General features: G+C 41.0%; 6 protein-coding genes across 18 annotated transcripts; 1 reads left to right on the top strand and 5 right to left on the bottom strand.

Moving 5' to 3' along the window:
• Positions 1-8,407: 8,407 nt before the first annotated feature.
• Positions 8,408-58,633, bottom strand: MCOLN2 (mucolipin 2). 5 transcript variants are annotated; one of them, XM_032494695.1, is made up of 15 exons: positions 58,131-58,457; positions 44,225-44,384; positions 38,014-38,187; positions 36,100-36,253; positions 30,655-30,739; positions 30,459-30,555; positions 28,656-28,755; positions 23,304-23,416; positions 21,963-22,112; positions 20,512-20,613; positions 20,282-20,404; positions 13,069-13,275; positions 11,582-11,703; positions 9,393-9,506; positions 8,408-9,232 (listed from the first exon to the last, which is right to left on the bottom strand). In XM_032494695.1, the coding sequence occupies exons 1-15, from the start codon at positions 58,394-58,396 to the stop codon at positions 9,196-9,198; spliced, it is 2,004 nt and encodes a 667-aa protein (XP_032350586.1). In that variant the 5' UTR covers positions 58,397-58,457; the 3' UTR covers positions 8,408-9,195. The 5 variants fall into 5 exon arrangements, with proteins under 5 accessions (XP_032350586.1, XP_032350589.1, XP_014419391.2 ...); XM_032494698.1 differs by having other exon boundaries at positions 58,106-58,271; XM_014563905.2 differs by lacking the exon at positions 58,131-58,457 and adding an exon at positions 57,522-57,872.
• A 4,160-nt stretch (positions 58,634-62,793) lies between these two features.
• On the bottom strand, positions 62,794-92,518 carry MCOLN3 (mucolipin 3). Of its 5 annotated transcripts, none has more exons than XM_014563906.2 (14): positions 92,462-92,518; positions 89,047-89,276; positions 85,277-85,444; positions 79,723-79,876; positions 78,600-78,684; positions 78,424-78,520; positions 74,365-74,464; positions 71,024-71,136; positions 70,786-70,935; positions 67,533-67,634; positions 67,302-67,424; positions 66,201-66,407; positions 65,223-65,370; positions 62,794-64,717 (listed from the first exon to the last, which is right to left on the bottom strand). In XM_014563906.2, the coding sequence occupies exons 2-14, from the start codon at positions 89,272-89,274 to the stop codon at positions 64,692-64,694; spliced, it is 1,701 nt and encodes a 566-aa protein (XP_014419392.2). In that variant the 5' UTR covers positions 89,275-89,276; positions 92,462-92,518; the 3' UTR covers positions 62,794-64,691. The 5 variants fall into 5 exon arrangements, with proteins under 5 accessions (XP_014419392.2, XP_032350590.1, XP_032350594.1 ...); XM_032494699.1 differs by lacking the exon at positions 92,462-92,518 and adding an exon at positions 92,026-92,279; XM_032494703.1 differs by lacking the exon at positions 92,462-92,518 and adding an exon at positions 91,815-92,165.
• WDR63 (WD repeat domain 63) lies at positions 92,373-165,310 on the top strand. Of its 2 annotated transcripts, XM_032494694.1 has the most exons (24): positions 92,373-92,511; positions 93,519-93,575; positions 104,254-104,331; positions 104,993-105,031; positions 113,203-113,384; positions 113,994-114,098; positions 115,912-116,061; positions 117,087-117,286; positions 122,646-122,762; positions 126,193-126,383; positions 127,153-127,277; positions 129,185-129,274; positions 130,762-130,848; positions 131,721-131,849; positions 134,318-134,391; positions 138,763-138,907; positions 140,270-140,357; positions 147,556-147,686; positions 150,362-150,425; positions 156,130-156,260; positions 158,038-158,242; positions 159,747-159,838; positions 160,886-161,008; positions 164,983-165,310. In XM_032494694.1, the coding sequence occupies exons 3-24, from the start codon at positions 104,268-104,270 to the stop codon at positions 165,124-165,126; spliced, it is 2,676 nt and encodes an 891-aa protein (XP_032350585.1). In that variant the 5' UTR covers positions 92,373-92,511; positions 93,519-93,575; positions 104,254-104,267; the 3' UTR covers positions 165,127-165,310. The 2 variants fall into 2 exon arrangements, with proteins under 2 accessions (XP_032350585.1, XP_006190229.1); XM_006190167.3 differs by lacking the exons at positions 92,373-92,511; positions 93,519-93,575 and adding an exon at positions 101,650-101,798.
• A 15,107-nt stretch (positions 165,311-180,417) lies between these two features.
• On the bottom strand, positions 180,418-222,148 carry SYDE2 (synapse defective Rho GTPase homolog 2). Of its 3 annotated transcripts, XM_032494705.1 has the most exons (8): positions 220,722-222,148; positions 212,119-212,814; positions 206,324-207,423; positions 202,525-202,651; positions 193,965-194,146; positions 191,213-191,444; positions 186,805-186,852; positions 186,093-186,230 (listed from the first exon to the last, which is right to left on the bottom strand). In XM_032494705.1, exons 1-7 carry the CDS (start codon positions 222,049-222,051, stop codon positions 186,842-186,844), a joined length of 3,678 nt encoding a protein of 1,225 aa, XP_032350596.1. In that variant the 5' UTR covers positions 222,052-222,148; the 3' UTR covers positions 186,093-186,230; positions 186,805-186,841. The 3 variants fall into 3 exon arrangements, with proteins under 3 accessions (XP_032350595.1, XP_006190251.2, XP_032350596.1); XM_032494704.1 differs by lacking the exons at positions 186,093-186,230; positions 186,805-186,852 and adding an exon at positions 180,418-185,424; XM_006190189.3 differs by lacking the exon at positions 186,805-186,852 and having other exon boundaries at positions 180,418-186,230.
• A 33,497-nt stretch (positions 222,149-255,645) lies between these two features.
• Positions 255,646-265,194, bottom strand: C13H1orf52 (chromosome 13 C1orf52 homolog). 2 transcript variants are annotated; one of them, XM_032494706.1, is made up of 4 exons: positions 264,870-265,194; positions 264,038-264,236; positions 259,477-259,599; positions 255,646-258,956 (listed from the first exon to the last, which is right to left on the bottom strand). In XM_032494706.1, exons 1-3 carry the CDS (start codon positions 265,143-265,145, stop codon positions 259,505-259,507), a joined length of 570 nt encoding a protein of 189 aa, XP_032350597.1. In that variant the 5' UTR covers positions 265,146-265,194; the 3' UTR covers positions 255,646-258,956; positions 259,477-259,504. The 2 variants fall into 2 exon arrangements, with proteins under 2 accessions (XP_032350597.1, XP_006190228.1); XM_006190166.3 differs by lacking the exon at positions 259,477-259,599 and having other exon boundaries at positions 264,870-265,189.
• A 6,506-nt stretch (positions 265,195-271,700) lies between these two features.
• BCL10 (BCL10 immune signaling adaptor) lies at positions 271,701-281,786 on the bottom strand. Its single transcript, XM_006190165.3, has 3 exons — positions 281,453-281,786; positions 274,807-275,095; positions 271,701-273,084 (listed from the first exon to the last, which is right to left on the bottom strand). Exons 1-3 carry the CDS (start codon positions 281,507-281,509, stop codon positions 272,729-272,731), a joined length of 702 nt encoding a protein of 233 aa, XP_006190227.1. The 5' UTR covers positions 281,510-281,786; the 3' UTR covers positions 271,701-272,728.
• Positions 281,787-288,358: the final 6,572 nt, after the last annotated feature.

Consider the following 288,358-nt stretch of genomic DNA (forward strand, 5'->3'; position numbering starts at 1 on the left):
TGGGTAGGAGAGTCTTACATGCAGCCCAGTTCAAAGAGGAATTCAGCCAAGCTGAGGGGGAGTTCGTTAGAAGGGTCCCCATCCAGCAGGGATGGGCCTGCCTTATGATCATTGCTGTGTTCACACACTGGCCAGAGCCGTCAGTGGATAGTGGGTCTGCATGCAGGTGGATTCTAAGCACAGTAGCCGGGACAGTCATTCGTTAGACTCTTCACAGCAGGAGACCTGAGATGTGCGTTTTTATGGCCACTACAGTGATGGAGAGACTGGACATCATCTTGACAGGCTGATCAAAATAGGTGTCACCCATGAGGAGGTCAGCAATATCAGTGCTTCTATTTTTTCTTTTTTGAAATATAGTCGATTTACAATGTGTTACTTGCTGGTGTACAGCATAGTGATTCAGTTGTACACGTATATACATATTCCTTTTCATATATTTTTTCATTATAGGCTATTGCAAGGTTTGAATATACAGTGAGTGTTATACAGTAGGACCTTGTTGTTTAACGATTTTATATATAGTAGTTAGAATCTGCAAATCCCAAACTCCCAATTTATCCCTCCCCACTGCCTTTGCCCCCAGTAACCATAAGTTTGTTTTCCGTGTCTGTGAGTCTGTTTCTGTTTTGTAAATAATTTCATTTGTGTCATTTTTTTTAAGATTCCACATATAAGTGATAGCATATGGTATTTTTCTTTCTCTTTCTGGCTTACTTCAGTTAGTATGACCATCTCCAGGTCCATCCATGCTGCTGCAAATGGCATTATTTCATACTTTTCTATGGCTGAGTAGTATTCCATTGTATATATACATACACCACATCTTCTTTATCCAGGCTTCTGTCGCTGGACATTTAGGTTGTTTCCATGTCTTAGCTATTGTAAGTAGTGCTATTATGAACATTGGAGTGTGTGTATCTTTTTGAATTAGAGTCTTCTCCAGATACATGCCCAGGAGTGGGATTGCTGGATCCTATGGTAAATCTATTTTTTGTTTTTTAAATAATCTCCATACTGTTTTCCATAATGGAGGCACCAAACTACACTCCCACCAACAGTGTAGGAGGGCTCCCTTTTCCACACACCCTCTTCGGCATTTATCGTTTGTGGATTTCTAAATGATGGCCATTCTGACCAGTTCACCTGCTTCTAGATATGATTCCCTGAGGAGGACACCACAATGCTTCTATGATAGTCCTGGCAAAAATGTATGACCTGTATCTAATCATGAGGAAAACCAACAAATCCAAAATAAGGGTCTATATGTAAAATAATGACCAGTATTCTTCAAAAATCTCAGTGTCATGAAAGACAAAGAAAGTCTGAGGAGCTGTTCTATCTAGACAAAAGGAAACTAAGGAGGTCTGCCAACTAAATTCGGTAGTGACCCTGGACTGGATCCTGTGCTGGAAGGGAAAGAATGCTGTGAAGAACAATACCAGGGCAATTGATGAAATAGGATTATGCATTGTAGATTTGGCAAAAGCATTGCATCACTGTTAGGTTTCCTGAACTTAATCATTGTGCTATGATTTTATAAGAGGCTAGTCTTGATCTTAGGAAATACACATTGAAGTCTTAAGGCATTTTAAAGGAGCATAGTATATACAATCACCTCTCAAGTGGAAATAAATTACGTAAATCAGACAGAATGTGAAGGACATTTTCTGAAAGGCACACTGGTTGAGATGCACATACAACTCCTGACTTTGTCAGTGATCAAGCACTGCACCGAGGCATGAAAAGTACATGAGTGATATTAAAGCACATTTTAACACTGACTCTCCTGGCTTCTGGCCAGGGAGATGGAAGAGATGCTGAGTGGAGGTTTTGTGGGATGGCTGTCTTTTTTCAATCACAACTACATGGTGTTTCATTATTGCACATGCCAGAAACTCCACCCCAGTGGATGCAATTATCTGTTTTATTTTTAGTTTCTTTCTTTTTTAAGGGGCCAGTTGGTCCGGTTCTAAGTGTGGGCATATTGTCTTTGATCGGCTCATCAGTACTGCCATGTTGGTTTACATAAAGGGGGTGGGAGGGAGGGGATTCTCAGACTGCCAGTGTACTTTTTAAGCCATAGAAATTTTAAAATAGATACTGAGTCAAGAAGGACATCTGAGCTGCCTCTATCAAGCTCTGATTCTCACAATTCTTACTGATACATAAAATCCAGGTTTATCACTTTAATTTTTATCTCCATAAACCCAATGTGTCCACTTTATTGATCTCAAAGCTTGCTTACATCCATTATCTCCTAGACATTACATCAAACTTGTGAGCCAGCCAGCTCTAAAGATGGACTGTCTGGGTCTGAGTCCCAGCACCAGTGGTTACTGCTGGGTGACCTTGCACAAATTAGCTAACCTCACAGTATTCTCAATTTTGTTAGCCCTGTTTTACAGCTCATGATTCTGAAGTTTGGAGCATCTTGACAACTTGTTTAAATCGCTTCGCACTTTAGTGTAAGAACTGGGACCTTCTATAGAGTTGTCAAGTCCCCTGTAAAGATAGGATTCATTTCCGTTAGCACCAGCATTGTATGAGTTCAAGGAATGTCGCTTAACAGGCTGTCGTTTGAAACTAGAAGTCACATTTCTCATTAAGGAGGTTAAACGTTTTCTTCCCCCTGGCCATTCAATTCTATTCAGTAAGCATTATTTAGAAAGCAGGCAGAAGAAAGGCAAGATGGGAGAGGGCTTTGGGTTTGAAGCTTTGGCTTTGAAGCCAGGCTTTGCCATCTAATCTGTGCTCAGCTTTCCCTTCAGCAGAATGGAAACCCTGACACATAAGCTGTAAGTGTGTTGGGATGCGTAGCAATAATAAATGTACATAGTAGGCATTCAACTAAATACAGCTTTTCAAAAATACACAATTTTTTGTGTGCTTGCTATTTGTCAGGAACCTTGCTACACACATGAAATACAGAAAATTTAGCCCTTACCTTTGGGCTCACCCTGCAGGAGTTTGTAATGGTTCTTCATCGAGTAAGGACACTAAGCCAGTCATACATGCTGCAATTATTTTCTCCCAGTGTACTTTTAAATTTTGTTTACATTCTCAATTCTCTGAGATGTTTCCTTTTTGTGTAGTAAATCTGATTTTTCTTCTATAATTAATTTGCAGCCTTAAACTCAGAAAGCCCTTCCCTACCTCTTGGGTCAAATTAATATTCACCTATATTTTTTCTAGTTCTTTACAGGCTTAGTTTTTCACATTTAAATCTTTAATCCACCTGGAATTCATCTGGCTGTGTGGTTGTAAGGTGCTGAATAGTTACCTTTTTAAGACACGTTTGTGGTGATGCTGGCTGATGGGACTAGCTCCCTGGGCTTGTGCCCATTTCTTCCTCAATAATTTCCCCTCTGAGCTGCCTGCCGTGGCCATGAACTACCCGTCTTTGAAAAGGCCCAGGGGAAGAAATACACACCTATGGGTTTATCCCATTTAGTTGCTTCATTTGTAATGCAGAATAATAAATGTCAACTCTTTTGTCTCAATCATCTAAGTGTGGAGACTGACAGAATATTTTGCATAAAGTCTAAAGGTTAGGGCCTCCCTAAGCCCAGAGAAAAATGTGGGGGAGGTGAAGTCCTGCCATCACCCATTACCACGCCCACACCCGAACTTCCCTCGTCTGCCTATCATCTCTTCCCCGTATGCACATCTTTTCCAGATGGACTGTGGAGCCATTCATGCAAGGGAGAAAAAGGTCTAGTAGAAGAATCATCACCAACCCACCCACCCCTTCCTCAGTGCATTACTGTGGTCCCTTAAAAACTGTTCCAGGAACTTGACTTTCTCAAGATGTGGGAAAACAGTCTCCGTGTTAGTCTGGCTGGGAACTCAGATGCACTTCCCCCAGTTCTAGCGTTGTCCAGTTCTACGTAAGCGGCTCCAGGCAGGCAGGGGCCGCTGCCATCCTCCCATGGAGCGCCTTGGGCAACCTTGTATTAGCACAGTGTTGGAAATCAACAAATATGTACTGAATTATAGTCTTTAATAGCATCACCATCTTCCATCTACACATGTCATTATCTAATGCTTCCCCAAATCAATGATGTTTACCACCCCCCTTGTTTAACATCTAGGAAACATCCACGTGTATTATCTAGGTCTGCCTTTCAGACCCTAAGCTGGAGAAGATTAAATACTGATGGCAGCTCCCTGATTTTTCTCCAAAGGCAGCCAAAGGCTAAGACCCAACCCACTGTCCTGTTATAGATAGCACATCCAGGATGACACAAATGTGCGGTGCTGAGTCTGAAAGGCATTATTAATACCCACATGGTAGGCTCACAAGCGAGGATGTAAAATCACTTTGTCAAAGCAAACATTTCTCTTGAGGGGCATCGGCTCAACCTCGAAGAGAGAGTGATGACCACAGCCCACAGGCAGCGGGGCATGAGCAATGTACTGCTGCTAGGCAATTAGTGTTGCTAGAAAAAAATTGCTTTCATTTAAAATTCTCTTTAAACCATATGTATCATGGCTCATGGGATAATTTATGTATCATTAGAAACCAAGAAACATATATCACACTAGTAAATTGTCTCTTCCATTCACCATGGCTGATGGCTCCCAGGGGTCTTGAAGAAGTCAGAGTTTTGCTGTCCTCGTTATGGAAGGTGGTGTGGAGATGTGCATGTGAGCCCATTTATCTTCTTATCTAGTCGCTGGTTCTCCGGCAGAGACGGATGATGGGAGAATCACTTGCCATCTTTTTCACCCACTGCTTTGCAGCATCATTTGCTGTAAACAAGCCCAGAGTAGAACAGCCCTGAGTTATACGGTTTTCCCTACAACTTCAGTATCTATTTTGAGATTTGGTTCATCTTTAAGACCTCCCAGAGCTCATGTTATTTTCTCCAAAACACAGCATGTGGAACAACTCTACAGCTTCCCATTCAAAGATGGGCCCTTCATTCCAAAAGCAAACGGCTGCAAAGAGCTTGGAGAGAGTGCCTGCCTGTCTGGTGTGCGGAGAGGGTCCCAAGGGACTTCACTGAGCAATGTTGGGGGTCATGTGGCATCTGGGCACATGTGCTCAGGTTTACAAGACAAACCACCCAAAGCTGATTCTCTGTCAAGGGAAAAACGAAATGGGAAGTTGGAAAATGAGGCTCTTCATGGATAGGGGGTGGGAGAAGCTGAGCAGCCCCCAACCTGCCGGTGTGACATGGAAATGGCTTTGGCCAGTATCGCCAACCACAGAAGTTCCATCTGTGGAACAGAAGGGGTCAGATGAGAAGCAGCCACATGGCCACTTATCTGTGACGACAGAGACTGAAAATCATGACGCACCCAGAAGTCTATCAAAAAGTAATTCCCGCTTCACTCTTTTCTTGTGTTAAATTTCCGTTGTTTTAAAGAAAAAGTACAATGCTGGGATCCTAGCCTTTCCTAAAACGCCATGCTTCCATCATTGAGTTCATCTCAGAGTTAGTCTTAATCGTCAGAATTTGCTACATAATTTATGGGGCCCTCTGTTTAAAACATACGAAGGATTGCAAGGCTGTGAAGGCAGAGGATTAAGCCAGGCATGGGGTCCTTTTCAGATGCACAGGTCACACAGCTACGAAGCTGCCTCTTATTGGTATTGAGAGCTGGGACCTTCTCAAGTATTTAAAAAAGAGAAGACAAAGGTGGACAGCACTCTCTCCAGCACGCTGAATCGCCAGCTCCCAGTTCCCGCGCCATCGCTCACCATCCTGTCTAAAGAGCCTCCAACCTGAATGCTGTGCTAGAGTGTCATCTGTGAGGGCCTCCATCACCCTGCCACCCCAAACCTACTCCCTGCATGTTCTAAAAGTATGTGAAGATATTTAGGTATCTGGATATTTGGTAGAGAAAGGCTCTGCATCATTGGAATCCCGTGGTTGAGAAGTTCCAACTTCAAGTCACAGGTAGCAGTATAAAATTTGCTCTGGTTGCATGAAAACAAAGGTGGAGCCAGCTAGTAGTAAAGGGGGGTCTGGATAGCCAGTGTTGCTGGAATAAGTGGCCGCCACGCATGAACGGTGCAGCTGTCTGGAGCCGTGTCTCTGAGCATCACAGCTCTTCATGCTGGCAGGGGCAATCCGTGACCAAGACTATGGCAGCAGTTGAGGGAACACATTTCCCCACTGAACAGCAGCGACAGTGCTGAGCTAGTTTCACAGGGAGGTTAGGAACTTCTCAGTCAAAGGGCTGGGTCACTGTGCTTTTCATAAACCTGAGAGTCTGAACCTCGGCCTCTGGGGTCAGGCACCCTTCCCGCCACTCTCATGATTGGGGGGCCTTCAGCAGGGGTTGGAGGGCAGTGCCTGGCTTCTCTTGAAGACCTTTTCCTAAAAACCCTTCCTCATCCCTTGGCACGTGCCACCTCAGATCAGTAACAGCCAAGAGGCAAGCTGACCTGTGCTTTGCACATCCGGACAGATTTGGTTAAGGCAGTGGGCTCCTAGCCGAGGACGGAGGGTCTTGCCCAGGGTGAAGGACTGGGGCCTTCTGACACTTGTGAACCTCCCATTAGGACTGATGGCTTTGCCTCTAAACAGGGCAGTTTGGGCTGCTCACATCCATGTGCTCCTCCAGAACATACGTGCGAGCTTCAGAGGGCTGAATTAATCACCAGCTCCAGGACAGTGATGGATGTGGGTGTTAGTCTACACATTTAAAATCCTAACCAGAGCAAAGTCCACCAAAAGTGTGTAGTGAGCTCTCTTCAAAATAAAGATCTTTGTGGCTGGTCAAGGTGACAGATTTGTACATTTGCAGACCGTGCAAGAAAAGCTTTCTGAAGATCTAATATTCACTGAGCACTTGCAAGTCATGCCCTGTTCTGTTCACTTTAAAGTTGACTCATTTTATCCTTACGATCCCCACTTTACAGATGAGGAAACCGAGGCCCAGTGTGACTTGTCCAAGAAGACTTGGACAACAGGAGGGGCGCAGGCACCCAGGCAGATGGGCTGCAGACTATATGTCTTAATGTCTTCACTGCCCCACGATCTCATGGAACCAGCCTACAAACACGGCACAAAATTGAAAGTAAAGAGTGGGTCAAGTTTCAATTCATTGCCAGGCTTTGCATGAGTTATCTGACATTAAATGCCAGTCGCACAGTTTGTTGAGCTTTGTCGTCATCACTGCAAAGCAGGAAGCAAGTTTCCCAGGGCCCCGTGGTTACAGGGTAAGCTGGGGTTTTAACTCGTCTGTCTGCATGGGTCCTACACCCACGTTCTTTTCTATCACCCCAAGCCTGCAAGGCTAAGGATGTTATATGTGGCTTTGAGGGAGTCACTGCAGGCCAAGGATGCACGTTCTATAAGAGCTGGAGACCCCATAATGAAACCAGCAGGCCGAAAGGACATGTCTCCCAACTTGCACAGGGAACTCTCAGGCCGCAGTGGAGGCCGAGGGGAAGAGAAAAAATGGTTTGTCCCAGACATGCCCACTAGCAGAGCGATGAGAACAACATTCAATAAAATCCAAATAAGTCGGTAAAGTGACAACTGTTTGAAATTATTAAAAAAGAGAGAAGACAATGTTTCCACAGACACAGGGTAACCTGGAACAAGATTTTTCTTCCTGAAAGTGTTTTGTCCAGCTGGAGCAAAGGAAGAAAAGGAAACATGAAAGCCAATAAAAGGAAAACACAAGCATGAAAGATCACCATTAATCTTCAATTCAAACGGCAGCCACCGCTGCAGGGTTCGTGGAAGGCTTGAGTAGCAGTTCTATTCAGAGACAAACCATGTCCTGGGGGTGCTCAGAGGCGAGTATGTCATCCAACTGCATCCTGAGTCTGGAGTCATGGGAATGGCCTGAGAACTGTGGGTTAAGTGGTCCTTAGTTTAAAAGTTGTAATTCTTGACTTTTTTTTTATGTAAAGAAAGAAGTTTATAACTAAAATGAGAATTTTAGCAAAGTATTCTGTGTCTAGACACGAGTCACTCACTTACAGACTTTAATGGTATTAACCGAAAGATTTCCCTGGGCTAGAGTTTGGTGTGAGCACAGGAAGAAGGTGTGGGGACGAGGAGAGAGGGGTGGGGGCATGAGAAAGACTCAGGGAGGGGCTTGGCGGGAGGAACAGGAGAAAAAGAAGGGGACCCCTGGGACGAGAGTCCTGCCTAATTCAAACTCTGCTCCTCACCAGTAAGTGTAAAATAGTTGACCCCTAAGAGAGTTCAAGAATGAAATTAATCTATGCATGAAGTGAGCTTAATTGCAAGTCATTGCCATAAATATTTATTGAACAACTTCTATGCACTAGCTTCTACATCGCCTTCACTGCCTTTAAGAAGCTGGGAAATCCCTTTAGGAGACCAGTAGTTGATAGCGATGTGCTCTGAATTTCTCACTAGGTAGAGGTTAAAAGACAGTACATTTAAAAAAAAATAATAGTAGTAGCTCCATGTGTTATGATAAAAATAAATTTAATTTATTTAGGAGAAAAATACCATCTCTTCTTGCTTGACAAGGGTAAACCCCCACCCCAGTGGCGTTCAGTTGTTAAAACGAGAGACGACCGCTGAACTCTAACGTCCACATGTCATGTGTGTACAGTCAACACTTAGCACAAGGGACGAGGTGTCCAAATGACCCTGTTTCCAATTCAGCCCACTGTTGCCGACATTTTCTTCATGTCACGCTGAAGAAGAAGGCCACAGGAAAACAGACCAAGAAATGTCCACTGCAAGAGGTCTTTTTGTTGACTTAAGTGTAATCTTTAAATGGCTTAATAGTTCTCCAAGCTTCAAGTTTCTAAATTGGCATTGAAACCAATTTTACTTTTGTGCAGACCACAAATTAACAAATGTCTTCTAACCCAAGAATCACTTTTAAAACAAGCCCTTACTTGATGATAAACTCAGATCTTTAAATGTCACTGTTTTACACACTCTGAAATGTGTTTTTTTCCCCATCCCAACACCGTGATGTCGTAAATGAGAAGACTGATACAGAACTTCAGTGTCACTGCTCCATCACACTAAGGCCCAGTATTTGATCGTGCTCTATTCTTCATCATCCACGTTTATAAAAAGGAACTTTGGGACTTCAGTTCTATTCAGCCAGCTGACAGTCAGTCCTCTATCCCACTCTGCAATCAGTATTTTTAGAAGTGCTGGTCCAAGCCATTTGGAGTCCCTCTGCATTTCACTGGACACAGAGACCTGAAACTTGATTATCTTCAGCAGAAGAACTTCAGTTAACAAGGATCAAGTGGTCATCACTTCTACTTCTGTAACAGAAAGGGGGAGAAAGAAAGAGAAAAGAGAACAAGGATTTAAAAATCTCCGAGGTGGAAGAGGAATACACACTCTACCATCTAGGCAGACAGGGGTTGTTGATATGCCGAGTGCAACATATAAGAGGAAGAAAACACACGAAGGACAATTTACATTATTTGTAGTTTGACTGCATGCTTTTGGCAATTTTGAGGAGCTGTCCACCCTCGGTCTCCCTTCGACAAAGCCATCTCAGTGGCGGTGAGAACAGCAGATTTTCCTCCTGCGCTGTGGTAGGGGAGGAGAAAGGTTAACTCTGCATCTGCTCAACCCAGCACATCTTTCCAAAGAACCCATCATGTTAGAACTAGAAGAGGTTGCAAAGGCCGTCTGTTCCACCCAGATGACACTGGAGGAGCCAGGAGGTTTAGGAAAGGTCATGGGGAATTGGCAGGGTCCAAAACAAGAACCAGGATTTCTGATCATCAGGCCAGAGGCTCTTCAAGGGAGATGGTCTGTGGTGCTTGCTGGACTGCTTGGTTGAAAAAGAACAACCCGACCACGCTCTGCAGGAGGCGGAGCTGTGATCGTTGGGCTGTATGTCCCGGGCACTGGAAGGGGGACCCCGACACCACTATTTGTGATGCTATGATTCCTCAGGTTCCCTCAGTGAGCTCCTTCTCCAATATTTACTCCCCACTCATAGCCTTTCTCAATTTTATTCCATTTTCAGGGTTCCAGCTGTTAAATACACCCAGGTGTACTTAATCTCTAATACATTCAAAGCCATCACTTGTTCCAAGGTTTGTCTGCCTCCATACAAGCCATTTCCTTCATCAGGCCCCATGACCTTCACTGACTCTCTGCAGGATCTGTCTGGAGCCCCGTGGGTCCTAGGCTTTGATCTAGCTATTCGGCTACAACTGATCTGCTGACTTCACCCATGATCGCCTTTGGTAACAGCCACTTCTGCTTTTATCTTTGACGTCCTCTTTCTTCAGCATCCTAGCTCTTCACTTGATGTTCTTTTGTGGACTCTCCTGTTCCATTTCATTCTTTCCTTCTTCACGATGGGCAGATCCTCCTTCCTGCGAGGCACCTGTTCCACAGCCCTTAGCACATCGTAGGGAAAACTCTCTGCTGAGGTTGCTCTGATCTTCTCACCACTCAGACCCAATCTTATCAGTCAGTCTTCCAGCCCACTCCTTAAATCTTTCACTCATTCCATATGGCTGCACAAGAAAATATTTAACAGCCTCCTGGGGCTTTTTGTGGTACAAACCAAGGTCCAAAAATCAAACACCAAAACCTTAGAGCTACTTTCCAGAATTCACAACTACATGTTCACATGGGTCTTTTTTTTGTGGGTTTTTTTTTCTTTTTGTACAGTTAACTACGTATTAGAAAAGCAACTCTGAGAGACTTCCATAAGTACCTCTTCGGAAGCAGCTGCCTATTGAGAAAATTAATTTCCCTTTATCTCGGCTTCCATGGCAACAGTTTAACGCTCTGAGAGGATAAAATGGGATTTTAAAAACTTAAAAACTCTTCTCAGAAGACCTCGTTTCATATTTACCAGACATTCTTTGGAAAGGCTCAGTCATACCATTTCATTCCCAAGATGCGGTATGAATTGATTAACAGAAAACACATCCTGTGATTTTAAGTAGCAATTATGTTCTCCCATCTTCCTCCAGGAATCTGTTTTAGAGTCCTTCTCAGAACACATTAGTCGGGGATACCTGGCCCTTGACTTCAGGTGAAAACAAACATGGGCACAATTAAGAAAATTATCCTCACCTGACCCCCATTCTAGTCCCCAGGCCACTGTGTGGAGGCTTTGCCACCAGGTCCAGACCACTTCCGTTAAGTGCCCTGATGAACAGAGAGCGAGAGGCAGCTGGTCCATGAAGACCCACTGATTTGCGTTTCCAGCCAAGGACACGCTCAGCATCCTCTCAAGCAGGTCTCCTGCTCTGCTCAATAAAGGTTATCGGTACCACAGATACTGAAACGGGGAAAACACCTTTCATGTGCCCAGAGCTCTAGCTCTGCAAGTAAGGGCTTTGACCGCTCCTTGGGCCAGCTCCCCTCTTGACTCCAGGCACATAGCTCGTGCCTTCTCATGAGTCTCGTGATACTCCCAGGAGATTTCAACCATGTCACACAGCTTTCTACTTTATTGTATAAGAAGCAATTCATTTCCAAAGCCAATAGCTGGGGGAAGAAAGCAAGGAGGGGCGCATTCTTTCCCACAGTCAGCTGGCTGCTGAGTGTGGCATTCGCCCTGGGAGGACTCTCTGTTCAGGCAGCAGAGCGTCTCATCTCGGGAGCACGGAGACCCGACTAAACACAATACTGACCTCCTCAGGCAGCAGACGCGGGACAGGAAGGCTGAGGACTCCTTCTGACACTTCTCTTTGCTGCTGCTCTCCTTCAGGAATTCCTGAAGATCCGTTACAGGAAACCCATTCTGTTGGTATTTCTTTAAAAAGTGCACAGTGTTGTTACCTTACTTACACAGCATGAGAAATTGCTCCCTTTGTCAACAAACCAAACCCATAAAATGAAACTGCTAAAATGAAACTCTTCCGCTTTGCTAGCTCAGATCCAAGAACTGGTATTGACAATGATCAGTCGATCTGTCGGTCCCTTGAAGGCCAAGCCAGGGCCACCATGGGAACAGAGAGCGATCCAGAGGGTAACGCCAGACAGCGAAGCACGGCGGGGCCGCGGAGGGGCAGGTCAACAGGAGTGAAGGAGACAGCCATCTAAAGCTTTGATGCCAACTGCAAGACCAGGTAAGAGCTCCCCTCCCCTACGCTACCCAAGTAGTGTCTGGCTGGGAAGTAATCCCTATTTCCTCTACTTTTGTAGAAGTTGGCTGCTTAGTGAGGCAGAAGGCAGTAGGTTCCTCCCAGCAGACACACAGACCCTGAGGGGCCTCCCCTCGCTCTTAGTGAGGTCACCTACCAGGGCCCTGGGGCTTGGCAGCCCCACAGGGACACCGTCATGTCAAGGACAGGCACCCGCAGTGCAGGAGCGCTGCTCCGTCTCCACGCCCAGCCCTGCTGCAGAGCCAACACCCATCCCTGCGGGAACAGGAGTCTCCCCGCACACAAAGAGCCCAGGAGTATTTCCAATGGACTGGCTTCTTCTTAGTTAGTCTGACAAGGGTTCAGTAAGTGGACAATGTCCCAAGGCACGGACAGGGCACCCCTGGTGGCTCAGATGCTGGCCCCAAGCAGGATTTCCCAAGCCTGACCATCTGCTGTGGAGGCACCATCGCCCAAGGCAGCAGGATTTCCTTCAAGCTACAGATCAGTTAAACAGACCCGGTCTGAAAGGACCCACCAGGTGGCTAAGGAAGGCAGGAAGCTCAACAGTCACAAAAGCCACAGCTTTCATAACCTAAAGGACACCGCACCGCACAAGCAGCATCCAGTGTATGAGGTGAGCCGGCATCTGGGTGGTTGTCAGGGTGACGGCCACCCCTTATTACTGAAACTCACTCCTCAAAGTCTAGGTCCCCGGGCAGGCAGGTGCGCCTCAGTGCTGAGGCAGGCAGCCCAACCACTTGATTTACCAAACTCAGCCCATCCTTACCCATTTCCTTCCTCCTTCCCACCTCCACACCAGCCTACTCCGATCTGGGTGCCAGGGACCATGTCCTGAGTGCATATTTAAAACTAACTTCCAGCATCTAAAAAGCTTCTTTCCTACAAAACCTCAAAATCTAAGTAAAATTATAGTATTTTAAGTAAGCAAAAAAAAAGTAGTATTTTCTTATGTTCCGGTCTAAACAGAATTTGCAATCATTTTTTGGCAGGAAATAATGATAATTGCTTACCTTAATGGTGTCGTAAGAATCTGTAATAAGTGCAATGAAAAGGCTGAGAATCATGTATATAAAAAGGCTGATGAAGGAATATAAATACAGGCGACTGAACAGCCACACCAAGAGGCTCTTCTGCTGGATGTGGGCAAAGGTCGCGTACATGTCATCACCGTTGACCAGCGAGAACAGACACTCAGCAACTGTGTTCAGGTTTTGAAACTGGGGAGGAGAGGGGAGACCAAAATTAGTTTTTGAGACATATTATCCAAAGAAGCCGAGAACTGACTGGTTAGCTGCTGGCTTTGTTGAAGATGTTGCTGCCACTGGTATTAACGTGCACTTGGAAGCATCCGGAATACCACAGGCAGGAAAGTATTATTCAGAGCTCCCCTCCACGCTCACTAAGATCATCCCTTGATGCTGCCCTCAGTTTTCTTCTTTGTTCTTTTTATACATTTGTGGTCATATCATCTAACAATTTCGGATCCAGATTTTTCTTTCTTCTCTACTTAACATCATAGTCTTACATTATTCACAATTAGAGGGTACTGGTTACAAAACAGACCATTCCTTGGAAAAGTCCCATGTGAGTATTTCCCTGTCACTGGACACCCCAATCATGTTTGCTATTATGAAGAACAACGCAATGGACATTTCTAAGCGTGGTTTTTTTTTCCCTGTTCTTGGATCTAAGTGATGAACATTTTTAAGGGTACAATCCACCATAGTGCTTTCTAATGACAGAACTGCAGCAGCTGTGTGGATGGGCCGGAGACACAGGCTCGAGAAAATTCTGTTGATGAATGGTCTCGTATTAAGGCTATGGGATTAGTTAGAGATGCTTCAGATTAATCTGGGAAACTGGAAACGAGCGAACACTGCAACCAGAAGAGGGGCAGGATCTGATATATGTTCCTAAAAGGTAACTGTGGCAAAGACGTCCCAGAATGGGAAAAGCCGGGGGGCCGGGGTGCCAGTGAGAGTGAGTGCAGGGCCCAGGATTGCAAGGAATCTGGGGAAACGGAGGAGGAAGCTGGGGAAGAAGTAAGTCTGGGAGGGGAGGGACTACTGAAGGACGGATGAGGCGAGCCTGAGGGGCCCGGTAGGCACGTGGACACGAGGCAGTCAGCTGGAGGCTGGCTGGGTGGCTGCACAGCCCTGGGGAGCAGGGGCCGGGCAGAGGCTGGCGTGGAACCCCGGAGTCCCGCGGCCCACTGCCCTGGCTTGCTCGGTTCATAAACGACTGCCACGTTGACCAAACACACACAGCAGGTGCTTAATAAATGAATATCTCTGGGGCCAGAGGGCTCAATGTCAGATGAATGTGAAAAGCTTCTATCTAAAGAATGATAATAACTTAATATAATTTTCAGAAATGCAGATGGAACAAGTTACTGTAGAGCTTTGCACCGATTCTATCCTTAGCAGCAGGAGCCTGGGTGACCATTAAGTCAGCGAGTGTGGCTCTGGGGACAGGAGATGAAGGTCTCTGGGACATCTCCATCTGGGAGCCATGCTACTACGTCACATGTAACCCAAACCCATCACCACTCCGACCCAGAAAACGGGCTTTCCTTCCAAATATGTCAGTGATTCCAGGCTTCTCCCAAAGAAACACTTCTCCAAGATAATCAAGCACTTAAAACTTGTGTTGAATTGATTAATCTTTCCCACTCAAGAATCTAATAAGCTCTGTCTGTTCCTATGATGTTTCTCTGATCCACACTGTCTACTCCATTCTGATGTCAACACTTACTACAGAAACTTCCAAGGAAGCCTTCCTCACTCCCACCTCTTCAGCCTCCAGTCCAAGCTGCAGTAAAATCTAAACTTCATAGCATATAGCCTTCAGGTCACTTCTTTTGCTTAACAATATACAAAGTCTGGATGCAAAGTGAAAACCCAAACCAAGAAGGTAGGAGTAAGTTTCCCCTTAATGTGGTCTCATCCCACCCCTTCTGTGGCAGCATTAACATTCTGTACTTGCCTCTTCTTGCAAAACCCAGTCCATTTCTCTGTCTTTAAATCATGGGATTTATTCTCTTCATCTGGTATATTCTTCCTCTTCTTGTGTCCAATTAAGTCAATGTTGAGGGACTATTTCAAACTCTACTTCAAGGCAGACTCCCTTACATACATCTGGAGAAAACTCTAATTTGAAAAGACACCTGCATCCCAATGTTCACAGCAGCACTATTTCAAATAGTCAAAACATGGAAACAACCCAGATGTCCATTGACAGAGGACTGGATAAAGAAGATGTGGTATGTATACACATGCGTATACAATGGAATACTACTCAGCCATAAAAAAGAATAAAATAATGTCATTTGCAGCAACATGGATGGATCTGGAGATTATCATACTAAGTGTAGTAAGCCAGAAAGAGAAAAATATCATATGATGTCACTTATATGTGGAATCTAAAAAATGATACAAATGAACTTATTTACAAAAGAGAAGGAGACTCACAGACATAGAAAACAAACTTATAGTTACTAAAGAGGAAAGTGTTGGGGAGGGATAAATTAGGAGTTTGATATTAGCAGATACAAACTACCATATATAAAACAGATAAACAACAAGGTCCTACTGTACAGCACAGGGAACTATATTCAATAGCTTGCAATAACCTATAATGAAAAAGAATATATATATATATATATATATATATACACACATACATATAACTGAATCACTATGCTGTACATCAGAAACTAACAACATTGTAAATCAACTATACTTCAATTTTTTAAAAAGGAAGTGAAGGAAAAAAAAAGACAGATGCCCTGGCAGCCCTTCTGTTCTCTGCATCAGTAAGAACCACAGAGTAAACCACTGGTTGGTCTTCTAATTGGTTTATACGTACTTCTCTGTCCTCCCACCAACTAGCAAACACCACGTCCTACCCTCCTACCCTCCCTGCTCCACGGCTGGATGCACGGGGAGAGAGCACGTGGGTACTCCAGACAAGAATCATGCCCGTGGCTTTGCTGCATCAGCAATGGCTCTGAAGAGCCGGACAAGTGTCATTCTCCACAGAGACCTGGAGGGAGCATCCATCTGAGCAAGTCACTTAATAATACACACATTAGTTACCGGTGAGACAGGCAGTTCCCAGAGTAAATATTTTCCATCCCCACCACTAGCCTTAAGACAATGAAGTTTAAGTGTGTTTCTGTGGCTATCAATCACAACTCTGACAGCATCATTAATAATTCACATTTCTCATAGTTTCTTTTGAAATCTGGCCAGTTCCTTTCTTTAGTGTCAAGAACGCCTGCTGGTCTGTGTTTCAGGTTCCAGAGCTGCTAGTTGGTGGGCACGCAGCAAACTCATCCTTTTGTCTCCTGTGCTGTTACTTAGAATCAGTCTAGACACAATACCTGTCTCAACATCAATGTTCTTTACCTCCTTCTTCTCGAGGCACATGAGATTTATTTTAACCCACCAAAAAGTTAAAACAGAGACCCGATAAGCTAAGTGACTGGTACACACCCTATCATTTCGTACCACAAGAAGTGGCTGTCAGCCAGTCCGTTTCATTGACCAAAATCCATAGTAGAAGTGAACTTCAAAAATACTCAAGGTAAGTAGAAATAAAGTCTTAATATGCTTCCAGTCCAGAAGAACTGCCTTCATGGAAAATTGCTTTGGTTCCTAAAAGCTTATAAGTCCCTGGAAAGCAGGCACTATTGTCTGTTTCTTGTTCATTCAACAAACTGGTTGAGCCCCTACCATGTTCTCTGCACCACACTGGACATGAGGAACACAGAGGGCAATAATCCACGGTCCCCGCAGCCAAGAACTCGGGCTGGAAGAACCCAATAGCATTTGGTGCACAGAAGACATATAATAAATATTAAATGGGTATCTCCATCAAGCGTCCCCATAGGTACTAGAGGACCACAGTGAGACCCCAAGCATTTGTTCCACAAAATGATAATTTTGCGATTGAGCCAAAAAGAACTTTCATTTGAGTGAAAACATAACCTGTAGTGGCTTATGTCAGAGAACGACAGAAAAATTCCCTTCAAGAGATGGTGCTAAGAACCTGATGCAACATTCCGGTAAAATATTTTAACCAGAGAATAGTTCTCTGGAATAAGAGAGGTGCTTGGCTAAAACTGGAAGCCTTGAAAGCACAGAGATGTAATGTGGGTGGCATCAGCGAAGCCCACTGATTTTTCATGATCACTTGTAACATGGGGACAATGCCAGTCTACGATTTACTCTTCACAGTAAAAAAAAAAGTCTTCTGGAAACATCAAAGCCACGTGAGAGTAATGTTCTTGGAATCCTCGCCTTGAATTACTAAACATCAGCATCTCTAGCCAGCCGTGCCCAGGCATTCTGAAAGCACGTTGTGCCAGCGTCCATTAGTGCTGGAATCAACATCACAGGACACTTCTTGTATTTTTACTCTCTCAGTTGAAATCTGAAATTTCTCATTGAAATCTGATGTCTAACAGGAACCCAGAAGCTAAAATGTGGGATTCCTGCTGCCAGTCAAACAGCAGGGTGAAATTCTAGTTTCCCCGATCCCGCCTCTCTGGAAGTTTTTATTTGTATGTTTAAAGAAAGAGTTAGCTTCCACACCCAAGGTTGCTGTGATTCCAGAAATTCGAGAAAATGCTCACAATGGTGCCCAGGTTTTCAAGGCTTCAGACAATACTGATTCAAGAGGTGCTGGCTTTGAGGATTTGGATTAACTTGGAGGGGGCAGTAAACATTTCTAAATTCAGATTCAAAGAAGAAATAATACAGAGAAGAAAAGCACAAAAGCCCAGAGCCAGCCTGAAGGTTTCTCCTCCTTCTGATCAGTGCATTCGCTGAATTAACCTACCTACGCCTCCCTCCAGTGTATCAGCCTGGCTAGAGATGGGAGATGGAGGTCATAAACAGACCTGCTAGGCAACCCCAGAGATACAGATCTCATCTCCCGACTCCTCCAGGGGGAAGTGGAAGGCTAGTGTGAGGTGAGAGACACCACATCCAACACGGCAGCCGCTAGCTACGTGGGGCTTTTGAGCATCAGATATGCAGCCAGTCCACATTGCGATGTGCTGTCCAGACAAAACACACACCAGATTTCAAAGACTGAGCACCCCCAAAAAGAATGTAAAATATCTCAATGTTTTATACTGAATACGTGCTGAAGTAATATTTTTAATGTATTGGGTCCAATACAATGTATAATCAAAATCAATTTCATCTGTTTCTTTAAAGAAAAATTTTAACGTGGCTACCAGAAAATTTGTAGCCCTCGTCATATTTTTATGGGACAGCGCTGATTCAGAGCGTCCCCATCTCACCTGGGTTCTCTGAAGGGACACAACTGACGTAAGAACATGCAGTCAGACTCACAAAGCAAGTAACATCATTGTCCACAAGGTCACCTGGACACACACAGAGAGAGTAAGACCGGTTCTCCTCTCAAGGTTGATCTACTCTGGAGCCAAACGAAATGCTGTTTAGTAATGGTCTGTTTTAGATAATGCCAAGAAAAGCCCTACTGGGTACTGGTCAAAGCGTGTGTATTGGGGTCCGGCAGACCTGAGTGTGAGTCCTGTCTCTGCCATTCGCTAGCTATGCAACCGCAGGAAAATCATCTAACATATTAAGATCCCTATTTTCTGTAAAAGGATAATAGTATTTCCCCATAGGGCTACTGGCGGGGAGCAACTGGGGGACAGGGCCGTGGGCACCACATCTGTCTAGCACATAGCATTTGAGAATGGTAGCTATTTTAGTAAAATTCAAGCAACATTTTCCAAGCACCTTCCAGAATAACGACGGGGTACGGTAGACAGAGGGCGAAGGAGATGGCACCACCTGCCCCGAGGCCCTGTGAATTAAAGCAGAAGTCTTAGGCTCAGTGTTTATTCCACGTGGTGCAACACTGCCCTCTAGTGACAAAAATGTGGACAGGCGTTCAGAGCAAGAGGCAGATAAGGAAGAAAAATGTAAATTTTCCTGGGCACTAAGGCAGTAAGTTCTCCAGATCAGAAAGATCATATCAAAGAACAATTTTTACTCATGAGTCACCTTTAAAGCAGTGGAATGGAATTGGAAGAGCAGTAAGATTATCAAGATTTACTATTAACCCAGAGATTGTCACTTTGTTGCTTTATACAGTGTCTCAGGAAGGAAAACTGTAATTCTCTTCGCACATGTTAAATGTGACCCTTAAAGAGGAGAAAGCCTGGGTGTCGGCCAAGTTCCCAGGATTTATTTTAGTAGGACCATGCCGGGAGTTTGGGTTTTGTGGATTGCTCACTCCTTGTGAATAGTCGGTAAACCAGACTTGATCATGTTTTTGTTTAATGCAACTGTCAAGGTCAAAATGTAAGGCTGAGCTGTTAACACCAACGTCAGTGCAGTCCTTTACATTTTTGCTTCTTTTCTCCTTGCAGAGGACCTGAGCCAGGACAACAGCACCCTGGGCCGTTGAGGAGATTAAGTGAGAGAGAAGGCAGGAACGGCAGCACAACCAAGGACCGAGGGCTGGGCGCTGTTACCTTCACGTCTGCTGCTCCTGCGGCTCCAGCTGCCGGAGGCCCATGAAAGCAAAACTATAAGATGCAATGACCACTTTTACTTTTTCTGGTTTGAAAACAAGACCTACCTAATTTTATTTCCTGCTCTATCTATCAACAAAACTTAAAATCGTTTTAAGACAAGAACACCTGACCAGAACTTGGATGTCCCTGAGATTAGGATACTGATCTTTAACAAGGCACTAAGATGACACTGTAACCAAAACCACCTGCAAAGACAAAGATGTGTTATCGTTTTAATCATAAGCCTAATATGGTCATTCTGGGCAGCCTTCACCTTCCTCCATTCTCCTTAATTAATCTGGATGAAAACCCTAATATTTTAAATTGGAAAGGCTTTGTAATACTTCATTTCCCTTTTTATTGCAGTGATCTCGTGTCCAAAGTTTCTTATTTGATGATCAGCTGGGTTAATATGTGACCCCTCGAGCCAGGCCCAGACAGTTATGAAGTGCCCTCTAGTTTCCCACAGGGCTTGTTTCAATATCCCAAAGTCACTTCAATATCCGGAAAAGGGAAAGAAAAAGAAAGCTGATGCAAATATACATGCTTGCTGATGTCAAGAGTGTGTGCGAGGGCAAAGCGGGACAAAGCTCAGTGCTAGAAGCGCACTTTTTAGGGTCTCAGGTGCCTACTGTGCAGACGGAAGACTTAGTGCTCCACACCTTGTTGTGATAGGGTCCGAGGACAATCCAGCCGCAGAAGGTGTACCCCAGATAGATCATTCCAGCGCACGCGCAGAAGCGAAGAACCTTTGGCAGTGAGGCTTGCATCGTTAAAATGAGCACCTGGGGGAAAAATCAGCAGAATAGGGGCGATTTAAAAAGCTGCTACTGGAACCCAAAGAAGAAATGAACCGCAATCCCAGTGACGCCCCCAGTGCCCACATCCTTACGTTGTAGGCTTGGAAATAACCCAAGTATCTGATGACGCCAACCCAGACAAAGAGCGTGGACGTCCCAAGCAAAATGCTGCACAGGTTGTAATTTGTGAGATTCTAAGGAATGAAAACACAGACATATAAGTAAAACATTCTACTCCACTCAGCTTATGAACCTCCCTTTAAACAGACGGGAAAAAAAGAATGGACTGCCTGCCTCTTCCTCTACATTGATTCTGAGGGTTTTTCAACTGCAGAAGGAAATAATAGCGAGGGCAATTCTAAATGTGTTTCTCAGTTCCTTTTAGTATTTCAAGTGGTTAAACAGAATTTTTGTTCAAACGATATCCTGAAATAGAAACTGCACTTACCACTGACCTGGGCATTAAAGAACATAAACCAATGGTGTTTGTTAAATATTAAACGATATCTTTCAGTTAGTTCTGAAAGAAAGCTCCAACATGATTTGCTAACAGTTCCTGCTCGCAAGGACCTCCAGGTCTAACTGAGGAGACGCACACACACACACACACAGTTCTCCTATAATTCTCACAATTCTTATATGCTACGTGCAACGAGAGACACACAAGGGCTTCCCACGGGCGTGACCCTGGAGCAGTGCTGGGCCTGGAGGACCGGCGGGGAGAGCATTGCAAGGAAGCGGGCAGAGACTGAACGAAGGCATGCGCTGAGAGCCTGCCAGATGTCCCAGAGGGGCAGCACTGGTGGGTCAGGAGGGCGAGGGTGGGAGGGAGGCAAAGCGAGGTGACAAGGCCCCTGGAGGCCACTCTGAAGGCTGCTTCATCCCAAAGGGCGTCCCTGAGGCAGAAAGGATTGTCACAGCAAGATAGATACTTCCAGAAAAATCACACTGATAGCTGTGGGCATCGATCTGAGGGGTCTAAGGCTGAAGGCAGGACAGCCAATGAGGAGTCTGCTGTCGCAGTCTGGGCCAGAGAGGAAGACAGCCTGAAGGAGCCAGAGCAGCTGGATGGATGAGAAGGAGGTGCTTTTGTGGTCAGGAGGTAACTCTGGAAAGATTTGCTAACAGATAGTGTAGCCCGGGGCAGTGGGTAGGGGGAGAGTCAAGATTTGGTCATGAGATTAAATCAGCTAAGTTACACAAAGTGCCAGGTGCCTGGTGGGGACTGAAAGATCTCTGCCCTCACCCCATCCGTCAGCACACCTATCGGTCATGGTCGGGCACCGCTGGCTTTTGGCAGGATTGGCTGTCGGATCAGCTCTCCTTTTGCAACTGAGTAAATAAATACGTAAATAAAGCCCACCCCAGCAACCGATCTTCCCAAACTTCCATTCATATTTTGAAGATGCTGCCCACGGAACAGGTGTGAGGAAAAGAGAAAGCGTGCGCGTCAGGGAAGTCTTGGTGAGGACCACCTGTCCTGCAGTGCGGAGGCCACCAGGAGAGCACGAAGCACGCCAGGCTTCGAATGGGCTGCCCTCACCTTGGCTTTGATCTCCATCTTCAACACCGAGCCAATGACTGTCATGAGGTCGCTGGTGATCACCAGGACGTACCACCCGTTGACGAACTCCCACTGGTCGGCGTCGCACACCTGCCGCTTGTACTTCTCCAGGAAGAAGTTCAGGAATCTCTGCGGCAAATATTTCAAAAGAGCATTTCTTACAAACCACACTGCTCTCTGGAAGGAGCCGAGGGCGAGACAGCGCTCCCACCTGCAGGATGACCCGGCACTGCCTGTTCCACCTGGGTGGGTCCTGACTTCGCGGGTGGGGATCACCGCCACACTTCTTCCACCATCTGCCCCCGCCAGAGGTGAGCATTCCGGTTAACTCAGCGAAGCTAACTCAGACGCTGAGCACCGTGCTCTAGCTCCAACAGACTCTCGTGGAAATCGCTAACACACAGTACGTGCCAAATACTTAACGTATTCTCAGCTCATTCAGCTAGACAGCAGCCCCGCGAACAGGCACCCCTGGCCCTACCTTCCTGAGGAGGCAACGGACACACAGGGAGGCCAGGCCAGGATTTGACCCCCAGCCTCCCATTTTCTGAGCACGTGCTCCCGGGGTCCCCCCAGCACACTGGCCGAACCCGGACCCCGACCTTGTATTCAGAATAGCTAGGGATTTGGGGGGGTGGGTGCGGTAAGACAAGTGGATATTTACAAAATAAACTGACAAAGGTCAAGAATTGGAAAAAGAGAGTGTAGACTACTTCCTTGCTCCACAGATGGCACTGTAACGACTTCCTATTTCCCCAGACCCAGTCTGTATTTATACACATGCCACAGACCAGAGTAAGATTTGTGGGGAGCTGGAGTATATATATTCACCAGAGCCCCGAGGATAAGAAGGTACAGTGAAACTCAGGGGAGAATTTTAGAACTATTTTAAAAATAAAGCATTTTATGCTTCATCATAACCCACTTACCACACTTCCTTGTCCAAATGAACTTTGATTCGTAGACAAAAGGTGAAACCCACACATATTATTACTCTGTTCTGAAGGTCACTCCTGCGTTTAAAAGGGTCTCATTTATTCCAGAAACATTCAAAAGCTTGAGAGCTCACCACTGTGCACCTGCGCTTGCTAGCTTGGGTTTAAGCAGGTAATCGTCCAATTCCTCCTGACGTGCTAGGAGCTCGGACCTACTCTTGCATCTCAGGCTGATGAATGCCTCGCAGGGGCAATCACTCACAGGAATCTAGTTCAGTCAAGGGCCCCAGAAAGGGCAGGATGACCCAATGTCGGGGACCCACTGTTTGGACCAACTGAAGGCGGAGGCCACGAGGGGAGGGAGAAAGTTCCAACACACACTTACCTTTCGTAACCTGAGAGCAAGAACAATGGATCTTGTGCACAGAATGAGAGACGCCAAGCAAATCACAATGACGAATGCATCAAACACCAGGACATACTGAGTATTTTTCTGAACTGGAGGAACAAAAACAGAATTCAAAGGTCAAACACACCTTACATGGGAATAATTTCCAAAACAAGGTGGCCTCTGGAAAGTAAGTCCAAGTTCTAAAGGCTTCAACCTCAAGAACAATCACGCTGCGCTCACGCAGAAGCTCACAGACACGGTCATCGCGCCCCGGTGTTGAGTTATACATTCAGAAACGTAAATTCTTAAAAGGCGCCCTAAAATATATTTCTAAATCTTTACTGTAGAACAGAATTCAAGAGAAGGGTGTCCTTTTGGGCTCCATTCAGAAGAGGCAAGACTGCAGACAAACTCAGAGTTCTTTCCCATAAAAACACCAGCGCCAAGCTCTCCATTAACGAGGGGACGGGCACCGTAAAAATCCCACCGCCCAGAACCCCATTTCTGCTCCTCAGCCTTACTCTGTGCTTTCTCGGCGAAGAGTGCCAGTTCAACAAGCTTGTTCCGCGTGTGGGAAGAAGAACCGCTTGGGATGAAAGGAAGGAGAGGAGTAGTCAGATTTTTGTCTTGGGACACAGGTGCACAGGGAATGTACTAGAAGAAGATGAAACTGTAACCTAAGCTTCTCTCATACTTCATGGGATTGTCCCAAATCCCAACCATGGCTGTCCCCTGCCTGGCCCGTGCCCACCCTCGGTGGTCTTGTCACCTGCCACTTGCTGCCTCCACCCTGGCTCCACCCTGAAGCCACTCTGGTCCTCCTTCCCTGCTCCTACCAGGCTCAAGCTCTCTCTCTCTCTTTCTTGCCTCAGGGACTTTGCACATGCTGATCCCTCTGCCTGGAACAGCACCCTCCCCATCACATGTGTTTGGATTATTCAGCCTTGGGTTTCACACTGAATACCTTCCGTCTCCAGAACAGAATTCCCTGAATCCCCATCTGGATTAGCCACCCCCCAACACCCTATCAGAGCACTGTCCACACCTCTAGCTCCGCTTGTTCCCCTTCACTCAATGGCCACTGAACTCTTCAAAGACAGCACTGCAAGGAGCACAGAGACAGTGTACAACAGGAATGGACATGGTCTCTAGAGCCCAAGACCTGGGTCTGAATCTTGGCTCTGCACTCAGAAGCCGTGGAACCTTGGCGAAGTTGCCTCAGTTTCCTCATCCAAAAAATTGGGTAGAATAAAAAAAACCCTACATCATAGGGCTGCTATGAGGATTAAGTAAGTTCAAATATAAAAGCACTCAGAACATCTCCATGCAAATAACAACAGCAAACACTTACAGGAGTTACTACGGCCTCATTCAATGTCTACCTTCCCCAGTAAATGACTCGCTCTGGGAGGCAGGGACCGGATGGATTTTGTCCAACACGACAGCGCCTGTGCTTAGCCTAACGCTTCAGGACGCTTACAAATAAATGCAGAGACCCCAGCAGAACATAAGAAGACCACCAAATAACCTAAGTGAGTCCTGGTGAAGGTCTGAGCTAAGTTAGAGGCAGAGAAGGCACAGAAAGACAAGCACAAAGTAGTCAGAGACAAAGAGGAGAGATTCAGCCTGGTCTTTAACGGGACTCCGGGAGTAAGGAAGGTCTGACCAAGGATGACCCTTTTCTGCCTTGGGTAACCTGAACTCAGTCTGGACACTCATAGCAAGAGAAGATGACTCAGCGGCAGCTGATTCTGTGGGTGGGGACACAGCCACCCAGAGAGACTGCAGAAAGAAACAGGGACTAGGAAGGATGGGGGATGCGTGGCCACGCTTGGGAATTAGGAGAGGTGGGCTCGGGACCGGGATGAAGAAAGGCCAGGGGAGAGGGAAGCAGGGCTGGGGACATGCAACCTGCAGGAGAGTCTTAGGTCAGGGTGCTCCACAGCGACGCCGCTGCAGAGAGGGCATTTAAGAGAAAGATGGGGGTGTGTCCACGGACTTATAAATAACCCCAGAGGAGCACCCATGGCCGAGTGTTTCTCTGAGGGCAGCTCATCCAGTGAGGTCTGCGCAAAGACAGCCGGTAAATGAAATTACACTGAGCAAATTATTTAGCCTCACTGAGCTTCAGATGCCTCGGGTACCAGAGGCTTAGCTGCACCAGTTTCATGTGCTGTCAGGAAATCAGGTAAAGTGAACGCTGTGGAGTGCTCCTTAGAACAGTGCCGAGTACGGAGCACTTGCAGTCCATCTTTAGCCATTTTATACTTCAGAAGTTTAAGTTATCCCAAGATATCATCTAATGGGTAGGTAAGAAAACTTGTCTTGACAAGAACTCAAGACCTCTTTTTTTTTTTTTTTTAACCCATGGAATGAGGCAGAGGGAACAGGGGCAGTTCTTGGGAGGGGGGACTGAAATCTCTTTTTTTTTAATTGCGTTATAGTCAGTTTACAATGTTGTATCAATTCTGGCACACAGCACAATTTTTCAGTCATATATGAAATACGTATATGTGTTTTCACATTCTTTTTCCCCATGAGCTACCACAAGATCTTGTATATATTTCCCTGTGCTATTCAGTATAAACTTGTTTATCTATTCTATATATACCTGTCAGTATCTACCGATCTCGAACTCCCCATCTGTCCCTTCCCAATCCCCTCCCCACTGGCAACCACAGATTTGTATTCTATGTCTGTGAGTCTGTTTCTGTTTTATATTTAAGTTCATTTATCTTCTTTCTTTTTTTTTTTTTAGATTCCACACATGAGTGGTATCATATGGTATTTTTCTTTCTCCTTCTGGCTTACTTCACTTAGAATGACATTCTCCAGGGACATCCATGTTGCTGCAAATGGCATTATGCTGTCATTTTTATGGCTGAATGGTATTCCATTGTATAAACATACCACAGTTATCTGTCAATGGACATTTAGGCTGTTTCCATGTCTTGGCTATTGTAAACAGTGCTGCTGTGAACATTGGTGTGTAGGTGTCTTTTTGAATTAGGGTTCCTTCTGGACCGAAATCTTGAGTAATGCAAGAACAGCATCTAGTACCTTCCTTCCTGACCTAGAACTATAACAAAATCCCTAAGATTGCTTGCAGTGGGCCTTATTTACAGATGAGAAAACTGAGGTCCAGAACTAGGAAGATAAACCATCTCTCCTGCCAGAGAAACCAATATTGTATTCTGTTTTAATTTGACTTATTGAGCAGACTAGTTTGATGTGCTACACAAAGTATTTTATGAACATCGTAATTGCTTTCTTACTCTATTGAGACTATGTCTTTCCCACAGGGACATTTCCCAAACCTGGGTCTGTAAAACACTAGTCCAGAGAGATGTCTCTGCCAACCTGGGTAGGGAAGTCCTATAGCACCCAGTCCTTCCAGGGCCTGAGAAGTCCCCACACACTACCCGGCCCCCTCTGTGACCCTAACCAGGGCATCCCACGCTTACTAAACCCCCTTTCCTGGGACAGCCGTTTATATCGCCCATCAGTGTGGAGTCCCATCCATGAATTCCTGTCTCCTCTGGCTCCCATGCCCAAATGGCTATATTTATAAAATCAAATTAAAGTGAAGATTAGTGGCACACGGGCAACGGGTATTAGAATTCATAAGAGGTAACACGAAGTTTGTATGTGAAAATGGACATTCCCTCATATTTCGCCTCAAGATAACATAGGTAATGACAAGAAAGAGAGAGAAGCTTCAAGGTAAGTGCACGCATAAGAGCAAACCTCAGAACATTTTGGAAATAATGCAAAGATCCCAGCAGATGTCACCCTTGCCTTTGTCCCACTCCCCCAAAGCCAGGGCAATCTATCCACCAGACAGCTTCCCATATAGGGAAAAAAAATTCCACTTCCTAAGCTGGTTTATAAACCTCGGCTTTTTAAGACTTGTCATGTCATTTTAAATTTGTGGTCTCCTAAGAACAGATTCTGGTTTCAGGGTGCAGTTCTGGGAAAAGCATTGGAAATGTTCGTGTTTCTAGCAGTGAGATTGCGCTTCCCCGCAGCGGCCACAGGAGGGAGCCAGAGCTCCCCCGTTCTGAGTGCAGCCAAGCAAAGCTCCCCAGTGCTCTGCGGAGCCTCCTCGCGGGTAAGGAAGCCGTGTCCTGGCAAACCTGCTTGACTGACTCACTTACTTGATCAAATGACTACTGCCAAGCCACGCTTCAGATGCGACAAGGGTTAGCTTTGTTCACATAACATAGCTGCAGCCTCTACTTGGACTTGGAAAAGATGCCTCTGACCTGTTTCTGTTGGGGAGAGTGTCTGCTGAGGGAAAGAAACCACGTTTCAACAGAAACTAAAACTGTGTGTCCTGATCAGAGGCCTGAGTAAGTGCAGTTAACGGAACTTCAAAGCCAGAACGTCAGAATCATGAGGACTCAGACAACTGAAAAGCGACAGGCACAGACTGAATCTAATTTACAGCTAGTACAAAACAGTTAGGAACCACAGGTGTTTTACATTTTGTTCTGATAACCAGGTCAAAGGCAAGTTCAGTTAAACCAAACTGGTAAGTTAAGAAATACTGACCACCCGTCGTTAACATCACCCCGACCCCTCCATGAGAATGGGTTCTGTGTGGCTCACTTCAGCCTGCGGATTAAGAGCTTTTCTCCGGGTGGCGGATGAGGAAAGGACCCAGGAGTGCACAGGCTGCTCTCCGGGCTCTGAAGGCCTTGATCTGTCTCCACTGTCACAGGCTCGGACCAAGTCGTACCTTCTCCAGGAAGCGTGGCTCGACTGCATTTCTCACTCTGTCCCCAGCAGAACGGCCCTCGGCTTTCCCGCGTCTCACACCTCCTGGCCTCCCTCACTTACTCCTGCGCAGGACACGGGAGGGATCTCACAGGCATGTCAGTCCCCCCCGCAGAGGCACTTTCTTCCCCAGAGCGCCCCCAGTGACAACGCGCCAGCTCTTGCTCTCAGCGCTTTGCTTTACCTACCAAGCCCTTCAGCACTCAGCATCCTGGAAGGTGAGTACTATTATTACCCTCATTTTGCAGAGAAAGACACTGAGACACAGAAAGGTTAAGTAATTCATCTGAGATCGCAGGCATAACAAACAGAAGCAAAACCCAGACCCAGGCAGCCTGGCTCCAGCAACTGCCCCTAACCACTGGGCAACACTGCCTCCTATGAGATCTGCAATCAACCTTCGCTGATTTGAACAGAAATGCAAAACCTGGTGGGGTATGCTGTACAGAAGTGAATGCTCGCAATGTGGTTTTCTCAAGCTTTAAACCATTTAAATACCCCATGTCCCAAAATAAAGTGTTAAAAATCATCCCTAATCCACAGTGGGCCGGCATACAACGTACTTACTGGATCCGGATATGGTCAAGTCTTTACACTCTTCGATGTTAGCATCACTGTCAAAATAGATTTTGATTTTGCCGCTGTGAGCATTGTTGTCAAAGGTAATCTGGAGACACAAATATATGAAGAGGTTACAGCTCAGCAGGAAGTATGACCGACATGCTCGATCAGCTCTGCTCAAAGCATCAGCAGCATCCAAGCAGCGCGCTGATCCAAAGACAACTATACGCATGGAAATGTCCTCGTCACCTGACTCCTTCACACGTCCTATTAGCAACCAAGAAATACGGTCCAAGGGGTGAATACCTGAAATTCTGCTAAACCCACATTCATTCAGATTCAGAGAAATCCTAAAGCAAAACAGCCAACCAACCCAAGGAACAAAAATGAGAATTGACCAGTTTTTGACAAGAGAACACGAAGACCTCATTTATGACACTGAATGGAATTTGCAAGCATTTGCTTTCATTTAGTCCTCTGAGTGTGAAATTCTAGGTTTGTTCGAGGCTGGAAATTATTTCTCTATTTGCTTCAAGTGCTACATATGAGACTTTCAGAAGTGACAAAGATTGCTTTGAGGCTCCGGGGTGAATTTAAGATTTCCAAATGCCTTCAGTCTTTCACGTTATGTTCCGAGCACTTAAAGTGTGTGAGTGAAACGTGCAGAGCATTTCGGAGCCTGAGAGAAGTTTTGTAGGGGCTCTCCTATGGGAGGGAAACGAGCCCTTGAATGCCAGACTTAGTAGAAGTTTCATCATAGCTCATAGGTAGAGAAATGAGGCCTGTGTAGCTTAATTCTCTGGTCTGGTCATAATGATATTCCTGGATGACACTGAGAACGTGTGATGTGCACGTGGCTTGCGCTCAGAGATGCTCAAAGATACTTGTGGGCTTAATCACAGATCACCTAGACATTCAGCTCTCCAAGCTCTTTGCCTGTTTTCTTGATGTGTTTTGTAACATGCAGGTCACCCTGGAGAGATTAATCATGCTACTCTGTGCTGCAGACATCCTTCCTTTTGCCACATGTCACAATTTGTCGTTACTTCTATTCCTTTGGTGACTTGTTTTTCTGTCTGTCTCCTCCACTAGGCTGCAAGCTTCCTGAGGGCCACTGTACCTCTAGAGTGTGGTACCTGCCCCCTGCCAGGTAGGGACTCACGAAAACACTTAGTGATCCTTGCTGAAGGACGTACTTGTCTGAATTGCTAAGGAAGCAGTTACATACAACTTTCAGTTTAGCATTCAGCTTTGCCCCTCAAGAAACATGAAAGAAGTAAGGGATGGAGGGGTGGAGAGAAAGGGAAGGGACGGAGGGAGGAAGTGAGGGAGGAAGGGAGGAACTCCATGAAAGAGAGAGGGCGGGTTCCTGCCCCTGCAGAGCAGTCTCTTCTGCGCATGCGCACCCCTCCCAAAATAAAAGCTGCAACAGCGGATCCTTTGCAGACTGGCCTTCAGATCAAGGGGGCTATTTCTGTCTCAAGGATGGAAAACATTTGCTAACAATACTTGCAAAGACCTTCCTCTGAAAGTGGGAAAACATGACAGACACTTAAAACATTGGTCATAAACTTTTTTTTTTTTTAGAAGTAATTTGGAGCAGGAAGTCAAAGTCCGCTTTGAAAACTCCTCTTTTCAACCCAGAAATCTAGTTTTAAAAAGTTGAAACAGTCTTGCGTCATTTTGAGAAGTTGTGGCCTCTGGACCAACGATGTCATAAAGTGGCATGAAAACTGTTTTAAACACAACTGCACCTAATACATCTATTAGCTGATGGTAAAAAAGTGGCTCAGTAAAACAGACACTTGCCGTGTTCTGAAAGACGTAACAGTCTGGTAACTCTCGGGAGTGAATGGTCTGTAGATCGATGCCTTTGAGTTGAAAGGAGATTTCAACTTGTAAGAGCCTGAATAAAAAATATTTCAAGGTATCAGTTGTCACAGTCTTCCTCCTCGCCTTTCCCCATCCCTGTCTCCTGGGCAATGAAACTTAAAAACTTCTTTACCGATAAAATTCCAGGCTGAAGAAGGATGAGTTCTTCCAGTCCTGAGAGCTCTGGGAGAGGGCCTGGAGGTCCAGGTGAATGCAGTCTAGGGCAATGCAAGGACAACGTGACTGTTCAGGCAACAATCAGATGCTGAAACCAGGGGCCCAAGAGTGACGAGAAGCAGATACAAAGTTCAAAGTGTCTCCCCACGATGCTTGTTAATTACGGCAGTAACTTGACAGGGGAGAACCTGGCAGGTACCACCTCAACCAGGGGATCAAAGTCACCACCACCAGTGATGAGATAAGTTGACAGCATGTGTCTCCTGAAATAACAGACCGTTTGTGTGGTATTCCCTCCCCAAACGCACAACTGTCAACCTAGTCATAAAGAAACAGGAAAACCCGCGGGAGGGACCCTTTAAAAATGTCAAGGTCATAAAAAGGGAAGAAAGCCAAGAACTTAATTCTGCTCCAGATTATAGGAGACTAAAGATACAGACAACTAAATGTGATATGTGACCCTGGACCAGGGAGGTTGGGCGTGGCTTTTGCTTTGAGAACATGGGGGCAACTGATGACATGTGAATAGGGCTTGTGGGTTACTGCATCGTACCCACGCTGGCTCCCTGCTTCTGAGCAGTACACAGCAGGCAGGAGGGGAGTGCTCTTGTTGGGAGAAGGTGCACACAAGCGTTCAGAGAGAGAGACAGCATATCTGTACCTTGTTCTCATATATCCCAGGAGAAATTCTCATATGTAGGAAGAATGATAAAGCAAAGGTGATGAAACGGTAGCATTTGGGAAAGTCGGATGAAGGGTCCACAGGGACACCCCTGTGCTGTTCTGCAATTTTTCTGTTTAGCCTGGTACTTTTTCAAAGTAAAGGAAAGAAAGAGAGAAAGAGAGAAAGAAGGAAAGAAAGAAAACGAAACTAAGGTTGCATTCAAATAAAAACAAACTGAGCTGTAAACTGTAAAAGACTGATTCTATAGAAATCAGTCTTTTTATTGTGTAGCCTAGCACCTTGGCAGGAAACCCAGGAGGGCTGGAGACAATGAACAACTTTCATGGTAACGCCTTTCAAGGTCACCCAGCCCTGAGGGCAGAAAGGGTGTGAACCTGCCTGGCTGACTCTCGCTGGGCTGTTGCTGCCCCTTCGTGCCCTTGGAAATGGAAAAGTCAGGGCCCACTGCAGTGCCAGATACTCAGAAGGTGCTAGAGAATCCGGGTTGGCCCCCTGGCTAGTTCCCTGAGAATCTCCTCCCACGACGTGACCCTTTATTTGCTCACCCATCCCCTCCACGGGAGGATAAGGTCCGTGGGAGCATGGGCACCACTGCTGTGTGCTGATAGACACCCACTGCCAAGCAGGCAGGTCACTCAGAGGGTGCAGGACACATGCTATGAAAATCAGGCACCTTGGGCCAAAAACAAGTACGGAGCTGCAAGGGCGACCCAGCAGCCACAGTATTTAAGGAAGGTGGGTGTCAGGCAGGTGCCTCCCTGTGTTTGGCAAATGGACTATTTGTGTCAAGAAACAATTCAATGTTGGTTTTCCTGACCAGGTCTTGATTGGTACGGCGTGGGCAGCTAATCGAAAGAAACTTGTCTTTTATAAGAAAAGATGGATGATGATAAAAAAAAAAAAAAAGAGCAGAGACATACAGGGACTCACTCTCTGCCGGCACTGTGCTGGGGGATGCACTCTCATTTAACGCCTCGTCCTGTTCAATCCTCAGGGCAACCTTGTGAGAGATACGACTGCTGCCATTTTACAGATGGACAAACCAAGGGCTCGGAGAGGCCAAGAAACTTCCTTAAGGGGAGACAGGTAGCTGCTGGCCAAGCAGAAGTTAAATCCACACGTGCTCAGTTCCAGGGCCCAAGCTCTGCCTTCACCGGGACACTCAGCAGGCCGACCTCAGGGCATCTAGCTCAGAAGCTCCAAAGCCCCAGGATCCCTCCGTGACTCATGCTTTTCTGACTCATTCACTTACTCAGTAAATATTTGCTGAAAGCTTTCATGGGCCAGGCACTGTGCCAGGCACTGAGGGCAGAGCAATGGACAAGACAGATGAGGTCTGTGCGGGGCTTACAGTGTAGGAGGGGAGATACAGCAAGAGTGAAAAATAAACACAGGACGGTTTCACAGTGTGCAGAATGCCGGGAAGACGGAGGGAAGGGATGGAGGAGAACTGGGTGGGCGGCCCTCCCCCGGAGAGCTGGCTGGGGAAGGGCTGTGAGGTGCAGGGGTGTCTGAACGGACACCAGAGGTTGGGAAGAGCCCCAGCTGAGCACAGATCCTGGGGGTGGGGGGCGCTCCGGGCAGGGCGAAAGCACGCACAAAGCCCCAGGCAACAAAGAGCTTGACTAGCTCAACCAGCAGCAAGGATGTAGGGCAGGGAAGCAGACGCCAAGATGAGAAGCCTGGAGAGGCAGGCTAGAGGCCAGTCCCAGAGGGACCTGTGGGTTTATTCTAAACAGAATGGGAAGTCATGCCTGGTTTCTAAGCCAGCAAGTGACGTGACCTGATTTACCCAATTTTTAAAAAGTATCACTCTGGTTGCTGAAGGGTAGGGCAGGGGGTAGAGACCGATCTGAGGGGCTGAGAGTCTGCCTTTCTCACAAGCACCTGTGTGATGCCATGTGATCGGGCGGGAACAGCAAAGACCCACCATCACTGAATCACCGCGTGACCTCGGCCTAGTCACTGAGCTTGACTAGCACCGGTTTCCTCGGCTGTAAAGTGAAGGCCCAGCTGAGGATATTCAAGGCCCTTCTAGCTCTACCTTTATTCTAAGGTAAAGTAAAAGAAAAAAAAATAAACTGATCTGAGTAAATGACTGTCTTCTGAAAGCAGTAATATGTCCAAAATCTGTGTACCAGATACTAGGCTGTCTTCGCCTGTATTTCATTCATTCTAAGACATTAATTTTTTCACTTTCAAATGTTTCTAAGATAGATGAGTCTTTTCAAAAATTGATGGCATCTTAAATTCAGAGAAATCTGACCGCATTTGTTGGTTAATTTTACTCTAAGTGTAAAATCTGCCTCATAAAAGCCTATTTGGTTATTCAGATTCTGTAAGTGTAATAACAGGGCTACACTTGGTCTACATACACACTCGAACTTGAAGTCTGGCTGACCTTATGCTACGGTCATTGCAATGAGGCCACCAAGCACCTGGTGGCAGCAAAGCCCAAGAACTGGGATGTTTTTAAAGGCTGGCAGAAGCCCTAAATAAAACGTCAGGCCTCAGACAGAACACACTGGTATCAGAGAGGCAGCCTCATCGCTCAGATGAATCTCACTCCGAGGGCAGAAGCCCCCAGCAAGCGAAATATCCACCCTCCCAGAGGCAAAGGGAGGGTGGCTCTGTATGCTCTCAAAACAGCAGGGAAAACGCTGAAACGGACATAATGCTTCATGCTCAGAACACGCAGAAAGGAGGACATAAGGAATTCAAACTCTGCATTACAGAACGTGAAACCCTTGCCTTGGAATGATCTCCATCTAAATGTTGTAAACATTTTTTTAAAACAGGATTCACAGCACCCCCCGCAGTGAGGATGAACTGTACAGCTGTAGGTCTAGAGCCAGCGACAGAGGGATACACTCTCCGCAGAATGAAGGGAAACCCTTAGCTTGAGCTGTACCATCAGCCCTGCAGCTAAACATCCACCCAGCAGGACAGCAGCAGGCAGGCAGGGTCTGCACTGAGCATACTGAAGGATGCTCCTCTTAACAGTTAAGATACTGCAGACTTCATGACTCATCGAGAGCAGCTCCTGCTAATTCACCTACTTCAACTCTAATGCCACACCAGTGAAGTCAAACTCAGTCCCTCTTTGCGTCCCCTGCAGGCTTCCTCCAATGTGCCCAAGACAAGAAGCTCTAAAACCCAGTATTAGGCATTTAAAAAATATTCTTGAGAGCTTTTGAATAGATTCATCAAAAAATTCTCTTCGACAAGTTGTAAATTAACTAAGTCAAAAAGTACTTGCTTAACTTAACTTGCTGAAGCAGTCTCTCTTAAAATAAAGTCAAATTAATAATCAGCTTCTCTCCATTTGCTTAAAAATATTCCATCTTCTGATTGAAAGGAAATGACCAAGGACGCCACAGTCCAACGGTCGGGGAATAAACCTGGCTTTCTGCACTGCCCGGCCCACCTAGCTACTGGTATTAACTTTGGCCACATTTCTTTAGTTGATTTTCCAAGAAAAATCAATGGAGGAAAACAGTATATGAATCATTGGAAAATAGTCATATGATGCATACAATTCAGTCTCACATTTTTAAGAGGACAAGTGGCCAGTGGCTCACTGGAAGCAGAGGGGGTACCCACTCAGTACTGCCACCCCAGCTACAGGAGCCGCCCGCAGAGCGGAGCCCAGCTGGCAGCTCAGAAGGTTTCAGAGTGAAACAGGGTCAGCTCCTGCAGACTGACTACCAAACAGATCTCAGGACAGCGAAGCCTGCAGGGCAGGAAGACAAGCGACATTCTAAGCTTGCTGGTCACAGACCCAAGCCACTGACACCTAGATGGGCCTCTGGAGGCCACCTGGGGACCCTGACGGTGCTGGCTTATGGTCTGTTTCTTTTAGGGTCAGGAGTATGGGACACATTTACTCAGGAAGAGATTCTAAACAGGTAGCTTGTGGAAACAGAATTAGAACGTTTGTTTTGCAGGGCTGTTCTTCTGTTGTATCATCAAGGCGCCCTACAATTGGGTTATAGGAAATACGGTCAAAGGAACTGCGAGGCTCTCTTTTTAATAAAGCCACCCCAAATTCACACTGCCACCAGGACCCCCATTCCTCACCTGTCAGCTGCTGGAGGAGCTCGGACCAATTAATCTCCACAGCCCCAGCACATACACCAGGGTTTGCTGAATGAATGACCACACCTCAAGAGCCTTAAGTCAAATACTTTGCAATAACCTATGGTATGCTTTTAAATTCCTAACAGATGTCATAAAACAGTTTTACTCGATGAAATGTTAACTTGTTGCCAAACAACCTCCAAAAGGAGAAAATGAGTTACTTATCACAATTCACCTCTGAAGAGCATTAATATACTTAACAAATGATTAGAAGCAAAAATACCAAGCATTTGAACCCACATTATCTCATTTAACAACTAGAGGCTTATTTTTTCAAAAACTCTAATCGCCCCCTCCTGGAGGGAAAATCTTAAACAGACAGGAAACACCTGTCCTTTTACCCCCAAACCAACAATCTGGAGTTGCACCAAAGAGATCCACAAATGTTCCTGGTCCTATCACAGTAGGCCCGCAGGTTCCTGAGCCAACGCCCTTTGCGTGCAAATGGCAAAGCCTCAAATAGGTTGGCTGCCACAAGTGCAAAGCTGCTCCATTTGGGTTGCCAGCACACGTGGGTGTTTTTGCTCTTACTACAGAAGACGACAAAGGCATATAATGAAATCATCCCTGCATTACCTATTTTAATGTCGCTGTCAATATTCAGTGTCTCGTTGGAAGGAAACATGGTCCCTTTCTTGTAATGCTGCTTACAGACTTTTAAGCCAATTCTGTTGCCTTCACTTTCTCCATAACCAAGGGTCCCCAGGGATATGTTCCTCAGGCGATGATACTATTAAAAATAGTTAAATAAAAACACTTATGAGCTTGAAGAGTTTCGTGAGAAGTTACAGCATATGGAATATATATTCAGCTGGGTTTTTTAGTGCGTATATCATATCCCTCAATAGAACTCCCCAACATAAAATACCAAGGTAATATCCCCAGGTTGGGCAGAAACACACAACCTCATAGAACTCAAAACCACAGCGAACGTGCAGACAGAGGCTGCCACCTCCTCGGAGCCAAAGCCAAGGTCCTGCCGATCTCGCTGACCTCACAGCCCACTAGGGTCCCTCGGCCCCACCCCCCACCTCCCAAAGCCACACTGGCCTCCAGGCAATTCCTGGGGCTCCCCAGGCTTGCTCCCACATGGGGCCTTGGCTGTTCCCTCTGCCTAGAAGCCCTGGTTCTCTATCTGCTAGATTCACTCCTTCAGGCCTCGACTCAAATATTACCACCTCAGTGAGGCCTTTCCTTCCACCCAGTGAAAACTGCAAACATCCATCACTAGCACACAGGCAGCACCAGGCACTCCCAGTCTCCTCCCTGCTTTATTCCAGTTATCACTGTCCAGCATACCACTGAGGGCCGAGCCATCCACACCCACGGCGTGTACATTAACGAGAATTTACCACCTGCCTATCTGCACCAACAGGGCCTTACGGGCCACTGTCTTCATTCATAGGACTTTATTATTTCAGGAAACTTTTGCCCAGGGACATCAAAGTTGCAAACAACTGTATTGTTTATTTCAGGAACATCAAAAAACAAAACAAAACAAAACAAAACAAAACAAAACAAAACAAAACGCATTGAAACAAATGATCAGTTTGGAGATTTACTCAATTAACTCTCAAGAGTCTTTGCACACCCCTTCCCCCAACCCTCACCTTGCTATGTCCACCATTCCTAAACTATTATATGAATATCTTCACCCTGTTCTTATCAAGCTCCTCTCATCGAAAGACCTGCCTTAAACCAGACTTCAAGATCTATATCTGGGCTTTGCCCTCTACACTCGACTGAGCATGAATGGCCAAGGGAGCACCTCCTCTACCACTGTTGGCGGTGGGCTCAGGTTTGCTCATCCACACGGCTTTTTGGTGGTGTTTTCAGGGAGTCAGCATTCAGCACTACATTTCACTTCTTTTCGTTTGTCTGGCTCTCCCCCCTAGAATTAAGTTTTATAAGGACTGGGGTTTTGTCTGTCTCCTTCATGCTGTGTCCCCCGTGTCTAGAACAGTACCTGGTATATATGAGGTACTCAAATATTTATTGAATGAGTAAATGAATGAATGAATGAAAAAGAAAGAATAAAAATTTCTTGCCCTTCAACACTTTCTTCAGGCCTCCCAATCTGGTTTCTCAGCACTGCCTAGATACACACATATCATATCCTCCTCCACATTCAGCATTCAGCAAGGCTCGTTAGTGCTATGCATCAAAATCGAGACCCTGGAATCTGAGGTTTGGCCTCTCACCCATCAGACCTTCCGAGAGTGTGGGCTTACTCTTAGCTATGTGACTATTCGTGTACTCTCCCCATAGTAGTGGGTAGGAAGGGATAAATACAAATGGAAATCTTAAAGGAAAACTTCAAATAGGCAAAAATCTATTGTGTGGAAATGTAGCTATAAAACCTTTTTTTGGCAGGCTATGCAAAATTTAAATTAGAATATTTTAATATATGTATAATTATTTTTTCAAAGACAACAAGAGTAAGTGTCAATATATTCTTAAAGTAGAGGTAATTCACAACAAAATACTTGCCTGATTAATAGCAAAAAAGATGCTCTCATAGGCGTCCTCTTGAGTATAAACACTGCAACTGTAGTCATCTTCATCTGTGCCAGAATATCCTTTCAAAAACAAGTGCTTAAAAGCAGCAGCATTTTCTTCTTTGAAAGCAACCACCAGCTGGTTACTTAAACCAAAACGAACAAGCTAGAAAGAAAAGCAAATAGAAGTATGTGGATTTTGCCCTTTACTAGGGGAAGCAAATGCCTTCTTACTCTCATCAACCCTCACCTATAAACATCAGCAAGAAAAATCTCACTTTACTAATCACACCAATGTCGAAATACAAGAATTCTTTCCCCCAGAAGTAACCTCAGCAAGCTACATCTGCCACCTGAAATGGCATAAAATTAGGAGACATGACCACTTCCAGGGACTAACCACCTTACTGGCCTTTAATGACAGAGAAGGAGAGGAAGGATTCAGTTAAGTCTGAATCCACTTTTCTTACACTTAAATTTCTAATTGTTTTAAGAACGGCTGTGTATTTGACCTTTGAACAATGCGAAGGTTAATCTGACTTTATAGTTTGCCCTGTGAATTCGAGGATTCAACCAATCACCGACCGTGGAGCACTGTCGTGTTTAATTACCGAAACACACCCACGTAAAAGTGAACCTCCGTGGTTCAAACCCGCTATGTTTGGGAGAGGGTATAGCTCAGTGGTAGAGCATTTGCTTAGCATGCATGAGGTCCTGGTTCAACCCCTAGCACCTCCATTAAAATAAATAAAAACACAACTGCCTCCCCCAAAAACAAAAACAAACCAACCAACCCGCTATGTTCGAGGGTCAAGTATACTTAGTAAAGCACTAATTCATCCACTTTACTATTTGATAGTTAAATCAAAATGATTTAAAATTTAGAAATTATAAGTATTTCTAAAAAATCATAACTATGCCTCACATGTGGCTTTTTAAGAATGTTTTTGAAAAGTGGCCTATATAATACTTACTCCAACTAAGAGGTAACATCATTGTCCCTCCAGCCCTGCAAGAACTTGTGTAAGATTTATACCTAAGGGTTCCTGCCTCCAAGACCTACAGCATCAAAGCTCCGTATACCGCATCCCAGCCCAAGGGTAAGTGCCCAAGGGCTTTCTTCACCAGGAGTGAAAATAGTCTTTCTGCCCCAAGGTTTTCTTCAAAATCCAAGCAGGGAAAATGATCAAGCACTAAATGTTCGCCCCCCTCAAAGCCAGGCAATTACACACACAAACAGCCTCTCTCTCCACACACACTCACGCACACTCTCCCACACACATGCTTCCACACTCACCTCACACTCTCACTCTTTTGCACACTTACTCCCTCACACGTGCTCTACAGCTCTCTCTCTGTCTCTCACGTGCACACACACACACCGACACACCCACGCAATGGCAGAAGTCAAACCTTTATAAGCCCTGCCCCACACACCCTTCCCCGTGGACCCACTTTATCTTCTCATCTGCTTTATCAGATAATGAGAGTCCAGAAAATTTGCTGCGAATCTTCACCCTGCCAAGTCACCAAGACAATTTGGGGCTGTTGTCATGCATGAAATCAGCACGTTCCACCTGATGACCTTGACCCGTGTTATCTGCTGTCACTCCTTCCAGATGAAACAAGTGTTAATTTGCATATGCAAACTTACCTATTTTAAGTGATTTATATTTCTTTAGCTTTTGAATTTTGTCTGACTTTTTGTCAAGGCTAAATAATTTAAAATATTAGTTACTGCTTTTCAGCAATTATCGTACTCCAGGCACCGTACTAACTGCTTTACATGCATTATCTCATTTACCAACGCATCAGCCCCATGAAAATGTTACTACTGTTACCCCAGTTACATATGTGGAAACTGAGGTTCAGCTTCATTACACTGCCCGACTCACTGAAGTAGAATGAAAGCCAGTCTAACTCCAAAGTCATGTGTGTTATGCCACACGATTTCCATCTGCTGAAAAATCTGCCTTTGAGACTCCTTGTAGAGAAAAGAATTTAGGTGCTAGTTCTCCAGGACTGCAAATACCGTTTGAGAAGGTACGTAGATGACACCCTTTGAGTCTCACCAGGTCACATTCCTCAAATATCAAGTCAAGGGATCGGGCAATTGCTAAACCCAGCTGTGCTGAGGGAAGTGTCAGATAAGAAGTCCCTACAGCATCCAACCTGTGCTGAAAATCAACTGAAGGCTAAGCGTTCTTTCAAGCATATGATGTCTATCAATGGGGCCTGTAGGAAATGCCAGAAAAGGAAAGGCCATGTTGCTTTTTGAAAGCTAAAAAAATAAACCAGGGAACCAATGCACACATGACCGTTTCAGGGTTTATTAAATACTGATACACAAATGAAGAAACTGGTACAACACACACGGATTCGGTTCTTCATTCCAAGTTTGCCGAGTACTTACTCCATGCCAAGCTGGGATACAAAGTGGACAAGGCTGACACTGCATGGTGTGGAATGACAACTCTTCTGTCCTGAGTGCCAGGCACTGTGCCTAAAATTTATAACTTTTACTTCTCACTTAATTCTCCATCTCCTATGAGGGAGATGATACACTGAGCTCCACAAGGACAGGAATTTTTTTTTCTTTTCTCCCCACTACTATATACTCAGAAACTGGGATAGTGGCTACCATGATGTCAGAGTTAAATACTGAATCTGTGATGAATAAGATCCCATTTTATACACGTGCAACCTGAAATCAAGTACCTTATCCAGGTTGGAACCGCTGGGAAGTGTGAGAACGGGGATCCCAGCTGGGTCTGTTTGACTCACCTGTTCCTTCTCCTGACCCCTTGGCCACACTACCTCTCAAATGGAAATGCTGCCAACTTAACTCTAGATGTGGGGATATTAGACCCATTCTTCTCACACTCATAGTTAAGCTAAAGAAACCCCCAAATTGAGTGGGGAATGAATAACTTGACCAAGAGATCAGCATTCAATTTGCTGATATTTTCAGCTACCAGCTTCTTTAAGCTCAAAGCTCATCAACTCAACTTTGGGAATGAGAGATCATGAAGGTATGACCTCTGCTTGGAACCACCTGCCATCTGGCATCAAGAACAAGAAATTTCCTCCATTCTCTTGTTCATAGAGTAAGCTAAGCTCCACACGTGTGGCCCAGCCTCAGGTCAGAAGAAGGATTTCCCAAGCATCTCTCAGTAGAGGAAAGAAACCCTGGGAAGGAGATCACGAGGTCCCCTTCCTGCAATGGCAGAGCCAAACACCCCTACAGAGCAAGAGTGACGAGATGATGAAGTTGGTCACATGATTTTGTTTTTTAAAAGGGGCTGGCCAAAAAATGCACCCTAGCCCCACTGACTAGATCTTAAGATTTACTGAGACTATGATATAAGACAGAAAATAATTACACATTAAGAAAAAGAATATGAAAAGGAATATATGTGTTTACATGTAAGACTGAAACATTATGCTGTACACCAGAAATTGACACAACATTGTAAACTGACTATACTTCAACTAAAAAAATTTTTTTTAAATTACACATTAGGTCCAACCTGGCAAAGATTGTGAATTTAAGACCTGATTATGAAATCAATGGAGTAGAAAATACTCTGTACCAGGTAAACACAGGATACCACTCTAATAATATACAAAGAATATGGGAGGAAAAGGGCAGAACCAGCAAAAGAATGCAGACAACTTCTCTCAAGATTATAAACGACTGCAGAATGCAGAGCAGGAATGTCTGAAAAAAAAGTTTCCTTCTCATCAACCTTGATAAAACGCCACCCTTCCAACCAAACTCGAGGATGGAGTGCTAAAAAAGATAGAAAAAGAGGAGGAGGGAAAAGCGGATTGGCAGGAAAGATACTCAGCACATCTGTTCCAGTTAGATATCACTCAAGGAGCAAAACCTGTTAGAATGGTCCCACAGGGGAACACATGTTTCATCCCCCCCAGTTTTGTTAGCAGAGGCAGGGTATGCCCCCCGCCACACACAAATATTAACTCCCAGAAATATTCCATTAAAAGTGAAGTTAGTGATGCAGCCCGCAAGGGTACTAGCGAACTAAGGAAAACCACGTGTTAATCACTCAGTCAAGGCTGGTGGGGGAGGCGGACTTCAAACAGCTCCTGAAAGATGAGGGAGAGAAAGAATTCCTCTGGTTTTGGAGGAGCAAACAGGGCAGGGCTGGGAGTCATTGGGTGGTGCCATCTGGTGGGGATTTGGGGAGGAAATAAGAGATGAAAACCTGTTGGAAAGTTAAGTTGAAGGAGACTATGGACATCTGTGAATTCCGGGCTATCGAGTCAAAATTTTATTCTGTGGGAAGTAGGGTTCTACAGAAGTTTTTGAGCAGGAGTGATACTATAAAGGCATTCTAAGAAAAGTTAATCTGATAGGAGCACTGAATGGGCTGGTATGTACGGAGATAAGAAAGGTGGACAGAAGATGAATTCCAGGAGCAGCCTAGTTAACTTGTCTGTATTGCTAGAGTGCAAACTCTGAGGATCTCCATCTAGAAAGAAACAGTATGAGAATAAGACTGCAGACGCCAGAGCCAGACTGCCCAGGGGCTCAAGTCCCGCTCTGCCACTTCCTGGCTGAAGGACCACAAGCCCATCCACACAACTCTCATCCACACAAAGTGGGTGAAAACTGAATCTACCTCACAGACTGCAGAGAGGGTGAAATGAACTAACAGACGTGAAACACTTACGGTGCCTGGCACGTGGCACACGCAACGCTGCGTGTGAGCTGTCCGTGGTAACGTGGTCACAGCTATATTCCCAAGAGAATGCTCAGCATATGAGGTGCTTCATACATATTTTTAACTAACAAGGTAAGAGTCTAGAGAGAAGACAGTGAGTTTGGCAAAACACAAGGAGATGCAGCTTTGAGGGAAAACCCATGGGATTTTAGTAGCTGAGGACGAAGAAGGTAAGTCAAAGAGGGTGACGAGGCCTTGTGCCTAGGAAAGTTAGGATTTTAGTCACATTATTAGATCAGGAAGTTGGTTTGGCCAGAGAAGTAACTGGAAAACAATTAAAATTAACCAAATGGCAGAAGGGACGTTATATCTCCTCCTTCCAAGCAATACTGACCACAGGCCTATTTCACAGGTTGTCAAAATTGAATCTTCAAAACCAAAAATTAAAATGAAAAATTTTTTTAAAAAATGCTAAGCATATACATTTCCCAGTGGCCCTGCATCTCGCCTCTGTCGTTTCTTTGACAGGAACTTGCTGACCCTAAAACTTGAGCTGAGAGGGTGTGTCATGCAGGGACAAGACCTCTTTATGAACACAGAATAAAGATGAGACTTTAGTAATGGCAGGGACCGCCTCTCTCATTTCTAAAACTATATGGAGGTCTTTTCAGAAAGGCATTTATTTTTCTGTTCCAGAAATCACATCTTTACAAACATTTTTACAAGGATGGCAGGATGATTGTTTGCCAGTGGAGCCTAATATCCCAAATCAGTACTGTTTTTAAAAGGACAAGTGTTGGAAGAGGAGGGTAATAGCTTAGTGGTAGAGGGCATGCCCTAGGTCCTGGTTCAATCCCCAGGACCTCCATTAAAAAAAAAAAAAAAGCACGTTTCAAATGTAGTTACCTACAGAGAAGCCTCCCTAAAACTGGCTTAGTGCCACAAGCCCTGAAACTAGATGGAGATGTATAACAAAGTGCTTAACAAGCTGAATTTAAACAAAAGGGCCGCATGCAGCCTTGGGACACTCCTGATAGTGCCTTGCGGGGGGGGGGGGGGGGTGTGGGTTGAAGGGGGAGTGTTTACTTAGAGCACTTAGCTACTGATAAACAGAAAACTCAGCATTCCATAAATCCAAAATCCAAACAGTCCAAAGTGCAGATTTCCAAAGTGTATTTAAAGATGAGAGATTTCAAGCACACAGATCGCTTTGGACTGGGCAGCCTTCAGCAGCCCACGAGCCTCATTCAGATACAGACAGCCCGCCTCCCGTACAGATCTCGTGTTATCTGTATCTACAGTTCCTGGGACAGATGACCCGTGATCACTTCCTTAAACAAAGCCGTCATCTAAACCGAACTTCGACCTACCACCTGCCCTTCAGAGTCAACATCAGTTTACAGTTTTATGAACGTGAGGGTGGCCTTTCAGAGCAAAAGTCAAGGACAGAACACGTGAAAACAGTTTCATCTTGGGGTGAGGAAAGAAAACAAACGAACGGATCACAGAATTTACCTGTGTGGTGACCATGACTATCTTCAAAATCTGCAAACACAGTTTCCATGGAATCTGTTGTCTGGCTCGGAATTTTTCACAAGGGTTCATGAAGTAAAACTTCAGGTCTTCCCTCAGACATTCTTCTTTCACCTCAGAATCGAGATGAGCCATTGAATCTCTGCCACAGAAGATCAATTTTTAAATACACAGAATAGCCTGTCCATCAGAGAGCTCCTGAATAATACTTCCCATTCACCTGCTTTACCCATTCTTACAAGCAAAATTCTCTCTCCAACCAGTGAACTCTTTTTCACTTCAGAAATCTGAAAATTATTCAGGACCTTCTATCACCTGCCTTTACTCGTAGCTAGCCAACTTTTCCAAAATGGCCATTATCAAAATGACAAAAATAGGATTTTATTTCCAAGACTTGACAGTTCCTACATCTTAATATATAGCATTCACCTGTCACTGGAATATTAACAGAAACTGGATGGAACACTTTCATGATACCCCAGGGGTAAAGTCACAGAAATTTAGTATAGACTAATGGAATTAAATTGTTATGGAAATAAGAGAACATTTGTTCTATAACTCTATACTGAAAGGAGAAGGATTATGTCTCTTTGGATGATATATCAGTGATTATAAGATTTCAAAATATAAATATCTTTAAAAAATTAAATAAAGCATCTCTCTAGTTAGATGATATAATAAAAAAAAATTTTTCTTTTACTATTTCAAGGGCTCTGGACTCAGGAATGGGCACATAATCCAAGCTAGGTCAAAAAGAACCAATGAGATGTGGCCACAGGACTGTAATTATAATTGATGGAAGAGATTCAGTCTTTTCACTAAGTAGTCTCCAAAGTGGGGTGTGCAAAACATCCATTAGGAGAATAGAAAATATCAGTACTTCTATTTTATTCTTCATCTTCAAAACAAAACATTGAACTCTAATAAGTAATATAACTATAGAATAACAGTGGTATATAGTAGCATACAATTTTTAAATAAATGTATACACATCAGGGATATGTGCTTAACTTCTACTGGTGAATATGTAATCAGCAAAGTTTGGGGATCATAAACTTAACACATAGACTGTGAGTCTAGAGTTCCTAGAAGTCATCTCGCCATCTCACCTGGAAGCCATCATAGAACTTGCCAAAGAGTGGAGCTAACACAGAAGAACAGACAAGACTGCCTAATGACAATGTTTTAGTTCCTGGATCCAGCTGTGCCTGAAGCCTTCAATCTAACTAACCTAAAGCACAAAGAGAATATATTTTTGTTAGGGTTAGGGTTAAGGTTAACACTTCCTGTGCTGAGCGATTGTGCTGGGTGCTTGGGACACAAAGCTGAACAGGTTCCCTGACTTTCAGATGCTCAGCATCCAGTAGGAGAGACAGAACTGTGAGTGCAGATTCACAAGTTATCAAATAGCTCAGTGGATGCTGTACCATAAATGCAAAAAATACTACAGAAGCAGGAGTCTACCTTGGGCGAGCCGGGTTCTGAGAGCCCAAGGGGAGATCCTCTAACAGGTCATATCACGTGGAGTTGTGAGTGCTGTGGCGCACTGGACGAGGAACGTTGTGGGAGGCATTTCCAAGAAGGTGGCATCTTAACTGTGCCTGAGAGCTACATCCTCCCACATGAACCTTCAGACCCCTGAAAACACGCCTATGGAAGCCTCTGTGGGCATGTTTGAGCAAAACCAAACTCAGCGTTAACCACCAGCACTTCAGTGGATCAGTGCTGCTAATGTGTCCAAACTGATGATTCACAACGTCTCTTCATTTAGTAAAATAAAAAGGGCATCTGAAAAGTTGTGACCGAACCCTGAGAATTAGCCCCTGGAAACCCCTCCCCCGCACACACCCTGGCCTTCAGCGTGAGAACCACTGTACTGGAGAAAGAGGAGGTTGCTTCTCGAAAACAGTGCGCGAAACACAGGGCATGAGGTCAAGTGCCTGTGAACACCCTGTGTGCCAAGCTCTGCCAGAGGCATCTTCCCGCCTCCCAGGAGCTCAGTCCAGTGGAAGGGAGAGATGCGAAGAGATAAAAGCATAATAAAATGTGTTAAGTGCTCTAATTGAAGTTTGCACTGAGAGAACAGAGAGAAGAGAATTGATGCAGCCCAATTTTTTCGAGAGGCTTCAAGTAACTCTTCCAGCTGCTGGTTTCCTCAACTAACACGGCCACTAAATGTTCAAGAAATGATAAGGGGTAAGGGGGGTGAGGCGGTCGGTATAGCTTGGTGGTAGAACACACGCTTAGCATGCACGAGGTCCTGGGTTCAATCCCCAGTACTTCCACCAAAACAATAAATGAATTAAAAGAAATGATAACTGATGTTAATATTACGTTATGAAAACTTATTAAGAAGGTAAGTCTCAGGCAAAGAAAAAAAAAGGCAAAGTAGAAGATGATAAACATGGGGCTCACTCACTGTTAAATTATTCATACTTCTGTACCCTTCCCGAAGTTTTTCACTTAGGTATTTAGAGAGGAGTTGTAGCCCTGCTAGCATTGTGAAGAATAAAAAGAAAAATTAAAAAGCTAGCATGAAAAACTTTCCCTTCAAGAGTACAAGAGCTGAGTTGAAATATAGGATATACTCATCAAATGTGGTCAACTTGATGATAGAATGATAGAAACACAAAAAAAAATATTAATGATACGTTAGTTCCAAAATTCTGGTAACTCCGGGGGAGGGTATAGCTCTGTAGTAGAACACACGCTTAGCATGTACAAGGTCCTGAGTTCAATCTCCAGTACCTCCTAAAAATAAACCTCCCCCTACCAAATAGTAATAATAGTAATAATAATTATTATTATTACTATTATTACTATTATTATTATTATTATTCTGGCATCTCAAGGAAAATGTAAATGTGTAAGCTTTCTAAACTTTACTTTTCTGAAGTCTCCTTCTTGTTCCACTCTTCTCAGTTTGTGGATTTTCCCCGAGTTCCCTGGTAGGTAACATGCGTGCGCACAGGCATACGTATAACCAGGCATCTTAACACTATAACAAAAAATACAATGGTGCAAAAAAAAATGTGCTAAGAGAAAAGAGGGAAAACTAAAAACCAAAAAGAGAAAGGACAATCTCCTAAGACTAAAACATTCCTGCATTTGACACACACACCCTGTCTAGGGCTGAGAACTGGGCTGGGTGTTCGGTACAGGAGGCCTGAAAGCTGCAGTCACAACTCTGTAAGCAAGAATTGAATCAGCAGGGGGAATACTGAAGCTTCCATCACAAATGATGAAAATCACCAGCAGGTTTAGAAAAGGACAGAGAGCTGCTAACTGGGGGGAACACCACCGGGGGAAGTGAAAGTGACTACACCATAAAAACAGTTAAGGAACAGAAATCAATGAGGATTTAAGTTGCACGGATTCATCAGCTGCAAGGCAGTCATGCAACTGAAATTGCGGGAAATAAATACGAGCAATCATGACCCTTATGAATTATTTTTATTTTGCTATACCCTAGGAAACATACAATCTGGATTGTGTAAGCTTTATAAATGGCACAAAGACCCAAATATGAAAGAAAAAAAAAGCATAGTATTTGTAAGAATTAAAAACAAGATATGGAATAGAATGGAAAGTTATCCACACAATAGGCTAAATAAAAGTTCAAGAAGCTGTACTTAGGCAGGAAGACTGAGACTGGTACTGTGGGGAGAAGTTGGGAAGAAAGTCCAGCAAAGCTACCATCAGTTATTAAGAAAATCTCCTCTTTTTCCAGATAATCTGGGCTGTGTGATGTCAGCTCATTTGAAGGCTATCATATGACCAAGGGCAATTCCAGCTTTATCAAATCAATGACTAAAAGAATCTATGGAAACTTGAAGTTTTGAAAAAAGCAAAATGGAACAAATTACCAGCAATTCTTAACCTCATTAGGGTCATAAACCCCCACGGAACTTGTGAAGGCTTTTGACCTTTGCCTTGGAAGAATGCACACACCAGTTTCAGTGATGGTACCTTGTTCCCGTTAGCACAATCTGCTCAGCAAATAAGCTAGCCAGCTCAGACTGCTACTGCTTTCCAGCTTGCATGACCCTCACTCTACTCAAAAAGAGGTAAGAAAGTTTGTTTTCTACTACAGTGGCCTCCAAAGCGGGGTGCATGCACACAAGAGGGTATGCAAGACCATCCACTGGGATGTAAGCAAAGAGAAATTAAGATTGATAAGTTTCAATGTATGTGTTTTACAACCCAAGATACCCTCATGTGGTCAGAAGCCCGGATGCCTGTATTTGACTCATGCAAGTCATTCTGGGGAGAGTGCCACTTCCCAGAGTATGGGTTCATGGCGGTTCCCTCACTGGTTTTCAGCATATTCCCACCATTTACAGTTTACATGGGCCCATTTAAGCATTTTTTAGAGTATATTACCCACTTTAGTTAACCCTCACAAAATGGGCAAGGGACATAAAGATTCTCACAAAACATTAGACTCGTTGTAAAACCCAATGTAAGCCTAAATTAACATCAAGAAAATGGGAGCGCTAACATTCCCTAATATAAACTTTGTGGGCCATGAGTTAAAAACAGCTGAAAAGCAAATCTGATCTGAAAAGAAGCTAGGGAAAAAAAAACTGATTTATCGAAAGAGTATTTAAAATATTGACTAAATCTACTATTGTTAAATGATGAATCTGGCCCTATGGGTGTATACTGTGCCCTAAGATACTAGGTAATGATACTGCAAAGTCACAGTGATATAAAGTCACTGCATATGGCAATTACATTTCTTTTCTTTTTTTATTGAAGTATAGTTAATTTACAACGTTTTGTTAGTTTCTGGTGTACAGCATAGTGATTCAGTTACACAAAGCAGAAATTGACTCACAGATAGACAGAGAACAAACTTACGGTTACCAAAGGGGAAAGGAGGGGGAGGGATAAATTAGGAGTTTGGATTAGTAATTCTTCTTAACATCCTCATCTGTCTCATCCCTTAAAATGTTCATTTTACCTATTTCATAGGATATATGGTTTACATACAATGTATAAATATTCACTCAGAGAGAATGGATGTTCTTTTAACTGATGGGGTTAAGTTATCAGAAATATTTGGGACTACTTCAGTGTTTCAGAGCTGCAGCCACACTTGAGATGTGGTTGTTGTTTTGTTACCCGAGCTGATACTATAAACTCCTGAGCTTAAGAGAAATTGATGCTTGTTCCCCCAGATCCAGCAAATCAGTGGAATATGACCTTGGCAGGTATCTCTTCCTCTTTCAGGCCTGTTCAGGTATCATGTACTGAAGCAGCAGCACCAGAAATAGAATGCTTTTTCTAATTCACAACTAGCACTTCCTAGTCACAGAGGATGGGGCAGAAGCGGGGTGAACCAGTCCCCAAATCTGTCCTACTTCCTGCATCCTCATCGCAGTGAACAGTACCACCAGCCTGCCTTCCAGGAGCTGACGTCTGTGCAGCTCTGCATGATCTGCTCCCACTGCCATTTTTGCTCAAAACTTAATTGTCTACATTATTTTAAATGGACTATAATGAACCTCACTCCTGATTTCTGCCCCTTAGGGGCAACCACTTTTATCTGTCTTTTTTTCCCCAATTTATTTATTTTAATATTTCTAAACAACACTATTCCACTATTTTTTCCTCTTTTGGATATTATCAATTTATATCCTTCTGTGGAAAATATGGATTTAGCTCTTATAGCTGCCACCCACCAGCAAACACATTTTCTCCCTACTCATCTTTCCAATAAAGTGTTTTTTTTAAATTTTAATTTATTTTTATTTTTTAATGGAGGTACTGGGGATTGAACCCAGGACCTTGTGCATGCTAATCATGTGCTCTGCCACTGAGATATACCTTCCCCCGATCCAAAATTTTCATTCCCTACCACCCCATCCAGAATTTTTATTAAAACTTTATGGGAGGGGGTTGGGTACAGCTCAGCGGTAGAGCGCACGCTTAGCATGCACAAGGTCCTGGGTTCAAAGCTCAGTCCTTCCATGAAAAAATTGGGGGGGGATAAATTAACATTCAGAACTTGTAAGTGAATATGCAAATAGTCTTTACATTTGAGCCGTTGGTACACTGTGACTTTATATTCTCTCTTGTAAAAAATTTTTTTTCTGAAGTTAATTGCCTTTTTTCCCATTTGCTTAGTTTTCTCCATATCAACCAGGACTTTATCAACAAATTCCGGCTGAGTCTGCCAGCTCCTTTCAATACAGTCAAGCTGTCAACCCCCATCTCCCCCCTGGAGCCCACATCCTCCTGTTCCAACTATACTGGTTGTTTTCTAACACCTACTCAGGGCCATCAGTTTGGGAATTCCATTCACCTCCTTCCTGTATTGGATTCCACATTTCCTGGATCCCATGTCCACTTCTTTCTTTATTCCCTCATTTTTGTGAAAAGTAGTCCTCAGTTCCTCTCTGTGAGAGGAAGTCTGGAAGGGAAATTTTGAGACCTCCCATGGCAGACAGTGCTCATCGCCCCCCAGTATCTGTTCCTCCCTTCTTCCTAATTTCGTTGAGGGCAGGAGTGTATTTAGACCAAGGACAGAATAACTCAGTATTAGAGCTAGACAAGGTCTTAGGATCACTGTTTTCACACTGGGTTGCACACTGAGTCACTTGGGGTGCCCAGCTTCCCCCTTCAGAGATTCTGGCCCGATTGGTGTGGGTGCAGCCTGGGCATCAGGGCTTCTAAAAAGCTCCCCCGGGTAATTCTCGTGTGCACCCAGTTTGAAAACCTTACCTTAGAGATCACCTGCTCCTATCTCCTCATTTTACAAATGAGGCAGCTAAGGTGCCCTAAGGTTGCAATTTGCCCCAAACTAGAAGAATCCAATTTTACTGACTCTCTTGTCCAGTGTTCCTTCCTGATCCCTGAATTAATGTTTCTTAAAGAGCAATGGCCTGTAAGATGGTCAGGAATAAAGAAAAAAAAAGTTATGTTCAAATAAACTAATGCTTCAAACATTTCTCATATTTGAAACTGGGATAATTTCGCATCCTAGTCCATAAATTCAGGAGACTTCTAAATGGTCATGTTATTGCAATGAGAAGGAAAAAAAAAAACAGTAAAGCCATGTGATGGAAGGAATCCAACATTTACCTTCCTCAAGGTATTTTTGTGCTTCAGATTCTCAAAAGCAAACTTCGGGTTTCCATTCATTCCACTGCCTTAAACTTGCTGAGTGAACTACCTTTTGCTGCAGATTCCAACAGCCACTTCTCAGGTCTTGGCTGCGTGGCTGGGCAGCATTGGATCCAGCTGACCCCTACATCCCTGGAACAACCTCATTCCTCCACTTCTAGGACACCTCGCCCCCCCTAGTTTTCTTCCTATCTCACTGGGCATCTCTGAATCTCCTTTACTGGTTCCTCTTCCATCCGACTTCCAGATGCCAGGGTGCCTTGGGACACAGTCCAGGGCTCTTCTATCCTCTACCCTCCCTTCTAGAAGAGTTCCTCGCGTCCTGTGGCTTTAATACTATCCACATGATGTGGACTTTACACATTTGCACCCGCAGCAAATCTCTCTCTTGATCAGACTCCCTTCTCCAACCTCTCCCCTGAAACTCCACCCACATGACTAATAGCTTTCTCATACCAACCCTCCACCCTCTTCTCCACACATCTGCTCCATGCAGTGATCACACACATTCATCCAGATGTTTCAGCCGCAGTCCTTCATTCTGTCAGTCGTTCTCCACACTGGCTGCACAGTCATCACCTGGGAAATTTTTTAAGGTTTCAGTGCCCGGCTTTCCAGCCCTGAGACAGTCAGCTTTAATTGATGCCCGGGTATAAGCTGAACATTGAGAGTGTGACAAGCTTCCTGGGTGATTCTGACGTGCAGCAAAGTAAAGGAACTTTTGCTCCAGAGGCATTGCTTTGAGTTCCCTTTTCCTCAGCCCTCACACCCACTCGATCAAGTCTTCCTTCAAAGCACAACATGGAGCGGTCCCCTTCTCTATCCACTGCAGCCTCCTCGATTAAAGCATCATCATCTCTTGCTTGACAACTGCAGCAGTGCTTCAGTTCTCCACATAGTGGCCAGACGGGTAGTCCTAGAAGTGTAGGACAGACACCACTTCCTTACCCTGCAGAGGCTTCCTCCTGCTCTCAGACTAAAATCCAATCCTCTTACCATGGCCTAACAGTTTCCTGCCCACTCCTTTCCATCTCTTCCCCTTCCTCACGACGCCACACCTCCTTCCTGGCCCTGGAACCCTCCCTGCTCTGGGCATGCGCACTTGCCTGTCATCGCCCCTCTTATTCACCCAGCTCTCTGTGCATCTGGATCCTTCTCATCCTTCACTGTGCAGCTCAACTGGCACCTCTTGAGAGCGGCTCCTTGACCACTCTATTAAAAGAGGCCTTCCCACAGCCTCTCTCATCACTTAATTGAGATTGCAGTGTTTATCAGTTTTCCCTCCAAGAGAACTTCATGAAAGGCCAGGTCTTGATTATCAGTATATCCGCCGGCATACAGCAGAGTACTGAGCACATAACAGGTGTTTAATGAATATTTCTTGGAAAAAAGAAATGAGTCAGTGAAGAAGATGACAACCCTAACTGCATAAACTTTTCCTTGGCTAGTACCCATTAAGATCAAATAAAAAACAGCAACAACAAATATAACAGAAAAGCACAACAATAACAACAAAGTCTACAATATTGACATGAAAAACTGAATTAAAAATATACTTAAAAGTCCTGCTTAGCCAAGATATATTAGAGAGTTTTAGGCAATTTAGTTGCTTGGTTTGCTGATTAGAAACTGTATTTTCCTTCAATTAATATTCCTGAAGTCTTTCCAAAGAATGAATTATTCAGTGAATTTCTATTATGAAAACTTGTGATCCTCAGGGGATGCAAAATGCAAAATAAAACTGAGACACATTAAAAAAATAAAAATGATAGAAGCATAAGATATAGAATTTTTTTAAAAAACATAATTTAACACGCCTTTCTATGCATAAGAGAATTCAGAAGCCAATGAAAATGAATGACAGATTTTAACAGAAAAATTTAAGACTTCAAAAAGTTAAAAGACAGACTGGGAAAAAATGTCTACAATGTAACAGGCAAAAGTTGACTATTACCTGTAGAGATCTCCAAATTATTAATAAGAGGTCAACTCAATACAGTAAGAGGTAAAGGGTCAGAACAGACTAATGAACATTTAACAACAACAAAAATGTACTAACAGTCAGATTGGTGAAAGTCTATCATAGATTTTATTTATCAGTAATGCAAAAAAAAAACTGCCATTGAAGGGAAATGTAAATTTTTGAAGGGCACTTGGGCAGTATCTAGAAGAGTATCTGTGGTCTAGAAATCAAACTTCTATGGATTTGTATTACAAGTGTTGAAATAATCAGTCAAAATGACGGTTTCAGAAATGTTCACTGCAAATCTATTTGCAACTTTGTATTGATTAAAGATGTCTATAACATGTTAAGTTTTTTCAGAATTACAAAGTAAACATATTGAGATCTCATTTTTCCAAAAATGTGGAGATACACACACACACACACACACACACACACACACATATACATTTAAAAAGTCTAGAAGGGCATAAACCAGAAAAAAAATTGGTAATCTCTGTGAAGTAGTAGTATAGGTGATCTTAATTCTCTTCTTCAACTTTTCCATATTTTCTTGATTTTTAATGATATGAATTCTTGAGTTATCATTATGAGTTAAAATAAGCTATTTCAAAGAGTCTAATAGTACGTATTAAGTAATCAAATATTTCCCTGCCCTTAGTCTGTGTGTGGTGGATGGGAGTGGAGAGAAAATGCAAATATTAAAAATCCAGTGTTTCTATAGGAATGACCATGTTGGCCCCAGGGTGAATGTCCCAGGGCAATATGGCAGATGGAAGATTTTAGCCCCATGTCAAGAACTCCCACATGAGTTTTGTTGGGTTTTGTTTTTCACACCAGTTCCTACAATGAACTGATTTTCTCATGATGAGCTAATCTCACGAAAGAGAGGGAGAAAAATGATCAGGATCTGGGATAGTTGGATAGTGAAGGAAATTAAAGAAAAAAAAAAGTCAAAGAAAGAAAACTTAGTTACCTTCCCAGCACAGCTGTCAGGACATAAATGGCATGGTCATTCTAATTCTGAGAAACACCCAGAAAAGAGAGACTACAGGGGCTTTTCGTTTTCCACTAGAGCTACCCATACAAGATGAACATGCCACAACCTTCAGGAATTTCCCTAAAGGCAATCGTGCCACCAAGTTCCTATAAAATCATCTCCCATCACCACTTTGCTGCCTCAGGCCAACAGGAAAGCAGAACTAAGACTTGGCATTTTAAAAAGTGCTTGTTCTGAACAAGCCATATCCCCTACGACAACACATCCTGAAGAATCAGCTCCCTGGGTCAGAGACAGAAGTAAAGCAAAACGCCATTTCTCAGCAACACAGGATTCTAAATGCAGTTAGCACTGGGGAAGGTGACGGGAATTACAGCCTTACATTTTGCTTCCTCTAACATTTCCAATAAGCACTCGATTTGACAGGGTCACACTGATGACTTTCCCTAAGGAAAGGTAAAATTAATAGGAATTATAAAGTTATAACTCAACTAAAATTAAAGTTATAATTAATCATTTTTCCCCTCAAACCACTGGATGAGTTTACCTTATCTTTGGACAAGCCCACCCCAGTGGCAGCTGGCGAACCCCTAGACCCACAGTATCTCTGCCACTTCCGCTAGTTGCTATATGTGATAGGATTTTTTTAAAGCCCACCATTTAAATTGTGTGTCTCCTGGAATTACACCAAGGACAATTTTCCTGAATCTTTAGCCTCACTAGTCACTAATTATTGCCTGGTAGATGTTTTAGGCTGAAACCACCAGGGGTATTCAAGGGGAGATACCAAAATACAACTTCAAAGAAGGAAGCAGTCCTCCACTGGGGGGCAAGAAGGACCTACTGGCAACATACCCCCAAAGCTCTCTTGTCACCCCTAGAAAAAGGAGGTGGGGCCTAGCTCAAAACAGAGTAAAAAACTCAGCTACAGGCAGGCTGAGAAAAGTAAGTGGGAAGGAAAAACCTCAGATGGTTGCCAAAGCGAACAAGTATGTAAACAAACCATAACATGGCTTTATGCATCTGATACTAAGAGCGTCCTGCAGTTTGACAAAGAAAATCAAGTCTGGAAATAAAATGACTTTTCCCGTGAAGCCCAGAGCACATGATGGAAGAGCTCACTGAAGGGTGATTTCATTCTTGAGAAGTGACACGTGGAGCTTGGACTCCAGGCCTCAGCTAGAGAGAACAGGCCAACCTCAGAGAAGATTCCACATTTAATTTTCACAGCCACACGGGTTTTCTTTGGCCATGATTTTGGCCACTTTAAAAATTGTAGCCTCAGGAAGCCACCTGCTTTTCCACTAAAATTACAGTTATAATGAATCATTCTTTTAAGAATTGTCTTATGCCAGGTTTCACTTCACTGGTAAAGACTTGGCCAAAGAGATTAGCTTGTGTGTATGATCGCCCCTGACTTTCAGTTCTGTATTCTCTGCCCCGCTGTACAAAACCTGGCTCCCTACTCTTCCTACTTGCCTCATTAGATATTTTAGATGCATTATTTTATTGTCCAAAACGCCACTTTTGATATGCTCCTCCTTGGAGAAAAGAACATGGCCTCCTCAAACACTTCATAAGAATTTACCCGTTTTCAAGTGCAGGAGATTAAATACAACAGGCACTATTATAATGTCTTTTGCATGGAAATAATCAGAAGTGTGGGAAATGTGCCTGTTTTTAAAGCATCCAAGTCACAGAACCTGCTTTATGGAAGATTTGCTAAAGGAGAAGGGCGAGTTCACAGTAATGGGAGTTTAACTTGTCTTGAGGTAGGAAGAGGAAGATGAGCTAACATTTTGAGAAGGCTGACTCAATAGGAAAAGGCTACCAGATTCCCCCAGACTTGTGCTGTTTGGTTGGTACATCACAGAGGTGGTGAGTTGTTTCTGAAGTGTGAAGTCCACATCCTACCTCTAGGAGAACCATATGGTTAATACCCTCAACACAAGAGATCAGAATTTGCACCCTCTCCTATCTCTTTCTTACTAAACTCCTTCTTCCACTCTCAGTTTGAGATGAAACACAATCCTCTGTTCCCCACTGGTACTGTACAACCAGACAATCCAAATCTGATTCCCTTCAAAACCCAGTTATGTGCACACCCAAGTGTGTGTCCTGTACTCTAAGAATGGGAGCTTCTGAAGATACTCACTGCATATGATAAAACCATTTAAGTCCTGAAGGAAATGTGCTAAGAAAAACACTGAAGTCAAGATTTTAAAAAAAATTATACGCCATACCCACCATAAGCCTGTTTATCTGTCCAAGCAGAAGATAGTAAATAAACCTAGAGTCAAATTGCTCCATACCTTTTAGGTCAGTGATTTTAGGACTATGGTAGATGGAAGCAGTGCGTAACTTCTACCCCTCTGCTTTGTTAAAAATAAACACTTAGCATTAAGAGAGATGGCTTATCGATTACATGATACCCTGGCATTTTGGAGTGACATTCACAGGTATCCAGCTGTCAAAAAAAAAAGTTGCACCAAAGTTTCGTCTTCTACTTCAAAACTGGTCTTTCAAAAGTCTTAAAAATATATGCCACAGTTCCTTGGAATTAGTTAAATACTTATCTGGACAGCGACCAGAGATCGAGTAAATCCTCCCCTTGAATTCTGGCTTCTCTTGCTAGAATTAAGTCCGTTTATAATATGGGGAGCTTCGCGCAGGAAAGGCGAGAAAGTCTTCACACTATTTTAGGAACGTTTAACGGCCACTACTGTATGTGTTTTGCGAGCAGAAAACGGGGAGCCAAGGCCTGTTTGTACTCACCCCCCCCCCCCCCCGGCTCAGGGCTCAGCTGCACGGCTGGGTGGTTGGAGCTTAGACCACGAAGGTGGGGCCCCCTGGCAGCACCATCGGGCTGAACTGTACGCCTTTTCATAAAGGCAGAGGAATTGGGGTTAACCACACTATAACCCTCCCACCTGAGGAAAAGGCCTGTTTGTTCCGGAAGGCGAAGCCCAGCCTGATTTAACTAACTGCTAGCAGTTACTATGAGCAAGGGAGCAAGAAAGCTCTAGCCGAGAACAGGAAAGCCATTCACTTGATGAGGATTTCTCCAGAGTCCAGTATCCAGAAAGATGCAGTTCAGGCGCCTCACCTGACAGTTAACCTAAAGACACTTGATCCTTCTTCTGGCCTCCCGACCTGGGGAAAAGGATAATGTGGCCAGGCCATACCTGCGCCTTCAAAACTTTCCACGGCGCTCCGGATTCGGTGCAGGAGAAAACCGTCAATGCACACGCATTTCGGCCTTGCGGGGAACGCCTCCCCCGCAGTTGGATCCCTCGTAGGCGGGCGCCCCTCCTCTCGTACCCTTCCTACCAGTCGCCTGGTGCGCGCAGACCCTGGCCCCAGAGCGGGCGCGGCGGGTCGCTGGTGCGGCGGGCACCGCTCGGGCGGCGTCGGCGGCGGGGCTGCCGGGCTCTGGTCGGTGCGCGCAGGCGGCGAAGGGGCGCACGGCCAGGTGTTTCCGTCCCGCCCCGAGTCCCCACCTCCGCCCGTCGCCTCCAGCCTGGGCTGGGCGAGCTGGGCAGAGGACGGAGAGCTATTCAACTTGGTGCCCAGGGGCACCTTTTCCTCGGGTCAGCCTCTCCGAGCCCCGGGAGGCGGGCGGAGGGCCACGGGAAATGGAGCAGAGGTGCGCGCGCGCAGAGACCCAAGGAGGAAGGCATCCCGGGAGGGGGCGGCCGTGGGTGCCCCGAGGAGCGACCGTGGGGTGGACGGAGGCCCCACGGCGATTTCCCCTGGGGAACTGACTGACCTGCAGCGGGGCCTCTGGGACCGACCTGAGGCTCTGCTCCACACCGGCAGGTCCAGCACCTCCACGCCGCGAGCCATGGTGCTCCCCAGAGCAGCCGGGGAACGAGGCCTCCCGCGTGGCGGGGAGAAGCGCCCTCTGAAGGGGCCCGGGCGGTGGAACGCTGGGGCGGCCGGCGAGCCCTCCACACCGCCCCCGGGCGGCCGGGCGGCCGGGCTGCGCACTCCTGCCCTCGGGGGCTCCTGATCTTCTTCCCTTCCTAGGTTTCTGCATTCTTTGGTTTTCTACATCCATTCCTTCGTTTATTTTTTTAAGTCATTTGTATTCTGATGCATTCACAACACATTCACTGAATGCCAAGCCGAGGGCTGAGTACTGGGGACACTGAGACAGGAAAGACATGGCCCTTTCCCTTCAGGACTTAACGTTAAATCGACAGGTTCATCTGAACAAGTTCTTTCATTCATTTGACGTGTTTTTATTCTGAAGTGCAGGTTCACAAAACTCTGTGACAAAGGGCGTATTTCGGAGACGTTAGAAGTGCTACAGAAGCAGACGGGAAAGAAAAACCAATGGCCTTTCGGTCGCATTGGGAAGCCAGAGTTGGCACAGAGGGACGGAGCAGACCTTCAGGGTCCGAGCTGTGGACTGCGGGAGCCCAAACTGCTCTTCCCGCCAGGAGCGCCAAAGCAAGACGCCTGTGGGAAACGGGACAGGAATCTCAGAGGTGAGGGTCGCTGTCGCTTACCTAAATGCCACGTTCAGCTAAGGGTGATGTTGGCTTGGGAGTTCGGACAGACCAATAGCCTCTCTTCCAGGGAACCCTATTCCTACTGATAGCAGCAAAGTCCCGGGTTCCAGGGACTTTGAATTTGAATCAGCAAGTATTTAAAAGGTCTCTGGGCTTAATGAGGGCAAATAATATTCTGCCAGGTAATTATTTTAATATGCATCTCCAGGTAGAAGCAGTTGAATAGTATATAACATATATAAAAGTATACATAATTGACCTCTGTCCAGTGAAAGAAAAACACACCACTTAAAAGTTGTGAGTGAAGTTTTATTCCAGGAGCTTGCTGAGGACTATAGCCCAGTGAACAGCCTATCAGATAGCTCTGAGGAACTGCTGCCAAGAAAGTAAGGGAGAAGCCCGGATATGTATGAATTTTCTGCTGGGGGAAAAAGAGATGTCCTGGAACACCCGAAGATTACTGCTAATCACAAAGAGCAGACATCTCAAGTTAATTTTAGTGCTTTTCTATGAATGAGAAGAATCTGGGGTCATTGAAATTTTTCCTTAGATGTGATCTTAATATCTAGCTATATTCAAAGCCCAGAATGCTTCCTCTTTTTCTCCATCCAGAATTCCTCTCAGAGTGCACTCTACGTGGGTGACTGAAGTGGCTAATGGCTTGATGCTCACAGAACTGAAATGGCAGGTGACATTTTTTTTTCTTTATGCCTCTTTTCGAAAGTTGCTTCCAGTAGGCTAATAGGGGAAAGTGCCTGATTTTTAGAGCCCCCTTCATCAGAGGTGCCCACTGGGTACAGACAGGCTTGAAAGATCCTGTCTGTGTGGTCACAGTGCCTGCAGGTGGGTGCAACAGTGGTGTGGTTCTTTTTTAGAAGAAAAGGAGAGGAAATGTTATGGCGCTGTTTTCGTGGGGAGGATGTGGACTCTGGTGAAAGAGGCAGACTGTGGCTTGACTGGAGAGTGTTGGAGGAAGTATGTTGTAAGTAAGAAATACCGTATTTATATATGTGGAATATATACGTATACATCATATGTATTATATATATAGTATCTATATATACAATTTTTATGCTAAAGAATTTTTAAGCCTTTTTAACCCAAAGAAAAGCCACCCTGAAGGGGCAGCCCTTAGCTTCAAAATGCTAGAACTCACTAGGGGCTGCAATCCCTTTAGAAGGGGACTGTAAACTGGGATAACATTTTTTTTTTTTTTTGTATCAGCAAACTTCTCATTATGTATTTTCTAAGCCAAGGTAATTCTACTGAATAATTTTCCGGTGGGTAGTTAAAAAAAGATCCATTGTATAAAGAAGATGTGGTGTGTGTATACACACACACACACACACACACACACACACACATATATATACATACATATATATATATACACACACACACACAATGGAATACTACTCAAAAAAAAAAAAAGAATGAAATAATGTCATTTACAGCAACATAGATAGACCGATGGATTATCATACTAAGTGAAGTAAGCCAGACAGAGAAAGACAAATATCATATGATATCACTTATATGTGGACTCTAAAAAAAAAAAAACACAAATGAACTTATTCACAAAACAGAAACAGACTCACAGGCGTAGAAAACAAATTTATGGTTACCAAAGCAGAAAGGCTGGGGGAGGATAAATAAGGAGTAGGGATTAGCAGATACAAATTACCAAATATAAAACAGATTAACAACAAAGTCCTACGGTATAGGGTGCACTCAGGGAATTATATTCAATATCTTATAATAAAATATAGTGGGAAAGAATCTGAAAAAGGATATACATATATATTTATAACTGAATCGCTTTGCTGTATACCTGAAACTAACAGCATTGTAAATCAACTGTACTCAATTTAAAAACAAAAAAGATGATCCATTGTTAATTTTGCATTTGTTAAAAACATCTACCATGAATAAGGATTCTGCTTCAAAAGGGGTCAGAAGTAAACCTGAGCCCTATTGGGTTCCAAGGTTGATTTACATGTAATCTCACTGAATGCTTAGCATTCTGTGTACTGTCATCTCCCTATTAAAATGAGGAAATGTGTTCACAGAGGTTTAAGTTACTTCTCTGAGGTCACCCACAGAATATATAGTAGGTCCAAGATTACTATTCAGATCTTTCACCCTCCAAAACCTTTATTCTCACCACACTGCTAAGACATGACTGACAACTGCCACCATTTGCAGAAGTTTCTATAAACAGTTTCATATCTATAATAATCTATAAACAGTTTCACAAAGTGGAGAAGAGATACCTGCAGACAAATAGCTGTAACCGGTGATTCATATATTATTGATGGGCATAAAAGTATCATTTAAGAAATAAACAGTAAGCGAATTCTTATAAAACACTGTAGAGGGAGAAGTAGCTATTAAAGACATCTTCAAGTATCTCAAATTTTAATGTGCAAATGAAACCCCAGGGGATCTTACTGAAGCAGACTGATTCAGAAGGTCTAGAATAGGACTGCAGGGTTTGCAGTTCCAGCCAGAAGATGCTGCCCATGCTGCTGGTCCACCGCTCACTGTTGAAGTGGCGGGGTTCTAGGTTCTAGGAAATGTTTAACCTGAGTGCTCGAGGGAGTCGGGGATGGGAAAGAGGGTAGGAGAGTGAGAATGGAGGATAGTTGGAGTCAGATGGCTGAAAGCTGTGACTCTCACACACACTAAGACATAAAAATTATAGTTTTTAGGCACCAAATCTAACCATTCTAAATTGGTAAGTTCACAATAGGCATTGTTTTTCACTTTGAAGAAGTCACTTGTTTGTGGTAAAGATCCTGGCTTATTTCTCACTGGGCAGGAATAGTCATTGTTTTGTGCTATGCTTTGTTTCTTTCAAATGTCTGTGTTCTGTTCTGTATATCATAGCACAAAAAGTTATGTAGCCTGACTCAAGTCTGTAATGACAATAGCCAAGTAACGTAAGAATCTTTTGCTCCATAATGTACTAAAACGTAGAAGTTTAAATTTACAGAACTTTCCCTTGAATTTCTCTAGCAGGTTGCCTTCATATAAAATGACTTACAATGTTAAAAGGGACTTTTGTAAGTAGTCTAAAGACATTAACTAAAGAAAACTACAGACCACAAGAGCATGAACACTGATGCAAAATCCTCAACAAAAGTCTTAGCAAATTGAATCCAACAATGTGTGAAAATAAACACACACCACACCACACGGGATTTACTCCAGGTATGCAAAGTAGTTCAGCATTTGAAACTCAGCTAATGTAGTCCATCATACCAATGGGCCCAAGGGAAAAAATCACCATCACATCAAGAGATGCAAATAAAGCATTTGACAAAATCCAATACCCATTCATGATTTAAAAAAAAACTGTCAGCAAACTAGGACTAGAGAGGAACAGCGTTAACTTGATGAAAAACATCTTTGAAAAAAACTAAAGCTCACATCCTACCTAGTAGTGAGGAACCAGAAGCTTTCCAGCCAGGATTATGGGCCTCGTTACTAAAAATTAGGCCTTGAAATTTATCAGGGATTCCTGCCACAATCAGAAAGTGCGGAGAATCAGGAGAGAGATGTGAAGGTGCCAAGTCATTGGCCTTAAGGCTTGTGCTTTTGCAATTTTAAGCAGTCTTTCTCTACCGTTCGGTCACAAATATCCTCTGCATTTTCCTATAATACTTTAGTTTTACCCTTCATATCAAAGCCCATTTGTACTTCAAATTGGCATTTGATAAGAGATAGGGAGGCAGCTCAATTTTTCTATGTAACAAAGTCCATTTTCAGCAAGCTATTCTATGAATCAGGGATTGGCAAGCCTTTTCTGTAAAGAGCCAGAAAATAAGTATTTGAGGCTTTGAGAAACATACTGCCATCTCTGTTGCAACTACTCACCTCTGCCCTTGTAATGTGACCGCAGGTGTAGACAACGTGTGAACAAAAGGGAGTGACTGGGTTTTACATGAAATAGTACTTTAATTTTTCAAAGATAGGTGTTTTTTTTTTTAGAGCAGCTTCAGATCACAACAAAATTGAAGAGAAAGTATTGAGAGTGATACTCCCTGCCCCCACACAGGCACAGCCTTCCCTACTATCACATTGCACACCTGAGTGGTACACCTGTCCCAACAGATGACCCTACGTTGACACATCATCACTCAAAGTCCAGACTTTCCATCAAGGTGCACAGACTCTTGTCACTGGCTGTAATTCCACAGCAGGAACAGAATGCCGTTAGGGCAAAGCAAAACCCCAGGCCTGACACTGGGTCAGTGGTCTCACGCTTCCACTGAAATATTGCTAATCCAAAAACCTCACCAGGGGTAAAGTATTTATCAGATAATAAACATGATTTCAAAATTCACAGTGCATTCTAGCAAATTCTAAAGTGATTATGATACAAATGTTAGCGCTAAGCGAAAAGAAAAAAAATATGCACCGAGAGATTCAGATTTTCCATTTTTAAAAAGCCACAGGTACTACAAAAATAGCGTATGTTAATTGCAAAACCTCACATTTCAACACCCAGAGTCATTATTATGAAGGTGATTATGTTAAACAATAAGATTTCAATGTCTCAAGGCTATTTTCATTTAGCTCTTAAAGTAAAATTAAAAATGAACAAAGCAAGAGTTTGCTTTGAGAAAACCTTATTGCATACCATTGAGTTAATTTCTTCTTGAATAAATAGCGCATAAAAAAGATTCATGTTGTGAAAATCCCTGAAACTTCCAATCAGAGGTCTGCAAGGAGTGGAGACTTTGCTTTTGTGTCTTTTTAAGGCATACATTTCCCACTTACTTTTAAGTTTTGAGCATAATTGTTTTCTAAAATATTTTTATTGTGAGTTACAGAACTGCAGTTCGGAACGCTGAAACGCTGCTCTTTTTCTGTGAGACTGACCGTGCCTGGGAGGCGTAGGCTGTGCAAATACTAATAAAACCATCCCCATGGGACTGAGTCTGCCTGACACATGCACTTTAATTCTCAGGGATGTACAGGACGCTCTTTCAGCTTTGTCCTCCAACACTAAAGGAAAAGAGAAAACTTGCACACGAATGCTCATTCTGATCTTCTCCAGAACAGCAGTATCAGATAATAGTTGTCCTTCAGAACCAAACATGGGACTGTTAGCTGGTAATGGTTATTTCTTTCTTATTCTTCCCTTCAAGAGATTTTTTTCTTAAACGCAATGATTACAGCAACCATCCTCTCTCTCACGGTGGCCCCCTAAGAATGGTCTAGACCAGGGTTATGAGTTGCCTGAAGTCAGACCAGGTACTGTTTTCCACTGACGACAGAGGCAGCACAGTCAGAATAACTGGAGGCAAGCGTGTGAGAGCTCAAGTGAAGGGAGGCAAGGAGAGAATACATTCCAAAGTGATGGAAAAATGAACAGTGAAGGACAAGAATCCAATAGTTTCCCTCACCAAAGTTAGGGCTTGCTCTTTCTTTTCTTTTCTTTTCTTTCTTTCTTTCTTTCTTTCTTTTTTTCTTTTCTTTTCTTTTCTTTTCTTTTCTTTTCTTTTCTTTTCTTTTCTTTTTTATAAATAACCCTAACATAAAGTTGCAAAAACATTAAATATTTCTTTAAAAATATAAACATAGTTCTTGATGAATTATAGCCATCAATTTGCTCAAATAATAGTCTTCGAACTTACTACATCTGATCTTAAAACACCCATTTTGCCTCACCACTTGGCTACACATTAGAGTTCCCTCCAGGGCATAGATTAACCTGACAGCTACTTTTTACAACAGCAGAATATAGATCCTGGAGGGTCATCTTCTAATCTGAACTTTCCAGAATCGGGTAGATCTTTGCACTCTGATATAAACATACGAAGTTCAGTCTCAGGGAAGCCGTCTTGTTGGTAATGCTATACAGAAGAAAAAAAGTTTTCGTTAATAAGTCCCTTGAAAATGGCTTTATTTCAAATTCAAAGTGGATCATCTGGCAACAGAGGGGATCATTCTAAAGGGATAGTTTAGTCGCTTCCAAGGGTTTTCGTGGAGAGGGAGCCTCTCCACGCACTTGTGGGTTTGGCTGAGGTAAAGTGGGTGCAGGATCCTGAGGTGCCTCCTGAGCTCTCTTTTGAGGGTCTGATTCCACCCAAAATGGGCATGTTGAATCTGAACCTGAGACCCCTCCCAAGTGGGAGCCAGTCTGCACACCCTTTTGGAGTCTGTCTTCCTGACAGACAGGTTTATTTCAGGGCCTCATGTTTATATCAGTTCGGGGGTCTAAGATCTCTAGAATGCGCCCTGACCAGAAAGGCTCAGAAAGGGCTCACCCATCTGACGAGGGCTCTGAGCGCATGGAGGAAGATTAACATCTAAACTACAAGTCTTAGGCTAGAGTCAAGAGTTGTCAGCTCAGCTTACTCTTTAAGGCCTTGGATGTCACCCTGGAACAATACAGAGTTCCCTGCACGCAGAGCTGAAGGTAGCGCATTTTTACAGCACCACGGGAGGGGATCTGGACAGGAACAGCTACATTCTTTCCTACTCTCCTTGGTGACTCTAAGCAAGTCTGCCAAGCAAGAATTGAGAACAGTCAGTTCCTGAAGTCTGACTTGGTAAGAACGATGTCATAGCCCTGGCTTCATGAGCAAGGTATTTGTAATTATCAATTCATAATCCATCAGCTGCTCATGGCCTTCCTCCTTATCCATTCACATGGCATCGTGTTCCACCACCCTTCTCATGCTCAGAACGAAAATTCCCCAAGTGGACATGTCGATGCTTGACAGTAGGTTGTTAGGAAATTTAAACACATCTGGACATATATTCTGCCTTTCCATATTTCAAAAGGCTCAGACTGATTTTTAAAATATCCAGTGTGAGTGACAATATGAAAGGCAACAGCTTTTCAAATCATGTTCCTGACTGTGTGATGCACACACGGCCCATGCTTGACCTATCAGTCCCAATGCTGCTTTGGAGACCAGGCCTCTGGGGTGGCCCATGCAGGGCCTCGCAAATGGGGGTCGTTACAGCACACTCCAAATGAAGAGGTCGATTTGTCTTTACGAAAATTGGATTTTGAAAAGTTTCCCACAGAATTTTGACTGTCTGAAATGCCACCTGCTTCACTCACCCAATACCGGCTGATCCTTATAATTCTAATAAAAGGTTAGACAGCTTGTTTGAAAAAGCACAATTAGAGACAAAACTTCCAACATTCTGGAAATTCTACTTTCCCTTCCTTTCTGTTTGTCAGTGTCTAAAATTGAAGGCCTTCTTCCCTACCCTGAAGAAATGACCACTCCATCAATGCCTCTCCCCTGCAGGCACTGTATTTTATTGCCACTCAAAAAGTCCTAGAAAAATGCTGCCTCTCCTGGTTCTTGACGAACCTACCTTAATCGTTTCGTATGTATCAGTGATCAGTGCGATGAAGAGGCTTAAAATCATGTAGATAAAGAGGCTGATGAATGAGTAGAGGTAAATTCTGCTGAACAACCAGACCAAGTAACTTTTTCGCTGCATTTTTGCAAATGTGGCAAACATATCATCTCCATTTATCAGAGAGAAAAGGCACTCAGAGACCATGTTCAGAGAACGGAACTGGAAAAACAAAAGAGAAAAGTTCATTTTACTACAATGTTCCTTCCCATTGGAGACTTTGATCATGACACCATATTAAAAATAATGGGACCAGAGATCCCAAGTTACTTTTTCAAAGAAGCAACCAGGGTAACTACAAGCATTTTTTTTTTTAAATAGGAGAAAAATCACACACAAGTTTAATAACATGTGCACATTGGAGAGACCCAGGAAAACGGAATCACTTCTAAAAAGCATTTCTTCTGTGAAACACGTAACATGTATAAGCCTACAGTTTTTCTTGGAATAAGCAGTTCCTTCTTGGTGCTCCTCTTAAAAGAAGCAGCCTGAGCTGAAGACAGACGAGGTGGTCTACAGCCTCAGTGTTTTTCTGAATCAAGCCTTAGGATGAGCTCCTCCCCTTTACCTTCCTAGAAAGAGATTCTTGAAATGCTTCTGCAGAGAAACCCAGGTCCTGACCATGCATGCTCATGGTTCTTGTTTTAAAGTTCATTCTATTCAAGATGATGGCAATATAGCCAAGACTATAACTCTGATAAACAAAATCTTCAAATATTTCTATGAGTTTCTCCTGACTACTTAAAAAAAAATAAAGTCACATTTCGAGAACTTACCTAAAATAGCCCACTCTGATATACACTGATGAATCAAATGGACAAACTTAACTTTGCTGATGGTAAGAATGACTTAATTATCTGACATATTTCACCAAAGTGAAATCACTTATTCTCTCAAGCTGGTCCTACTTTAGCAGTTTATAAACATGGCAAAAGATATACTACCTTCGACAACTTAAGGCTGTGTCACCAAGTAAAAGAAGCTTATTTTGAAAGAACAACAAGCCACTGGCACTATGCTCAGTGCTTAATAGCAACAGGAACAAAGCTGCTGTACCTTTTCATGGTAAGGCCCCAGCACAATCCAGCCACAGAAGCAATAGCCTAAATAAATCATAGCCGCACAGCAGCAGAACCTGATGACGCTGGGCAGCGCTGCCTGCAGGGTCAGGATAAGCAGCTGGGAAAGCAAAAGAAGTCATTAGAATCCCCTTGTCCTTCAGACAAAGCAGAGCAATCACTTTGAAAGAGAAAGAGCAACAGCTTGGAGATCCATGGAACTCCTTACATTGTACTTCTGAAAGAAACCGAGGTATCGGATGACTCCGAGCCACACCAGCATGGTAGAGGTCCCAAGGAGTATGCTACAGACATCATAACTTGTTAGACTCTAAACGGAGTGGAGAAAACAATCATTATAGAGTAGAAATTCATTCCGGCAAAAATTATTTATTGGGAAGCAATGAGTCAAGCGTTGTTCCAGGACAAAGCAGTGAACAAAGTTCTGTGCCCTCATGAAGCTTATATTCTACTACGGGGAGAGAGATGAGAGAAATAAATTAACAAAACCCCGGGTACATTAGCTGATGGTGAGGGCTGAGGATAAAATTCAGGGGTGGGGATAAGGAATGGCTGTGGGTTGCATTTTAAATAGAGTGACCAGGGACAGTCTCACTGAAAAGGTGGCATTTGAGCAAACACATGAAGAGAGGGAGGGAGCAAGCCAAGCAAAAGTCTAGGGGAAGAGCTTTCCAGGCACAGGGACCAGCAAGTGCGGCGCCTCAAAGGAGGAGGGTGCCTGGCAACACAGTGCATCTGGCTGGGGTGAGCAAGGAGGAGGCGGGGAGTGTGGAGCCACAGAGTGAGGGGGCAGGGAGTTTAGGGCCTCACGGGTATAATTTAACAATTTTGCGTTTTACTCTGAATAGATTGGGGAGATTTGAGAACTCTGCACAGGAGTGATAGGATCCAATGTTGGCTCTGCGGCTGGGAGCAGATTGTTAGAAGAGGGAGATGGCTATTGCAATAATGCAGATGAGAGCTGAAGGTGGCTGGGGCCAGGCTAGTAATGGTGGAGGGGATGAGGTGATTCCTGCAGCAGACAAATAGGATTTCATTTTGGATTAGATACTGGAGGAGAGGGGATAAGTCAAAGAGAGGAGTCAAGGATAAATCCATGGCTTTTGTCTTGAGCAACTGAAAAGAGTTGCCATTAACTGAAGTTAGAAAGGCCGTGGAGAAGCGGCTTTGGACTGTAGAAGTGGAAATTTCAGGACCTCTGTTTCAGGTATGTTAAATTTGAGAGGCCAAACAGACATCCAGGTGAAGATGTGAAATAGACAGCTGGATGGTCGGGACTGGAGTTCAGGGAATAATTCCAAACTGAGGATATAGATTTGAAAATTATTGAACAATAAATACTATTTAAGACAATGGGACAGGATGAGATCAAAAGACAGTGGCAGAAAATAGGTGGTGTCCAAGTAACACGCCTTGAAGCACTGCCACTTTAACAGGCTGGTGAGATGAGACGGAACCAGCAAAGGGAAGCCAGAAGACCAGCCAGTGATTTAGGAGAAAAACCAGGTAAGTGACAGCCCAGTGAAAAAGTTCATCAACAAAGAGGGAGTGCTTGCAGTGGTAAAAGCTACAGGTAGGTCAAAATGAGGATAGATAACTACTGGACTTAGCAACATGAGAGGTCACTGGAAAACACACCTTCCGTGGAGTGGCAGGGCAGCCTGATGGGAAGAGATACAAGAGAGAATAGGATGAGCAGGGTCAGAAACAAGATTAAAGACTCTTTTGAGGTCTTTTGCTATATAAAGGGGAGCAGAGAAATGGGAAAGTAGCTGAAAGGAGAACAGGGTGAGATTTTGTCTTTTTAGAAAGGAGAAAAAACACATGCTGATGGAAATGACATGGCAGAGAATGAGAAACTGATGCTGCAAGACAAAAGGAAGACTAGATGGAGCTCTGCCCTGGAGCAAGCGAGCGGGGACGGCGTCTGACAGGCACACGGAGGAGCTGGCCTCGGAGAGTCACTACACAGTACATCCACAGGAACAGAGGAAAAGCAGAGTGTATGGGCACAGGTGCTGGTAGGCAGATAAATGAAGTGGGAGTTTGTGGAATTTCTGTTTTTTTCTATTGTTCTGTGAAATAGGAAGTGAGGTTATCAGCTGCGAGTGAGGATGGGGCAGGAGAATCAGAGGTTTCAACAAGAGAAAAAACCATGAAATTATTGGCTATAAGACAGGGGGAGTGAATGATTTAGAATAATGTAGAAAGATTGTTGAACACCATTAAGGGCTCATTGAGGTTAATGATAGTTGAGGTTGGTGAAAATAAAGATTTGCTGCAAATCTCCCCTTCCTTCTCTTTTTTTTTTTTTTGTTCTCTAAAGTTAAACGTCTACTCCAATGATATAAACTACAGCTGTAAATAGTGGCAGCTGCTCCGTGTCCTCGCTTTAAACCCATTCTTGCTTTCTGAGGTGCATACTTGGGCTGTCTCCCCCAACTCCCTTGCAGTTAGATGCAACTAAATTCTCTCCAGTAAAAATGAACAGAAATGAAGGCTGCCATTCCTGAGCCAAGGCTGTAAGACTGTGAGAGACCTACCACCATACCACGTTGTCCCTTCCGTGCGCTGCAACCTGTTTGTAAGGCAACCTGGCATCAATCATGCAGTCTGGGTGAGTCCTTAATGCTCAGCAGAGAAACAATGGGAGAATCCTGGGTCCCTGAATGACTGCGTGGAGCTGAGCAGTTGTCTTGCCAGCCTGGAAAACCCACCCGAACTATTACATGAGGGAGAAATACGCTCCTGTCTTAACTGAGCCGTTGCATTTGGGGTCTCTGCCCAGGAATCTGAACCATAGCAGGTCCCCCACATGGATCACACTCAGTTGTAGTCAAGGCTAGAAAAATATGAATTTGAACAAGATTAGCTTGAACAGTACTAGTTTTTTTAATTTGCTTTTTGCTAGGGGGAAGGTCGATATCCAGGCTGGGTTAGTCCTAACTTAAAATAGAAAACCTTCTAGTACATCAGTGGGGAAAGTAAGAAAATGGGAATATTCTCAGTGTGAATGGACAAAGCAAACAGCTGCAAGGACTCACACAATAGTAGCCCGGCCTTTTCCCCCACGTCCAGTCCTACTCTTTTGGCTGAAGATTCTGCCATTTCTCATAAGAACAACAGAACTACATTTTACCTTAGTTACCTTGGTGTGTATGACTTTTGGTGTGTGTGTAAGAATTCACAGGCTCCACCTCCAGAGTTCAAATTTGGTAAATCCAACACAGGGTACTTTTGCCAGGTACTCAAATGATTCTAATGCAGATGACTGCAGATCATACTTTGATCAGCCTAAGGGATTTCCTGACTAGATTTTATTAATTGCTGTTATTTCAGATTTACTCAATACAGTGTTTGAAAGAAATCATTTACTCAACAAATTCTTACATTTTGTAAAAATAAATGACTTTTAATGCAAATCTGATACTAACAATAGCATAAATAGGAAAAAAATTTACCTTAGCTTGGATTTCCATTTTCAGAATTGATCCAATAATTGTCAATACGTCACTAATAATAATCATAATATACCACCCATTGACGAATTCCATCCGATCAGAAACAGAAACTTCCTTCTTATAATGGAGGAGGAAAAAACTGACAAATTCCTTTAGGGAAAAGAGGGGAGGCACAGTGAATTTCTCTGTCAATCAAAAAATAAAGTCCATTGCATTCCTAGAAAACGGCGACCCCTACCTGCTGAAGCTGAAGTCCTCTGACCATAGATCGAACACACAGGATTAAGGAAGCCAAGCACGTGAGAATAACAAAGGCATCAAAGATCATCATGTAGTGAGTATTCTTCTGAACTGGAAGGAAAAAGGATTGCCTGCTTAGCCAGGGGGACATTAATATGCTGACATATAATCGTTTTTTTTCCTTTTCATTTCTAGCCTCATTTATTTTAATTGCTGCACTGCATACTTTAGTACAGACGTACAATACTTTGTTTGTAAAGACACTTGGGTTGTAATGTTTTTTTCCCTACTACAAACCATTCTCCAGGTCCTGTTTGTGCACAGGGGCAAGTGATTCTTTTTTTTTTTTTTATAAGTATAGTTGATTTACAATGTTGTATTAATTTCTGGTGCACAGCATAGTAGTTCATTTATACATATAATATATATTCTTTTTCATATTCTTTTTTGTTATAGGCCATTACAAAGTACTGAATATAGTTCCCTGTGCTATACAGTAGGACCTTGTTGTTGCAAATGACTGTTTAAGTGGATGAATATCCAAAGATGGAATTGGTGGGTTAAGGTGTATGTATCTGTTTAAAAAGAGATCTAAGAACTTGCTCTCCAAAAACATCACGCCAGTTTACATACCTCCACGCATCTCCACATCTTCTCGATCTTCGGGTATCAGCATTCTTTACTTTTTTCCAATCAAAAAAGCAAATGATTTGAAATGCCATCTTTATCATGTACCAAATTGTTGTTTGTATTCAAGCACCATATCGTTCCCTTCTGACATTTTTGTGTGTTTTAATGCCTAAGACAAATACGTCTCATTATTCTTTCCTAGAATTTCTGCTGGCTAGGCTTGGCTTGTTTACTTTTCCATATATTCTTTAGGATCAAATTGTTAAATTCCAATAAAAATCCTACTGGTAATTTTTGGAGGGAAATATGTTAATGTACCGATGAACTTAGGGAGAACTGACATATTCATGATGTTGAATTGCTTGTCCAAAAACATGGTGCGCCTTTTCATTGATTCAGGTCCTCTTCTTGCATCCTTCAGAACCATTTTCAAATTTTATAGGATCCTTCACACTCATTTTTCAAATAATTTAAATAACTCAAGCATTCATTCCACGAAGACAACAAAGAGAAAAAGCTCTGATACACATTCTTCCATTAGTAGTAAAAGAAGGTTTAAAGTTATTCTTTTAAAAATCACCACAACCATCAATCAAAGCTCTTTAATTATCAGCTTGTAGTCTTTTGTTCTTAATACAGGCAGGACCTTTCCTATCTCATTAAAATATCCTTATCTAAGTATAAAATACTTCTTAAGCACCAGATGTGTTTCTACATGCTGTGAATACAGCTGTGAGCCAGGTAGACAATGACCCCGACCTTGTGGAACTTCTATACTACTCCAGTGAGACAAACAAAAAAGGAAACAAGTAAATGAACAAAACACTTTCAGGTAGGAGTGATATGAAGAATATAAATCTGAACAGCTAACATGCATTGAGTGAATTTCTTGGCAAGCTTAATTCCAAGCATCTTATAGGTTTTAACTCATTTGCACCTCACAGCAACCCCTACAAGGTGGGTATGATTATCCTTGCTCAGCAGGTCAGAAAACAGAAGTGCAGAGAGGCCACAGAGCTTGGCCAGGGCTCCACAGCCAGTCAGTGGCAGAGTCAGGATTTAAACCCTGGTCTGTCTCCAGCATCCATCACTCTGTTCTTGGCATCCCTTGTTAGAAATGTACACTCTCCTGCCTTACCCTAGACCCACTAGATCAGAAACTGCACTTCCCCAAGCTCTCCGGGGAACATCTGAGCACTGTTGCTGAGGGAGCTTGGTGTGGGGAGCAGGGAGAAGACAGGCTCACGTGTACTGCACAGTGGAGGAAGGCCTCACCAAGGGGCAGTAGGCTTTAGCTGAGACCCGAGTGACGAGACGGAGCTACCCATGCAGAGGTGCTGAGGGCCCGTCCTCCAGATGAGCACAGCCAGGTGAAGAGGGGTGGGCAGGGAGGGCTCCCCATCACGTGCTCTCTATGAGCTTGTCTTTCCTTGACAAGTTAGATTGCCCTGCACAGACGGAGAGAACTCAAGAGCAGCTCCACAGTGAAGCAGCCCTTTAACGTTTGTCAGGAGGCATCTAGTTTAGATATACGAATATCTAAATCTACTCTAGAAAAAACTTTAAATCCAAGAAACAGACATTTGCGAGAACGCCTATGTGCCCGGCACTTCCCTGTGCTCTCACTTTCCCTATTCCCAAGTTTGTGGAGAAGTCGTCCGATGCTTACAGGTGACAAAGCAGGCTTGTGTTTCAAATAAACAATTTTGTGATTGAAATAAAAGTTTGTGATTCAAGATCCTCATATATTTGAAATCACCTATTAGTGAAAAAATAGTAGAATGAAGTTTTGTTTTATTTACTCATACTCCTCATTACTACTCTGAACTTCCTGAATCCATCAGTAGGAAACCCTAAAGCAGTCATTTATCCAATTCCAGTCTGAATAAGGACTCCCCTCACGTCCCTAGGCCCCGCCCCAGACCTGCCGACTATCTCGCGTGGAGCTGGGGAAACTGCAGCTCAGCAGGCCCCAGGGTTGATGCTTCTGCTCCCTTGAAACTGAGACCCCCTGACAAAGCCTCGCACAACACACCGTCGCTTACCAGGGCCGAGGAAATGAGACAGACAGATTCCTCCAATTCCACTCCCAAACTCTCAGTGGTACTCAGTTTATACCTGAATTTGTGTCCATATTTCTAGGAACATACCCTTTCCTCATTTAGTCTACTTTTTCTTTTTAACCTAGGTAGAAGATAATTACAACATGCAGGATGCTTCAGGGTCAAATCCTACCTGACCTCTCCCTGCCTGTGCGACCGTGGACACCAGAACTTATGTCTGAGCCTTAGCTTCTTCATCTGTGAAAACAGGGAAGCTGCCTACCTCAAAAATGCTTTAAAATATTAAAGTGAGGGAAATGTAGGTGGAAAGTACTTATGCAGTAAGCACTCAGTAAATACTGGTTTCACTCTATGTGATTTTTTTTTTTTTTTTTGCTGGGGGGATGGTACTCTTTTTTTTGGTAAGGAGTGGGCCAGTGAAGGTTACATGGAGAAAGCAGGAAAAGCCATTTCAATGAATAATAACTTAGGAATTACTTGGAACACCAGATAACTACAATGACTGGTCTACTTGCAGAGAAGTAGGGACTTGGGTATGGTCCAGTACTTTCATTTCATGTTCCAAATATCCCTGGGACCAGTAATTTAATGACTATTTAATATTATTTAATAACTATCTTGAAAACTAGTAAAATTCATCACTTACTTGATCCAGATACATGCCAATCTCTACATTCTCTGATGGAAATGTCATTATCTAAACTTATTTTAATTCTTCCACTGTGGGCTTTGTTGTCAAATGTTATCTGTGAAAAACAGGAAAAGAGTAAATAATATACCTATAGGTTTTAAAGCCAAGATACCTCTATGCATTTATTAGGAAATCATTCTTCCAAGATTATGGGAGACCCAGATTCTCAGGTTCGATCTATTGCTAACTCTGTTCAGCCTTGGGAAGTTCCCTTTATCTCTCCGTGAGCTGAGAAGGCTGAACTAGATCTTCTATGGAGAATGTTTAGTCTTAAAACTCCTATGTTTCTAGGACAGTATTCAAGCCCTAGACCACTTATAAAACAAGACAGCTTCCCATTCTAAGCGTCTCCATTTGCCCTCTTGAAGTGAGAAGAGTGGGTGCAAGTGTGCCGTCCCCGCCTTCCAGCTGGGCCTCAGCTGTTAAGATTTTTAATGCTGTTGTAATTCTTACTAACACAGAGGCTCATTATCTCTGTGTTGAAACATTTCAGATGGAGCTTTTTTGATTTTCCTCCTGGGACTAGAATTCTTTGGCATTTTAGAACCGTATGTATTACAAAGGGTGTGGTCACAGGGAATCAACAGCCATGTCTGGCTTCAACGATAACCATTTCAGGACACCAGGAACCAAGGGGGACAAAGCCATGCCAGGACACCCTTCATATTCTTCCAGTCTTCCCCTTCCAGCTCCCTCCACTTTCCCCTTGCAGAGACCAGGAAGGCAAGGTAAGAAAATTAGTCTGTTTTTTCTCTTTATCTTTTTATTGCCTCTTCTCTCAAGTCCTAAAGAAAAAAAAAGTTATTTTAAAGTCTGTCATTTAAATGAGTTTTACTGAAGATTCTTCATGTGGGATAATCAGATACCACATCAGATATAAGATTTCAAATAAGCTGAATAAGTCTAGCTACTCCATTTCTTCTCAAGTTAGACTCCAAGTTTCTTCCCATGATAAGCAACCAAGGACATTGTTAGTGTCTACCCATCTCTATAGCCCTGAGGGACCTAGCCCACAGCCTCACACAAGGAAGATGCTCAGTATCATCTGAATGAGTCAGAAATCCTTGCCAAGGAGAAACCATGCTTTTCCACACAAAGAGCCTCAGGGTCTTACAAATAGTAGGTGCTCATTAAATATCTGTTGAGTGAATAAAGTTTGGCTTAATGTCAATCACATCTAAGTAAAGCTTAGAAGATGAATTCTTTAAAGAAGAAGAAAAAATACTGGATATAATTAACAACAGATTACATAATTCAGAAAAAAAATTGGTGAATTTGAAGACACAGCAATAGAAACTATCCAGAATGAAATACAGAGAAAGACTGAAAAATAAAACAAAAAAGAGATCTGTGGGACAACTTCAAGTGCCTAAATATACATGTATTGGAATCCCTGAAACATAGGGGAAAGAAACAGAAAAATATCTGAGGAAATAATACTGAGTAAATGTCAAATACAATGAAAACTATAAACCTACAGACCCAAGATACTCAGTAAATCCCCAAAATAAGAAATATGAAGAAAACTACATCAAGGCATATCACAGTCAAATTGTTAAAGTCAGAGATAAAGAGAAAATTTTTAAAGCAGCCAGAGGAGGGGAAGTACATCCCATACAGAGCAACAAAGATGGAGATGACAGCTGGCTTCTCTTCAGAAATAATACAAACTAAAAGAGCAACATCTTTAAAGTGCTGGGGAGAAAACAGTCAACCTAGAATTCTATACCTAGTGAAACTGTCTTTCAAGAGTCAAGATGAAATATTTTTTCAGACACATGGACGCTGAAAGGATGTATTTATTACCAGCCTTGCTGCATAGTATGAAATGTTAAAGGAAGGAAAATGATACCAGATGGGAATGTGGAGCCACACAAAGCAGCGGAGCGCTCTGGAAACGTAACGACACGGGCTAATGTAAAGACGCTTTTATTATTAAGTTGATTTAAAGGACAACTGACTGTTTAAAATGAAAGTAACAACAGTGTATTGTTCCAGTTTATATCTGGAAGTAAACAGTATGACAACAAAAACATAAATGCCAAGATGGGAGAAATGGAAATCTGTCGTTGTTAGGTTTTTAGGCTGCACATGTAGTGGTGCACAGTCATGTGAAGGTAGGCTGTGGTAAGTTAAATATGTATACTATTAACCCTAAAATAATACAACAGAGAGTTGTAGCTAATAAGCTAACATATAGGATAGAATGGAACCCTAAAAAATTACTCAATTAACCCAAAAGAAGGCAGAAAAAGAAAGAAACCATATTAATAATCACATGCAATTTAAATGATATAAGCACCTTAATTAACAGGTAGAGATTGTTAGGTTGGATAAAAAAGCAAGACTCAACTGGATGCTGCCTAACCAGAAACACACTTTAAGACACAAATAAGTTTAATAAAAGGATGGAAGATATACCATGCTAATACTAATTAAAAAAAAAAAGCTGGAAGGGTTGTAATAACATCAAAGTAAATTTTAAAGCAAAAAATACTACCAGGGTTAAAGGGTGCTATTGCATTAGGCTAAAAGAGTTACACAAGAGTGAACACAGGACCCTAGCTGTGTATAAACCTAGCAGAGAGCTTTGAGATACATGATGCAAGAACTTATCAAACGGCTATGAGTGAAGGCTAATGCACCACTTTTACACTATAAATCCACTGGGCACACAGAGCATAATAAACAGCTGTTGAATGAATCAAATATCTACCATATACCAGATACTCTGGTAGGTCCTTCATATGTGTTACCTTCTATCTTGACAACAATTTTGTCAGGTAAGTGGGCATTAATTCTGTTTTACAAGTGCGAAAACTGAGGCGCAAACCAATTAACTAATTTGCCTACAGTTACGTAGCTACATAACTGCTACTAACTGGTGAGCTGACATTAAAATCTAGGCTTGTGTGACTCCAAAGTCCTTGCGTTTTATAGCAGGCGTATGCCGCCCCAGTTCATTTTTACTTAACGCAATAAAGTTGGACTAATGGCTTTTATTATCAAACTACCTTATAGGATATAAGTTATACCATAGCTCTATGAGATGCGCTGCTAAACCCACAAAGCATGGGAGAGCTCAGGGTAATTCTACAATAATGGCAAAAATATAACATCTGCAGGTAGCGAAAGGCCAGGTTGCTCTTACCGTTGTAGTGAGTCATGAGAAAGAATCTACATTTCACAAGCATTTCATTTACTCAGTCAACAAATATCTGAGTCACCTACTATGTTCTCTGAAGGATGGAAAGATAAATAAAATGGTTCCTGCCTTCAAGGAGCTTTCAATCTAGCAGAGTTGATGATAAACACCAAGAAAATCCTAAAGCAAAGGAGAAGGTGGTAAGACACACAAAATACAAAAAGAAAAACAAAATCTGGGAGTTCAGAGCACAGAATGTGTTTCTAATTGAGGAATCACAAAGAGGTCTGGGAAGGAGATGTCAGCTGATCTAAGCCCTGAAAGATTATAAAACTTCTGAAAAGTACAATTTCTCCATGAGAGACAGAGAGAAAGAGACAGAGACAGAGGAGAGAGAAGACTGTGGGTAATAGGTCAGTTTTTAAAAAATCAAGTAATTTTGAAAATTTATAACTTGCTGATTAATATTAGGATCAAAATTTGGAGCCCAAATAAAAATAGTTTTATAGTTAGTGCTTTTTCTTATTAAATTATATGCATAATTATTACTTTATACTATATTCTGAGAATATTTTTAACCTCAGTCTCAGAAAATTTTATTTCTAACAGCCAACTGAGCAACATGGACACAGCCTTTGATACAAACTATCGGTGAAGTAATAGAAGTTTGGATCCTGTGCAGGCGAGTTGTTACCAAATGCTGTCCTGCACCTGCCAGTACAGTATCACTTAACTGACTGATCCTCGTGAGGTAATGAACTCACAGGGGAGGCATCACTGTGCTCCTTAATACCAGCAGATGAAATACACAACCAGAGAAAACTGTTTTTCTCCAGGCAGGAACCAAATTCAGCCCAGCCCACACTTACAGTCAGGGTAAAGTCGTAACAGTCATGAAGCTCATGATGACGAATGGTCTGCAGATTAATGGCCTTCAGTTTAAACTGCAGCTCCGTTGTTAGGAGTCTGGAAGACGGGAGACTTAAGTGCAGTGAAAACACACACACACACAAACACAAGCTATGCTCCCACCTGCCTCCCTTACCTGTGAAAGTCCAGCGTTAAGTTGAGTTTATTCTCTTCTAGTGTTCCAACGTGAAGAGGTTCATCTGGCTCAACAAAGAAACATTCTGCCACAGAAAAGAATAAAACATAACACAGCGTCTAAACTAAATACACGGAACTGCATCTTGAAAGGACCATATATTTAAAACTAGGTCATTCAGATTCTGGTATTTTCCTGAATGAAGATTTTTAAAGCTAAACATCCAACCACGGGGTTACAGTGACTCGTTTGTTTTTAATACGTAAGTGACCGCAACATTTCTGGAGTGGATGGGGGTAAAGACAGACCTGAACTCTCTCACTAGGCTTCCATAGAATGCTATCTTCCTTTCTGTCTTTTTAAGCCCCTCTCCATTTTTGTATCCTAGGCACAGGTTTGAAGCACCTGCAGTGTCTAAGATTAAAATGTTTGTTTAAAGGATCTATTTTTTAAAAAATTATATATTGACAATTTTTTCTCAATGAACGCTTTTTTTAAAAAAAAAAGGAAGAAAGTATCTCAGAAGGTTTTCACTAGCCAGTACCATAATCTTTTACTATTCTTCTCAAAGAAAAAGTCCCAGTGGCTATTGTTAAAGGTACTTACTTTTTAACTCAGTGACCTAAGCTAATGGTTTACGTACAAACTGCAAATAGCACTTTGCTAATAAGAATAAGCTCTGTTATTCCACGTTCTGGTTCTCATTCCTCCCCAACCTACCCCCGAAGATACTGATAGTGTCAGGAATTTTGAAGCATACCGTTTTGGAAGGACAACACCTGTCTTTCTGACTGGCTTGTCAAGCCCCAGGGCAATGGAATCCAGTGGCCAAGAACACAGCCTGGGTCAGATTTCAGCACTGCCTCTTACTAGTTTCACCTTGAGCAGATCACCTGTCTCAGCCACACTTTAGTCTTCTATAAAAATGGGCATAATAATAAACTTCCTTTTTTTTTAAGAGTCATGAGTTATAATGAAGTACCTGACTCGTAATAATTTGATATAGTTCTTACTATGACCTAGTAGCACAGACCGAATCAATGTTTCCAGAGATGAAATTACAGATTTTAAGTATAAGTCAAGGAGTTAAAGATGGAGGTGCTGGCTTATAGAAGAACATCACCAGTTTCAATGTCTGGATCAATGTCAAAGGTAGCGTTTCCAGGCCAGATGTTTCCTTGCTTGTAGAAGTGCTGGCAGACTGCCAGAGCCGACCGCTCTGCGCCCTCGCTCTCGTAGGCGTGATTCCCAACGGAGATGTTGCGGAGCTGCAGGTACTTCAACCGGAAGGAGAAGCAGAAGTCGGGAGCACTCAGCCAGGCAGAAGTGAGGCCATGACTCCCCTCCCTCCTCGCCTTTGAGACGGCAGGTTCCCGCCTCCTGTTCAGGGGGAGGCTGGCACACTGGCATGCAGAGTAAGTGATGAGCCACTGCGCACCAGGACGGCAGAGGGCGAAGGGCACTCGTGAATTAACTAGACTTCTGAGTTGAAGTCTCACTTCTGTGCCTTGAGCAAGTCATACACTTTCTGAGCCTCTGCTTTATAATATGCAAAATTAAAGGCTTAAGCCATATACTCTCTGAGGTTCTTTTCTCCTTTAAAGAATTACATTTAGGAACTGACTTTGACAGTTAGTGTGAAATACAAGTTTTATTTATCTTTGAACTATTATTTCCTCTAAGGTCAGAGTTTTGTTTTACTATAATATAGGAAAGGAGATACAACTGTTCCAGGCTAACCAGCAAAACTTTTTCTAAAAATAATATTTTTAAAATCTTTATCTTCGCAAGAATACAGTTTAGTCACTTTTATAGCAATATCCCCCTTCTAAAAGCCCTTCCATGGCTTCCTGTCTCTCAGAACAAATTTCAAAATTCTTTTCCAGAGCCTGTTAAGCCCGGAGAGATCTCGCCCTGTTTCTGCCCTCCTGCCCCTCACTCCTCTGCACACTTGCCTTAAACATACTAAGTGTTTTCCACCCTCAGGGGCCTTTGCTGTTGCCACTCCTGCAGCCTGAAATATTCCCCCCAAGACTTCAAGTCCCCAGAGAGGTCTTTCCTGACCACCCTGAGGCCCCTGATAATATTTTATGCTACTTAATTTTTTTTCATAGCACTCATCACTGTTGGAAATCAAGTGATTTTGCTTAAACTTGTTTAAAATCCGTATCTTCCATTAGAATGTGAGTTCCATGGAGCAAGGAATTTATCAAGTCTACTGCTCTAACCCCAGCACTTAGAACAGTATTGTAAGCAAATAGGGTAGGGGGTCCCAGAGAATGAGACCCAGGCATGGCTTTCTTGACATAAGAGAAGCCATCTTTGGCCTAAGTCATTTTGTGACCTAAGCCTGGCCATGGTGCTGGTTCTTGAACTGGTCTCAGTAATTAATGAGCTTAAGGGAACAAAAGGAAGCAGAAACAAATGACTGTTATCAGACAAGAGAAGGAACAATAACAACGATAATTTAACAGCTGTAAAGACTCCCAGTTCTGTTTCAATAGTAGGATTAGCCGGAAGTGCTCAACCACCAGATCAACTAGAACCTAACGAGTGATGAAGTTAACCTTTTCTGAACCTCGTGACTTCAATCAACTACAGCTTGGACTCTGTGACCACCCAAGCCCCTTCATGAATGTGCTTGTACCCTTAGCTTAAAACTTCCCCCATTTTACTGTTCTGGGAGACACTGCTTTGGGAAAGATCCCCAGTGTTCTCCTTACCTGCTGCAAGTAATAAACCCTCCCTTCTCCCAGTCTTTGGCTTGGTTGTGTCTTTTGGCTCGACATCCACCAAGGGGCAAACCCAGTTTCCAGGTAACAGTATGAGGCACAAAGTAGGTGCTCAAATATTTTTGTCAAATTAACGGTGAGATGAAAATTACTATGATGGGATAGAAGATCTTCATTCACTAGAGTTAATCTTGCACAGTAGGATGGCACACAGCTAGGACAGGATTTGTGACTGTGGCACCAGTCTTTCTGGTAGCACTGGGAACATGAAAATGGGCTGGGAACAGAATTAAGCTGCATAGAGTGTTAAATAGCATTATGTCCTACATATAGGGGGAAACAGAATAATGCTGGAGACGCTCGGTTTTGAGCTGTTTGTTTTCCATACAAGGAAATAAGTGTATTAAGTCTTTCTAAAGCTACTCTGAGCCAAACTGGTAGTTTTATAGTGGGGGGGGGGTAGTAAGAGGTAAACAGTACATTAAATGAAAAAGGAGGTAAAAGATATTGAATGTGGTAAGGTAGCAAGGAGACCAGTGTGCCTGGAATGCGGGGTGTGTAACGGGAGGTAAAGCCAGAAAGGCAAGCCGGGGTCATGAAGCGGTCACATCTGTATGGGGCCCAGTAGCTCTTCTGAGTGCTCACTACCTGTGAGGCAGCCCCCATGGGAATTACCCAAAGATCTGAGCCCTCCACCACGGACACTTGTGTGTCTTAAATCTTGTAAGATCTCGAAACGCAAAAGATCCAAGGTGCAGGGCTTCAGGTACATGCGGACATTATAAGCTATGCTACGGCTAGACTGCCTGCCTTGCCGTCCTCATTAGGCTCTTTGTGGAGGTCTGAGCACCTGCAAGAGACGGATGGTGTGGACTAAGAGTGTTGCCTGCCATCAAGCCATCAGCCACTGCAGTGGTGCTGAGGTTGTGACCTGAGGGGAAGTCAGGAGGGAGAAAAACAGGATACTAGCCCCAGGTAGTTAAGATGCATATTAAAGGAACCATTGCCCTGAGCCCAGACTCCTGCATCTTAACACGTAGCAAAGCGCTAAAACCATCAATCTGAGATACCTGTTTTTTGTGATTAGCAGTAATCTTTTGACGTACCACTACATGTTTTTGGTTTTGGTTTTGGTTTTGGTTTTTTCCAGCAAAAGCTCCTATATATCCTGGTTCCTACCTTAACTCCTTGGCATAGTCCCTCAGAGCCATCTGGGAGGCTGCCTTCCCAGACTAGAGTCCACAGTGATGTCCTTGAATAAAACAAAATTCTCAACTTTTAGGTTGTGCTTTTTTTTTTTCAGTCAACAATGTTCAGGGACAAGTGTTAGGACTGTATCCAGCTAAGGGGCAGGTCTGGAGCCTGAGTCAAGGATGCTGGGACTGGAATGTGGTGTGGGACTATGGCTGGAAGGCGTAGGACCTGTAGGATTGACAGATGGGGCACTTAAGTGGCTACAGCCTCTGTGGGGCTTTCATCAGGCTGGGCAACTGTCCCCATTTGCCTCTGCAGCTCTGCCTTAAGAGAAGCAGGTTTTCACGCAGATCCATAGGTCCCAGGTCATCCTTTGAGACAATATAAAAATACATTAAAGGTCCTTACCTGAGTGGTGTGGCACGCAAGGTAAGGCAGACTAAAATGGGTTGCTTCTCTATTATAGATGGATTTTTTGTGGTGCCTCTGTGATCACCTGATCTGACACATACAATGAGTCTTTTGAGCTCATTCAATCATTCACAGACATCTGAGTGCCTATTGTGTACCTCTGCCTTTGTGGAATAAATATATCAATGTGTGGCACTGAACACTGTTATGTATGTATGTATATATAAATGTGTTTGTGTATATACACACAATGAGGAGCATTGCACAATCAAACCTGTGATCTCAGGTGGATTCTTTAGAATCAGAAAGTGGTGGGCAGGCGGAGGGGAAGAAGGGAAGCCAACCAGAAGTAGGGATTTATAGACCATGCCTGAGCTGCAAGAGTAAATGGTTCCAAGACCCTGAGACCTTTAACCTAAGCAACTGACCAGAAAGAGACGCAGGTCTGGGGAGCGGGTGGGAAGAGACTATGAACCTGCTTTGGACAGAGCGGTTCTGAGGTGCTTTGAGCTGTCTGCAGGCGGCAGTGTCAGCGTCAGTGACTCCAACTGCTCAGGAGTCACCTGTCTTGGCGAAGGTAGAGGCTACGGAGCGGGGGAAATTCTGCAGGAAAGGGACAAACGTTTGAGGACTGCCCTAATTTAAGGAGCAGATGAAAGAAGGAACCTAGTAAAGATGACCCAAACATGACCAAGGAAACCAGGATACAGTATAAAAATAACTAGGTCTTTGACATTCAAATACATAAGCACGTATACTGAACAAAGAATGGTGCTGTTACAACCAGCGCTGGCTCAGGACGAGGCCCTGACTATTCGTCTGATGACATTTTAGGGCTCCACTCCTCAAGAAAACCAATTAGTCGTGGAAATAGCTCTAACGGCTGAGAAGTTACCGTCTTATCTGTTTGTTCTCTTTGGTGTCTATCACCTCAGCCATCAAGATATTCCCTTACAGCAAACAGGTCTTTCCTTCATACACATTTTCCCCTATCCAGTCTCTAGAATCACGTAGAATAACTGACCTCATTAACCACAAAAACTTTATTCATGAGCCTCGTGACCAAGATACTTTTTACCTTCAGTTAAAAAAAAAAAAAAGCCTGGAAGTGCCTGCTGTAAGACGGTGGGGAGTCACCTGCCCTAGGCAAACCCCACCCCAATTAAGAATATCTACTTGTAGACTAGTAGAAGGAATCTCCGTGCAGTTCTGTAATGAACAGGGGAATCGGATCAACACAGCGGCCTGAATGCCAAATACTATATTTAAAAGACTGCTTTTAGGCTTCCTAATAAAGGTAAAAATGTTTTAGAAAAAATTTAATGAACCGTTTACGTCTTGCCTCTACCCACTCCCCCACCAAACAAACTACCAACTAGGTTCAGAGTATCTTTTTAGGTAAACATAATAAACTTAAAACAAGAATCTCAGAGCTGAGTATCTCCAGCATTATACCGTTTTGTCCCTTACAAATGATAGGACAATGCTATTTAACAATGAGGCTTACTGCTATTACTATAAAGACTTTGGGCCAATATTCACCATCTGCGTGCTATCAGAAAGCCTTAGTGCCACAAATACGTATTTTATCTCACTGTGTGTGGTTTGTGGCTAGATAATGAAGACAATGATTGCACTGTAATAATTTTTTGATGAAGAGTTGTAATAATTTTGAAATGTCGTCTAAGACTAACCCAGGTTGGAAACACTGACTTTAAGAAAGCTTCCAATGATTGCTACAAAATGGGAGGTTTCAGACTTGAGAAAGTACTGTTTGTAGCAAAAACAAATTGTCTAGAAACTCAGAATAGAAATTTGACTCATCTGTATGAAAAACAAGCTTACGTTTTTGGGTGTAGTTAATCAATGGTACAATAAAATCATTGTTATCTATGACATAAAAGCCTTACTTATTTTTTAAATGAACTTTCAGGTCTTGGTTACTATACACACTCTGCAAAGTTAATATTCTCAGTACTTGTTAAGGGCCCCTGAAAGTATAAACGCTGAAGACTTAAATGACCACTTACAACCAGGGTCATAGTTAATCATTTTAAAGCTTTGAAGTTCTCATGCCAAGCCCCAGCTCTGACTCTTTTCATTAAGTCTTTGAAGTTTCTGTCTCTCTGTTACTAAACAAAAACATTTCTCAACTTCCAGTTTTGTAAAAGTTTGTTGGCAATATTAAAAATTTTTTAATGGTTTTATGCATGTCATTATATATTTCATTAAAAAAAATTCACCCTTGTACACGTGAATGTCAGTTTCTATTATGCCCATTGCTAACAATTCTGCAGGCTAATCTTTCTTCCAAGTAAAGAATGCACGTACTCTGTTTACCTGGTTCACTGCGAAGGTGATCTGATCGTACACCTCCCTTTGCGTGTACACTGCGTATGTGTCATCCATTCGGTCCATATATCCTTTTAGGAAGAGGTGTTTGAATGCTATAGTGTTCTCTTCCTTGAAAGCTACCACCATCTGGTTACTTAGCCCAAAAAAGATCAGCTTAAAAGAAAAAAAAGAAGTAAGAGGGTGAAAAAGTAATGAAATAAAAGGTCTCCATATAATGCCAATTTATCTATTCAAGATTCGATGTCTAATTAATTCTGAATACGTTCAATAGAAATTAAAGTTTTGGCAGCTGTGAATTAATTTTTCCTGAAATATAAGGTGGGTTTCCAGTTTTTAAACAAAAGAAAGTGACTTTTCCTGTTTTCAGCACTTATTTTCATGTATGGTCTCACTTATGACATTGTCCCCACCAACAAAAGCTTTAGGAGTTCAAAGAAGTCCTTTAGGAATTCTTAAGTTCAGAGACGCAAGGTAACTTTGACTAAGGAAGTGGGGAGGTTCCCATAAGGAAGAAAGAGTAATAGAAACCCTGAAGTATGTGCAGAACTTGGGTAGGGGACATGGGAGGAGCACAGGGGAAAGGCTAGGAAGGTGGAGTGGAACTTAGCACTTTAGGGGGACACTGAGGCATAATTCAATTTGAGAAATAGCAAAAAAAATGTGAGCAGAAAAACTGGAGACAGATGGTTCAGGGGTTTGAACGCTAAGTGGAAGAGTTTAACATGAATTCTGCAGGACAGCAAGAAGGCCTTGAAGCAGGTGTACAATACAATGTGAGCGTTGTCTTACATAAGCCTAAGTCCTATCACCAGACTGTATTCCGGGGCTAGCTGCCAAAACTGTGACAAGAAGACCGAAAATAAAAATATTCTTTCAACTCGTCTCTAAATTAAAGTATGTTAAGATAACATATCCTTCGTATTCATGCAGGACTGGCCCCTGAGTTTTACATAAAACTCAGTTATTTACACACAAAAAAGTTGTTTAACTGCACTGCTGTCATATTCACATACACTCTCCCATCACACCCACACCTTACTGTACTCCAAGTTCTCTTTTACCTTCTCTTCCCTCCCAAACCACTTCAATCTCTCTCTCTCTCTCTCTCTCTCTCTCTCTCACACACACACGCACGCGTGCTATATGTTTAGAACATATACTTTGACTTAGGTCCCAGGGTGAGGGGCAAGGTATATTTTATATGGAAAAGGAGAACAACATTGAACCCTCTATATGCCATACACTGTTCCAGGAACTTTCTTCACACTAATCCCAAAGTATAGTTCCTAATATACCCATTTTACAGATAAGTACATAAAGACTCAGAAAAGTTAAATAATTTTTATAAGTCATATCAGTAGGAAGTGTATAGTCAAAATATGAACCCAAGTCTAACAGACTAAATCCAAGCTCTAGCCATCCAATCATGTACACAAAGTACCCAGGTCTGTTTGGGGAGAAACAGACAGCAGACCAGGCTTTTCCCCTCTCATGTCCCCTTGTGATGTACGCCCTGCACCCCGCACATGTCATCACTTTCCACCTAATTCGACTGCCATTTCTGAAAAGCCTCTTTAAGTTGTGTCCTATTTAAATTCCAATAAGATGACTTGATATTCCAGGGATTTCACATCTATTGAAGCTGATGACTAAAAAGCCTCCAGAGAATTCCCAAAGACATTTTTACCTATTCAAGCACACGAGTACCTGCACGTGCCGGCACTGAGCTAGGTCCTGAGCATACAGAAGACACAGCCTTGCCCTCAAGGACCTAGTGGTAGGCAGGAGGCCCACTGGCAGAGAGAGAACTGCTGTAATTCAGAGGCTGAGCCAGGCAGCGGGAACAGGGAAACTGTCAGTAGGGTGCCTATCATCTTCGACATCTATTTTTTTGCTGCTGCTGCTCCTGACACAAAATCTCCAGCTTAACAGGAGTACCACCTTTTCTCTGAAAAGAGGAACTCTGTCATCAAGTCACCCTAATTTGCTCATTTGGACAAAGTATGTAATATTTGTTTGATTGCGCCAATGTAAATTAAGGAAATATCACAATTAAGAAAAACCCTGTTACTTTGAAAAACTTACCTAAATGCCTTTTATATGCTTATTACTAACAGGCTTAACATCTTAAACTGTTAGTCAGTTTCCTCTTGACCACCCTAGGAAACACAGGAAGGTTAGATGAGCTCCCTAAAAGATTTAGGAGTAATTAAGGACGTAAGTCCTAGAGGGAATAAAATCTGAGTTTCAGTCTCCGTTCTACTCTTCTAGTTTCCTGACTATGACAGGTTATTTTACCTCACTAAGCCTCAGTGTTCTCATCTGTGTAATGGGGATACCACTGCCTACCTCTGATTTATTTTAAGAATTAAACATGATGGTGTAAAATGTTTAGCCCCAAACACAGCAAACACACAAGTGGTATCTATCACTCTAAGTAGAAAATATTCATGTTCAGCTGATATAGTTTTTCCCTCTTACTTATCAGAAACAACACAGATAGTTTTTTTCACTATTTGATACATGTATTATCAACTGGAAATTAAGAATTTCAATTCTAACTTGCCAAATATTATACTGAGAATTGAGCATCTGTTTTATGTTGATATCTTAGAGAGAGAGCACCTGCCTCTAAAATCTTGATTCTGCCATTGACTAGTCCTGTGGCTTTTTAAAAACCCTATAAACATCAGTTCCCTCTTCTGTGAAATGAAGGACACCAGTATTTATTCAATAGGAGTGCTGATGAAAATTGAATGAAATAATGTCCTGGGAAAAGGTAACCACTCAAATGTTAGTCTCCTTTACATGACATCAAGCATCAGAAACTTAGACAAGAACTTTCACCAACTTCCATTTGATTGTAGAAAAAGCCTTAGCTTCTAACAATTTTAAGCATTTGTTCTCAAAAATCAGTTAAGATTAGCGATTTCAGTTTAAAAAAATCTCCTTGAATATCAGTTGTTTACTTACTCATGCATTTTTCACCGAATCACGAGAAAGTATTGATAAAGTTGAATCATCACATCTATTTTTCCTATTACAATCTGCTTTTATTTTTGTCCTTTTGCTTTAACAAGAGATAATTACTGTCACTAGCAAGAAAACACACCTTTACAAGAATAAATCATAAGTATATATATACATATATATATGTAAAGAATCACAAAATATAATTTCCCCCAAAAATGTTAAGAGAAGCCAAGGAAATGAGATTTGACATCTCCTAAAATGAAGCCTCAAATTTCACCCCCTATGCTACTCCTTTTCAGTTGGCCCCACATTCTCCCACTGCAGGGCTCCTGTGATCACAGGGATGTAAGAATCCAAGTATCTGCCTCAGCCTGAAGTTTCTGAAGAGAGAGAAATTCTCAGGAAACTAACTAGGAAGGAAAAGAATCCTCTGGTTGGGCAACAGCTGGTTTCCACGGTTGATACAGAAACCTTCAGCTAAACTTCTTGATTGGAAGCCAAGCCAAATATTAAAATATTCTTTTCCTGAAAAGTAATTACATTATGTGACTAAAGTTATAGCCTAATGAAAGATGAGAAGGAAAAAAGTTAGGGGGAAAAAACCCCAAAATCTTCTTCACAAATATTGAAGAGAGAAGGGTGTAAGATTGTATGTCTCCTTATTTATTGTTCTTTATCATGCATACAGTTAAAAGTTATTAAAAAAAGAAAAACACCAGTATCCATCGTCCTCTTTGTTAGTAAGAGAAGACTTCACTAAACTCATGATCCGAGATGCTTACCTGGATAGTCACCATTACAATTTTTAGAATTTGTATGGCAAGTTTCCATGGTTTTCTACCTCGAGCCCAGAACTTCTCACAAGGATTCATGAAAAAAAATTTGAGTTTTCGCCTCATCTGATCTTCTAATAGAAGTTCCTCCGAGGGAGATGTATGCTGATTAAAAGTGCAGTGATTTTCCTCTTCGTGAGAGCGGCAGCTACTTACAATGACCTCAGGATTTGCCATCTCTGGGAGGAAAACAAGAAAAAACAACTGTAAGTGAAGGCAAAATCAATGTTCTATTGCTATTGCAGGCTAGTTGAAGAAACCCAAACAAAAGATCTGCTTTCAAATAAGCACCATTGTGCTAAACTGTACTTTTGATGTTTACAGAATCAATTAGAATGTAGCACGTCATTTTGCTTCAGTTACTAAGTGAATTTTTACCCAATTGAAAATTACCAAATTCAAGGGCTGCTATTAATAAAAAATTACATGTACATACATAGAGTATGTATATGCTTTCTGCCTCATTCAGTAACGTATAGTTAAAGCAGGGTGTCCTGAAAGCCCACGTAAGGGCTTCAGAAAGTAGGTGGACTCTGAAATTTTATGCAAAATTTTGCAGATATATGGATATGGTCACTTTTCCTAAGGAGATACAGTTTCATCAGATTACTAAAACAAAAAAAATTAAAACCATTGAGTTAAAGGTAGAAGTTGTGCTGTAGAGAACCAAGATCTTGTTTGGTTTCTAATCCTGATTCTACAATGTGACTCTTCTGTCACCTTAGGCAAGTCACTCAGCCTGTCTGAGCCTCAGCGTTCTCTTCTGCAAAATGGGAATAAGAATACCCACCCTCATATGTTTCTAGCGAGCCTGCAATGAAAACGCAAACAAAGCCCTTGCATAGCGTCTAACACTAAGCAAACAGCCTCACTTTCCCTACAGCCCCAGCAGATGGAGCAGCTTCCTGAACAGTCAACAAGGTTCTTGAGAGGCAGTGGAAGCCTCAGAGGACTTACAGTGGAGGTCTGCAAAGAAGAACTCAGAATCTCAATTTAAGTCCAAATCCCAATCAGCCACATCACTTGTACTAGCTTTTTACTGAAGGCCTTATATATATTTTACGTAGCACATTTTACTTTTCAAAGCACTTCATACCTATTTTTTTGGTCGATTTGAAAAGGATGGGGCTGGTTTTATTGCTTTCATAGTCAGCTTATCCAAAGTGATAAAGTCTCTCCAGAAGCTGGAACCTACCTTGGATCTTCCCTCAGACTAATACTGATATTATGGAAGCCTGTTCAAAGTAAAATACCCCAAACCACCAAGGAGAGTAGAGTTCCTTTTTATAGACTAGAAAGGCTGGCTCTATTTGATAATTTTTACCATAACTTCTATTCATAGATTGATGGGGGTGTGGTGGGATTCAAACTGTATTAATACAATATCTTACAAGTCACTGCTCAGGTGCTTTCCAGGTCTAGAATGCGACATTTGGTTCTGAATCAAAACATTCTTAGCAAACCCAACATCTCCAAACAATAGATAGTGGCTATAAAAATCTATCCGTGGGGAAAGTTGTAAAATTCTTGATAAATAAAAGATTAATAAGGATATTACTGAGTCAACAGGGCCTAAAGCATGTTTACAATAACATATGCAGTACCTTCAAAATGAAATAATTATAATAGAATTCATTAAAGTATGGTTGGTGTGTGTGTGTTAAAATGCCTGTCAAGATCTGAGTACAGTAACTTTTAGGTAAAGACATATGGAGAGAAAAAGTTAATTCCTTAGGGCTTTTCATTCAAAACCATTTTTTTTTTCCTTCTTCAACAAGGTATGACATTTAAACTAGCATTTAAAGAGACTTTACCTCTGGGAATTATAAGAAAGATGATTTTATGTTCACCAGAAACTCGCATACGAACTCCAACATAATAATGAAGTTGTTAATAATACAGCGTGTTGGTGAATGACAGATTTGAGGTCACATTCACCCCTTTCTATTTTGGTACAGGGGAAAATTAAACTTTAAACAAACGAGCCGCACGACGTGTAACAGTACCCATAGGAACAAAGTAAAAAGAGCCAACCACGATTAATGTATTCAGCACCAAGCTGTCCCGGAAGGAAGACGTTTCTTTCACGAGGGCTGATCGCTCAACTTGCTGCAAACCTTAGCTTTACCACGTCACAGAAGCCCCTCTGAAGGTGCACTTTAAAAACTGCCACTGCCCAGACCCCTAGCCGCTGACTGTGTCGGCCAACACGCCTCCACAACCGCCCGGGGCGCCGCGCAGGTGGAGATGCGGCCCACGGTACCAGGCATGCTCGCAGAGTCTACAGCTAACACACCGAGGGGAGTTATTCACAGCGGGGAGAGGCTTAACTAAACTGAACTGCAGAAAGTTAAAGAAAACCAGGGAATATATGTAAACAGCAAAACCCTCAGAGTTGACGACAGGCACGCGAGCTGCTCACACGACCCGAGCCCGGCTGGAGGCTGCTGTCGCTCAGCGCAGGGACCCCGGCTTTGGCCCCCAAGCCCATCCGCCCCCGCCTCTAACACAGGGACACTCCGAGTCAGGAGAGGCTGGCAGCGCAACCTGCAGGACGTCTCCGAGCCCCTGGCCGCACGCAGACGGCCGCCCTCCGCCCAGGCGTTCCAGGCCGGGCCCGGCCCGCACGCACGTGGCTTCCCGGCGCGCGGCAGGGTCTCCGGGCAGCCGCGGCGGGAGTCCCGGCTTCCCCGGGCGCGGGGGCCGCCGCCACTGACCTTGGGCAGGTAGCGGAGCTCGCGCGGGGCCGAACTGCTGCAGCTCGCACCCCGCGCCCACCTGTGTCCCCTCCATGGCGCCGGTGTCCCGGGGCCCGACCCTCCCGCCTTGTATCACCCACGGCTGGAGACGTCGCGGTCCCTCCCTTGGCGCCGCGGGCGCCGTTCCCACGACACCCGACGCCTCCCGGCGCTGCGGCGCTCGGCTCACTCGCGGCCGCGACGGGCGGAGGGGGCGCCGGCTGAGGGGCGGGGGCGGGGGCGGGGTCGTCGCGGCTTCTCAGCGGCCGGGGCTGCTGCGGGTCCGCCGCTCTAGAAGCGTCCGAGGCCCGGCTCAGCCCGGAGTCCGACGTGAGCCCGGCGGCCAGGAGCCGCCGCGGTGGCATTCCCCCTCCTCCGGCCGTTTGAACCCGTGACCCCCTCCGCATCGCTCCGGCTCCCCTGCACGCCCTGTCTGGAGCCGCCCTTCAGGACGTGGGGCCAAGGAGGCCGCCTGAGCGAGCCGGCGCTGTCCCCGTTCTCTGGGCGCCTCACTCCCTTCGCGCCCCTCCGGGTCCCCATAGACGACCCGCTCAACCCTCCTCGGGTTTTCTGCGGTTGCCTGCAGCCGGGAGGAGCAAGTGCATGGGCTCCGGGCTCCCTCTCACCGGTTGTGGGGGTAAACGAGCCAGGACTGATGTGGAATGCCTGGAGGCGGGTGAGTGCGCAGCCCTCTCCAGCAGCCTTCTACTCTGATTTTTTTTTTTTTTTTTTTTTTTAAGTACAGAGGAAATCGTGAAGGGGAAGACTTTTCAAGCTTGAGCCCTCTCTAGGCCTTCGAGTTTGGGAGAATTGCTATAAAATTAGCGGACTGTTAACTAGGCTCTTGAAGAATGGATGCTGAGTTTGAAAGAGTCCCGAAAAGCTCTTAAAAGAAATGTGACTGGAAGTACTTGAAGTAAAGATTCTTTGCTTGGCCAAACTTCAGTCAGGCTCCTGAAGCCTTCTTCTAGGCTCACGTGTGCACTTCCTTGTAAAAATCCAGTTTTAGGAAGAACTTTGCTAAGTCAATTTAACCAGAAGCACCCTCCGCCTCAGTATGTGATGATCGTCAGTATGTTTGCTGCTTCCTCATCCTTCACTCCCCAGGAGCTGTCTGATGGTCCTGGTCCTTTTTCAGCAAGAGTCCTGCTAGGTCATTTTAGCCAGAACTCTCCTTAACTCTACTGTTTCTTTTAGGATATTCCATCCACTAACCCCTAACCTGCAAATTTCCACTTGCCCATGCTGTATTGGGAGTTGTACCCCGTCTCCTCCACTGTAAAATTTCATTGCAGTGGCCCCTGAAGCTATCTGGATGGACACTTTCATAAGTGTCATTGAATATTTTTTTAAGAGTAGACCTGCAACCATAACCTTTTTTTTCATGAATTCTTTTATTTTAAATTAAACTTTAGCTTATCAGGAATAAATCAAGCACGTTGATTTTAATTACAGCCACTTTGGGTTTGTTTTAATTGATTTCTTTCTTTTTCTTTTTCTTTTCTTTTCTTTTTTTTTTTTTTTTGGCCACAGGCAGATTTGTGAAAAGTCGCTGAATTTCCACAACAGTTAGTTCCCCAAATTATATAAAGAGCTTTTAGATCTTTTACAAAATTGTTTCCAAATTCTAAACCAGGATAATTAGCATGGATAATTTATAAATGGCAATATTTTTTCTTGCAGTGGAGTACAAGAATTTTATGCTGATCATAAACCTGAATCCCAAGTGCTGTGAACAAGGTAGGTGGTCAAAAGGGTATAATTGGCACACTCAATTCTCAAGTGCAATTTGGAAAATGTAATCTCCTATGCCCACATGCCTACACATGACTTAATAATATCTCCTTATCATAACAATGACGGTGGGAGTTTGAAATGCTTGATTGTTCAGGAACAATCTGAACTTTAGAGAGGTTTGCAGCCATAAGAGATGGCCCTAGTTACAGCTGAGTTAAGTAGACTGGTGAATAGAAAAAGTCAAGCTTTGGTGTCAGACAGCTGGGGACCCACACTCCCTTCTTTGCCACCTACTGACCGGCCCCAGGGAATTACTTAACCTCTCCATCTCCCCATTTCCTTCTATATATAATTTGCCTAATAAAAGGAATGATGAATTTTAATTAATTTGATAGATGTAAAGCACCCATTACTGTGCCTGACGTACTTTATCTGCTTGTGAATGTCGATCCTTTTTTAATTTTAATTTTTGGAAGATTAAATTCATGAAAAAATCAACTATGTTTATGTATTGTAAGACAGTATTGTTAAGATGTCAATTCTTACCAAGTTCATTCATAGATTAATCTCAATCAAAATTCCAGCAAGCTATTTCACACAGATTGACAAGCTAATTCTAAAATTCTATGGAAATGCAAAGAACCCAGAATAACAAAAGCAATTTTTTAAAATAAGAACAGAGTTGGAGGATTTACCCTAACTGATTTCAAGACTTATTATAAAGCTCTATAAACATGATGTTTTGGTGTTTATGGAAAGAGACATATAAAATGGATTGGAACAGACTAGCAGGCGCAGAAATAGATCCTCACATAACAAATTACATTGTGCCAAAACAATGTAAAGGAGAAAATTAAACCCTGACAATGAACATAATGATGTTGTTGGTTTAAAGTAGTATATTGCCATCAAATCAAAAGGAAGACAGGAAATTAAGTCAAAATTTAAGGTCAGCATTTCTGGAAGCAGGACAGGAGCACATTAGAAACAGTTAACATATCTAAGCAGTCAGTCTTGCTTGTAATTGTTGTCATGTTATAAATGTGTGTTCCTGACCCTGCTGGTGAGTACTTCTTACAAATAAAATAAATATTAATATGTTTAGATACAAGAATACATTGTTTTAATCCTATTGATGGTATTTCAAGAAATAACCTTTTGCAAGCAAAACAACTTCATAAATTGGTGAGTTAAACATATTTCTATGTAATATTATTGATCTTGCTAGGAGATCCAAGTGTTACATTGTTTGAATATTACCTAATCATGTTTGCTGCATTTTCAGAGTTGAAATATTCACTGAAGGATATAGTTCTTTGTAAAACAGACTAAATATTTTTATTGTGAAAAAAAGTAAACGAGCTTATAAAAAGCAACATATGCCCTAATGCCCAATCTGATAATTCTTTTTGAAACACTTATAACAGCTGAACCAACATCAAACATAGAATAAGAAATTTTCTCTCGTCTGGAATATCTGTCACAAAACAAAGATCAAATTTATTGAATAAGGTAATTAATGTTCTATGTGTTTTAAACTGTCATATGAAGAATAACTTTTTAAATATTAACTGCTTTTCATCTTGAAAAATAATTTTTATTTAGAATTTATTTTGCATTATTGCTTCCCTCTTTTAATTATTTTTGTTATGAAATGTCTAACAAGTAACATGTAACTGAAATATACAACCTTGTCTGATATATTGGTTCATAATAATAATAAATCACACTTTTCTTATTATCTCTTAAAACAGAAAGAAACCTCTGGAACTCTTAGTATATCCCTGTCACAGAAGAATAATTCATTGTTTATTATGTGGTTTCTCTTTACATTTTAAAAACATGTAAAAAGTGTTATGAAAATACAAAATAACTCATGATTTTAGGAATTTCATTTTTTTTGTTTTTTTTCCTGAATCCTAAAGATTTGTATCTGTTGGGAATTTGGAAACACTACTACAATAACCATTTGCCATCACAAAAAAATTCTGCAGTGAACATCTATGAACCACTGCCTCACGCATGTGTATGAGTTCCTCTTGGGTAAACATCAAGGAGTAGAATTGCTGGATGGTAGGATACATACGTTTTCAGTTTTAATAGATCCTGCCAAATTACTCCCCAAAGTGGTTATCCCAAATCATTTAATGAACTTTATATGGTGCACCTTCTACCTGGGAGGCATAGATCTACTCACAGGGGATGCAGCAGTGAAAAAAAAAAAAAACAAAAAAACTTCTGCCTTGTAGAGTTTACAGTTCAGTGGGAAAAGACAGACAATGCCTATAACAAGTAGACTATAGAGTGTTTCAGAAGGTGATAAATACTATGGGGAAAAAATTAAGCAGAGAAAGGAGAACAAGGAGTATTAGAAGTTGCCGTTTTAGCCAGGGTAGCTCATTCAGGAGTTAACATCTTAGCAAAAACATGAAGGAGATCTGGCTGAAGTGTTCCAGGCAGAGGGAACAGCCAGTGCAGAGCAGGAGCCTGCCTGGTGTGTTTGAGTAACAGCAGGGAGGCCAGTGTGTCTGCAGCCGTGTGAGCCGTCAGGAGGAATGGTAGGAAATGAGGTTAGTGACAGGGGCCAGGCTAAGCTGGACCTTGTAGGCCATTGTGAGGGTTGGCTTTAACACAGAGTGAAAGGGGAGCCTTTGTAGGGTTTTGAGCAGACGATTGGCATGATTTGACTTATGTTTTACAAGTATGTTCCTCTGAGTGCTGTGTGGAAAATACATCCGCAAAGGGTGAAAGATGAAAGCAAAGGAGTCAAAGGATGACTCTTGGGTTTTCGCCTGAGCAATCATGAAGGTGGAGTGGCCATCAGCTGAGGTGGAGAAGACTGCAGGGTGAGCAGGTGGGTGGGGAGAATCAGGAGCTGAGTTTGAACACGCGTTTGAGATGTCTATTAAGTGCTTCCCAGCTGTCTGTTGGAGGCAACTTGATTTGGCTTTGTTTCCATTCCTCTCACAGACATACATCTGTGAAATACAGTTCAACTAAATTGCTAGAAAATGGAATAAAGACATTTAGAATACTAAGTAGTTTTGTTCATATGTAACATAAAGCAGTTATGCTATCAGAATGCTATTAAGTTTTTAAGCACTTTCAAATTCTGTACTTCTTTTGCTAGAGAGGGGTAACAAATGTTTTGTGGATTGGTGAACTAGTAACAAATATTTCCTGGCTTGCTCTGATCAGAGGGCCACACTTTGGATAATCCTGTGTTAGACATCCAAGTGGAAATGTCTCTTAGACAGCTGAACGTGGAAATCTATCTTTGTCACCAAAGGGCAGAGGCAACGTCTGTAATTCACTTTGAACAGAATTTCAGAGTAATTTTGATTCAACAACTATTCATTGAGCACGTAGCACATTTGAGGCACAATGCAGCCTCTTTATGGCTGTGCTATGTAGAAGGGACAGATTAAGATCTGTGGGTAATCTGGACAGGCTAGTAATCTGGCATCCCTTCATACTAATATTCTTTAAAATTTTATTTACCATTTATGTAGTGGAAATAGGGGAAAAATGATTGCTGCTAACAAACATGTACACCCTTCCTTTACATTCAAAATAATTTATTAAACACAATTTTCTCAACTAGTTTCTAAGTAAATTGTTATTGGGAGCATACTGAACTGTTCAAACTTTAAATGTTAAAACTGGCTGAACTCAGGGGTGGAAACATTGCCCTTTGACTAAACCTTGTGATTTGTACCCTCACGTGGCAAAAATATTCAACATAGATTTTATTGCAGATCTGAAGCTGTATACTTGGTTGAGAGGAGAATCAAGTTTCTCTCTCCCTGGTCCCCTGTGGGGACCTGAACTAATTGACACCCTGCGTCCAGTTCACCCCTGTGAAGTTTCGTCTCTTTTGAAGAATGTCCTTCACGGCAGCAGTGTGGTTGCTCCCACCCTTTATCTGACTTGGTTCCAAGGAAAGCATCATTATCCCAGATTCTGCAGATGTAAAACTGAGATATAGAGAGTGTAACAACTTGTCTGATGTCACTTTTCTGGAAAGCGACAAATTTAGGTTCCGACATAATTTTCTAACTTTAAGGAAAGTATTATTTGAATGATTCCACTTTAAAAAATATTAAAAATGTCCCAATGGTAATAATCATCATACATGCAGAATTGATATTTCACTGCCTCTTGATCCTATTGACATTGTGAGACTATCACCACCATACGATGCCTCTCCCACCACCAACTGTCTCTGGTGTAGAGAGTGGAGTCTCACCTATACTCACAAGTAAGCCCACCCTGCTACCAAGTGGCCCCATATTTTCCTCCTCAGCTCCTGCATCAGCGCCCCCTAGAGACACCTGCCACCACAGCCGGCAGACAACCCACTGGGCCTCACCTTCCTTTGTGGGAGGGACCGGCAGTTCTGATGGGGAAGCCCCCGTTAGACTGAAGTCATTCTGTGCAGAAGTCATAGAATGCCTAGCACCTCACTTTAGTGTCACACACATTCTGATTTCTTACTGAAGTTTTAGTCCATTTATTTCTAGCTTTGCCACAATTGGTCCTCTCTTCCAATAGGTAAACTTTGTTCCCAGGTCAGACTTCTCTGTCTGTTTTCTCATTTCTGAACCTGAGTACTCTTCCGGGACAATCTTCAGTTCCTCCTGCTATAGGCTGTGATAATTTCCCCAAGCACTTTGCAAACATGTCAGAATCCCAGCAATCTAGGGTTCAAACAGGGACACTTCCTTCTCTCCTACCCTCTTTCCCTCCCAGGTGTACTGATGCAGACAGACAAAAGGCATAAAGATTCCTATTAAGGGTCCTCGGGCCCTGGTTTCTAAACTAACTCTTGAAAAATTTTTAAAAGAGGTGGGGGAATCAAGCACTAAAGTAATAAGTAGTAAAAATCCACCTCATACCCAGTTTGTCAGATTACCCTTTGTACACCCAATCTGAAGCTTACCAAGATGTCCTTAAATCATCAGAGAGGTATTTTCAGTAGCAGCTTCTTGACTTACTACATTTTCACTCAACTAGTAAAACTAAAACTAACTTTTAAAGATCTTCAGATTTCCGGCAGATTGAGTTCAGCATCCCCTGGAAGAGCACTGAGTTGTTCGTTAGCCACTGTGGGGATGCTTTATTTCTGACCACTCCCAGGAAAGAACAGATGTTCAGGCAATCATTTATAATTTGAATTTGTGACAGGAAGAAATTACTCAACATTTTCCATTTGATTTCTGACTCTCTTGGTATCAGGACTTGTGACTCACTCCTCCGAATGGACGTTCCCTTGGGGTGTCTGTGAAGAAGAGATGCCAGAAAGGCTTGCTGTCTCATCCAAATCACAGGGTTATAATATTTACTTCCTTAAATCTGACTGCAAAGGATTATGATTTTTTTGTTTACGAATAGGAAGTTCTTTGGAAGAATACAAAGAAACTTTGATTAGACAGCTTTTTCTAGATTTGCTGTCAAGAATAGTCAATCAATTAAATGAGTCAACATATATTAAATATCCATGTCAGATACTGTGCTAAACAATGGAGATATAAAAGAAGGAGACACCTCTAAAGTCTGGTAGCAAGGGTTAGGGGGACAGCCATATAAACAAGCCATTGCAACACAGTGTAATACTTGCAATAATGGAAAAACTGAGGAAAGAGTGACTAATTCTGCTGGTGTCTGGATGGGTTCCAGGCAAGATGATATTTGAGTTGGATCTTGAAAAATAATTAGGAGTTTACCAGATAATGCAGATGAAGAAAGGCATTAGAGGTAGAGGCAGAAGTAGAGGCAGCGGGATGAACAGGTGCACAGCTGTTAAAGGGCGTGGCCTACTTAGGGAGCAGCCACGGGCTCTGCAGAACCAGAGCTCTGCCTCCCTTCTGGGACACAGAAACTCCTGGACCTGGGCAGCAGTGTGTCAGGAGCTGTGGAAAACCACAAGGTGAGCATGTCACAGCTGCCTGGGGCTCCTTTGAGTTTATTCAATTTTATGTCAATTTAGTTAATAATGATTTTAGACATTTCCCCCAGTTTTACTGAGATAGAATTGAGTAAGCATTTTAGACATATTAAAAAAATGAAAACAAACATGAACACACTGTGGAGCAGAATGCAAAAACCTCATGAATTCTTTGTATGAAAAAAATATATCTCTGCTGCCGAAATCTATTTCAAGCTATAACCCCTCTTACTATCAGCCTATTACCAACCCCCAACCCCTATGGTTTCACGTTTCTTGGCTCTTAAGGGGTTCAGTTGAGACACACTGTGCTAAAATGTGGGTTGAGTTGGGGAGAGAGGCAGGAAGTGAGGTTAGAAATATAACTCATTATCTTCCAGATATCTTTAAGGCATCTTTCAGAACCCTGTTTGTACAGGGTTTCACATGCCAGATTTAGAATATGTAAGCAGGATGTTATCAAGATTGAAGCTCTGTTTCAGAACATACTGTGACACCTTAGCAAATAAATTAGAGAGGAAGAGAGAGAACAAATCAAGAGAACATTATCATCACCTGAAATAAGTCAGAGGCAGTAAAGATGGCTAAGAAGAGATGGATTATTTGAGAGATAATTTAGAAAAGGAAAATGACAGGATTTAGTGACATGTTGACTGTAGGTGGGAGGAGTCAGGGATGACAGATTTCTAGCTTTGCAAATTAATAGACAGTAGGTACTGTTAGCTAAAGGAGAAAATAAAGAAGTAAAAAAAGTTTCCAAATGATACCTGAAAGAGGTGTGAAAAATAATAAGTTGACTTTCACTTCTGCTACGTTGGTGATGTCTCTGGTACAGTAATTACTCATTCAGTATCTTTATTCATTTATTTACTCAGTATCTTTATTTGGCACCTATTAAACACCATGAACTAAGCTCAACATGTTTGGAAATATCCAAGAGGTAGTGGAAATTCAGGTCTGGAATTTATGAGATGTAATAGGCTGAGTATAGAAATGGAAGTCACTGATGTGTTTGGAGAGAGAATTAAATCTAAGGGGGTATAGATGTGATGCCATGAGGAGAGAGCAAAGAGTAAGAAAAGAAGGCTTTTCCGGACTGAGCCCAGGGGAAAACTAACTTTTCAGTGTCAGGGAGTGGAAGAGCCTGCGATAAAAGTCTCCACAACGTCACAATGATGAGTAGTCCTCCTAGTTTTATTTTTTAATGATTTCTTTAGTAAAATTTATTTGCATTTTGCAAACCCAAGTTATTCAGATATTTGAAAGACTGTACCTGACCTTGCTACACACCATGTAATGTCATCATACTTAGGATCATTTAATTTCAGATACGTTAAGAATCTGTAAGCTTATTGCCAAATATTTTCATTTAAATTGGGTGCAAAAAATTGATTTAGACCAATTCCAGCGGTCAGTTGAATTACTTTATTAAATTCTGCCAGCTTACCAATTAGGCGGTTTTAATTGTTTTTTAAAGGAGGGGAGAGCCGGTAACAGTGTTCAGAGAGATGAGCTGGACTGTATGAACCCCACAGGACCCGTAATCATAAAGTGAATCTTGCTGTTGCTGAAGGATTTAATCTTCTTCCTCTGAGACCCTTACTTTCATTTTGAATCAAGCTCTATACAAAAGTTATTTTGGCAAGAAGAAAATGTAACACATTAGAAGTTCTGGGCCACCACGATCGAGCCAAATTTTCTCTACTTTACACGGGAATCTAGGGTAGATTCCTGGGAGGGCCTCAGGTCGCAGCTGGGGTGGGCAGAGCAGCAGCCCTAAGGGATTCTGAGCCCGAAATCTTCAACCATCCTTCACTCCTTGCTGCTAGAGAACACAGCCTAGAAGGGCTCTCCCTTGAGTATGGCTGCGCTGGGTGCGAGGCATGGTCCAAGCCTGACAGACCTGGGGTCAGGCCGGGCTGCCGTCCTCAGTGCACCTAAATTGCGCAACTCCTTCCTTGCTAGTGGGAAACTGCGTACTTCTCCGTGTCTAGTTGCGTGACGTCAGCGTCACAGTAACCAATCACAAGGCTGCTCTCAAAGAGGCTGCTAGGGAGCGGGCTCTGTATTGGTGGTGCTGCTTTGTCAATCCCAGCAGAGGACGAGCCTCTTTTTTCTTAGCAACGGGTGCGTCTCGGCAACAGCCAGCCAGGGGAACTGCAGTTTGTTTGGGGGGCTTCGGAGAGAGGAGAGTCAAACTACCATCTCCAGCTCCCGAAGAAACTTTTCTCCAGGGTTTTGCAAAGAGGCTTCTTTTCCCTTCGGTTTAGCAGCATCAGGTAAGGGAAGCTCTGAATGGGAAGGGAGGCTTAGAATCAAGTATTTTGCTCACTTTTCCAAAGACGTTTAAAACACCCTCTGTGCCCAGTGAAGATTACAAAAATGTGCAAAACTTCCTCTGCTTTCAAATAACTTCCAGCCTAGCCAGGAGACAAAAGTCGCAACGAGAGAGCAGTTAACGACACTCTAAGAACTTTGAGGGCATGTACTAGGTCATGTTCACAGGTTTTGTATCCTCAGTGCCTGTCATTGTCTGTCTCCCTTGTGATCCCATGTTTTTATTTGATGCATGGGCTTCACCAGGCTGCAGGTTCTGCGCAAAATAGTTAGGAACTCCTGGTATAGAAGGGTATGTTGAAGGCCTGAGCTATAGCAAGTTATGGGAAAGGAGAGTTTGGAATTCAGGAGATATTTCAAAGGGAGAATTGATGATTTAGCATCTACTTAAATAAGCAGATAGCTCATCTTGGAAAGGAATGAAAGTAGGTTAGAAGGGGAGGAACGAACTGTAGACTAATAAACATTGTAGAAATGGTTATCTCTGGAGGGTGGATGCCATGTACTTCTCAGAAGATGGCCAGAGAGTCCAGGAGAGACTTGGAGCTTGGAATGCTTAAATATTTGTAAGCATTATCTTTCACAAATTCTGTTTTGAAAATGAGTCAGCTGTAGTGGCTTTGAAAATCAGTTGTAGCACAAGCCCCTGGGTAGGCACAGCCATTATTTTAGGAGCAGATGAAATATCTCTTCTGCTGCTTTTGATTGTAATGAATTTATTTCAGCTGGGAACAGAAAAAATGTGGTCAGCATTTCAGAGTAATCTTAGTGAATGATATCTGTATTGAAAAATTTTCATGACCTTTCATAAGTCAATTTAATGGGAAAAATTGGAAAATATAATATCGCACATTCACTACATGAAATATGCAATTAGTTTTATGGGAAAATTTTAGTAAGACCTACTGTAATTAAAAAGTGACATGTTTATTTGGGATTTGTTTTTAAAAGGAAAATCTGCCCCCCAAATAAACCTTGAATAGATAAGTGTGTTTATTGAAATTATGCAGACTACATCACTCATTTGATTTTGATATCACCAATGACAGCTGATTTATTTTCTAGACACAATATTGGTAGAGTTTTTATTATTTGAAGTTATTAAAATAAACTATAGAATTTTGCCTGAAACACAGATACAGTGTAAGTAGTCTTTTTTTTTCAGTTTAGACTGTATTTATCAGGCTGACCTCAGCCAATGAATTTTCCGTCTATGATGCCTAGCAACGTAGATATTATGCTTTTTAATTAAGAAGGATTAAGACCTCTAAAAGCCTGTGGAACAACCTGACCCTCCTTTTTCCTTGGTCACCAGTCAATATTTTAGACACAAGAGTTAATATTTGCAAAAGTAATAAATGAGCTGTTCTGTTAAGGCAGCACACATTTAATGTTTGTTCCAATTTTGTCACCTAACAGACAAATTAGGTGGTAAATTAACTTTGTTTTCCCCGAAAATTGGAAAATACCAAATTACCCACATGTCATTTAATAGCATTTGAAAAGAACTGGGTGCATATGATTACTTTGATGATTTCTTGGGTTGATTGTGTTAAACTGATATATATGTTCAAGCAGCACCTGGTAATCCCTGGAGCCTGTGAATATTTTTCTATACATGGCAAAGAAGAGTTAAGATTGCTGATGAAATTAAAATTGCTGACCTTAAAATAGGGAGATTATCCTGTATTATCTAGTGGGCCCAAGGTAATCACAATGGCTGTTAGAAGTGGAAGAGGGAGGAAGGAGAGAAGGCCAGAGGATGCTGTGTGAGAGGGAAGTAACCCACTGTTGCTGGCTTTGACGATTGACAAAGAGGGCCCACAAGCCAAGGAATGCTGGGGGCTTCTAGTTTTCCACAGAAAAACTTTTGGAGGTATTCTCTGGGGGTGCAAATAAGGACACAGTGGATACATGTACACAGTCTAGGACAGAAGTACTATTTAAATTATGTTACTTTAAAATTATGTCCAAATATGCACATTGTGGGCCTGTGTCTGCCCATGGACTTTAAGCCTGTGTTTGTAGCTGGGGCACCTGCCTGGGCGCCGGGCACAGGGCAGCACAGAGCAGCTCCCTGGAGTGGAACCTGAAGCAGGGGCAGGGGATCCAGAGCTCCGTTGTGCTTCCGCCGCAGGGCTGTGGCGGAAACCTTGCAGTGTTGGCAGGTTGCCTCCTTGTGCTTCAGCTGAACGGCTCTGCTGGAGTGGCAAGATCTCTTTAGGAAGACTTTTGTCGCCAAAAACCTTTGGTCACAGAACACCCATTCTATGAAGATACATATTGACTTAGCCAAAGGCAAAACTTAGAATCATATTCTTATGTTTACTGAATGACAGTACTTACTGTTGGAGACTATAAACCAGAATTTACTAACGATATTTTCTCTTTATGCAGCCTAAGTCAGAGCCATGGCTCCCAAACCTCAAAAACGAAAGATCTCAAAAAGAGGCAAAAATAAAATAACGTTACCTGGTAAGACTGTGATTTCATTAATGGGCTTTTTAAGCGTTTAGTACTTGTATGTGTATTAGCAGCCAAAATGATCATAGTTTTATGTCTCAGATAAACATCTTTGCTGTCATAAAGTCAAACACAAGTGGAATTCAAAACCTGGGGATTTATTCTTTTTTAGTATGTTTATTTTATTGAAGTAGAGTTGATTTGCAGTGTTTCAGGTATACAGCAGAGTGGTTCAGTTATGCATATACATGTGTATATCTATTATTTTTCAGATTATTTTCCATTACAGGTTATTACAAGATATTGAGTATAGTTCCCCATGCTTAGGTCCTTGGTGTGTAACTACTTTATATATAGTAGTTTGTATCTATTAATCCCAAATTCCTAATTTATCCCTCCCCTGGGGATAGATTCTTATTTTTTATTCATTTCATTACAATATCAATTAAATGCCATATAATAAATGTCATAGCAAATATATCACTATGAGATAATTCTGTGAGAAAAACAATTATTTCAGTTTCTGTCTATTGAATTATTCATAAAATAGCTTAAATCTTTATTGTGTATTTGCTTTTATGTTTTGTGTTAAGACTTGGTAAAAGATTGTAATAAACTAAGATACATATTTGATTAAAAAATGTAAATTTAACATCATTTTATTATATTCCAGTTAGTGAAGAAGCAGAACCTATAAATATGGAGAGCATGGGTAAGTGGAAATACAATTCAGAATTTATGTCCCCAGTTCTACGATATTTTAATATGTAATAAGCAAGTGAGAATACTACAAATTGAAGTGACTGATCAAAATGTGCAGGGACTAAAATGACATCGTGTCATTTGTAATATAAAATAAAATTTTTAAAGAAAGAATACAAAGTAATAGTGGAAGAGAGAATTTCAAACTGAGAAATAGACTAGGACCAAGCAGTCCCTTAAAAATCCAGCATTGTATGATTATTAGGAGACTGTTTGTAACTATAAAGTGTGGTAAATCTGCAAGTTATGACTTTTATTATAATAATCTCAAACTCTGGCTCTTGGGCAATATTTATCTGTTCGTCATGGTAGGATTCCACTATTTCAAGGAGAGAGGCTGATTTTTAATCAAATAAGCTAAAACTTAGACAACCAAACTAATGTTGTTCCTAATTTTTGAGGTGAAATAATCTTAGTCCAACAACTTCTTATTTTTGTTGTTGTTGAAACTCTCTTTAGAGTTGCCTTAGAGGATGCACTTCCTGTTTGGAAACAGAGGGGAAACAGTGAGGGTATGGAGGAGGAAGCTCGAAAAGCCTTGGATACCATCATAAAGGTTTTGGCTTTTCATCTTGTAGGTTGAGGAACTATTGGCAGCATTTAAGCAGAGAGGTGACACGATCTGACTTCTGTTTGTAAAGGGCCAGCCTGGCTGCTCTGTTGGGAATTGCAGGAGCAGGCACTGAAGCCAACACTAGTTAGGAAGCTATTGTGACAAGCCAGGAAAGAGATGGTGGTGGCAGGGCCAGGGTGGCAAAGGGGTGCAGGTGTGGAGTGTGGAGGTGGGGAGGCGGTGGGAGGATGTCAGCTGTTAGTAAGCGGCACTGGAGCAGGGTGTGCTGCCCAGAAAACACTTACTGAATTCATGAATGTACCACCCAGAAACATGGGTCTCATCTTTGACTCCTTTCTCCCCCTCAACACCTCCTCGCTTGCACCTAAACCATCCCAAGTCCTGTCTGTATATCTCAAACCCATCCAGTTCACATGATCTCCATATCTACAACTGTAGCCTCCGCATCCCTCATTTAGATTAGTTCCTTAGCCCCTAACTGGTATCCCTCCTTCCACTCAGCCTCCTCCAATGCATTCTGCGCACAGAAACCCTTCTGACTTGTCTCTTTCCTCCTTAAGCTCTCCCATGGCTTTTCTTTGTCTTTATAGTGGTCCTGGCCCCGCCTTCTTCTCTGACCTTGTCTCTCCATCCTCTCTTGCTACCTACAGCTCATTGGCCTTGCTTAGCACAAAACATACCCAATTCGTTCCTGCCTCAGGACCCTTGCTCTCATTCTCCTCGGTGCCTGGACAAGCCTTCCACGCAGCTCTCTCCTTCTCATCTTTCAGATCCAGACTCCAATCCCATCTCCGCCAGAGGCCTTCCTTGAAGGCATCTCTTTCACCTAGTACACTATTTTATTGCCTTCATTGCACTTATCATAATTCTGAAGTTAAAGTACAGTCAATTCTCATTACTCGTGGAAGCTCTATACAGTTGCTGCAAACACTGAATTAGCAAATCCTGAGCCATTGCTCCTAAGGGAGATACAGGATTAGGTTCCTGCAAACCTCTGGTCACGACATTTCATTAACCAATCAATACATAACCTTGCGTTATGTGTGTTTCTGTTTAAAGACAACTTATTTATGTTGTTGAATCATTAACACTGAACTCACAGCCAACGGCACTATGACTCCTGCTTGACGGATGCGTATCTAATACACGTGTTTTCTCTGTGAAACACATCGCAGCCTTCTTGTGCTTAGGAGCACTGGACAGCACTTTAGCAGGAAGCTTGGGGACCGTTTTAGACAGCCAAATCACAAATACAGAGCACAAAAATGTGAAAAACATGGTACTACATAAACAGTGGAAGCAGACAGAAGATGGTAGAGCATCGTCTTGTTTGATCTTCAGCTGGCAGTGTGCACATCGGGCAGCTCACGTATTTTGGCCACTCTCAGCATGTCCACTAATGACTGTGAAAGTACCACTATTGATCTTGGGGTTATAAATACATCTTAGCAAGTGAATTTGCAAATACAGGATTTGTGGATGATAAGGATGGTGCATATTTATATGTTCATGCGTTTATAAGCTATTTCCACACATACCCATGCTGGCTCCTTCCCTTTTCTCGCTCTCTCTCTGTTCACCACTGTACCGCAATGCCTAGAACAGATCTCGACACATAATAAACACTCAGCAAATATGTCGATTGCTTGAATAAAAGAATGAATGAATTGCTTTCCCTGTTCCTCCTGTCTAATCAGACCACGAGCACTGCTGCCCTCCTTAGTTCTATGTTCTGTCTCTCACCCTGTGTTCTCCTAGACAGCACTTGTCACCATTTGTCCTTATGTATTTCTGAGTGTATTTGTCTGTTTAGTGTCTGTCTCCCCCTCTAGATTGTGTACCCTGGCACTCGCACCATGCTTTTCACATCAGTAGGTGCTCAGTACATATTTCCTGACTAAATAATTGACTGGTAAGAAAATCCATGAACCTGAGAATGGGACATGATGGGGATGTTTCAGCTGGAAGTAAATGGACTGAAAAATAAAAGTGAGTATGTTTCTTTAAAGAGAAAAAAAAATCTCAGTACTTTGTAGTGAAACTTGAGGGCAGGTTTTGACTTAGCACCCCTTGTCCTAGAACCTCTCCCTGTACCCGCAGACTCCCCTCAGGCAGCATCAGGACCCCTCGGACTTCCTAGCTGTGGGGTCCTGACATTGTCAGCTGTCACTCAGGGCTTGTGGCTGTCATGCTGCAGGGGATGAGGACCCTCTTTCCTACCAGGGAAGCAAGGGACCAACAGACTAGCTAAAAACTCTCCTAAGGGCCTAACAGGCAACGTCTGGAGGTTTCTAGAGAATCCGTATAATTTTTATAGGTAGTTAACTTTTATGGAGAAACAGCTTTGTGCCAGGCACACCCCCTCATCCTTCTAGCTCTAGGAAGTAAGCAGCACTGTGGCCCATCACAAGATGGAGGTGCTGTGACCCTAGAAGTTAAATAATTTACCAAATTATAAGTCATACCTTAATACAAGTTAGAGTGTCTGTGGTTATATTAATGGCCTATTGCTTCTATAACAAATTACCACAAATTTATTATCATACAGTTTTGGAAATCAAGAGTCTGAAATTACTTTCACTGGGGTAAAGTCAAGGTGTTGGCAGGGCTGGTTCCTTCTGGAGGCTCTGAAGGGACAATCTGTTTTCTTACCTTTTTCAGCTAAAGGCTTCCTGTAATCATTGGCTCTTTGCCCCTTCCTCTTCCTTCAAAGTCATTGTCATAGCATCTTCTAATCTTTCTCTCTCTTTGACCTCGGCCTCCCTGTCACATCTTCCTTGACGTTGACCCTCCTGCCTACCCTCCTCTTATAAGGACCCTTGTGATGACATTGGACCCATCTCAGAAGCCCAGTAATCTCCCCACCTTAAGATCCTTAACTTAATCCCACCTGCAAGCCCCTCTTGTCATATAAGGCAGCATATTCACAGGCTTCAGGAGTTAGGACATGGATATCTTTGGGGGGACATTATTCTGTTTACCACAAGTGATGAATAGCATGGTTTTTGAAGTTAGCCAGATGTGGTTTAAGTCATAATTTTGCTACTGAATGACTGTGTGACCACAAATGACTTCAGCTGTCTGCTCTCTGCTTCCGCATCTGAAGAACAAGGGTGTGATACCTACCTCACGAGCTTACTGCAGAAGTTAAATTAGGTAGTTCACGTACATCTCCTTGCAGAGGGCTGTCACAGAGAAGGTTCCCATTAACTGTTGTTACTATTTTTAAAAAGTACCATCAAGATAGAGAAATAAATAAACAAATGACAATGAAGTGTCCAAAAAGAGACTTACATATATACAGTCAGTTAACTGATTTTCAACAAAAGTGCAAAGGCAATTCAGTGGAGAAGGGATAATCTTTTCAACAAATGATGCTGGAACAATTGAATGTCTACATGCAAAAAAGTCAGCTTCAATCCATACTGCACAGGATGTACAAAAATTATCTCCAAATGTAAAACAAAATATTATAAAACTTCTGGAAGAAGCCAGGAGAAAATCTTTGTGACCTTGGATTAGGCAAAGATTTCCTAGACGCAGCACCCAAAACCAAAAGCATAAATCTTCTGAAATCTTTGCCTACTTGATTTTTCCTTTTATGGAATACTAGTCAGAAGTAAAAAGGAATGAACCATTGCTACATGCAACAATGTGACTGAATCTAGAAATAATTATTCTGAGTAAAAGAGGACAAAGTATATACCGTGCAATTTCATTTATAAATATTCCAAACAAAGCAAACTATTATTCTATAGCAACAGAAAGCGCATCAGTGGGGGAAAAGGGGTGCTGGGAGAACCGGCAGGAGAAAACTTTCGGGGATTATGGATGTGATTCTTCATCTCAGTTGTGGTGATGGTTTCACGAGCATATGCATGTATATATATATCAAATTGTACACTTTAAATATATACAGTTTCCTATTTGTCAGTTATATCTCAATAACATCATTTTTTAAAAAAAGTAAACAGCAACCAAAATGTTTTTTAAAAAAAAGAGATATAGATGAAATGCGTGGGAGTTCATTACGTGAACTCTGTTTCAACATGCAGGACAACTGATGTGTGACCCATGGCTTGTATTGCACAGGCCACTTCCTTGCACACACAGCAGGATTCCAAGTGAGCTAGTTGTGTGCAACTTGAGTCTGGCTTTGGCTCCTGCTCTACCAGATGACTCAGTAAATAACTGCCATTCAGTGCATCCGATGGAATGTAGCCTCTGTGACATCCCTGACCACGTGTGAAGAAGGAGCAGGACCCTCCTGGGCTCTGCTGTGTTCACACATTCGAGAGAAAATACAACATGGTAGTTAGAGTGCAGGGACCATGGTTTGGATCCCAGCTCCCCTGTTTCCAACTCCCAGCCCCCGACCTTGGATACCTTATTTGGACTCAGCTAAAAGGAGGGTAGAGGGTATAGCTCAAGTGGTAGGGTGCATGTTTGGTATGCATGGGGCCCTGGGTTCAAGCCCCAGGACCTCCTACATAAATAAATAGACCTAATTACCTTCCCCCAAATAAGTAAATTTTAAAAATTAAAATAAATTTTTTAAAAATGGAGACAATTAAGTAACCACCTCAGAATGTTGTTGTGAAGAGTAAATGAATTAATAATCCATGTAAAGTGCTTAGAGACGTTACCACAATTAACATGGCTTTTATTCACTCACATTGTTGCTCACTAGCCGCACCAGCCTGGCACCCTGAGCTGCAGGCCTTGCCCACGTGGCAGGCACCCTTGACCTCTGTAAGCTTCAGGAGGCCCTGCAGGCCTTCTCCTCTGCTCCAGCATCTTTCTCACCCTCCTGGAGCAGCCAGTATCCCACTCCGCGGAGGTGGCAGCTGAGCCCAGAGGCCATCTCGTTGCAACTCCATTGTTGTGTACCTGGAGTGCTATCTCAGTGCAGGCCTCAAAGCAATAGCAATTCTTTTGTTGAATTTAGCCAGAGACCCTTGGGGGTGGCCAGAAGCATCAGGCCTTCCTGTATCTAGTTTGGCCATTGTTCAGGAAGGGCACAGGAAGTATAGACTGCAGGAGTTTTGCGTGGTCTGTTGGCTTCCAGCTGCCTGCAGTTACTGCTGATTGCCAACCCCAGCCAGAAACAGGCTCCTGGTTTTACTCACGTCTAGATAAAGGGATGTTAGATCCTATATTAAAGTTACCTTGAAAACACCCACTTAGTGTAAAAGGATTATTTTTATGAAAAATATCCAGCTGGTAGTATTTGCAGTATGTTTAGTAGGGGCAGGTGACATAGAACACTGTCTTTGTCGCTGTCTTTCCAGTTTCTTGGATGGTAGGAAGCTTCCTAGTCGTTGTGAACACCTCAGTTCACAAAGGACCTCCACGGCCTTTATGACATCAGCTCAGTGTGAATCTCACGGCTCCACCTTGTGGGTTTTCCAAGGCAAAACTGTAGAATTTTTCTTAGGCATTGGACACTACAAATTACCGTTGGCAGTACGTTTTCGAAGGATAGCTTATATGTAAATCAAGTCACAGTTGCTTATTGAACATCTCCTATATGCCAGATGTTTGGGTTAGTATTTTGAGGGAGATAAAAATGGGCAGTTTTTGCCCCTAATTTATGAGCAACTTGTATTCCAAATGTTTATTATACCAACTGATAGCAATTGGCAATATATTTCTGTATGTAATCAGTGTTATGCATACAATCACTAAAAAAAATCCAAAATCACCTGAATATGGTACAATAGAGCCACTAGGGTGAGGGGGGTCAATGTTTCTGTGAGAAAATAAGCTCAAAATTCCAACTTGAGGGGCCACACGCACTTCTCCCCTCCAGGCACACGTGCTGAGCAGCGGGAGGGAGGCTGTCAGGACGTCCATGTGTGGGGGGCCTGGAGAGGAGGCGGGTGGGTTCTGGGACCCTGGGAGCATGAGCTGGGGGAGGGAGTTCTGGGGATAAATGCAGGACTGAGACTGGGGTAGTAGAAACTGATGGCGACAGAAAGGATAAGAAAATGAGAGAAGGCTTGAGAGAGGAGATGCCAACAGGCAAAACGTAGCTTGTCCTCTTCCATCTGCTGTCCCAGGGCTTGCTGCTGCCGAAGACTGACCTGAGGTGGGGGACAAAGGGACAGGAAGAACCGGAATGGAAGGCCCGTGAACCTCCCTCCTCTCCTGAGGGCGATCCTGGGCCGGGGGAACCAGAGGCGGGAACAGGGATTCCCTACCGCACCTCCCTCCCCACTTCCAGGCTGACTAATACGGCCTGATCTAACCAGGAAGTCAGTGGCTTTAACATGTGAAGAACTGAGGAGCAAGTCTGACTGTGAAAAGGAGCCGTAGGGAGCAGAGATACCTAGGCAGGGTCAAGGGAAGTTTTCTTGAAGTGGGAGCCCATTGAGCAAGCGGGCATGCTTGAGGGCAAACCCCACAGAGTAGGAAAGGTAGATGGGAGAGGAGGGGCTGGTGGGCCTGGAAGGCTGAGAAGGGTGGGGAGGGGCGGGCAGGTCTGCAGACCTGAGGGAAGGGCAGAAACATGGTGCCTGTGCTGATCAGCTGTTGGGCGCTCAGGGCCACGAGGCCTCCCAGGAGTCACTGCTGTCCAGACACAGGATTCTCTCTGGGAAAGGAAGTGAGGCCACCTACTGAGAGAGAGCAGCAGGTGAAGGGGCGACGGAGGGGGCGCGTTTAGGAAAGCAAACGGGTTTGATAGAGCCTAAAAGGTTGCTAATACCTTCGCACCAATAATTTCACTTTAAAACCTATCCTAAGAAAATAATTTGAAATATGATAAAATTTTATAAACTAGACATTTGTTTATAGAATAATTTATAACCATTGGAAAGAAATGAGAAAAAATGTAATGCTTACCAACAACAGAATGGTTAAAAACTATGCTGTAGAATTACATTAATTTAAAATGATGCATAAAAAATTATATAATGTCACAGTAAAAGTCTAGTGACACAATGGTACATATGAAAGGCAGGATTTAGAATTTCATGTAAGATAATATATATTGGAATCACAGCCTTCTCGCTGCTTAGGATACTAGATCTACAGCACTTCAGCATTAGTGGGTCATTTCAAGTGGTGCAATCATGAACAAAAAGCACAAAAATGCAAAAAGCATTCGCACTAAGTAGTCTGTGAAAAACCTCAGCTGGGAACGTGCTTGTTAAGCAACTAAAATTTTTCACTATAAAGTTTTCATTGTGTACATGTCCTTGAATGACTGTGAAAGCACCACGAGTATTGATTTCAATAAATAATTCTGTTGAGAAAAAAAAGAGAGACTATATATGGAGTGGCTGGAAGGAAATAGGGCAAAGTATTCATTCAGATTCTCTCTCAAAGAGAGGTAGTATTGCAGGTGATTGTTATTTTCTCTTTTAATCTTTTGACTTTTTTTTTAATAATGGATAAACTTACTTTAAAAATATGAACAATAATTTTTAAGTCTTAAAATTTTAACCAAGACAATTATTTAAAGCATAACAGTGGCATGTTTCCTAGCGTTAAGGTTTGAAATGGTTCTATTTGATGTCCAAATTCCACTTTGCCTTTCCCAGGTCATCCGGAAATTTATCCTTTGGTGTTAACTACCAAGACCCAGGAAATATTTAACTGCCGAGTAGATGAAGATATCACGGATGAACAACCTTACAAACTTATCAGAAAAGAAGATATTTTTGCAGACTTCGTAAACAGAGCTGCAGTATCTGATTTCTACCCAGTCAAAAAAATTATTCAGGTTAAGTACAGCATCACTCTTGATTTTTCACTTCTACCTCAAGAAGTTCCTGGTACATAATCTCAAAAGTTGGAGAGGTTGCTGAGTTCACATCTGGTATTTCCCATTGCTTTGGGCAAGTGCTAGCTTGCCTGTGCGTACTTGGGAACCCTTCTTGTTGGCCCTTTGTGGAAAGCACACTCCTGTCAGTGACAGATTGTCTTATTCCACATCCAGAAAAGCGTATCTTTGCTTAATTTTAACTAGAAAAGGAACCCACCCTTATTTCCCCATACTGCTTTAATTTTTCAATTCAAAATGTTGGTCCTGGTTTGTCTGCAGACACGCTTTTAAGCACAGCACCAAATAAAAGGAATGCTTCTTCTTTTTTTTCTTTTTCCTGTTAGAAATAAAATTGCATGGTAAATTTCCCTTGACCCTTTGTGTTCTAATAGCTTTTGTAAGTTAATAAAATAATTTTGCAGTTTGGGGTTATTAACCATAGATTAGCACCATGGTTATCTTCTGTGATTGACTGACTGATTGATTAGAGAAATATCAATTTTGTGTCAGTTTCTGAATAAACTGGCCACTAAATATTAACCTTCTCTTTTGATGATATTTTTGTAGGAATATCCTGGAGATGAGCTTCTGCTTGTTTATGACAAAGACTTCAGATATGGACTTAACTTTTATCTTATTGGAACTGAAGAGGGCAAGGAAAACTATTTAAATGTAAGCAAATCCCGAGTCTGTGCAATTTGTTGACTGTCAGAAGGAAGTGGTGCCTCTCGGGGGAGCCCTAGACGTGGTCATGGTTATTCTTGTTCAGCTCTGATTCCCCGGGGTGTAGAGTAGGTGAGCAGCAACTATGGGGTGAACTAACTCAGACGTCTCAGGGCAGCAGATACTCCACTTACTTGCCCTTCGTCAACCCAATTAGAGTGGAAACAGCCAATTTGGAGCATCACTGCTCTCGGCCATTCCTTGGCCTGTATTTCTGGTTCTCCTCTTGCCTTCTCCACGATGTCGGGTAGGTTACTGAACCTCTCATCCACAAAATGATGGCACCAGTTGGGCCATTGTGAAGAGTAAATGGGCTGATAGAGATAAAGCCCTTTTATAGTGCCTGGCACAAAGCTAGGTGCTCCATATGTTTGCTCTGATTATTTAATAACAAAATTTTAAAGTGACAACTTGGTTAGTGGAGAGTTAGGGGAAAAGGCTGTCAAAGATAAACAGAATATAAAAGAATGGTAGTTTCCAAAGAAAGGAAATCAGTTTACCCTTGGGGTGTAGTGTCAAAGAGGTCATGAAAGGTGACAGGTTTCTGACACTTGCCTTCAGATCTGGCATCCTGGTGGGGAGGTTTTGTCAAATTCAGTGTGACAGGGGTTTGTGTGGTCCAATAAACAAGAAAAATAAAGGAAAACCATAGGGTTTCAAAATATCTAACACTTTTTAAATTTAAAATAATCTTTCAGTTAGCCATAACATTTTCAATTTTTATTTTTATGGTTGCTTTTCTCTGTGTTTTAATATTTTTATTATGGTGAAATATTTCAAGTGTATAGAAAAATACAGATGATGTAACAAATATCTGCACAATCACTATGCAGAATTAACAAATGTTAATATTGATCATATTTACTTCAAATTCTTTTGAAAAGAAATAAAATATAGCAGGTAATGTTCGATTCCCTCTTATAAGCTTCATAATTCCATTTTTCTAACTCCTCTCTATAAGGAACTATTACTCTAAAGTTGTTATATTCTTCTGTCCATGATTTCATGCCATTACCATGTATGTATGGTCCACAAATATTTTTTAACTTAAAATTTACACAAATTTTATCATACAAATTGTTTTGTAACTTTTGTTTTTCACTGAATTGTAAATTTCCAGGATCTGTCCATGTTGATACATTTAGATATCACATACATGCAGACTGAGTTTGCTCATTGTAGCTGTTTTACGAGATTTTATTTTCTGATTATACCACAATGTATCAACCCTTTTCCTTAATGATATTTATTGAGTTGCCCATTTTTTCTCTATTACAAATAAAGCAGCCGTGAACATCTATATAACTGTATATCTATCTGAATACCTCCTAGTGGACATCTTGGTTCAAAAAACATTCACTCTTTATTATTTAATGGATATCATATTTACTCATACATATAATCCTTTTATCCAAATTCATTTCATTAAATAATAGAAAACTAGTTGAATATTTTATCAAGTTTTCCATTCCATAGTCTTAAAGATACACAGTATCTGCTTTTTTCTTATTACATATCTTTTCCTTTTTCTACTCTCCCTTCTATTTCTTCTTTCTATATCTATGCTTTCTTTTTTGTTATTTAGTCTTCCTTTTTTTTTGCTGAGTTTTTCATAATTGAAAAGCATGAAACAACAAAGAAGAAAAATAATAAGGAAGAGCTAATGAATTTATATAAAAGTAAAGTTTATCACAAAATATACATATATAGTTATAACCTAAACTTGGTCACATATTTTAGAATGCTGTTTATTTTCCTCCAGCCCCTAGAGGTACCAGAAGAACAGGAGGAATATAAAGAGCATATTCCTGAGGATCTGTATGTTTATAAGCCTCCTGTCTCCAAGCCATGGGTCTCTTTGGGTAGTGAAAAAGAAATTGACGAAGAAACGGTTAAAGAATCTACAAAACAGGTCAGCAGCTTGAATGTGATCTCTCGTCAATAACTCCTTGTAGCTGAGCAACACTTTCTCTGAGGGTCTGTATGGTTTGCTATGTTTGCTAAGGGGATATGGTTTTTCTTTTGATAGAAGAATGGTCACTGTCTTAGGTGGGTGTTATGGGTTGAATTGTGTCTCCCCCTCAAAAGGTAAGTTGAAGTCCTAACCCCCAGTATTTCAGAATGTGACCTTATTAGGAAATAGGGGAAGCTTTATCCAATATGACTGGGGTCCTTCTGAGAAGATGGTCTTGTGAAGTCAGAGACACAGGGAGAACACCATGTGAAGACGAAGGCAGAGATTGGAGTGATGTGTCTACAAGCCAAGGATTGCTGGCCATCACACCTGAAGCTAGGAGACAGACAGGGAACAGATACTATTTCAGAACCCTCAGAAGGAACCAACCCCTAACACTTTATTTCAGACTTCGAGCCTTTACAGCTGACAGAGAATAAATTCTTGTTGTTTTAAGCCACTTGGTTATAGCAACCCTAGGAAACGAACACACACCAGCCCCTGAGAGGAGCAGTTATGTGCAAGTGATGTATTACGCAAGTGTTCCATAAGAGAATGGGAAACATGGCAGGACAGAGACAAGGCAGAAACTCTGCAAGGGTGCAGTTTCAGGCAAAAGGCTGGCGGAGGTAAGGCTTCAGCCTGAACCCCTAGGGGAACTCAGAGGTGTCGCAAACAGAAGCAAAAGAGATGGGATTACATGTGTCTCCTGCCAGTCTATCACTGATCAAGATGTAAACTTCCAGTCACTTCCTGTTCTTTGTACCTTCCGGCAAAGTGGTCCCCGTAGCCCTAGAGCATCCTCCACAGAAGAGCAGCAGGTGGCGGCTGTGGGAACAGAGAGCACACGGACCTGGAAGGGTGCACAGCAAGTACACAAAGGGTCCGCGAGGATGAGGGCAGAGCATCAGTGTTGTTGACCCCACATCCGTTCTTCTCCACAGACTTGGTAATATTTCCTTTACTGCTTACATGTGTTGCAGATTACATATATGATTTCTCGAAAACGAAGTGAATTTGGTGCCCCTATTAAGTTCAGTGACCAGAATGCTTCCAGTGTAAAAGATGCCTATATTGAATGTACAGCCTACCCAGATAAAAATTTTACTCTTAAGCAACTTGAGAGAGATGTTGGCATGCAAGTCGTCCCCCAAATCAAGGACATAAGTACTCAGACAAGATGGTAAGTATGCGACGGATTTATATATATATTTTAATGTCAATTACAGTAAAATCTAGCAACATCCATGATTATTTCGAGAGATCTTTATAATAGAAATGAATTGACAGTGATGCCAGATCTCCACGGAGTAATTCATCTCAAGAAGGTGTAATTATAATCAACAACACCTTTCAAAAATCTGGGAAAATGAAATACCAATATATAAGACTATAAAGACTATGAAGTCGGGAAACGAGTGATGCTGTTAATAATTACAGTTCTGCTTTCAGAGAAGGGGCCCTGGTCATCGCTCACTTGGAATATTATCATCACCTTCTAACTGGTCTAGTCTACCACCTAAGTGATCATTCCTACGTATCGAATCAGATTGTGTTACATCGCTGCCTGCATCTCTCCCATGGCTCCCCATCACATCCAGAGCCCTTAGGATGACATCTAAGGTCCTCCTTCCTCCATGATGAGGAACTGTCTGCCTCTCCAGCCCTGTTCCCAGACAAGCCCTCCAGGCTCTAGTCTACGAGCTGCTTCCAGCTCGCAGAATACCTGCTCTTCCACATCTTCCTGCCTTTGCCCATACTGTTCCTCTGCATAAAATGCCCTTCACTACCTTATCCACCCCTCTTGACTCTAAATTCCAGTTCAATAGCCCATCCTCTGTGAGTTCCTGCAGACTCCAGGTAGAGCTGATCCCTGTCTCCTGTGGGTTCCCACTGGAACTTAGAGGTATCTTTATATATCACCAAACTGATGATCCATATTGTCCTCATCTGCTACCTGTCTGTCTGCCTTACATCCAGGCTACTTTGAGGCTATCAATGATATCATTTTACACAGCAAGTTCTTAATTAAAATTTATCCAGTGAATAAATTGGTGTGAAATGGATTGCTGATGGAATTGAGCTAGGTTTTGAATGTTGTATAAATTTGATGACATACTTAGCTAAGCCATACATATTTTTTTAGGATTAAAAAAAAAAAACTTTTATTTGGAGATAATTTTAGATTCATAGAAGACAAGCAGCAAATGTTGAATATGATTTGGAGACATAGAAATGGAAAACAGCCTAAATTTTTTAAGTTACTGGAACAGTTCAAAGGGATGTGGTGACCAGAGTTTGCATGGGACCACAAGGAGACCAGCTGGGTAGGGTGGAGGGAGCCGCAGTAGCGGCAGACAGAGAAGTGGGTTCTCTGTGGCAGACAGTAGAGAACGTTGGCAACCTGAAGTGAAGGAGAGGCAAGATGGTGAAGCTATTATGAGCCAGGCAGTATGTATTGGAGAGCAGAGGAAAGAAAAAGCCTGGAGTTGAGGAGATTGGCCAAATAGGAGTCTGTTTTAACTAAACCAGGCAAAATGTGACCAGTGTCTAAAAGTAAGCCAAGAAGAAAGGGTGGAAAGCAGACATGTGTAAATACAAAATGCATAACTCCCATCATTAAAGTGAACAAAAAATGTTTGGCCTTTCCCCTATTAGCTAATTTCTCCAACTTTTTTTTTTTTTTGCAACAAAACTCCTCACAACAGTTGTCCACATTCTCTAGTTCCACTTTCTCTTCTGCCACTCTGTTTCAAGCCCACTCCAGTCTTAACAAGGTCACTGAAGACCTCCAGTGGTCTGTTTGCCTAATCCAGTTTCCAGACCCCATCTTTCTCCACTTCTGAGCAGTATTTAACATGGTTGACCATTTCTCCTTCTTTCTACACACACATTTTCCCCTTGGCTTCTGGACAATACTCACTGTACCCCTCCGAAGTCACTGGCAGCTCCTTCTCAGTCTCTTTTACTTGGTCCTCCTCCTCCTGACTTTTAAATATTAAAGGACACCTGCAGCTAACTCTGGTTGATGTTTTCTCTAACTACACTTCATCCCTGGGTGAATTTATCCAGTCCTGTGGCATTACCTATTATTGGTTTGCTGATGGCTCCCAAATCTATACCCTCAGCCTTAATCTCTCCCTCGAACTGTACACCCATTTATTCATCTGCTTCCTTAAATATCTAACAGGTGTCTCACAATGGACATACCCAACAATGAACTTTTGAGTTTCTATTTTCGAACCTGAAACTCCCCAAATCTTTCTCATCTCAGTAAATGACAATGATCTTCTTGTAATAACTCAGACCCCAAACTTTGAACTTCACTGGCTCTATCTTCAGAATATATTTACTGCTATCACCTTGGACCAAGCCGTCATCATCTCTTGCCTGGATTACTGTAATGCTTCCTAACTGGGCTTGCTCTATCCGTCCCTTCCCTTCTACATTCTGTTCTTCATAGAGGAGCCAGACTAATCCTGTTAAAATGTAAGTCATATAAATGTCTCAGACAAAACCCCTCCTGTGGCCTCCCATCCTGAAGGAACCTCCAGGGCTTCAAATGATCTGAGTCCCATTTCCCCCTCTGCCCTCATTTCCCACAGCTCCGCTGGCTCATCCATTCCAGCACCACTGGCTTCCTTGTTCCTTGAATTCACCAAACCTACTCATACCTGATGTATTTATGCTTACAGCTCCGCTACAGAGGCTGCTCTCCCCCCATCCATAGGGTTTATTTGCTCCTTCATTCAGACCACTGCTTGAATGAGGCATTCCTTGACACTCCTGTATAAAAGCAGCACCCCTCACTATCTCGCCCCTTGCTTTATTTTTCTTCATGTTGCTCCCATCACTTGATATCTGTTTGTCACTGTCTCTCTTGTCTCACCTTCTCCTCACCACCACTTAGAATTTAAGCCCCATGAGACTGAGACTTAGACTATTTTTACTTCTGTATCCTCAGTTCCTAGGACACTTCCTGGCACATATTTTTTAAATGGAGGGGAAAAAAAGGAAAGGAGGAAGGAAAGGAGGAGGAGAGGGATCAAGTTAAGGAAGAATGTGCAGAATGGGTGACTGACTTGAGTTCAGTGTTAAGAGAAGAGCCATTAACTATACATTGAGAGAGGCCATGACCAGGAAAACCATGGGTCCTCAGTGTGGAACATAGTACAAACCACACTTTTCAGATCTCTGTGAACCAAAGAGTCAGACACCGTGAAGGTGCACTGTTAAAGTTCAGGCACAAGTGCATAGATACCAGGGGTCAGGACAAGACTTGGGTCAGAAGCCAGGGAGGCAGGTGGACAGACAGGCCAGAACCAAAAGAGGTGAAGAGAAAGACAAGGATTAGTAGTGCTGTCTTGGCAGAGAATTAGGACATCCGAGATCATTAAACACCAAGAAGTGAGGGTAAGACAGGAAGGAGGAGATGTGATTCATTAGCACGAAAAATAACAGATTTTGAGACAAATTTCTTAGTCAAACCAAGTATACAGAAAAGTGATGAGAATGAGTCAGCCAGGGTAGACTCAGGAGGTAGACTCAGAAAGGGAGAGTGACTTCTGAAAAAAGAGACCCTAGCCACAGGGCTTTGCAGTCAAATGCTCTACCACTGAACTATACCCCTAGCTAGGACTTTGGATTTAGTAGACCCTCAGTGACTGTTGACTAATAATGATGGACAGTTGTTTCTATGTGAATGAATAGATGAGAAATAGGATCAGGTCTTGACCCCCAGAGTGAGAATCAGAAGTAACTCAAATGGTTCGAACCCAGGCGACTTGGGAGAAGAATCCTGATGCTACTTACTAAGGTCAGAAATTAGGTGGAGAAGATAGGATATATGATTGTGATGGAAGAAGGAAAAAAAATCAAAGATGAGGTTCAAAGAGTAGTGACAATGAAAACGAGGGCTTACAATGCTCTTACATAGCAGGCGTTCTTCAAAGTACTTTGCACACGTGAACTCAGTTAATCCTCACAACTGCCCTCTGAGATAGGCACTACCCCCATCTTACAAATAAAGAAACTGAGACAAAGAGAGGTTGAAAGTGAAAGCTCAGTGTTTGGAACATAATTTAAATTTTAAGCAATAATGAATAAATTTGCTGAGCAACAACTAAACAAATCACATTTTAAAAAGTAAGAATGACTCTTGAGCCATGTTGCTACTTTGATGGAACCACCGGGTGCCATGTAATTTCTTACTTATTCCTACCTGGAGGGTCTAGCGTGGGATAGAAGCTAAAAGGTGAAGCTGAGATCCGAACCCAAGTCTCTGGTTCCAACATCAACATCCTTTCTTCCCTCTGCCTTCTGCTGTGGATACTGCTCTAGGCAAGGAGCAAAGAATCAACTGTTCTATTAAATATAAACAAAATTCCCTTTACCACTGTTTGATTACTCTCCATTAATATATTTGCCTCTCACAGAGGCATTAGTATATTTTACTGAAATTTGTTCAGCAAACACAGGTTAAATACAACCTAGTTTTTTGGAGCACTTAAAAATGCGCTAAGCACTGTCTTAAAAGCTTCGCATCTGTTAACACATTCAGTCCTTACAGTGACAGCATGAGCCAGGTACTTTAAGTATTTCATTTACAGATGAAACAGCAGGCACAGAGAGGTTAAATAATTAGCTCAGGGTGACACAGCTAGTACGAGATAGAACCAGGCTGCAAGCCGGGCAGCCTGTCACCAGCGTGCACGCTCTTCAGGGCTGTGCTCTGTCATCCTTCTGTAGCCCCACACTCTAAGATGAAGGAACTCACCCAGTCCTAGAGAGCGACACTGACAAAGCGCAGAGGTACAGTGCAGTGTGTCATGTTCAAGGGTGGAGGTGAACCCTGAGAGCAGACTGGATGGAATAAGCTTTCTCCCAGAGACCTTACTGCCATAACTTCCAAAATGTAAATTGTCCTCGTTTTGTATGTTTAGAACAGAGCTTCTCAACCCCAGCACTGCTGACATTTGGGGCTGGATAATTCTCTGCTGCGAGGCGGCTGCCTCGAGCACTGCAGGGTGTTTAACCGCATCCCTGGGCTCTGCCCACTAGATCCCAGTAGCACTTCCCAGTTGTGACAAGCACAGTTGTTTGCAGACATTGCCAGATGTTCCTGGGTTGAGAAGATGGGACAGGATCCCGCTGGTTAAGAAACACTGACTTAATGAAATGAAGAGAGAGAATAATATACAAATCGGACAAAATGTTAATAATTGATGAATCTGGTAAAGAGGAGTGTGTGGGAATTTCTTATAGCCTTCTTACAACTTTTCTGAAGTTTAAAGTGATACCTAAATAATTTTTTTTTAAAGTAAAGAGCTTGTTGATTATATTGGAGAGAAATTCACAAAATACTTCAAATGGCAGCCAGTATCAATTGTCCAGGATAAAGAAAAAAATTCAATGAATAGAATTTAAATGTAAAGTAATGTCCTAATATTATCACAGAGACAAACCTTTGACCTGTCGTGACCTATATTTGCTTGTCTTTGATCTAATTTTTGGTGTTCAATTTTTTTTTTTTTTAATATTAGGACATATCCCCAAAATGCCACGACACAATATCATCCAAGAGAATTTTCAGAAGAGGAAAAAAAGACACTGGAACAATCAAAAACTCTGACTGATTTTCTTAACAATGTGTCTATGAGGTAAAAGTTATATGTTAAATTTTAAAAGTAAAACGTAAAATGTATGCATTTAGTTATAATAATGAGTCTTAAAAAACAACCCCATGCCTGGTGTCCAGATAGAGTATGAAGACAGTTACTAGATACGCATGAGCGTGTGGCACTCTCTCCAGATTCTCAGTCTTTCTTTCCCTTCTGTTGCTAAGCAACACCCTGGACCGTCCAAGCTAGGGCCACACCAAACTGTGCGAACCTGGAAGACGTATACAGTTGAACATGGTAGGATGTTTTCCTAATGGCAAATTAACAATTATTTATTTACCATGGTTTCTTTTAAGTCTTTTTCTTCACTCCTCACTCCCCCTCTTAGCTTTATTGACTTTTACAGGGTCACAAGGATGAGGACGCTGTGGGTGTTGAGGATGATGGTTACAATGATAATAGAAATTTACAAAAATATCTTTTAAATAGAAATCTGAATCCAATTCAGATGTACTTTTTGGATACGTCACCCTTATCCCTAATTCCTGTGTTGCTGCCACTCTTACTGGCTCTGAAAGAGAGGTGACTTCACAATCCCCCCTGCCCTAATACTGAGACCCGAGGCAGAGCCTTGGGGCTTCTTAGCTAGAGAGTCTGATAAGGTCTCATCAGGCTGATATCAGAGTTCAGATAAGTGGAACCATGTGGACAGGTCTGCCAGTTATATCAATAGGTTGGTTTCCATTTCTTTCCCAAATTTAAGATTCGGTTGACAAGTTCACATAGAGCCAAAGTTAAGCTTTTTTTATTTTTATTTTTAAGAAAACATTTTAAGGTTGAGTGTCTTGAAAATTCCAACAAGTCTCAAAAGTTGTTACCTATACCTAGAGGGAATCTGGTTCAAAAATTTATTAATGATTCAAAGAGAGCTTATTAACTATTTGCCGCTCACTCATAGTAAGTGTGCTATAGTTTTTCCCATGTGGGCAGTGAGAAACTTAGAAAACCGGGGATTTCTTTTCCCTCATATTAAAATTAAGTTGTTATTAAAATTTTTCATAAGAACATTAAAAATTAGAAGTCTGTCTATGTACAATCAATTTCAAGAGAATAAATGGTCTATAGCCAATTCTCGGTTATCGACTTTGTGTATTATCTTTAGATGTGGGCTTTTATTCTTCCCTTTTAATTGTCATGCTTATAAACAGAGGGATAGTGAACAGCTTCAAAATTTACACCTTGATATGTGGGAAGGAGTAGCCAGAACTGTAAGAAGAAAGAGGAACATTGGTACAGGAATTTTAACTACACTGGCCAAGAATAAATAAAAACCTACATTTACATCACAGCCATGCTTCCCACTATAAAACTGCTAAAGGTTTACTTAATAATATATATATATATTTTATTGAAGTATAGTCAATTTACAATGCTGTGTCAGTTTCTGGTATACAGCATAATGCTTCAGTCATACATGAACATATGTAATTTTTTAAGATTACTATAAACCTAGTTTTGTTCTGGAAGACAGACATTTTAGAAATGAGTTCTTTCTGTCTTAGAATTTTGTCCAGAACAAACCTAAGGAGAGCATTATTTGCAAAAGAAGAAAATGATCTGAGAGAAGAGAGAGAAACTTCAAGGAGATTCCCAAAGCAACTAAGAAATGTTCATTTGGGGGTTAAAAGACAGTGATACCCCAGGGGCTCTCACTCAGACGGCAAGCTTTGTCAGCCCCTAAGTCATTGCTCCCAGGAGCCAAGTGGTAGAAGGCAGGGAGATCAAGAAACAGGAAGCCAGAGAAAAGGTGCTGGCTTCACTTCTCCCTTGAGAATCACTTCCCCATTCAGGCTGAGACAGAAGCATCAGGGAGCCAGAGCAAAGGCCCTGTCTTTAATTTCTCTCTTGGGAATTCCTTTCTCATTCAGGCTGAAACAGAAAGAAATGATTCTGAAAATGCTAGCAAACGCTTCTTCTTGAAACTAAGTTTAAACCTTGAAGCTCCGGTTGTGACCCTACCCTGAGCCGGGCTGTTCAAACTTTCCGGTGCATATGAACCCCCTGGGCACCTTGTTCAAATGCAGTTCTGACTCAGGGGGTCTGGGAGGAGCCTGTGTCTCTGCACTTCTAACAGCTCCAGCTTGTTCTGCTGCTGCTGCTGGTCAAGGAAGTGCTTCTAGTTTGAAAGATGAAGTATAGGAAGAATTTAGCCCAAAGAGTATTCAGTTAAGCAGTGAATGGTAGTGTAATGATTAATGACAGAGGTATTACATGGTACCCTTGTTTAATTACATGTTAGGAGTATCTATTATGAAATTTACTGTTTATATTTAATTGTCTAAATAAAGGGTTTTATTCCCCCTTATTTTAGGAAATTCATATTGGAAACCACTCTTTCAGCTTCCTACATTTATTAAAATTCAAGTTATCTGGACTTTTGATCATTAGGGTAAAGCCGTGGGTGGCATTCTAATAGTGGGCAAGCTCCTAGAGGCCTTGGGAGTGGGCTGAGCTTTCAAACCTAAGCATATAAAGGGACAATAAGCTTTATAGTAACTTATAGTAACTTTTAAAACAAGGAGCCTGTGAAGCTGAGGTCCCTAGACTAAGAAGAGATGAGCCTAGCACCCAGATTGTTTCTTGAAGGAGCAATATTAGTATTTTTAGCAGGATAAGTCTTCATTTTAGGGATTGTCTCATGCATGGCGGGTGGTTTAGTAATTGAATTAAACACATCAGCACCTGCCAGGCATGTGACAACTGAAACCACCACCACCACGCACACACGCACACACACACACACGCACACACACACACACGCGCACACAATTCTTAACTCCAGATCTCCCCCTTGAGAATCCCCTATTTGTTGTTTTGAATTATATATATTAAAATAATTGTCTATATTAATACAATAATAAGCATACATGATCATTTGGTACTGAAAATGGCCAAGAAAATTGCCTTTTCTGTCAGTTGGGAGTTTTCAAGAAGCAAACGAGATCAAATTCAAAATAGAAGTTTACTGAGAAGCTCACTGTGAAAAATAAAGGAACCGGGAGCAGGATTGGGCGGGGAGAACTTCAGAGTCTCAGCCAGCCCATCAGGGAGCTGCCGAGGAAGCCGGCCTGTTGGAGGAGTCCTGCCCACAGCCCAGCTGGCAGGCCCTGAGGTCCCCGCAGCTGCCATGGCCAGTCACTGGCCTGGAGAGAGCATGGCCTGGGCTGGGAAACTGAGGCAGGTCGTGCGGGAGGCTGTCAGCTATGGCATCCTGGCAGTAGGAAAAGTTCTGAGCAGCACACTGCCATGATTTTTTTTTCTCTTAAGTAATTCATTTCACATGGGGTTAATCATTAGTTACCAAATACAATTGACTATTTTCTTTTCAGTATAAATGAAGCAGGAGGAACTTTCTATCACTGAATACTAAAATCCAACATCTTAATTCCTTTTTTTTCTCTTACAAAAGTGTTGAAATAGCCCTGCAGCAAAATGAAATCATGAATGTATTTATTGATGACTGGAAACGCCTGGCAGAAGAAGAAGGCACCTTTGGGGACAAGACTGATACCCACCTGAAAGAGTACCAGTCCTTTACTGACCTTCATAGCCCCACGGAGAAGATGATCACCTGCGTCTCCTGGCATCCAGTTATCTTTGGTGAGGCAGAATCATGGCTGGGATTCCCTTCTGGGAGACACTGAAATAGCCTGTTGCTTTTATATGTGAGCAAACTAGCTCACTTTCAGTAAAACAATTTCCATTCTTGAGTGCAGGCCAAGTGCTTTCTGAACCTTCTCTCCATCATGATCCTCCCAGCTACCCTGTAGGACTGCATTCTGTTCTCTGCTTTATAAGGAGAGGACCAAAGCTCCCAGGGAAGTGACTGGCTCAGGCCACCTAGCTGGATTTGCCAAATCTGGATGTGCCTGGGGCCTGTTGGACTCCCAAGACTAGCTTCATTCCCTCTGACCTTCTGATTACTGAGCAAGATAGGAGACACACCTCCTTTAAAGCGCTCAGTGGCTGAGGGAGGTAGGATGCATGAAGGTGGAACCAGGGACAGAGCCATCCATGCCTTCTTTCTTCCCCCTTCCCTCCCCAACATTGGTCCTCTCCTCACCAAAACAAAATTTAAAAAACACCTTTTTTCTTACTAAATCTTCAGAGTTCACTGTTTATTTTATACTAACAGTACCTCTCAATTTGGACCAGTGACAGTTCAAGTGCTAAGTAAGTGACACATGGCTACTGGCAACCAATGTGTTAGACAATAGAGTTCCAAGAACACTCTTGGCCTCTCATAGAATATTTATATGCAAATATCATCAACATAGCAATGAAGTGACTACGTTGGGAAGCAAAACCTAAAAACACTTCTCCGTGTACAGTTGCTGCAGATTTTAATTTCTAGTTGTGTTTCCATCAGGGCTAATAGCTGTATCGGTGGCTGTACGACTCTCCTTTGAAGAGAGAGTCCATTTTTCTGGTAAATTATTGCTGCAGCCATCACTGATTCTTTTCTGGAGCTTCTCCGATCCCATACATCCTCAGGTAATTAAGGAGAGTCGTGCACATGGTCTAGAAATTTCAAGTACTACTTTCACGTATCTTTAGCAGTTTTAATTGCAAAATACTTTATAATCACTTGATGTTGTAAACCCTTATAAAGTTAGGCTTTCTTCAGTTCAGAATTTGTCATCATTCAGTTCGAGCAGAACTCAAGTTTATACTTAGTTTATTGAAAAGGTTTATTGAACAAATCAACATGTTATTAAAAAAAAACATTGTAAGAGGAATGTTCAATTGATTTCAAAGAACAAACTCTTTTATGGGCTTTATTTAAATACTAATTGTTCAAATGCAGAGAGATTTTAGATTCACATGAATTTCCTCAATTCCAAGGACTGCCAGTAGGTGATGGTAATGAGTAAAGTTGACCGTGTGGGTGTCAGTGGGGAATGGTGGGGACTGTGGCCCTGGGGAGTACACAGCCCATCTGTGGGGATAGCTACTCTTCTGCTCTCCTTGCCGGTGGTCCCACTTGTCAAGAGAATCCAGCCATTTTATGTGAGCTCTTCCAATTTTTAAATAGATAACTAAACCAAACCAAAACACAGCAATCCAAGTAAAATATGGCTGAAGGCTGGGTTTGACCCACAGTGTTTGAGTTCCAGTATCTGCTTCAGAAGAGTTCTGCTTAGGGGTAGATTGCTTTATAGTGTTAGATTAAGCTTTTTCAGTGTACTTAAATATAGCAATATTTGGTTTCTATAAAGCACTGCATAACTAAGACTTTCCCTAATAAACCCTAGTCTCCCTTTACCCCTTCCCTAATTCATCCGAATTAAGGCAGTGTTAGTGGTATGGAGTCTAGATGCTTTACTTATTAGAGACACAGAGATCAAAATGACAGAGCTCTAGTTCTTCCTTGTCAGCCCACTTACCGCAAGAATGGCGCTGTTCTCTCGCTGGGGTTTTCTCACAGTTTCCAGTATTTAGAACCACTCTCCACTCCACGCCACGGAAGTGTGGCTGAGCTTCCAGGCAAATAGGAAGAGGAAGGAAAGAAAGACTCTCCTTTCCTCTATTTTGAAGAATAGGTTTTAAAAGACACACAATTTTTTAAAGGAATAATGCAAATGTTTAGCTTTGTTCTAATCAAAGCTATAGGAGAGTATTGAAAGATTTTATTGTCAAAATTAGAGATTTCTCTAGAATCCACTGAGTACCAAATAAACCAAGATACTTCACCCCAATTCCAATTTGAAATCTTTAGCCCAGTGATGGAAAACCAGTGGCCTCCGGGGCATGTTGTTTCGGTCATTATGTTTCAAGAACAGTAACCGTGCAAGTGTTTAGCTTGGTGGTAACACAGTAGCACACATGCTAACCACGGTCAGTACACCTGTTTCCTCACACTGCTGTATTCCTCACAGGGCTTCCGCCCTACCCGCCAGGCACTTGATGTTGTCTACCTTATGGGGTCTGTATTATTTTAAAATTTGAAATGTTATCATTGGCAATACTGCCATCTTCTCTTGTTCAAGAAATTTTGTTTTTGAGTGCTCACTCTGTGCCAGGCTAGCTGTACAGCGGGGAATAAATCATACAAACATCCTACCCTCCCAAAACTTGTTTTCCACACTTTTCAGAAACATTTATTTCATCGTCTTTATGTTTATAAAAAATTATAACATGTCTCAACAATGACCCATGGAGGGTGGGGGGAGGGAGACCGGGTCCCCTTGAGAACTTGCCTGCTGCTCTCATACACACAGTCAATGTCCAGAACAAAATTCCGCAAAAGCAGCTTCCAATCCAGAGGTAGAATTCTGGGAATGTGCATGTCTCTTATAGATGGCTATAAAATGAGACTTTTGATTGTCTTAATATTACTTTATAGCCATGATCTTAATAAGTTTTCTCATTCTGCCTTGAATTTGTGGGGTTTACCTTAGTTAATGCTGGAGAGCCCAGATGACATCTTCTGCTTCGAGTTCTGTCCAAGTGACCCTAATATCATTGCTGGAGGCTGCATAAATGGGCAGGTACGTATGGCTCTTTTTCAGCTATGGATTAATTTAGACAACATTCTGTAATACATTTTGGTACTTTTTTTTAACTTAAGGGTTCAATTCAGCAGAAGGAAGGCATGCCAATTGTGTGCCAATCACCATGCCACGAACTGGGGGATAAAGATATGCTACACATGGTATCTGGGCTCGAGATGTCCACAGGGTAACCCAGTTATGATAACTGGAACAAAACAGGTTAAATCTATTTGTGTCGCTGGGGTAGAACCACACATTTTACAAGATCCCACAGAAGAACAAAAACCACGAGCATTAAAACCTCTTAGTCAAGGGGCCTCTTCTGAAATTTCCCTAGGGGTAGGAGTTTGGGAATGATCCAGAATTTAAACAGAATTCTCTGGAAAACACACCTACATCACTAAATTTATGTATGTATAATTTGATAGCCTATTTGCTTTTTCTTTTTTCTCTTTTAAGTTACCTAGTTTATGTAAAATTTAGGTTCTATCCTCCAGTTGCCTGTTTTTGTCCAATAAAGCAAAATAAAAATCTTATAGCTACTTTGTGATCAAAGTTTAAATTCACTGTGATACAGTGAGTTTGATCATTACAAGGGTATATATGATCTTTTGTGGTGTGGCTAGGGGAACTTCCTTGTGGTTGCAATGTAGATGACTGCATCATCCGTGCCCACTTATCCAAAGCCAAAAACATCTAAGAAAACTAATTTTCTCCCTAAGTTTTGTTCAACAATAACTGGCAGTCATAATGATGACTCAGAGCCCATCCTCCAAGCCCTGCAAATACTGAAATGCTTTTTTTTTTACTGATTATGAAGGTGATACAACTTTGTTTTAGGATATTTTAGAAAAGCAAATGATGAAAATAAAACCACTCACAATTCTGTCCTGACATTTTTAACGTTTTAGTGTACTGCAATGACTTTTCATCATTGAAAATTATTCCAATTTAGTGTTGCATTTTCTACTTTATTCTGATTTTTCAAAAAATGGCTATCCATTTATATGCAAATTCAGCATTGGCCAAAATAGTCAATTAAATAAAAATCATCATTTCCTGGCCTTTTGGACAGTTGAGTGTTTGTACTTAATTCTGGAGAACAGGCTGTTTTCTCCTGGGTCTAAAGCAACTGTCCTCAGAATCTGCACAGTTCCCAAAACAGAGGAAGAACTCTTCCCAAAGCAGAGAGAATTGCATGATGTCTATGTTGGATTTAAGAAAACACTAGCATTTATTAACACAAGCACAAAAATCAAAGTGCTGAAAATACTTTTATAGAGAAGAAAACATTTTTTAATACTAGCTTTAAAAGTTGCTGACTGACTTACTAAAGATGTAGGTAAATTTGTTTATTCCCGCCCACCAAGGTGGTTGATTTATCAGAGTGCATGCAATACCAATATGTTTTTTTTTCCTAATGTTCAAGACGCAATTAGCTGTTCCCTGAAAATCTGTTGTGAGAACCTTTCCTTCTGTTTCAGATTGTCATGTGGGACATCACCACACACGCGGATCGAATAGAAAACATCAAGGTGGGTGGGAGCAGAAGTAAAAAAGTCACCCTCAAGGTTAGTTGGCTTCTTATAACTTTTCACTTAGCAAGTTTTTTCCACTCAGGAGTTTATCAAAAAGTACCTAAGAGGGCTGCCAAGCTAAACAAAGACTCAGTGGGGGGGAAAGTGTTATTTCCTAAGCCTTCACACCTGCTTGTGGACGTGTTTTCAATCGCTTTCATGTACCCTCTAGATTAAAAACAGCACAGAACAGATGGTAATGTCTATCCCAGGAGTTCCTTTTTGTTGTTATTGCTGTTAAATAAAATGAAGGGGCCAAGGGGTTGTATAAAGTGATGGAGCTGAAAAGGCACTGGATAGAAGGGCCACACGTCCAGGCTCTAGACCACAGTCCTGCGAGTTTGGACATGCTCCCCCACCCCCTCAGCAAGCATCAATTTTCTCATGTATACAACAAAGGGGTTACAGTCCTTTCTGATAATAATATACTATGATTTTGTGAAGCTATGGATTCTGCCAAGAGGGCTGGGAAGAGATTGCTCAGCTCCCAACACAGTACTTATCCACCATTTACACATCTCCACCCCAAGTCCTTCAACCTGAGCATGACGGGTCTTCACCAAGAAACAATGGGAGATGGTCTTCTGTGCACTCAAAGAAATACACCTTCAGAAATGGAATCTTGTTGGTTTTTTAGGGAATGGGTCAATAATTTTTGTTAAGTTTATTGATTAAAGTCTTAGACTAAACTGAAAAAGAAAGAAGATTATTACCTAAGTATATGATACATAGAAACACTAATTTCTGGTTTTCCCTGAACTGGTATTTCTCCAAATTATTGATTTTAATTGGAATAATAGGTAAATTATGAGTTCACTCATCAGCGCTCTGAAATTAGCACATAACTTTCTTTTAACATTTTACAGCCATTGTTTCTACTTGAACCAGAGAGTAATAAAGAAGTAATGTATATCAGACACTGTGCTGTCTCCTCAATAGAAAACGGACATAGGAAAGTCATTACCGATATACACTGGCTGTCTGACACGTTTGAGGTGAGTCTGGCTTGTAAGTTATTCCCCTGCTGGCTTATAAGCTTTCAGGAGATTTTATTCAAAGAGGATGTTTCAAGTCAAAAATCCATTTGCATTTAAATTGTGAAATGACCAGGAACTAGACATCACACAGTTGTGTCACTGTTGACAGACCAGTATCTGACTTGGGGATGAGAATAAGGCCAATGTTTCAACTTTGATGGCTTATAAACCACGAAAAAATTGTACATGGTATTAACATTGATATAATACAATAGTGGAGAAGGTTAAGGTTGTAAAACTAGACTGCAAATATTTTACACCATTAGCCTTTATGGATTTAAAATTTATGATTTGAGCTATTTAGAGCAGACAACTCTGAAGATCTGGGACGTACAGTAATGTGTCATTTGGCAAGGCGGTCTGTACTTGACCCACAAAGTCTAGGGTTTGTGAATTTGGAAACTAGTAAGTTTCCCAAACATTTCCTTCAGGAAGCTAAGGGTCTATCTACTATGTGCTCTGAAGAATTAAGAGGTGAGTATATCAAAGAATATTCTGAAAACTCAGAGTTATGGGAAGAGGTTAGCCCTTTAAGGTATTCAAATAGATTATGGAAAAACACAATTACTTTTCAAAGTGGTAATGGACCAAAATAAATAGCCCAGATAGCAGTTCTGTTATTTACAAAAGTTTAACTTGACAACGGAAGTTGCAACACAAGGGAAGGAATTTATTTCAACTCCATTTCAGCTCACATCACATATGTAAATTAATTCAAGTGATTATAAATTTAAATAAAATAACAAATCAAGGAAAAATACAACAAATCAGGATAGAATAGCTTATTTCTGGATTCAGTAGTTTTTCTAAGCTAATTATTATTGAAAGAAATTCAAAGCACCATACACATATACTTTCTAAATTAAAAAATAAAGGACAAATAACAAAATGAAGAAAAATATTTGTCCCAAATGTGGTAAATGCAAATTTTCCAGTAAATAAGCTAAAGATATATACTGAAAAACAGTTAGTAGATAAACAGGAAAATTGTTCAGACTTTCTAGTATCAAAGAAATTAATAATAAAGCAACAATAATGTACTATTTTGGAACTATTCAATTTTTTAATGAAAATTTCAAACAATTCCCTGTGTTAGAAAGGAGGAAATGGTGAAAACCAGTGAACTCTAACATTACTGGTTCCAACATAAAGGTTTTGTAATACAATTAGCCGATGTGGTTCTTAAGTCATCCAAATTTTCAAAGTTTTTGACCAGTAATTTGTAATTCAAATTTTGGGAATTTATACAAAGAAATGATCCAATTTGTGTCTTAAGATACACAGTCACATGCCAAAGTGTATCCATGAAAGAAGACTGGAAAAGATTATAAGGTAGAATTATATTGGATTTTAAAACCTATTTTCTGAACTTCTATAATATTATTATTATTATTCTTTTAACCATTAAAACATAAAACCCTAGAGCAAGCAGAACTTGGGGTCTTGTATTTCCTACAGTCGGGAAGTCTTACTAGAGGGGGAGGCCCCGTGGGTTCTGGACTGTGTATCAGAGCACAGTGGAAGCTGGCGGCTGTAACTGACCCCAGACCAGCTCAGGCCACAGCAGCATCGCCAGGCTTCCAGGGCCCTAGCTCCTGTGACGTCAGTAGGCCTTACCAGTGCAGCACCTGTGTCCTTCCTCCCACCCCACCTTCACCGTTTGTCTGCTGCTGGAACCCCCACCTTTGTTTGCTTTTTGCTCATTAGTCCTATCGTGTAAGGTAGGGTATTGGGAAAAGTCATGTTTCCCTGTTGATGTGATTTGAGAGTGGCACCTTCACAGGCAAATTTCACCTCCTTTGAGAGCTAGTTGATTGAAACTTTGCACCTTCTAGGCCCTTAAAGAGCCATTCACTCTCCTTGGACTCCTCTGTGTGCTAGCAGAGTTGTGCCACTAATTACTGGAAGAATGCAGGCCCCCCCAGCATTCGCTGCATGCTGCACAAATCTGATTTAACACCAAGCCTCTTTTCTATTGATCTTACCTACTTAACCCTCCCATAAAAGCTCCTGTGTTCAGCTCCACAATTAATAGTGGAAAACAGGAAGTGCCTACATTTCTAATAAAATGGTAATGAAATTATGATTCATCATCTATATATTAAAAAACAGAAAGATTTATGCCTACATAGGTAAGTGTTCAAATTATATTAATTGAAAACTCTTAGGATAGAAGTTTATATACTAACTAAAACTAATTTAAAAATTTAAAAATGTTTCTTTGAAAAAAGACTGGGAAATATTTATGGTAGAATTGTATTTGACCTCAAAACCTAGTTTTCAAATTCTTTGTTAGTGTTATGTTCTTTTAATAAAAATTAAAGCAAAGAAGAAAAACATTTTAAAGTAAAAATAAAAAGCTTTTAGGAAAAAGTCATTACTGTTCTAGGTATACAGAACTAACTTCCAGCGTTTTTAAAAAATAGATTAACAGACTTGGTTCTGTCTTTGAAAATCGAAGTGGAATATCCTGTCAACTTGCCACTTGTTCCGCAGACTGGTATGTCTTACTTTAACCATTACCTATTATGTTTTCATACAATATGTTCTTTTTGTAGATGCTTCTAAAAAAAATGCTTCTATCATTGTCCTCTTCTGTCCCTTTAATAGTCTTTATTGTAGCAATTAAACCTAATATAACTAAAGGACAGAATGTTAGATTGTTGCTGATTAAAAAAAAGTTTTACAGATACAAATATGTTGTAAAAAGTAGAATGAACTAGATTTAATAGTTGATAATGTTGTGTAACATTAGCGATAGTTATTCTGTTTCTTCACATTCACATACTTGTAAATTTGCGGTATGTGTTGTTTACATCCAATTATGAAGATTACAACATTTAATTGGGAAAGTTTCTTTTAAAAAGTGGAAGAGTTTTATATTTTATTGCATATTTATTACAAGTGTTTTTATAAACAATTCTGTAACTATGTCGAAGAATATTTATTTTTAAAAATTGTATCCCTTAATTTATGGAACTGAAAGTTCATAGTGAAGTAGGAAATATGAAGAGCAATAGTATCATCTAGCATCCAAATACTGGCAAAACTTTCCCATTCCAAATAGCTTTGACCCAGTAGAAGTAATGGCACCTTAAGCTTTAGGTGCTGACAGGAGCAGAAGCAGCTGTGGGTGGCAGGTGAAGGCATCAGTAACATTAGCAGCAGCCATGGGCAGGAGGTGGGGGAGACATGATTAACCCCATAGGCACGTATTGGGTGAGGTTCTTGATTGCAAGCAATAGAGATTGACTATGGTTAACCTAAGGGGGACAAAATACATTTATTGGAAGTTCATGCCAATACTGTACTAGGTGCTTTAACAGGCGAGCTATTTTTATATTCTCACCAACCCTGGAAAATACTTATGGATAAAAGAAAAGAGGCTCTGAGGGCAAATATATTATCCATCTTTAGCTCACGATATATAGTGAGTGGCCAGAATGAATGGCCAGCCCCTTCTGTCTGAATGAATCAGTTCCAACCATTGTGTCACTGTTGAAGATGCTGAGTGACAGAAGAGAATCTGGCTTCTGCTACATCGTGAACTCACCCATCCAACCAGGGAAGGAGCAGCAAAGCACCTTGAGTGGCAGCTCCCCCTGACTGCACGCAGTGCAGAAGGGGCAGCTCCCCAAAACAGTTAGAATGTTCCTGCTAAAACAAGGAGGGGGGAATTACTGCCCAGACAGAAACAACACATGGCACCTATAGGGCCATATGAAATATTATATAGCAATTAAAATTGTATTATTATTTCATGGAGAAATGCTTATGGTATAATGTTGATTATAAACAACAGAATGCAAAGCTGTACTATTCTTCAGTAGCCTTGGAGAGCGTTTAGAAGATATGAACAGTTCCATGTGTAAAATGTTACATGTCATATATTGAAGGTACATGTTCTTGATTGTTGTTTATAATGATGGCCCTTGAATTTGGAAATATTATGGAATATTCTGGAAATAGTTCCTTTAAAAGTTGTTATAGTAAGAAGAAATAGTTTATGCGTTTAGAAAGCCCAATGCTTAGCTCTCTGGAAAACTGATCAGTTCTAACCTTTATACTTCAACCATACTAAGGGTCTTATAGTATAGAATAAGATAAAAGAAGGTTCTGCTAATTAAGAATGTAACTGATTGATGCAGAAAGTTCTACTGAAGTTTCTGTATTTAGCAAAACCATTTCACATATAATGCAAATTAATGCCATAAATGAGATTCAAGAAGAGCTATGTAATTTTGAAAAAGAGTTTTAAATCAACTGTAATTATATTTTAAAACAGATCTTATTATGTCATCTATGGTATTCTACCAAATATTTATGTTTTGACCATAAAAATGATTAATATTTTTATTAATTTTATTTATCCATTATTAAATAAATAAATGATTAATATTAATTAAATAATTCACATACATGAATAAAAGTTTTGTTCATCTTGCATGAGTTACCATCTGTTTATCTAAATACTTAAATTTGCACATCTAAATTCTTTAATAGTATCTTAAATTTACCAAGTTACTCATGACCTCAGTGATAGACATTATGGAGCTAATATGGCATATTCGTTGCTATTCTTATTATATGTTTTCACATAATTAATACAAAGACCTTATATACTGAAGTACTGTACATGTATCATAAATTTGTACCAAGTATTTTTGCATTAAAAATAACACTCTAGATAGATATGGAACTTAATAATTTTCACATACATTGTCTCATTTGATTTTCATAATCAACCTGTGAGAAAAAAGAAATAAGAAGAGAAATGACACTTATTATATGCCTACTATGTACAAAGCACATTAAATACAACTCTGTGTATGCCTTGTTTTATATATATATATAACATATATATAGACTCTTGTATATGACACCAAAAACACAACTAATAAAAGAGAAAAAGATAAACTGAACTGCATCAAAATTCAAAACTTGATACTGCCTTTGGAAGCACTATCAAGAGATTTAAAAGACAACCCATGCAATGGGAGAAAGTATTGGCAAATCATGTATTGATAGGAGATCTCTGTCAAGAATATATAAAGAACTCTTATAACTCAACAATAAAAAGACAAATAATCCATTTTAAAATGAGAAAAGAATATCAATAGATATATCACAGAAATAGACTCTTCTCCATCCCAAAATAGACAAATGTCCAATAAGCACAAGATGTTCAGCATCATTAGCTATCAAATCAAAGCCAAAATGACACAAATAGCCAGCAGTCTTGACAGAGAAGAACAAAGTTGGAAGGCTCATACTTCTTGATCTCTATAAAGTTTCTGCAGTTATAGTTGTAGAAATAATGACCTAAGAACAGACCTATAGATCAGTGGAATAGAGTTGGGAGTCCAGAAATACATCCATACATCCATAGTCAACTGATTTCAACAGGATACGAAGGCAATTTAATGGAGAAAAAATAGTCTTTTCCACAAACAGTGCTGGGACAACTGGGTATTCACAGGCAAAACAATGAAGTTGAACCCTTATCTCACACTCCATACAAAAATTAACTGAAAACGAAATAAGACCTAAATGTAAGAGCTAAAACTGTAAAACTCTGAGAAGAAAACATAGGCAAACATAAATATAAATGTTTATGACCTTGGATTAGGGAATGATTTCCTAGATATTACACCTGAAGTGCAAGCAAATGCAAATGAAAACCACTTTTGGTGAGATACCACTTCACCCACTAGTATAGCCAAAATAAAGATGACAACAAATAATAATTGTTGGTAAGAATGTGGAGAAATTGGAATCCTCAAAAAAGAATGCAGATGCTTTAGAAAATAATCTAAGAGGGGAGGCTATAGCTCAGTGGAGGGAGCAGGATATAGCTCAGTGGTAGGGCACATACTTAGCGTGCATGAGGTCTTGGGTTCAATCCCCAGTACCTCCATTAAAAATAAATTAATTAATTTTTTAAAACCTGAATTACTACCCCCCCAGAAAAGCATGTGATTAAAAAGAAAACAATCTAGCAGTTCCTCAAAAAATTAAACATAGATATTACCACATAACCCAGCAATTCCACTCCTAAATATATAGCTAAGAGAAATAAAAAACCTATATCCACACAAAACTTAACAAATATTCATAGCAGCATTATTTATAATAGGCAAAAGGAAAAGTGACCCAACTTTGTTTATTCATTCATCACTCCATCAAATGATGAATGGGGAAGTAAATTGTGGTATGCCATACAATGCAATGTTATTTGGCAGTACAAAGGAATGAAGTACTGATATATACTACAGCATAAATGAACTTTGAAAATATGCTGAATGAAAGAAGCCATTCACAAAAGACCACATACTATGATTCCACTTATGTGAAATGTCCAGAATAGACTAATCTATACAGATGAGAGGTAGATATTAGTGGTTGCCCAGGGTTGGTTGGGAAGGGCTGGGGAAAATGGGGACTGACTGCTAATCTGTACATAATATCTTCTGGAGGATGATGAAAATCTTCTAAAATTGATTGTAATGATGGCTGGTACAACTCGATGAATATATTAAAAATCACTGAATTGTGTAAAGTGGGTGAATTTTGTGGTATATAAGTTATATTTCAATAAAACTGTTACATTTTTAAAAATTGTGTCAATTTACAAACTCAGTTCTTATGTATGATAACATATCATACATAAGAATTAAATAATCCTATAAACTGTGTAATACTCTAAAATGTGAAGTGCAAAAGAGTCCCATTTCATAAAAATCTTAGTTTCAGAGATATTAAATATAGCCATGATAAAACATCGCTAATGTGTAGCAGCAAGAATGTAGTCCTAAGGTTACACCTCTTCTTTGTACTTAATAACAAAATAAACTATAAACTTTTTTTTAAGCACAATATGTTTTTGGGATATCAGACCACAGAAAGCTTTAACTCCCCAACCAACAGAGAAAAAGAAAGAAGAAAGTATTGAAATTCCTTTTGATGTACCATCCACTTTTTTGCATCTAGATCTCTCCTGGAAACCTTTCTCTAAAGTAAGTAACATGGGATTTAGTCTGTTTTATTTACTTACATACACTGTATAATTCATACGCATAGACATACATATATACACACACTCTAAAAGCAGAGCAGCTCAGATTAACACAGGACCTTACAATCCATGTATTCATTCAACCAATAGATTCTTTCATTGAAAGTTATTGTAATGCCTGCCTAGGTCAAGCCAGAAATCACAATTATTGTGAACTCAAGATTGATATTTATTCATGTATAAGCAAGTTATACCTCACCAGTGGTCTGTGTAATAATTATTCAATTGCATAGCAGTTGCTTAAAATTGGTAGACTCTCCAGGTTAGCCTGGAAAAGCTCATTTTACCCATATTGTAGCCAAAATTCTGAGTATTTTGCATATCAATAGTAGAATTGTATTATAATACCTATAACCAAATAAAGCTGAAAGTAATTGGAATAGAAATTATTTGTCGTTATCTTCAATGGCAGAGCATGAAGAAAAGTAACTTTAATTTAAGGAAGATTTGGCTGCTGATGCCATGTATGTGAAAAGTGTGAATGGACTTCTGACATTGATGGCTCTTTCTTTGGAATGTCCAGTACTAATTCCAAACTTAGTGTTTTTCTTTTCCTTTGACTTACAAGTATCACTAGAATTACATTGTCATGTATTTTAGTGTAAAGAAATCCCAGAGGGGTGAGAATATTTCTGAAGTAACTGGGATTAGAAATGAGAAACGGAGGATTAGAGATCTCCTGGGGTAGGATTTACTGAGCAGTAGATAGTTTAAAAAGAAACAAGCAAACAAAAATTCACCGGGAAATAATTGTATAGTGTGTGGACAAACATCCTGATGGAGAACAGTGGAGAGGCAGCCACGAGGGGAAAATGTAAAGGGTGACACTTTCCGATTCTGGTTCAGACCCAGGACCACTTCTGCATGGAGCTCAGGGGCATGTGTGTCCCCCAGGGGACTTGGCCATGCCATGGGGATGTAAGGTCCCTGAACAACTGTCTGGGGCTTTGTTTAAAAGATTCAGGGGACAGGGGAATAGGCCACTATTTTATATTAAAACCAGCAGGGATGTGTTGTAGAATGGAATACAAAACATTTTCAGAAATTAAACAACACATGAGGCTTTGGGATTTGGAAATGAGGCTCCAGACAAGCTCCCCCAGTAGCACAGCTTTAGGTGCTGTGTTTTGGATGCTTTTCCATGGGGAAAAGCAACCAAAATCTGAGGGGGAATGGAGAAGGTAAAGGGAGAGGGACGTAGGGCCCAGCGATCTGGGGGCAGAAGGGAGAAGCAAGAATGAATCACCCATGGATAAACTCAAGGATAGATGGAAATAATCTTTCTTGTATGTTCTCCCCAAAGATAAGACTGTCTAAAGGTGAAACAACTTTGGACCACTGCCCGACCAAGATAAGCCTGAGTGATGACACCCTCCTTTACAAAGAACAAGGTAACTGCCTTTGCTGATCAAAAAAGCATTTAATAAAGTTTGAGTGTTAGCGGTTCCTTATGTCTAAGGTGAATAGTTGTTAGGATAGTCTAATTTGTTAAAAAAAAAATGCAGAAGAGCAAACCCTCCAGTATGGAGCTTGACAATGGCTCTCATAACTATAGCCAACACATGAAAACGGCCTTTACACACAGAAAGATCTGACAGAATTCAGGTCAATTCAGTTATCGAGCACATTCGTATATTTCTGAAAACTCATTACGCTAAAAAATTTAATGAAGCTCACTTAATACGTATGTGCTCAAAGAATAATTCTACAGAATGGAATGCATCTCAAGTCTAGCAAAATAAGTAATGAAGTGCTCAGAAACAAGTTAGCACTCTCAGTAAGAAAAGAATAGAAAAATTAATACTTACACAGCACCATAATAAAACTGAGTAAAAAAAAGAGCAATTGACTTTTAAATGTATCTCAACCCATACACCTTTGTTGGAGTAATTGAAGAGTGTGCATATAAGCTGTCAAAATTGTTAAAATAAAGGTGTACATGAATCTCCCACCTGGAGAGCACTGCATAATGAGACAATGTACAGGAATCACTAGTAACTGAAGTATTTTCCAAACATTTGCCTCCTCAGAAGGATTTACATTTATAAATTGTTCAGTGTTCAGTTAAATAATAGGACATCTAAGAAAAAGATATATCCAATATTCATCTTGGGCAAACTTTACTTTGAGGCTGTGTGTTTCATAGATACCAACTAAGAACTCAAGCTAAAACAAAGGAAAATGGAATCACTAAATTTTTATAGACATTTTCAAAGCAGTGTTAAAACATTGCATTTTTTTATGTATTTGCGCCTCCTTCATTCCAGAGGGTGATGTAGGAGAGTGCCCTCCTTCTCCCACTCTTCGTCTTAGTATTCGATTACTGGTCACCACGTGTTGAATTCCAGCCATGAGCCAGGTGCTGTGCTGATACTGCACGTGCTTTTATGCATTTAGCAGATATATATGAAGTGCTTATTTTATGCTGGGCCCTGGGGGTGCAATGGGGAGTAAAACAGATGCTAATGATCAGAGCAATCCTGCAAGCTGGGAATTTTCATTATCAGTTTATAATTAAGGAATCCAAGACTGAGAGAGCTTAATGTAACCTGTAAAAAGATAACTCGTTAATGTCCTAGTCTTACCTTTAGCCTAATGAAAAAAGGTGATCATGAGGGTGTTAGTGCTTTTATCCAGTTTATAGTAAGGATACCATTATATCTTTTAAAGGGTGGGTTTTTTCCCATATTCATTTGTATTTTTATGTTATTTTTTTGTTGAAGTATAGTCAGTTTACAATGTTATGTTAGTTTCTGGTATACAGCATAGTGATTCAGTTATATATGTGTATGTATATATTCCTTTTTATATTCTTTTTAAATTATAGGTTATTATAAGATATTGAATATAGTTCCCTGTGCTATACAGTAGGACTTTGTTGTTTATCTATTTTATGTATGATAGTATCTGCAAATACTGAACTATCAAATACCCCTCCTCCGTTTCCCCCTGGTAACCATAAGTTTGTTTTCTATGTCTGTGAGTCTGTTTCTGTTTTGTAAATAAGTTCATTTGTGTCTTTTTTTTTTTTTAGATTCCATATATACGTGATATTTTATGGCGTTTGCTTTCTCTTTCTTGCTCATTTCACTTAGTATGATAATCTCTAGGTCCACCCATGTTGCTGCAAAAGGCATTCTTTCATTCTTTTTATGGCTGAGCTGAGTAGTATTCCATTGTATATATACACCACAACTTCTTTATCCAATCAGCTGTTCATGGACATTTGGGTTGCTTCCATGTCTTGGCTACTGTAAATAGTGCTGCTATGAACACTGGGGTGCATGTATCTTTTTGAATTAGAGTTCCCTCCAGATACATGCCCAGGAGTGGGATGACTGAATCATATGGTAAGTCTATTTTTAGTTTTTCGAGGAATCTCCATGCTGTTTTCTATAATGGTTGCACCAAATTACATTCCTACCAACAGTATAGGGGGGCTCCCTTTTCTCCACACCCTCTCCAGCATTTATCATTTGTGAACTTTTTAATGGTGGCCACTTTTACTTGTGTGATGTGATACCTCTTGTAGTTTTGATTTGCATTTCCCTGATAATTAGTGATATTGAGCATCTTTTCATGTGCCTATTGGCCATCTGTATGACTTCTTTGGAGAAATGTCTGTTTAGGTCTTCTGCCCATTTTTTGATTGGGTTGTTTGGATTTTGTTACTGAGTTGTATGAGCTATTTGTATATTCTGGAAATTAAGACCTTGTCAGCCGTATTGTTCGCAAATATTTTGTCCCATCCTGTAGGTTGTCTTTTTGTTTTGTTTACAGTTCCCTTTGCTGTGCAAAAGCTTATAAGTTTAATTAGGTCTCATTTGTTTATTTTTGCTTTTATTTCTATTGCTGTGGTAGTCCCTTATTCACTTTTAACAACTTGATTGAAGTGTAATCAACATACAATAAAATGCACATGTTAAAATATTCAATTTGATATATTTTGACATACTAAAAACTCATGAAGCCATCACTATAATGAACATATCCGTCACTCCCAAAAGTTAACTCTTATAAGGATTCCCTTTGCAATCCCTCCTCCCAGGACCTCCCCACCTCCACCCCCAAGCCACCACTGACCACTTTCTGTCACTGCATAGCAGTGTGTGTTTTCTAGAATTTTATGTAAATCACACAATTATGCTTTTTTTGTCTGTCTTCTTTCAATCAGCAGAATTATTTAGGATTCATCCGTGTTGTTGCATGCATCAATAGTTTATTCCTTTTTCTCCCATCTCTCAGGGATCAGTGTCATTTGTTGTCTGATGTCCAATGTCTTAAAAACTATTATTTTTTATCTTTTGCCTTTTTTTTTTTTTTTTTGGTTGTTTTAGGTGAGAAAGCTTAAGTCCAGTCCCAATGACTCCTGCTTGGCCCAAAGCAGAGGTTTCTCTAAAGTGTGCTTTTTAAAACTTATTATGAGGTATGACTAATTTTTTAAAAAGCAAATGAATCTAAACTTTAATGTTCTTCAAGTGAGTGTAATTCTGTTGATCCTTCATTTCCTTACAATCAGACGTCCTTCTGAAGACTGCCTAAATATGGTACCATTTCAGAAGACAGAGGCCTTCTTTTCCTTAAAGAGCATTCTATTTCATCTTAGCACAGGCACGGCTAACACCTGGGAATAGGCATGTAAGGCTCAATGTGGTCAGAAGCATATTGTGACCCTTCAATTTGTTAAGGGCTAATTTTCAGTTATCTCCATATTTGTGTGTATTCAAAACATTTATGGAACTCCTGCAAACACCAGGCTCTAAGGATATATCTGTGCAAAGACAAGTCCCTGTTTTCATGGAGCTTGCATTCTGATGGGATAGACACTAAATACATATCTGCATCCACTTAAGGAAGGAACTGTTTAAAATGAAACTTGAAGCATGCCCCAAACGTCATCAGACAGGAATACTCCCATCAGATGAATGTTCTCTTTCCGCACAAAGTTATTTTGTGGATGTTTCTTATAGAAAGGCATCTTTGACTAAATTGGTTCAGAAAGGGGATGAACACACATTTTTAGATCCTCATCTGAGCTTTCAGTTGGCCATGTCCCCTTACGTGTGTTCTGAAGTCGTTGTAGGCAATATCACAAGTCCTGAAAAGACTTAATTTTCACTGGGTAATTCCATGGATCTTGGTAACACATGCCTCTTGTCTCTAAAGGCATTACTGTGGCCATGTCCTGCCTCCTGTGTAGACGGCCAGCTTCCAGGAGTCTGAGATCTAACTATGGTATTTTGGATCAACTCTGGACACACTGCAGGCTATTCACCCACTCTGGCCAGATCTGGACCTATTGATGAGAATTGTGTGGTTCTCACACTCGTTGCTTCGTGATCACGTTATTACTGTGGGTCCTCTGACCAGGAATCACAAATCCACGCCATTCTACCATCATTTTCTCGAGGCCTCGTTGGGTCTCAGTGTGTGGTACTCTGTTGCCATCTAGTGGCCCCAGGCCGCTCAGCCTTTGCCTACCATGTTAGATTTAAAAGTCCGTGTCCTTAGTGACTTGAAGAAGTTCTGTACCTATTCTGATAAGGAAGCCTTTGCTCTAAATGGCTCTGGAATTCCTCTTTGGGAATTGCCTTCAAAGCCTCCATTTTATTCTTCTGAGCCATGTGTCATAGTACTTAAGGGTGTGGATGCTGGAGTCTGGGTTTAAATCCCAAAGCCACAATTTGGCCAGATCAAATTACTTTACCTCTCTGTGCCTTACTCCCCCCCACCACACCTGTTTGAAAAGAAAGGGATGAAGACAAGGAGAGTAAATAATAAAGGTAACTACCTCATAGAATGTGGTGAAGATAAAGTGAGTTAATACACGTGCAGCTCTAAGAACAGCACACCGTCAACTCACAGTGAACCTCAGCTACCTCGTGTGAGACCTTGGGCGAACTACTTAACCTCGCTGAGCCTCAGTGTGCTCACCCTTGAAGAGTTAATGCTTTACCACCTCAGGAGTTACTGTGAGAACTGAATGAAATGGGTTTGCTTGTTTGTTTGTTTATTGGTTTTTGTTTTTGTTTTAGTGGAGGGACTGGGGATTGAACCCAGAACCTCGTGCATGCTGAGCATGTGCTCTGCCACTGAGCTATACTCCACCCCCGAAAATGAAACAGTTTAGTGCACACAGTTTAGTGCCCGGCATGTGGTAAGCAATCAGTAAGTGTCAGCTGCTATTATTATGATGATCCCTGGTAATGGAAAATCCAATTCCTATGAGAATCCGAGTCAGCGCAGCTGACGACAGCATTTCTCTCTGGCCTCGTCCTCTCGGACGACCACATCCAACACTATCAACTAAGGCCCTTTCCTTGGAGCTCCCAGCTTGGCTTCTGTGAACTTCCTGATCCTTCTTGAGTTTCTCTCCTCTGTCCTCTTTCCTGGCTCCGTTTCTCCTTACTGCCCCCTCATCGTGAATGTGCCTCAGACTCTAAGTTCAGCCGTGTGCTTTCCCCATGACCTGCTCGCCCTGCAGTGACACCGTCTACGCTCACCATCCCTTGGGAGTGAGCCCAACCCACCCCCGCAACATCAGTGTATCTGGAACAGAACTCGTAACTTGAGTCATCCCCGACTGTCTCCGCAGGCCCCCTGCCCAGCCTCCCGAACAGGGTGATTAAGCCCCTGTTTATAATGCATCTCACATTTGCCTTTTCCTTTGCATGATCAGTAGTGACCCCTGGATCGGGCACCCCTTGTCAGACCAGAGGGCTCCACACTTTTCTCTTGCACCCCCTCAGGAAACATTCTTGAGTGAACATGTATTTATTTATGAATTATATACATGCTTTACTCTATGGATATATTTATGTGCTTCATTTTAAAAAGAAAAAGCAGGCATAAAAATGAGAGAATTTGAAATAAATGTTTTAATGATTTTAATTTTATGTATTAAATGGATATGAAATGTCTTTCTGCTCTTGCTAAATGTGTTACGAATAATATCTTTTAGTAAGAACAATGGGATTGAATGTGCCTGGTTGTTTCTTGAAATGTTGGCGACCCTTTGTAATACAGCTGCTTAAAGGCTGCGGGTTTGGCTTCACTTTGGGACTCGTTTTTTAGTGTCTTACCTAGTGGGGAAAGGGACTGCTCAAAACATATAGATCCCAAACAAAGGAAATGCTGGTTGGCTGTACCTGCTAAATCATAGTGATTATTTTTTTCTTTCTTTTTTTTTTTTTTTTTTTTTTTTTGAGGGGGCAGGTAATTAGGTTTATTCATTTATTTATTTTTGGAGGAGGTACTGGGGATTGAACTCAGGAACTACCACCTGCTAAGCAGGTGCTCTAACCCTGAGCTACACCCTCCCCCGATTATCTTTTACTTTTGTCTGGAATTATAGTCGTTTTTTTGAAATGCAATATGTATTTTTAGTGTTGCTGAAGTTTTCTTCCCCTATTTTTGTTTTCCTTTATATGTTTGTTGTTTGGTTTTCCCATGACTGATATAACCCAGTGGATGCACTGAGAAGGTGTGGTGAGGAGAGTTTTGTAAGCATATATTTCTTTACACTCTTTCCCAGCAGTTTAATACCCCATTAAAAAAAAAAGTGACCTGGAAAAATACCTAAGATATATCTTTAAGAGAGTAGAAAAGCAGGCTACAAAATTGAAGTACCCAAAGAAAAAGTAAATAAATTAAGTAATAGCGGGAAATATACCAATATTTTCATAATGGTTGTCTCTGGGAGACATGATAATGAATGACTTTTGTTATTTTCTTCATGTTTTTCTCTCTTTCCCAAGGCATCGATGAATAACATTTATTAATTTTAGGTCATAAAAGACTTCTGTTTTAAAACAAGATGATATCAGATACTTTTAAAAGAAAAGATGTTCCAGGTGACATTTGAATTCCAGCTCCCAGATGAGCTCCGCTCTTACTGTTTGCATGGATAACTGTAACATAGTGCAATCACTGATGTTCATAAATAATAAACCTGGGCTGATCAGCAGGCATTAAATTATGTTCCATATGCTGGCTTATGACAAATGAGTAATACATTTTAGATGGATTTATTTATTAGAAGTTAAAAAACTTTTGACACTTTAAAGGCCAATCTTGAATTATTTTTAAGAATTGCCATATGATGAATAAAAATGACATGAGTTTCTCATTAGGGAACGTAAAGGGTGTTACCAAGTCAAGAGAAACTGCAATGATATCTCTGAGAAAATCAAGGGGGTTATAACCCAGAGGATATATTTTGTGTCCAGTTTACTGTAAATAATTGTGGAATGATGTAAATGATGTAGAAGTGGTTTGCAAACTGTGCCCTGGAAACTTTTAGAGCCCCTGAAAAGTGGGCAGAGGAATCCTCTCCTCCCACCCAGGAAACACTTCAGAGCCGTGCAGCTTTGCTCGGTTTTACAAGCAGGGGTTCCACACCATCTTTGGTTTGAAAAAGGCATTCTGCTGCTAAATCAGAAGTCTGAAATTGCTTGGACTTGTGCCCCCTACACTGGGGAGGGGATGGGGCAGATATGTGTGACGAGGGACAGAGAATAATAACTGAGTATATTTCAGATGCTCTTCCAGTGTAACTGGGTGCTGCTTCTATCCATGTGCCTCCCAAAGACAAAGCCGCAGCCCAGGACAAAGCAGTGAAGGCGGGAGAAGCGAGGCCGTATCAGAATCTGGAAGAGGGGTTGGCCAATCATCTCGAGCCAATAGATGACTTCTGCACAAAGTTCTTCGTGGGGACAGAGGTGAGTTGGAATGATCTGCTTCTAAAATTAGCATTTTAAGTTACATTGAAATATATGATTATGACCTCTATGGTATGTTTACCTTATGAAGGCTTACAATATTTATACTGTTTTCATGTTTTAATGTGCTTACTTGCATTTAAAATTTTTGACCTCAGTGCCTCATAGATTCATATTTGAGATGTTCCTGAACAAATGTGGGAGAGTCTATAAAACCAGGTATGATTCTTTATACTAATATTTTATTGATCAACCTGCAAATACTTACTAAACATCTATACGGTGTGAAAGAAACCATGCTGAGTGTTAGAGATTTACTAAGAAAACGTCATTTTGTCTGGCCGGTACAATCTAGTAGGAAAGAGTGAGAAACTCACTCAGTGCAAAAGGCAAATAACTCCTGGATATAATAACCATAACGGCTGTGATTTCAGCACCTGCCGTAGCAACAAAGGCGAGCTCAGGTCCATCGGTGTTCTATGCATCAGGGTCCATGCCAGGTACTTTCCAAATTATGTTTCATCTAATTCTAATCGTCCTGGAAGACTGATATCATTAGTGCCATTTTACAAATGAAGAAATGAGGCTCAGAGCTTTATCTGCAGTCATACAGGGGCAGAGACGCTCTTTTCTCTCTTTCCAAAATATTTTATTTGTTTATTTATCACTGTATTATTTAATTATTTCATTTCGGTGGGGGGTCGGGGGTGGGGGGAAGGTAATGAGGTTTATTTCTTTCTAAAGGAGGTACTGGCGATTGAACCCAGGGCCCCATGCATGTGCCTCCTGCGTGCTCAGCAAGCACTCTACCACTGAGCTGTGCTCTCCCCGCTGGAGATGCTCTTGTCACTCATGGCTGTTTACCTGACATGAAGGCATTTCCCCCAGGCCGTACCATCTGGGAAGACGCCACTGCTCGGTCTCACTGAGGTGCGATGTGTTCACACGTCAGTGTTATGAGGGGCCTGATCAGTCCCTCCAGCCCTTGAGTGTGAACCACCTGCCAGGCTAGCACTAGCCCCGGATCAGAGACAGCACAGCCTCTGTCCTCGGGGATCCCACCGCCGAGTTAGGGAGCAGACGCGTTGACAGTGTGACCCACACCAACACCTGGCCAGGGGCCGCGGGGACAGGAAGGGGGAGGTTGGGGAAGGCGACCTGTGAGCTCGCTAGACATTGGAGGCGGAGGAAACACCGAAAGCCCACGGCACTGCGGAGGCACCAGCCTGAACGATATTCTGGGGTTACGAAAGCCCAGGACTTGTCTGGAGATAGTGGGACAGTTTGGTGTGAGAGGGAATGCTACGCCTGGAATGCTAAGTTGGGGTCCAGCAAAGGGCCTTTGCTGCCATGCTAGGCTATGTGATTTTATTTAGTAAGCAATGGGACTCTACCAAATAGACGTGCGTTTTATAACTGGGGCTTCACACCACAGTTTTTGTTATTTTTTTATATTATGACAAAATATGCATAAGCACGAATTTACCATCTTAACCATTTTTAAGTGTACTATCCAGTAACATTCAGTACGTTCATATTGTTGAGTAACCATCACCACCATCCATCTCGAGAATTGCTTCATCAACCCAAACTAAAATTATTCTACACCAATTAAAACAATTACTCCCCATACCCTCCTGCCCCCGGCTCCTGGTAACCACCCGTCTACTGCCTGTCTCTATGAATTCGACTGTTCTGGGCACTTCATGTAAGTGGAATCATATAGTATTTTCTCTGTGCACACAAAAGTTTTGTAAGTGGGGGATGACAGCTTTAGAAAGAGAAATGATCACAAAAATCTTAAAATAGATATTAAAGCATGACATCCTCTGCTTACACTCCTTTTCAGTGACTACTTAGTGAAACATGAAAAATCCAAGCTCCTTGCACCACGCATGGCTTATAAGCATCTGCGTAATTTGGCTCCTTTCTATCTTGCCACCCCCATCTGCACTAATCTCACTTGCCCTGTCTGCTCTAATTTTTCTCTCATTCGTCTTATACACCAGATGATTTCCTGCCTCTCAAGTCCTTTTGCTCCTTGGAATTAACTTTATTCATCATTCAACAGATATTATTGAGCATTTAATATACGCCAGGCACGGCTGTTGGCCCAGGGAATATAGCAGTGAACAGAATAGTCAAACTTCCCTGCCCTCAGGGGGGCTGACATTCTGGGGGTCTGCTCTTCCACCGGCCCTTGGTGTGACTGATCCTTCTGCCTTGGATGGTTTATGGGAGACCTCTTTCTCTCTTATTCTAGAAATATGTATTAAGTACTGACTTTGTAACATGCTGAGAACAAATCACTGAATAAATCGGACCAGATCCCTCTCCTCCTGGAGCTTTCAGTCCATTGGGACAATTTTCTGTTAAAGAAAAAATAAAGACTTTGGAGATGCAGCAGTTGGAACTTGTGGACCTAGACTATCTCATAATTGCCTGTGTTCTCCCCATCACTGTATGGAGATAAAAACACAAAAATTTAATTTTTTGTTTAATATAAAATCAAGTAATCATCTTGGGCCTTTCCCCCCACTGCCCCAAATTATCATTTGATTAAATTGGTCTGTTGCTTTGTTTGTCTGAGTTGCAATCAGTCTTAGCACATGAATATGAGGTCTTTTGCATCTTAAGTGGTCGTTACACTCATCAGGAACCTGTAATATTTTTAGGAAGGTGAAGTGATATACACAGATTGGAAAATGGAAAGAGACCCTGAAACTGGCCGATTGATGAGTAAGTTTTGATGATTGCTCCATTATTCGTAAGTTGTTCCTTTTAAACAAAGCACTGAGTAACCCCGGTCTTGCTAGTGGTGAGGAGGGCCCCTGAGGTTCTGACTCTATACTTGTTACTCAAAGTGGGGGCCTTGGACAAGCAGCAGAGTTGTCTGTCACCTGGGAGCTTGTGAGAAACACAAAATCAAGGACCCAACCCCAGGCCTGCTAAGTCTGAATACAGATCTTAATAAAATTCTCCAGGTGATTTGTTTTCACACCAAAATTTGAGAAGCACTGATCTACTGATGCTTAAATTACAAAGACGCTTGGACAATTCAATTTTAAAATAACAATGCTGTTTCAATAATTCAACAAACCAGGAGCTCAGCTATGTGGAAAATCTGAGCAACATGAAATTATAGGCTAAATTTACCATGATCTTGAAGACCTCAGGACAGTATGGGGTGACTGAGACTGTGGGGCCCTCCTTTGGGGCTGGGACTGGTGGTGTCCATGTGTCCCTCTGCTCCCAGGGACCAGACTCTGGGCAGCTGAATGGAGGTATGAGGGTCACACCCAGGTGTGAGAAGAAGCTGAGTCCGTAGTTCAGGCTCCCGAATGAGCTAAGTTCCTTGTCAAAGCTCAGAGCCTTGGAATACACTCCAATTACAACCACTTACTTGAAACCTTTGGATTTTATCATGGCATGAAAATATATTTGAGCCACCTTGCAAAGTGTGGAATAATCATGAGCTAAGAAAGAGGCAGCTAGGACACCATGGAGCAGTGAGGTGGCGCAGCTCGGCCAGCTTTGCAGAAGGGGATCTGGTCAATCCTGGGGGTGGTTGGGACAAGTGGACATGTGAGTGACTGACAGAGGTCCAGAGGTTGGAGCCACCGCCCGCAGAGGACAGCTGTTTGGGCTCAGATCTCCGCCTTAAACGTCATCTTCTTCATTTCCATCTGCTGAGTCTGGGTCTGCAGGCTGGAGTCTGCCTTAGACCAGGGAAGGCCTGCTGCTTCAACACCGCCTCCAGGATGGCCATTTTATCTGGAAACAAAGCACTCCTACTTTTCTTACATAGGTCTCCTGACCAGACACCCAAATGTGTATTATTAATAAGGGTGGGGTATTGAGAGAACATTAGATGTAACCCAAAAAGAGGGTCCAGTGTGTGCAGACTGAGACCAATTTTCCATTTTCCGTTCATTTCCAATTCCATGGTTTAAAGTTGAACTCAAAATTATATACTGTATATAATGAATTCCAGTCAACCACTTTTACGCTTACTCATGTATCTATTTATTCAATAATTCATGAATGTTAATTGTGCACCTGCTGCGCACCAGGCACTGTGATACGTGGCAGTGGTCCCCCTACCCCCCAGGACACAAGTTGAGACCTTGAGGCTGTAACTTGGTCATGCACAGGTGGACACTGGTTCCTCCTGGTCTCAGATTTTCTTGGAACCTTACCCCAGTGCCAGTTTCCGAAATTGCTTTCGAGGTTGCCCATGCCAAACAGATTTAATTATTTATTTTAAATGAATTTTATTCCAACGGCAATAAACCTAAAAACCAAGAGCTTTATGTCCGAACCTCACTGATACTTGCTTGTTCTTTCTTTCAGTCTTGTTTTCTTTCTTTCTTTCATTCATCAAATCATTATTGAGAATTAATTATGTGCCAGACACTGGGGATATAAAATGAACAAGATATTATCCTCCCCCAAAGGAGTTCCATGATCTGTTGGAAACCGCATACACAAATGAGGATGTTACACTGTCGTCAGTGCTGTGGTTGGAAGCAAACACAGAACCCAGGGAGAGACCAACTCGCTTGGGCTGTTAACAGAATGACCCACTGAAGAGAGATACAGTTGAGCTGGAGCTTTAAGGAGGGGGGAGGTTTGCGATTTTCCAGATGGAGCAAGATATTCCAGGTAGAAAGAGGAACAAGTGCAAAAACATGGATGCTCAGAAGAGCAGTGGACAGTTAGGAAACAGGGAGACTCCTGGCCAAAGTGTAGCAATATAGAGGCTGCAGGAGCAGCGGGAGAGGGCTGGGAGGACACTTGGGTCCGGATGGCAGGGAGCCTTCAGTGCCTTCCTGGGCTGCGGACCTTATCCTGGTGCCACCGGTGTAATCAGAAAATCACTGTCAGGAGAGCGGGGCGGGGGGTTAATTTATTGGTGGGACTTACAGTGGAAACAGGATGACCCATTGGCATAGCCTAGATGAGAGATGGAGAGGACTGACGTACAGGCATGGTGACAGGGGTGTATAGCAGGGGAAATTTAGGGGAAATACAAGAGGGAGAGCCTCAGGGGTTAACATACCAGGACTTTGTGACCGGTGGGATGTGACTGGAAAAAGGGAAAGAGGAGGTGCTTTTAATTTCTTGGCATTTAGTTCATTCTAAAAAAAAGGAGGAATAACTTTAACCACCTACTTAAAGGATATTTTTAAATCATCTTAATACTTTCATACTTTAAAATTACCATCCAAGTTATTTTGTATCAATGATAATCCAAATGACTGTGCTATTCGCACTGATTAACGGCTGAGGTTCAGGGAAAGTCCATGTGTGGGCTTTGTGCTGAGCTGTGTGCTGTGTGCCCTCGTTACAGTCCGTGCACTGGGAGTGTTTTCCAGGGGAGCTACCAGCCTGATGTCTTTCATAAACACCGGGGAGGCCTCCTGAGTAAAGATGAGGCAATTACTGGGACCCAGTTGCTCTTGAGCAGCAGGGAACCCCACGTTCTTACCTCCGATGTACAACAAGGCAGGAAGGAGAATTTTCTCTTCTAAGAGGAAACTTCTGAGGGACAGGCTACCCTGACTGAGCTCTGTGTGATGAAGAAGGTCAAATCAAACAAAATTTCCAGATGATCTAAGTGACCAGCCAAGAAACACAAGCTGCATGAGGACAGTGGACGTAATCCTCTCGTGTACTTGACTCACAGGTTGACACACGTCATGTCCCAGTATCCCACGGATTAACTCATTTAATCCTCGCAGCAACACTGTGGATTTGAAGCCGGGCATCCTGTGCTCTTGACCACATCATTATGTGAAATCCTGCAGCAGATAATGACTCTGGAAACTACTGTTTCGTTTATTGTAAATTCCTTATAAAAACCTGGCTGGGCGCTCTGGCGCTTCACTTAATAACTTAAGGACAGCTCCACCTACTGCTGAAAGGCACTGAGGTCTTTCAAAGAACCCAAGGAAGGAGAAGGTATATGGACTGAGAACCTCTAACATGTGAAAGTACAAATCTTGATAGTTCTCAGTGTTCCCATCACTGGTGATCATTACGTTTTGCATGTGGCTTCTAGACTCCTGGACGGCCCTGCTCACCAGAGTGAGGTGGTCCAGGAAAGCCCGGCGCACCAAGAACAAAACCAGGCTCTGAGAAACAGGAGCCACAGCAAGAAGGAAGCCTCAGGTTTTCAGGTGTCTCCTGCCTTCTCAGGAATCTTCCAGATCACTTCAGGGTGGCCTTAGAAAGATGTCTTCTGTGCTGTCTTCAAGATGAGGCTTTGGTTGGACGAAAATTGGTCTTTTTTTTTAAACTATAAGAGCTACATTTAAATTTATTTACTTACTTATTGACTTTTTCAGGTAATTTTAAAATTGAGAAAAAATATACATAAACATGAAATTTAACATCTTAACCATTTTTAAGTATAGTTCAGTGGAACTAAGTACATTCACAGTGTTGGGCAACCAATCTCCAGAACTCTTTTCATCTTGCAAGACTGAAACTCTGCACCCGTTAAACACTGCTCCTCTCTCCTCTTTCCCTCCAGCCCTCGACACCCACCATTCCACGTCTAGCTCCATGAACATGACTACTGTAAGTTCCTCGTATAAGTGAACTCATACAGTATTTGTCCTTTTGTGCCGCCTTATTTCCCTTTAAATAATACGCTCAAGGTTCACCCATGTTGTAGCATGTGTCAGAATCCCCTTCCTTTTGAAGGATGAATAATATTCCATTGTATGTATAGACCACAGTTTGTTTATCCATTCATCCCCTGGTGGACACTTGGGTTGCTTCCACCTTTGGGCCATTGCGAATATTGCTGCTATGAACATGAGTGGATCAATATCTCTTTGACACTTTATGAGCTTTTTTCAAGATTTGGTAGCTCTTTTTCTGCTTAACGTTCCATTGGTGTTCCGAGAAAAAAAAAATCCAGCCTTCACGTAGCTATTAATATGATGAAATTCATTGTAAGTTCGTGGTTTTAGTATAAACTAGCCACACACTGCACTGTGGTTGGCCCTGATGGGCACGTATTTTTATGGCCATCCCTAGGGCTACTGGGTGTGGGCAGCAAGGAATGGGGAGCAGCCAGTCCTGCAGCCAAGCCTGGGGGAGAGGAAACCCAAGGAATGGCAGAGGAGGAGACAGACCAGCGAGGCAGGCGGACCCCGGGGCCTGGGGCCGAGACTGAGGGGAAGTCTTGATCTTAAAATCCAAACCTGCTGCTCCTCTGGTCTTCCCAGTTGTGATAATGGAAACCACTTCGAGCCTGTTGCGGTTACTGGCCTGCTGGCTGTCATTCTTGTCCCTTGATCTCTCTCACCCCTCCTGTTCAAGCCCCCTCCAAGTCCTGTCAACTGTAGCTCGCACACGTTTCTCGGTTATCCACTCCTCCGTTGCACCTTCATCCCAGCCGCCATCCCGTCTCACCCCAACTCCCACAGCAGCCTCCTGTGGTGCCCCCTCTTTGCTGTTGTCTGCCTCTAATCCCAGAGCAGCCGGAGAGTCCTCACATGTCAATCACATTGTCTCCTAGGCCTGAAGGACTCATTAAAACACATTAATTACACTGGGAATGTAATCTAAACTCTCTTCCTAATGAGGCCCTGCATGGTCTGGAGTCTCCTGGTCTCCATTCATTTCTTCTTTTTTTTTTTTTTTGTTTTTTATGAGGGGGAGGTAATTAGGTTTATTTATTTATTTCTGTTTGGAGGAGGTACTGGGGATTGAACCCAGGACCTCGTGCACTGAGCTAAACCCTCCCCCCTCCATTTGTTTCTTGTCTCCTGTTGGCTTCCTCAGAATGATAAATGCACAGTCCCTCTCCTCGGGACCGGGGTGTGTTGGTCCCTCTGTCTGGAGGGCTGCTCCATGCCAAAACCCTCCCTGCCGGCCCAAGTGCCTCATCTTCAGAGAAGCCTTTTCTGACCATTCAACCTAAAAGGCCAGTGTCCCTTGTTATTCTTTCTTCTGACATGTTTTTCCTTCATAACACCTTTCACATTTGTTATTCTCCACTTTGGGACTTGTTTATTGAGCACCTGTCTTTCCCACTGGGCTGTAAGCTCCATGACGGCAGATTGTGCTGGCTTACTAACCGTTGTCTACCCAGCCATCTACAGCACCTGGCACCTACAGGCGATCCAGGTATTTGTTGACTAACAGTAGATAACATCGACAAACTGACAGATTAATGAGTAAATGCATAAGAACACGAGGTGTCCCTCAGAGCCCAAGAAGTGGCCTTGACGGGACTGTCCCCAGACTTTCCACAGAAACAGGAGGAGCTGTCCCCTGACAGATTCTTTCAGCCTGACCGACCTCTGGTTCTCCACTCTTGGACCTCGTTAATCGGGACAGTCGTCCTTTGGAGGTCTGCCTATTCTTCGTTGCAGGAATGTAAACAGTGTTATTAAAGATGAAATGGCCTTTTCCACTCCGACAGCAAAGAAGCCAGTGAGCCTCTACACGGTCCACGACGGGGCTGTGCACACTGTTCAGAGATCACCTTTTTACCACGACATCATCCTCACCGTTGGGGGATGGAACGTGGCCATCTGGAAAGAAGGTGTTATGGTAAGTTGCCTGCAAAATGGAGGAGTGGGTGGGTGGGCCTGGTGGGTGGGCCTTTGTTTTGAGAAGGGCAGCCGGCACACCAGACTGCTCTGACAGCACAGTGCCTCCGAGACACTCTGTAGAGAAACTGGAACAGATGGCCTGGGCTCCAGCTTGTCAACGGAACCATTACAACCTTTCGAAAACACAACCGTTTGTTTTTCTTTCCTGAGGGAAGGAAACAATCACCAGTCTTTTGTTCTCTGAAACCAAACAGTCTTTTCTTCGAAATACATATCGTGGGCAGTTCACTTGATTTACGTTCCTCCTTCCCCTTAAAATCCAAGATGGGGTGCGGATTACTGTATGACGTCCAAGCAATGGGTCTGTCGCCTTTGCTCCTGCACCAGAAACTTGTCAGCAGGTTCAGAAAGCGGGAGTAAGACAGCTAAGGGGTCTGTCGCCTGGCAGACAGGGACGTGCATGGGTCAGCGGGAGGCAGTGCCAAGAGTCTGTGGTCAGGATTAGGACAGAGCCTGGGTCTGGGCAGACAGAAGCTCATCTGCCCAAACCTAGAAAGACTGGTAAAATCCAAGGAAGCAGGTGGGTGGGAAGATCACTATGATATGTCCCTTTGGTGAGCTATTTAGAAAATGATCAAAATCTGAAAAAAAAAATGTATATATATTTCATAGCCGTAATATATATATTCTTTGGGGGGGAAATACATACATATATTCTTTGACCTAACACTTTTATTTCCTTTTATTTCTGGGACTCTAACTTACATAAATACTCCAAAAAAAAAATGTGTGTGAATATATGTGCAAGTTTGTCACCAAAAAAGTTGAAGATTCCTTGTGTCTGTCAACAAAAGGACTTCTACTTTATACCAATGTACTTCTGTATAATAGACTTTTTTCCCCACAACAAGCAAGTATTAATTTTGCAGTTAAAAAGGAAATTTAGGCAAAATTGTCCAAAGACTGTGCAGGGGTCAGGAACCTGGTTATCCACAGAAACGGAAGGAGCTGAGCAGGAACAGGTTGGGAGTGTCGCCCCTAAGGATGCATGAGTTGGTGACCGTCTTCGTTCCCCACAGGAAGGTTTTATATGCACGTGTTGGAAGATGGAGGCAGTGCCATGGCTTAGTTTAGTTGCTGCAGCTGTGAGTAGGTGAATGAGCCCACCTGGTTGCCAGGTGGAGTATGATGGGAAGAGAGCATGTTCTGATCTTCTGACTCTATGAAAACCTCCCAAAGAAGGCAAATTACCGCACACTAGAGAAGAGAGAAGATGACCTTATGTGGCTTTCGTGGTCCAAAATCTCTTCCAAATAATATTTATAAGCCATTGGATGCAGCTCACAGAGAGAACTGACTTTTCATTCGCTTTTCCTAGAGCTGTTTCCCTGGTGAGCAGACGCCTGACAGGGAAATAAAGGTATAAGCAAAACTTGCTTATGATCGTTTCTTGTCTAATGTCCTCCAGTCTCCATAGAAACAGCAGTGGACTTTAGCAGCAGCTACATTATTAGAACCATCAACAGCTCAGTTGGAAGGTTTGATCTTTTCTAAAATGTCACTAAAATAAGAAAAAAAAAAAAGATGCTATGAAAATATACAGCAAAGAAAAGAGCTTGCATTATATAAAAATCCTACAAGAAAAAGAAAGATTTCTGAGTGGGCATAACTTAGCTGTTGTATGAGCATAGCCATCTGAGTTGTACTTAAAATCATTGTGAATATTCCTCTGATAATAGCAAAAGCTTTTCTTTTTTTTTTTAATTTATTTTTAGACTGGACCCCTCCTTCAGTCATGCTGTGCACCAAAAAGGTACACCTCAGGGCACTGGTCCCTGACAAGGCCTGGAGTCTTCTATATTGGCCGGGAAGATGGATACCTTGATATCTGGGACCTTCTGGAGAAAACCCACGAACCAGCCCAGTCGCAAAACATCTGCATAACCATGATCACCTGCGTCAAACCCTGGACCTTTTCTGGTGTGTTAATTCTGATCGAATGAGCTGAGTCACCTTGCCTTCCGGAGGTAGCCCAGGAACATTGTGACATTCATCTGGAAAGCCTCTGAGGTTTTCTTCTCAAGTTTTATTTTTCTTCCCATCCCATCCTTTCCCTTCCTTTCTCTTTCCTTCCCATCTCTCTGCTTCTTTTCTCTTCCCTCTTCCACCCAAACTTTGGATACAGCCTGAATGTCTCTCACCATTATCTTCATCAACAGTCATTTCTGAGACACACTTAGTGTGCCAAGCAGAGGCTGATTTTGAACCATACGATGAAAAGCATTCTTCTCACCCTCTCCAGGTCCGGGAATCACAGAGTGAACCATAAATCCTTGCTACCTTTTACCACTTCTCTTCCAAACTGAACAAGTTCTGTATCTTTAATTTTTCATTATGTCATAAATGTTCAATATTTCATCACTTTTGGGGGCTCTCCCCTGGACAATATCAAGCAGCTCTCTTCATGAGATCAAATGACTCTGTGGGCTCACATATCTATTCAAACTATAACTTTTGAACTGACTTTGAGGAAAAAATAATAGATAACAGAGTAAGCAGAATGTGTCTATGGTAAAAGTAATTTATATCCTTTGTCCCAATTTCTCTGCTTCACCCAAATAATACTTTCTACACAGACCCAGTACTTATTTGCCTTGCTTAAAAGAAGTTTCCCTTTGTTTCCAAAGATGTGCAGGCATAAAATTGTCTTTCTATTCATTACTTTCTCAGAAGAAACATTACATTTAGAAACACAGTCTTTAGAATCTCTAGAGTGTAGCCAGACTTTGGTCTGTCTACTACTTGGCTGTATGTGTCACCAAAGAATATTTTCCCATCTTGCAACAAAACATTGCTTTTGTATATACACAGGGATTTCAAGTCTAGGATTTAGCATTTTGAACCAGACCTTCTGAAAATAAGAAGAAGGAAAAAGTTGATGAGATAGAAAATCAGAATTCTCAAACACATTTGTGTTTTAGATCCATTTTAAATGATCAGAGGAAGCAATTTGTTTTTATAACAAGAAAGTTGATTCTGGCTGCGTCTTTGAACTTCATCTGGATAATGGTATCCTTTAGCCTTTACTGTGTTTTTGGTGAAAGCTAGCTTCATGGTTTTTCTTTGAAAATCATCCAAATATTGTCCCTGCTTTCTTTTCAAGTTTGCCCAGTGGGTCCAGCTAGAGAGGGTCACCCTCAGCAAGGGTGGTCTCCTTATATAAAGACCAAGAAAACATGAATGGAGGTGGGCAGGGTGGCTGGTAAAGGCTTGGGGTCTCAGCCTTCCTTTCACCAACTGGAATAAATGGCTTTTACATGGTAGTGTGGTCTCCGGTCATGAGTGTCTGATGAAGATGCCAAAATCATTGTAACCACAGCAGGTCCTTTGGGAACTCACAGAACAGAAACACAGTGCGTGTTTAACCTCTACGATGGCTTCCTGATTGCAGAGCTTTTTCTCCCCCATTTTTTGAATCTTTCAGCTAAGCAGCAGTTTATAGCCGTAGCCGATTATTTTGGAACGCTACATATACTGGAAATTCCTTGGACGTTAAGTCACCCTTCCACCAATGAGGTTAGTAACTTTTGGCTTTGAGGGTTTATGTGACCAGATACTGCTGAGGCATGTTGTAGAAGTGTATTCAGAAATGACAGCATTTTCATTCTATAAGAGAACAGGAAGAATCATGCAGTCAAAAATAAGGGGAAAGTATTTCTGTCGTATGAGATAAATTAAGCATGCAGTGAAAGGAGGGCCAAATGAATGAAGCCCAGGTTCAGAGAGGAATTGAGTTGGGGATTTGTGATCATAAGATGGTATTTTCAGGTTGTAATCCAAGTGTGGGACCCTATTTCGGTGATACCCTCCCAGAGGCCCCCACTGGCACTTTTACGCATCTCTCCATCTCCTGCCTCCACTCGTCCCCCCCCCCAGCTTGGTGTACTGCGGGCAGCATGTCTGAGTGGTAGCATCCTGCCCCTCCATGCACACCACCCAAAGCTTTCAAGCAGTGTTAATAATTAGGTTATAAAAAGAAGATCAATAAATAGAAATACATAAATATGTGTACAACCAACATTAAATACATAGAACGCAATCTGCTGCAAGTCCCAACAACATCAACCTAGTTACTGGCGGGCAAAAAGCTTCCCCTCCCTTGGTCCCCTTGCCCAAGATCTCTGCTGACTCCTGCTTCTGCTCTTCTGCTCAGACACTAAGCTCCCCAGGGGATCAGGAGCTCACCTCTGCTTCTGGTCCCTTTAGGGTTTACACTGGCATCCTCATCTGGGTTTTCTGAGTTTGGTTGACAATGTGGAACTTCCCTCAGTCTTAAAAGTAAAAAGGAAAGAAAGGGGAAAAAAGCAACCCCTGAATATTTCTCCCATAAAATTGCAATTTTTGCAGCTCTCTCCTTCCAACCCCACTCCCTTCCTGCAGTCCTCCAATTCCAAGGCCCTAAACCTTAGCCCAATGGTCCCCAAATTAGCCAGACCCTCTGGGAGTGGCCTGTGGGCATATCTAGCTAATGACTTGCAAGCGGCAGAAATTCTTCTAGAGCCTTGTGGGGAGCATGGGGGCCTCCGGGTGGGCTCCCCTCTCATGGGCCTGTGTCTCTAACAGGTATCAAGTATACATTACTACTTTGAAAGGGAAGTCAAGCACCTGGAGTATGTAGAGCAGCGCAAAAAAATTCGTGAACAGGAAAAGAAAGACATGAAGCTGGAAATGGAGAAGAAAAAAGTTGTAAGTTAAATTCAGAAACAAAAGTTGCTTCCCTCTAACGCCAGTGGGAATATATTTGTTTGGCTTATTCCAGTTTCAATAGAAAAACTACACCTTTTTACATTCTTCTCTTGTTCTCATGAGAGTCCAGAGGGCATTTCTCTGATTTCCTAGCTTAATATGAGTGAGGACTGCCAACTAGACACCTAGTGAGATTCTATACAATTTAAGTTTCTGAACTTTTCTGTATTTCAAAGTTCCTTAGGTACAGTGGTCTCTGAATACCATTGACAGATGCAAAGGTTCAAAATGTGAGTGCTTTCATTTCATAGAATTTTAACATCTGGTGAATAATGCATTAAAGCAGGTAGTGCAAATAGTGGAATATTGAATCAAGATGTGTGGGCTCACATCCCAGCTCTGCCACTTACAGCCTTGAGATCTGGAGCAAGGTTTGTATCTGTGATGAGCTTCGGTTCTTGTCTTTAAAATGGGAGTGCTAATAACCACCTTTTAGGATTATTGTAAGTCTTTCAGTTAAGTAAACTGACAAATACTAGACTTGCATTAAAGGGAGCTAGACTATAGACAGACAGGTAGATATAAATTCTACTGTCAGCAGACTGGAGCTGTGAAATTTGCCGTAGAGGAGAATTCGGTATAGAGGGTACATCCATCGTAAACTCTCCTGAAAAGGAACCTAAAGCTTTGAAACCCCATCGGCCTCTTTCTCAGCCTCTGTGTTCAACGTGAACTCCCTCGCTCTGTTGGTCTTCCCTTGCCCCCTGGAATTTGGAGCTTTTCCATATTCTGTGAGTGTAGTACTTCTCTCTTTCCCACCTGAGGTCCTCTCAGTCCACATGTCTACCTGTCGCTTGCTCATTCCCTTCCTTGCCCTTTTGTCACTGACAGTTCCACCACCAGTCCTGTCTGTAGCTTCCTCATAGCCAAATGTATAGGCTCCCCCAACGTAATGACTCACGTGAGACCCTAGGTCTCAATTAAAAGCACGAGCATGTGGAAATATTTCAATGTACTGCATTAGCAAATAGGTTAACATTATCACATTGATGGATACGAATTAGTGTAACAAAAGCAGAGGGAGCATCATTTCAAAACATTGTAGGGGGGAAGGTATAGCTCAAAGTGGTGGAGCACGTGCTTAGCATGCACAAGGTCCTGGGTTCAATCCTCAGGACCGCCTCTAAAAAAAAAAAGTAGATAAATAAGTAAACCTTATTATCTCCCCACCCCCCCACCAAAAAAAAGGGAAAAAAAGAAAAAAAAACATTGTTTAGTGGTGATGAGGTATAAAAGAACACCAATTAAATAACTTTCCATTAATTTTCATTGTTTTTCCCTACTACCAAAAAAAAAAAAAAGAAAAGAAAAAAATTGGCCTTGGTCTGTCACAGTCACAAACATTGGTTGAAATTCTGCCATGGGAGAATTTCACACCACAGCAGCAGACATCCACAATTACTATGAGTGTTTAAATACCATAGCGACAGCTCCTAATTACCCACCTCAAGGAAGTAAGTAGAATTGTGGATAATCCGGAAAAAATCTGCATGTGAAATACTTTTGAAACACCTGAATATTATAATAATCATATCTTGGAATTGTAGGATGCTTTTGTTTCCAAAACTTTGCCACCCCTTCCTTGTAAGTTCATTTCCATTTGACATAGTGCCCTCCTTAAAATAAAGCTACTGCTTCTCTGGTACAAGGCTGTGGATACACAAATGCGTTGGAAAGGGCTCCTCTGTTACATTTAGAACATGAAAAGGGTCACCAAGGGAAAATGACTAGTAGTAGTCAGAAGTAGCTTCTTACAGGCAACCGCTGGTAACAGGGGAAATGGAAACGAACTGTAACAATCTCAGAAGACCGTGGAGGGAATTAAGTGAGTTAAAGTATGTACAGCAGCTAGTCCATAGCTGGCACACAGAAAGTGCTAGTAAGTGTCCGCCATGAGTGTTATTACGCAGGGCCGGGATCACACAGCCGTCCCCGGGGCTGGGCTTCCTGAGTGCCCCGGGCTGGCAGGGAGTAGGCTGTACCCTTCACGCCACAGACCTGAGGGGAACCATGTGCCCATCTCTGTGCAAACATTGAATCTGGATACCTCTCACTTACTGTAAAACACTAGTAGCCACAGCTCTAACAGCACATGCAATGGGAATTCTCCTGACCGGAATTTCAGCTGGAGACCCAAAGCTGAGAAAAGTAGCAGTTTCCATGTCACCCGTAATTTATGCCATCTCAATGGGACTTGGAGGGAGGAATTGAAAAGAATTCTGCAACCCATAGTCAATGACCCACACTCCAGGCTACACAAGATTTAATGAGGAAGGAGGCTGGAAGAGGGGTTTTTTGAGGAGAGAAGTGTTGGAGGGCCACACGTTCCCCATTTCCCACTTCTGCAACACCACCCCGACTCCGGAAGGAGGGCTTCAAGGGAAGCACTGATAGAGACAGGATGCTGGCCAGGATAGACAATTGGCCTCGTACAGGTGATTTCCTGAGCCACAGAAATCCAAGGGCCCAAAACAGAATGTCCAGGGAGAACTTAGGGAACCCAGGGACAGGGACCTGACTCCTATGGCTGGAAATTCTGCAGACAAGAGATTGACTTAAACTGCTCTGACACAAGGGTGGAAAGAGGAGTGACTGGTGGCAGAGTGAGGGTTGTGAGTTTTTCTGCAGTCCAGGTGAAAGCTTGAAAGTAGCTGGGCTCAAATCAGATGCCCAAAAGGACTTTCTAATTGTGGTGAGACCACTTCTGCACAGAGAGGCTGGAGGTGCAGAGGGGAGTCTGGCAGTGGGGGCCCCAGGGGGCAGTCTCCACTTGGCTATTGGACAGGCCTGGATCTTCAAATACCTGAAAATGACAGGATTCCTAACACCTAAAAGTGATGGGAAATGCTCTGGGATCTGTCACACATGTTGCAAAGGACAGAGGTTAGAAGAAAAATATTTTTCTGTTCTCAGCCTATCAAGCCCTGCTCTTTTTGTGATTTGGTTACTGTGTAGCTAACATGTATTAAATGCTTACTGGGTGCAGGCACCATTCTGAGGACTTTTACGTTTAATGATTCATTTAATCCTCACAGTGCTATGAAGTAGAGACAATTATTAGACATGAGGAATCTGAGAAAGCAAAGATATTATGAAAAGAGAGGGAAGAAGAAGGAGGGGAATGTTAGTCCCTGTGAACATTCAAGAAGAAAATATCTCTTGCGAATTATTCTCCAAAGAAAGTAGAATAAAATACAGTACTGATCTCCTTGATGGAATCCACAAAGATGGGATTCTGTAACCAGGGATCAGAAGGCACAGGAAGACAATAGGATGGGGAGAGGACGGGTGGAGGAGAAACAAAGGCGAAACAGGATGACACACCGAGATGAAGTGGTCCTAAAGTTCCTCTGAAAGAAGACACAAATGAGAAAAAGAATGTTGAAAATCATAATGACCATCCTGGCAGATACCACAATAAATTAAAATGTCATAATAATTAAACCAGAGCAGTATTCACACAGACACTGACAGGTCAAAGAGCAGAACAGATGACTCAGATTGTTCAGCAAGTGGTGTTGGATAAAGTTGCTGAAGAAATGCTCCTTGTTATTCTCTTGCCCTCTCCACGTGCTCCTCCCTCCAGCCGTGGGCAAGAGCTTGCAGGCCAGCCTGCATATCCCCTGCCCCCGAGAGCCCACATCCAGCACATCAGCAGACTCAGGCAGCCCACTGCCAGGAGATGCCCGGAGTCTGCACAGCTGCTCCGCACCGTCTCTGCCCCTCCCTGTCAGGTCAGAGCCAGCAGCCCCTCTCCCTGACTGTGCAGAGATGCCCTCCTGCCCTCCTGCCCTCCTGCCCCCTCTTCCAGAGAGCAGCAGCCAGGCCAGCCGTGCAGAAATAGCCCCCTCCCAGCCCTTGGTATTTCTGGCTGTCAGAGTTTTATACACATGGCTTGCTTCTTCCCCTCCTAGAAAATGCATCAGAAGTCAAAAGAACAAATGGAGGCTGAACTGAAAATGGAATACGAGAGTTATTTGGAACTGGAAAGGAACGTCCTCGTCAATCTTGGCCTCATCAAAGTGAAAGAGACGATGTCATACGTGGAAATGGTATAAAAAAGCTTCCCGTAGGGGTGTTGTGGGGGCTTCGTGGGACTGTCCTTTCATTCATTATTTTTTATGTAAGATGAACTAGCAAACTAAACATTAAAAAGGTTTACATATGAATATTAAGCTTTTATTTCACTGCTATTAAAACTTTTGAATTATAACAATAAAACGTTTCAGTTTTTGGACTGAATATGAACTCAACTTTGTACTGAATTAAAAGTTATTGATAATGAAGTTTTAGTTTTGCTGCAGTAACACAGAGTCCAGACATCGCCTCCAGCCTCAGTCCTCAACCTACATCCACCCATTCAGAGCCCCTAATCCCAGACAGAAGTGGAAATCATACTTTGCTTCTAATTATCAGGTAGCTTTTGGTCACCTCGCCAAAAAGTGGGCCACTGTACAGATTGTAGGGCCATGTGTTAAACAGAATATTAGCAAATGGAATCCAGAAATATATGTACAAAAATATATGTACAAAAAAATGGTAGCATATGAAGATCATGTTGGGTTTATCCATGAAATATAAGGCTAATATAACAGTAGACAATAAATCAATGTTTGATTAAAGGAGAGAATTTATGACACCAAATAAACGCAGAAAAGCATTCGCTAAAATTCAACATCCACTCAGGATAAAAACAATAAATTCTTTGCAACTACAAAAAGAAGGAAACTTCCTTAATCAGATGCAGGGTATCTAAAGCAATCCTACAACCAACGTTCTACTTAATGGTGAAAAGTTGAAAGTTCTCCTCAGAGACAAGGAACAAGACAGTGCCCACTGTCCTGTCTTCCAGTCAGTGGTGTACGGAAGGCTTAACCAGTGTGGGCACCAAAAGGAGACAGGCGTGTGCAAGTGAGTTGTGAAAGGGCTCCATGTATCTCAGGAAAGTGACCAGTCTGGGGTGGGGGGCGGGGCGGAGTAGCAGGGGATGAGACTGGAGAAGCAGCTTGGAGCGAGGTGGGGAAGGCGTCGGTAAACCAAGCTAAGGAAGCTAGATTGTAGTTTGCAGATAATGGGGAATTAATGGAAGGGCTGAGCAGGAAGGTGACACGAAGATCAGCTTTATATTCAGGAAGATAAGGCGTGGATTAGAGTGGGAGCCGTCTCAAGGCAGGAAATCCTATCAGAAGACAGCTAATAGTTCAAGGTCAGAGATTAGGACACCCTGTACTGAAGCTTAATGTGAAAACAGAAATGAAGGCTGATTGGATGGGGAAGGGAAGACAGGATGATACCAAGGTTTGCAAGTTGCTCGAGGAAGTAAAACTCCAAGTTATTTACACAGAAGTGAGGTTGATAGTAGCACTTAACCGCGTGTGTGCCTTTGGGCAGGTGACTTACTGCTGTGAAACATCCCCCTTCGATCGAGTTGAGAGTATTTACCTCGTAACATTTTGTTAGGGCAGACGAGCACCAGCCTGGGAGGTGGTGGTGCCCAGCACATGTTAGGGTCGTCATTACTGGAGTGTCCCAGGGCTCGTCCTTGTACGCGAACTTTCTTTTACTTTCCTTTTTTTTTTTTTAAATCCACACTCATATCTTAGGTGAATCCATCCAGTCTCACAGCTTTAAACACTACCTGTATATCCCTGGCCTGGATTTCTCCCATAAAATCAAGATCTGTATATTCATTTGAGTACTTAATGTCTCCACTTGGATGTATTTAAACACATCCAAAATTGAATGCCTGAATTTCTCTCCAAAACCCATGCTCCCTGCAGTCCCCTCAATCACCTTGCTTCTAGTTGCTCTGGCAGAAACCTTGATGTCAACCTTCATCTTCCTCTTTGTCTCACAATCCACACCGAATCTGTGAGCAGAGCCTGCTGACTACACCTTCAACGTACGTCCGGGACCTGATCACATCTCTCCTTCCGCCTGCTGCCAGCCGCCCCAGCCACTGTCATCGCCGGCTGGGACGGTTGCAGTGGCCTCCTGACTCTTCTCCTGTCAGTCTCTCCAACAGCAGCCAGGTGGCCTGAGACTGTCACTCTTCTGCCCAGAGCTCCTCCTCGGCTTCCCAGATCGCTCAGACTAGCGGCCCAAGGCTTTCCTGAGACCTGCAAGCCCTCGTGCGGTCAGGCTCTCCACTGTCACCCTGGCCTCATCTGCCCTGTGCACCGAACATGCCAGGCGTGTTCCCGGCCAGGCCGTTTGTGCTTGCTGGTCTGCATTCTCTCCAGCAATTTTCCCTATTTTATTTTCACGTGTTCTCTCAAAGAAAAAAAAAATGCTTTGAGTGCCTACTATATGCCAGGCTCTACAATTTTAAACACTTTTGCTCAGGGTAGGTCTTACTGGGAAGGTGACATTGGAGCAAAGACCTGAAGAGGGTGAGGCGTTGCTCCCTGTGGTCTCCCAGAAGCAGCCTGTTTCCTACCCCAGCCCCTCCCAACCCCAGCCGACCTGTGCTTTGGTCTCCTGGATAGAGCTGAGTTGTGTGGCCACCTCTTAGTCCAAAAGAAGAGGAGGCTACGAGAACAGGAGTGTGTGATTACGTGACAAAAGCCATTACTTGGGGCTGGTGCATTGTTGTCTCAAACAAAGGCAGGGTTGTCTCAGCACAGAAGCAGCGGGTAATGGATATGGAGTTAGCGTCTGCCTTAGGGTATCAAGTGAAGAGCTTAGCGTAGTCTGCTATGTAGCAAGCAGGAAATACGTTCCGCTACTATTTTACCTAATTTATAAATACAATATGATGATATTCTTGCTATAGAAACGAAACGTGAGGCTCATCTTGCTTATGATAACAGTTATTATCACTTCAGTATATGTTTAAAAACAAGCCCACAGCCCCCAGGCACTCAAGGCTCCTTCTCCCAATACGCTAGCGATGCCTAACGGCCTGTGAGACGGGGAAGGCGCTGGGTCAGCGCCCCGTGTTCGTTCAGGTCCAGCGAGAAGCACACGCCAAGGCAGGCCTAGATGTGCAAGAAAGAGACGCCCCTGCGAGACTGAGCAGGGGGCACTACAGAGAGCCTTCAGACCTCTCTGCAGGTCTGGCACCCATGGAAGGGGAGAGGGCAGGAAAGAGGACAGGAAGGGTGAGTCTCAGACCAGCATGCTCCCTTCCCTTTGCCTCTGAGGCTTGGAATTTGGGCAAACTCACTGTGCTGCCTCTTCCTCCCCTGGGATGGGTTCTCTCCAAGGCTCTTCCATGCCTCCAGCAAGTGCCTTTTTCTCAGGTCCAGACCCTCCACCTGGCAGATGATGTCAGACCTGCTGAAGCCCAGCAGAGAACACAGCTGAGACTCAAGCTGGATGATGTAGGAATACTACGTATGAGTGAAAAAGGAGTTTACTGCTGTGCCTCCTTCCAATTCCCACAGCTCCAGGCCCTTCCCCACTGAGCAGTGGGTCACTCCAGTCTTCTTTTTCTGCTCTTAAGTCTTTTGGTCTGGTGTTCAGTGTAGCGGAAAGAAAAGGGTCTTGAGATCCTAGCAGACCTGAGTCCTAATCCCAGCTTCGTCACCCTAAGCACACTGTACTGTCTCCCAAGTCTTGGCGGCATCATCTGTAGAACAAGGATAATAATAATTACACCCACCTCCTGCAAAGACAACGGGTGTAAAACACTTGGCATATAGTTGGTGCTTAATACATGCTGCCTCCTTTTCTTGCTTGGTCTCAGGTGCACCCACTCACACACAAGAAAAACCATAGTGTTTCCTCTTTGTCCTATGTAATAATCTCTGATTTTAACATTTTCATTATTATTAATCATAATGAGGATGTCTCTCACTCTCAGATATACCTTAAGCAGTGGCTCTGCATGCCTAGTTTAATATTAGCCTTTGATCATTTTAGTATGAGACCAGACATGTTGGACATAGTATTTAAAATTTGTATGGTAGCTTTCTTTTTTGCAGAATTTAAAATGCTTAGGGCTACTCTGAAAATTACTCATTCAAATAAGAGTTGATTTACTCAGATTAAGTTTAATTATCATTCAGCTGTACAAACTGCTTTTTTACCCACCAAGAAATGTTACATAATTAAGCCAGTATATTTTCAGATCTTCAGATAAATGTGTCATCTGTGTGCACTTTGGATGAAAGGCCATTGACTCCAGCAGCCGGTGGCCTGGGCCCAGTTCTGCGGCTTCACTAATCCACACTGTAAATAATTAACATCTCCCTGCGCCCTGCACCCTCCAGGAGCCTGCTTGGGGTAGCACTTCTTCCCGGTTGCTAGGCTGCCATTGCCAGGTCAGGTACCATGTGACTGAGCAAGGTCCCCGCGACGGAAATTAAATATCTCAGCGAAGGGCAAATTAAACCCTGTGTGATGAATTCGCTCCTTCCATGGCTGATGAGCTGTTTGAGGGTCACAGGATCATGTAAAACAACTGCACACCATCAGAGTAGAATCCCAGACATCAAAGAAATGAACCTTCTGGGCAAGTCGTTTGGGCAAACGTTGGTTAAAAACCATTGTGTAATTGCTTCCAAATGCTTTCTTGTTCACAAATATGACAGCAAAAATATATACAGTGAGTATGGTAAATAATAGTAGGTTATATTTCTCTGCAATAATGCCAATATTCCAAACTTAAAGGGACAGTAAATAAGGTTTCTCTAAGTCACCTGTACATGTGCTATTCTAGACTGTTTTTATTCTTTCTTATTAAAGAGAAGAAAATAAGATGTAAAATAGAAGATTTCATATTCCTCCTTGTCAACTAAAGACACATCTTCCAGTCCCTTTTAGAAATCATATTTTTAAGAATAATTTTCTTTAAAAAAAAAAACACTCTAAAAAAAAAAAGAAAACAACTCTAAATCAAATCTAATATATGGCAAATGCCTGCTTTATTTCAGCCTGAGTAAGCAAGCTAAATTAACCATTGAAATCGATAAGTTTTCACTTTTTTTAAAACATTTTTATGATAATTTTTCACTTTTAATGAAGTTTCTTAGCTGTATGGATCTAAACATAAATTTAAAAAGCAAAATAAACTCTCAGTTATCCAGAATCGTATCCATAACTAGAATTTCAATATGTTCTAGTTCTGCGGTGAACACTTTTGACAACAAAAGACAAAAAATCTTATTAGGCATTTACTATTATTATAACCAGTTTCAAGGTCCATCCAAACATAAATAGGATTCAGCCAGACAGCCGGTGTCGGCAGGACTGCGCAGTAATGACTGACTGTCATCAGTATAGGGACGGCCAAGCAGAGTTTACGCTCAGCCACTCTCAGGCTTTGTAATGTTGGGCAAATATCTTTTCTGATCCTCTGCTTCTTCATCTATTAAATAAGTATAACAATCCCCACTACACAGAACTATCATGAAGGTTATAGTCGGATAAAACATATGAAAATTCCTTGTAAAATCTAAGTGCTTTGAAAATAAAGATACAGAATGAATAACAGTAGATAGTGAACTGTTTCGGGATTCTAAAGTGACTTTTGAATGTTTACTATAGTATGTTATTATATTACGTTCACTGCAGTATGTTTTATTACATTACAATTCCTGATAGTGTTTAATTAACAGTCAGCTATCCAGGATGCTCCATTCTCTTACCCCACTGGGTATATAATCTATATTTATTAGTAGCCAATTTATTTGGTTTAACAATTAAATGTGTCAAAGTCTGAAATTTAGAAAAAATGGAAAATTAGACGGACAGTATCTTAGGAAAGAGATCTGCCAATTTAAAAAGTCAAAAGACATTTTGTACGTCCTTCTCAACCCCATCCACACCAACCAGAGAACCTTGTGGCCATCACTCAGTTGTATGCGTTTAATTTTTTGACACTATCAAAATTTCTCTGTCTACACTTCCCCAACAGACCATCAGAGCACAGCCCTGGGAGTGAGCAAACCCCAGAAAAACACCTGCACTCTGTGTAGGAGCCCAGGTGAGGGGGCTGTGTGTCCAGAGGGGTCCAGTCCCCGGAAATGACGCACTGTAGACAGAGTTTGAAACAAAAAGATTCCGCACCAGTTCATTATGAGAATCTGAATTTTAATTGATTAAGCGTACCAGAAAACCTGGGCAGGGAGGGAGGTGACAGAAACCGCCAGTGCTTGTCAAACATCCACACGCGCCTCTGCGTCTTCCAGCCTCCTTTGCAGTTAGATTGGGGCCTATGACTGAATTCTAGCCAATGGGACATGGGTGGAAATGACAGAAGCCACTTCCAGGCTTGGCTTTAACTCATCTCACAAAATTCTCCAACTATCTTCCCCTGTTGCCTGTTCCAGATTATTTATAAAATAAAAAAAAGTCTCTCAAACTGTTTCAGACTCCTCACAGGCAGGAAATAAACCCTGAGTGTATTAAACCACCAAGACATGAGGATTTATTTGTTACCCATTCATAGTTTAGCCCATCCTGACGAGTTCAGGTGACCACTTTTGTGTAATTGTTCATTGGAAATCAAATTGGACTTAAATCTGTGCACATTTAATAAGACATTAGGAAAATTTTAAAAGCCATAACAAGGATATTGAAAGGAAAAATAAAACTCTTTCTTGAATTGGAAATCACCTGTGCTATGGGTTGAAGGAATATACTATATCACAAGCAAATTCCAAATTATTCAGTAAGTGGACGAATTGGGATTTACATATTACTGCAATCCCATGCTTTTAAATACTCAACACTAAAGCCAAAGTGGTCATTTAAAAATCTAATCTGAATGCTACCATTTTCCTGATTAAAACCTTTCAATGGCTGGCCCTCATTGGCTTCAGGACAGGGTCTAAGTTCTTTGCCCACTTGTGACACAGCCCCTGCTTGCTTTTTAAGTGCATCTCCTGCAGACTTGCCCTCCCTTCCTCTCCAGGCATTGCAATTCATGCCATTCTCCACACGTGCTGTGCTCTCTTACCTCTGCCTCCTGGAAAATGCTACTCCCTTTGCATGGATAAAAAGCTACCAAGAATTCAAAAATGCTCTAAAATGAATTAGTACTAATGCAGCGTAATAATATCCACAGACCTTTTGAAAATAATAGTTTATGTGTAGTTCTTCTATGGAAAAATGAACAGTGCTCACAAAAACTTATTTTAGAGACTAAAAAAGGAATTGACAATGTGATGTTAACAGTTTTCAAAGTCATGAAGTAAGAGCAACGTGTGGATCATAATCAGGGCTTTGGAGTCAGAATTCTGAGCACTCAGCCACTTGCAAGCTTTAGCAATTTAACAATGACAATCTTCTGCTGTGGCTGAATGAATTCTCAGAAATGGCCATAGAAATATTCTGGTCCCACAGGCTCTTCAAAACCCTTGCCACACTCCCATCAAAAGATAGACTCTATTTCCCCTCCCCTTGACATTGGGTGGGACTTTGTGGTTGCCTCAAAGAATAGATGCAGCAGAAATGACACTGCATGATTCCTGAGGCCAGGTCACACAGGCAACACGAATCTAACTTCCACCTGGCTTGCTCTTACTGGACACTTGCCCTTGGAACCCAGGCACTGTGTTGTGAGGAAGCCCAGGCTACATGGAGAAGGGACATGCAGGTATTCTAGTCAACAGACCCAGGTAAGGTTTCACCCAACAGCCAGCATCAGCCACCATGCACATGAGTGGATCTGTCAGAGGATTCCAGCCCTGCGCCAACGAACCACCCCAGCAAAGACTGAGTGAAGCAGAGATGAGCCATCGCTTCCAAGACCTGCCAAACTCAGATCTGCAAGCAAAGTAAATGCTGTCATTATGTTAAGCCATTAAATTTTGGTGTGCTTTGTTATGTAGCAACAGATAACTGGAAAAACCACCTTATATGGCGCTTGTGAGGATTAAATGAGATAGAACCTATAACATCCCTAGTAGTGTCCGAAACATAGCAAATCCTCAGTAAGTGCTAGTTACCTATAATGTGTCAATAACCACAAAAATTACTCCAAAATAGCATATTTATTTATTTCTACCCCCACTTTGTTCAAGGAAGGATTATAAGGAAGCATAGTATATGGTGTTTCTGCTTTCAGTACAGATAAATCCAGTAAGACGCTCAGATACCTACGAGGTATTTGAAAGTGGAATGAAATTAATGCTATATACTTTAAAATTTGAGAAAAGATTTTAGTATCAAACGATGGACAGTGGAAACCTCTTGTGCGTGGGATTGTGTTTAAGTAGGAAAAGGGGAAAAAGACAGGAGGCACATAAAAGAATAGGTTTTCCACTACACACTCTCCCGTAGTGTTGGAATTACTACAAGAAACACCCATTTATCATCCTTCTTTTACTAAAGAATTACTTACAAAGAGTAAAGTGCACAAATGGTAAGCATGCGTCTGACTTGTGTTTAATTACGTATACACCCGCGTCACCTTGTAGCCCTCGCCCAAGCATGCGTTAGTTCAATACGAATTTTGGGGGGCTTTCTTTTGTTGCTGTTATTTTTACCAACTAGCCCGAAGAACCCAGGTCTAGAGCAGGGCTTCTCAGCCCCGCTTCCGTGTGAAAATGACCTGCGGTGACTGAAAGGACAGCCGCACACCCCGGGTTAGGAATCACTGGCCAAAAGGGGGAGACATGAGAACAAGCAACCGCGGGAAGACTATTCCAGCCGCTTCTGCGGAAGCGCCTTCTGACCTGCGACCGGAGGAGCCCGGCGGGGGGAAGCTGAGCCGGGACGGAGCAGCTAAACAGGGTCTCTCAGCCTTGGCATTGTTGTCATCTGGGGAGTAATTCTTTGCCGGGAGGGGCGGCCGTCTGCACGGTGGGATGCTGGGCAGTATCCCTGGCCCCTCCCCAGCAGGCGCAGATTCAGCTGTGCCAACAAAGACGTCTCCAGTTATCGCCAAAGGTCCCCGTGGGGGACGTGGGAGCAAGACTGACACTTAACACTCCTCTCCCCTCCCCCCTGGGCTGGAAGGGAAGCAGGGAGTTCTCTGGAGCAGGAATGTCACCGCACAGGTGCAGGGCCGTCTATATCCAAGCAGGGCCCTAGCAGTTTGGTGCAGGTAGAGTGGGGGTGGGGAAGGCAAGAGACAGGTGAGGTTAGGAGGTAAGGGAGCCACTACCTGTATCATAAAAGGCCATTATAAACTCATTTTTCATCACGCTTTAAATATACAATTTTGCTCGGATGTCTGCAGAGCACTCAGTTGAAAGAAAAACAGCTAGTAAGAACAATGACAAGCAACAAATTCTAGAAAGAGCAAAAATTAACCACAGAAGCCTGTCAAGTAGAGTTCTGTGTTAGTTTCCTAACAAATTACCACAAACTTAGTAGCTTACAACAGTGGAAATGTGTTCTGTTACAGAGTTCTGGAGGCCAGAAGTGTGAAACGAGTCTTACCAGCTGACACCCAGGTGTTTGGCAGGGCTGCTTCCTTCTGGAGTTGGTGGGGACCCCGCCCCCCTGCCGCTCCCCCTTCCAGCATTCACAGCTTCCTCGCTCTCATCTCCGCTTCTGTCTTCACCTTCTTCTCCTCTTCTGCAGCCACATGTCCCTGGGCCTTTTATAAGGACACTTGTAATTACATTTAGGGCCCATCTGGACAATCTAGGAAGATCTCCCCGTCCCAAATCCTTCTAAAGGGTGGAACAGAAGAGGAGAAGTGTGCGAGCATCCTGGCTTTAATGAAGACCACCACAGGGCTAGTCTCCCTGAATCTGTACCCTTTTCTCAGGACGTTTCCAAGTGAAGGGGCATTCACTTTTAACAGGTCTCTATCATTTGCATGTTTTTAGTCGGTCTTTATGGTTTGACAGTGGTTGCAGCTGCTGCTGAAAACTGTGAATGGGTGCCCCACTGCTAACCACAGCTAACATTTCACCAGCCCCTGCTACAGCACCAGGTGCTCTTCTAACGACGTTAATGAATTTTAATCCCCTCAACAATTCTATGACGTAGTGGGTACCTTGGTCATCCCCACTTTACAGTTAAGAAAACTGAGACATTTAGAAAAATCAAGTTGCTTTCCCAAGATATACGATGAGACACAAACCAAGACTGGTTCCAAAGTTCACATTCTCGCAGGCAAAATCATGCTCCTACCTGAACCTGGTATGTGCACAAATACACACGTACACACTTTTCACAGTGTTACTAAGGTATAATTTACATGAAATGCACAGTATATATTTAAAACATACAACTGGTTAGATTTTGATGTATGTATATGTACACGATATTATCACCAAAATCAAGAAATAAACATATTCACCACCCAAAAGTTTCATCATGCCCCTTTTTAATAGCTCCCTCTAGCATTTCCCCCTCAATTCCCAGGCAACCACTGCACTGCTTTCTCTTACTATGGGTTAGCTTGTTTTTTTTTTTTTTTAATGATTTTATATCCGTGGAATCATAACTCACTTTTGAGATTCATCCATGTTGTGTGTATCACTAGTTCATTCCTTTTTATGGCTGAACAGTATTCCAGTATATGGATATACCACAATTTGTTTGATAAACATTTGGGTGTGTTGGTTCCAATTTAGGGTAATTACAAAGTCATCTCCTATGATTATTTTTATACGTCTTTCTATGGTTATGTGCTTTTATTTCTCTTACATAAATATCCAGGAGTAGAATGCCCGGATCAGATGGTGTGGGTATGTTTAACTTTTTAAGATATTGCCAAATGTTTCCAAACCATTTTACACTGCCCCCAGCAGTGTATGGGAATTCTAGTTCCTGAACATTCTGGCTAGTGTGGTTAGTCTTTTAAAATTTAGCCATTCTAATTAGGATGTAGTGGTATTTCACTGTAGTTTTAATTTGTATTTCTTTAATGAATAATGCTGTAGAGCATCTTTTCACGTGTTTATTTACCATCCACATATCTTCTTTCATGAATGTTTGTTCACATATTTTGCTCATTATTTTTGGAGGTTTGTGTGCTGTTTTATTTTCTGTTCAGATTTGGGAATTTTCTAGATACAAGCTTTTTACCAGATACATGCAAATATTTACTCCGAGTCTGGTTTATCTTCTCATTCTCTTAACAGTGTTTTTCAAAGGGCAGAAGTTTTTAATTTGGTTGAACTTCAGTGAGCAATTTTTTTTTTTAATGGATCATGTTTTTGGTGACCTGAGAAATTTTTGCATAACCCAAGGTTTTTTCCTAGAAGTTTTATACTTTCAGGCTTTACATTTAGATCTATGATCCATTTCTAGTTGATTTTTGTATGTGGTATAAGATGTTATTGAAGGTGATTTTTGTATTTGAATATCCAATTGTTCCAGCAACATTTGATGGAAAAAGTATCCTTTCTCCCCTGCATTGCCCTTGTCAGACATCACTTGTCCATATATGCGTATGGGTCTCTCTCTGAACTCTCTGCTATGTTTCATAGATTTGAATATCCTGATGTCAATACCTTCATTACTGTCACTTTATAAGTCACCTTAAAATCAGGTAGTATTGATTCTCCAACCTTCTTTTTTTTTTAAGTTGTTTTGGCTAGTTTAGGCTTTCATATATTAATTTATGCATGCAGTTCTGACTTTCATAAAATTTCCCCCAAGTGATTTGCTAGAAGCCCTTTGTGACCAGGGCCTGTGTAAATGCATTAAGGATGGAGCTGATAATGGCTTAAGTACTGTTCCGTGGTGGCTGAGGATGTCAGTGGGTATGGGAAGCTGAGACGGCTAACACAAAAGCTGACAACCTTCCAGAAGTGACTGTGACATTGGAAGGGCAGCAACAGCATCAAGGGAGCCCAGAGTTAACAGAAAGAACTGAGAGAAACTAAAAGAGGTACTCCTATATTTTCTTATGCATGGATAACTCTTATTTAAAATAAAATGCAAATAAACCCTACCATCAGACCCTAGGATGTTAATCAGCTGAGGAGACTGCACCCTTTCAGGTGAGACTGTAGAACCAAATGGAAGGTGAGCTCTCCCTGGAGGCAGAAGGAGGAGGCAGATTCTTCTGGGCACAGGAGGCAAAGGCAAGACTGGCCGGCTGTCTGAGGCACGAGGCGCCGGAGCTGGCCCACGGCCACAGAGGCTCGAGGAGAAAAAGATGCATCAAGAGAGGGGAGTTTATGCCCAGCTTGGCCACTGTGCAGATTAACCAGGGTGCCCAGTGGCAGCGATTTCCTAGCAGTTGCCTGGAAAATCTTTCCATGTTGTTTTTGGCCGCCAGCGTGACACTCAGCAGTCTATGTCCTGCTCCATTTGACGAAGGGTCCCAAAGTTCACCCTGTGACACGCGGTCACTGTCGGAGGAAGCAATGAGGAGGTGATTGCCGGGGGATGACTTCCTGTTTTTCCATGGAAGGGAGAGTCCGTCTCTCGTCTCCTCCTCTCAGGAGGAAAGAGCACGGAACTCTCCAGCTGCTCTGACTCCCTCATTTTCTGTTCCCCAAGTCACCAGGAGGCTGACTCATCTGAGTGGGGAGCCCAGAGGGACCTGAGCTTGTGTGGCTGGCTGCCTTCTCTGCTCCCTCACCAGAGCCTGCCTGTCGGTAACACGCACATTATTTTTTTCTGCTTTTTTTTTAACAACTTTATTGGGATATATTTATATACAATAAACTGCACTCATGTAAAGTGTACAATTCGATGAGTTTTGACAGACGTGTGCACCCATGAAACCACCACCACCACCATCAACGTAACAGAACATCTCCGTTGTCCCCACAGTGTCCCCAGACCACTTTTAGTCCCTCCCTTTCTGAGCACGGTGGCCCTAGGCAACTACTGGGCAGCTTTCTTTCACTGTAGATTAGTTTCCTTTTCGAATTTTATGTCTGTTTTTTTTTAAACATGTTTATTGTGGTATGATTCCTGTACAGTAAACTACACATATTTCAGATGTATAATTTGATGAATTTTGATAGATGCATACACCCAGTGAAACCACCACCACAATGCAGGTAGCTAACATTTCCATCCCTCCCCAGGAGGAATGCGCACATTTTTACACCTCCGACAGACCGTCTCTGCCAGGAGAAGCTTGTTTTTAACCAATGCTGCCAGTGACCAGGTGGGGACGATCAGATCAGAGGGATGTAGAAAAAAAGCCCAGTTCACCACAGACCCAAGCCCTACACTCCAGCTCACCTTGATCAGTAGTAAATCTGGCATTTTTATCTCCCTCTGTCTGGTTCCTATGATCGGCTCCAACTTCAGGAGGGAAAGACAGGTGTACTGCTGGTCTCCCCCCACACCTGTGTTAACATAGTGGTAGCTGGGAGGAAGATATGCTGGCAGGAGAGGGCTAAAGGTGTAAGGGGAAACAAAATCAAAAAGCGTGGTCAAGGCCACGGCCCTGGGAAGTCCCTAAAGTTGGAATTCAGGCTGCAGGGACTGGGCTTTGGTGCTGTTCCTGCCGGTGCGGAGCCTGCAGGGCAGCTGGGGTCGACAGAACAGGGCTCAGGAAGACTGGGCCCCGCCTGGGACACAATCTCCCGCTGCAGACAGACCCTTCCAAGCCCTGCTGTAGGAAAGCCTTCAGCTGTCTCTCACGCCAGCTCAGAGTAAGACTTGGGCAAATCTAGATATGGTGCTTTTGTTCCCCAAAAAGAGAACAGCCCAGGGTCATCTATGTGTCCAAATTTCAATGCAGTTTTGACTTTTCTTGTGTCCCAATGCTTGTGATAGGAAAATTGGAAAGGATGAGGACTATAATTCAGTATTTCTCTAAGTGTGGTATGCATGCCAAGGTGTACGTTATGAATTTATTTTAGTGTATTGAAAAATATATGTGGTTAACTTGTTTATGACGAATGATACTGGTTTTCCATTTATGGTAGCAATATGAAGTTTTAATCTAATAATAAATTTAATTGAAAAAACTTTTAGAGAAAAGGAGAAAGTAATATTACACCTGGTAATTGAATATGGTAGAAATTGTAAAGGTTGTCTGTGAATGATGGAAGTCTGGGGTAGTTAAAAGTAATGTGGAAAGGAACACAAGCTACCTAAAATACATGCTACTTTTTAGAGGCTTTTCATAGCAACGTTGGGTCTTTCTAACCATGATGAAATCTAGGGTTTGTGGTGAATTCACATATTATGTGACTCTTTTAGAGGTTAATTGTAGTCACATAAAGTATATCTCCAATTCTTTTTTTTTTTCTTTGTATCCAAAATGGCACATTGTGAAGTGTACTGGAAGTCTGCAATTTATTCTAAAATGTACCAAAAAGTAAGACAGATATTGGATCAGGCAAATATAGCAAAATACTTATAATTATAGAATCTAGGTGGTAAGTATGTGACTGTTCATTGTATAATTTTAAACTTTTCTTTTACTTTAAAGTGTTTATAATAAAACTTTGATGGAAAAGACATTAACATGCCTTCTTTTATGCACAGGTGAGTCTTGACATCACGTACAGATCACAGGTCCATTAGCGTAGGACAGGTGGCACCCTATGCTCTGACATTTCTCATCTACTGGGTTTAGACAAGCTGTTTTCACTTACCTAATGGTTCAGACTTGCTCTTAGGTTAAAATGTGGGCTTTACCCTGGGGACCGGGGGGGGGGGGGTAAAAGTCAGGCAAGAACAGATGCAAATAGGATCCCTGTCTTGAACAAAGGTCAGGAACAAGCGGTCACTGTTCAGTAGGAAAAAAAGTGAGATGTGGGCTCATCACTTTCACAAAAACATCCTGACTGCAGGGGACTCTCCCCGTTCTTGATTTAATATCCATTGTACCTTTCTACAGTTGGAATTTTAAACTCTCCCTGGAAGAGTGTATTTTGAAGAGTAGAATTTCCATTTGAAGAAGTATGCAGAATGTGGAGGCCAACACCAAGTTTTCACCACATAATACCTCCATTAAGCAAAAAAAGAAAGATTCACTCAACTGGCTTCAAAGCACGCCAATGGCCTTATCAAACGAATAAGGATTAAGTTAACCCAACTCAAGGGCAGTATTTAGGCATTTTCTCACTTCCTTAAAACAAACACCTGTTTGAGAAAAATAAAAACATTAAGTGTAATGCCTGTCCCCTAAAGTGGTCTCTGCCTTTCTCTCTAATTAAAAAATCCTATTTATGGGGTTCATTCAACTATATGAAAAAACTTTTTAATAAGATGAAAAACAGGTTTTTGCAGTTCTAATAAAAAGTGTACAAAAATTAAGAGGATTTTTTTTGTCACGATTTCTGTAAAGAAAGAAATGATGCATTTTAACAAAAGCTTTCTTAGAAACCTTCTTTTCTTTAGTGAGATAAGCTTTTTCATACACATATCATTTAAATAATTGTTTCTCCTGAACTCTGCAGCAAAAAATTACCCCAAACTACCAACCCATTAACTCTTTAAGTCACTAATTGTCCCAATGCCATTCTAGTTCCAAAAGAAACACAAATCACTTTAAAAAGAAAGAAAGGAAACATAACTTTCTTAACCACAAATGATTTATTGCCCAGGAATAAAACTCACATAGACATTACATCTCATAGTCCTTAGTCTTTTCCCGCCAAAAAGATAACCATTCTCTAAGAACCCCTTTTTATTCATTCATTTATTAATAACTAGCTGAATGTCTTCTGTGTTATAACTCCTAGGCATATGGCAATGAACTAGATATTCAAGGTCCCTGCTGCCATGGAAATTACATTCAAGAAGGGTGGACACAGATCACAATCAAATAAACAAGGTAATTTTAGATATTGATAAATGTCCCATGAAGATAAGGCAGGAAAGTTTCCAAACTTATAAATGTCTATAGTTTAATCTTACAGTAGCATAACTATTTTGTACTTGTTACAAGAAACAGAAATCTCCATCTTCTTCCTCCCGCAATTCTCAAAGCATCTACTGATTGGGTTTTCAGAGGCCGCCTCTGAAATGGCATTTGAGCAGAGACGTGAGATGACAAAAAAGCCGCCCAAGTGAGATCTGGAAAGGGAGCTTTCCAGACATTGGGAACGGCAGGTGCAAAGGTCCTAAGACAGGAATGAGGTCCTCGGTGTTGCTAGAGCACAGGGAGCAAGGGCCAGGGCCGGGTGACGATGCGGCTGATCTTTCTTAAAGACGACTTCAGCTCCTGGGGACAGAATGGACTGCGGGTGTGGAGAAAGGAGAGTGATGGCAAAGAGAAGAAATAGGAGGAGACTGAGAGGTAATGGTGGCTTTGACTAGGGTGTTAGTAGTGACAAACTTATGTGCACAGTTTCAGGCTATATCGTGGGCAGAACTGCGGACGGGTTGCATATGAGGGGTAAGAGACTCTGAGTTTGGGGCGATGGGGTGAGATGAAGCCTGGGAAACTGTCGTGGACATTTGTCACTGCTCAGTCTGCTCAGCATCGGAATCCCTTTTATATTCAGAGAACCTACCGTTTCCTAAGTTTCAGGGAAAGGATGCTAGCTAACTGCTCTCTGACTCCTGGAAGCTGGGGCACAATCTGATACGTCTGACGGGGACTTTGATTCAGGAATGAGGGCTTTTCAACGCTTATCATACATGAGCCTTACTGAGCTCAAAGTGAACGCTGGGCAGGGAAAAGAGAGAGGGCATTCCTCTTTGTACCAAGTTCCCCAGGTCAGCAGGACCCAGATTAGGGCTTGTTATGATTAATTATTAAGCATAATACAATTTTATCACTATCCAAGTACCTAAAAATTGATGTTTTTAAATTATAAAATCCTAAGTCTAAAAGTCATTCTGTGGTCTGGAACTAAATCCTTTCTAGGAATCACATCACTCCCAAACCTGTTTCTTCAGGGCCCCTAATTTTGTATTATATAATATAACTTGAAATTTTCCAGAGACAGTGATGAGATGGGATTTGCTGAGGTGTATATGACGTCCCCTTGCTTTCTTGCTCTTGCAGTGACTCTGTGGGCGTCATCACCAGGCACAGAAACACCAGTACTTCATAGTTAACAGGACTTTATAAGGCATCTCATAACCACTGTATTACACTAGCAACACCCACTACAAGGGACGCATTTAAAAAACACAATGGAGTCATCTCAACCCCATCTGATGGCAGGTCCATCCTTCAGTTCCCGGGCCTCACTCCTTTCTCACAGTCCATTTGGCAGATTTCTTTGGCTCCTACTTCAGAAAATATTGAAAATAGCACCACTTCCCACCACTGCTATTGCTTCTCCCCTGGCCTGAATCACCATCTTTCTCACCTGGATTACTGCAAAACTGGGTGCTGGAAGATAATAGAGAAATATCTTTAAAGTTCTAAAGGGAAATGAGTTTGAACCCAGAACTCCAAGTCCAATCAAAATGAAGTGTGGGGAAGAAATAAAGGCCTTGTCAGATACGCAAGGACTCAGTTTATCTCCACGCACCCTCTTTTGGGGGGATGGGGGAAAAACCTATAAATATACTTCTGCAAACACATCAAAAAAGAAAAAAATGAAATCAAGAAAGAATAAAATACCCCCAAAAAAAAAAAAAAAAGTAGCACATTGGAGTGCAAAGAAAACACATCCCAGGGTGACAACTAAAAATCACCCTGCCCAAGTCTGATAAAGCTGATTAAGAAGCTTAAAACGGTTTCAGGGTTAGAGTGAAGAAAATATGTTTCTCTGTCAAAGAAAAATAAAAAAAAGCGTACTTCAGGAATCCCAGGATGAGAGCTAAAAGCACTCTGAACAAATTTGGTAATTCAATAGTATGATAAAAGGGTTATAGTGAAGAAAGTATTTTTCTTCTGTTCAAACAAACAAAAAAAGCAATTACTTATTCCAGGAAAGCTAAAAGTCTGCAAAAGCCATGACCCGATTATGAAACAAACACCACACAGCATGATTTGGAGAAGCTGATGCCTGTAAGATAGAACAATCCATTTGACCTTTGTCCTGTATGTTGCTTCAAATAGTATATAAGGATGTAGATTAAGGATGTAAGACTGGAGATAGAATCACCTGGTTTGCCCATGAATACTTTTGCACAATTGAGCACAACTGCCAGTTATTGATTTGCAGTTTTTAGAGTCAATATGTAAAGGAAAACTGTAAGTCCAGTTTAGTTCTCCCAAATAATACACATCTACTAATGAATGATAACATAAATAATACAACTTACAGAAGTTGGAGGTAAAGAGTAGTAGTAAGCTGGAAAGAAGTACAGGGCTGGTCATTTCCACAATGGTATTGGGTCAAGAGATACTGTTCAAAACCGATGGATCAAGGAATAAAGATTACTGATTAAAGTTATAGAGAAAATCAAAACAAGAACTAAAAAAAAAAATGGAGAGGAGGAATGGAATGAGATAATTGCTATCACTCATAATGGACAATCAACACTGTCTAAATGACGATCCAAGAACAACAGTAGCAGTGAACCCGGAGTGGGGGTGGGGGTGGGGTTAGCTGCCTGAAGATTAAACAGTGGCTGTTACCTCTGAGAAGTGGGCTTGGGGTGGATGGCAGGGAGGAGCACTGTTACTTATTTTCTATCTACCTGAATTGTTGAGAATCTTTTTCAGGAACATGCACTAAAGTTAAAACTTTTTTAAAAAAAAATTTAGTGGGGGGTAGGTAATTATGTTTATTTATTTTATTTACTTATTTCTTAGTGGAGGTACTGGGGATTGAACCCAAGACCTTGTGCATGCTAAGCAGGCACTCTACCACTGAGCTATATACCCTCCCCACAAATTGTTTTTAATTCTAAAAACCATTAGGACTTGAGGGCTTAGAAGGGAATGACAGTTGACTAACAGTGTAGGAAGATTCTAGAAGATTATAAAAAGCAGGCATTAAAAACTCAGAAAAGACTTGAGGTAAAAGGCCATTTAAAATAAAGGCATAAACCTACTGAGCACTACTAAATACAGCAGAGTCAATAAAAGAGATTTATTATGACAGTGATTTAAACAACAAATTTAGCATTTTCTATTTAAGATGGCAGTGATTAACTTTAAAACTATTCCCATCCAAAATAATGTAACAAAATAAGTGTGGTCCTTAAAGTCCTGCAGGTTCTGTAAAACTGAATTTTAGTTGAAAAAAAATGTTATTACATATATTTATGGATAATATATTATGGTCCAATACTTTAACATGTTCTTTAAAAAAAAAGACTTTAAAATAAGTGATCCTTGAAATCATTATAATATTAATAGGATGACACCAAGGTTATAATACTTTAATAAAACTTTTACATTTCTGGAACAACTTACTCAACTCATATAATATGCGCGATATAGCAAACAGAAAGAAGACTGACACAGTCTTCTTACAAAACATTTAAGGTACGTTACTTTTGACTGCTTACTCATATATATATATCTACCACATATTCTTTTGGTATTCTTCTGAATTGTTATACAAAGCTTTAAAAAATGAAAGTTTCATATAAAAATAGTTATTTATCTGGTTTTTTAACAAGTAAAATTGCAAATTAAATAACAAGGTGTTCCATTTACCAATGTATATTGCATAGAAATAGTTAAATACCTTAATATTTAGAAAAACATCAAGAAGTCAGTTTTTTTAATGGCTGCTACATCTTAAGTTGGTAATTCAAATTTTATTTATAATTTTTAAATTACACAGTCTGTAGGTATAAAAGTTTAAAAAAATACATTCCAATTTAATTTAAAAAGTCCTCTAAATTTACATTTTCAGACACTGTTGTGATTGCTATGACTATCTTGTAGATATACTTAGCCAAACTAAGTTAATTTTTAAAAATCAATAACGTGGTATGCTGGCAAGATTTCTTTTGAAACAAATGAAAGTAATTATAAAATCAATGTTGTATATGTACTATTACAAATAAATATGTTCTAAGAATAATTACCTTGTTTTAAAAAGCAGGACATAAAAATGCATAGAACAGGTGAAGATTTTTTAAATTAAAGTCAACAGTGCAGAAGTCTCGGCACTTAATACCTTAAAAAATTAGATTTCAATTTAAAAGACGACTTCTCACTGGAGATACTGTGACTTTCTGTGACTCAAAAAAGGGAAGCCTATTTTTTCTATTCAGATGCTTCTAGTGTTTTGGCTCAAGTGTTTCTATGCAACTCCTCCTTTAACTTAAATGTTCTTCCCCTGAAAAAGACTTTTTTAAACTAATGATTTTGGCCTCATGACATATATTTTAAAGATACATGTGATTCTGCAGCCAGTCCCTCCCCGCATCTAATTCCTATACATATATGCACTTATAAATATATACATATTTGGGGGATTATAAAAATATTGAATTTTATAAGCTTAAATAATTACTGAATGTTAATAAGAATACATTAATATTTGTATAATTTTACTTTTATTTATAAAAAGGTTTTCTTATAGCAGCATTTGCATTGCAAATGAAAAGTGATCGAATGATGTTGCAGTGTGCATGAACTCGGACTGCAAATCAGACTGAGCAGCTGCAACACTCCTCCAGACAGAACATCTGCTTCAGCTCCAGAAAAGCAGTTCCTGTAAAGCACAAAAATCCTGAGGGGCTAGTAACTTCTCTGAACTTTAGAAGTGCATTTTAAAGTTATGTCCATAGAACTGGCAAGATTTAACAAAATATCCACAAGAAGTCCAAGTTATCTTCACCCCAAGGAGAATTTTCTAATGAAATCAGTAAAAATTATGTTAATGAATGGTGTTTTTAATTGAATCACATGAACTTGTTAGAAAGTAACTGGAGGTTTCAGGAAAAAAAAACTTAAGACATCACTGTGAGAGAGACAAGAAAGTAAGAAAGATTGATTTAAAACTTAAGACATCATGAAAAAATAAACGCTCTCAACCTCAAACACTCATATTAAGCTTGTTTTTGTTGAGCTCACGCTCCAGATTTCCAATCAAAGTGTCAATACTTTCTTGTAGATCTTTGAGATTGACTTTTTGGTCCACAGTAGACTCAATTGTCTGCATCGTCAAGTATGTCTGAAATGTGCACTCTTTGGACATGGGAGTTGGCTGTTCAATCATGATACCTGGTTCACACATTTTGCTACAGTTTTCTCCATTTTCTCTGTCTTCTGAAGGGACATCATCATAATCCACATCATTTAAGTTTTCTTTTGCATTTAAAAAGTAGTCTTCTCCGCAGCTGCTCCAGTCTCCTGCGTAACGGTTACTAAGTGGGCTGTCTAACCTGGTCTGCCTTGGCCTGAGTACTCCTGATGAACCAGCACCACTCAAATGTAACAGGTAAGGTCGTTCTTTCTTCCGCCTCAAATAATTTAGAGAAGACTTCTGCTCTGATTCTTTGACAGTTAAACGTTGCACTAGAAACAAACAATAAATCTGCTTTTGTGACAGTAATCCAACTTAGTCCAATTTAAAGATGCAAAGCTAAAGATAAGCCATTTAATAATCAACTACAAACATGCATAAAAACAAAAACATGCACAGTACCAAAACAAAGCATTCCATCATTATTTTTTCTATCACCAGACACAATCAGGATTAGGGACAGGAGCTAGCAGACTGTTCAGTGGTGCTAATTCATGCTCTCTAGCACCCCCAAATAAATCAAATTTCCAGTGTGGATTAACTTCCTGTGCAAGTTAATATCCAGCTGAAATTCAAACAGTAGCTAAGCTGGTAGCTTCTTCTAAATTAAAAGCTACAGCAAAAAGCAGGCAAGGCATGATGGTGTACAAACAAAACAAAAGAAGAAGTTCCTTCATCTGCAAACATCTAAATGAAGCCAAGGCATCTAACGTGCTCACTCTAAAAGTTCTGACCTTTGTGGTTTTTTGCAATTCCATTAGCAGCAGTGTCATAATTTACTTTACTGAGCAGCCCAAATTTCACTTGTATAAAAATGCACGAATACTAGACTTGACCACTTGTTACCTGAGTTTGATTATACAGCATTAGCTACTAACAGTCTTCATTTATTGCCTGAAAATAGTACAGATATTTTATTTCCCCATTCTGGTTAGGAATCCAACAATCTCAAATAACATTCCTCGTATTAAGACTAATTTCTTCAAAGAATATGCATTGCACTGGCCAAACAGATTACCATGGGGACACACATTACTTCATAACAAACCAAGGCTTTACCGCTTACTCTTCTGTGTGTATAAAACAAAACACACTTCGAAGGCTCTTCTGCATCTAAAATGGACTTAATTTAAATGTTCGGGCACAGCCATTAATAACTGCCCATCACACCTTTCTTTTTCTGATTATTTATTCTCCATTAGTAAGTGCCTCTCCATTCATACTGCCCTTCACTAAGACAGAGAGAACGTATAATCAGTGATAACACACCAATTGTACACTCTCCAATATATAATAAATACTTGTTTCCTACTGTACAGGATAAGATAATTGAAGAATAATACAAACATGTATATGGTCCTAGTTTTCCAGACTTGGAGTGATACCTATAATTTTCAGAGCTCACATAAGTTTTTTACTTAGATACTTGATAACTGTGTATAGGTATGTTTTTAATATTTCTATTTATCTGTATTTTTATGATGGTTATTATATATCATGATGAATAGCTAAAAACTCTTGATCTACAATTTTCTAGAAGATAAAGGTCTGATATTTACTTTAACTTGATCTTTAATAACGGTATTAATATAGAATGTCCTATGCCATTAACTGATGTAACTGCAGAATGGATATCTGAATTTTTCCACTGTTTAATTATTCATATTCCTTTTTCTCCTGTAGCTGCTTATCTCCACTAAGTCTCCTTGCTTTTCCCCCTTTATTTTCTGTGCGACTTCTGTTCCTCTTAGAGCTTAAGTGTCATGCCTGTTGTTTTTGCCAACGCGTTACAGCACTCTGCTAACACTGAGATCATCTGGTTTGTGATCCAACCAAAGTTAACATTTTTGACTCTATGCCAAGCGTGGTTCATTTTGTCTGCATTTTCTGACATTCACCTGCAAAACCCATATTCATTTTGTTTCCAATTGCTTAAAGTTGTTTAATCAAATCCCCATTCAAACATTATTTTTGTATATTTTCTTGGAAAATATTTAAGATATCAGTGATAGTATTTTATATCTTTTAGATTAAAAATTCAATTTCTAAAAAATCAACTTCACCAGCTTTTTAAACTACTGATGGTAAAATGGTTCCCTATTAAATATGCAGATTAAATGGTTAATTTTAACCCCAAAAGAAAAGTTCTGGTTTTCCCAGCACTCATGACCACCCATCTTCAACAGAATAAAATGAAAAATGCAGTCTGTAAAGTTGCTGGAAAACTTTCAAAATGTAATGATAAATATTAATAAACTTTGTTATCTTATTTTCTATCAATAGATTTATATTTTTAATCACCATTTTATTAGCCTTTTGTCTATAGTATAATTACCTTATTTAACAGAAGAAATTGAGTGCCTTGTAAGTGCCAAGTACTCTGTTAGGACATGAAGATTTAAGGGTAAACAAAATATAGTCTCTGACCTCATGAAGCTTAGTGTATGAGAAAAATGAAAGAAAAAGAATTAGGGAAATTGATAGCTTTTCCAAAAAGACACAAAAAACAAAAACAAAACAAAACAAAAAAACTCTGCTCCAAATCTATTCATTATAGAAAACATGACACAGCAAATAGCTGGTCTAAGAGTCACACACCCTCTAAAGCCACTTCCCCACCTGTAAAGTGAAAGAGTATCCTATCAGTAATTTTCAATATTCTTTGAAAAACAGCAAATCTATTTTTAAATAGAAACAACTTTGTAAAAAATTAAAAACCCAGTACATAAAAAAGAGGAAAAGAAAACTGTTTTGGTCAAAAGGGAAGTATATTTCCATTTTGCTCTTTTATCTATCTGTTGCCAATCTGGCCCCAAAGCTGCTTCGAAAGATCTTAGGGCTTTGGCAGAAGACAGTCTGAACAGTCATTGGCAGGATGACTTTTACCTTCCAGGGCCAATATGGCAGGGTTCTAACTGATCACTTCGAAGGCAAGATTTCTCAAGTAGAAAGCTCAAAGCAAATTATATTCTTGCCCAAAGTTAAGAAAAACACAAAAAATAACACAGAACAAAAAGTTAAGAAAGTAAAAAGGAAGGTGGGCAAGGAAAGAATGGAACTGACTCTTTTTTATCTTTGGAGTAGGGGAAATTCCAAGAAGAAGAGTTAAGTAGGATTCGCACAGCAAGGAGGGCCAAAGCCTTCTGGTGAATGCACGGCGATGGGCATTCACCAGGTCAGTACCCTATGGCCCACCCTCTACATCGCCATCAATTTTCTCAGGCTCAGTCACTTGATTTCTGCCTCTTCTTGAATCTAAAAGCAAGTGACTTAGAGAGCAAAACTAACTGCTGTTTCCTCTCATCTTTCTGCTCTGTTCTGTCCTTTGTCTGAGGTACTATAACTAAAGAAAAATAACAGGTTATAGAAATGGGGCAGTTATTTTTAAATCCAACCAAACAAATCTTTGGAATAAGGGGCTACACACGAAGAGATAGTTGCTTAAGGTTGTCACTGAAATTACTGTGCAGTGAATCTCAGATCTGAACCTGCCTTTTTTCTATAACATACGACATAAGTTTTTACTTCTAAACCCAAAACTAAAATGGCTATTACAAAATAATGAAATAACATTAAGCTCTAATACAGAATTTTTAAAATCTATTTTTATTTATAGTGGCTAACATCTACAAATCTCAAACTCCTAAATTTATCCCTTCCCACCCACTTTCCCTGGTAACCAAGACTGTTTACAATGTCTTCGAGTCTATTTTTGTTTTGTAGATGAGTTCATAGTGCCCTTTTTTTTTCTCTTATGATAAAGAATTCAGGTACTGACAGTAAACTTAGTATCTCCAGATAATCAAATCTCCCTTTGTGATTAGAATGATAAGATGGCTCCTCTTCCAATTCCTCATTTTTATTAAAATTAAAGCAGCTTTAGAAAATGCTAGGAAACACATTTAAAACTTGAACCTGAGAGATCCCTTATGTTGGGCACCAAATGCAGAAATCAGACCAATTAGCCAGAGAATCTTCATTCAGGACTTTTAAATAATAAATAATACTAACTCAGTTAAAATCTAAATTAGAAATGATTTTTTAAGTCTATATTTAAAAAAAAAAGCAAAAATGTTAACTTTACAAATTTAAAAGTTAAAAAATTTTATTAGCTTAATTTTTAACTCACTTTTAAAAATTAATTAGATTCTTTTTAAAGACTAAGTCAAGCAACCCTTCGTACTCCGGTCTATCCTTCTCATACTCATCAATAAAAGAGTCACAAAGCGCATTTACTGAGGGAGGGCTAGCTTTATGCTAAACACTCTGCTGTTGCCTTAGGTATTTTATCTCAGTCTTCAGGACAGCCCTGAGGTAGGCACTATTTATAGAGAAGTAAACTGAGGCTTAGGAAAACAAAGGTATTGCCTGAGTCCACACTGCTGGGCGTGCCACAATCCGGATCTGAATCCAAGCCTGACCCCAGCACTTCTAGCACTGTGCGCTCCACTAAGCGTAAGTACCTTCACACTTGGTGCTATGCAGGGTGGGGGAAGGGAGCAGGGGTTACTACGGGATAAGAAAATTTTGGAACTTAAATACAAGATCCTTTATAAAACATCTAATTAAATACATATTCCTTTTAGCTTGGAAATTATACAAGAGATGTATCAGAAAAATAACTGTCAGCCTTTTGTTACTGACTGGAATAAGGGATGGGTAAGAAAGATGGAAAGATCAAAGATCATTGTCAGTTCAAGCCTGGATAATTTGAAGAATGACCATGAACACAGTAAAGATGTCAAGAAGAAGAACCTGATTTAAGGAGAAAAATAAACCCTGCTTAAATCAGTTGAAATAAAAATAAGAAGAGTGAAGAAGTTATTATTTACTGAGTACCTATTATGTGCCAAGAGCTGTGCTGAGCACCTTACACAAGTAATTTTTTATTTAATCTTCCTATAAATTCTATAATCATATTATTAAAGCCACATGACAAAATATGATACTGGGGCTCTAAGATGTTAAGGAGCTTGCCAAAGGTCAAACTCATAATAAGTGACACATTGAGGATTCAAATCCAGAGCTGACCAAATCCAAAATGTGTGTACATTGATCTCTATGTCTACAACAGTATCGGCAAAAGCAGAAAATTTAAGTGGAGAAATTGGAAGGGCAGGTATCAACTTGTAACTATTTCAGAAAGTAAAATCTAGAAAAGACTTTCTTCAATCATACACAGGCATATTTAATGATTAGTTAATTCAAACACCCTATCATTGAAAGAGAAAAATATTTCCATAGAATCATTTACCTGGCCAGAGTTGCAGTAAGTAATGAAGAACTTCAATGTGTTTTTTAAAATCCAAAGCACTCGCGAGTTCTTCCGAATCAGTGAAAACTCTGTTGTTATGGGTGGCCGTCTCTTGCCTCTGACTCAACAGTACTGGTCCAAAGCACACAGCCAAGTTCTGGCAAGTCATCTTATTCACGTCGTGATAAGAAGCCACCAATTTCAAATGATCCAACAACATCATTAGGGTTGCCTAGATTGAATCACATTAAATTTTGCTTAATACAGTCATACAGGGACAAATTCAAGGACACACTTCATAGCAAGAAATATGAATCGGTATCCTGTCACTTTTAAAAAGTTGTTTCAAAGATTTTCTTGTAAGTTGGATGTTTGAAACTTGAAACATTTTCTTACGGAATTACACAGGATCTTTAGGTTTCAGTGTCATAATCTGATTCATTAAATGGTTAAAATATACATTCTATAAAATGCTCATGAATGCATTCCAAATTTCAGCTGGAGTCCCTAGGAAAATATACCATCAACTTTCCCTCTCTTCCCTTCTCTAAAAAGACAACAGCAAAGGCTGTGAGGGAAAAGGGGTTAGGATAAGGGTGCTCATTTTTAAGTTCAGATAAATCCTCTAGTCATGAGTAGGGACCATCACCCTAAAATCTAGGAAGCTAACCATGGCCAGGTTCTATTATGATCCAGAGTAGGAAGAAGGCCAATGCACTTCTTAACTAATACGTATTTTAAGTAGACAAGCCATGGGAAAGGGAAAAATAGTACCATGAGAAATGAGAAATATTTTTATTGAAAAAATATTTTTTTAAATCCTTGAAGAAACCAGTAAGGGGAGTTTGCTCAAGAAGCAGAATGGTTGTTTAGGTTTAAGCAATTACAGAAAGGAACTATGATTTCTGATGTACTGGCATATGATCAATCATTTAACAAAATAAAATAAGTGTAATTTCTTCTTCATAACTGTATCGAAGAAATGAATGAATATAACCTGTGTTTTTTTTTAATTATTAAAAAAAGAAAAAAACCAAAATGACATATTATTTCTGGAACCAAAAATGACAGCTGGATTTGGTGATTAGAAGGTAATTAGTAACTTCAGCAAGAAAAAGCCCAGAGCAATGGGGTAGGAAGCCAGATAGTAACATGTTGAGTAGTAAAGGGGTGGTGAAGAAGTGATAACCCCCAGAATAAACACTCGTTCAGTGTCTGGCTGTGAAAGGAAGAAATGAAGGGGGAAATGGAAGTTAGGGTAGACTATAATTGATCTCTCAAAACCAAAACCAGTCACACATTGTGCTAACACAGTTAACACACAAACACACACACACACACACACACACAGTCTGGTTAAATGTATTAGGTTCAATCTCAATAGCAGACCAAGAAATGCAGCCTAAAATAAGAAATCCTTTTGTTTTTTGGTCTACTAAAGAAGATCAGCCAAAATACGTAATCATTGCATCCCTTTTGAAAAGTAATATGAAAACATGTATGAAGAGACTTGACATGCTCGTATCATTGAAATCAGTGATTCCACTCTGAGATTCTGTTCTAAATAAGTAACTCCAACTGAAAAGAAATCTGTGTACAAACATATACAAATAGGTTCAAAACCTAAATTTGTACAAAAAAGAGTAGTGATAAATTGTCAAATCCACTCAATGGAATATTATGCAGCCTTTTCAGAAAGAATATTAACAGCATGAGTTTTCAGGCCAGAAAGACCTAAATTCATGTGACAGACAACAACACTCAAAAAAATTATACAATCTTGGGCAAGTGACTTAAATTCCCTGACACTCAAAGCTTCACTTGTAAGTAGAATGACACTTACAACTGTACCTTGTACTGGTGAGGGAGTATTTCTGCCTCTTCACCCCACCCTTCTGCTTCTGCCCACCTCTCTGTAGCTGTTCCCCTCCACCACCTAAAGGAGTAGTAATTGCTAATCTGACTGCACAGAGCACGGGCCATTGAGATGACTACAGTAAACTAGTTAATCAAGTTATTGGGCTTAAAATATTTCTGCCCACTCACTCTTGGACTTTCTGCCCTCAGATGATAAAAAATAAAGGCAAAATTGGCCTCACTTGGACAAGCCTGGCCACATTTCTTTCCCTTACTTTCCCTTTTATTCTAAGAAACAACAGCAAAAGTGAGGCTAAGGCTGGTTCTGCAGCCCCAGTCATCCTGTTTCTCCTGCAGGCATACCTGAGGGCACTGGTCCCAGGATTCAGATTGTGGGGAGGGGGCAAATGGGAAGGGGCAAGCAGGAGGGAAACGGAGGTGGTCAGGGTTGCTTAAGTCTTGAGGCTAAGCCATGTACACCAAAACAATTACCATATTTTTTAAATATTAAAAGGAAATCAACCACAGTTAATTATTATTGCCTTTAGATATTGATAATTATAATTTCCATTCTTGTTTCCTATATCTTCTCGATTTTCCTATAATTAACATACATTGTTGGAAGAATAAGATAACAATACTCTTTAAAAACTTATAGGGAGTATTCATGGCTGGGCTAAATTCATATACAGAAAAGATAAAAATGCTTTCTAGATTTATTCTGTTTAAGAAGCAGTTTCCTGATTTACGGTGTTCAAGTAGCCCTTAGTACAGGCAGACCTAAAACTCATGAGCGTTGCAAATGTCAAATACCTAAAAAAGTATCTGCAGCTCTAGAGTAAGTATGTAACTCATTAGCGAGCTTGCAGGAAGGCTGTGTACCACCTATGTGTACCTTCTCCACGTCAGGCAGACAGTCCAGCAGGTCAGCCGTGTACTTAGAGTCACTTGGGTCATTCTCACAACCATTTGATGACATCTTCAAAGGATTTTTGGTCATTGCATCTAATACGGCCTCATAAAGCTGCTTTGTTATCAGAGGAGAAGGAAGTTCTCTTAAATAATCCTTAAGAACACCTTTTGAAAACAAACAAACCACAGACAGATGGCGATCAGTCTTTAGAGTAAAATAAAACACTGTGGTGAACTTTTTTCCAAGTATTATTACAGTGAACTTTTAATATTCTGAAAACAATCAAAGCAACAATATAAAAAGAAAGTATTATAACAAAACACTAGCATTTGTATCCTTATAAAATCCCTCATTAATTGTCTTTTTGTTTTGACAGCATGCTAAAAACTCACAGGCGTAATTTCTAAGTATCATACATGTTAGGTCTGTTGCTCATAAAGTAATTCTTGATCCATATACCATATTGACTCTGCCACCCCCCAAAAAAGCTCCTCTAAATACAGGTAAAAACAAAGAAAATAAGGCATATTAAAATTAATTGCAAATAATTCAAATTATATGAATTTTAAATTTCTAGACTTTTCATAAGCCTTTGCAAATAAGCGAGCTGTATAAATATACATCCTCTTTAATGCAGAAGATGTGGCTTAAACATAAATACTGGATAGTTGGATAATCTCTAATGCTATATTATGGGGAAAAAAATCATTCCTAAAACCAAACAAATGAAACCAAAAGCCAAGAACAGAAAACATGAGACTTGTCACATAATGGGAACAAGGGAAGTCGATTCTAAACACATCATGAGTGGTTATGAACTAAGAGGCAATATACCTATAGTAAAGGGAACAGGAAAGGGTAATTAATGGTGGTTATATATAAACAAGGTAGGTAAGATACTAGCTAAAGGCTAGAATGTGATCACAAGGGAAAACAGGAGATACTTCTGGCAGCAAAAATCTAAATATAGACAATATTGATTTAGAAAATGCTCTCAGCTTAGCTGAGAACTTAGTTTGAAAGTTTAATTTGAATTTAAACATGATCATAAACAAAGTTTTCCATCTGATACATTTAGAAAATTTTGATAGAACCATGGTTCATCAGTTTCTTATGCATCCTTCAGTGTTTGCTTATGCAAATATAAGTAATATATTACTATTTGTTCCTCTTTATTACATAAAAAGTAGCATACATGTCCTGTTCCGTTTCTTGCTTTTTCATTTAACATCATATCCTTGCAATATTTTCAATGCATGGAGAGCTTTCTCAAACATTTTACAGCCACATCACAGTGTTTCAATGTATTGATGTCCCACACTTTTATCCAGTCAGTTGCTGCAGCCATTTGGATTGTTTCTAATCTGCTGTTATTTCAAAACATACTACAATGAATAATCTTGCACATCATCACTTTGTATGTATGCAAGGTATGTTGGTAGGACAAATTCCCAAAATAGGACCACTGAGTTAAAAATCCATCTGTCATTTTGAAGGAAAAGGAGAAGTAAGGATGTTTCCTAGATCTGGGGTTTCAGCAACTAAGTAGCTCTATTACTTGAAACAGGGAAAAAAGGAGGAAAACCATGTTTCAGGGGATAGAAAGGAGTTTCGTTTCGAACATATTCAGCTTAAGGTATCTATGGGATATTCAAGGCAACTGGATATAAAAATCTGAGGCTCAGGAAAGAGGTGGCTGATCTGAGAATGGTCAACTTAAAGACGGTAACTGGAACTTGGGGATGACTGAGATTGTAGGGAGGCACACCGAGTGACGTGAGAAGGCTGAGTGATAAGAGAAGGCCCTCAAGAGCATCAACCAAGAGGATCTTCCAAAGGTGGCCAAGGAAGAAGGGCTAAAAAGTCTGAGTGGTACGAAGAGGTGGGAGTGCACAGAGGGGAGGGGGCCAGGGGACTGGCAAATACACTGCCAAGGAAGTCAAGGAAAGACTGCTTCAAGAAAGAGGTTAAGGTATCAGCTGATACCCAACAATAGCTAGGTTACATAGGAACAGTGTTCTGGGTTGGTCATCCGTACGTCAGAATCATTCTGGATGATGGCAGGACTTCAGCTGGAAATATAACCACAGGAGAGATATCAAAGTCTTCACTGAACAAATGGGAATGCCCAAGAGTTCTGCAGATGATATTAAATAGGAAAGGCAGAAGTGGTGCAAGAATGTGCCACAAGCCTCCAGAGACCCTTTTTCCTTAAGAGAGCACAAGTTTCTACTCAACAGTAAAAAGGTAATAATCTGGAAACAGAACAGTTGAACCAAGAGAATACTGACCAAACTCCTCCTTTGATATCTATAAACAGACACAACATACATAAAGTGCTTGGCCTATAACAATGACCAATACGTGTTAGACGTACAGTGATGTTAATGATAAGGCATTTTGTACACAGTACGTGTGCAGTAATAATTTACTCCCATGCCCTAACTTACATCACATGATCTTTATAACTACTATCATTAGTTGCCTACAGTGAATAGCAACATTCAGTGTTAAGAGGACAATTAGAATAAGTAAAAATGCAATTTTCTGCAGCTGCCAAATACACTATTAAGCCCTTAGGGCATAATTTTTTTTTAAAGGTTTCATACTTGTTCCCTGACAAAGCCAGACTTGTTAGTTCTAACAAAACTCAATGTGCCCTGTTAGTTTGAGACTTGCCCTATAATGCAATTATGTTAAACAAAAACCTAAAAGATCTCCAGAAAAGATAACTTTGTAACTTAGTGAAATATATATTTCAAATACCATTATCCTTTATATAATTAATATACTAAACAACCATTAATATAAATGGACTTTTAAATGAATCCCAGTTCAAGATTACTTACTTCACTATAATTTGAGAGCAAATAAGGGACAATTGTTATAACAAATATTAAGCATTTAAAGTATGCTCAATGTACATTATGTTCAGTGAAGTAAAAGTTATAGTTGCTTTTCTACAAGCAGACAAACTTCACAGGTAAAATAATCAAAAGATTTTATAAAATGATACAGAGAGGAGGTATTTATACTACATTCTGACATGGACCATATAACTACTCATCAACCTAGAAATTATCTATATGGCCTTTTCCCCGAAACTTAGTGATAGGAGCATCTTAAGCCATCTTGCCCTCTTAACATTTTTCAAACACTCTGGGGACATAAAAACCTAAAGATAGTAAGTTTGTGGTGACAATCTTTAATAATACAGGAGCTACTTAAAGGAGACTTAGGGAAAATTTATGATGGAGTTTATTTAATGCAACACAGTAAATTTTTTATCATGTACTTGAAGAAAATAAAGGCAATTATAGGTAAATAAAGAGCTGGTTCTGGCTACATCTCTTAAGCTGCCCTGTAATAGTTAGATACTATGAAACCATATGCCACTCACCTTCATTCAGGCCCAAGGACCAACTTACACAGGAAAATTCTGCTCATCCCCATGATGCGACATAGGTATCATCACAGTTTCTTTTTTAGAAAGGCATTCTAATCACTGAAACTACTTCTACCTCTCAGAGGCTGGTTTGAAATACCTATATTTTATTATCAATCACAAAATTCACCCTGTTCTCTCTGCCTAAAACTCTGGTCCCAGATCTTCCAATGGTTAACTTCATATCATATAGATCTCAGCTCCAAAGGCACTTCTCAGAGAAACTTTCTTCTCTGACCACCCTCGCTGCAGGAATCACCAGGGGTCATCGGGAGGCATCATTATCGTTCCCATCGCCCTGCTGGTCGCGGGTAAGTTACTGTACCTTACTATTCATTGACTTGATCACGGACCCTCTCCCCCCACTGGAATGCATACACCATGAGAACTGAGATACTGTTCATTTGTTAACTTGTCCCTGGTACCTAGAAGAATGCCTGGCATATAGTACATGTTCAATAAACATTTAATAAATAAACTCATTAACTGCCAGACAAAGAAGGGTGATTAGGTAGACCCTGGTCATTTCCATGCACTGACTCTCCTTTCTCCTGTAGGATTCTCACTCCGAGATTTACTGCTACCATCATGCTAGCATCCCAGGAATACAGAGTCTTAGGTTTAAAACTCCAGTTTTGATTTGGAAAAAAACAAAAACAAAAACAAAAATAATCTTTCAGTATTTACCCTTTAGCACTGCAACACAAATGAACAATTTTTAAGCTTTTTTTTCACACAGGAATACGCAGGAATAACAAGAAAAAGACAATCATTATAGAATTACACATATTCACCTCAAAAAGTTGGTAAATCACCATCTCCTTACCTTAGTTCACCCTCCTAGCTACCTGGACACCTCTAATGTGGAAGTGCTGTCATAAAACCTACTCCATGGAAACTCACCCAAGTGAGAGAAAGAAGAAAGAAGGGACGGAAGGCAGGGAGGGAGGGAGGGAGGGAGGGTGGGTGGAGATGACCACGTTCTAACTCTGCAGTTTCCAGACGATCCTCGTTGTCAGTTCTGGTTTCCAGTCTGAGAGGGCATTCCAGCCACCTCTTACCACTCACCCTCTTTAACAAGTGCTGCAAGCCAGGTGGTTTCCCATCTCCGTTTTTTCTAATAGATTACTCTCCTCAACACTTGCCTCGCTAAGTCCAGCTCAACTTGTAAAAGTTAGCTGAGGAGTCCTCTCTCCCAGGAAGCTTTCCTTCATTTTTCCAGGGTAAGTTAGGTGTTCCTCCTCACAGATTATAAAAAGCTGTGTCTGCATCTGTCTTCCCTTTTAGACAAATGTTCTTGAGGGCAGAGATAATCTCTTACTCATCACTGTAGTCCAAATGCCTCGGCAAAGTATCTAGTATTCTTCAAGTGAGACTCTGTCTCCTGGGACAGCGCCCTTATCCTCAACCAGCATCCACCATAACGAAAGATTAACTCACTAGGACCAGAACATTGAAAACTACAAGTACAAAACCGTGAGAATCATTCTTTCTCAGGTAAAACTTACATAGATAGTAGAGCTACATTAGAGGAGGTAGATTTGAATATAGAATCACTGACATTTCCGGAGGTTGGTGCTACAGACTAATTTTTAAAATCCATTAATCTACCGCATCCTACGTTACTCGTTCTGAACTCACTGCTTACTGTAGTCTGTTCTCAAACGGCTCTCATACACTGCCTCAGTATGTTTTGGTTTCTAAATCTATGGCCATTCCTCAATGTTTTGCATTCCTTAGTGTTTATACAATTTAGACATTTATGCTCAATCCACGTGAAAAACAGAAATAACTTGGAGGTTAATGTGCCAGAGATCAGAGAACATATAATATGCATGGTGGGAAAAAGCCGTGTTTAATATACCTTTGTAAATATGTAAATGAAGAAAATTATTAATGGTTTAAAGATAATTTCTGGCTTATTTCTGATCAAGTTTTCTTTCAAAGGAAAACAAAAGAATTAAGGTAGAATTAAAATCAGAAAAAGGTGGGGAGGAGGTATAGCCCGGTGGTAGAGTGCGTGCTTAGCATGCATGAGACTGTTGTGAACTGGGGAGGTTCAATCCTCAGTACCTCCATTAAAAACAAATAAACAAACAAACATACCTAATTAACCCCACCCCCAACCCCACAATAAAAGAAAAAGGAATATAAAATAATTTTTTTTAAAAAGAATGAAAAAAAAACAGAAAAAGGCACGGCCAAATGAACTTTTAAGTGCTGAGCTTAGATACTCGTTGCGCAGCATTGACACATAATGTCTATTTTGCAGTGGGCAGATGCGTTCAAATTGAATTTTCCTCCTCAAGAGACTTATTCTTTTCTAATAATCGCTGAAAATAAGTATTTTGAATTTTCTATTTTCTTCTCTTGTACTATGAATAGATTTTGATACCATACATTTTGCACCTCATTGAAAAAAAAACCTGGTTTGTCTAGAGCATTTGATTCTGTGTTCCAGACAAACCCACTACTAAGAACACACTAAACTGTGAGTAAACGCTACCATTCACTTCTTTAATATCTCTTTTTTGAGACCTACTGAACTGTTAATTATATTTCAAAGTTTACTTGAAAATGTGAGTTCACGTGGAACAAACACATGAGGCAACACTATTACTGGCCAACTCCCCAAGTCACCAATACTCTTTATTTTGAGCCATGATGAGCCCTTGTGTATAATTTATTGCAATTTCAATGATATTTCTCAAACAAATCTTAAATCATTTCATTGGCTTTTTATCAAGAAAGAAAATAGCTCTAGATTCCTTTGAAAAACAGCTTTACTGAAATGGAATATACAAAAAATAGGGCCAAGAAATACCCAAATCTTAAATTATGGAGACTCTCTAATTTTGAACAGAATGCTGCTGTAAATCTAACACTCATTGGCCTATTATTCGTATCTCCTGCATATGCTGCAAATTTCCAACTAAGGACCGTCTCTTATAGCAAATAATTCAAACCACATCACTTCATCTTTTTAAAAATTTGACATAATTTTTATTTCTAAGACAAGGCTTTAACCAAGAAAAAACCTCCTTTCATTTAGTTATAAAGTGTAATTTCCTGAGAATTGCTATTTATAAAATTTCTCTTCAATGAATTCATAAAATGGATCCTTTGCTGATTTTGTTAATTATATATTACTAATGGAAAAATTCTACTTTTTAAAATAGAAATGACCCTTTTAAAATAGAAATTATGTCTTCTTTCTTTATAAAAATAAAGCTAACCATTGTTCCCAGTTTGCTAAAACTTGTAAGAAAGAAAAAGTGCTTTGCTTTGTTTTCTCTTAGAATTAAAATGCTGGGGAATCAAAGTTTTAGTTGTCTAAAATATATATATTAAATACCCTATGAAAATACAGTCGTTCAGAGTTCAGAGACTGGGAATCTCAATTATTTGGAAAGCCTCAATCCTAAAAGTTAGCTTTAAGGATTTCAACCAATAAAAATCTCTTTAATATATGCAAATTGAACCTTCCTCAAATTCTTACCTAGGCAATTAATTGTGTGTAAAAGAAGAAAGCAAACTAGAAGAGAAAAATAAATACTATTATTACAGAAAGGAAAAAAATGGTAGTTGATAAAGAGACAAGAAAGACTATCAAAATGCACAGATGACCTGGAAATTCATACAAAAGCATCTGCAAGTGAAAGGATGTGGTATCTGAGATATGGTTCAAAATAATCCAAGTTTTGGGAGAATCAAATGAGGGGTATAAATGAGACAGATTTGGTCATGTGTTGATTATGGAAGCCAGGTGATGGATAAAAAAGGTTAAAATAGCATTCTACTTTTGTATATGCTTGAAACTTTTGCTAAGAAAAAGTAAAACAACAATTAAAAAAAAACATGGAATTATAAGCCAATAGTCCCTGAGTATCGATTAGTTATGAAAAATCTTCTAATGGCCAAATTCAAAGGCCTTTTTTCTGTTCTCATCTTATATATGATCTCTCCACAGAATGGCACTGCACCACACCTTTCCTTAAAACTCTGTTGGTCTCTTGTTTCCCAAACTTTCTGACTCCTTTCCTCTCAATCCCTTTAGCTGTTTCTTCTTTCTTTCCCTGCCTCCAAAGTTTGCAGATCCTCAAAGTTCTTGTCTTTTCAAACTTTATAGACAGTTGCAAGGCGTTAATTATAACTAGTGCCAATGACCATCAAATTGCCATTTTCCACCTCCATCTCTAGGAGGTGCCAGAAGTGTGTTTCCAATGCTAGACATGAGAGTGTACTCGTCACTTGGGTAAATACAGACCCATCACATTCTACCACATCTCCTCAGCTGCAGATGAGAATTTTCAACTTTGCTTGACACATCCACTGAGGTCTCCTACGAGGACCTCAAATTCAATATATAAGTTTGAAAAAAACAGTTCATAATCTTTTCCTACATTTCTCCACCAGAAGTAGTAGCTTTCCTCTCAGCTTTCTTATTTCTGCTAATGGTACCCAATCAGCCAGGCGTCAAAGTTATGAATGTCTGGGCACTCTTTCTTTATATCCTTCCAATTCAATTCCTTCCTGTTGCCACTGCTGCAAAAGGGCTCTCAGTACCTCTCTGCTGAGACTACCGCTGAGGCTTCCTAACTGGTTTTCCTTCCTCTTGTAACTTCTAATTTCAGTCCATCTCATGGACTTGCCAGACAAATATTCCTGAAGGCTACCCCTAAAGATTTCACTCCTCTGTTCAAAAACCTTTGATGGATCCTCTCTGCCTAGTAAATAAACCTAAATTCTCTACCCAGATAGTCAATGCCCCTTACATCACCTAAGCTCCAGTCAGACTGAACTTTGATGACATTTCATTTATCCATCTATGAAGACAGGGTGCCCTTTTCCTTCTGTTATGACTACAGACGATGTAACGTAAGTCTTACTTCCTCCCGACACTTGTTGGCTGTTTGAGGAGAGGGACTGTATCTTGGTGCCTTCCCACAGAAAATAGCAGTCGTGTTTGTGACAGAAGGAAAGTAAGATTTCAGAACACCACCAAATTAAATTTACACTGCAAAACAGTATTTCAATTTTCCTTCCTGGAGATGTAGTCTTTCCAGAGTGCGTACATAAAATAGAATCTAATTTTACCTGTTATCACATTTATATCTGGGTACTGGTTTTCACACAGACCGACGGCTTTGCTATCCCTCTCAAAAGCCTCTCGAAGTTCTTTCTTGACGGCTGCCGAACCGCACAATCGGTACAGGCCTACCACCTAGAAATGAAACAATGGCCACATTATGGTAAATTGGATAAACAGAAAATACAATAGTGCAGTATGTATAAATCACATGAACTTGGTTATCAAATATGTTCTGGTGGCATTTCATTAAAAATACCTCAAACACAGCTTTTGAAAATCTCACCATAGACTATACTGATTATAGTTATATAGATTAATAAAACATGTTCTATTCTTTCATTTACATTCCAGCAATATACTATGATTTCTGTAGTGCTGGCTATCTTAAGCAAAGATACAATCTCTTCCCTTTAGTTTTATACGCTTAACCAGTATCTCCACGCCCGACGAGTGTGCCCTTTCACATCTTTTGCACTAGACTGAAGAAACACAGCATAGTGGTTAAACGAGGGTTTTAGATTCATGAGCCCCACTCAGTCACTCCCTGCTTAGTGAATTTGCGCAAGTTACTTAAACTCTCTAAAGCTTGGTTTATTTATTTTAAAAAAGTATATTTTTGAAGTAAGTTTCCAGTATACTATTTGTATAAATTTATCTTAAAAATTTTTTTTTTCAGGAAGAAATAAGAGCAAACCTAGGATTCTTTTTAACTTATCAAATTAATTATAAAGCAAAGGAGGAAATTCAATTAAAATAATATATAAATGGTAAAATAAAACCTCTAGTTCAAAATGTACATAAAAAGCACAAATACCACCCACCCCCTCCTCAACCTACATTAAAAAATCTGTTTTTTAAACACTGTTAGCTCATACAGGTTCTAAAATATTAAATCTTAAGACATTCACTAGGAAATCAACACAGTATCTTAAAGAGAAAATACGCCTGATTAAACCATTGAAGTTTTTAAAAGAGTAAACCTTTAAGAAAATTAGGAAAAACAATTGGTGTCTTGTACCCACCTACACTTCCACATCAAAGACTATTTAGGAAGTTTAATCATCTTGAATTGAAGGAAGTTATAGATAAAGAAATTATTTCACGACAGAAATGAAGTAAAAACACACAATGGGACCCCCAAGGATTTGAACTAGGGACCACTTTAAAGGGTTTAACATGATCTAGAAGATGTACACGAAGGAAATTTCCAGGTTTACTGATGACACTGAACTCTCCTGAGTCCTTAAATAACTGACAGGACACACTGCAGAAGGCAGGTCTCAAAAGTAGCAGTAATGGATACGGGGAAAAGTTACCCGAAATATTTGAGATGACAAGCTATTAAGCACTAATGAAAGGTAATAAAGAACCTACCACCATTTCTAAGAGAAGGTAATTCAAGGTGCTGATACATTCCAAAGGATCAACATAATATGGGAAACCAAGGATTACACTGGGAAGAAAATTCCAATTTCCTACCCATCCACATTCATGGTGAATTCACACTGAGAACAGCATGCACTATGCTGGTCACATCATCGCAAGGAGGAAAGGCAGAGCAGAGATGATCCAGAAAATGAAACTAAAACATTAAGCAAGGTCAAAGGAAATGCTACCACATTAGTAGAAACTAACTTGAATACAGCCTTTCTGGTGTAAGCACAATAAAATGTCACAAAATCCCATAGGATGTATCGCCTTGAACTTGAAAAAGAGATGAACCTAGAACAAGTTGAAGAAAGCAATACTTCAACAGCAAGTAATACATTAATGGAACGTGTTATCCCAAAAGCTGAAATCACACATATATTTTTAAAGGTGAATAAAAGAAGGAAGATCTAATATAGACATGTCAAGGGAAGGATAATTTAGGACATAGCCCTAAGTTCAGAGGCTGACTTCTTGAATCAAACACTTAAAGTACATGCTTGACGCCTCTATTAGAGAGAGAATCTGTACTGGATGAACCGTAAGTGTGATTTCTAGAGTAATTTTTCCCATTGGAAGAAAGATGAGTGGTAGCAGACGTCAAAGCATTTGGAAGATGCCACAAACTATTGTTGTATGACCATCAAAATCTGATTTTTATGGTAAAAAAACAAGAATAAGTACTGACTAAAAAGGTAAACAAAATTTAAGCAGTACGCTGGTCTGTAAAAATGCAGGCATAATTAGCTTCTTACTGTATGTGTGTCGGGGTGGAACAGGAAGACGCAAAAAAGGCAAAACAAGAAAATGTGTTTAAAAAGTATAGTTCCAAATGCACAACTGCAAAATTTACCTTTTATTTCACAGGAAGTAATTCTTTATTGAAATGACTCTTCCTAAACTTTAAGTATAAAAATGAAAAGCGCTGCTAAAAATATTTTCTTGGCATTTTAAATCGGTCACAACGGTCTTTTACACTTGCTCTTTATAAAATATTTTCTGAAAATAGACTGCAAAAGTACAGTGCTCTTTGAGTTACTTATTTCAATACACAATTGTAAAAGTTTGTTTAATAATTAGCTTTTTTTTAAAAAATGAAAGCAATGATTAGCTTTAAAGTCTACCTAATCTCTGACCTCCCTACATGCTGCCTGAAAAAAATGGAGGGAAAACAGAGAAACTTAAGAAAAAAGTAACTGGACCAAAAGTTGGATGGGGAACTAAAAGCCTCTCTTCCATACAGACAACATAAACTCGACTTGACAGAATCACATATCTGAGAAGGGGGTTCAAAAATTCAAATGTCCTATCTCTCAGCTGCAGGAAGCTACTGTGTCTATTTTTGTTAATAAAAACAAGTAAGACCCACAGGGATTAAGTGACTTGCTCAACATCACACTGCCAATAACGTAGGAGAAACCAGAATCCAAGTCTCCTACATCTTAATACAAAACTCCACTAATTCATCCAGTTTCTACAGTTTTCATGTTAAGTTCAAGATAGGTTATTTTAAGTTCATTTCTACATACTTATAAAGAAATCATACTTCAGATTTTGTGATATTTATCCTCAATGTTTTTTAATCAATGTTGTATATTCTGAGAGCACTAAAGCAAAATATTTCCGAAGGTAATGATTTTTAAGCTTATTTTGTATTCTAAGAATTAGTATAATAATTACTTGTACCTCAAAATAATATTGTCAGTTATATGCCATTTCTCATTGTCATAGTCTACATGTAGTCATGAAAACAAAGAAAGATAAAGTCTACCAACTGGTTAACATTTACATATCTCGTTACAAATAACACCAGGTCTTTTGTTTGTTTTAATGGATGCTTTTACCTTCTTATTAAAAGGAAAAGAGAGTGAGATGTGCTTTTATTAGTAGGACCTCTCCTTATCCTTAGATGCAAAGCTTATACTTTCCAAAGAGTGGAACGAGGGAGAATAGGAAACATGGCATTAATTTTAGGAGTGAAACAGGGTTACAAGATTCACTGTTGGAACTTTCTACCAAAGGAATGTCAAACCATGCAGAAACATTCCTTAAATGAATTGGTCTTTGCCTATGTTATCCGCACTGGCTTTTCCTAGGAATGCCATTGTAAAGCAATCTTCATCTTTAGGTATGGGTCCACGCAGCTCTGCATCACAACATAAATTATGGGACCATCTAGCATGCTTTCAATCATTAACAACATAGGTTAAGGTATAAATTATACCCTAAACATTAACGGAATAAAAACAAAGAGGAGGAATGAGAAAAGGTCTAAGTTAGATTTTTTTTTTTTACCTTACCTTGAACTCCTTCCCCCAAGACTTATTATAAGTTTAACTAATTAATCAAATAGACAAAGAGGCAATAACATAATACCTGACAGCCTCTCTTTTCAATTTCCATAATACATTTCTGAATCAGGAGTGGTACCATCAAGCCTGTGTTTTCTTTCTCTACAACTTTTCGAATATCAACGCCAAATATTTCTGGTTCTCGATTTGCATCTAGTCCATGAAGTGAATTCTCCCACTGTTCCAAAAGAGTCACCTTCACATAAATAAGACCTCTGGGTTCAAGTTTGACAGCCAACTGATGTGTCTTTGTCACTCTGAATAAGGTGGGAAGAACAACAGTTCCATGGCAACACACTCGGTTTTTTCTTGGAGTGGGCTCCCAACTGAATACTACTAATTTCAAATGCTGTGCGTTTTCAATTTCTATGTTGAAAGTGTGATCCATGTCTAAAAATGTTGTCCGGCACGTAAGCAAAGCTGTTCTGGCTTTGTTTACTGAATCGACCTGAATTGCACAGAAGACATCTCTTGAATCTATGCGAGGTGGTTTTAAGTCCTCAGCACCATAGAAGTGCACGCTCATGAGCCCCGATATGTACTGTGAGCACTTGGGCTGATCAGAAAAGCTGTAATGTCTAAAAGCGTCAATGTCTATCTCATTCTTGCTGCAATTATTTGGAATTATTTCTTTTCCTCTTGCAAACTTGTTTTCAGATCCATGTTTGCTAGATTTAGCTATAAGTTCAGGTGAATCTCCATCACTGAGGTAACCACCTTTGCAGGAATACTTAGAACTCACAGAAGTTATCTTCTGGTAGCTGTGCTGAGAAGACACACTGGTATCAAGATGGTACCGACTTATAACATTCCTCCTAGCAGCTGTGGTTGTGTTCCCAGAAGGCAGAATAACTGCGTGATGAATTTCTTGACAGTTACATTTAGACAAGGAAGGACTATTATCTGGACTGTTTACATAATTCAAGGTTCCTTTAACGCTCAGTTTTCGGCTAAGTTCTGGCAACCTTTTCATTTTCATGGAAAGTTTCCTCACAGTTCGTGGAGATTTTATTTTATCTGGAAAAGACCAATTAATTGAACTCCCTTTCTTCACAGAGCTAGGGCTTGGAGATGGTTCTATAACTCCCAATTCAGTCTTATTTGTAGCAGCTAGGATCCCAGGACCTTGGGGGAAAAAAAAAGATATTATAAGGTGATATGTTTTTATATTTAAGGGTCTTAAACTTTTATTCCTACTTTATAACCCACCAACTTAACAAACTGTCACATGGACAGAAATTCCTCCTTGTCTCATCTCAACAGGGAGACCTAGTTAAGTTTGGGTGAATCTCCACGGCCATGTTCAAGCAGAATGCCAAGATCTACACACAGCTTAGAGTGGAAAGAAGCACCTCCCTCTCCACCTGTTTTTCTATTCTGAAGGTTTTGGGGGAAGGGTGATATAGGTTCTTTTTAAAATCTCTCCCACTACAATATTCTTCAGTGAGTATATATAACTGTTAACAGTGGATATCAGAAAAAAACTAGGAAAGCTTCCTATTTTAATGTGCATTTTAGCATATTAAAACATTTACTTTAACATATTTCCTATTTTGGTATATTTATTTAGAAATCCTACCTATTATAAGAATGACTCCTCTATATTTACAATCCTCTAAAAACTAAATTTAATCACATAGCATTGCTGGTTAAAAAAAAGTCAAAAACATAAGAAGGATGTAATTTTGGCAACTAAGAGCCCCCTTCTTGTTCTAAAATTCTATTAGAACATATCACCAAAGGTTATATAGAATGAACTCTAGTCAAGCAGGAATAACTGAATATTGAATATCATAAATCTAGCTAAATAATTTTTAATACTGTATAGACATCTTCTTTCTTATATTATTTGAATGCAAAAATTCCCTAGAACTTCAAAAGCTAAATTAGGGCCTCTCCTTGCAATTGTAATATAGTAAAGGACAGTACAGAGATATAAATATGTTTTCTTATTATTTTCTGTTTTCATAAAGGGTAAAGCATTAAAATGCTTTTTAATTTTTCTCCATACAAAAATAGCTTTATTTTTTTCTGAATGTCAAAACTATTCAGGTTTACAATAAAAAGTTTTTTTTTTAATTCAGAAAAGTACAAATAATTAATAGCCCATACCACCAAGAGATTAGTCATCATAAAACCACACTATCAGGAGATTAAAAAAGGTACAACTGTGGTGAAAATAATATTAAAAGGAGCTTCATGTTGTTATTATTAAATTATTGATATCTAATTATTATTAACATAATACCAGCCAACATCTAATGAGCTAGACAAAGTATGAAAAATTTAATACTTAGTATATGCAGATCCTCATTTAATTCTCATAACAACCCTAAGAGTTAAGATACCGTTAGCACCCCACTCTCCAGATAAGGAACCTTACGCACAAAATGTCTGATTTGTCTAAGATCACAAAGTTGCTGAATAGAAGAACCAGGACTCAAAGCTACACACAGGCTTTCAGAGTCTGCGCTCTAAAATACTACACTTTCAGTCTCTCCATTCTTTTAAACATTTTTCTGTTCCACACGTACACATCAGATTGATTTTCAAAGACCTTTCTTCAACTACTATTTTGAAGTTAACAAAAACTCCAGTTTAAAAAAAAAAAGAATGTACAGCCTAATCAATTTCATTTTAAAATCTGAACCTGTTCCTAGTAAGTTTTCAAACTGATAAAGCAAAATAAAAATAGCATCTAAAAATCTAATATTATATAGATTTAAATTATGCCTTTAGAAGAACCATGTAGTATTTCCTAATTATTTAAAATTTAAATTAATTTTTCATACTTTAACTATTCCTTATAAAGATCCTTAGGGGCCCTATTACATAGAGGCTACTCTATGTAATACAACAATTCAAATGAGGGAAAAAAGTGTTTATTCATTTCAAAAATCAATAGATTAAATGACCTTTCTTTAAAGTATTAATATAATATTCTCCCTCCACCCTTCTTTATGTGTGCTAACGACAAAGCAGTTTCTTTATAGAGAAAGGACTATTTTAAGCATGCCTGCTGGGCTTTTCTGGTAAGCAACTAATAAGAAATGGGTGCTTGATAAACTAGACAAAGCATCCCCTTGTACTATAAATGGTAGTCTACTGGTTTACTCCCTACAACATTCTACAGTAATGAGAGCCCTCTACAGTCCACCACCTATTTTGTCATGGCCTAAAAAAGACAACCAGTATATGAAATTGCTCTAGGTTTTATTAAATTATTCATGAGTTAATCTAACATTCTTTTTTTATACTTTGTGCATTTAATATTTCCTAGTGAAACTCTTACCTAATTATTGAAATACCGTATATGTTAGTAATTTCTACTGCAGACAAGAATGAATTCATTAAAACAAAAATGCTTTGTTTTCATAAAATCCACCAAGTTCAACAATCACTTAAAATTACACAATTATGTTAACCAAATCACAGATTAGCTATAGCTTATAAGGGGAAAGTACAAAATGAAAATCTATATATAAATGTATGTATACATACACACCAAAGTTAATAAGCAAAAAACAAGGCATAATTGTGTCAGGATGACCATAACATTATCATTCATATTAAAGATACTTAAGCTTTGTGGGGAGAGTATAGCTCAGTGGTAGAGCATATGCTTAGCATGCAGGAGGTCATGGGTTCAATCCCCAATACCTCCAGTTAAACCAAAAAATAATAATAATAAATAAATAAACAAACCTAATGGCTCCCCTCCCAAAATACAGACTTTCCTACTTCTTGATCAAAAAATTATTTTGAAATTCAACCATTCTCTTTACCTACTTCTCAACAGATTTCTGCCACTGTTGCTAAAGAAAACATACCACTTCCGGTAAGTAACCTTTCTTACCAAACTTAAAAAAGAGATGACATATAAATAAATTGTCTAAATATTTCCTTTGGTCAACTTAGGAATGTGCTTATTATAATAATACGCTTAGGAGGAGAATCACAGTAAGAAAGAAGACACAACTGACAGCCTTACTGTACTTTCAAGTTTGGGTGGTGTTTCGTGTTTTTTTTTTTTTTTTTTTTTTGTACTGTCTGTCTTTCCAGATTCACAACTTGCCACAAACATAAAATAATAAAGTTTAAAGAAGTATTAAGTCAAAGTGTAGCTCACTTTGGAGACACTGGCTGTCTAATGTTGCTCTTATCCTGTGCCCTCCGCCTCTTCTGCACTATCCCACACCCATCACTACCTGCCTGCCCTGCTCCTGCTAAGCCTTCCTCATACTCCACCCAGATCACCACCTGTGTTCCAAACTATTATTTTATATAGTATTTATTCCCCTTCGCATCCAGATTACAAAAGAAACACACATTCACTCTGGAAAGATCAGTCTATAATTAGAAATGCACACACACACACAATTTTAATCCCAGCACTGGGGAGTGGTGGGGGTGGGGGTGGCAGGCATGAACACTTCCAGAGTAGCTTTTCACTGTTCCTTTCAAAACTGGCATCACAGTGTATACACTGTTTTTTAACTCACTTTTTTCTTAGCAATATAACATTTACTCCTCCTCACATACCAGAGAAAAGGATCCGAATGCAAGTAGTTTATTTGTAAAGTACAAAAACATCAGCAAGAAAGTGAGGAAATTCAGGAGAAAATTCAAGGTGAATTATCAAGGCTGCTACCACTGTGAGCAACTGGAGCTTAACCTCGTGAGAAAGCCCTGGGAAACAACGTGGAACTAGCCCATCCAAGGGCAGAGGGAGCTGGGCTAGGCCTGTCGCACAACTGGGACTCACTAGCTGAGGGGCGCGCCCAGGCTGCTCTGCAGGAGACTCCCTAACAGTTCAGAGGGCGGGCGTCCTCAAGCAGAGAGCAAACGGCCAGTGCTTGGAAGTAGGCTGCCTCCGTTCAAATAAGGAGTAGAACCCAAGGGACACGGACGAGCACTACCAGCATCTGCTACACCCCACATCTCTGAATATTTTGTACACTTGAAATCTTATAAGTTAAAATGACTTGCTATAAAACAGAGCTGCTTTTTATGCAACATTTAATATTTGCAACTAAACTAGCCTTACGTTCTGTCTCCTGGGTAGTGTGTCAGGGACTAAATTTTAAAAGAAGCACATCAGAAATCAAGGCAATGAAGAAAGAATAAAACCATTACACTGAACTGTATGAAATGCCGGGTTTTTTTTTTTTTTTCCAGATCAAAAACTGTTAAATATTGGCAATTTCATATGGTTCAACCGAATATGTATCAAATTCCAGTTATTTCCTTTCTGGGTTCCGTATCTACTGTAGCGCCAATCTGCGAGACTTTTTACTTCGACCTCTCGTTGCTTTCTCTCTTCTTCCTTTCCTTTGTTTCTGAGGAAATGTAGGCGTAAAAGTGAAAACTAATGACTATTAGTATACTGAATATACAACTTTTCACCTGTGGCCAAGCTAGGTGTGAATGAGTGAGTGAACGAATGAATCAAAATAAGACTTAATGAAGAGTATCTCTCTTCCACTCCGTGTGATTCCATTCTTTTAGCTACCAGAAAAGCAATTGCTGTTTCAAAGGAGCGACATACTAACACCGCAGCATGCATACTGAAGGCTAGTGCAGGAGCACTCAGCTCCTTCACCCCCTACAAAACCAAGTCTGTGATAGGAACAGTTAACTACCATGTCTACAGAAATGTCTGTGAACCTTTTTGAGTCTTCTTTCTCTTCATGAAAATACACTCACTTTGTAAGGGAAAGTACATAGCTACAATAGACATCTCGATTTAGTTTTAAAGAACTGAACTATCAAAGAATTAAAAAATGAAAGAAGGAAAGGCAGATATATGATCATCGTTACCTGCAAGAGGAGATCTCAACATGGGACTCTCGTCTACCATTATAGCTTCTTGTGTCTTGTGTCCATGCCTTTGCGTGTGCTGGTGCACAAGCTCTGTGGGATGGATGGGATCTACAGGAGTCACTTCATGTGGCTGTGTGGTCTGAACATCGCCTCCACGTTCAGAGGAGCCCAGCAAGTCTTCAGCGTGCTGCTTGGCTTTCACGAGGTCACCTCCAGATACTACTCTCACACTGACAGCAGGAAACTTCAGCACAGCAGAGTCCACCTCACCAAAACTCAGGGCACTTGATATACCAAAGTCGTCATCCTCAGGGATGGGGTTGTACCATATCTCTCCTTCATCATCCGCATCATTCTCCTCATTACAATCTAGTGAGCAGTTCCTTGATAATGAAGAACCTGCAGCATTGCACACCATATACGTACAATATTCTTCAGGTGATCTGAGGAAAGGGCGTGATAGCTGATGCTTAGGTAGAGAAACAGGTGAGACGGATAAATGGCTTATCTCTTGGCATTTCTTATTTTCTTCTTCCAAATTAAAAGACCTCGAAGTACTCTGATACAGCCAGTTGCGTTTTTTTGACACAGTGATGCTATTAAGTGGCTTATGACCCCTGAAGTCCATATTATCCTTCAAATCTTCGAAGTCTCGTCTCTTCATTGACGACCCATAGACATTTTCAAATAAATCTGTTTCAAAGAAATAAGAAAGTAGAATATCATGCCTGGCACATCAGAAAAGACATGTGACTTGAGACCAGTTATTAAGATACTATTTTTAAAAAGATAAAAAGGAAGAAAAGTAGTATCAATCACATTCAGAGACTAAAATTGAACAAGGAAAATTTTGGATTTTCCACCTAAACATGGATTTAGATGTCATAAGAATTCTAAGAAAAAAACTCTAAGACTGTCTTTATAAACATCATTGGGCTAAGAAAGCTTTAGCTGAGCAAAACACACTTTATTAAAAGCTTGTATAGAATGCTTTGTGCACAGTATGCCTTCCATTCACATTTGAGTCATTTTAAACTCACTACAAGGACTTTAGAAAACACAAGTAATATGACTACCTTTTCATACAAAGATTAACTGAACACATCTTTCAAAATAATTGTGCCTTACTTATTAATAAATATCTTACTGATAACAAAAATTTCAACATAACATTTGTTTCCTAATCATATAGCAGTGTCTTAGGCAGAGTTTAAGTCTAAATATATAGGGCAAACATAAAAATAAAACTCCCCAGGAAGACCAGACTCACAATGAGCACAACACAGCTGTGGTCATCAGGCGGGCACAACCTTAAGCAGCTAGAGGATGAGAATGAACAAAATAGCTCCTGCCCTTAAGGAACTCGTAGCCTAATGAAGGATGTCAAATACTTAGATAGGTATATGTATTAATACGATGTGATAAGACTCTAAAAATGTATATATAACATGAATTCCATATAAAAGGGAAAATTTTTTGCACTTCTATAAAGTTGCATAAAGCTGGCTTCATGACAGTCAATAAGCTAAACATATATCATAATACTAATTCACTACACATAGATAATTAAAACAAAACCACATTTCTCATTTTCAGATCGTGCCAGGTTTGTAAATTATGGCCTGTGCTACTTTCAGCGTGTATGTATATGGTTGGTTCATCTTAGCATTATGGCAAGTAAAATATAAGTCTGATAACGGACAGAGATAAAAACACATTAAACTATAGGAGCTTAATAACAACCAAAAAATCAGGTTCATGCATAATCAAGGCTTTCAGTAACCTCCCTTCTACTGAAACAAATCTTTTAAAAAATGTAAAATTTCCCTTTTTTAACCCTAAACATTACCTAATCAAGATTAATTTAAAACACAAAAACAAAAAACCTTAAACACAAACTGGATTTCAAGTTCAGTTAGTTCCAGAGGCAGAAATAGAGGGACAGACTAAGAATCAGAAGGGAAGGAATCTCCTGTGAATGCCTACTTATGCCAGATATTTACTTACTCAGGAAATATTTCCTGAGTGTCTATTATGTGCCAGGAACAAGAGATAAAGCAGTAAGAAAGCCCTTAATCTCATTTAACCTCTTCAACAATCCTGAGACAGGTCTGATTATTTCCATGAGCCTCAAACATATGAGGGATATGGTCAAGGTGCAAGGCCTAGGATTCAAATTTATGCTTGTCTAACCTTAAAATACATGCTCTCACCTGTCCCCCTCAACAGCACGCTACCCACTAAAGGTAGGGATATAGGCAAACTTCTCTGAACATGGTGATAACATCATCCCAGTTAACCTTTACAGGGTGGCTGCTGGGATTAAGTAAAATAATGTTTGAAATACTTTTAACCTCTTCTGACTCCAAAGTTCGTAGGAGCACACCTGGGATACCGCTAAGGGATACCTACCTCCACTCTCGGAAATTTAACGTGTAAACATGTAACAGATATTCAGTAAATATCTTGAATTGATTTAATTTAACTAATGAAAACCTGAAGATTCGTCTATCTGTGGTTCTGTCTTGTTTACACTTAAAATTAGGAACTGAAAATCACCACATACTCGGGAATCGCAGAGGCTTGAGAGCTTTTAGCGACCACAACCTTTTGCAGAGTGCACTAAAATCTAGATCTGTTTCACGGTTAAGCCCAAACGCCATATTATTTAATGGCATTTCAGACCTTCACAGGATATTACATGTAGTTTTGACATAATTATAAATTTAAAGCAAACAAGTATAAAATTAAACAGTTCACAATGGATATGAGTCATACATTTTTTTTTCAGCTGTCTCTCAAAATATCCAAAATGTTATACAGACACATTATTTTGAGTCCTATCAGAGGTTTTTGACATACATCATAAATGAAGTAAACATGCTTCTACTTGTACTACATTCCAAGGAACTGCAATGAGAAAAATAAAGCTACCAGTATCCCATTTTTAAGCCAACTGATACATCTATTGATGTGTTTAATGAATGTGCAATACTAAAAGGAATAATTACATCATGAGATACAGTGCAACTATTTTTCATGAGACTACAAATTACAAAAACTTGAAATGAAATAGTCTGATTGCTGTTGATGAATGTTTCAAAATACATGATGTTGTTTAAATTTAGAGATAAATAGGTATATTATTATAATTTCTGATAAAAGTCAAATTTATTGTTATTAGAGCTGAATGTAAGCAATATATTATTCAAGGCAGCAAATTTTACTTGAGCAATTGTTTATAAATAACTTAAAGCATTTCATTTTTATCTCAGTTAATTAAATGGATGCATATGAATATAACTTATACAGAAGTGTAAAGCTATTTGCCATCTTCCCTTCATTCCCCATTTATCCTAAAATTAATGTTAAACCTTACTGGCATAAATGTGAAAGTTACCTTTAGCTTCAAATTTTTATATATATATATATATATATATATATATGTATATACACAGACACACATACATATATATAGACATTTATATGTTTATATGTTGAAAGAAGACACAAGTAAAAAGATATAAAAATACGTGCAAAGTTGCAAGGCAAAAAAGGCTTCATTTTCTTGCAACTATACATGTTATGATGTAATTATCAGATTTTAATTAAATTCATTTTCCTTGAAAATCTGTAAGAGAATGCAGAAGTGGCAATTAAAGGTTTTCACTCAGAAAAATATTTACATAGTGGTGACCTACTCAAGCCAACTTTGTGTTCTCAACTATTACGTATTTCATAATAAATCTAGATGACTTACTAAACGTTTAACTAGTGCTCCAGTTCAAAATCAACAGCATACGTTCTGAGTAATTATGTATTTCAGCCATCACTGAAAATGTACAATATCTACAGACATTTAAAAAGTTCTACTACAGAAACAAACTCCGCTGCTTTTGCTTACTTCTCGTTAAAAACCCTAAATAAAGGTATTCTTATGAAAAATGCACCTGAGCTTAAATAAATACAAGCAGCCCTGCTTACAGAGTCAATCAAGCCTGGCAGCTCAAATGAAATTACTAGAATAAACCTAAGCCTTAGGTTCATATGAGTGAGTTTATGTATATACCTTTATCTTTCCCAAATAAATCTAAATAAGGAGAGGAGTACAATAAAAAGGAAAAAGGTGTTTTTTTTTATCTTTTATTTTTCCTCCCTTGTGACTAGCAGTAAAAACCCTTAGGAAAAAAAGCTGTGTGCTAGCTTTGGGGACAGGAAAGTAGACAAGGAAATTTTGAGACTGTTTTGAGTTCCCTGAAAGTAATGAAGAGGAACAAGAGAAAAGAAGCACGAAAGAAAAGATGAGTAGAATAAATAAGTGCCCCTAAAGGGGTGTCCTCTAACTCAGTTCTCAGTCTCCTTGAGGCAGTCGTTCTGAACTTCAGATCATTTCACTCTCCATACAGAATCCTAATGATCTGGGGCAAGGCAGTGTTTTCACAAAGCCTGCTTGCCTTTCTTGACAACATTTAAGCACCAGGCATGGTACCCAATGGATTATCTTTTTTCATCCTCACAGCAACCTGAGGACTGAGGCTATGTAGCTAGTTAAGTAACTTGTCCAAGGTCATAAGCCTGGTAAGTGGTGGATTTGATCCGAAATCCAGAATCTCTGTTCTATTAGCCATTATATCATATGGCTGTCTCTTGCAGATTCCAAAATCTCACTTTTACTAGTACAAGATGAGACCAATATGGAGGGAACTGCTTAAACTTGTCACATATAAGTGAGTAGTAAGTGTAAAGTCATACATATAAAACTGAAGCAGAAAGAGTTCCAGTGCTTTGCTCTAATGGAGGTTGGTTTAAATATCAAGTGTCAGAATAAAGTAGAATGATTTTTCAAACCTTTAAAAATGTATCAAGACAGGCGATTGGGGGTCCTGAGAATTCTAGACCCTTACTACCCAAAGTGTGTACTACACTGGGAGTTTGTTAAACTGTAGAATCTCAAGGTCCCACCCCCACACATATTAAATCTGCATTTTAACAAGATTTTCAGAGAATTCATATGCACATTAAGTTTGAAAAGCTCTGTTCTGTAACTGTGAATCACAGAGTGGCCAAGGTCTGGAAAACAGCCTTAGTGATTCTCAAAACATAAACACCACTGAGAAATGTAGGACTTTCAAAATCAACACAACACTATTTTCTGCTGAATATGTAATTCTCAATGTTTTCTGGCCACCAGCAACTCCAATGTTCTATGGCATTCTTCCCAAAACAAAAAACAAAAGCAAAAAACAGGACTGGCTTGCTTCTGGGGCCACAATGGTAGAATTTCTCACAGCGGGATTTAGAGCTAGAAGACAGTCAAAAATTATATGCCTATAACTACTAGTCTTGAAAGGGCTAATGCATAAAAGAATCTGTTTGAAAAATTCATAAAGATAATGCAGTTCATAAAGTTAAGAAATTGGAGCTACAAGTACTTGAGAAAACAGGCATCTGCACTGACAGCAACAACTTCACTTTAAGACACAATGCGCAGGTCATACCAGCTGCAATGCTACCTTTAAAAGAACTGTCTAAAGAGTTTGCACAAAATATTAGCAAGTTACATGTCCTAATTTTTTTCCTTCACAGATCATGGAGCAAGAAGAGCAGAGTCAAAGTAGGTTAATTATTTTTTAAAATAAAAGGCCAAAGTAGCTCAACCTGGTGCTTTTTATTTATTTCTGAGCACCTTATGCTAATTAAAACATTTATAAAGACTTATAATGAAGTATATTTGGCAAATAGATTAAAATTCCTTCGTAACTTTAAGGCTTGCAGAAACTTGACAATATTTAGTATGTGTAATGACTTTAGATTTCTTAAATAATCATCTCAATTAGCAACAAATTGGCCAATCTGTGAACACTACATACCCCACTGCATCAAATAATTTGCAGTATTATATTACCAAAAGTTTTAGTGGCTCTTAGTAGGAGCCAGAATCAAAACAGAAAATCATTTTGGCTTCCATTTGTCATATGGTCTCAAAAATTTCCAAAATACCTAAGTAGATCAGGTATCTCCATCCCAGTACATAGTTATTCTATGTTATAAATTCTAAGTATAACTTTCTTTTGAAAGAAAATATCCTCACAAATAATATTGTATAGAAAAATGTGATATAAACCTTTCAGGCTATTTAACATCTTTATACAACCAAGAATGCACTGCTTCATCTGGACTGCCCAGTTAATTTTTTAGAGAACATGATTTTAAAGTAACACCAATTTGAACTAAACATTTAAAGATACAGGTTAAAGATGGATATAGCAATTGATTAAAAGAAAGTCTTTAAGCCTATTCTAGGATCTCCCCATCTTCTTTGCAACTTTGAGAAAGTTACTTATTTCTCTAAACTCTGCTAAACTTCCATCCATCTCCTCAATCCAAGCAATTAAATAGAATTAATTGGATCGAACCTCTAAAGAACTTTAGAACCCTTTTGACCTTAAATAAATAGGGGTTTTGGAGCCATAAAGACCTGAGTTTGAATCCACATAAAAGTTTGGATCTATACACTACTATACATAAACTATATACTAGTTTAAGTGACCTTGGACGAACTACTTAACCCCTCCTCTTCTTTTGTTGTTATTGTTCAATAGCTTGTCATACCTCCACGTGGGGGGGGGAATAATAAAGATTATATGCAGACCCCATAAAGTATCCAGAATGGTTTTAATAAGTTCAACTGATCTTCATTAAAAAGTTTTAAAAAAGATAAGCTCTTCAAATCTATACTAGTTATGTAAACATTGCACAAATTATTCTTCCTAAGAGGAATTGGCGATTTGAAAGGAAATAACATCTGAGAAAGTTTTTTAAACCAGAGATTAAAGTTTTTGTTTAGATTTCTTGTAAAATATCCAAAATTATATCACATAGTAATTCAAACGTGTCATTTAATTTCTTTTAAAATCAGTTTCATTTAATTAGCTTCTCAGTGGAAAAAAATCAATCAATTCATTCCTAAGAGTTACTGTATTTACTAATATGTTTTAAATCCTTGAATGTTTACCCTACAACTGAGGGTATTAAAAGCCACCAGATGGTAAATGTTTAACCTTTGCAATAAAAAAGTAATAAATATTTTACTAAAGTTTTATACAGATTTTTGTTACGGCTGAAAAGTAACTGTCTCACAAAGAGTTAACTGAATCAAGATCAGTAGAAGTAAAGATACAATGGCAATAAAATGTAATAAATGATTACAAATACTTTACAACTACTGGAAATGCATAATTTTATTATGAAGTTAGCATAAAGTATACCTCTCTTCACAAAAATTTACATTCTACTGTCCTTTTATTCACATGGAATGGAATAAATTTGAGGGAAAATTTTGACAGGTGTGAATTAGAGATTTATAGATTCAAAAAAACTCTTCTAGTTTGTATACACTTAAAGTGAATCACTTAATTTGTCTGCACTGTGTGATTAGAAGTTTTGTGAGCTTTGTTTCTCCCCACTGCTGCGTGTTTATTGGTTTAAAAAAGTTAATGTGCACAAACCCAGTCCTGTAGGATTTGTAACTCTTACCAGAGAAACTGCTAAGCACTGTGAATACTTTTTACATTTCAGCATTTAATATTTTTAAAATTATTACTGATATGTAAGTCATTATACTCACAAAAAAGTCTTTATATTTATGAGTGTAGTCCAAAAGATCATGTTCTTTTAGGCTCACTTTGAAGGCACTTCTTTCACAAGAGAACTTTTTGCTATTTACAACGTAAGAGATTTCTAGAATTAATCATCTAAACCTCCAGTGAAAACTAAAAATCACACACAAAATAGGCAGCAAAATCCTATTATTAGGACAATTATACTTAAGTTACAAATAACATTAAATGTCTAAACATTAAATACTTACTTTCTTAAAAACTACATAAGACATTTTTCTTTTGATTAAATTGCAAGTGCCCTTCATTTTCCACAATAATTAGATTACCTACTTTACTGGGTTTTTAGGGGGCAAGGGGGAGAGGAGGAAAAGGTGAAGAGAAAAGAATATGTGAACTCCTACCTGACTAAAAAGAAATTTTACTATGGTAGTTTTTTCGGTTTGGTTTGGTTTTGGTGTTTGGTTGTATGTATCTGTCTGTGTGTGCACGCGGGCTCCTGGGAGAGAGAGGGGGAAAGGTGCAATGAGCTAAGTGACAGTTTATAAAGTCCATAAAGTCTAACTTGGATCAAATTCAAATTCACAAACTCCACAAAAGTCTACAGATTTGCCTAGAGCTACAAAGAATAAAAATCAAGGCAGCACCACCTAACTCGAAACCCACAAAAGTGTGTGGTGAACTTAACCTTTACTCACTGTTGTGCTTAAAAGTAGGTACACTGGTTCTTGGAGAAGAAAAAACAAAAACTCCAAGTTCCTCATGCCACTGTCTTAAAAAAAAAAAAAAAAGACGAGAGAATGCATTACACTAGGTAACTGTGAAATCGCATTTAGCTGCCACTTACTTACATGACACTCACTTCGGCACGGGCGCGTACCTGTCTGCAAAACCATACCTTCTTCTCTGCTCTAAGACAGAAGCCCGGTCGGTAAACATGAAGGCTTGAAGTGTTAGCATTTTGATTTCAAAGGATCCTACCTGTCAGCGTAATTCTTTGGTTTGGAGGCACCGAGAGGACTTGACTTTCCTGCATTTTCAAAGTGCCCAGATTTGGAGAGATTGCTTGCGCTTCCGCGACTTCGGGGGGTGTCCCACGGGCGCGACCCTTCATCCCCAGGGACAGCAGGCGTCCTTTGTACATCCACTTCTGCAGCTTTTTGACTGTCACTGCGGGCGGTTTGAGGAAGGGGAGCCCCTCCTGGCCGTCTCCTTTGCCGTGGCGGATCACAGAGGACCCCGCAGGATCCCGGAAAGGACTTCCCGAGGAGCGGCCGGGGTCCTCGGAGACAGGAGTCCGAAGGCCGGAGGGTGCCGCGGCCAGGGCGCTGCCTCCGCTCCAGCCTTCCATCCCGTCTCCACGTGGCGGGGGCTCGTCCGGGTCCCCGCGCGCGCCGCACCTGATCCAGCTGTCGCTGCGCCACCGCTGGAAGGGAGGCGGCTTGGCACCTACCCCGAGACTGTCGAGGCTTCTGCTGCAGGACAGCCGCATCCGAGGAGTCCGCGGGCGGCCTCCCCCCGACTCCCTCGGAGGCGACCGGGGCGGAGACACCTGCTGCCAAGGGCGGCCGCCGCCTCCCCCCTCCCAGTCTTGGGGGCCGGCTCGGCAGTCCGCTGCGCCGCAGGGGGAAGGCGGCTGGCCCCGAGCCCAGGCTCCCGCAGGGCACCCGCGATCCGCCCAGCCCCGGTCGCCCCGCCGCGCGCCCGAGTCAGGGGGCAGGTCGTGCATGGCCTGGATCAGCAGATAATAGGCCTCTCGCAACTGGGTCTGCAGCCTGCCTGTCTCCAGGCGGCCGCCCTCCGCCCCCGGGGAGGAGCCCGCCGCCGGGGGAGGCGGGGGCCACCGCTCCGCCTCCGCCCCCTCAGGCTCGAGCGAGGGCTGGGAGCCGCCGGGCAGGTTCTCGTAGTAGTCGGCGTCGTCCTCGTCGTCGTCCTCCTCGTCCTCTCCGCTGCCCTCGGAGCCCGGCGGGGTGTGCAAACAGGCGCGAGTGAGCCAGCGGCCCGGGGGTGCGACCTCCTTCCCGCCGCGCGGCCGAGGCCCGAGCGCTCCCGACCACTCGGGTCGCCCTCCTGGGACCCGCGCCTTGGGACATCTCGCTGGAGGCGACGGCGGGGGCCGCTCCAGGCTCGGCTGGGCTCCGTCGGCATGCTCGCGTGGTGGGGCATCCGCAGCACCCCCGGCGTCTCCCTCGGCTGCCGAAGAGGCCGCCACGGTGGCTGCAGCAGCCGCCCGAAGCCCGAGCTCCCTGGCGGCGCGGGGACCCCGCCTCCCCCGGAGCCTGGACAGCGTCCGCCTTAGAGGGTCCGCCATCCCCCTGCGCCTCAGCAGGCAGGCTCGCCCCTGCCGCGGGGAGAGGTCGGAGCCCCGCTCGGGAGAAAGCAGCGCTGGCGGAGGCGGCGGCGGCGGCGGCGGCGGCGGCTCCCCATGACCGGCGCTGGCCCTCGCGGGCTGCTCACATACTTGGCATAACTCTGCCGCGGGAAGGGTGGGGGAGGGCGGCGGCGCTGCACGGCGCATGCCCCGGAGCCCCGGACCGCGACGGGGCGCGCGGGCTGCCGGCGACAGGGCTGCGCTCCCCGGGTGGGCGCGCGACGCCGGGCGCGGCGAGGCGTGTGAGCGCTCAAGTAGACCGGGGGATGCGAGAGTGCGCGCACCGAGCGTGGGGCTGCACTGAGGGTCGAGGCAGGAAAAAGGACGAGCGGGAAGGTGAGTCTGGGCCGGAGGCTGCAAAGTTCTGGTTAAGGAGACAGAGAAAGGGAAAGTGCCCTCCTGGCTGCCACTCCGTCACCTCCACCACCCACCCCATTGCCACCATTGCACGAGGCGTGTCTAATATGCAAGTCCTAGCTTGAGAGAAAACAAAGATTGTTTTGACGGACAAGGTATGAGTACAGGTGTATCTCATTTAGTGCAGTGTGTTCTAGAAACGTTCCGAATTGTACAGGGAGCTAGTTATTTCAAGGAAACTTGCAGCGATTCCTTTTCAATTAGGAAGAATCCTTTTGTCCAAAATATAACGACCAATGTCTCTTTTTTAAGTTTTTTTTTCTTTTTTTTTTCTTTCAGTTAATGCATGCTAACACAAGGTTAATTCTGACGTAAACCAAAACTTGTAAGACAGCCGCAATACAGCCTCTGCCATCGCTCCGCTAACGCTTCGTTTTAATTAAAACTGGGTTGAGAAACAATTGGATTGAAATTAAGAAACAATGTTCATTGAAAATACCAACTCTTGTGTCTCAAAAACATTAAATTCCATGTTCTGTGTAATGGCTGTAAAGTACCTCGTGTTGCCACAGATCAGTGGGCCTTTCTGTGATTGATGAGAATCAATCTGATTTTTCAGTTACACTTTTTAGTGTTTACATATTAGACAGGGTCTTTGAGTGGTTCATGAATGTACTTCGAACTGCTAGCACAGTACTTGTTCATAGTACTCAAGAAATACTTGTTGAATAAACGAATCCCTCCATAGCTGAATAAAAGAATTTACCTCTCTAACTTTCCCTATTTCAAACTACATGTCTCTCTGTAAGTTCCTTTTGTTTTTTCCTTCTTCTTCCTTTCTTACCAGAGTCTCCAGTCTGTAAATATTCTTTAATCTATACTACCACTGTTAGTACCTAGTCTCTACCTCCTGGAATAATTTTGCAGAAATCTAACCCATCCTTTAAGGCTCAACTGGCTTTTTCTTTTTTTAATGGAAGTACTGGGGATAGGACCTCATGCATGCTGTGCGTGCTAAGCACATGCTTTACCACTGAGCTGTACCCCCCAGCTGCCTTCTTTATGAAGATGTCTCTGATTTTCCACATGCAAATGATCACCCTTCCTCCAAATTCTAATAATATCTTACTCATATCCATTCATAGTATTTACTACTTTTTGCTTTATACAAAGGATACCGTATCTCCGTACAAGAAAATTCGTAAACTCCATCGAGGGCAGAGACTTATAATTGACTGTTTATCCTTCATAAGGTATAGGAATAGCATCTTATACACTGTACATAATGGATAAGTATTTTTAAACTAATGTCAACTTTAATTTGAAGGAAACAAATGGCTTTAATTTCCAGTCTATTGCTTAACTCTCCACTAGACCATACTCTATTAGTGTTGTTTTAAAATTCTTTCAGTGATGAGTAAGAACATAGTTTGTTAAATAATCTTAATTCTCATCTAGGAAAATACAATGAAATGTTACACCGTAATTTGCATACATTACTATTTATAGTTCTACACTTTTTATTCCATGGAACCAAGGCTATTTAATGAATAGTCAAGACGTAAAATTATGCCCCAGTGAAATATTCCCACAGGAAATGACTGATGGTAGAGCTGCCAATGGTGTCTATAAACACAGCTTGATCTCTATCTCAGAAATTGTTTCCATTCCAACTTTCCGTTGCAAAATCTTTTTATTCTTTAACATAGTTGTTAAGAATACCATAAGTTGCATATCTGTGTTAAAATGAATAGAAAAATAGAACCTGGTCTTGACTGAACTTCGGCGTCTCAATTCAACTTGCCGACTTCTTGAGTTTGGGAATTATGAAACACCTTGGCCAATATAAAATATTATCCATTGTTCTAAGCATTGCTCAGAACTAAGTTGGACACTGCACAGCACACCTGAATGTAATGCTTTAAAGTTGAGACTGTTCTATCACATAAATTCACAATTTTTAAGATGTATTTTGAGTCACAACAGAAATTAAAGCAGTCATATAGCTATGTGATGCTACTTAGTGACTTTAGAGATGCAAATCCCACTTTTCTGTATGTGTATAACACTTCAATAAAAAGTTTATAAAAATGTAATTCCAAGAAGACAGTGTCCACAAAATTAACATTATACACATTATAATTAAGAAAGTGACAAGATACGACTATAAGGCAGACTGTGTACAATCCTTTTGGTGTTTTAACAATTTATACGCTATTCCCCCCATTACCTCAATTTTCATGTGTTTCTAATTAACAGATTCCTATGAAAATTAGGAGATGGGGATATATTTCCCAGTGTTTGTACTTGTTTCTCACTGACTTGGAAATCATTTTGATGCCCCATGAATGAACAACTACGTGCTGACATTATCACAAAAGATAAAACAGCTGTGGGATAATAGGGCTCCAGTGAGGCAGGGAGGCAATCTAGAGGTGGGGCCATACTGACTCAGTCTAGGAGAAAGCGGGCGGTTGGGGAAGCTGGGCAGGCTGAAGCAGAGGGCTAAGCTTGACAGCAACAGAAGGAAAATGTCTAGGTGTGTTGCGGTTATTTTCTAGGCAGCTTAGGGTGCATTTCTGTCTCACTGCTGCTCAGTCTTCCAGTTTTGGTTCTTAGTGGAACCAGAGGCAAGCTGAACTTGGCATTTGCCCAGTGTTCTCTCTCTAAACTGCCTTATAAGGATCCTCTGATGCAGACCTACCTGGTCTGCCATGCAGTTCCATCAATATTGAGTAAAAAGGGCTTCAGCCTAATGGTGGCTACACCACCACTGCCCTGAGAAAGGTGGCATGTCCTCAATACAGCAACTTCTTCTGTTAATTTTCCATAATTAACAATATCTGGCAATTGACACTATTCCTTACCTCATCCCCCACCTCCATCAAAGTAATAAAAAGGAGGCTTTTGCTAAGTACACATGTATTTTCCAATGTTTTAGAAATGTATAATGTTTTAGAATATTCACTATTTCAGATTCTCGTATTCTGTAGTTGAAGGGGGAGGGTATAACTCAGTGGTATAACTCAGTCCTGGGTTCAATCCCCAGTACCTCCAAATAAATAAACACATACATACATACATACATACATACATACATACATACATACCTAATTACCCTCCTCAATTTTTTAAAAAAAAAATATATAATTGGTTTATGTAGAGTAACTTGCCCAAGGTCACCATAATAAGTGAAGGGAAATTCAAACTCCATGTATCTGATTTCAAGGCTACTACAGCCCTGGGACATTTCCTTATATAGAAAAAAGAAAATAGACATTTTCTACCTGCCCTGATGTGTTCCTTTGATTTTGTAAATTATTTAGTTGATCACCTTTCAGAAAAGATTTTAATATTTTATGAGCTTTTGTGAAATGCAGCTGAACATTGAAAAGCTGCTCAGTGAGCATTTGAATTACTTCTCTGTGCATTCCTCTTCAAGGGTGTTAGAACTAAATCCTATAATATATTCCTGTTTAACTGTAAGTAGTAAGCCACAATATACAACTGCATCCTATAAATGTAGTCTAACTTTAAAAGTAAGACAAGCTACAATTAAGTACTTTAAAGACAAAACATATGCATTCTTAAAACCATAGGAGTTCTCAGATAATCCCCTTGAAAAAGTAAACTGGTATACCCTGTCTGTGGACATGACTTGTACCCCAGGGTGTCCCATAGTTGAAGGGAATTCGCTCTTTTTCGAAGTTGTCAACCTCATAACAAGATTTGATGCAGTATCAACATTTTTAACCCTAAAGAAATAATGGATCTAATAATGAATCTAGGCAAAAGTCACCAATGACTACTAACATCACAAAGAGAAGAAGAGACAAGCTGACATTATGTGGCCTCTGATGAAGTACACAGCACCTATGAGGTATTCTTACCAAAAATGAAACTTGAATCTGATCAGCCTCAAGATCTGATTATCAATTTCCAGGAATTGCAGAGAACAGAGGAGCATGTTAGACAACACCATGGGAATGCAATCACAAAATCCAGACAATGGGAAACTACAGATCAGAGGGTCCAGTTTCTTCAACGTATTAACCAGTTGTAATGTATGAACTTCTACAATTTTAACTGGAATCCAACTTTTTAAATAGATCCTGGTAACTGTTTAAAGCAATACAACTTTAAGGGCAGCCGAACAGTTTATACTGCAAGGATGGCAAGAGAATGTTGAAATTCAGGTCCAAGAACTATAATTCCAAACCCTGAGATGGTGTAATGGAAATGATTTGAAATCAGGTAGAACTACTTCAGATCCTAACTTGCTCAATCATATGCCCCCAAACCACTTATCATGGTGAACTATTGCTCATCTTTGCCGATTCCAGATCAGTATTTTCCCTTCCTCCTAGGAATCCACAGCTCTTTTGAAGTACCACCTTCTGCCTAGCTTTTTGTAGTCATCTGCCAACTTCCTCTTCATTCATGCTAACGTCTACTTCAGTATCTCTTTCTCTCCACCACTTTTCTTGTCATCACTCTTGGTGATTTCATGATTCATGAAAAGGATCCACCCAATACCCTGGCCTATTGTTTTCTTGAATTTATCTTCTCTAATAATCTTCTCCTGCACCCACCTCAGCCACCCAGTCCCAGAGTCATAACCGATGACTACAAAATCTCCAGACATCACTTCCTGTTTTCCAGCTTACTCCCTCCAGCACCCAGATGCCAGCAATACTTTAATCCCACCATCCCTCCAGTCCACCACTCCCCTTCGTGCTCTCCCAGTTTAGATTGCACGGTCTTTGAATTATCACTCCCCTGAATACATCCTCGACTCTATGTCCCTCTTTCCCATTATCCTACTTATTTGGCAAGACCTCAATCCTGGTTAAAGCTAATTCTCCCCATACTTTGCACTGACACTTGGAGAGATCAATGTGACTGGAGAAAAACGCATCACAAACGTCAAGTGGTCCCTTGCTGCTGCCAGACACCACTGAATAGCCTGGTTCGTTCATTCTCTCCTCTTTCTCAACTTAATTCTGACACACATACACACACACACACACACACACACACACACACACACACACACACACACACACACCATTTATCACTTTTCTTTTTGTTACACTGAGATCATTGGAAATGCTCAGGAAAGAACTTCCTCGTTCTTCCACCACCAAATCTACCAGCTGGCATTATCTGATACTCCACCTCCCCGACTCCCTGTGTTAGCCAGGCTGCCTCTGCACCTACCTGAGGCCAATTCTCTGACCTCTCTCTTCTCCACCCTCCAGTCACACTGGCTTCCTCATTCCTCCAATACACCAAACACCTTCTTGCCTCAGAGCCTTTGCATGCGTTGTTCCCTCTGCCTGAAATGATTTCTGTGTGACTTACTCCCTCCCCTCATGCAGGTCTCACCTCAAATGTCCCCTCCTTGGAGAGCCCTTCTCCTGACCACTTTATCTAAAATAATACCCCTGACCCTTCTGATCCATTTATTTTGCTTTATTTCTCTTCACTGTACACACTACTGTTTGATAGTACGTTAGCTGTCTGTTTATTTGTTTATGTGACACCACCAACACACCCACATGCCATAGCCTCACCTTGTAGAACAGTTCTGGCTTGTGTGGTTGCTCCATACATACTTGTTAAATGAATGTGTGATTTTCATGCGCCAAAGCAAGTCAATATGTGTTTCCATTTCCTCTGTGGTGAAATCAGTTTGCTGTTGTTTAACAGGGAAGTGTTAAGAGGATTCAAAGAGGTAACAGACAGCATAGATGAGGCTTAAAAACATCGTGCTACCTGAAAGAAGTCAGGTGCAGAAGGCCACATAGTGTATGGTTTCATTTATGTGAGCTATCCCGAATACGCAAACCCATAGAGACAGAAAGTAGATTAGTATTTGCCAGGGAAAAAGGGAAGAAGGGACTGAGGAATGATTGCTAAAGGGCATGGGATTTCTTTTGAGGATGACGAGAATGTTCTAGAATTAGATTGTGATGAAGGTTGCACAACCTTGTAAATAGACTAGAAACTACTGAACTGTACACTTTAAAATGGTGAATTTCATGGTAAGCAAATTATATCTCAATTTTCTAAAAAGAGGCATTATTTTCCTGCTCTTTTATCTTTAAACTTTACTCCCAGGTAGCATTCATGGAAAATCTCAATGAAAGAAAATGTTTTAAAGGAACCTTTTAAGAGAAGATTGGAGATGCAAATAAGAACAGCTTGAAAGCTGTTTCCCTGGGCAAAAGCTGTCAGAAATGCCTTCACATACCGAATCCTAGGTTTTCAATAGAGCTTCTACATATTCAACAAATAAATAGCGGTGGCTTCTTACTCACGCGTTTATCGATTACCAAGTGAATTCAAATCTAGATTTAGGAGATTAAGTAAAAAGACTTTTCTGACCCCCTCAACCTCTCACTACCACCAAGAAAACAAAAGCAGAAGCATTTTCAGCACTTAGAGATCACCTCCTCTCATTTCCTACTGGAAACTCGTGGTTCTTTCAGGTAAACAAGACCGGAGAGCATCACTTACATTTACAAGCAAGAAACACTGAAAAAAAGCCATAATTACACTGAGGGGGGAAGTAAGTAAACACACTTTCAGCCTTTTGTATTCTTCCACTGGAGGATTTTCTCTAAAGCACAGGGTAAGGAACTACTTATTTGGGGAATAGCAGGGAGCCAACTGAGAGGAAAAACAAGACAAAAACTGCCTGATAACTTCCCTCCTGATCAAAATCACCTTCTGATTATACGATTATATATAAAGCGGGAGCTTCAGCTCAGACCTTATGTGTTATCCAGAAAGAATGCTAGACTCGTTTGACTTTACAAAACCAGCCATTTTCCTCCCAAGCTCATTTTCATAAGAGCACATACAACTATTAATACCTCCATGATTTTACTTTAGAAAAAGGTCAATTTTATTTCAGGCACTGTTTTAATTGTGGTCCCTGCATCAATTATGACACGAACAAGAAAAGGGAACATAGTATATGCAGGGCCCATTCATGAAGTGGTAGGTTCCAAGAAACACACTTCACCTGGTGCTGCGGACTGAGTATCTGTGTCTTCGCAAATTTCATATGTTGAAGCCCCAGTGTGATAACAGCAGGAGACGGTGCCTTTGGGAGATAATTAGATCAAGAGAGTGGGGCCCTGGTTTAATGGGTTACTGTCCTTGTAAGAAGAGACACCAGACAGCTTGGTTCCTTTTCTCTGAATACAGACCAGGGAAGGCCCACGTGAGCTTGTCTTAGTCCATCTGGGCCACTATAATAAAATTACCAAAGACTGGGTAGCTTATAGGCAACAAACATTAATTTCTCACTAGTCCAGAGGCAGGGAGGTCCAAGATCAAGGCATCAATAGATTTGGTGTCTGGTAAGAACCCACTTCCTGATTCATATAGGGCGATCTTTTCTCTGTGTCCTCACATGGTGAAAGGGGCAAGGGAGCTCTCTGGGGTCTCTTATAAAAGGGCACTAAACCCTTTCATGACAGCTCTATCTTCATGACCTAATCACCTTCAAAGGCCTCACCTCCAAATACAATCCAATTCACTGGACATTAAGATTCAACATATGAGCTAGGGGCACGCAAACATTACCTATAGTGTGAGCACACAGTGGAAAGGCAGCCCTCTGCAAGCTAAGGAGAGAATCCTCACCATAAACCAGCCATACTAGCACTCTGATCTTGGACTTCCAGCCTCCAGAATTGCAAGAAAATAAATTTCTGTTGTTAGAGCTAGCCAGTCTATTGCATTTTGTTAAAACAGCCCGAGCAGATTAAGACAAGTGGGTTCTTTTAAGCAGGAGAGTTTTTAAAGTAACATGTTGTCAACAAGTAAATTGAGGTGGTAAAAGATTTAGCTTTATGCATATCTGTGATACTGATGAAACATACCAGGAAATTATGCAATTTCTTTGCTCTGAACAGTTCCACCTCCAGTTATTAATTCCAGCAAGACAGTAATTGCCAAAGAAATTCTTTCTTGCATTATGCTTTCCTTGATGGCTGGGATCACGTGTTACTCTTTGAGCCCACAGGACCCCAAATTGCACATCTTTACCCACTCTTTGATATCTGGACACCAGTCTCTAGTCATGTTCCTGTTCACAAAACATACCTTCCTATTATTCTTACTAAACAACTCATCCAAGAGTTAAGCTCCTTCACACACTAATGATGAATTCAAGACGAAGAACAGGACCGTCTATTTTGCCACCAGAGCAAACAGCATTACCATCTCTATTGAATCATTTAAGATGAAGCATGATGACAGTTTTCCTAGATGCACCTAGGGATGCAAACAAGAACAGCTTGAAAGCTTGTTGCATTGGCCACACAACATACCCTTGTTTTTCAACAGAGCCCTCAATTCTATGTGCTCAACTAATATATACATAAATGGCTTCTTTATTAAGAGAAGATAAAAGCCTACAAAGTCATTGATGGTGTGATGGTCAACAGAGGGGCCAGTACCTTATGAAAACTTGATAATTGCACTGAAAAACACTAAATCAGGGTTTCAGGCAAAGACGGCTTGATCTCAAACATCTACAACAGGGCACCCCCCCTTCAGTGCCCACTGGGATCAGTTGGGTCCTACCAGTAGGGTACAGTCTAGGGATGGCAAGCCGAGAACCACGCCTGCCTAGTGAAAGAGATCAGCTGCTTTCCCAGCTCAAGGAATGAAGAATTACAAAGAACCACTCCCTCATCCTTGTCTCACGTGCCTGTCTTTTAACCCTTTGACTAAGAAGGTGAGTTTCACACGTGAAAAAACACTGTACAGGCTAACACTGAGTGTGTCACCCAAATACATGTACCGGTTGCCAGTTTTTGATCTCTCACCTTCAAGGAATAATACGCAAAAGTTGTTTCCAGAAGAAAGGAAAGTTCAGTAACATAGTTTAGGATAATCTATTGTCAGCCGCATAAACATGGGCCAGTATGTGTGCTGATGATCAGATTTCTTTCTCTTGCCTTATTTTTCGTCATCATAATCTCAGCACCAGCATAAGTTTCATGAATTTTACGAATAGTGTTTTTACTTCACCTCCTAGTCTGATTCTCACCAAAAGTCTTTGGGAGTAGGTAGAACAGAGGTTGTCATAACCACATTCAGATGAGACAGCTGAGACCAGGGGGAAAGACATTTAATCTTAGCTACTCAGGCCCGAGGAGGATCCAAGCCCAGTTTTCCAAGCTTCTAACCAAGTCCCTTCATTTTTGAAAGCATATTTTAATCTAATGAAAGTGATTATTTCTTTAAAATCATAGATAACTTGGAAGATACAGAAGAGCAAAGAAAAGTGAAAAAAAATCTTACCTAACCCCCCCACCCCCCAAACACAACTGTTCAAGTGGAATTTAATTTTACGGAAGGATAATTGCTGCTGGGAAACCATGCTTTCCAATATTTCAACAACAGCATTAGTAGTATTGAAATAATATTCTGGTAATACAGAACAATTAGAATGTGATGTTTCATTTCAAACATCAGCATGGTGCTAGCTAGTGTATTTGATCTAATATGTCTGAAGAAAGAAAAAGTAAAAACTTATTTGACAACGAGAATTTCAAATGACCCAACAGGGAATGCATTTTTTTTACCAGGATCTCTGTTAAAAAAAAAAAAAATTGAAAAGAATGTTTTTCTTTAAATGCAGAAGTTCACTAATCTGAAAACTTTTTTTTTTTTTTTTACTATGCACACCAGTCGGCAACCTCATAATTACATACCCAAAGATTGCTCAAATAAAAAGAGAACAAAGCTCTGAAACAAAGTTCAATGCATAAGTCAAGACTGCCTGGAGGTATGAGAAGTTTTATGTCTCTGTTTACCCCAGGAGTAAATTAAATAAATGCATATTTAACATATGAATCACAGTTATATTTGCCCCACATACTACACACAGGGAGAAACAAGAGAACTCTTTCTCAGATAGAATTTACTAATGAAAACCGAACATACACCCACTGGTCCAGATGGTTCCCCCTAAATTACAGTCATGACAAGTGCAATAAAATATCTGTGAAGCAAAAAGGCAAACTAGGATTTGGGATAAAATGTACACTCTTATCTCTTAATTATAAAACATGGACAGAACGCATACAGCACCTATATGAGAACTCTGAAGAATAAATAGTGGCAGGTGGATGGGGGAAGACCAGAGTTCAAAGGACACCAAATCGGTGGTGAGTTTGCCTTTTTTTAAATTCCAGTATCCCTTGACCTGAACGCAGTGCAGCCTCACACCTGGAGGCGCTGGAACTCAAGAAGAGAGAGCTCCAGGAGAAGCCGTCTGGTCTCTCGTGGAGGTGGAAGGGAGCGCCTAATGGTCAGAGAAAGTGGGAAAATCCCTGGGTTTGTTCTTTCTTCTCTCTGTTCTCTTGTGCTCCAGAAACCAAGCAGTCTTGTGGCGGTGATGGGGGAGGCCACAATGGCAGCTAGAGAAGCCAACACTCTAAAAGAAGGAAATCTTTCTCTGGAATGTGGAGCTGTGACCCAGGAAGGTAGGACAAAGCCCTCTTGCCCTTTTCTCTCTCTCGCCATCCTTCTGCTGCTTGCCCTGGATGCAAGCACAGTCACGGAGTAGCAGCAGAGAGATGTGACTAATGCTCCAGCTCGGTGGCCCGTGGATCACAAAGGGGAGCACCGAGGAGCTGAAGCGGACTCGAGGGATTGCGCCGTAGGTGGATGCACGTCCTCCAAAATTGATATGTTGAAACCTAATGCCCAGTGTGTTGGTATCACCTCTGGGAGGTGGTTAGATCATGACGGTGCAGCCCTCATGAACAGGATAAGTGCCCTTATAAAAGAGAGCCTAAAGAGCCCCTCTCCCCGTCCACCATGTGACAATACACATTGAGGAGACAGCCAAACCTATCAACCAGGAAGTAGGCCCTCATTAGATGCCTTAATCTTGGACTTCCCAGACTCCAGAACTGTTATAAGTAAACTGTGAAAAATGAATGTTTATTGGTTAAGTCACCCAGTCTGGTATTCTTGTTACAACAGCCTGAATAGACTGAGACAGATTGTGAACTCCAAGGCTCACTACTGAGCTATCCGTGTGTGGATCTGATCCTAATTAGCATATCAAAGACTGAGAACTGGACTAACATACACATCACCACCCATGTCCCAAACTAACTACCTGACGACCCACATGTGAGACTGATCTGAACAGTGCTGCAAAGTTCTGAAAAACTGGCCTTACGTTAAAACCAGAGCCCACAGAAAATGGGCTAAAACTTGCAGCCTTAACCTAGCTAGATTGATTATCTGTTAAAAAAAGAAAAAAAAACGACATTCTCCACATGATTTTAAAAAGACCCAGAGATTCAGAATATAAAATTCAATATGTACAGAATATAAGCCATAATTGCTCAGTATGCAAATAACCAGGACATTTTCACTTGCATAGAAAACGACAATCAATAGACACAAACACCCACGTGACACCGATGTTGGTATTGTCTGACAAAGACTTTAAAACAGCTATTATGCAAATGCTTCAGCAATCGCAAAGTCTTAAATAGAAAAGTAGAAAGTTTCAGCCAAAAAAGAAAAGGTGGATATAAGGAAGAACCAAATGAAAATTTTAAAAATTGAAAAACACAGTGATCAAAATTTAAAACTTCACTGGTTAGGTTCAAAAGAATGGAGATGACAGAGAAAGAATCAAAGAACTTAAAGATATATCAATTGAAAATTTCCAATCTGAACAACAGAAAAGAAAGATTTTTTTAAAAATGAACAGAGGCTCAGAAATCTATGGGTTAATAACAAAAGATCTAACATTCATATCATCAGAGTCCCAGAAGGAGAGGAGAATGTAATACGGAAAAAAATATTTGTGGATGCAATGACTGAAAACTTCCCAAGTTTGACAGAAGAAATAAACTTAGAGATTTAAGAAATTCAGCTAATGCCAAACAAAATAAATCCAAAGAAATCCATGGCCAGACATCTTAATCAACCTACTCAAAACTACAAGGAAAAAAAACCTTAAAAGCAGCCAGAGAAAAATTACACATTACCTCATTATTTATCATTGCACAATGATCCCAATGACTGCAGATTTTTCATCAGAGCCATGGATATCAGAAGGAAATGGCACAACATATTTCAAGTGTCAAAAAGACTGTCCACTCAGAATATATACTGCCCTAGGGTACCCTTCAGGAATAGAGGTGACATAAAAACGTTCTCAGTTGAAGAAAAACATTGCCCATAGACTTATGTGAAAAGAAGTTTTAAAGTTCTTTAGACAGAAGAGAAATGATACCAGAAACTTGACCAGAGTCTTCATTCCATTTGCATTTAATGAAATTGTTCATATATTTGGATTTAGTCTACCATTTTATTTCTTATTTTTTGTGTTTCCTGTTTCCCATTTTTTTCTCCTCTTTTAGGTTTTTGAACACTATACTATTCCATTTTAACTTCTCTATGATGATTCTGACTCTATCTTTTGTAATGTTTTTTAGTTGGTCTTTCTAGGGGAATAATATACATACTTAACTTTTCACAGTCCACTTAAAATTAGTATTTTACGCCAAGTGGAAGGTAGAAACAACTACCATATAGGTCTCTTTACTCCCTATTGTAATTATCTTCTGTTGTAATTGTCTTGTAATTGTCCTACCTCTTACATCTACATACACTGAAACCCCATTAGAAATGCTGTCATTTTTACTTTCAAACATCAAATGTAACTTTGAATTGTGCACAAAGAATTCATGATACAAAAGATATGTGGCACAGGATATGTGCTCAGAATTGACGGTCTTAACACTTATCCCATAACCCAGAGCAGTTAACTTGCTACAATGGTGAAGTAGCGCACTGAAGTCTCACTTATGGTGCCAACTGGAAGGCAACATCCAGTGAAAGGATGCTCTTACAGGACAGGATGTGCTTTATCGGCAACTAGGACTGTTAATACAACATGGAGAATATACACGAGAGCTAGAGTCAAAGGGCAGTGTCTTAGTCTACTCAGGCTGCTGTGCAAAACACCGTAGACCGGGTGGCTTAACTGAAGTTTACTGTCCACAGTTCAGGAGGCTGAAAATTTAAGATCAAAGTGCAGCAGACTTGGTATCTGGTTAGGGCCCACTTCCTGCCTGGCAGACAGTGCCTTCTAGCTCTGTGCTCACATGGCCTTTCCTCAGTGCATGATGGCTGAGAGAGAAAACTCTTGCGTCTCCTCCTCTTCTTAGGCGAACACTAATCCCATCATGAGAGTGCCGCTCTCGTGACCTCATCTTAACCTCATTACTTCCCACAGGCCCTACTGCCAAATACCATCACAGTGAGCTTTAAAGCTTCAACATATGAATTTGGAGGCAGAGGAGGATACAAATACGCAGTCCATAAGAGGTAGAACTGGCAGAGAGAGATTTCCTCTCACCCTTATGTCTAAGAACCCCCTCACAGAATGTGTGCCTTCTGTTCCTGAGGCTTTGAGCTCTGTTGGGGAGATCATAGTCCCCAGGAGACAAATTCACCCATGGGATTGCAATCTGAAACTACTACCTGGAAATAGGGGGCTTCTCATGCCACTGCAGCAGCAGATAAGAAGGATGGTGCATCAGTCAGCGACTGCTGCACTGACACTAAAAAACAAACGACCATAACATCTCAAGGGCATACAACAATGATTTACTTTTTGCTCTTGGGTTTGCAAGTGTGTTAGGGAAACTCTGATAAGGCTACAGGCTACAGATAAGGCTTATCTATTCATGCCTTATTTTGCTGCCTGGCTGAAGGAGCAGTTCCCCTGGCATGTCTCCTAAGGCCTAGACTTGGAGCTGACATGTTATTTCTGCCCACATTGATCAAAGAAGGTTACTAGGCCTAGGCCAAGGGTACACATATTCAATTTTTCTTTCCCTTTTTAAAAAAATTTAATTCTTTATTAATTTTATTATTATTTTTTTAATGGAGGTACCAGGGATGGAACCCAAGACCTTGTGCATCCTAAGCATGCACTTTACCACTGAGCTGTACCCACCACCACACACACACATACTCAGTTTTCCTAATCCCTGTGCTTTGAATTGCTAACTCGTTCTTTTGAGGCCTGTCCTGATTAGTCTTCCTCAAACCCCGCGATCACACTTGATACTACCTGGTGCCCCATTCCCTTGAAGAGCTACTGACCCACTTCCCTCCACAACCTGCGACTTGCGAGCATTCCCACCCTTCTTCTACTTGCTTTCTGCTTTCTACTTTTGCTTTCTGCTTTCTACTTTCTTCTACTTTGTTCCCAGCTTCGTACACACTGGGACCTCACCTGACTCTCTGTGTGCTGGTAGGAATTCTAGATCAACCTTTGCTTCTCTTCCCATATAGAACTTAATGGAGGAGAACCAACATTTATGGAGCTCCTTCTCTGGCCAAAATCAATCATATATCATCTCATTTATTCCTCATAACTCTGAGAAATAGGGCTCCCTACCCCTACTTCACAAATGAGAAACTTGAAGTTCAGGGAGGGAAAGTTGCTTGTCCAAGGCTGCAGAACTGGTAAGTGACTATTAGAATCCACACTAAAAAAAAATTACGTCTGATTCCAAAGCGTCAGCTCTCTCTCCACGCTCTACTTCTTTCCCAAACACCTGGCTGTTTTTCTCCCCACTCTAGCCACAGGCTTAACCCTTTGTTTATCAAAATGATTACTTGGGTTCTAACTGTTGTCTTCAGGCAATCTGAACAGGTCATTGCATGGTCTTGGGAAGAACGCCCAATGAGAAGTCAAACAAAGATTTCTGATTAAAGGGTTCTGAAAAGACTTGGCGAAAGAGGCAGGAACAAAATGTTGGCTGGCTGGTAATGAGTCGGCAGGGCATCTTTGCTAGAACTCTCTTTTTTTGCTCATGGAACAGAGTGAGCAAAAGCAGAGGGGTCGGAAAGTACAGAGTGTACTTGGGACTGGCAAGTGGTCTGCTCCAACAAAGACATGCGGTTGCCACGGAATAAAAGGAAGAAGTTTAATGTCCTACCGGGAGGAATGTCTGAGACAAGGCTGTGTATGAAAAGAGAAGTGAGTGTTTTTCCCCAAATGGAAATCACAACGAAGTAAGTACTAGCTACTGCCAAGTCCTGTCAAGGCTGAAGGGAAGCAAAGATTTCATTCCATAGCATTATGCTCACAAGAGAATGAGCCAAACGATAAACGAATTGAATTCTCCGTGTAAACATTCCAAAACTGCTCTTGGAGAAACACAGGGAACTTGGCATGCTAAAGGACCCAAGAAAATGCATGAATTAGGTCAATTACAGGTCAAGAGAGAAAGGTAAAGGGGAATCAGAAAGATGAATTATAACTAAAAGGCAACCAGTGAAGAGCCCACCAGAACACCTCCTTTCAGAAGATACAGAGCAGGTGTTCACCAACATCAGCAAATGCAAAGGCTGCAATGAACTCATATGTTAATAAAAGGCTGTTAGAAAAACATAATGGATTTCTTTTCAAACACCTGAACATCCTAGAAATATAAAAACCTTGCCCTGGTAATGCAATTTTGACACAGAAACGGTGTATCCACCACAAATTATCTCCTGCACCCTTTAAAGAGGCAGACATTTCTGAACCGATAAAAATAAAAAGGATTGCTAGTGATTTCTGATTACCTGTGGCCAGAGAAAAGGAAGGGAATGATAATGTGTCCTCTGAAAAGACTATGGATCGAAGCCATGCACTTGGTTCATTTAATACACCCCCTGGGCACAAAAAATTGATTTAAAAAATATGGATTTGGTTTCACTGAGACAGTATGATGTTCCAATGCTTTGGACTTAAGGGGCTGCCAGTTTTTGCCTGGTGACAGAATTTTGGTGCAGAAAGTTGCCTGAGTCAGTCATCATGTCCACTTGCATGCAAGATTCTAAATGGGAGAGGGTCTCTTTCCTGAATTTTAACAGTTTTTTACCACTCTTTTTCATATCTCCACATCTTTGAATGTGGCTGTCCCTTGATTCTGAATAGCTCTCTGCTCCGTGTTAACCCGACCCTCCCCTGCCTAAGCCCTTCAGGGCCTTATTACTCATATAATACATCCCAACGTCCTCCCTCAGCCTACAAGGGCCTGGATGTTGTGGCTTCTGCCTGCCTTTCTATCCTTGCCTTACACACTCTCCCCACTTTTCAATCATGTTGGCCACCTTTCTGTTCCTCACACCTGCAAAGCAGTTCCTGCTCAGGGACTTTGTACCGGAATGCCTTCCTGCAGAGGATGCATGGCTGGTTCTTGCTCATCCTTCACGTCTCAGCTCAAATGGCCCAGCAACAGAGTCTCTGGTCATAACATATCACAAATTGTAATTATCTTTCTTATTGACACATTTTACTTGTTTACTGTCTATCTCCCTAAGTAGGATATAAGGTGTATAGGGGTAAGGACCAATCTCAGATAGAACCCAAACTATTTTTCAACTTTCAGCTCAAATATTGTTCTTTCTATCTTCAGCACAAGGTACATGGTCAATAGCTGAATGAATGAATGAAAGGGAAATAGAAAAAGAGTGAGGCAAAAGGAAGTAGGCTTTTTTTTTAAATTGAAGTATAGCTGATTTACAATGTTGTGTTAGTTTCTGGGTACAGCAAAGTGATTCAATTATATATACATATATTCTTTTTCATTATAGTTTATTAGAAAATATTGAATATAGTTCCCTGTGATATATGGTAGGACCTTGTTGTTTATCTATTTTATATGTAGTAGAGTGTATCTGCTAAACCCAAATTCCTAATTTATCCCTCCTCCTTTCTCCCTCCTCCTTTCTCGGTCTTTATCCATAAATTTGTTTTCCAGTCTGTGAGTCTGTTTCTGTTTTGTAAGTAAGTTCACTTGTGAACATATAAGTGATACCATATGATATTTGTCTATCTCTGTCTGACTTACTTTACTTAGTATGATAATCTATGCTGCTGCAAATGCTATTATTTCATTCTTTTTTGTGGTCAAGTAGTATTCCTATGTGTGTGTGTGTGTTTGCGTGTGTGTGTGTATACCACAACTTCTTTATCCAGTCATCTGTTGGACATTTAGGTTGCTTCCATGTCTTGGCTATTGTAAATAGTGCTACTATGAACACTGAGGTACATGTATCTTTTCAAATTAGAGTTTTCTCCAAATATATGCCCAGGAGTGGGATTGCTGGATCATATGGTAAGTCTATTTTTAGTTTTTTAAACTGTCCTCCATAGTGGTTGCACCAATTTACATTCCCACCAACAGTGTTAAGAGGGTTCCCTTTTCTCCATGCCCTCTCCAGCATTTATTATTTATAGACTTTTAAATGATGGCCATTGTGACTGGTGTGAGGTAATACCTTATTGTAGTTTTGATTTAAGGCAGTGGTCTCAACAAAGAAATATAAATTAGACTAAGACTGTGAGAAACAAAGGATTTCTGAAATTAAGATAACACTCCAAGAAACCCATGGTGTCAATAATATGGTTATCATTATAAACCTTGAAGCTATTTATTGTAGGATAAATTAACAGAGCATCTGTTGGTTCAGGTTGTTACAAAACAAATTGTTTCAAAGTTGTTCGTTAATATTACAATTGTGGCAACTTTTAAAAAATCTGAAAACCTGACAATCCTTGCCTACTTGCCTCCTTCCCTCCATCACAGAGCTAATGATGAGAGCAAATTCTGTAAAGTAAACTTGAAAAGAAACTGCTAAATAATATCTTCAAAGAGACTATCTTTTTTTAAAAAAGAGTAAATAAGTCTTTAATACTGAATAATTAACTCTTTTCTACCCCACAAGGGAGCCAATTCTATTAAAGTGTCTCTCTTAAGAGGCATATTAAATACTAACTCTTTTAAAAATAACTTGTAAATATAACTCCTGTTTTCCTTATAGAATATTAACATTAATAAATAATCAGTGACATGCACATTAAGGAAGATAATATTTTAGTAGTTTATATCATTTGTGATAATGAGCTGAGACTGGATATGGCGAACAGAGGGACCCAGCTGTTACCCTCCCACTTCAAAAGAGGAAGGCTAGTCTGATAAGGGCTTTTGTTATTAGAAAGGGCTAATATGCTGGAGATGTTAAAAATATTTATATTACTTGCTGAATGGAAGTCCTAATCTCTCTTGTAATTACTTTCCCCCCCAAACAACCTGCCAACGGCCTTCATAACAACAACTTACATTTTCACAGCATTATCAACGTGTTACCCAATCTGTCTTTATTTTAGAAATAAAAGAACAAATCTTAGCTAGGCATTTACTTTCCAACTGTGAATATCAAAGTTCATTCCAATTTTAGAGAGTAGCTTTTCTTCCCCTCCCCCCCAACAAACTGAACACTGTTCTCTGAACTATCAAGAAAACATTAAAAATTAAAATGTTTTTAATGGCAGCATTAAGATCATAAATCATGGTCGGTAGAGATGGTAAAAGTCATCTCAGATGAGTAAAGCACAGTCCCCAAGAACAGATCACTTGAGCTCAGTCTAAAGGGTGTCCCTCAAGTGCACGTGTCGGTTTGTTATTTCAGGGCTGCTCCTGAGAGCTGGGGTTACAGGACAGGGCTTGTTCTCATTGGCTGCTATAAATAAATTGGAATCATCATATCATCTCTTAAGAGGGTTTTATAGAAATACCAGGCATAGTTTCAAGTGTAGCAATTTATACAAGTACCTCTCTAAATATATGTCTTGGGATTGTTGCTAAGCCAGGTAATAAGGGGCATTACCACTTTTGCTAAGGCATATTTGTGTGACAGATTAGACCCTGTGTAGGCACCTATTTACAGGTCAAAGCCTGCAGGCCTTGAAAGGAGAAAGCCTGGATCTCACCCAGCCTGGCCTCCAGCTCCCAGGCAGCTGTGTAATCCCACTGAACCTGTTTGGCAGCTCGCTCAGTCGCTCAGTCGCTCAGTCGCTGCTGCAGCTTGCAGATAAGACCCTCCTGGAAAGCCGGATAGCCCTTGTCAATAAGGAAACTGCAGAAAGCAACTGGAATTTTTCAAAGCATCAAAACAGATTCTCTGATTTGAAAAAGCATTGACACCTAGTCATCACAGGGAGCCCTCTAAATAAGATTTTGTTTTGCAGAAAGATAGATGACAATTCTTTGCTTCTTTAGGTCATATGCAAATCCCAAGCTTATCTTGACCATAAGCAGCCATTGTTTTTCTACCTGTTGCATCGTGAGTCACAGTGGCCACAGAAACAACACTAACGTTGGATTTCTGCAACACTTTCAGCCATGGGTTGGAAAATGCTACAAAAAGATGGTTTAAGTTTTACAGCTTCCCTATTGGATGAGTATTGCTGATCCCATGTTTGACATCAACATGAGTTTTCTAGTCTCTGGAAAAGCAGAATGGGCCTAGGTCAGGAAGCAAAGGAATACCCTACCCACAACCCATAATAAGTAAGGCTTCCAGCCAGAGGAGTGGAGCTGTCTAGCGCCGACCTGATCCACAGCTTCATACCAACACGTCCCTCCAGGGACCAAGAATGTTTCAGAAGTTCTGCTGGGCTTGTACTTTTTGCTTTTCAAAACACTGGTCAGTAAAGAGAGAATATAGTTGTTCAAATTTGATACCAACAAGCCTCTCATTGGGAAAGAAAAAAGTTACTGGAACGTAATACTTAAGAAAACCATGAAGATGTTTCAGTCAAAGAAGAAAGAGACTGAGTGGGAAGACAATGGTGAGAAGGCTGGAATGTAGAAGCCCAGGGGAGCCAGAAAAGAGAGAAATGTGATGTGTGTGTCTAGTTGGGCGGTTGGAAACAGTGCCCCGAATCACTCTGTCTAACTGCTCACGGGCTTGTTCAGATAGCGCTTACCCTCCCCTCCATCCTTTCCCTATAATACCGCTTTTCAACGTAACAGGTAGAGATCCTTCCAGGATTATAATTTAGCTTTTCTTTTATAAACAGCTTTTCACCTGTTTAAAAGAAGTTATGTGTACATATGAATGGACTCACAAGATAAGAACTGAAAACACTATGAATTCTTTGTGTTGAGACCGTAAAGAGACAAAGTGTGCTAATTACAAGTTTGTTGTAGTAATTTGATTACCACAGAGTATAATCACCTTGAAGGAAGCAGGGTGGGGGAATAAAACCATTAACTAGCAGGTCTCCAGCAATGAGGAAAACACCAGGATGTGAGGATCTGAGCCATTAAAGAAGGAAAATTGAAAGATTTCTTTAAAAGTATGAAAAGAAAATACATCTTTTAAAAAAAGATTTTAGCTAAATCTTTTAATAAAAGCTCTTTTGAAAAAATTTCTCTCTCAATAACAAAAATTCAGGCTAAATGAACTGAGTTTTTTGCTACATTTTATTATCTAAGGGAGAAAACTAGAACAAAATCTTTAAAAGATACTTATATCTTTTCATTGTTTTAAATCAAATTTAAATAAGTTAAAAGATTATGCGCTATTACTTAGGTGTTACCAGGACAACATTTCAAGTTTCTCCCTAAATTAATACCTAATTTAACTAGAAGTTTGTTGAGAATTTTCATTCCTTTATTTATTTCCCCAATAATGAAAATAGCTTTATGTTTTTCTAATTGTATAAGTAAGACGTTTTTATAATCCAAAACCAATATATGAACATGTAAGGAAGTGAAAATGACCTGAAATCTTCTCACCCTCCCTGAGATAATCACAGTTAACATTTTGGTGCCCATCATTTTATGCATCTCACTTGTCTGTACCCAAATTTATGTAAGTGGAATCCCATACATGGTATTTTTATTATGATACTTAAAATTTTTTCTAAACAATATTGCTTGCTTGCTTTTTCATAACAGGGGATCAATGTAAAGCTCTGTATGGCTATGTCCTTTTCTTTCCCCACATTGATATAATTGGATACATTTATGCTGTGTATTCTCTGCATTCCAGCTGTCTCATCTAAACAAACTATGCCATGGAGATCCCGCCAAGAAAACTGGTGTAGTCCTAAACACGTAAACATGTTCTTTGTTTTTTTGGAAGGTCATCTTTTTATTGTATGTTTTTACTACCATAAATACTATGATACTATTGTAAATCTTGGATTTCTTTCTTTTTTAATTTAAATCTTCAAGGTTTTTGTGGGTGGGGGAGGGAGGTAATTAGGTTTGTTTATTTATTTATTTATTTATTTATTTATTTATTTATTTATTTATTTATTTATTTATTTTGTAGAGGAGGTACTAGGGATTGAACCCAGGACCTCGTACATGCAAATGTGTTCTAGCACTTTAAGCTATACCCTCCCCCAAATCTTGGATTTCTGTTAGAGGCTTTTCATGTATTCATTTTAACCAGAACCAACCTGGCTGAACTTGAGAGGCTAAAAGAATGGAGACCTAACTTATGGCTACAATTAGCAAGTTTCAGAATGATTGCTTTATAACACGAGCTAAGCACATTCTTTTTAATGCCTGCATACTTTTTCTATTGTATGGATGAACCATACTTACCTAATGCCTAATTTTTAAGTATTTTTCCCAATGGCAAATAAGGTTTCAATAAACATCCTTGTATATATACCCTTTCATATCGGTGCTTTTATTTAAGTAGAAAATGTCTTTGTATGAATGAGATTGCTAGGAAAAGGCTTACATTTTTAACTTTAATTTTAACTTTCCAAAATACTGTAACAATGCACATTTCTACTAGTAATGTGTGAAAGTGTTCCTTTTCACGTATTCCTGAAAGCAGTAACTATTCTCTCTGTCTCTCTCTTTTTTAAAAATTTTTGCCAATCTGATGTCTGTAAAGGGATAGCTCATTGTTACTTTAATTTGCAATCCCCTGCCGCCTCACAAGGCAGGCATCTTGGTATCTTGTTCTGTGTTTAGTGACCATCTTGGATTTGCTCTTACATGAATTGCCTTTTTACATTCTTTATCCATTTCCTATTAGGTTTTTTTTTTTAGCTTTTTGCATTGTAACACTTTTAAACCTGCTTTTTTCACATGCATTGGAAATATTTTTCCTAATCTATCATATATCTATTGAATTTGTTTGTGTATTTTTTTCATACTATGTATACATGTATTTTTAAATATTTGAATAGTTATCTATTGTTACTTTTACAGCCTCTGGTTTTCTTGCTGAAAGACTCTCCAGTGTTCAGGGCTAAATTTCCATTGTTACATTTTTTACACTTAAATCTTAAATCCATCTGAAATGTATATTTACATAGTATAAGGTAATGGTCTTATTTTTTGTCCTACCATACATATAGCAAGGGGTTTGTCAGCAATATATGCAAAATGAATCATCTCTAACTGCTGAATTGAAGTATAACATTTCGCATGTACTAAATTTCCATACGTCCCAGGACCAGGTGTATATTCAAAATATAAACAACCCAAACAGCATGAGCACAAGCCAGTCAGAACAGGTGCTGTCTGTAAATCACTGCTGCAGGGACACCCAGCAAATCAAGTGGGTAACAGTCTTGCCTTGAATCTATTTCTGGGTTTTCCATTGTGTTTCAGTGACTTATCTGTCTTTTCCTATGCCAGGATCATATTGCATCATTTCTAATTCCAGAAATCATTAGAATTATTAGAAATAATCATCAGAATTATAATAGCTAACACTTATATAGGACTATGTGTCCTGCATAGTCTAAGAACTTTATATAAACTCATTTAATCCTTATAACACCCCTATAAGTGAGGTGCGTTAAACCATTTTGTAAGTGAAGAAACCAAGGGCCAGAGAAATAAACTTGCCCCCAAAATAGAAATGAAGTTGGAATTCAAATCTAGGCAGCCTGATTCTAAAGTCAGTTAGAGTCTTAATACAATCAGCCAAAAATTTTAATAGCTTTTCTCTACTACTAGGGGCTCTAATCATAGAACCTCCATATTAATCACTCCTAGAACCTTCTTGTCTCTATGCGTTCGTTAACGAAATAACTAAAATTTCTATGTTTTAAATCACCTTAGGGATTTTAGTGATGGAGAGCTTGAGCAAAGACCCATCACAGAAGACAGATGAGGGACACTTTGACCTTTCAATTCAAGTCAAAGTCTTAAGCATTCTGGATATTACAATAACTTGGTCATTACCTGTTATATTAGAAGAGGACTGGTAATGTGATAGTATACTCAGTGTCAATACAGCGAGGTTTATTTTTCATTCCACACGTCCAATGTGAGCAGTGGGAGGTCGCTGGTGGGAAGTGGACCTACTCTATATAATCACTCAAAGACCTAGGTCAGTGGAGGCTTCCTCATTGCATGGTGCTGCCAGCTCCACCAGGGGCTACATGGAAAATTCACATCCACTCTGAAATGCCTTGCAGCAGATGTCATACCCATTACTTTGACTCACTGCGTCTTGATGAGAACTAGTCATGAGGCCCTAACTGCAGGAGGGCTGGGAAGTCTAGTCCCCCAGGCTTCCCAGGAGAGAGGAAAACACACAGAGGCAAAGAGTAGACGTCTCTACCACATCGTCACCTCACCCTTCACAGGGATTTCCATCTATTGTGATGCTTTTTGTCTGTGAATTCTTTAAAATCATAATATAAAGCAGATGATCAGAATTTGGATACAATTTGTTAGGACAAAAACTATTACAGTTGGGATTGATCTTCTTAACAAAGGTCATAATAACAACAACAGTAACAATGATGAGAACTACCAAGTATTGAGCATTGAGTGTTAGTCAAGAACTTCTCCTGCATTATCTCACTTTGTGAAACAGTTCCTAGTATTATCTGAATTTTATAGATAAGGAAGTGAGGCTCAGACGGCTTAAGCAATTCGCTCAAGGTCGCAGGTGGTAAGGAGCAGGGTCGGGAACTGAACTGATAAGCGCTGGACCCAAAGTCCAGGTCTAACCCTTGGGCCATAGAACAGCACGTGCAACACAGCTGGACGCAGTGACGGGTTCTCTGAACACAGCTGTGCTTCAGAGCCTCTGCCCCTGTGTAGCGGCAGAACCAGGCTTTGTCTCACAGGAATCTGCACGGGGAAGCTTCTTAGAGATTATCGAGTACAGCCCTTCCGGTTTTCATGAAAAGAAACTGTTAATTAGGATCAAGTGAAGCCACACGGTAGCTTAGAAAAGAAGTTTCTGTTTCTGTCATGTAACAGCCTCAGAGTGAATGTGCAGGCCTTCGGGGCAGCTGTGCTCCTCACGGTCAGCCGGGGACCCAGGTTCCTACCCGGCGCTGTGCCGGCTCCCAGAGCTGGTCCGCAAAGCCAGGCCCCACATCCAACAGCGGCCGGCGGGGAGGGGCGCGCGCGGGGCACGTGGGGGCTCGGGCTTCCAAAAAGCTTCCAGGCTTCCAGGGGGGAGGAGAAAGACCCAAAGGGCAGGAATATGGGGAGGAAGAAGAGAGAAAGTGACAGATGTTTTTTTTTGGGGGGGAGGGGTTGTTTTTTGCAGCAGGAGGAGGAGCGTGTATGGTCTCAAAGCAGGGAATTGCAGCAGCCCAGGGTTTAGAAATATGCATGTCAGAGGACAAGACTTACTCCTGCCTTTCCCCTCTTTTCCCTTTCTCTCCACCCTCTGTCATTGTAAGTGCACTTCTGAGGAAGGAAAAGCAGGGAAAGTGTCAGCGAGCTGGCACCTCATCAGTGGGTAGAAAAGAAGACTGAAAAGTGGGACATGCTTCTATCCTGAAATAATGAACAGGGGTACTGGGACTGAGATAGTCTGGTTAATGGAACTTCCAGTTTAGCCATTAGTTAATCAGAAATATCTTTTGCTTCTTTTGTATTTTACATTAAATTAAAATTTGTTAAGTAGGCATTGCACTCTTGGGGAGTGATGGAAATGTTAGCTATCTTGATTGTGGAGGTGGTTGCATTGGTGTGTATAATCAAAATTCATCGAATTGTGCATTTGAAGTATGTGTTGTTTACTGTACAGGAACCATACCACAAAAAAGGAGTTTAAAAAAAAAAGGTAGGCAGTGCAGTCATATTGTTTGAAAATCTAAACAAAATAAAAAGGGTTACCCAGAGAAGTCTCCCGCCTCTATCTCCATGCCTGTTGTGAAAATTCACCAGAGAAAGAAAGAGAAGATTTTATTCTGGCTCTTAGAGAGAATGTTCATTAATGAGGGATGGCTCAAAGTAAAGGAAGGTGGCAGATAAATCAGAAGTCATCCGCAGGAGTCTTCCGGGCATTCGAGGAGGGATCAATCTATGGGCCTCATTTCAGACAGCAGGGCAGCCCTTTGCTGGTTCCTGGAACACAGAAGGGCCGGGGAACTTCTTAACCTTCACTGCTTTCCTGGAGCACCAGGCTCAGGGAAAGGTCACCACTGTCACTGTCTACCCCAAACTTTCCGTGCCCTCTGTAGCTGACTCCTTTTAGTCGCTTCTTGTATATCACAGGAAACACGTGACGTATTACACTACTGTATTACCTTACGCTAACACAAGCAAATATAAATATATATTCTTTTTCTCAAGACTGTTATTTTTTTTTTAACAGAAGTTTGGGGTTCACAATAAAATTGAGGAAAAGGTACATGGATTTCCCATATACTCCCTGCCCTCACACATGCACAGGCTCCCCCGCTGTCAACATCCCCCGCCAGAGGGGCGTATGTGTTACAGCTGATGAACCGACGCTGACACATCATAATCACCCAGAGTCCGTAGTTTCCATTACAGTTCACTTTCGCTGTTGTACATATGGGTTTGGACAAATGTGAATGACATGAGTCCATCATTATAGTATCATACAAAGTATTTTCAGTGCCCTAAAAATCCTCTGTTCTATTCATCCCTTCACTCACCCCAGCTCCTCGCAACCACTGATCTTTATACTGTTCTCATCATTTTGCCTTTTCCAGAATGTCATATAGTTGGAGTCATACTATATAGTCTTTTCAGATTGGCTTCTTTCATTTACTAATATGCGCTTGAGTTTGTTCCATGTCTATTCGTGGCTTGATAGCTCATTTCTTTTTCATGCTGACTAACATTTCATTGTCTGGTGAATATATATTCTTATCCTTCCCTTTCTTACACAAAAAGTAGCATAATATACAGACCTGCAACTTCCTTTTTCAAATTTTATAGTGTATCCTGGATGTCTTTCCACATCTGTATAGAGAGATTCTTTACAGTCCTTATTTTTTCCTACTGCATACTGTCCACTGTGTGGATAAACTATAGGTGGTTAACCAGTCCCCTGTGACGCTGAATTTCCCCCAGTGTTTTACTGTTATAAACAATGTCTGAATAAATGATCATGTATCACATACATACTGTACATGCTATACATGACATATTGCACATGTACAGGCTTATCTACAGGATACTTTCCAGAACTGAGATTGCCACGTCAACTAGTAAATATATTTGTAATTTCTGTAGATTTTGCCAAATTGCTCTCCATAGAGTTAGGACCATCTTGCCCAGTTACCTGTGTGACGTGAGCCTGCTGATCAGCAGTGTGCGTTGTCAAGTGGAAAATTTTCTAATTCAGTTGGTGAGAAATGGTATCTCTAGTAGTATTAATTTGCATTTATCTTAAAAACATCTTTTTGAGCAACAACTATTTTGAAAAATAATTTAGAAACATAGCCTCTACTTACATTACTGACGCCTGTGTCGTCAGTGGTCAATCCTCCCTCCCCCTCACCAGTGTAAACCCAAATGAGTGTTGCCACTGCCCACGGTGGGCAGCAACGCGTCTCCACGTACACTGCGCAGATTTCACCGGCTTCCTCAACAGAGCTCTGTGCTCAGATAAGTCTGAGACCCTTGGCCAAGAAGGTGAGGGGGCTTCTTCATCGACTGGTCCCTTGGAGGCTTTGTAACTCTCGGATTCAGTGTGAATCTCTGGGAGGGAAGAATGATAGACTTTGTCAGTAGAGTCCCCCCACCCCCTTTAAGAGCATCTGCAAGTAGCTTGCTTGGAACACACTTCTTGGATGGAAAGGGTTTAGGGAGTTGGGTTGTATTTATACCTTGTAGATGGCCAACTCTGAAAAGTAGTTTTAGTTGTTTTGTTTTTAAAAATAAAAAATTTCTATTGTTTTCCTGTAATTTCTTTTTCTGAAAACTTGAGGAAGTGGGGGTGAGGATCTCCGTTAATTGAAGGTTGTTAATTCCTGGATTAACTGAGGTGTAGGAATCAGAACGTGGACTTGCTGGGCATCCCTCGAGGGGAAGTCCAGAGAAGCGAGGACCTTGGCGAACTGCCCCCCGTACTGGTCCTCTTTTCCTCTGGCCTTTTGTTTCAGTCCCCCATAGAAAATAGGGTGGCAGGAAAAGGCCCTGAAAACTCATTTGCTCTGAGATGCTATAAGTTTGTTTATTTGTTCTATTATGTATTGAACAAAAATTTCTAACTTTATTGCTTGGTGCTGGATCTCTGACTTTGTCCCGCAAGAACTGTAAGGTCCCGCTGGCTGCAGCACCCCTAATCCAGTGAGGGCGGTAAGACATGCCCAGCAGCGAGGAAACACTGTACGCGTGAGTAAGTGGCAAGACGAGAGGCAGGATAAGTCGCTTCTCCCTGGAGCCCCTCTCCTGGGAGTCTGCTTTTAACCCCCGGGTAAAGCGTGGCTCATTGTGGAATTTCCCCAGTTCCACGGTGAGGAGGTATTTTCCTTCTGCCCTGTTTCGGGGAGGAGGTGCTCCCTGGCACTCTCCCTTCCTCTCTGGCTAGTCTGGGTGCTCCTGCCGTGGGCAGGCCAGCTGCTGTTTTTGGAATGCAAGGGGCCTGGTCTGCCTGAAAGCAGAGGCCATGTGCTTCAGTAGCTTTTGGCTCCACCTAAGGTTTTTCTCTGTTAATTGCATTAATATTGTCAATAATGTCAAAGTGGGGGAGAAAAGCTGAGTCTGCTTTACTTTTTTCCCTCAGACCTCTTTTCACTTGCAAATTTGTTTTTAGTTCATATGGCTACAAATTCCTTTCGCTGAAGGCAAAATAACCAAGTTCTCAATTTGAGCACCAGTGAGTAGCTGTTTAAAATCCGGGTAGCTTTTTGGAGGAGTCTAAACGGAAATGTGGCTTTTCAGAGCATCTAAAAAGAGTACATATTAGAAATGCCAAATTGCTATTATAAATCGTGGGCTTCTGGCAAGAGACTTAACATACAGGACTTTCAAGGAGATGTACAAAAATTTTGAAAATACTTGTTTAAATGTGGTCTTAAGTAGTCAGCAGCATTAAGTCAAGCACAGGATGAACTTTACATGTGACTCCGTCTAGAATTCTTAGTCAGAAAAATAGTTCTATAATCCAATACTACAACCGAATACTTAATTACAAAGATGTTCATCTTGATGGGAGGGCATAGCTCAGTGCTAGAGCATGTGCATAGCATGCATAAGGTCCTGGGTTCAATCCCCAGTACCTCCAAAAATTAAAAAAAAAAAATAAACTTATCTCCCTACAAAAAAAGAAAAAAAATTTAAAAAGAGAATTCTTTGCCATAAAAAAAAAGTTTATCTTAAAGTTACTTACAGTGGTGAAAAATATGGAAATAATTACAATAAAAATACAGATGAGTAAAATAAAAATAAAAATTAGGTATTTCAATAATTCTTAATGGAACTGATAATGCTTAACATTAAGTAAAATATGGAATATCTATATTGTTTAGAATATGTACACAATGCATAGGAAAAAAACTAAGAAAATGCTGGATATCAAAGTATTAACAGCGGATTTCTATAATAAAAGTGATTTCTATTTTATTTTTGGTTTTTCTAGAATTTCTACAGTGAGCATGTATCATTTTCATAGTCAGAAAAATTTTAAATGAACGTTACTATTATAAGGAATTTCTATCTAATGTTTAAGGTTATGAGAATTAATTAAAATAACGTGACAAATATAATGCACTGTTTTTGTATTTTTAGTGTAAACATTGTTCCTGTCCTTAAAAAGGCTAAATATATTTGTAGTTTAAAAAAAAAGCTTAGAAGTTTTTGTTTTTGGTGCTTCTGCAACACATGAGCTTTTTTTCTTTCTTTCGGCATTTATGTGAGGCAACTGAAAATCTGTTCTCCATCATGTTTATCACATTTTCACAAATCCTTGTTGGAAAAACTAGTTGAAATCCTGGTGAATGCTAAGAAAATCTAATCCTCCTTCAACTAATTCTCCTGGGTTTAAAAAAGAAAAAAAAAAAATTAACATGAGGCTGTGTAATCTAAAAAAAAACCTCTAGAGCAAAAGATTAAATTAGGAACTTTGATTCAGCTACCTAGCGAGACTGACACAGGATAGCTTTGCTTCTGTTACAGTGGAAACAAAGTGGGAAAAGAATAGAAAAACCTAAGCAGCTCATAATTAGCCAAAGCGACTGGATAAATTCAGCAACTTCTAAGTAAGTTTAAAATACACAAGGACCTGGTCAAATTATCTAAAAAAAGCCACTTACTGTCTAAGGTTTGAAGTCAACACCTCCGAGTTGGCACCAAAAGCTACTACCTGGCAATCCTATTTCTTTTTTAATCTTTAAAAAAAATCTTTTTTTTTTTTTAACCATTGAAACAGCAAGGATAGGGGAGCTTCTTTCATGTTGTAGTCGTGAATTCCAAGTGCTTCTGTTCAGAATTAAGTCACTTACCTCAGGGTTCCAGACAGTCTGAAACCCCCAATGTAAGCCCTTCTCCCAGGGTAGCAGCTTGGAGTAGAGAAAAAAGACCTTGAAAACTCTAAAGCACCCTACAAATGTAAGGCCTTATTATCCTTATTATCTTTCTTCACCAGCTATGGTTCAGTCTAGAGAAATTAACCCTCTCATTTGTTAACCTCAATAACAGGCTTTAACAGATCTGTAGCCTTGGACGGCTCAGATAATTGCCCTAATTAGTTTGGTATGGAGGGAGGTAGGGTCAGGGGGTTTGGAGCTCAAGTAATTAAGCCTAAATTAAAAGAAAAAAATTGAAGAGTTTATGCCTTATGGATTTGACATATGAATTCCAGATGTTATGGAAGAAATTTTACTGCTAAGGCTTTTAGGCTACTTAAAAAAATTTTTTTCTTGAAGTGTAGTTCATTTACAATATTGTGTTAGTTTCAGTTATACAGCATGATTCAGTTATACATATACATATATATTCCATTTCATTATAGGTTATTACAAGATATTCGCTATAGTTCCCTGTGCTATGCAGTAGGTCCTTGTTGTTTATCTATTTTATATATAGTAGTGTGTATCTGTTAATCTCAAACTCCTAATTTATCCCTTCTATGCCTTTCCACTTTGGTAACCATAGTTTGTTTTCTATGCCTGTGAGTCTATATCTGGTTTGTAAATGCATTCATTTGTATCATTTTTTTCTTAGATTCAACATATAAGTGATATCATATGATATTTGTCTTTCTCTGTCTGACTTACTTCACTTAATATGATAATCTCTAGGTCCATTCATGTTGCTGCAAAAAGCATTATTTCATTCTTTTCATGGCTGAGTAGTATTCCATTGTATATATAAATACCACATCTTCCTTATCCAGCCATCTGTCAATGACATTTAGGTTGCTTCCATGTCTTGGCTATTGTAAATAGTGCTGCTGTGAACATTGGGGTGCATGTATCTTTTCAAATTAGAGTTTTCTCCAGATATATGCTCAGGAGTGGTTTTGCTGGATCATATGGTAACTCTATTTTTAATTTTTTAAGGAACCTCCATACTGTTTTCCATACTGGCTGCACCAATTTACATTCCCATCAACAGTGTAAGGAGGGTTCCTTTTTCTCCACACCCTCTCCAGCATTTATTATTTGTAGACTTTTAAATGATGTCCATTCTGACTGGTGTGAGGTGATACCTCACAGTAGTTTTAATTTGAATTCTCTAATAATTAGCAATGTTGAGCATCTTTTCATGGGCCTGTTGGCCATCTGTATGTCTTTTTTTGAAAAATGTCTACTTAGGTCTTCTGCCCATTTTTTGACTGGGTTGGTTTTTTTTTGTTATTGAGTTGTATGAGCTGTTTGTATATTTTGGAAATTAAGCCCTGTCAGTTGCATCATTTGCAAGTATTTTCTCTTGTTTTGTAGGTTGTCTTTTCATTTTGTTTATGGTCCTTTGCTGTGCAAAAGCTTATTTTATTGGGTCCCATTTGTTTATTTTTGCTTTTATTTCTGTTGCCTTGGGAGACTGCCTTTAGGCCAGTTTGTAGTTAAGGAGAGGATTGGAGTGAAACTTCTGAAGGCAGATCGTGGTACGAGGAGAGGAAAGTTCCACTGACTCTGTGTGTGTGTGTTTGTGTGCGTGTGTATCTCTCTCCAAATTGAAAACTAGCAAAAACTAGCAACAGGGTCTTAAAGTCCCCCTGGGGCATGAGTTATTTCTAGTTGGCTTGCTTATAGCTTTGCTGGCAGACAAGTCCACCTCCTTAGTTGGAAGTGATTATTTTGTTATTTCACTGCAGTTTCTCTCAGAAATTCTAAATTTGAAGCGTTAACGCAAACTCCACAGTCAGCTGGGGAAGGCGGCTAGAATTTTGGTCCCTTTTAGAGACAGAGACAGGTAATTATGCCAGGAATAGAGCTGCATTTTTACTTCAATGATATGCACCAAATCCTCTGTTTCTTCTCCTTTTTTAGAAGATGGTAAACACAGGGAAAGGAACAGGAGCTCCAGACCCTGGGTACCAAAATGTTACAGACACACAGGAAATGACTTCAAACCAGCCTGTAAACCTCTCATTTCGTGGGCTTGCCTGTGAGCCTAGAAAAGAGGAGAGGTCACAGAGGAGACATTGCTACATTCTGGGATGCCTGTTACCAGAGGACCTCCGGAGGCCTTCCCACGCCCTCGTGCTGTGCCTCTAAACTCAAGCCATAATTTGAAATGTTAGAGAAAAGCCAATGAAATTTGAGGCAGATTTTTGTGGCTTAGAGCTATCTCGCTTTACTTAAAAAAAGTAGACTTTGAAAAACAAGTGAAAAGCTAAATATCTGTTTGGAGGGAGAAGTATATATTCTCAACCCTCTTACATTAAGGCTTTCATTTAAAAATACTCCAAATATGTGATAGATAAGCTCTAAATCATTGAAATATACATTAACCTTGCTAAAACACTTAAGTACTGGCTTTCCTTTTATATTAATCTAATCCATCTGAAAGATGTTTCTGGTGTATTAAACAAATACTGTGCCTCTGATTAGTGAGCTGGTTTTGGGTTCATGAAATCTCCACGTATTTGTATTTTGAGTGCCTTCTCGGGGTAAGACATTCTTAAATTAAACACACAGGGATCGATAAATCAATCTATTGACTCCAGTGCAGATAGGAAGGGGCGTGGAGCCAGAATGCCTGCCTGTCTCAGCTCTCCCACCTCGAGCAAATCCCTTAACCTCTCTGTGCCTGTTTTCTTCCCTGAAACAGAACTAGTAATAGCACCTACCTCATCAGATTAAATGAGTTAATACATATAAAGCACCGAGAACACTGCCTGGCACATAGTAAGTACTCCATACATGCTGGCTATTCGTTTAGTACTAAGCATGGGGAAAAGCAACGTACAGGTGCGGATACAGAGATAAACAGAACAAGGCGCATAAAGGGGGGAATACTTACTGGATCTTGGATGGAAAGAGGGGGGTTCATTAAGTGGACAGAGAAGGGCCAGGCCAAGCAAATGCTGTAAGCCAAGGCACAGAATGATGAAATGCATAGTATATCTGGGAAATTATAAATGATTCCTTAGAGATGGATTAAGAAGTGTGTCAGAATGAGGGGAAAGAACCCTCAGGATTTACTGACCAAACCCACGTGACGGGAAGTGAGGCAGAGGGCAGATCTGTGGGCAGACAGTGAAGCCGTTAACCAGAAACGAATGATAGGAGGCAGTGTGGGATTTGACTCCACGTGTTTGGTTTTGGACATAACAATATGTGAGGGGGCTTTGAGACCCAAGCAGGAATGTGCAACTGGAGGCACAAATCCGGGGCTTGACAAGAGCATCCTGGTGAGCATACGGTGTGCGGAGAACCATCAGCGTGTTGCTGATTGCAGTAGCCATGAGTTTGACTGACGTCGTCAAGAGCCAGTGTAGAGAATGAGAAAAACGTAGGGGACTTGAAGGTGGGTGGAAGAGGAGCCAGAGAGAAGAAACAGAGAAGAGAACCAGGAGAGCGTGCAGCCCTGGAAGAAACCAAAGGAGTACAAAGAGTTTCACATCAATTAGGACGTTTTTGATTGAAAAATGACACAAAACTTAAACTCAAACTGGTTTAAATTCTCAAGATTTATTGGTCCATATAACTGAAAACACAAGCCTTTAGAAATCACCCTTAAGCCGAGGGTGAGGAATTCAGCTTACCATCAACACTTAGCAATTATACTGAGTGCCCACTATGTGCTATGCTCTGTTCTAGTCAGCAAACAACAGAGGCAAAATTCCCCCTCTGCAGACTACATACAAGGTCTCTTGATCTCTCTCTCTTGCATTAAAATACAAACGCAGTGCCTCACATTGGGAGAGTATGTGGAGGGAAGCGAAGAAAACTTTAGAATTTAACACAAAGTCCAAAACATTTGCTGGGTGTGTAACACCTTTATGTCGGAATGTCTGCAACTTCAGTACTAAGAGATAATGGAGGGATGAAAGCAATTCATTATGGATACAAAACTCTAAAATCCCAAATACCACCAATGATACATTTTAAAGTTAGTTATGGATTCAACTTGGTCAAAGCTTCTGACTTATCAAAGTTGCTGAGTTCATTCAGATACTTATAAAAATAATTACATTTGCAAATAGCTAGGGCTTTGTATCTATCGGAATTGTAACACAGGTCATGTCTAAACCTGCATTGTGACATTCATATATTAATTAAAAGTATACAGTTTGTAATAAAAGGAAAACTCACTCAGCCATTATATTCAACTAAACACTATCAGTTTCCAAATCCGTGTCTCTTCTCCAATGCCTTAATTCACGCAGACATTTATTTGGACAACAGCAACCAGTCTTTCTGACTCGATTTGTACCCTACATATCCATCCTCCCCCACAACTACCAATGTGATTTTGCCAAAATGAAGATGAGACCTTTGTTGTTATCATAATGCCTTGCATCCAGCAGGCACTCTGTCAATTCGACATGGAATGGGATGCAGTCTGGCCTGACTCTGAAGCTAACTCTCAGCCCATCGTGAGTGTACTGCTGCATCTCACGGGCGTATTTTCCATTCTTTAATTTGAAAATGATGAAACTTACCCACTTCGGTTTCTGGCAAATAAAATACTACCTATGATTGAACTTTGTTAACTCAAAAGCACTACACAGCATTAAGGGTTAAGATTAGAAGTCAAAATAATATTAGTATTTTAATGGCTAAAAAGCAGCATAAATTTTCTGTCATGTTCTTTGATTCCAGTTAAAGTTTTCTATAAAACTCTATAAGCTATTAATATTTTGAATTTTAAAATATGGCCCACAAATGCTTAGTTCCTTTCTCAGATTTTACCCTTGCACAAAAGAAAATCCTTCATGCCTGCTGTGATTTAAGTTCCTTTTCTTAAAGATGAGGAAACAAACAAATTACCAAGTGACTTGATTCTCTAAAAAGGAAGCAACTTGGCTAGACGATTTTCCTTATCAACATAAGATTTTTGTAAGATTCTCCACTGGGTTTTCACTAGCTGAACCAAACAGCTCCTTACCTATAGTACCACTTAAAATACGTCCCCAAGACATCTCTGAAGGGGAAAAAAAAATCCATTTTCTAATGTGGTGATGGATGTAGAGAATGACATGGAAGTCCATTTTCCGGCCGGGGATATTTCTGCAGAAGGTGAAGCAACAGCAACCCATTAGCAAGTTCATTTCCCCTTCTGTTATGTGGGTGTATTTTAAAAAGAAACCCGAGCTACAAACGGCCAAGTCAGACTGCCCTCAAAATTCAGCCTCCTCCTTCCTGAATTCTCTTCCCCTCCTGACTTAAAGCTGGCTTGACCTGCACTAGCACGGGTGCGCACCTCCCACAGCTGCTTCATTACGTCACAAGTGTAGTCTCTACCTGACCTGTCTATCAGAACATCCCCTCCCTCCAAGAAGCTGTGGCTCCTCCCTCCCCCATTCTGTTACTTCCAGAAAGGAGGTGCAAAGCACCACTAGGGACTGACATAGTGAGTTTTTGTTGTCAGAAACTGATTGATATAAGTTAGGAGTTGAACCAATGGGGAGTAAAAAGAGGTTAAAAAGATTTTTGACAGTGGCTTGCTGGGCTTTTTTTTTTTTTTAATTGAGGTTTGTGTTCATGTTAGTTTTTTTAATCTTGTAATATTTCAGTAACTTCTGAGTTATCTGTTCCACCACTACATGCATCCAGATACACGTTTCTCCAGGAAATGGGAGAATCACAACTGCGTAATTCCATTTGTCTGTCACACTGGACTCAGGCTTTACCAGTTGATGCCACTACCTATGATATGTACGATAAACAAATTTTTAGTAGAAGTATGTCCCAAATACTGCACATACTAAAACATTTGTTGTTTATCTAAAATCCAAATGTAACTAGGGGTCTCACATTTTTATTTGCTACACCTGGCAACTCTTCATTGAAGTCCCTTATCTTTGGTAACCTTACTATTTAAGAGGGAAATTAATGAATAATCAGAACACAAGGCATATCTGATAAGTGCAGTAATACAATGGGGGAGGCGCTCTCCACTGAGTACCACAGAAGAGGACCTGGAAGAGATGGCAACTGGAGTTCTTAGAAGATGACTAAATTCTGATTGGCAGATAGGTGGTTTAGTGTGATATTTTTGTAGCTCAAGTGTCCTGAGTTAATAAACACCAAATTCATTGCTCAATAGCTGTGTAACCTTGGATAAATTAATCTGTTATAAAATGAGGCTACCAACATCTGCCTTATTTGGCTGAGCATCAGAGAGAACATACGCACAAAGCACCTGGAACACAGGAGGCACTCCCTAAATGGTAATATGTACTATTAGAATGTCACACGGCAAAGAGGGTATTTGTCACAAATATTCAAATGTTAATGTTATGCAGTAATAGTAATATTGGTACTTTTATTTCCATGATCTATTTACACTGTACAAACACTGTTGAAGAGCACCCTACAAGTTCACAGTACATTACAATATATTTAACTTTAAAAATATATTCCTTTATAAAAGGTTCATAGAATAATGGCATGTCAGCATGGGACAAACTCTCAAAGCATGTCACCAATTCTGTGATAGCAAGAATGCTTCCAAGTGTTGTCAATTTCACAATCAAAAGTCACTATTTAAGTTTTAAATACACATAAGTTTTAAATAAAAAATGAATTCTACAGTGGAAAGTTACTGCAGCAACACTCATTAGTTAATTAACATGTACTTTCATGGAGATGTTGTTTCATGATAATTTACAATATCAACTTAATCTGCGGAGAAAAACCATTTCAACAAGTTTCACAGTCCAAAACTTCTTGTCATTTGTTTTCTACTTTTTCTTCTTTGTTGGCTCTCCTGGTTCTACTTTGCGCTTTTTAGAAGTATGCTCGTCTTTTTCATCATCTTTAAACAGGAAAGGAAGAGTTTCAATCAGTAATTTAAAAAAAATGTTAAGCATTAAAATTTCATTGACTCTATAAACCAAAATCATCATCCTCAATTAATGTTTCATTTAAAGGTTCCCAACAAAAGACAAAAATTATCTTTTAGAACTTTGATTTTAAATCACAAGTAAAAATAAGGAATTTTTTCAATTGTAGTGTTATACAAAATTCACAAAGTGATCCTTTAGTGCTATAATATTAAGGCAGCTTAAAATGAGAAGATCAGATTTGTTCTGATAAAGCTATTCCCAAATGTTCTACAGTACACATTGTAGATATTTAAATATATAATCTACACTTTAAGAATGGGGCATATTCTATTCTTTTTACCAAAAAACCATCAATTTAGCCATGGCATCACCTAAGGGGCTATCAGCTGGTCTTTCCCTGCCAATCTGCTCTCCCCCCAACAAACAGCTCCCCTCCGTATCTCACCCTCCCACCCCAACCCTTACATTTTGAAGTTAGAAAGCACTCACAGGCAGATGTTTCACTGAAACTGCATTTTCAGTTTTGTCCTATGCAGGTAGTTCTACTTTCTCCCCCATTCCTAGGAGGGTCAGAATACTCCGAAGGCAACAGACAGACAGACATCTTATCCCCTTCATATTATGGAGAATTGGGGGAGGGGGATGTGGAGAGGGTATCTCAAATTAAAACCATGTCCTTTACACTTTTCCAAAATGTTATTAGTATCTGTAGCCACAGAAAATTTCCCATTAATAAGTAAAAATATTGTCAAACCTAAAACAGTGGGCCCTTTTATTCAATTAAAACAATCCAACTATGTTTCAATAAAATACAGGGTAGCACAGACCAGATGCTAATTCCCCTGCCATGAACAAATGCGTGGCATTATTTTAAGAACTCCATATAGATGGAATAAATAACACATAAAAAATATTATGGTTTATAAAATACAAATTAATTTTAAGTACATTACTGAATTCATTGTACTTTTGACTTTTCTCAACAGATACTTGAAGTTCAGTAACTATCATGTAGTAGCTTATAAAATATTCTGACGTTGAAAGGGGACTTCATATTAAAAAAATCTGGGAACCCACTGGTATCAGAGCATAAACCTTTTTTTTGCATTTCAACTTCCATTGTATTATTAACAGTCAAGAGAACAAACAATGCCAATTTTACTATTATTACTGAACAATTCACATTTACAAAAGGGCTTTACAGTCATTTTTACATGTCATTTCTCAATATTTTTCTGAGAGAGACTGGGGAGCTCTGTCACTATTCTTTTTTTTAATTGGATTATAATTGACACACAATGTTAGTTTCAGGTGTATAAAACAGTGATTCAATATTTTTATACATTATGAAATGATCGCCATAATAAGTCTGTGACCTACAGAGTTATTACAATATTATTGACTATATTCTCTATGCTGTATATTACATCCCTGGCACTTATTTACTTTACAGCTGGAAGTTTGTACCTCTTAATCCTCTTCACCAATTTTGCCTGTCCCCCACCTCCTTTCTCTCTGGCAACCGCCAGTTTGTTCTCTGCATCCATGAGTCTGTTTTTGGTTTGTTCATTTGTTTTGTTTTTAAATCACAAACTCACTATGGGAAAAATATACTTAAAATCTTAAGCCTTCAGTTCCCTTCTGCTAACTGTACCATACTCGGAATTTACTTCCTTTGTTGATCTGGACAATAATAAGTACCAACAGCAGGTGATGCATCTTCAAACACAGCATGGAGATATTATTCATGTATTTCATAGAGCACGATAGATTTATGTAGGCAGTAAGAGAAAATACAATTCAGATCAACAAATCATCCCAGGAATTTACAAACCAAAGTTTTAATCAGTAGTTTATCATGTATACACAAAAACACTTGCTCTAAAAGCCAACTGATTTAGCACACAATTTAAACAAGCCAAGGTCTTTGCTTTTGAATTAGAGTTTAATCATCATTATGCTTGACTTTTGAGATTATTTTCAGTAGTAATATTAAAAACTGAAATTACTTGCTAACTCTACTAGAAAATGCACTGTTAACATATATTAAAAAGACAGTCCTGAGACACTTCTGCTTTTAATCTGCCACTTACTATCCTACTGAATACAGCAAACTCAAACTACTGAGCTTATTAAAATAACTTGCTATCAGTAACTTAACAGAGCTAATGCCATCTAGTGATATAATAAGGCACTGCCTTTTAAAAAAAAAACAGACCCTGAAACGTTCATCAACTACCGAGTTTCTACTTTATGCCATATATTACAGATGCACTAGTAATGAAATAATTTTTCTATTATGAAATTCATGTCACTTGAGGTAGGTAAACAAGTTTAAATTATTAACAAAAACTAACTTTCTAAATTTTTTTTTAATTAAAAAAAATTTTTTTAATGGAGGGAGGTAATTAGGTTTATTGATTTAGTAGAGGTACTGGGAATTGAACCCAGGACCTCATGCATGCTAGGCGTGCATTCTACCACTGAGCTATACCCTCCCCCTGTAAATTCTTTACATAAAAAAGCATTATCTACTTTAACCAGGCTTTCAAGATTATTATATGTTAATTAAGCTATAATAAATATCTAAGCCTTACTGATCTACATTTTTATAGCCATTTGAATCTTTCCCAGCTTCTTTTATCTGGAAGAAGTTAACTGGCAAAAAAAGGATGAAGGGCAGAGAATGAGAAGGAAAAGTGGAAATAAAGTAATTTGATAATCTAAAAATCAGATAATTTAAGAGTGTGGAGTTTCTAATACAAGATATTTTGTGAATAAAAAAATAGAGGTTAAAAAAATGGCACGGGAATTTGAAATGGCAAAAATCACTTCTAAAAGAGAAGGCATTTATTACAAAAAGAAAATATTATATTCAATAACCAACATTAAAGTCAAAATTGAAGATTTCAGTGTTATCTTTTAATCTTATGATACAGCTTTAAGCTGGCTGAGTGCTGGGGTCCTTTGTTTTTTGATATTGCCAACATCCACTTTCTAATGGAGGACCGTCACATGAGCAAAAGGTCAGAAATTAACTGTGGGAACAGCAGCATTATTTGCCACATATTGCCTTCTATCTGAACTCAGCAGGCAAACTGGAAAAAAAGGTAATTCTTTCCACTTGTTTGTCCTGGTATATAACCCTCACTTTTCTGTACAAGAGCAAAGACAGGAGAGCACCGGCCTATGGCAGTGACACCCAAGACCGAACATCAACTCTAGCGGCCTTACTGCCATTCTTCCTACAAAACAGCTATTTCTCAAGCTGGAAACTGTCAAGAGACTAAAGTCCAGTTTAATAAGGCATCATTTCCAGTTAAAGACCTGAATTTGCATCCCTATTCTGCCTCTTCCTAGCTGTGTGAATTCGGGCAAATTTTTTAATCTGAGATTGTCTTCCTGTCTATAAAGTAGTAATAACGAATCATGTACCACTTGTGCACTAGGTTTCTAAGAGTAACAAATTAGGAAATTTGTGTGAAGGTTCTATCTTAGAGCTTGGCATTTTCTAGCCTTGTGACCTTGGACAAATCACATAAGCTCTCACTTCCACATTTCCCTATCTGGTTTCGCAAGGTGTTATAAGACTTGATGGTAATTTATGCAAAAGTGTTTTTTATTAATTATATAAAATACCTTACAATATGAGGTATTTTAAATGTCCACTTCATTTGGCATCTCCAAAAAAGATGCCATTTACTGAAGATGTGCCTTCATCAGTGACTTCTAATCCACACTAGGAAGTCAGTGAAAGAAATGGAAAAGCCAGGTAGAATCAAAACTGGAACTTCTACTAGTTTGTTACCCTTTCTTCTGAAACAAACAAAACTCTGCATTGTTGCAAAAGAAGTTAAGTAAGTAGCAGCTGGATTATGGGAAAATCAGAAATTTGTTTAACAAGAATGACACACTTTTTCAGAAAATGATAGTCTAAAATATTTCATCCAATTCAATAATAATCCACTGAATACTTACAATGCACTATTACAAACGTAAGTAACACCTGGACCCTGCTGTTTAAGAAACTCATTTTTGTAAAAAAAAAAAAAAAAAAAAAAAAAAAAGACAGGAACAAATGATCACATGAAAGGTGGTTAAGTGCAATCAACAGCATTAGCACATACAAGGTTCAGAGGAGCAGATAACCAGAAGAAGGTAGTATCTGAGTCTTTTTCTTATAGCTGGATTTTGAAGGATAAGCTCATTAGCTCAAGAGGGAGGGAAGAACATTCCAGAGTAAGATGCAACATATACTGAAAAGCATGGAACAATAAAACGGCACGGTCTATTCAGTTTTGAATTTAAGATCTCAAAGTGCTAGAAAGCGGGCCATTCGAAATGAGGGTGGGAAAAAAGCCTATCACAGGAGGCTTTGATTCTATGTTGTTAGTAAAGGGTTTTAAGCAAGTGAGTTACACAATCAGGAATGACTTTTAGCAAGTGAACACTAGCTGCAGTGTGAAAGATGGAATAGGGCAGGGCTAAAAGCACAGAAGCGGAGTTACAGTCCAAGCAGGAGACGGAATTACGATATTATGAACTAAGGCAAGGCAACTAAGTCATTTTCTGATTATTACTTTTTTTTTTTAAGGAAATTATCTCCTCTTTCTTGCCACATTCATATGAAAAAGTCTGATATATCTGGGCGGGCAGAAGAAATCTTATTACCATTTTTAATTACTAAGTAGTAATACTCAGTTAACTTCATTTTGTTACATCAATTTTGGCTCTAAAGCACAACTGCTTTAACGTAAAACGAAGCCTTCAGCACTTCACAACTGCAGTCACGACAAAGACTCCATGACTTAACTCATGCTGCTGTAACAATGAAGCACCCTAAGTTACGTATTCTACCAGCTGAGATAGCAAAGATTTCACTTCAAAGTTGAATATATACGATCATTCTCAAAAACACAGCAAAAAGGATCCAAAGACCATCATTATCAGTTTGCTAACTCTCTAGATTTAAATTTCATTAATTAAATATCTCATTCTTTTTCATCACAGGGACCAAAAGGTATTACTACTGGAGTCTGACTCTCCTTACCTGATTCCACCGTCTCCTCCCCTTCTGGCAGAAGCCTAGCTTTCTTAGCATTCTGTGGGGCATCATCTCCGTTGTCTTCATATATGTTAGACCATTTTATTGCCATATCCAGCTCTGGAGGGGGAGGTTTCTTCTCAGTAGAGTAGGTCTCCGGAGGTGGTACATAGTTTGACTTCCATATTTTGAATTCCTTTGGAGGCTGTTAAGCAAACACATTAAGAAGCACTGTGAGGAACCGAGGTTCCTATAATCGGTATGGGCACATGCACCTCCCTGCCGTTCGCTTATTGTTCAGGCTGCTTTTTTTTTTTAAGGTTTAAAGGCACATTTTTCCATCAAAATCACAATACTGTTACGTGAAAAGCCAAAGGGTTCCCTATACGAATAAAGCTAATAACTTTTAGTTACCAAAGAAGAATCCAGTCTCAGAGATACTACGCCAAGGCTGACCCCTTCAGGAGGCTGCAGTAGACACTGTCTTGGAGGCAGCACCGCAGGCACTTCGGCGTCAAAGGGAAGGGGTCTCGGGGAGAAGCTGCAGCAGGGGGGGCGGGGGAGTCACCACCGTTAGTCCTCGCCGCGCGGGGTCGGGGCACCGAGCGCGGAGGTTGGGTCTCCGCACAAGGGGGCGGGGGCTGCGGGTCCGGTCTGACACCCACCAGGCTGGGGGAGGGGGCCCGGGCTCCCCAGGGCTGGAGTGGGAGAGGGCGGTGCGGCATCCCGCAGAAGGTGACTGCGTGTGGGGGGCCGGACAGTCGGTCCCCAGGAGGGGCTCAGGAAGAAGGGGGCGGAGGCCGGGACCACGACCGGGAAACGGGGTGCGGGGCCTCACCTCCTCCGGCGCCTTGACGACGTGCCTCTCCCAGTCTATCTGCTTGTTGAGCGGATTGTAGAGAAAGGCCGGGCGAGTCACGCTCCGGAACAGCTCGTCGGGTCCAGGCAGCCGCTTCTCCGCCTTGTTCCCACAGCCGCCCGCCGACTTCGCCGGATCTGGGGCCCCGCGACTCGTTTCCTCCGGCTCGCTGTTATCCTCCTCGTCCGAAGAGCCTGAGCTACTGCTCCCGTAAGCCGCGAAATAGCTCAGGGGGTCCTTCTCCTCCGCTGCCATGACGGCTGCGCGGGACGACCGAGGGCTCCGCCGGAAGCCGGAAGCCGGAAGCCGTTCCAGGGCTCGCCCCTCAGTTGGCCCCGCCCAAGCTTGACAGATAGGCCCCGCGCCTGTGCCCCCTGGCGGCTGCGCCGCGCTCCTGCTCCCAGGCTGAGGCGCTAAGGCTGTAGACAGGGCCGCGCACATCCCCAAGCAGGGTGTTCTACTGCTCATTTCTGAGAAGCTCTGAGAAGAGACAGGTCCTGAGCCAGTGGTCCCAACCAAACTTTCAGCATTCAGTAAGAATTTATTAAAGGCACATAAGCGCTAGAAATTCTTTTTCACTGCCACCTTGCTTAGAGAGACCAGGATTTCTTCCTAACTCCGCTGCGTCTCTTCAAAATAAAAATTTCTCAGTGTGCTTCCCTCATTTGTTATGGAAGACCTCTATAGGTGGACTCATCGAGTCCCAGACTGAATCCTTTCCTGCTTGACCTCATTTCACCGCACTCTGAACAGCCTCTTTGATGGAATTTCTCTTGGACTGCATCCCACCTCTCCAAGGGTCCTCCAAACTCTCTGGCTTATTGTCAGCCTCCTTCCATGCCTGCTTTGCTCTGTATGGCACTTCAACGTGGGTATTTCCCAACATACTAAACCATCATTCAGCAATACTTACTAACAATCTATAGATGGTGTTACACAAATTTGCAAGTCAGACCATCCCTTTTCAGGGCATTAACTGTCTCAATGCTTGTGACTCAAATCGGGGTCTCCAACCGCAGTCTCTGGGCTCTTAAACTTTCCATATGGACATTGGGCTGGGGTGTCAAACACCTACTTAAGGGTCAGTAACTTGTCTTTCCACGTAACTTGTTCCTGCATTTGTATTCCCTCCCTTAGTAAATGACATACCCATGTGCCTTGCCACCAGGGAAACTAGAAATCTTTGACTCCTCCTGGTGAATTAAGAGGGAATGATACCAAAATGAAAGCAGCAAAGTTGGTATCAGTGTAAACATTCACATTTAATTTAAAGATGCCTGTCATTTCGTGAAACACAACTCCAGGAGGCAGAGAGTATGTCTATTTTACTCACTCCTCCTTCCCAGTCCTATAGCACGATGTCTGGGAGCGCTTTCAGGGGCGGAGTTGGATTGTGCTTTGTTCATTTTTATATTTCTAGTACCCAGCGCAGTGGGTGTCACTGAGTAGATGAACAGTGTATATCATGGATTATCACAATTGAGGGTATAGGTCTAGATACGTGTTTCTCAAAAATTTCCATCCAAGTACCTATGTTGACAGAGGACAATGATGGTCCCAAAGTACAAAGTTTGGGAGTCCCCAAAAGCATCTTCAGATTTGGTAATTTGCTCACAGAACTCACTAACAGCTCAGGATTATGGTTTATTGTAGCAAAATGATGCAGATTAAAATCAGCCCAGGGAAGAGGTGCAGGGGGCAGAGTGTGGGCGGCTTCCACATGCAGAGTTGCCAGTTGTTTTCTCCCAGCGGAAGTGCAGACAGTAGTAACTTCTGGGGCAAAGGTATGTGACAACATGCTTGGAGCCAGTGGGGGAGGCCTTGGTCTCCAGTTTTATCTGGAGACTGGTCATGTAGACATAGTTGATTCCTGTGGCTGACCTCAGGCTCCAGCCCCTCCGGAGGTCAGGTTGATACAGTGTGGCCCAAAGTCCCATGAGCATAACATTTTTTTTGGAATATAGTATAATATCTTGCAAATATATGCAAATGTTATATACTTGTCCCTGGTATAGCTCTTTTAATTATACAAAAAAAATTTAAATTACTTATCATTAAGTAAAACTGACACTCTAAAAATATAACTACATTTGTCCTGTGGCTTTAAAACCTGGCCCACTGTTGAGCGCCTCCGGGACTGAGGTACCCAACTGGAGTGACACGAGTCCCTGTGATCAAAGTTACCAACAGCCTTTGTGTGACCAAGTCCAACAACCACTTCTTGCTTGACCTTTAACAAGATAGGCCTTCCTTCTTGAAACGCTTTTTTCTCTTGTGTTTCAGTAGATCACACACTTTATGTCTCTCCCTACTTCACGGGGTTCTTTCAGTTTCCCCTGGTGCCTCCTCCTCTGTCTCACCTCTAGATGTCAGAGCACCGTAGGCTCATACCTGGACCTTCCACTCTTTTCTATCACCCTCCATTTCAAGGTGATTTCAACAAGTCCCATATTTTTAAATACAGTTTTATGCTAATAACTCCCACCAGTCCAGAATTCTTCCCTAAACAACAAACTCCAGTATCCAGTTTCCAACCTCAGTGTAGCAAGCCTCTCAAACTTGACATAATTGTGGCAGACGAGCTACCCAAACGGCTGCCAACAATTCCTGCCATCCCTGCGCATGCATGCTCCCACTTCTGTCAAGAGGTATTGTCTCCCTTTCTCTCTGAATCTGGCCTGGCCTCCTCACTTGCTTTGATGAATAGAATGCTTCCACTTTTGCTCTCTTGGGATCCCTGAGCCGCCATGTAAAGGGGTCCAGCTACCCGGCTAGAGATACCATGAACAGATAAAGAACCCTGGCCAGCTCCCAGCTCAAGCATCCATGCCAGGTAGGACACCAGACATGTGAGTCCAGTCACCTGGAATCATCTAGCCCCAGCTAAGCCAATGACCCTAGGACAGACCATCAGAACAACCAGGAAGCTAAGTCCAGCCCAACTGGCAGAATCATGAGATAAATGATTGTTATTATTATTTTTTAAAATTTTTACTGAACTGTAGTTGATTTACAATGTTAGTTCTAAGTGACTGTTATTTTAAGCCACTAAAATTTGAGGTGTTGTGTCATGCAGCCAGGGACAACTGAAAACTATGTCCAAAACTGAACTGTTCATCCTTTCCCCTATCACCCAACACTTCCCATGGTCTTCCCCATCTCTTTAAGTTGTACCATTATTAATCATGTGCTCAGGACAAAAGTCAGAAGGTCCTATCATTTCAAGTTTAAAATATATTCCAAATCCAAACTTTTTTTTTTAACCAATTCTATCTCTACTACCCTCATCTTTTGCCTGGACAATTGCAGACATTTTTTCTTTCTTTGTTGCATTTAGTGGTTATGTCTCTTAGTTTCCTTCAACTTGGAATGGTTCTCAGTCTTCATCGTTCATGACCTTGATATTTGGAAGACTGCAGGCCAGTTCTTTGGAGAAGATGCCTCAGTCTGAGTTTGTCTGTTGTTGCCTAGTGATTAGGTTCAGGCTATGAATCTTTGGCAGGAATGTAATGAAAGTGATGTGTTCTCGCTGCATCCTCTCAGGAGGCAGGTAACTTGAGTTTGCTCTAGTACTGATGATTTTTTTGTTTATTTCTCTATCTACTGAAAACCTTGAGTTCATGCTGATACCTCTCATTGTGATCCAACACTGCAGGATTCCTTTCCATTTTCGCATCCCATATTTGTAACTCCATTTTCCAAGGTTGAGAAATCTGGCTCCCATTATCCTCAACGTTTTATTCGCTCAGTCCCCAAGTATGCAGCCAATCTTCCATCATCGCTGCTAGTCTTCCCCTCATGTGGATGCCTGGCTTCCCCTCCTTTGGCTCTGACACACTGCGCTGGACTGCCCTTCTACAGACACCCTCCTCACCTTGTGCCTGCCTACTGCTTCAGGTTCTGATGCTGGACGTGCCTACAAACACCATCTTCACCAGGCTCAGGCCCTGACACCTTACCCTGGGCCCTGACACTGTTGAGCCATGTCTACACCTTTCTTATTGCACTCAGGCTCTCGCAGCCCACAGGCCACCCATCTACATTGATAACTCTCATTCCATTTGAGTCTCAATGCTTTATACCACGCCCCTCCGCAACCAAATGTAGTCTGCATCCTGTTTGGCCTCCCACACTCCAGTGTGGCCCCTTACTACGTCCCCCAAGTCCCACTGGTGCAGATACTTCCTGTGCACAGACCCACATAATGACTTGCGGATTGACTTGTTAAAGAAGTGCAGAGAAGAGAATGAAAGAGAAGGTTAGAGGAAGGGACAGAGGACTAGAGTTGAAATGCTGAGATAACCGTCTACAGATCTTCCTCCCTCCATCCCATCCCTCTCCAAGCCATTCTCCACACAGCCTCTGGACTTTTACAACACACATCAGATCACATTACTCCCTTCTTTAAAACCTTCCAACTGTTTCCCACCTTGGAAGAAAATCCAAATGTCTCGCAATGGTTTGTAAATCCTTCCGCATCTGAACTTGATGTTACTTTTGCCTAAACTTCCCCCCAGAACTTCACACGGCTGGCTCCTTCCCTCTTATCTCTTAGGTCTCAGCTCTAATGTCCCCTCATAATGCTATCAGAACTCTGGTCCCAGTTCCCTCTTAGCTCCTCCAGGCCCCGCTTTGTCTTCATGGCAAATAGGACTATCTGCGCTTCCATGTTTATTTTCCATCTCCCTCAACTAGAATGTGAGCTCTATGGGAACACAGACTTTGTCGGTTTTGTTTATCACTGTATCTCCAGGACCTAAAATGATAGGTACTCAATAAATAATTATTGAATTAATGAGTGAAAAATTACACAGTCTCCACCCTTACCTTTCTGCCATTAGGAAACGTAAATTAGAGAGCATGGAGTTGTGGAAAGAACATTGATCTTGGAGTGAAACAGCCCTAGATTTTAATACTAAAGAGCTGTGTGATTTTGAGCCATATACTTAATCGTAAGATTGTTTCTCATCCGTTAAAAAAAAAAAAGGAACAATAACACCTTCCTTGCAGGGTTGTTATTAGGATTAAAGACAAGATCACACATGTGGAAACGCCAAGCACAGTATCTGGCACCCAGTACGGCTGTGGTTTCCAAGCATTGTTCCACATTGGAATCACCCAAACGTTTTTACACACTGAGGCCTGGCTTCCACATCAAAACGTTCTGGTTTAATTGGTATGGGGGGCAGCCTGGCATCGGGATCTTTGAAAGCTCTCCAGGTGATTCTAAAATGGGCCGCAAAGTTTGGGAACTGTTGCCATACAGGACAACTGTCTGACAATTAGTGGCAAGTTCAGAGTGAGGACTCCAGGAGCAGCGCTCAACTTATCCATGTATTGTCTGCGCTTAAATTTAGCTCCTTTCAGAGAGCCCTCATAAGATTACATTTAACAACTATAAATCGATTTGCTGCTTGGTTTGCTATTTTTCTCAAAGTCAACAATGTACTTAATTTACACAGCAATACAAGATAAGGCCAGAGCTTAAAACTTTCTGCTCCCTTTTGCATTGCTTAGGTAAAAGAACTGCACCTACAAGACTTGATTTCCATCTTATCCCATACACAAAATTGCTTTGTAATGGATCACACAGCTAATTGTGAAACTAAAACAACGAAGTTTCCAGAAGAAAACATGGAGGATTATCATTGTAACATTGGGATAGGCGAAGATTTTTCTTTTAAACAGGAAGCAAAAATCACTAACCACGAAAGAACTAACCATTGAGCTAAATTAAAAATTTTTAATGTTTGTCAACATAAACAAACCAAAAAAAAAAAAAACAAAAAAAACTCCCCAGAAATCCAAAAAAACTTAAAAGTCCTAAAAACGAAAAACTGCCATTATCGGGTTCTGCTCCTAATTTGCCAGTGTTTGACCTCGTACTAAGAATGACATCCTGACCAAAGATGGAATTACCTCTTGAAAAAGTAAGCTCACCATGAAAAGACACAGAGGAAACTGAAATGCATACTGCTGAGCGTAAGGAGCCAGGCTGAAAAGGCTACATATTGTATGACGCCAACTATATGACCTTCTGGAAAAGACAAAACAATGGAGAGAAAAAGCAGAGCAGTGGTTGCCAGGGCTGAAGGGGGACGAAAGAGGAAAGGACGAGCAAGTGGAACACGGGGTCTTGAGGGGAGTGGAACTGTCATCCGTGTTATTACAATGGTGGATACATGGCATTATGCATTTGTCAAAACTTACAAAGCTGTACAACACAAAGAGCGAATCCGAAACTATTAACTTTAATTAATGATGTATCAAGACTTGCTCATCAATTCTAATAAATGTGTCATATTAATGTGAGATGTTAATATGGGAAATGGGGGTAGGGGGGCATATGAGAATGCTGTACTTTCTGCTTGAGTTTGCTGTAAACCTAGAACTGCTCTAAAACATAAAGCTTCTTAATTTTTAAAAAGCAATAAAAAAAAAGTTAGCTCAAAGGTGGTGTTTTTATATTAAGTGATAATATGGTATTTGTGAAAACTAACTTTCTCACTGCTACATTAATCAACTAATCACCAGCTGCACTATATCACATTAGTCTGTCATTCAAATTTATATGTTTTTGGCAATGGCTGGTTTTCAGTGTTTAAAGGAAAAAAACTGACTTCACAGAAGTCAGAAAACCCAAAAGTCTAAGTCTGTTGAAATCTTAGCTTTGATAAATTCATCGGTCTATCCAGAAATGCAACTCCTTTTCACAACTTGAAGTAATGTTTCCTATAAAAATTGGTACATATTTAAAGTTTCAGCTATTTAATTTCTATTGAAAAATTTGAAACTTCCAAAACACAGCACTACAATTTAAAAACAATTTATTTTTAACAGCATATTTCCATCTCTGCTTTTTGCAAGTAATGGAAATATATACGAGACAGATATCAGGAAATTATAATTCAATGAAAACAATGAAAGCAGAAAATTTATAAATGTGTAAAATTAGTCAAACTTTGTTATGGAACAAAAAGACAAATCTAGCTAATGGCCTGCTTATTCCAAACAGAATTCCAGAGCTGTCACGTACGCACACACACAAAACATTGTGTTCTAGTTAGTTTAGTTGTGCAGTGGTCCTCATTAAAAGAGAATGAAGAAAAGTACAGAGAAAGTTTTTTTATTAATCTCATCAAATTATACATAATAACTGAAGTTTTTGTCAAGATTTTTCTTTAGGAATGAGAATGATAAAGCAAAGAATGTGAAAATCTTAAGAAAGTAGTATTAATTAGCAAAATTAATAAGAAATGTATTTTGGCAAATTGATACCTTAGGTGGCTCAAATTCCATGAGACGTTCCTCTGAATCAGAAGGGGACTCTGTAAGCCCAACTGAGTGGGAAAAAGATTCTTTTCGGTACGCTGGCAGTTTCCCCAGCAGTGACTGGCTTCATTAGCAAAGAGGAACAGCTTAATGCTGAAAATTTATTGCTGAGTGGTTGGAAAGGACTATTAGACTGTGAAACTTATTAGGACAAATACACGGAGAAGAAACTTTACTCCCAGCCTAAGACTCTATTCTCAAATAGAGAAATGGTCTCCATTAAAATTAGTTTAAAGCATAAAAAAGTGAAAACACTAAATTACCTCAGAAATGAAAAAAACTAGAAAACACTGTCAGGTACATGATCAACATGACTGACTTCAGCTATCTAAAAGCATGCTTCTTTTATTCTAAAAATTTCTATTTACAAACTATGTTTACATTGTGTTTTTTAAAAGATGTGTATAAAAGATGTGCATCAAATGTTAATAAGTCATTATAGCAACCTTGTAAGATGATTCAAATATTTTTTGTCATTGTTAAAAACATTAAAAGCCAGTAAACTGTCATTGCCTCAAAAGAGCACGTGATCTTAAGGGCAGAAACATCTCACTAGAGTTTCCACAAGTTCCTTCTTCTTCTAACTGCAGCTCTGGTGGCAAAGGAGGAGCCCCAGGGTCCCCAGGTCTAGGAAGCGTAGTTGAAGAGAAAGAGGGATTTTCAGTTCTGCCTACTTCTAGAACAGGCAAATTCAGAGAAGAATCAGTAGAAAAAAAGGGGGTTGTGCTGGACTCTCCTTCCGGATGATACATGACGGTGGATGCTCTCAGTTTTTCAGAGAAAGTACTCTCATCTGAATTTGATCTAGAGCGGCTGTTTGTGGCTCCGTCTGGAAAAGGCTCACAGCTGCTACATTTCAGTCCTAGGATAAAAGTATTCAGCTGTCAGTGAAAAGTAACTAGAAAACTGAGTCCACACCCATCTTGTAAAGGTTACAAACTAGTTACCACACAACCAAAGCTGAAATAGCAATTTATAAACTGTCATAACCCATTTCACATTATCTGCTTCTCCCAACCATCACGAGGTATACTATTATTTACATTTTCTAGATAAGGAAAAAGTCTCAATTTCCTTGCTACATACTATAATTCACAATTAATTTCTATGTTTATAATACTTAAATCACTGAAGGACCTGGAAAAATAAGTTGCCCCTAAAATTATTCACAAGAAATAGCTTTCACAATTAAAACAAAATTCTTCAGCATTCCAGCACACACACAAAATATTACCCAACAAAAACAAAATTTAAACTTGGTATATGGTAAAATTCTATAAGCTAATTACTTACAATGACTGATTCTTGAATCACAGGGTGTTAGAAGTGGAAGGGATTTTAGAGGTCATCTGGGGTAGTATCTCACTATTAGAGATGAGAAAACAGAGGCCCAGAACAGTTAAGTCATGCCCCACCTTCCAGGACTACATCCTGCTAAGGCGGCACCTAGAATCCAGGTCTCCTCTTCATACTAAATAATGTTCAGATTACTTAAATGATAGTAGTTGTTCTAATCAAAGCATTTAATCATATCCAAAGGGTATAGCCAATAATCAGCCTCAGGGCAGGAAGAATAAACACAAACACAGTTTATCTTTCTGTTAAGCTGAGCAAATACTCAACCTGTCTACAGGCACAGAGTCTTGTGAGTTGACAAATTTTATATAAAACCTGACATTTGTATGTCATTTTCCCCACTAGTTTTTCAACTGCACAACACAGTCAGTATTTCTGTCCCATGCAATAAACTATTTTCTTAAATATGCTTTGAGGGGAAACTTCAACTGTGTTCCAGCACGGATTTACAGACTGACAGTTCCTTAACGGCAGAGGCCCAAATGACTCATTTCTGTTTCCCCAGGGCTTAGGAGACCTGGAGTAGAGCCGTATCACATGCACTCTCATCTTAAGTGATCTGCAGAGAGAAACAGAGACAGACGAGGGCTTGGAGGGTGAGGGGATTTAAATTGTGCAGACAATTCTATGCAGCCTTCCAATTAGTGAGTGTGAGCTCTAGGCTGAGAGTGAAACAAAAGAGGTGAATTTGCTGTTCCCTTAATCAATCTCAGTTTCATGTCTCTCTCATCTTGCCAGACTGAGTGTGATCCTAGTTTCAAAGTTACGGATAATTTATACAATATGATTCTCAACAGCGTAAGCCAACTACTTCATCTTGTATCAACTGGTGAGAGAAAAACTATCAGAGTTTATCAGAGGTCAAATTCACATACTTCACCTACATAGAGTTCTTTAGATGAGATATGCATTTTCAGGGGTTACTTTCGAACGGATTAATCTTAAGGTCTGCTGACTTTGGAAACAAACTCCTGTGTACACTGGGATTTCATCATAGTTTTCTATAAATGGTAACGTTAAATGAATACAAATACAGAACACTGAGTGATATTCCACGTTTGCAATGTAATGACATCAAATAAGGTAAAAATGCAAATCAAATGTAATTCTGAACCTTAAACTTTTTGAATGAAAGCAAAATAATCTCTGAGTTTTTTGCTTTGTTTTGCGTTTTACTTTGAAAAGCATTTACATTTAAATGAACTCTCGGACACCTAAGATACCTTACCTTTCAGATGTTCTAGTTTTATGTTTCTAAGTTTCAGCACTTCATCTGTAATCTTCTGTATCAGGAAGTTCTGTGTTTTTTCTCGCCGAATAGATTCAACCAGGGTATCTAGTCCTTTGGGGTTTTCTTGTAAGTAATCTAACAATTTTCCAGCTCTCTTCCTACTTGATGTTCGGCAAGAAATTTCTTCAGTGTCTTCTCTACTGAGTATTTTTTTTGCCCGTAGATGATCAAAATGTCTCTCAGCTATGATTTTCTCACACAGGTATACACGCAAATTTTCCAAAGCCTAAAATACATAAAGTAAGTCTCAATGTTATTTTTCTTAACACCTAAGGAAATCACACAGGTGACTGATTAGTTGGGAATCTGAACTGCTGAGAGAACACATCCTGAACACAGGAGGCGCAGGCCTACTACAGGCGTGCTGTTACAATGAAGGTCCGAGTAGACAGAAGTAGGTCCTGACTATGTTCCTCACAGCTTCTGTCCTGCTCTGATCTCATCTTCACACCTATAAACCAAGACCAAACTACTGTGAGAGCGGCCAGTCTAATCTGGGGGCCTGGGTCTGTGGAAATGGAGATCTACTGAGGGCCTTCAGGGGAAAAGGATGAGAACAGAAGAATTAGCTTTTACCAAGGAATCCAGGATTGGTCAGGACCAGAGAGGGTAACTTAGTGAGAGGTCTCACAGTTTGTAACTTTCTCATGTTTGTTATTAATTTTCCATCTACCTAGAGTAAAACCACTAAAAAAGAAAACAGAAGAAAAGAAAAAAACCTAACCTAAAAAGGCCCATAATGTGTCTACCTTTGGAGTTAGTTGGAAAGACTATAACCTAAGTCAATGTCTCGGTAGAAGGGAGGTAGAAAGGTGTGGGGGGAAAGAAACCTAAAGGAAGAGTGGATACCGAAAAATCTTAAAAATAAAGAAAAAGAAATCACATAAAGAGGCTTAAACCTGAGAAGTGTCTAAGGGGACTTACTCAGCCAAAAACCGATGTGGGTCCTAAAAAATGGCATTAATAATTTAATGTCAGCAACTGTATACAGCTCCCTCATTTACTAGATATGTGTTCTTGGCTGGGTAACTTATCTCCTCTGTGCCTCAGTTTCCTTAACTGAGTGTAAAAGGAATAAATTAGCACATGTAAAGTACTAGGAAAAGTGCCTTGTACATAGTAAGTGATGAGTAAATGTTAGTGGTGATGACAATGACTCACAGTGACAATGATGAGCTAAATAAAGACAATGGAAAATCTTCAAAGTACTCCAGGGTATCATGGCAGAAAAGTAGGCCAGGTGAGGGGTTCCTGTGGTTCTCAGTCCACTGAACTTTCACATTCATTTATTCACACAACAAACATTTCACTAAATGCCTAATGTGCCAAGGGCTGAGCAGTGGGAATGGAGTAATGAACAAGACTTGAATCCTGCATGCAAAGGACACAAGGTCTAGTTGGAGAATACATTATCACACTCAAGCTAATAAGTATAAGACAATGGGATGTGACCCAGAGAAAAAGTTTACAGGTCAAGTACTGGGGAAGCATAGAGTAGGCAAGTAACTAACTGCCTCCAGGACCTGGGAAATTTAGAGAGGCTACACTTGCGCTGCAGGCATGCAGGTGCACAGCGGGGGAAATTACAAACCCTTGTGCCAAAACCTCATCAAAGGTTTATAAGTAAGACGTAACAAGAAAACTTTCACGGAGGACTGGGGGGAACAAAAACTGGGGTCAAAGGAGACTAATTAGAAGGCTGTTGCAATACCTTATATAAGATACGCTGAGTGCGTGAATTTACGCTGCGGGAATGAGGAGAAAACTAGACTGAAAAGATGAACTCCTTGCAAAACATCACTTGCTGTCATTCCTACCATTTATGTGCTGATGATTTCCAAATTTTCATGTGATCAAGACTTTCTCCACCTAGAGATTCCAATGGTATTTCAAATTCAACATGTCCAAAACCAAATTTGTTTTCCTCCCTTATCCTTTTCCTCCAATATTCTCAGCTCACTTGGGAGCACCTCCTCCCTCCCCATCCATCCAACCATTCATCCAACCTGCAGTTCATCCTCAACTCTTCCTCTCTTTCACTCACTTTCCACATCCCATTAGCCACCCACTGGGTGCTGCCAATCCATCCCTGACATTTACCTAATCGGCCCCTTCACTTCATCCCTATTACTAGCATTGCCCTAGTTCGGGTCCCTATATATCTTGCAGGACTATTAATAAGACACCTAGCTACACTTCGTCCTTCTCTTCCTACTCCCCTCAAAATCCTCCTCACACAGTCTAGCAGATCTTCTAATTGATTTCAAGAGAAAATGGAAATCTGGAATGTTACATGAATTCTACTAATACCAAAATGTTGTTAGTTAACTTTTACAAAATTGAAGACATTGTGTTCCATCCTGACTTAAAAGACAGAGGTCTTCAACCATGGCAAAGCAGTAAGTTAAGAGCCATGCTCTGGACTCAGACCTAATCTGGACACTGCCACATTCCCATGAGAGCTGGGGCCAGTTACTTCACCTCTTGAAGCTTCAGGTTCCTTACTGGTAAAATAATGATAAATACCTGGCAGGCTCTCTAGGAGGACTAAACGGGACACTGCATATGAAGGCTCGACACAGTGTCTGACAGTCAGTAACAGCTCCTTGACAACGGCAGACAGGGCGCTTCAGAGCATGGGTCCGGCTTACTTCTCCAGCTTAATCTACGTCCTGGAACTTACCGTTCTACTGAAACTGCTGTTTGTCACTACACTTCTTTAACTCGTTACTGTTGCCATATTTTCTCTTCTCATATCCTAAGTCCCTATTAATCTTTAAAAATTCAGGGCAGTGGTCACCTTCGGGTCACTCCCCCAAACGAGGACTGCTCCCCTCTGTCTTTACAGCACCCTGGGTACACATTTCACCTTTCTATATACCAGACTCCACTTCTATGTCCCAGTTCATAACCAGACATTTTCATTCTGTCCCACTGCTCTTCTCAAAGTCACCAACGATCTCCTAATTGCTAAATCTGATACTTTTAGTCTTCATCGTACTACTCAGCAGTGTGAATACAGCTGACCACTCCCTCCCTGAAATACTCTGTACTTGTCTTACGTGAACACCACACTCTCCCGGCTTTCTTCCCATCTCTGTGGCCATAACGCCTCACTTTTAAAAACTCTTCTGTGGTCTCTCTTTCCCTTCTAGCTCTCAACTTCCCAAAGTAAACTCATTTAATCCCACACTTTCACTTCTAGCTCAGATCTCCTTTCTGATCTTCAAACTTAAGAGGTCTAAATGCTGACTTGACATTTCCACTTTCTAATATGATTCCACTTGCTTCCTCAACTCCCAGATTCAGTCCATCCCCAAGTCCTATCATTACCATTTAAAACATGCATCTAGAATCTTCTCATTCCATCCATTCCCACTGCCTTCACCTGATCCCAGTCACCACCTCTCCCCTGTGTAAATTCCAGGGGTCTCCTCACTAGTTTCTCTCTTCCCACCTCTGCTCTCCCCAGTCCGTACAATAGGCAGAGGGATCTTTTAAAGACCTAATTCTTCAATACTACACATGGGGAAAAAACCCTAGTACACTTGGGGAAGAAACGCACACTCTTTACTACCATCGATAAGACCCTTCATGATCTGGCCTTAACCCATCACCCTAACTTCACCTTAAGGCATTCTCTGCCTTCTTCCAATTTCCCCAAGATCTGGCTTGTTTCACGTCCTTTGCAAATTCTATTCTGCCTAGAATGCTCTTCCCACAGTTCTGTCATATTCTTCAGGAATCAGTTTAAACGTAACTTTCTCTGACCATCTTATCTCAACAGACTTCCCCTGTTATTGTCTCAGCACCTGTTTGTCTTCTTCATAGTAGGTACCATAATTTGGAATTACACATTTATTTGTTTTCAACCCAGATAACCCATGTTAAAAGCAGGCAAAAACCAGGTACATTTTGTTCAACTCTGTATATCCTGCACTTAGCAGACTGCCAAGTAGGTAACATTTTGGATGAATGCCAAATTCACTGCACTTATTTTGTGATTTGCAATTATCATTTTACATCTGCTCCCTCCCCCCTAAACAGCTGACCTCTTCTCAAACTAGGATTGTGTCTTAATTTTTAATTTTTGAACTGTTAGAATCAGTGACAATATCAGCCTCACAGCAGCAGGTAGTCCATATTTATGAAACTGAACTAAATTCAGCCAAAAAGATGAGGTAACAACTAGATGGGGCACATGGGGAGGAGTACAGTGAAGAAGTGGGAATTTCCAGGAGGAAAAGTAGTGGTACAGTGGGTCCTCTGTACCTGCAGGTTCCACATTCTCAGATTCAATCAACAGTGGATCCAAAATATTTGGAAAGAAAAATTTCCAGAAAGTTCCAAAGAGCAAAGCTTCAATTAGTTGTGTGGGTCAACTATTTACATAGTATTTACATCGTGTTTACAACTATTTACATAGCGTTTACATTGTGCTAGGTATTATAAGTAACTGAGAGATGATTTAAAGTACATGGGTAGATGTGTGTAGGTTATATGCAAACACTATGCCATTTTATAAAAGGGACTTGAGCATCCATGGATTTTGGTATCAGCAGCCAATCCCCCCACGGATACAGAGGTACAACTGTATAATATTCATCAAGACAGAGAATACAGCAGAAACAGCAAGCAGCTTTGTTGGAGAGATGACAAAAAGTTCAATTTTAGATAAAGTGAGGAATCTGAAGAATATAAAAGTGGATTTCTAGGAGATTTTTGTTTTGTTTTGTTTTATTTAATATATATATTTTTAAAACTTATTTTCTGGTGGGGGGAGGTAGTTAGGTTTACTTATTTATTTTTAGAGGAGGTACTGGGGATTGAACTCAGGACCTTGTGTACGCTAAGAATATGCTCTGCCACTTGAGCTACACCCTCCCCCTCCAGGAGATATTTGGAAATAAGCACTCAGAATTGAGAGAGAGAAGGAAGTCAAATATGTAGATGATAATTTAAAAATCTTCCAAGGTCATAACCATTTTGCAAATATCACAAAAAAAAAATCCCTAAAAAAAAGGCGCATACATTTTTTTTCCATAGACATCCTGAAACTCATCCATGATTCCCCAAGGTTATGAATTTCTGATATAGCTGTAAATTGAAATCATGGAGATGAATAATAATAGTGAATTGATGGGAAAAAATAAAGGCCTGGAAGCCACCCTTCACATCTGCTTGTGGACAGGTTTTATATCCTCTTGCTTGTAATATTGCACTACTTGTTTTATCAACTGTAAAAGGGAATGACAATTATCTGCCTTAGAGGTTGTTGTACAGATTAAATGAGAACTTTATAAATTGTGTGGCACAGCATTTGAAACACTGAGGCCTAGCTCTTGAAGTTCATGTTTTTACTGGTACAAATCTTAAAACAACACTCATTTATTCTTTGGTAGTTATCAATGTCCCAATCTTACCTAGCATATAAAGCAGGGGCCTGTCACTTCTTGTATCTTTCCAGGCCCAAGAGCAGTAGTTTCTATATAAGTGCTCCACAATTATCTGTTGAACGAGGAGACTAAGGCACAAGTCCCAGTCATAACCAGTTTCCTTCTGCTAATGAGTCATACCAACTGTAATTATGAGTACAGTGTAATAAACCTTACAGGTGAGGGTAAAGGAAGGGATCTGAAGCACATGAACATTTAAAAAGCTGGTGTCCTGTCCAGCTCACAAAGATGACTTTGTATAAGTACTGCATTGTGAAGGCAGAACACAATTCATGTTTAGTTTTTAATTTGAGTTTATATAAAGTATTTTAATGGTACTCATATATATGTCTCATGTGGCAAAACAAGTAACTAAAAGCAAAGGAAAACAGAAACAAGTCACATCTCCACAAAGTCATTCTTTACGATTAAATACTCAGATTTGTGCACTTCTGCACTATCCAAGCAGAAGACCATAATTCAGCTACTGAATATTTCCAACGTTTACCTGTGAATTCATTCTCGGCTTCATGCATTCATCCCTTCCTCCCACCCCCCTCGCCCCTTCAATTTAAATATGTGGGCGTTTGCTTACTAGGGGAATTCCAGGTCGTGCTTTCAGCTGTTGAGCTTCCCCCAACCCACTCTGCAAAAGTTTTATGTATTTGCTCCACTGCTTGGAGCAAACTGATCCTCTATCTGGAGCATCTGATCCTTTATCTGGTCCGGCTTTTGCTCCAGGTTGAGCCAGCAGCCAAGGCAGTCTGACTCAAGGATGGACTTGAGTCGTCGATCCCTAACAACGCAGCTCCAAAGCGCAGGGGGGTGAGGAGTGGGCAAGAAGCTGACTGTGCAGAAACGCTCCACCGAAACAAGGTTTCAGAAACCCAAGCCCTGCTTTCAGCGATTTAAAACGTGGATTAACAGGTCACCGGGGGATCAGATCACTTCCACCAACGTCCCTCGGATGCAGGGTTCGCCGCGGTCCTGCGGTGTCCGGACCTTCCGCTTCTCCCACCGCAGGCTCCTCCTCCGATTCCGACTCGGACTAGGACGCCAGGTTTCCGCTTTCCTCGCCCGTAGGAACGCAGCCCGCCCCAGCCCGCCCCCGGCCCGCGGCGGCGCCCGGGCAAGGTTGTGCTACTCACGTCCTTCTTCACTTCAGTCAGGTCCTCCTCGGTGAGGGACGGCGCGGTGGGCTCCATGGCGGAGGCGGGAGAGGGCGCTTCTTCCGGGTCCGAGCTCGGGCTGCGCCGCCCCGCCCAGGCTGGGCGCTTCGGATGAGGGGGCACAGGGGAAGCGGAGAGGGTTGAAGGAAGAGGGCTACCCCTTCGAAAACCGATGGACTCGCGGATCAAACTGCAGCGCTTCCGGCTCTGCCTCTGGGGCGTACGGCGGAGCAGGCCTACCCGTCCCAACGCGGAGCCCGGAGCCAGGCTCCTTCCCTCTCCTAGAGGCTCAGGCGCAGGCACCGCCCCTCGGTGAGGCCGGGCCACCTGGAGGGCCCGCCCCATCTCTACTACAGCCAATCGGTGCCAGCCCGCGGGCCAACTTTGTTCCCGCCCCCTGGCCGGAGCCTTTCAGGAGTGGCTCCGCCCACTGCCTCAAGGTCGTTTGCATGTGGCAGCGGGTTGGCCTCCCGGAAAGGAATCGTTTCCGTGGGTGGGGCGCGTGGCTGCTCTGCCCTCGGGCAGACACCGCCTTCGCAGACGGCTCCGTCACTGGGGGAGTCCGGTCTCGGCTTGCCTGTCCTTTGGGGTGCCTCCCCTTTTCCCAGGCCCTGCCCAACGATTTCCTGTTGCTGCGTTTGCCCACTCAGGTTTTTAAATTACTTGGTCACACATCGACACACACGTCACATATACAGCCTAACTACAATAGTAAAGAAATTTCTGAAAGAGAAAAACCGCCTACAGTCCCACACCTGATTTAACGTCTGCATACTTTTTGGTCACTGTTTATTTTAAACGTATTTCCTTATTTATTCATCCATGTAAGGAAGATTTGTCTACCTCATACCTCTCATAGGGCTGCTGTGAGAAATGACACAATTACGTAAGGTTCTTAGAGATACTGGGCACACAGTACACACCCAATTTGTGGGTTTTTTTATCTTACAATACTCAAACATGTATTGAGTCCTTACTAGTCTCTTGTTCTAGGCATCTTATTGCACAAGCGTTCTCCCATTCTAGTGGGGGAGACTGGGGAACAGACCAATATTTCCAGAATGGTATTCTAACCACTAACAGAGGTGTATACAAAGTATTGTGGCTGAAAAGCTCAAAACAGAGCCCTGGACCCAAGATGGTTGTTTGGACAACATGCTAAGTAAACTAGAAATAAAGTAGATGGTATTTGAAACTAGCGGGTAGATAAAGATGAGGAAAGGACCAAAGACAAACATGGGGACCCGGAAATTTAAGAGAAGAAAGCAAAAGAACCGAAAACAACAATGCCGCTAAAGCCACACCAGTGTATTTAAAATTTTTTAACACCTTTATTATGGTATGGTTCCTGTACAGTAAACTACCCATATTTCAGATGTACATTTTGATGAATTTTGATAGATGTATACACCAGTGAAAGCACTACCATAATCAAGATAGCTAACATTTCTAAAAATACACACCGGTGTATTTTTGATCACAACACAGGGATTCTAGTTTTAACATTATCTCATATGTCTTTTCCCATAATGATACACAGCGTTTTTTTCTGATTGCTTCATCTTCTGTAATCTTGATATAACCCAATTTACTTAACCATTTGTTCTTTCATTTCACAAATATTTATTGAATGTCATCTCTGTGCCAGACATTGTTCTAGGTGTGGGGGAAACAGATGTGAATGGAATAGATACAAATTCCTTTCTCCCTGGAGTTTAAATACTATCTAGCATGTGTGTGTTTGGGGCAGGGCAAACAGATGTCTGAAAAATATTATGTAAATTATTTATTATGTTAGAAGATGAGAAATACTAAAAAAAAAAATAATAAAACAAGGCAATAGGATGAGGGTGTATGAAGTAGTAACATTTAAATAGAGTGGTTGATGAAGACCTCATGGAGAAGGGGAGATATGAGTTACCACTTGAGGAATTGAGGGGGTAGGCCACGTGGACATGTAGAGAAAGAATATTATGAGTAGAAGGAACAGCCAATGAAAAGAATCCAGTGTGACTGGGAAGAAGACGAGGTCCTTGTGTGCCACTGTAAAAGTTTACATTGACTTTGCTCTGAGTCATATGGGCATAGTCTGAGTCAGACGGGAAGCCACTGGAGGGTTCTGAGAAGAGGAGTGACAAGATCCGATTTATGATTTGAAAAATGGGCACTTTCACTGTTGCCTTGATGGAAGAGGGGAGATCCTAGGGAGCTATTACCATAATCCAGGACCCAGGAGGTGGTGGCTCAGAACAGGGCTGGTAGCATTGAGGGTGGTGAGAACATTTTGAACCGAAATGGGGAAGTGATTTCATTTCCTTTTCAAAGACTCACTGTGGCTGCCGAGTAGAGAGTAGACTACAGGTGTAAGGGTGGAAGCAGAGAGATCAGTTGGACCCTCCCTCAGTGATCCTGGCAAAGATGAGGGTAGTGTGACCAGGTAGGGAGCAGCAGTGAGTGCTTCCCCATGGTGACCTTAAGTTTTTCCCAATTTTTCATCACTATAACAAATTTGCCTCTAAGTTTTTCATCTGCATATTCCCTAGTCTTTTTTTCTTTTGAATAATCATTTCTTTTGCATAAATTCTCAGAAGCCCAATGACATTTTCTACCTTCATATATATTTCCATGGGTTCTCTCCAAAATTATCAGTCCATCTGTGTACAGGAATGAACTGTTTTGCCACAAGCATACCAGCTCTGCCAGTGAAGGAGGGGATTCAGAACCTATCAAAGCAAAGTGATTTGAATGAGGCCAGTTTGCCACACCCATTTTGATTAAGCATTCGGAAGTTGCTCTTCTATTATTCTTTTTTAAACAAAATGTTCCAAATACACCAAACTATAAAGGAAAATATTACAAACACCCAATGTTCAATACCAAGATTTGACAAATTTTGACATCTTGCCACATTTGCTTCTATTCTGGTTTTTGGTTGCCAAGGTATTAGTGGCAGACATCTCTGATTCTTGAGCCTTCTTTCACGACCCTTACTCTGCATCTCTTTCGCTGTTTTTGACCATCATTTCACTTCTGATTCCTCCAACCTTCTTCTATCTTCCATATTCACCCCCTTATTCATTTATTTAACTAAAAAGTTGAATGCTGTGTGTCGGAAGTGGGAGTTATGAAATCAAGATAAGGGGTTGGGTGGGACTGAGTGAGAAGGTTAGGAATTCTTGAAAGCTGAAAGGTTAATATTTTGGTTTTGAGGCCACATTTCAGTGTTCCCAGGTCACACAGTCTGTTTCAAAGCAGCCGCATCTGAATGTCATGTGCCCAATCACAGAGCTAGTTCCCAGTGGGCCTTGCAGTTTCCAATCTTGCCAGCACAACGTACTTCTTCCATAAGCAAACTCATTTCTCCTTCTCTGCTCAATCACAGGGTCAGGCGTAATGAGATTCGGACACGTACCCAAGAAAATTGTTCTGCCCATTCTCTACCTTGCAGTAATTCTACCTCTTCCCACCCCCTGCATCACCACTTCGACTTCTAGGTGTACCATCTGCCTCTTACCATGAAATACAAGGCATCTGATAAATGTACGGGCAGGATACAGTTTAGGTGCTACAAACATAAGGCAGCACATCATAGTGGTTAAAAGTGAGGATGTTTGGCATCTGGCAGATCTAGACCGAGATACCAGTTTCCTAGGGCTGCTGTAATTATCACAACGGGGGGTGGGGTGCTTAAAACAACAGAAATGTATTTTCTCACAGTTCTAAAGGCTAGATGTCCAAGGCTGGCAGGCCCTTGTTCCCTCTGAAGGCTCTAAGGAGGACTCCTGCCCTACCTCTTCCCAGTTTCTGATGGTTGCTGGCAGGCCTTGGCCTTGGCTGTGGCTGCAGAACTCCAACCTCTGCCTCCGTCTTGACATGGCTTTCTCTGTTTTCCTCCTGTGTCTCTGTCTCCAAATGTCCTTCTTATAAGGACACTAATCATTGGACTTAGGGCTCGCTCTAATCCAGTGTGATCTTATCTTAACTTGATTGCATCTATAAAGACTATTTTCAAATAAAGTCACATTCCAAGGTTCCAGCAGACATGAATTTTGGGAAGACATTATTCAGTTCACTACAGTTGAATTCTAGATTTGCCCATTATTAGCTATATGACCTGGGAACCATCAATAAACGTTCAGTAAAGACAGCTGTCATCGGAACGCAGAGGGAGGGACAAGGAAACCATTTCTGTCTGATCAGACAACGTGAAAGAAGTGTATTTAAACTGGGCTGGAAGATTTTAAGAGGTGGAGCTTTAACTGCTGTTGAATGATTTATTCCAACACTTCCTGCCATATACCAGGTGCTGTGTTGAGCAATGAATTCTATTTCAAATAATGTGAATTATAAATGTCCTGAAAATAACTGGAGGTGGAAAAAGTGGCCAGTTCTGAGCCAGACACTCCTGGGTTTTAATGGCAAGACAGTTTTTGATGGAGTTCAGACGTTTCATCTCAGGGACTTTGTGAAGACTCCAGGTGGTCCTGCCCCCGGGAGAGTTCCCAGCTCAGGAAGGGAGGATCAGGAGGGTATGGAATGGGGAATACAGGCCTGAGCAAATCCTGTGAGGACATTTGCAAGTGCACCCCAAGACTAAGACATTGTTGGGGCCATTGAGGGAACCGGAGAGAAGGGATCATTCCCCCAGCCTTTCCTCTAGAAGACTGGTTGGTCTGGACCATAAGGACAGGCACTGGGTATCAGAGGCCTGCCTGTTTATGGGACTGGCTACCTTAGATACAGTTCAGAGGAGGTGACGTCCCTATACCAGCAGGGAGATCTTGAGGGAAGGGCTAGATCTCCTAGTCATACAACTGCCTAAGAAGAAATAATCACTAGCAACTTATTTTGCACCCATTCTGAGCCAGGCATACCCCATCTGCTGTTGCAGTTTAATCCCTATTAACTGTCCCACCAGGTCAGCTTTTTTATCCTCACTTTACAGGTGAGATATCTGAGGCTTAGAAGAAATGTTTTGCCCAAGGCCACTCCTCTACCAAGTAGCAGAATCAGGATTCCAACACAGCTCTGTCTGATAACAAGGCCAGTGTTCTTAATTACTAGCCGTAGACTCAGCCACTTGTTTCAGGATACAGTGATTCCGAGAAGCTAGGATTCTCAAACATTCCCTGGGGCAAGGCAAAAGGTTTAATGTGTTCTTCTGTTCTCTGTGCCTGAGGTAGGAAAAAGAAAAGCCAGCAAACTTACCGTAGGATTTTTAACCCCCCTAAATGCAAAGGAGAGCACCCCAAGATTGGCAGGAAGAGAGCTCTCAGGCTCTGGAACTGCAGCTTTATGAGAGCATCCTGCCTCGGTGGACAAGGCCAAGGAATGCACCCTACCATTCCAGGATGTAATTGATGGGGAGGAAAGCCAAAAGGTAGCATCAATATAACTAAGGGCAGCCCAGCTCAAGACCATAGTAAAAGGAGTTCGTAGTCTGTGGTGAGTTTCTGCAATTGTGCTGTCCTCTGGTGAGTGAAGAGATGGTAACTAAACAGCTGCACGTGAGTTCAGAGGTTCACGGTTCTGTCAGTTAGTACCTTAGGGGATGGTAGGAAACTTGCAAATGAAAATGTTTGGTCCTGCTGAAGATGGCATTGTGTGCAACAGTGAGAGGGGCTGGAAACCCGGAATGGCTCAACATTACAAGTTGCAGAAGGAGGAGGGAGGTGGGACTTGCAAACTGCAGGCTGGATTCCAACGCAGGCTGGGGAAGGAACATTCAAGGAGTAGCTCACAAGTGTTTAGAGTGGGAAGTTGTGACCACTGAGACGCAGCATGTCTCCCCTCAAAATCAACCCCTTCCCCCACAGCCATGGTTAGAGTAGCGGTTCTTGGTCTCGGCTGCTTATTAGAATCACTTGGGCTCTGGTGTCCAAGCCCCACTGCAGCCCAACGTAGTGGGAGGGTTTTTTTTCCCCCTTCTAACAAGTTTCATTGACATGTAATTCACATACCATGCATTTCACCTAAAGCATGCAGTTCATTGCTTTTTAGTATATTCAGAGTTGTGTAACCATCACTACAGTCAATTTTAGAATATTTCATCACTCTTAAAAGAAATCTGTGCCCTTTAGTGTTCACCCCTCCCCTATCTTTCCTAGTCCTAAGCAACCATTCATTTGCTTTCTTTCTCTATAGACTCGCCTTTTCTGGACATTTAATATGAATGGAATGGTATAATATATAACCTTTTGTGTCCGGCTTCTTTCACTTAGCATAACGTTTTCAAGGTTCATCCATGAACCTTCCAAGGCTGAAAAGATATTCCATAGCAACGAATATGCCACATTTTATTTATGCATTCATAAATTGGTGAGTATTTGGATTATTTCCACTTTTTGGCTGCTAGGTAAAATGCTGTGATTTTGAATATTTATATACAAGTGATTGTGTAAATGTGTGCTTTCAATTTCTTCTGGGTATAGACCTAGGAGTGGAATTGCTGGGTTACAGGGTAACTCGACATTGAAACTTTTGAGGAGGAGTTGTGGTGGTTTTGAGAACTTTCTAGTTGATTATATAATGAGATCATCAGAATTGAGAACCAGTGATGCCGACAAAATGGTGAATCAAGGACACATGCTGATCGTTTCAGGAAAATATGTACAGCTTTAGAGGGACAGTCCATAACCCCTGGGGATGTGTACAGAAGAGAGAGATTGGATAGTTTTCCAACTATACCCGTGATACTGGTGATTGCTGTTGACCTGCAGGGAAACGTGCCTTAGTGCCCTGTTCTCAACTCCATTCAACCCAACATTTATACTAATGGCTTCAGTGGACAAATATCTGGAGCAGAAGGTTTCAAACTTCTTTCCAACCATGCAACCCTTTCTTCCAACGAAACTCTCTGTAGAAGCTTACAAGAAAAAAAAAAAA

This window comes from Camelus ferus, chromosome 13, assembly GCF_009834535.1.
Source record: "Camelus ferus isolate YT-003-E chromosome 13, BCGSAC_Cfer_1.0, whole genome shotgun sequence".
Taxonomy (NCBI): domain Eukaryota; kingdom Metazoa; phylum Chordata; class Mammalia; order Artiodactyla; family Camelidae; genus Camelus; species Camelus ferus.

Excerpts from the sequence above, each read along its gene's own strand:
- MCOLN3 (XM_032494699.1), bottom strand. The coding sequence starts at position 92,242 with ATGCGGAGGGGGTCACGGGTTCAAACGGCCGGAGGAGGGGGAATGCCA. Across the intron at positions 89,277-92,025 it reads TCCGCCCGTCGCGGCCGCGA|AGATGGCAAATCCTGAGGTC; the intron begins GTGAGCCGAGCG and ends TTTTCCTCCCAG. Across the intron at positions 66,408-67,301 it reads TGGGGCCTTACCATGAAAAG|TTCCGTTCTCTGAACATGGT; the intron begins GTACAGCAGCTT and ends TTGTTTTTCCAG.
- BCL10 (XM_006190165.3), bottom strand. The coding sequence starts at position 281,509 with ATGGAGCCCACCGCGCCGTCCCTCACCGAGGAGGACCTGACTGAAGTG. Across the intron at positions 275,096-281,452 it reads TGACTGAAGTGAAGAAGGAC|GCTTTGGAAAATTTGCGTGT; the intron begins GTGAGTAGCACA and ends TATGTATTTTAG. Across the intron at positions 273,085-274,806 it reads AAAACTAGAACATCTGAAAG|GACTGAAATGTAGCAGCTGT; the intron begins GTAAGGTATCTT and ends CTTTTATCCTAG.
- WDR63 (XM_032494694.1), top strand. The coding sequence starts at position 104,268 with ATGGCTCCCAAACCTCAAAAACGAAAGATCTCAAAAAGAGGCAAAAAT. Across the intron at positions 131,850-134,317 it reads GGCTGTCTGACACGTTTGAG|ATTAACAGACTTGGTTCTGT; the intron begins GTGAGTCTGGCT and ends TTTAAAAAATAG. Across the intron at positions 161,009-164,982 it reads AAATGGAGAAGAAAAAAGTT|AAAATGCATCAGAAGTCAAA; the intron begins GTAAGTTAAATT and ends TTCCCCTCCTAG.
- C13H1orf52 (XM_032494706.1), bottom strand. The coding sequence starts at position 265,145 with ATGGCAGCGGAGGAGAAGGACCCCCTGAGCTATTTCGCGGCTTACGGG. Across the intron at positions 264,237-264,869 it reads TCGTCAAGGCGCCGGAGGAG|CCTCCAAAGGAATTCAAAAT; the intron begins GTGAGGCCCCGC and ends TTTGCTTAACAG. Across the intron at positions 259,600-264,037 it reads GGAGGAGACGGTGGAATCAG|GGGATAAGATGTCTGTCTGT; the intron begins GTAAGGAGAGTC and ends CATAATATGAAG.
- SYDE2 (XM_006190189.3), bottom strand. The coding sequence starts at position 222,051 with ATGGCGGACCCTCTAAGGCGGACGCTGTCCAGGCTCCGGGGGAGGCGG. Across the intron at positions 207,424-212,118 it reads GTTGAGATCTCCTCTTGCAG|GTCCTGGGATCCTAGCTGCT; the intron begins GTAACGATGATC and ends TTTTCCCCCAAG. Across the intron at positions 194,147-202,524 it reads AGATATAAATGTGATAACAG|GTGTTCTTAAGGATTATTTA; the intron begins GTAAAATTAGAT and ends TGTTTTCAAAAG.
- MCOLN2 (XM_032494695.1), bottom strand. The coding sequence starts at position 58,396 with ATGGATGTAGAAAACCAAAGAATGCAGAAACCTAGGAAGGGAAGAAGA. Across the intron at positions 23,417-28,655 it reads CTTGACCATATCCGGATCCA|TTCAGAAAAATACTCAGTAT; the intron begins GTAAGTACGTTG and ends TTGTTCCTCCAG. Across the intron at positions 22,113-23,303 it reads TTGCTCTCAGGTTACGAAAG|AGATTCCTGAACTTCTTCCT; the intron begins GTAAGTGTGTGT and ends TATTTGCCGCAG.